The sequence below is a fragment of the Anser cygnoides genome, chromosome 2 (genome assembly GCF_040182565.1).
Source record: "Anser cygnoides isolate HZ-2024a breed goose chromosome 2, Taihu_goose_T2T_genome, whole genome shotgun sequence".
Taxonomy (NCBI): domain Eukaryota; kingdom Metazoa; phylum Chordata; class Aves; order Anseriformes; family Anatidae; genus Anser; species Anser cygnoides.
The window spans coordinates 113,947,072-114,190,864 of record NC_089874.1 but is presented as its reverse complement, the minus strand read 5'-3'; the positions used below and the strand labels follow the sequence as shown (position 1 = coordinate 114,190,864).

The 243,793-nt window shown below is 42.5% G+C and overlaps 6 protein-coding genes and 1 long non-coding RNA gene across 17 annotated transcripts; 4 read left to right on the top strand and 3 right to left on the bottom strand.

The window, feature by feature from the left end:
- Positions 1-862: 862 nt before the first annotated feature.
- Positions 863-34,109, top strand: ANKRD29 (ankyrin repeat domain 29). 3 transcript variants are annotated; one of them, XM_066992860.1, is made up of 11 exons: positions 863-970; positions 5,915-6,025; positions 8,084-8,182; positions 10,443-10,541; positions 16,161-16,259; positions 18,943-19,041; positions 19,133-19,159; positions 24,527-24,625; positions 25,070-25,165; positions 26,215-26,313; positions 27,880-34,109. In XM_066992860.1, the coding sequence occupies exons 1-11, from the start codon at positions 950-952 to the stop codon at positions 27,961-27,963; spliced, it is 933 nt and encodes a 310-aa protein (XP_066848961.1). In that variant the 5' UTR covers positions 863-949; the 3' UTR covers positions 27,964-34,109. The 3 variants fall into 3 exon arrangements, with proteins under 3 accessions (XP_066848961.1, XP_066848962.1, XP_066848963.1); XM_066992862.1 differs by lacking the exon at positions 863-970 and adding an exon at positions 2,952-2,970; XM_066992861.1 differs by lacking the exon at positions 19,133-19,159.
- Positions 34,110-39,094: 4,985 nt separating this feature from the next.
- Positions 39,095-67,063, top strand: NPC1 (NPC intracellular cholesterol transporter 1). Its single transcript, XM_048080025.2, has 25 exons — positions 39,095-39,354; positions 46,072-46,194; positions 47,420-47,526; positions 48,089-48,264; positions 49,166-49,333; positions 49,991-50,240; positions 51,976-52,052; positions 52,736-53,106; positions 53,501-53,727; positions 54,275-54,375; positions 55,307-55,409; positions 56,388-56,577; positions 56,980-57,162; positions 57,900-58,014; positions 58,547-58,674; positions 58,766-58,906; positions 59,492-59,581; positions 59,696-59,886; positions 60,680-60,795; positions 61,371-61,500; positions 61,891-62,091; positions 63,358-63,589; positions 64,657-64,770; positions 65,633-65,795; positions 66,441-67,063. Exons 1-25 carry the CDS (start codon positions 39,274-39,276, stop codon positions 66,521-66,523), a joined length of 3,861 nt encoding a protein of 1,286 aa, XP_047935982.2. The 5' UTR covers positions 39,095-39,273; the 3' UTR covers positions 66,524-67,063.
- On the bottom strand, positions 66,979-82,516 carry RMC1 (regulator of MON1-CCZ1). 2 transcript variants are annotated; one of them, XM_048080028.2, is made up of 20 exons: positions 82,232-82,516; positions 80,434-80,510; positions 79,184-79,268; positions 78,755-78,811; positions 77,602-77,688; positions 76,785-76,925; positions 75,044-75,147; positions 74,420-74,509; positions 74,210-74,315; positions 72,882-72,993; positions 71,769-71,867; positions 71,310-71,363; positions 70,349-70,477; positions 69,922-70,028; positions 68,955-69,074; positions 68,690-68,767; positions 68,415-68,519; positions 68,261-68,329; positions 67,896-68,121; positions 66,979-67,158 (listed from the first exon to the last, which is right to left on the bottom strand). In XM_048080028.2, exons 1-20 carry the CDS (start codon positions 82,400-82,402, stop codon positions 67,079-67,081), a joined length of 2,097 nt encoding a protein of 698 aa, XP_047935985.1. In that variant the 5' UTR covers positions 82,403-82,516; the 3' UTR covers positions 66,979-67,078. The 2 variants fall into 2 exon arrangements, with proteins under 2 accessions (XP_047935985.1, XP_047935986.1); XM_048080029.2 differs by having other exon boundaries at positions 71,769-71,813; positions 82,232-82,511.
- Positions 82,517-83,884: 1,368 nt separating this feature from the next.
- On the bottom strand, positions 83,885-95,324 carry RIOK3 (RIO kinase 3). Of its 4 annotated transcripts, none has more exons than XM_013183591.3 (13): positions 95,232-95,324; positions 93,872-93,993; positions 92,965-93,110; positions 92,728-92,832; positions 92,138-92,247; positions 91,268-91,411; positions 90,406-90,533; positions 89,084-89,275; positions 88,507-88,666; positions 87,417-87,497; positions 87,243-87,332; positions 86,766-86,873; positions 83,885-85,263 (listed from the first exon to the last, which is right to left on the bottom strand). In XM_013183591.3, exons 1-13 carry the CDS (start codon positions 95,232-95,234, stop codon positions 85,162-85,164), a joined length of 1,491 nt encoding a protein of 496 aa, XP_013039045.2. In that variant the 5' UTR covers positions 95,235-95,324; the 3' UTR covers positions 83,885-85,161. The 4 variants fall into 4 exon arrangements, with proteins under 4 accessions (XP_013039045.2, XP_047935987.1, XP_047935988.1 ...); XM_048080030.2 differs by lacking the exon at positions 95,232-95,324 and adding an exon at positions 94,708-94,870; XM_048080031.2 differs by lacking the exon at positions 95,232-95,324 and adding an exon at positions 94,708-94,869 and having other exon boundaries at positions 89,084-89,272.
- A 3,427-nt stretch (positions 95,325-98,751) lies between these two features.
- Positions 98,752-155,205, top strand: TMEM241 (transmembrane protein 241). 2 transcript variants are annotated; one of them, XM_048080033.2, is made up of 15 exons: positions 98,752-98,945; positions 100,897-100,943; positions 103,488-103,565; positions 107,785-107,866; positions 110,899-110,976; positions 112,587-112,609; positions 113,983-114,034; positions 115,244-115,292; positions 117,201-117,246; positions 118,195-118,230; positions 124,848-124,882; positions 126,163-126,232; positions 128,950-129,043; positions 151,131-151,195; positions 154,510-155,205. In XM_048080033.2, exons 1-15 carry the CDS (start codon positions 98,874-98,876, stop codon positions 154,568-154,570), a joined length of 888 nt encoding a protein of 295 aa, XP_047935990.1. In that variant the 5' UTR covers positions 98,752-98,873; the 3' UTR covers positions 154,571-155,205. The 2 variants fall into 2 exon arrangements, with proteins under 2 accessions (XP_047935990.1, XP_047935989.1); XM_048080032.2 differs by having other exon boundaries at positions 98,787-98,945; positions 112,584-112,609.
- A 12,793-nt stretch (positions 155,206-167,998) lies between these two features.
- Positions 167,999-234,184, bottom strand: CABLES1 (Cdk5 and Abl enzyme substrate 1). 2 transcript variants are annotated; one of them, XM_066992858.1, is made up of 10 exons: positions 233,289-234,184; positions 202,926-202,997; positions 200,620-200,712; positions 193,466-193,543; positions 183,963-184,062; positions 182,304-182,460; positions 181,178-181,281; positions 171,412-171,518; positions 170,267-170,474; positions 167,999-168,629 (listed from the first exon to the last, which is right to left on the bottom strand). In XM_066992858.1, exons 1-10 carry the CDS (start codon positions 233,876-233,878, stop codon positions 168,489-168,491), a joined length of 1,650 nt encoding a protein of 549 aa, XP_066848959.1. In that variant the 5' UTR covers positions 233,879-234,184; the 3' UTR covers positions 167,999-168,488. The 2 variants fall into 2 exon arrangements, with proteins under 2 accessions (XP_066848959.1, XP_066848960.1); XM_066992859.1 differs by lacking the exon at positions 193,466-193,543.
- LOC125184879 (uncharacterized) lies at positions 232,076-241,011 on the top strand. Of its 3 annotated transcripts, XR_010829646.1 has the most exons (4): positions 233,614-233,702; positions 235,862-235,967; positions 237,011-237,172; positions 237,768-241,011. It is a non-coding gene; the product is annotated as an uncharacterized lncRNA (long non-coding RNA). The 3 variants fall into 3 exon arrangements; XR_010829644.1 differs by lacking the exon at positions 233,614-233,702 and adding an exon at positions 232,076-233,036 and having other exon boundaries at positions 235,862-237,172; XR_010829645.1 differs by lacking the exon at positions 233,614-233,702 and having other exon boundaries at positions 234,228-235,967.
- The last annotated feature ends 2,782 nt before the right edge of the window (positions 241,012-243,793 follow it).

The window sequence follows — 243,793 nt, the reverse complement described above, 5'->3', positions numbered from 1 at the left end:
AATCAGAATGATCGATCATGTTTGTATGATCTGCTCAGTAATTAAGGCTAGGTTCACACCAGGCCATACAGTCTTAAATGAGCTTATGCTATTGGCAGCTTTCATCTGCTTGCCTACAGTTTGTTTTACTGTATGCACAGAATTTTGCCCCAGGAAAAAAAAAAAATCTGCAGAAAACACTCTGCTTGCGGATTTGTAGAATAAACTGCTTGGATCTTAGTGTGAGCATATTCTCTCAATGCACACGCGTAATTTTCTTGTGAATGGCATTTATGTGTGTATATCAAAAGAAGAAAATCCCTAAGGGCTCTGTTTAAACCAACAATAGCAGAGAAATTCAGGAATCTCCCACCAGAGCATGCCCCGTTTTGCCTACTTTGTATCACGCAGGCTTTGAATGAAATCTGTGGCAGCCAGGCGAAACGGGACACGCACCGGCTTTCTGCTTGCTCGCTCGCACAGACTTAAAATTAAGCCATCAGGAATTTATTGGCTGTCTAATGGGCGCACATCACCCATGCAGGACAGTGTTGGTGCTACGGGGATGCTATAGGGGACGCTCACCATCGTGTGCCCCCTCTGCAGCTTTGTGCCAGCCGCCGGGGGGGGGGGGGGGGGGGGGCTTGCATTTTGGGATGGTACGGGGGGGCGGTGTGGGGGCTGATTGAAAAATCACCATCATCATCATCATCAAAAGTAAAAATTCCACCACCGCCGCCCAGCCTTTAAACGGGACTGATGGCAAGAAACTCCCGAGCATCCAAACATGCGGGAGGGAGGGAAGGAGGGAAGGAGAGAAGAAGGGAAGGAGGGAAGGAGGGAGGGAGGGAAGGAGGGAGGGAGGGAGGGAGAGAGGGAAAGAGAGAAGGAGGGAAGGAGGGAGGGAGGAAGGGAGGCGCTGCGCCCCGCCCCGGCCCCGCGGAGCTGCGCGGAGAGGCGCGGAGCGGGGATGCTCAGGATGTCCTTCAAGGTGAGCGGGGGGGGGGGGGGGGGGGAACACACACACACAAGGGACAGGAACATTTAGCCCTCCCGCTTCCTTTTTAATTTTTTATTTTTTGGGCTTTCCGTGCCGGCAGCCGGCAAAACGTTCCATCGTATTCTTAGAATTAAAGCTTCGTTAATTAATTAATTTATTTATATTTTCAGAAAGAACGGTGGGAGGGGCGGTTTTTGGCGGGGGGGGAGAAGGAAATAGAAGCGCCCTTCCCGGTCTGTGGGGTGCCCCTGGGGGAGCGGGTGCTTTGCGCAGCTGAGGTCCCCCCGCAGGCCGGGCGCCCGGCGGTGCGTAAATCACGGCCCTCCGCTGGCTTCAGGGTCTGTGCTCCGGAGGTTTCGATGCAGCCGGGAGCCTCCCCTCGACTTTTCCAGCCCTCTCTGCTGGCGCTGGTTGTGTAATAGTTAGGAAGCAGCTTTCAGCCCTGCTCCCCGGCTCAGGCTGCGGTGGCCACCGAAGCTCGGCTGGTTCGTTCCCTTTTCTGTGGTTCCTGTCACTGTGCTTCTGCCATCCAAACCCACGCCAGAGCAGTCATAGTCAAAACAATGCCTAAAATAAGTTTGTTTTTTTTTAAATCAGAGGACAGGATTAATAAGATCAATTGGCAAAGAGGGAAGCAAGCAGCAATTTACTGATGATAACGGATTACGTTTAGGCTAGAGGTACATCTCCTCAGTTCATGCACTTTCTGGATGCTGTGCTTGCTCTTCACTTATTGATCACCAGCTCCATGCCAGTCCTCTGCCATGTTCCTCGTGCTGCGTTGCTTTGTTGGAAGGGTTGTTCACTTTTTTTCCCTCTCCCTCCTGTCAATGCATCTCCCCCGGCAGTGCTGGTGCTGCGCTTGCACGGTGCTATTTCGATGGGAGGACTGCTCAGCGCTGCAGGTGGTTCCCAACTGCAGCCGAAGCCCTGATTTGTCAGGGAGCAGGGCACCTGCCGTGTGCTGAGTGGTGAAATCTCAGCATTCATCTCATTTTTTGTCCTTCCTTGGCCCCATACCTCTTTAGTCTCTCCTGCCCCTCCACTCTGTCTCGGTGAGTTGCTCCCACCTTTGCTTCTCATCAGCACCCACCCTAATTTGCTCATGGCCTTTCTCCTCCTGTTTTGTCAGCATCTAAGGTGCCAGCCCCATATTGTTGCCACCTCCTACCTTTTTGGCCTCTATGTTTTTGTTGTTGTTGTTTTAACCTTGTCCTTCAGATCTTCTTTTCTGCTCTGTCCCTATCTGCTCCCTTTTTGTGCCATTTTTCACTTCGTGTTCCCTCCTGCCCAAGGTAGCTCAGTGCCTGCTCTCTATCTCTCTGGAGAACTGCAGGCCTCTGTTTTTTTCTCTCTTTTCTGTGTTTTTTTCCTTGGTATTTTCCCTTTCTCTCAGAAGGCTGTGCACTTACTTTGGACTCCAACCAGTCTCCAGTTGCTACTGCCTATTCATGTTTTTCCATCTTATTATCCTTCTTACCCACAAGCTAGCATTTCTCGTTCATTCTCATTGTCTATACACGTGAACATCCTCTCTTCTTCTACCACATTCTCTGTGCTTTTGCCTGCCTTAACTTACACCTATATCTTCAACTACCTGTCTCTTTACTCATGCTCCATCATGTAGGATGTATTACTATCTAATAAATTAGAGTCTTTACTAAGTCTAAAAATAAAGTCTTTCCTCCGAAGTCCCACTAACTTTTTCTGTTATATCGTGCTTGATTCTGATTTCCAGTTCTTTTTCTTAAAACTTTTCACTTGACTCCTCCTTTCCACCAGGACTGGTTTGGAAACTGAATAAGAAAAGGAAATTTTCTTGTATTTTGACAGTACAAGGAACCAAACTCTGGACTAGTGTTCTCTTTCTCTCTTTTCTTTCTCTTTTTCTTTTCTTTCATCTTCGAGATCACTGTTTAAGAGCTAGACTCATCCTCCTCAGCTTTTACCCTACTGTGACCTGCCTCTTCTTTGCAAACAGCAAGTGAAAGGTAGGGCAGGGAGCGGGAGCTGGTGGTCACAGCATTTAAATGATACTTTTCTCCTCAGTCTTCCTTAGATGACACATACAGTTACTTTATCACATTTTACTTTTTCTGCATTCTTGTGTAGAAATGGTCTTGATAAATTTATAAGATATATTTTCCTCTAATCCATTTTTGAATAAGTATTTTTGCTTGATGTCAACACAGCATCAGTAGAAGGCAAGCATTTCACCTCTGAGCTCTCCAAAAGGCATACAAACAATTAAAATGAATAATGCAGCCAAATTTTGCAGTAATGCTTTAGAGACCTTGATGAAATAAAGGAAATTGTATCCCGAAAATTGTTGGTGCTGGAGCAAATGACATAATGAAATATTAGCTAATGCTTTGGTGAAAAATGGCATCACTTTTTCCAAAAGTTTAATATGTTCTGTTCCCTGACTGTCAATGCTGAGAATCATTTGTTTATTTTAAGAAGTTTTTAGGAGCAGACTAGCTTTATAATAAGAATTGCATCAAAACTTTATCCAAGTAATCTCTTGTAATTCAACATTGCCTCTCCCTAAGAAGTATCTGATGAGACAGGACTGAATTCATAACTGAGCAACAGCAGTCAAGGTGTATGTCATATCCTTTGGTTTAAAACCAGTTCATTGCTAAAAAATATTCAGTTAATCAGATTAATAATTCCAAGCTAATATATCATATCGTGTCTCTTAGTGATGTCAGTATTGTTGATATCACCTGAAAACGAAGAGCACAGATATAAATCCTTGGTTTGAAGGCAGTAGACAAATTGCTACATGGTTCTTCTTGAGGTTGTCCCTGTAGAGTGTCCAGGTTGCTTGAATGGTTTTACAAAGTCCATTCATCTTAGCATATAAAACAGCTCAGATTTGTGTTTGCTTTTTCTATCTAATTATTACATAGCTGATAGTCTGAGCGTGCTCTATACACAACTGCTATGTAAGGAATCCCCAGCACTTTGGGGGTCACGAGGGGAATTACAAGCACTGATAGTGATCATTACAAATTGGGTCAGAAACACCACTGGGAAAAACCTAATTTCATGTCCTTGATGCATTTGAGAGTTCTTCCTTGAATCTAATCCAAAGTGTGAGGACATCTTTGCTGGAGAACTACTGTAGGAATTACAGAATATCTTAATAAAGACAATATCCCTAACTATGACCTCTATAAATAAACTAGAGCAAAAAGGACAACATGGGCCACTGTGTGTTTAGGTCACCTGCCTGCTATTACATACAATTTGAGTGGTTGTAAGGGTAAAGGTGGAATAACCGTGCTTCCTGACTGGTCACCAGCAAGGAGGGCATAAAGAGCTAGCTCTGTTTTGATCCACATTATCAGTAGATTCACCAGAGGAAAAGCAGTTTATCAGCTGTAAAAAGAAAATCAAAATTAAGCCTATTGTGTTTGTTGTAATTTTCTTTTTCAGTCTCCTGCCCTATATGTGCTGGTACAAGAAATACTACTAATGATTTATGGGAACTGTCCCACAATTTACTGAATGGGTGAAACTTCTCTTGTCTCAAACAGTTGCCAATTTTATGACCTGCTAACACCTATGAATATTAAAAATGCAACCAATTAAAAATTCTCAGTGTGATGGAAATGGAATAAATTCACAGAGAAGTGATCTTGTGCCTGCTGGTTTCTGGGAGGTTTATTACAAGCTAGTCACTGAAGGAAGCAATTTCAACTCTGATCTATGGATATATTTTAAGTGACAGCCATAAAACTATTTAATTGTAGTTCTCTATCACATTACACTTGTGCATTGACATTTAGACATGGGAAAGTATGCATCAAATATTCTGAAGCAGAACGATTGACTTTTATATCTATTCTGCTCTCTCTGTGTGTTATCCTGAAGGCAGGATTCTCTGGAAAGTAAGGTCCCTGAATTATTGGCACTGTTTTGGTCTGAGATACCATCAATGATGTGATGCTCTACTGAACTGCTAGTGATATTTGGCCTTATTCAAAAACAGAGGCACAAGCCTGCTGTAAGATATATGTACCATTGCCACCGTAGCTTTGTTTCACCTCAGCGCTTCTGCTGCCATGTTGCTTACCCATCAGCACGGCATTTTGGCAGCTGCCTGCAGGGATCAGACAAGGAGGTCAACAACAAAGTTTGTCTCTCTTTTCTTTTTTTTTTTTTTTTTACTGTCCTCCTCCTATGCTGAGGCAGTGATATTTTGCTCCTACGGAGAAGTTGCTTTGTGCCATTGTTTGTAGGACTGAGAAAGCTACCAATGTGATTAATAGTGGTCTGTGGAGTCTAGATTTCAGAGTTTCTCTGTTTTGCCTTACATATTGCCTTGTTTATATAGCAAATGAATTCGTAAAGCTGTAGACAGCAAGATTTTAGCCTTCTTTTTCTAGCATCACCCAGAAAATAACTCACATGCTGACAGCTACAGGGTGTTAATTCCAGGAAAGAGGCAAACCAAATAATGTTGGAGATGCATGAGCAATGCTTTTCACGTACCAGGGCTTTGTATGGAAAAGACAGAAGTGGCAGAGAGCTAGCCTGAAATGCAGGAGGATGTCCTGCAGCAGGACATGTCAGCGGGATGAATCAGCCTCTGTACCTGGGCTCAGCCCTGCCACAGAAGCAGACCATGCAGGTACCAGTTAAAACATTGTTTTTTGTGATGTTTCCCTGGGGATCTGGAACAGCATCGTCAGCTCTTAATATAAAGCAAGCTAAAAGTCATGCTGCTATGGACACAGGGAAGACCTGAAACAGTATGGGGTAGCACAGGGAGACTGATCTCTGTAATTGTGCAAATAAATCAGATTAGCCTCCCTAAACTGAAAAATGCCTGGCTTGAATGCAGAATTTGCACGTGTGTGTTTGTTCAATACGTCTTCCTAAGTTTTTTCTTTTTTCTTTTCTTTATTTTTTTTTCCCCACCAGAAAGAAACACCGCTCGCCAATGCTGCGTTTTGGGCTGCAAGAAAAGGAAACCTGGCTCTCCTCCAGCTGCTGCTGAACAGCGGGCGAGTAGATGTGGACTGCAAAGACAGTGTATGCACACCATGCACATATTCCCTTAGCGCTGATTTTACATCGCTTTCCGAAACCCACTGCAGAGAGGGTGTGGCAGGGATCTGACTGGAGACGTTCGAGAGTCTCATGACACCTGAACATGATTTAAAACCCTCCCTTGTCAGGAAGCAAGTTTGAAACTCAAGATAAAATAGCATGATGATTTATATCAGTGGCAAAGGGTTAGGAATTTGCCAGCACTCAGAAATGTGTCTTACATAGTTATTTGTGGCGCTGACATTAAAAACACAGATCCTAGCACCTCGGGCTTCTCTTTGCAAGGAAATGTCATTGTGGTAGTAGATCACAGTGAAGAATCAACTCAGCCAAGCCCAGTAGCAATGATTCTGTCAGCTAACATTGCTCCTCATAATTAGTTTTTTAAAAAATAACCCTGGACCACGGTTTCCACTTAGGCAATGTAAAAGTTTGTATTTGGTGTGCAGCCATTCCTGCTGTGAGTGGCGCATGCAGTGTGCTACACACAGCCTGTGGTGCTGGCCTCCTGACTTCCTACTCTCCCCACCCCAGTATCTCCTGCACTGACACCAACATGAAGGCACAGCAAGATCTCCAGGCAAAGAGGAGCCCAAATTTGATGAGGACCAACAGATTTCATGGGATTTATTTTCATTTTTTTGTAACTATAGTTGTAGTCTCTAACTAGTTTTGAGATTAGAAATGGTTTAAAAACACAGATAAGGTGTATGCCTCGCTATTCTGTCTATAACATATGTACTGTTACTTGATTGTATGAAGCTACTGCAAAGAGCCAGAGAAAACTGAGGTTGAGAAGTCCCCAGATTTCCTCTGGTTGTTCTTGGGACTGACTTACAGACAGTTGTGCCTGTGTTGTACAGGATTAATGCCACTTCTAGCATGTAACGTGCTTCTCTCATTATGGATGCCTTCAAAGTGCAAGAGAATTTTCTAAGCCCATTGTCTTTAACCTATTTTTCATCTTCATTTCATTTTTGACCTGTAGGCAAGTACTCGCCATGCAATACATCTGGAGTTGATCCTATGACTGTCATTCAGACAGGGAGGAAGGGATGCATAGATGGGGGCATGAAGTAAAGAGGATAGAAATAGATGTAAAGAAAGAAGGTCCACTACTCCTCATTTTTTTTCTCAAAATAAGACAAACCTCTATTAAGAATTTTTATTACGCCCTGTAAAATATCATGATGTTAATTCTGTCAGGCGTACACATTTTCTAGACTAAAATATTTTCATACAATTAAGGTTGCATGTTTTTTTTTTTTTTTTTTTTGCAAAGTCACACATTTCTTCTTTAGACTGAATTGGTATGTGTGAATGTTTTAAAAATATTAATTGTGTCCTTACGTATGTGGGCTTTGCATGTTGCCCTTACACCACATACATGTAACTTAAGTCTTTTTTCAGTGGAGCAGTGGCCTTACTGGGGTACTGAGGGAACCTGAAGGTGTAGTTCTGCTATGGAAAGCTCTCTGATACAATGTGAAGAGTCACAGACAGAGCTTGTCCTAGTCATTCAGTTAGGGAATTAGTATTCAAAACACTGGGACCTTACTCCTGACTATGACTCAAAATTAAGTGACTCAGATAAGTCACTTTCCTCCTGTGTCTAAGGTTATTCTTCTGGAAAGGATGCAAATATCTTTGAGATTCTCTGATAAAATCTGTGCATAAACCAAAATATTGTTGATGTTTTTGTTACACTTTTTTCAGGACAGTAATGCAAAGTCATTGCATACATATTTGTTGAATGGTCAGGCTTAGCTTTGCAGGCAAGTCCGTAACGTATTTCTTTTAATACCTGCTAATTACTCATTTTCAAAGCATTCATGATAGCAAGTTTTAAATTGCCTTCAAATCTGTTCAGGGGAAGATTGGTCCCCTGTTCAGGAAAAGGAAAAGAGCAGACAGGTTCTGTGGTCAACAAGCATAAACACTCTTCATCTTTTCAGAAGAAGGTGTTGTCTCTTGCAAACAGCCTGATTCAATGCTGAAGGTGTCTGTCGAAGGTACTGATCTGTTTTTCTTTATTCCCAGCTTGGCACAACAGCTCTGATGGTCGCATCTTACCATGGCCACATAGATTGTGTACGGGAATTGGTGTTGCAAGGAGCAGATATCAATCTGCAGAGAGAGGTAGGAGAAGTTCTGCATTCAGACAGGGATTGATTAAGTGATCGTTGGTTTATTGGAAATAATAAGAGTGTTGTCTGTTGCTTTCTGCCAACTGCCTATTTGTGCTGTGCTGTGCTGTGCATGTATAAACAGGGTCTGCTCTCCTAAGGACATCAAGGAGTCAGATGTCTGAAACTTGTAACACAAAGTGAGATGTCAGAGGTACATTTATAAATAATTCACCAAACATTTCCAGCACATGGGTGTTGGTGTGGGGTACTTATATCTGAGGTGTAACCCTCAGGTTACTCCACTTAAGCATCTGCCATTTTACTTATTGGCACGGTAATTTACAGCTTTCTGGATGGGATAAACATGATATGATAAGGAGAAGTCCTTTACTTTTGACTTGCAGATTTTGGTCATTAACATCAAGAGGATGCTGTTGTGAGCCCAGGAGTTGTTTTGACTCAGTATACCCAGAAGTTTCTGCCTTTCAGTCCGAGGCAACTCATCTCAAACAATCACACAACTTAATCACCCTTTCCTGCATGTCTACTTTGCATTCAAGACATCTCTCACACCATGACTTGCTTGTTTGTGGAAAGGAAAATGTCAGCACCTAGCTTTGTAGAAGTGCCCTCCCCTCATACTCTGCTCAAGTAGTGGTAAGGAGTATCTACAGCCATTCTCGTCTGTGTGCTGGCTATAATAGCTCTGCAATGGAGTGGTACTGGCCCCAAAAGAACAGCAGTTTGATGAGGACATGTAGTGACATGGGATGATGGCAGGAAGAGCAGGACAGCAGTATTTTCATCACTTTAACAATCCAAGCAAATGTTTCTTATTTTCCTTGGTTACCTGGAACTAGAGCATGAATCTCATGCTGATGTCTTCAAGTCACTGAGTCAGTGAATGCCATGCTTGATGATTTAAGTGTCTTTGCACTAACTGGCCTAAACTTGCATTAACCATGAATGTCAGTATCTTTCAGAGGGGTCCTGTCCCAACAAAACATGTATTTGAACATGTAGTTTCCCTTAGATAAACATTGCTTGAAAAGCAGCAACAAAAGGAAAAGTTGAGAACAGTTTTATGGACCTTTTCTTGAGTTTCACGCTGGACGCATTGGTTCTGCATGCCAATATAAAGAGAAACACAGGAATACTCCACAATCACTCTGTTGCAGAGAGGGAGAAAAATAAATGAAATTTAAGCCCTAACAACAAAGGGCACTAATCTGAAAGTAAATCTGCCTACTCAAACTAGTGCTCTTGTATCTTGAAATTGCTGTGAACCTCAGAAAGGGAAGACCCATAGGCTTGTCTGTAAGAGGGGTCTCTAAAATGGTTTCAAGGGGCCATGTGCTATTGCAAAGGTTATTGGCACTGGAAAGAATTTCATATGTAGCTCCCTTTTTCTGCACATTATACATGGGATGAGAAAGCCTGAAATTACGAATGCATGTTTGCCTTCTTTCTTCCTTACCTTCCTTGTCCCTTCTGTCCAGCCATTAAAATCTTCCATGTTCTTTTTTATTTTATTTTTTTTTGTGCACGTATTAATTTACTCACTGGTTTTATACAGCTACTTTACCCAACTAATACGGTTACTTTTTATACACCTCATATGAAATATGGGCTTTCATTTCTTCAGTGAGGTTAAGGGAAAGTAGGAGCTGCATGACTGGCAATAGCTGCTTGAAGGCTGCTTGGCTGGATGGGAAGCTACTCATGCAAAAGACAAGGGTGACATACCAACTGCAGTCACATTTTGCCGGTGGAGAGTCAAGCAAAGTGGAGCTCTGCTGTGCTGAATAACCCCTCTGCGGTCTTTCCACACCCTTATCCAAACCCATCCTGTGCTCGTGTTTGTCTTAGGTTGTAGGAGCACGTGTTAGAGGGGTTGGCTACAGATTGGCTGTTCCTCTCTTGAGTAAGACTGCTCTGTTCTCCCTCTGGGCTTTCTTTCCCTATCTGAAGACTGAAGAGAAGTAAATGAAACCTAAGAGGTCTCTATTAAAATCTGTGCAGAAGCCACTCGTGAAGATTGATCTTTATTCCAATGTGTGATGCAGGCCACATTTCTCAGTGCAATGAGAAGAAAACTGACCTCTTACAAAAGACACCTTATGTCCTCTGCAGTCCTCAAAATCATCATATATTTTCAGATGATATTGAAATGATGGGGCTTAATAAGTTTTAATTTGAAATGTATACTTTGATCAAGCATGTTATGTGGTTCTTTTTTTTTTTTTTTTAAATCCATTTTTTCCCTACAGTCAGGTGCAACTGCTCTGTTCTTTGCTGCACAGCAAGGCCACAATGATGTGGTGAAGTTTCTCTTTGAATTTGGTGCCTCCACTGAATTTAAGAATAAGGTAAGATGCTTTGTCTGATTTTGCATGCAGATACATTCTGCCAGTCAGGACATGATGTGGCAGCAGGAATATGGCAAAATGATTTCCTCTCTTGAATGTTTTCTGAATAATATGAGTACTACAATATATTGTGAAAACTTTACCTTGGAACCAGCATTTACTACCTGGACTTAATGGCCTGATTTGGTCAAAGATAAGTCCATTGATAGTGAAATAGTCTTTCCTCTTAAGCCATTCTCCAGCACAAGAACAGAGGCTCTCTTTGTAAATCTCAGGTACCGTCCTATTTTATGCATATACGTACTCCACTTGCACAGACAGGAATTTGGTCCATGTTGGGGAGTGTCTGCGTACCACCTTAGGAGACAGAAGAATATAATGGCTTCAGTTTGAAGAAGAAAAATAGTTCTTTATCCAACAGTAACCAATTTTTCAAGATGTTGTAGTCAGTGATTTGAATAGCTCCCTCAACCCATACCTGCTTTTCAAAGTCCCTGAAAACACAGGCTTTAAATACTACAGGAATTGATGGAACATCACTAGGACTCAACTCCTTACCCTCTAGGGACTGTAGCAGATATTACTGATTACAAATCCCAAGGTTCTGTGGTCACAGAGTTCACGCATGCCTGTACAGTAGGATGTGGATTGATTCTGGTACCTCAGGGAACTATGCTTGTGGTAAGCAACGCTCTGACCGCAGCAGAAGCCTCCATCAGTAAATTTAAAAACATGAATGAAATTGTGGCTGTTTAACCACAACATGGAGTGCAGCTGTGGAACTTAACACCATAGGAGGATGCAATGTTAAATACAACAGCTGGATGTTAAAGTGCTGGATAATCTCATGTGAAACAGAGTTACTGGGAGAAGCTGCACATTAAAATGGAGTTGCTTCTGAGTCTTTTATCTAAGAGTGAGGTATAGGTGGGGGTAGCAAGATTCAGAAAAATACTCTCTCACACTCATCTGTATACGATTGGGTGAGTGAATTTACACTGTTCTTTGAGTCATCTGACCTATAGAGAGGCCACAAAAGCGTGCTGAAGGAGCAGATGTGTCCCAGCCATGAGAAGAGCCTGCACTGCTCTCTAGGGCTGAACATACAGTTGGGCAGTGCTTTTGCAGAGGGCAGTGAATGCAGGAAACTGTTGGTAAGGGGGGAAGACAGAGACTGAGTACCTTATTCTGTCTAGAGGGACAATTACACCTTCACCAAGCCTTTGAGCAACCTGTGGTCCAGGTGTTTGTGAGGAGGTCATGACTAGGCCCAGAAGGTGAACTGCAGGCTTGAAATTGTCTGATCCTTCATGACAATATATGATCATTTTTGAAGCATGCAAAATAAATTAAGGAGTCACTAGGGCAGATAAAAAGGTGTAAAGATCCAAATGAAAAGAAAATCTCTCTGCATTCAGCCCCTCCTTATGTCTTCCACTTTTGGACAAATACAAGTTTGGGTTTTACTGGATCTATCTCCCATTGGCCTTCTCATTTGTTTTGGTATTGGTTCGATTTTCTGATTTAATAATGTGATTTTCATAGCTTGAAATTATTAAATCAAATCTTTCTGTTAAAGGGCAACTAAGATAACAGGCTCTTCCATCCCTTTCCCCAGACCCTAGAAACAAAGTAGCTGACAAAATATGCCTTTTCAGGTCAGAGATAAAGCATTTTCTGATTAAGGCAGTCAGCTGGGAGCAGCACAGGAAGAGATGAGGCTGATCCTGTCTGTTTTTAAAGGGCATTGCAAAACTCATCAATTTGCAATGAACTTTCTATTATAAATGAAGATGTTAAATTTAAATATGAAAACAGTTTGAATGCATCCTAGGAAACAGAGACTTTTAAGCAAGGCAATGCAAAGCCCAGTGTCATCTGTGTAATGTGCTTCTCTGTAAATTATAATTACTGCATTTGTCACTCATATGCAAGAGTGCTGGAGAACAATATTAATAAAACTATTCTTGTTCTCCCTTGTATCATTTGAGTTGATATTCACTATGACAGGCTAAGCAAACATCCCTAGTATGTATCAGAAAATAAAATGTTTACTTTTCTTTACCTGAGACACATTATAAGCTTGCATCTGGGTTCTTGTAAGGATTTCCACGGAGGCATGCTTTCTGAGCAATACTGCTGGTCGAACAGTGTGTTGGAGGCTATTTTTCAGTAGGTACTAATTGCATAAGATCGATTCTCCTCCCTTGTAACATATTTCAGAAAAATTAAGAAAAACTTCATGTAATTCTAAGGTGCTTGCAGGCAATGATGACAGAGGTGAAGGAAGGGACAGGCAAATAGAGAGGTGTACACCAGAGAGCATGGTCTCATCGGGTGCTGCTGTTCCCAGAGCTTACATGAGAGATTGGCAGCTACTGTACCTGCTGCTGACAGGGAGGAGAGAATATAGGGATAAGAAAAAAGGGTTTCAAAGAAGAATTACAGAGGTAGCTGAGAGAACTGGCTCCTCTCTGAGCTTCCAGTGTGCTGGAAGGGTTTGCAGTAAAGGATTAGTGAAAGCTAAGTTGTGTCATGAAAACAGGATATGAGCAGGAAATAAACCCAAGGCTGAGTGCCTTCTCTCAGCTCCATTGCCTGTCTCCCTCCCGCTGCAGAGCGGTTATTGCCCTACAAGTGCCTCCGTGGTTCCTCACATGTCCCTGCCCAGCTCAGAGTTTCCAAGAGGCTTGCCAGTACTGAAGATGCTGCTTCAGCATTTTACTTGTTTCAGCTGAAGCCAAAAAAAAAAAAAAAAAGAGAAAAAAAAGAAGGAATCACATGGCTGAAGGAGATTTTAAGACTCTGCCATTTATTTCTTGTTTTCATTCTTCCATCTGCCTTCCTTATAGTCTGTAAAACAGTGGGGTCTCCAGCTAGAGCATGCTGGAGAACAGGCTCTTGTGCTGGCAAAAAGGGAAGAAAGTGAAAGCAAGATGCAAGCTCAATAGGAGTTGGGGGACTGATTTTTTTTCTTCTCCTAAAAAATGTGGACCTTTGCAGTGTTTTGTCCAACACTGCCAATTCCTTGATTTAACTGAGTGTTGTCTTGCCATAAGGTGTTTTCCATGGAAAGCATTCCTGTCCCCAAGTTCTTTTTCGTAGAGCAAGACCTCTCTCTGTTTACCAAAATGGTACCCCCATCCAGAGCATGCACACAAATCTCAGTCTCTTCTGTGGAATGAATTTGACTTTATAGGAGACAGACAACAGAGCAGGTCTTAGAGTCCACTTGCCTTCCTGATCAACAACCAAATCCTTGGGCCAAGGAGTTGTTATTTGATTTTTTCTGCCCCTGGAAATATTTGATTTGAGGTGGGCAAATGGAACTAGATCAGGGTGATCTAGATCTCTTCGTCACTCTAGTCTGAAAGATCTTAATGTTATGTTTTGGAAATGTTATTCTTTCCCAAAATCTATCTAAAAACAGTTCTTTCTAAAACTGTTCACTGAAGTCAACCAACTACTAGGTCAGGATCCCCACATTGAGATACTTTATATCCTGCTTAAAGTGTCCTCCTTCTTAAACCTCAGGCTGTGACATCTCCACAGTGGAATAGCACAGTCCTGCTCCAAGCACTTGCCTTCAGCTCTGCTGTGTTGACTGTGGTTAGCTGTGCAGGCCTGTCTTTGATTTGGGGCCTCTCATTTTGTTGCCTCCAGAAATTATGTTAATAACCAAACAATCTTCTTAAAATAACGTAGCTGGGAATACAAGGATTGTAGAAAATGAAAAGCAAAAAAAAATAAACAAACTGTTCTCATACGCAGCTGAACATGACCACTTACCTTCCAGGTGGGGAACCTCAGTATTTTCAAGCTTGCTATAGCTCATCCTTCCCTGCCTCTCTGAGGAAGACCTTCTGTCTTGATAGTACAGTTTTTTTTCTTAAGTCATTGACCTTTCTCTCCCCGTTTCCTTAAGGGAAAGTCTTTTAAAAAGTCTCTTTTTTTGTTTGTAGGCCTTCGATCTGGTAACTCAGCACTCAAGTAAAACTGTCTTTCAGCTGATGGGAGACAGGAAACAGATTTCATGAAGTTACTAGCGTTTGCCATTGTTTTTTAAGTGTGTAGAGGTGGTTTGTTGGTTTGTTTATTTTAACCCAGAAACCATTGTGGTTGCTTTCGTGTTCTGTTCCAGCAGTTCCTATTAAATTAGGATATTTTATTTGACAGGAAAGTCTAGTGACTCATTGCTATAGAGTAACTTAAGTCCACTGACCCGGTTGCACATCGTGTTTACTTACATAGTCCAGAATTAACAGTTCTTAGATGGTCACCTAACAGTTTCACATTGGTGACTTTGCTGACACTCAAGCCTTGCTTGCTTTTTAATGTGGCAGGGCAGAAGGGTGAATAGTTTTTGAGCATAGTTACAGACAGTCCCTGTGGATTACTTCAGCCATGTCAGGGCTTGAGTTTTCGTGAGATTGTTATAGGCACGAAATAGCACTACAGATTAATAAATTTGATTGTCACTTCCCATTATAACAGATTCCTTCATCCATTTGGGCTGTAACTTGTCTTGTTGGCTATCTGTCCACGTGGAAAAATTAAGAGAAAACTTTTGAGTTGTTTCAGAGAACAAGACTGAGGGAAAATATAATCTTTTGCCCCAATTAATAACAGCTGTAGAAACCATTTATTTGATAGCTTGCTTTGTGGAGGAGGAGCTTGAGGCAGGGAGAAGGTGGGGAAGGAGACAGAAACCCTCAGGTATCCATGACGTGGCGTCATCCTTGCATCACGGCATGGTGCCGTCCCAGGCAGAAGATGAGAACCTCCTCTCCATACCAGTGTCAGAAACGATGGCAATTTTTGAGTGGGGCACAATGTATTTAACACGATGTGGCAAGCCCCGCATTTGCTATTTCCATTGTTTCAGCTGGCTTGGAGTTGTGAGCCAGCAATACTGAGGTATTTCCCATCTCAGGTAGCTCCTATGGGAGCAGGTCTACACGCCAGACTCGATGCATGTGCCTAGGTCTCCCTTCAGTGGTAATGCACAGTAACTATAACTGCCAGGGATCGCTTCTTCAGCAGAAATAATGGGGCTTTCACTGGGTCATGGGTTTGGTCTGATGCATGCTTCCACATTTAGCTAGAATGCTTTTAGCTGCATCCTCCCTACTCTTCTTCAGGCCAGAACTAAAAGGTGAAAGGCAGAACATGACAGAGCATGAAGTTCTGGTCAAAGAAGGGCAGATGGTCGGTAGGCTTTAGAGCAGGGGAAGGGTGTGCTGTCCTTCAACAAGTGGAGGAGCTTGTCATGGGTAGGGGATTTGGCAGTAAAAGTGAAGAGATACAGAACAGCTTGGTGTTGTGAAGCAAATAAAGTCTCTAGTGGGAAGGTAGAAGATGAGGAACTAAAAGCAGAATTTTCTTTGTTCCTGTCACTCACTAAAAAAGCCTCAGGAGAAAAATGTTTATAGTGACAGAGCCAAAGATTTAAGGGCCACGGCTTGGCACTAAAATTATGAAGGATTCAGTAGCTAGTCACTCCAAAATTGTTGTGAGCCAAATTCTGAAAAGCCTTAAAATTTGCTTACGTTTTATGGTGACATTCAGTCTAGCATCTTCACTCCCACACTACTGTACCCTTTCTTTGTTTTTTCACAGGATGGAGGTACTGCTCTTCTAGCTGCTTGTCAGTATGGGCATGCAAAGGTAGTGGAAACTCTGTTGAAGCATGGTGCCAACATTCACGATCAACTTTACGTGAGTTATTTGACACGGATAATATTGACAACACTGGTGATGGAACAAATGTGCTGTTTGTTGGACAGCAGTGGGTACTCCGGCTCCAGCACAGAGAAGCATTTGCCAAATGTTGTGGTTTTGTAGTACTCTGCCTCTCTAAGTTGTGATTTTTGTTAACTGTCTGCTTTTCACAGTTTTGGGAGAAGTGGTACAAAGATGGTTTAGCTGTGTTTTGGTTCCTTGTCTGTAAGAAGGCTATGTTCCAAATCTGCACCAGCTTTGTGCTGTCCCTTACCATTGAACTAAAGCTTGTGTCGTGTTTTACCGCATCAGATTTGCATTACAGGCAGAGAAATAAATAACTGTAAAGCCACTGAGGTATTCAAGAATCAGTTTATCAGTTTTCTGCCAAGAAATGTCATAGAAGTTATGTTGTCTTTAAAATATATATATTTTTAATATCAGTTTAAATGATGTTATTTGGTATTTGTGTGTCTCTAGTTTGTCAGTTCTTTGGGCAAAGAGTGGTTAAAACGACTGAGCTGACATTGTTTAGTTGACTTTTCAGAAAGCTGGACTGAGCCAATGAAGCACTGGATTTAATTTACTTCAGCAGAGACACAAATAAGCTGGGCTTTTCAGCATTCAACAAAAATGAGTGGCAGGTTTTCTCTCCACTTCCCACCACTCTTTCCTACCCAAGGGCACAAGACGAGTCTGACAAAGAGGAATTTGTTCCCCGTGGATATATATATGTATCTTTTTTAGCCTTTTCGATGGGGTTTGCAGGATGCTGTTGGTCAGCACTGAGCACTCTCGGCTCCCACCAGTCTTCATGCACTCGTCGCACAGAGTCCCCACCTCTGTGCTGCTCCCACCCCACATTTGTACAGAAGGGTTCTCCACAGTCACTGCTGCCCAAGTAGCAATGACCTTGCTAATCTAAGGGTTAGCATAATTCGTAACATTCGTAATGTTTGTCGTCCTCTGTTTGCTAATCCCAGGGTTTTCCACCTGGTTTAAAAATAGCAGTGCTGTTGCACCTGGGGACACTTACCTAGAAGTAAAGGCAGTAAAATAACTTCCTTGTTGTCTCTCCTGGAAATGAGCAGTATTTACATTCAGATTTAGAGATGTATTTTTATTGCTCAAAGTCATGAGGCAAAACCAGTCAGAAACAGCTGCTTAATAAAATAAGAACACAAGCTCTTAAAAACAAGCACTAGCCTGACTCTTTTTTTTTTTTTTCTGGGACATTGCCAAGTGGCTTTTACACAATGGTATCTGGCTGACAGTTTCACTTGCAGGCAGCCAAAGGAGAGGGATTTCGAGCATGCACTTGGGCAGTCCTCCCCAAACCATTGAGATAGATGTTTTAATTTTAAGTTGAATCATGTGAGGGGTAGAGGAGAACACAAGAGAATACGCTAACTAAACAGTGCTACTTGCAGAAATATTTTATAGCCTCTAAACAACTTTCTTGTTATAGCACCAAATCAAGTACAAATCCCAAATAATTAATTAAAAAATAATGGTTGGATGACAGGCAAACCAGGTTCTCCATCATGACTGATGCTATATTAAAGAGCTCTTTTAATATTATGCAACCTTGTCTGCTTTCTAAATGGAAGTGTTCTTACTGTATGTGTCTCTGGAGGAAGATGCAAAGCACCCGATACTATCACCCTATTTCATGCACTTGTATAGCAGCCAGAGAAAACAGCCCCTCAGAGGGCCCAGGCATGGATATTCATCTGCAGTGCCAGCAGATACCTCTCTTCTTTACCAGGAAGGACATCTGCCATGCAATCAAGGTCAAACATTTTAAATTCAGCCCCTGGGCACGCTATTCAGTGCATGTTTCAGGCCTGCGCTGAGTTTTCAAGGAGGAAGACCTAAGCAGTATGTCTTTCCACTTGTAGTTGGTTTGATGGCTTTTAATGAGGTTTGAAAATTTTTCATTGAAAAAAAACTCAATGAGATGATTTTTTATTTTTTTTTCCTACGGAGAAAGCTTATGAATTTTCTAATGTTGAGAACATCTCCACGTGAAAGACACATTGAAGAAAATAAATCCCGGATTAGTTCATTTCTTTCACAAACTTTTATGGAGAAATGCTGGCTTCTGATAGGGCTTTGAGATACTCTGTCCTGCATGTGCTACATTTACCCACTTTTATTACAGAGCCAATCTCTCCTGCAATATGTGCCAGAGCAGTGGCTAGTAGTTGCTGGCATGGCGCAGCAGTATGGCACAGTACTCACCCCTCCGGTCTAAACAGCAGGCCTCAATGCCAGAGTCTCCAGTTCTGCAAAGTATTTGAACACGTTTTCACCACATGCATCTCTGTGGCAGAGCACCTCTGCATGAGCTAAACAAACCTGAATAAATATATTTTCCTAAATAGGAATGGATTTCTAGTTATGTAGACCAATGCTTTGGTGAGCTAGACTCTTAGTATGCCAGACCCAGGACTTAATGCTGTTTGATACATGATGGGAGCCAGTACTTCTTTATGCTGAATGAAAACATTGCCATAGTTTGTGATTTTGGTCATTACTCCTTGAGCTCAGCTGTCTATATATGCTGTTACACTGCGTAATGGCTTAGGAGGGAGAAGGTGATTCAGTTTGCTTTGTTTTTGTGTGAAAAGTACCGTATAATTTCAAAACAGTATAAGCTGGATGTATTTGTTCTTAGGATGGAGCTTCTGCAATTTTCTTGGCAGCGCAAGGAGGCTATCTGGATGTCATCCGATTGCTCCTTTCTTCAGGAGCAAAGGTTAACCAGCCACGACAGGTAAGCTCAACACTTCAGGGCAGAGCTGGGATCTAATTAGTAAATTTCACAGTTATTTAAAGTTAACACTGGAATTTTCTCTGGACATCAGGTTCCCATGGAGGTGCTTCACCAAAAGGTAAATTGTGGCTGTGTCTGCATTTGTGTGTTAGTTCGGAGTGATAGTGTGGATTTGGAGGAAGTGCCCCAGTTGTTTCTGCTTGCACACAACCTAGATAATTTCCGTAAGAAGTGAAACTGGAAGCTCCATTTTAGGCGTGCACCAATTGTGCTTCACATCCTAAAGGAGATCAGACCTCTGGCTGATCCTTGGGAATGCTTTGAACCATGTGCAGGTTGGGCACATTTGGGCCACGGGACCAGACTAAATCAAAATAAAACCCTCAAGCTGTGTTTAGTGTTGATATAAGGGCCTTGCACTACCTCTTGTAACTACTGAGCTGTTTCTGCTGCACCAGGCTACTTGTGAGCACATATAGTCCCTCATGTCCTTGCGTTCTTTTGAAAATCCTTGGAAAAGCTTTGGAAAATCTGGGAACACTAGTGGGAGAAAGTACGAGATTTAGTATACTGAGATCACCAGAAATGTGGGTTCAGTATTAAAGCTAATCTTCGAAAAAAAACTTTCACTTTTAGTTTTATTTTGTATCCTCCGTGTGTACTTTGAAATTCAGGCGTGAGTATTAACCTTCACCTCTGTAAGTACTTGGTACATGTGCAGAGCTTTGCTATCTAGGTTTCCAGTTGCTTCCTCTCGTTAGTCTGTTCCTGTAAACACATGAGACCAGTGGCAACTGTGAGCACGAAATTAGCTCCTCTGTAGGCAGTGGGGCTGCTGTTTGATCATTAAATGATACGAATGAATTAGATGTGGTTCAGAGATCCCTGCTATAGAAGGCGGAGGGCTAGCTCCACTTTGCATCACTGCGTGCTGTTGTTAGGTATGGGTGCATATAGGTTAGGTCTTAAACTAAGGGATACATAAGCATGCCTAGTTTACAGAGACATACAAAAACTCTCTTGGTTTCAAAAAATATGGATCCTTGATTGTTTAGATGTGTCTTGATTCTGAAATCAGTGCTTAAACAGCACTTTCAGATGCTGCTTTGAATAGCCAGGTGTGGGAATTGCACAGCTAACTTTGCTCCTGGCACTTCGAGGCGTCTGGTTAGAGACAGACGTTCCCAGGAATCTTTGCCTGCTCTGGGAGAGCCTCCCCTGTGGTCTGCTGAAACCCTGCAGGCAAGGTAGCTGTCCTGGGCCTTGACTGCACATTATAAATTGATGGGATAAGGTCTTGTCCTTGCAATCAGTCACGTATGTCTGACAGGTGTCTGTGATCGCTGACTGTAGCAAGTAAAAAAACAGGAGTCAGGAGCAAATAAATGTGAGGACTTTAATAACAGAGGACAGCGTGGCATGTGACAAGCTTGGCCAGGTATTTTAGCATTTCTTTTCATCTGCTCCAAAGAACCTGAAAAGTCATAGCTTGGCAGCAGAGATTGATCTATATGGCTTCTGCTGCATCTGTAGGTTTGTGTCTCCTTGCTGCTCCTCTAGTGCATGGAAACTGCACCAGCATTTTATGTTCACAAAACTGAAGTCATTTTCTTGCTGGATAAGAAGAATAAACCAGTGTTTGCATTAACAACTTTTTGAGTGGGTCAAAAGAAAGCTGGGGAGCCTTTGATTTAGCTGAACCAGTTTCACATTCATGCAACACAATATTTCCTGATGCATGTTCAAATCTCAGTTGAGGCAAAGACTCAACTCCATGCGAATGCCCCTCCTGGCTCTATCTCATCTCCGGCACTATGGGCTTAGTTTGCCTCAGGGTACCTTGGATCCCTGCTAAGATTATGCCTGGGTAGATCTGTGGCATTTGTATTCAGGTCCACTGTAATCCAAAGCATTTCCTCAACAAATGGAGCATTTTTACTGTTTAATTAGTAAAGAAATGGTTGGATGGACTTCAATCTCTTTCTTACTAACAATTTTGCACTTTGTTCAAAGGTGGCACGTTGGTTACCAGGAATGCAGCCCTAGATGGTGCACTTTTGATGCCAGATGTCTCCTACTGTCAGTCACAAGCTTTGTTGCTCTTACTGCTGTAGGAAACTTTTCTAAGCAACACTGAATGCAGGGCTGTCTGTAGCTGCAGAGCGCAAGGTTCATGCTTCTCCTTCCTAAGTGTCCATGTTTTCCTCTCTGTCTTGTGAATTTAGGGGTGTAATTCATCTGTCTGATCACATGCATTTTCCCTGTATGTATCTTCCTGCTGCTCCAGTGGGTACCAGTTCCCCTTCTGTCTTGTGCCCCATCTCCCAGTCCCACAGGGTTCTCCTGACACCTTGGAGATGCCTGTGTGCAGGCCCTTCAGCTCAGCTCTCACAAGGCTGAAGAGGGAAGCTTTCTGGAAAGCTTCTTCCCTGGCAATGTTATTCCTCTTGATTTTTAACCTTCTTTTCTTCTTTCTGACATTGGGCCCCCATGGAGACGGGCTGGAATTTTTTTGTCATCTTTTTGTCTAGACAGAGTTCGGAGCAATGTCTGCAGCCCGGTGTAGGCAATGTTTCTTTGCTTCTCTGACTCAAAAGCAAAGCAAGAAGGTTATTTGCCAATGAATTTTATGCTGTGTTTTGGCAGGCTTTAGTTTGACTGGTTAAGTAGACTGAAAATATTATGAAAATTAATTTTGTTTTTCTTTCCACGTGATATGTGATCACACATATATGCAAGCTGGTAAACCTATACAGAGTGCAGACTACAGTCCAGCAAGCTTGACTTACTTATTATTAGCAACAATTCGGCTGGTATAGTGGTGCAAGTGGACTGGTGGGAAGAATGGTGGAGGACATGACACTGAGCAGCCTGAGAGTAGGGGCTCTCTGTCCCTGAAAGTCCTCAGGGGGAATACAAGGGTAATTTCACCTCCTACAGTAATCTGGCCCTTTCTAAGACTGTAAGTCTCCAGCAAGCACTGAGATTCAAAGCTGCAAAGCAAACTCTTTAGTTAATGGGTAAGAGAAGAAGCGTTAGAAATTTCTGTCAGGGAATGTTTGGGACTGCTGGACATAATGAGATATAGTTTGTATCTATTATGAATTTACAATCAAATAAGGAAATAATAAACACAGCCTTAAACATATGGAGCATTTAACATTGTTTATTCTGTAAAAGTAGTGGTCTCCAGTCTGCTGGGTGGTCAGAGGAACAAGAAATGGAAAGTACTTTTTGAACGGCTTCTTTCCCTGGTGTCATTTTCTTCCTGACTCATCTCTGAGTCTTAATATCTGTTTATACAGGAATTCTCGCATGGCATCTTAGTACAATGTAGTATCTCTTTTGGACCATACACCAACATGAAAATGAACAGAAATCTCATCTACTGCATATAAAGATTATATGCATTTACATAAATCTGCCTGTTAGATGCTGTTTGTATAAAAGATAGAAGCTGACATTAATCACTGTGAGCCCACCATCAACTTCTTCATCTTTCTTCTTTTTAAGCTAAATTCTCCAAGGTGTTCACTCTTTCTCCTAATGTATTTTTGTCTCTACCCTATAACTGAGATGCAGACAATGATATCTAACAGCAATACTATTAAGGACAGTTAATGGTAACATCGATGTTACCCAACACAAGTATTTCCTTCTGCTTCTTTTGCTTCATAACTGAAGAGTCATAAACATCACTGTGAGTGAAAGAAAGCTGCTATGTTCCCCATGCTGTTCTTGTACTTGCATTTTTTTTATGTAAACAGAAATGTGGACTTGCACAGCATTAGTTCCTCATGCCCATTAAATTGTGTAGGTGGCTCGCTATTTTCCAAGTTTCATAGGCTTTTTCAGTGTCCCTCTTGCTATTTTCTAGAGCCCTCTGGTGGGGGAAGATTGGAAAAAATATCAAGTGTCAGTTTACTGATAGGGAAAACACTGTACATTGGAGATGGACAGTTTTTGCTATCATGCTAACATCACATGCTCTTTGTACAAGAGAGCCTTTGTTATTTTTGAATCATAAAGAACACTCATTGTATTAACAGGATATGTACTAGAGTGAGGTCAGCCACTAACTTCCATGAGATCATTTATAGAATTGATACAAGAGTCAGCAAAGATCCTATTCTTTGCCATTTGAAAAAACTAAAGATATCAGGGTGTATGTTTGCTTTTCCTCAGAACCAGAAAAGGTGAAAACTAGAACACAATATCGAAGGAAGAAATAACTTTGTTGTTTCTTCCAATGGATTAAATCACTAGCCCATAGAAAGCAGAGAATGGTTCATCAATGTTTTTGAATAGCTTTAGCAAGTCATACGAATCTCCAGTTGGCACCGAGGAGAGAGATTACTTCTTTGATCAAGGTGGAAATATTTTATTTAAAGTAAAAAGCTGTTTCCTTCTGAAACTTCTCATTAAGGCTCTTTCCGGGGTTTTGTCTCATTCTTTTCCTGCCAAGTCTTCAGGCTGCTGAGGCTGGCAGGAGGAACTGGCAGAAGCAGACACCCTGCTACTTGTGGTCTCACTTATAAGTTAAAGTCCATGCAGGCAAAACCTTTTATTAAAGGACCATGCAAATTAATTTGGTGCCACATAACTAACTGCTGGAGTCCTCATATAATCTTGAGAAGCAAATTTGGCCATTTAGAAGGAAAAGAAGGAAAAAATACAAAACTAAATTCTAATTGCAGAAACAATACTTCCAGTGTTTCAACTCACCTTTGTATTTGGGATAGAAATTCATCAGAACGTTTAGCTTATTTTGAAGATGCATTTTATTTCCCAAAGTTTTCTGCTCAAATCATGATAGCCTAAGAGCCTAAAACATATATTTTTTTTCCCCCAAACCAGATTATTTTACATTGTATTCCTTGAAAATTGACTTTTTTTTTTTTCTAGTGGAGCTCTTGAAGATAAAATCTGTGAGATACTCACCATCGCTGTAAGTCAGGACATTTTTATCAGATTCCCTAGGAGTGGACAATGTAATTTAACACTGAAAGTTGCTGATCATCTCAAGTTGTTCGTTAGCTTCTATAAACAACTTCCGTTCAATAGGTACAGACACCCAGCTGCAGAACTCATCCATGCACGGATCCTTCTGCCACATCCAGCCACCCAGATTTCGATCTACACAGCATACCTTTGGCCTTTACATTTTAAACTTCCCTGTTTATTTTAGGCACAGCTGGTAAGCCACAGAGGGCTTCTAGTGTTCAAACAGCAATGCCAATTTCAGGTCAGCCATGCAAGAGAAAACATCTAAGGGTTCCTCTCCTCGACAACCAGAAATGTTCTGATTTCCTCCAGGGAGCTCCCACGTGCTTCTGGAAGGGACTCTGCATTTGTCTGTCCGTGACGCAGAATTTTATTGAGGAATTGAAGTTCATCCATTCCAGTAGGCAGATTTTGGTAGTAAAATACTGGGGAGTACACAATATAGAAGTGAAACTTCCCAGCACCCTTATTTTGTTTGAAGGACGGGACAGCACCCCTGTGGATCGCGTCGCAGATGGGCCACAGCGAGGTGGTGCGAGTCATGCTGCTGCGGGGAGCCGAGCGGGACGCCGCGAGGGATGTGAGTGCCACCTCTTCCTGTGCTCTGTCTGCAGCTTTGCGCTTCCTGGCGTGTTTTGAGGCCGCTAGGCTGTCTGAGGGGTGGCCCAGTGTCCCCAGAGGTTGTTCTGTTTGTCAGGTTGTAAAGCTCCCTCTTGGGCTCCGTTTCTGCCTGCGTGTCTGGGATGGCTCCCTGGAAGGACCTCCTGGAATAAGAGAATGAAGATGTCCGTATAAATGAGGGACAGACGTGATATGGGTTGTGACTGGTTCATTTCACCCTGAGGTTTTCAGAGGAACAATCCTTCAGATGCCCTAGAATTAGCAGCCTGATCTCTGGAGGTGCCTCCTCAAAGATGATGAGCAGAGGAGACCTTGTGGGGGGAACAGCTGGTGTTTTCCTCCAGCCTAGGGGAATGGGGGTGAAGCACTTGTTGTGACTGAGCTGATCTTCTCTCTTTTAAAGGATGGTACAACTGCTTTGCTGAAGGCTGCCATTAAAGGGTACAACAATGTGATAGAAGAGCTACTTAAATTCTCTCCCACCCTTGGCCTGCTGAAGGTTAGTAGTGAAACACGTATATTTTTAGACAGAAACTCAAGAAGGCAAAGGGTCTAATGAAACACCTGACGTTCATGACAAGTGGAAGACGATAGAGATTGAGCCCAAAAAGTCAAGAGAAAAATGAACTTTCTTTATTAAGCCTTTAGTGCTACATACAAACAAATCTTTTCAGAAGATATTGTGAAATTGATTTTTGGAATAAGGAAGGACATCGTGTTGTGGGAGGAATTCTCTTGCTTTTTGTCAGCTGATTTTATTTCTACAGTAAACAGATTGCTCGTGGTGGTGCAGTTGTCAGCATTATACCCTGCCCTTTTATTGCCTTTAGTCAGTAAGCTAGAACCCTAAGAGATCAGTTGTGAGTAACTCTCTGTTTGTTTCTGTTTTCCTCTGAATTCAACCAGTGACTCAAAAATAATAGCAGATATCTGGAAGCTGCATTTTAATAGCTGATCAAATTGCATGCACCCATAAATGATACACTTTGATGACTTCTGTGGATGCAACTAATTGGCAGTTTTGATAAACTTGAAAATCCAGGTGGCATTAACTTGATTGTTAATTAAGAGTAAGAAATAGCTTCCACACTTACGTGAACTGTCAGCTTGCAGCCACGAACAAAAGGTCAGCTACGATAAAAATCACCATTCAGCTGCCTGCCAGGGAGAACATTAATCATGAGAGAAAGGAGATAAAATGCACAGCTGGTTTCCATTACACCTCGTACTCCTGTTTCAGTTGTGAATGGCTGATTTCACCAGGCAGCAGCAAGTGCCGTGCGCTTTTCAACCTCTAATCTATTGACAAGGGCAATTTTAAAAAGAAGATATTACTGTGGTAAAGTGAACCTGACTCTCGCTTTTATTAAAGCATTTAACATCACCTCCTTTGTAGTCCACTAGCCTGCCAGCACCCTCTCTAAATCACCATCAGGCTTTCATGACCTAATCTCTTCCACGTTATTTCTCGTTTGTGGGTTTGTTCTCTGCAAACATCTTTGTTTCACTGCCTTTTTGATTCCAAACATCTTCGTTGGTGTTTTCCAGAATGGGACCTCTGCTCTCCACGCGGCTGTTCTGAGCGGTAATGTGAGGACGGTGGCACTGCTGCTGGAGGCAGGAGCAGACCCGTGCCTGAGGAACAAGGTACGTCCTGGCGTGCCACCCCGGGGCTAGGACCGGCGCTGAGCTTTGGAGCGCCTGTGCGTGCAACGTAGGTGGTGGTTGTCCACGTCTCTGTGTAAGACCACGACTGCACCTTGATCCTCTCCTGCAGCACCACCATTCAGTCCAGCAGTTTGTGTACACAAGCATCTATTAGGGTGCTGCTACCTGTGAAGTAATGTCAGCCTGAGAATAACCTCATGCACTCGTTAACCCAGCACCACGGGTTAAATTGTTAGCTGTAACTAGTCATGGGACAGCTAGACTGTGTTTTAGGGAAACAGTAATCTGTTACTTGGTTTGGTAAGTCCTAAGTTATATTCGTGTCTCATTTCACAGACGTGTATGAAGGGTATGTCCACAGTAGGAGAAATCTATATCTGTGTGCCTCTGGTAAAATTGGCTTAGGATTTAGCACATTGCTAATATCAAAAATACCTCAAAATTACATGCACCTTTCCAAGGTCTTCTACAAATTTGTTAGTTTATTGAAGCAATTTCCTATTCCTTTTATGACATCAACTTTTCTGCAGGAAACTTAAAAAAAAAATCTATTACGTGTTTTAACATTAAACGTTTGGTCATTTCATTGAAAATGTCTTCCTCTGAGTTGTGCTTGTGGACTATTTGCTTCTAGCATTTAATATCTAGCAGGGTTTGTTAAGCTGTGAACGGGTGGACTGGTATTTACTTCTGATTTATGATTATGTGAACGAAAGTTTGTAACGCAAGTAATCCAGCATATGCTTTCTGAACGCTTTGGTTCTTTAATATAAAATCCGTGCATGTAATTCCTATATCAATCCACTTGATGGCAGCAGAGTTAATGTCACTCATACAGTAGTTTGTGCTAATATACGTTTTGTTTTGATGCAATCATCCAAACAATGTGCAAGATTTTTCTGCTGTTGGTAGTGATTTGCAGAAGGAGGTTGTACAGCATAAATCTGTGGTTATAACTTCTCCTAAAGATTTTTTTTTTGGGAAAAAACATGCAATTTGGCACAACAGTACATTTGCAGAACAGAATTATTGATTTTCAGAAGTAGCCTCATTATAAATATTTTCAATTATTACAATTGTATTCAGTAAGTACAGAAGACCAAGCTCTGCTATTCTACTACCTATCCTACACAATAGCACTGACTATTTCATAGCAACTAAAGTTTTTCTTTGGATTTTTATGGACTTTGGTACTTGAAGATCTGCCTCATCTCCCCAAAGACTCATCAGCCGTGTTCTCTTTCAGTTTTGTGGCAGCAGCATAGGGAACCCAAAGGATACCATTTAGCCTGGACAGGCAGCACAAAATAAGCTGACCACACAAATCCCATGCTAGGATTATTTTGAAGACTTAACTGAGACTTGCACACTGCATGGAAAGATAACTTTAAGATATCTCCAACAGTGGTGGAGACAAAGCTGAAATAAGCACGTCATGGTTATACCATGACATTAAAAGTATTACGCATTAAAAGCGTAATGCTTTTGAACCATATTTTGGAAATAATCATTCATTTTTGCTAACCTCAAGATTTTTTGTTCCAGGCAAACGAGCTGCCAGCAGAGCTAACGAAAAATGAACGCATCCTCCGACTCCTTCGCACAAAGGAAAAGCAAAGGAAGAGCTAATGCTGCCCTGTAGCAAATGCGGTTTGACGGAGCTGTGCCCTGACAACACTATCATGACAGTAAACCTAGGTTGCCCAAGAAGGTCTTTTTGGAACAGTTTGCAGAACTGATCAGCCTCATCAGTATATGCTTGTGAACACATGAGGCCCTTGCCATGGAGTCGCCATGCCCTCAGGCCTCCATCTGGCATCGCTGAACTCAGAAGGACCGCAACAGGAGTAGGGTTTGGCCTGAGAGCAGTGTTTGCCCTGCAGCCCTACCTATGCTCGCGGGCCCCACCAGTCCCAGCACTGACGTTAGCTCCTCCACGCCCGCAGTGTACGCATCCCCATGCACCCGAGTGCTCCCGCTGTTTCGGAGATGCGTCCCTCTACTGGCATGGCCACACGCCTGCAATGAGTGCCTTGGGGTGCGCTCATGGGTTGGGAGCACTCAGCCCTTGTGCCAAAAGGATGCCCAGGTCTTGCAGCTGTTTGGAGTCAGCTGGTCCTCATGGTGCTGCTGCCCTCCCTTTGGTGGCAGTGCTGCCTCTGCCGATTCCTCTGTACCTCCAAGTGCCACGTAGGGCTACAGGTGACATCCCATCTACAACATCCCAACAGGAAAAGCCCTCCTGACAGTGCAGGGCTTTGGTAACATTTTTGTTTCTATGTGGCAGTCCATAAAATGATCCAGAGCATTACGAATTATGCCAAAAGCTACTGAACAAATAATAAGAAAGATGATTTTCTCTTTGGTGTAGCATCTGGATCTTTTTGCAATGTATATGCAGTGCTGTGGGAAGGCATCCCCAGCCCTACAGCATACATATGTGCATTTCCACGAGCAGGGGAAGAACAGTTAATGAGCAAACCAACCAGAGTATACCATTCAATAGCTCAAGTACACCAGAAATTTGGCTGTCAGTACAGATGCTATACAGATACTTAACAGTACAGATGCTATACAAGTAATCTATGTTCTGCATGACCCCGTATGTGACACTATGGTTTGGTATCCATAACTACTATGCAATGCACTTGTTCCCAAATTCTGTGGCAGGAGTTAAGGGAGAAGTGCACAGTCGTACACGTGTTCAAACAGCTGGTGAGAGGATTACATGTAGCCACGCTCAAACAGGCCCACTAATTAACATGGGCCTGGAAAATGAACTCTCAACAGCAATTTTGGCCTTTGTTGTGGTTGAGATGCTTAGAATAAGACATGCTACTAGTGCCTGTGTGGAGAAGGCAGTGCAAATTGTTAAGGTTTTGTAAAGAGCTATGTTATAAGCATGTTGTTGTAAGATGCTACATCAAAACTCAGTCATTCCTGCAGTATAAACATACACTAAGTCTTGTTAGCCACAAACACATCACAGATCTTTTTACATTGAGTCGAGTTATAATGTTAGTCAGTACATAAATCCAGGGACTTCATCTGTCTTCAGACCTTGGCAATTTACTGAAAAATTGCTTAAGATGTTGAGGACAGAGAAGATTGAGAGGAAACTCAGAATGGTCTCTGCTTAAAAAATATCTGCCTGGGATTCAGCTGAATTGTTGCACTTTGCTTCAGTGAGTTTAAAAAAAAAAATTAGTGAGTTTGCACAAATGAATGTAGTTTACTGAGAACGAATTAGCCATATATATTGCCAAATCATAAAGTTATTCTTCTTGTAAGTTAGATAAGAAGTTGGGGTTCTGGTGAAGAGTGCAGAAGTGGGCATACCTTTGCTTGCAAGCTGAAATTGCTATTCGATTTCTATTCAGCATTGAAAAGAAAAGCTTTAAGTTTTCCAACAACATAAGACAACACCAGAAAAAAAATCTCTTTGTTTAGGTAATTCATGCTGTTGTATTTTTCAATTAAAATAATGTTGTGCCTAACTGAAACTTGCAGACAAACTGGTACAGAACCAAAGAATTATGCAAGACGTGCAGAGGATGATTGTATCCAGGATTCAATCCTGTGACAGACTAAAAAATATTGAGCACGCAGAAATCTCAAGAGCCTTATTGGGAACTTAAGTTGCACAGCATTTTATGGGACTGGACTTCTTTAACAAGTAACGCTGAAGAGGGTAGGTTCGTCTGGAGCCCCCAGCAGGTTAAAGATGAACATTTTGCTTTGGAGAAAGCCAGAGGGACTCTAGGCAGCCCTGCCATGATACTGGTCTTTCTCCTTAAAGTTTCTTCAGATCAACAGCTGGGAACAACCACACTGTTAAGATAAAAGGCCCTTTCATAGTTGTAAAGGAGGAGGATAATCACTGGAAGGACTTCAGTAGCCAGCGATTCTGGGTGAGCAATAAATACTATCAGACAGGCTGTAACTATCAATTTTCCAAAAATGTGGAAGCTTCCACTGTTGGTGAGGGTCTCCTATTTCTCTTGATGTCAGAGTGTAGGGGAGAGGATAGGGAAAGCCAGCAGTGGCCCTGTGATGGCTGAAGTGAACATGTTGGGAGACCAACCTGCAGCTGTCTAGTATCCACAGGCAGTCTCTCCTTTCTGCCAGGTATATTTTCTTTTTTTGAGTAGTCTCACCCCAAAAGGGGCAGCTACTCGGCAAAAGAGCTTCTTGAATGATGCCTGTCCATGGGAAAATGCTCCCCACCACTTATAGCAGGACTTTCCAAGTCCTGTTTCCAGCTTCCTCCATGACTGGCTACCACGGCCTAGGTTCCAGTGCAACCAGTGAGGAACATCTGGGATGCCACATCCCGTAGGGGGTATCTGCTGACCTCCTTCTGAGTAGATACAGTTACCAGGTCCTCTTTTCTGAGTAATATTGGGCTGTAACAGGCTTTTTGTTTATAAACAATATTTGAAATGTGGAGCTGCCACAGATTGAAGGGAGAAGCCTGTAGCTCCCTCTTGGCTCTCATTAATGCTGGGTGATAGGGCACGCAGGCCTTGGACCAGTGGTGGAGTACCGGCAGCAAAGTCTTTCTCTGCCACATTCAGGCTGAAGTTGAAGTTGTCTTCAGCAAAGGCACTCTTCATCCAGCTTGGGATTTTAAGCACGGAGAGCTTCCCGTTGGGAGCATTTGTTTCATCTCAGAGCCTTTGAGGAGAGGTCCGTTTGTGGCTTTGAGTTCCCAGTAACCAAAAGGTGCTTATTCTACCTGTAGATGGGCTTGGACGTTGCAATACTGTTCCTCACCATGCAATTAACCTTTTCACAAAGAAACCTTAATAATTCTTAGTATTTATGTAGCCACTGTTATCTTTAAAGTGCTCAGTAAACACTGCTGTGGTTTGTTTATTGTTCTAAACTGGAAACCTGCTTCCCCTTCTTGGCTGAAGTGATTTATTGATGTCAACAGTAGTTCTTTGCATAGTTGTAGTGCCTTTTGTGCAAGGCTTTCAGAGTGCTCTGTGGAAGCTCCAAAACCTATTGGGCAGGGAAATAGATGATTTCATACACACACCGGTGAAATGCAGCAACTGCTCATCTGTTCATGTTAATGGGCAAGAACAAATTTAGACCAGAAATTAAGGGACACCAAGTCTGCTTCCTAGATGTCAGGATGAACTAGAGTGGGGACAGGATAACAGGCCCAAATGTTTTCATTTCAACATCCAGGGGCCCAGCCTGCTGCCCTCTCCACCTGGGATTTATGCAGGACTGGTGACTTCCCAGCAGCTCCAAGTGAGTACAAAGGAGGTGCAAGAACATGTGACACAGGAGTCGAGGAAAAGTACAGAGCGCCATGCCTTTACTTCACTGATATCAAGCCAATGTAAGATAAGGAAAAGTGCAAGGAAAGGCCTGTGGTGCACAGAGAGAACGGGATCCCACCAGTGACATGGTGGTGGTGTAGCCTCAGAGCTCCCAGATACACAGAGCTCTTCATTTCAGATGATCACTGCTGTGCAGTGTGCAGGGACAGGTATTTGGTAATGACACAAAAGGCAATGTCGTACCCCCGACCTAATGCCTCTTCTTGCACTCCCCGTTCTTTCCTTGCAGCAAAGTTTTCTCGCTGGTGATCCACCTCCCTTTGTTTAGTTTAGAAGAGCTGAGAGTCTCTTCTAGGTTAAAGCACCCGATCAAAGAGCTGCAGGTGACATTTAATGCACTTTAACAATGATTGTTTGTCTCAAAGTCGGAGCCTAATCACAAGAATAACTTACATTTTATTCCGCCAATCATAGTGACTACTGGGAAATCCGTAAGTAAACCAAATTTCATGTTGTCCTGGAAATTTCAGAATTGTTGTACTGAAAATGAGGTAGCACAAAAACTGGCCTGTTTGTCCTCCCCTTAATACAAACACTGAACAGACATAAAATACTGCCTTTGTTTGGAAACCTTGTCATTGTGCCACACTCCTTGAGTCAGTGGTGACAAAATGTTAATGTATGCTAGGAATGCAACCAAAGATCATACACACGGCTCTTTTTTCCAGCGATGGAGTGATGTACTGCACATACAGGACTAAACGGAGTTGTGGCTTCTCACAGTAGCTCTGCAGAAGGTCCTTGCAAATGTCATGTTCATACTTTCCTGAATTCTGGTTTCTTTTGACACGCCCTTTTATGCATTTCATAAAACCTATACAAATTTATGTATTTCAGTGTAAGATTAATATTCTACAATGGGAACATTGCTTTGCTGAAACACATTTTTCCACACCGTCATTTCAATAAAAATGAACATACTGCTCAGATTATCTTAACTATCTGTACACTTCAATATTTATTTGCCTTCTTCTGTATCCTATTCTTTCTATTTGCAGAATTCCAGAATTAATTTTCTATTCTTGTTAAGACCACTTTATTCTGTTCCACTTGATTCATTAGACCATTATTTTCCAGGCCTTTACAGATGAGATAGCATTCACAAAACAAACAGAGCCAATGCCCTGGCTTGAAAAACAGGAAAATTTAATTTAGCATGACATAATGAGGTTTGTTTCAGATCCAGACCTCACTGGCAGACTCCCCTTGACATTAATATCCATTAAGTCAGATCTGAAGGAAAGATTTCAAAAAAGCAACTTTGGGAACAAAGGAGTATGACTATGCTTTTATTGAGTTAGTCAAACATGCCTTAGTGTTTCAGTTATTATTTCTAAATGTAAAACTGGTCTTTATGCTGATTTGACCCGCTTCAGTTTAAAAAATAAAAAATAAAGTCTAAATCCCGCTGATATGTTTATTACAGTAAGCAGTGGATTGTAATTGTTATAAAAGGGAAAAAGAGTCTACACTGAAAACTCTATTTTTGACCTTGTGTTTGACTTCCCAAGCCTTTTGCCTTATTACTACAATTTTCTGTTGTGATGAGCTACACTTTCAATCGATGTCAAAAATCCCTACAGTCGCAAGTCAATAAACAATCTCCATCTGTACAGAGAATAGTATTGTGACTTGTTCATGGACTAAATAACCACAAAGGATGATTTCTGGTAACGCAGAGCTCCTTGATTTTGCACATGAAATCAAAACAAAATGCAGTGTCACGAGGCTGAAACTAGGCAAATTCAAACTTCGAGCTGTGGGTTTTCAACAGCGAGGCTAGTTATCTAATGAAGCAAATTGTTTGAGATGATTCCTTCATCATTTGAGTGGGTTTTATTGTTGTTGTTTAAAATTACTTTTCAATCTATAAGATGTTTCATCTGAAGCACTTTGCATTTGATTTAGGAATTACAGGATGAAATTATATGATATGCATCAAGTAATATTATGTGATCATAATAGCCTTTTCGACCTTAAATATATGAGTCAATATTTTTTTTGCTTTATCTCCTCAGTGCTTTAAAGAGATGCTGGCTCTCATGAGATCAATAACAAGACCATATGCTTAGCAACTGTGCCCTGGATCTGCGTGGCAAAATGACACCTCGGGCACATACCTAGGCCGTCTGTAAATAAACCATTTTGCTCTCACTATATTGACAAGGCATTTTAACTGGACTAATGCTTTAATGTTCTGCTTTTAATGTTGAGGCAGCTCACCCAGAGCTGGCATGAGCTCTGCATAGTGCTGCACTTTGCCAGGGAGCAGGGAACAGCGCAGCAATCTGTGATGTGCCGGCGGGGAACACAGCTACGTCAGGAAAGAGCGAGGGACACAACTTTTTGCCATGGAGAAGGTTTCACTGGCTCGGATGCACAAACAGAGCATGACACTAACATAAAAGACAGACCAGAAACAAAGTGTAGTTTTATATGTACTGCACATGTGTTTTCTTGTATGGTGTATATGTATATGTGTATGTGTACATAGTGCCTAGGGTATGTGTACAGGCTCCTATAATCCCTTTGGAAATGTGATACCAAGTCTCATTGTCTGCTTGTCCAGACTATACTGCATGAAGAGGCAGAACTGCTCCACTTTCTGAGGACTCCAAGAACAGTCTCTGCAGGTGCTCAGGCAGGTTTTGGTAGTACCCACAGGGACTCCCTGGGATATTTCTGCCCTTCTCCTCCACTTCGACAGCAAAGCCTGAGATAAACACGTGGCAGCATGGTGCTCACAGGGACACAGGACAGGAATCAGATGTTAATGCAAACCAGGAGCCATACTCAGCTCTTTATGAGGTGAACTTTTGAATTTGTTAGTAAATCAGTGCTTGTGAATAGTACCTGGCATGAGTACACACTGCACATTTGCTCATAGCAATAAGTGCAGTATATCTCCAAACTCTGCTTTAATAAGAAGTTGTATTTCTACAGTGCTTTCCTCCTGCAGCTCACTGTTTGAAACCTGTTTTGGGGTATTTTGGATCCCATGTTGCCATACAATAGGCACCACTTTACAGAGGAGGAAATTGTACTGGAGAGGTTGGGACCCACCCACATCATTCAGCAAGTTCATGGCAAAACTGGGTCAAGCTTTTCATCTTCTGAATTCAATTCCTGAGCTTTTGCTACTAGGTAATAAATAAGTCCACCTAGAATGTAGTAAAAATGAACACTTTTGGCACCTTCAACGATAAATGCAGAAAACACGTGATGCTAAAGAGTGAGGATAGGACACGGTAGAACAGCCCTACAAATGTGCTAGGGCAGATACAAAGATGAAAAGATAAAAAAGATTTGATTCAGCATCACCTGACACACTACACCTATATTTAACACTACTGGCAGCTTCGGGCCGACTGCTGTCATCCCCCGCAGCATGAGTTGATCCCACGTGGAAAGTCTGAAGCCAGGAGCATCTGACCAAAGTAATAGCTACTCTGAGGCCAGGACAATTAAAAGTCGAACAGGCCTTCACAGGTGAGGAAGGCTGACAAATGAAAGCAATACGATTTGCTTACAATGCCAAATAGGAAACACCAGCTTTGTTCAGTACAGGAATTATTCTGACTTGGCTGGAAAAATATTCTTGGGGCATGCTACAGTGGTTTTGACTGGCTCTACAAAAAGAAAAAAAAAAGTGGAGGTGTGAGAAACTGGGTGAAACTTGCAAACCCACCCACCTGTAGAAGCTTGTCCTCACACAGGAGGCAAGATTTCCATGCAGAACACCCTGCCTTCCTGTGTGCTTATGAAACGTGTTGCTTAACCTAGCTCCCACTTCTTGCAATGGCCTCCGGGTGCTATCGCAATAGAAATAACAAAGGCTCGTAATAAATTATAGGGGAAAAAAAACAGCAACAGACATTTTAATTGACTTTGCTGCAAAGCAATCACGTAGTTTTTCCATTTCTACGTGCATGTAATTCTGCAGGCAGACTGCAATTTGGAAATTGCACGATCATTACCACTAGACAAGTGAGTTTCTAGTGGAATCGGCAACATGTTTCACTTCTGCACTGGGTAAAGCCATGGAAACACCTCTGAAAGCAGAGCTCAGGACTTGCTGTCAAAGCAGGACAGAACAAAGCAGGTCGTTATTTCACACTAGCTGCCAGGCAGATAGCTTCACACCAAAAGGGTATTCAGTGAGGGAAAGTATTTATTTCATCCTAATGGACAACAGAAGGACCAGCTGGGTGTGACAGGGACACCAAATGACATCCTACGCTATGAATTCATATTAGCATCTTCTTCCAGGCAGGAAAACACACACTGTTGAGAACCAGCGTAACTATTCCCTTCCTTCCAAGCAGACAATCCCTAAAAGCTATGCATAATCTTGGGCTTAAAAGGGAGCCTTATAAAACACATCTTGATAGACGTTTGTAAGCAATCGCAGCTAGCAGCAGGGACAGTCTCTTTGGCAGCACAGAAAATGCCGTGAGCTGCTGGCAGCATCGATCTGAGTTCATTATTCAGGGCTACTTTTTCCATGCCCAGACAGAAAGGGATAACTTTAAGATGAAACAGTCAAATGTGCCAGCTTTATCATTGACTTTTTAATACTCGTGCAACTACATGTGGCAGAGAGCTGCAACCGAGACTGAAGGCTGCAATAGGACTGAACGAATACCCAGCCCTGAGCTGCTGGCTGGCAGCATACAGAAGCAAGGTGAAAACAGATAAAAATGTTTCCACGTTTCCACATCTGCCATTATGAAGGATTTCAGAACTCTGATGGGCTTAGTCAGATTAGTGTTTGGTAATCAGTCTTCGCCTCTATTCCACCTCACTTTCACTCGTGAGTGTAGAAAAACTGGCAGTATGTGAAGGCATTGCACTGGAATAACAATGTGAATTTAGACAGCCTTCTAAATATAGGTATCGACCAGAGATTTAGATAAATATTAAAATATTACCTCCTCTGTCTGTACTGTAGGTGGTAGACAAGTGTGATGTTATGGGCTTAATTAGTTTACGGTGGAAATTGCCACTGCAATAGATTCCCTTGTGTTTGTTTTGCAACATTATAAATCAGTTCTGTCTCACCTATGATTCTTAGATGACTTTTCTATGCAGTTCATTGGGGAATGAGATGTTTACTCAGTTTTGTTGTCCTTTTACCTTTTTCACCAGCGCTGAAACAAGGTTCCTGCATTTTTTTTTAACTTGTAGCTATGTGAGCTACGCCCACTGCATCCTCTGCTTACATGGAGTCCCTAGAAAATGTGGCAACTCGGTCCCCTGCTTTTCGGATCATACTGCATAGTGCTGAATAAAATTTTGACTTATGACAACACAATTGAGACACACCAATTAACTTTAGGTACTTCAGCTTTTGTTAGCACTTGCCAAATGCCAAGTCACGCACTTGGGATGGAATAATCCCTTGGAAAAGTACAAGCTGGGCAGCAGCAGGATGGAAAGCAATTTCGCAGAGAAGAATATGGTGGCTGGGCTGGACAGCACACTGAACATGAGTCAGCAGAGAAGAAAGCCAACCACTTCCTAGGCTGTATTAGCAAGGGTGTAGCCAGTAGGTCAAGCACTGTGGTTATTCCTCCTTCTGTGGGACTTGTTGGACCACATCCGGAGTCCTGGGTCCAGTCTGGGGCTCCCCAGAATAAACAAGATGCTGACATACTGGGGCAAGTCCAGTTTAATGCCAGCACGACTGCTGGGGGTGCTGTGTTTGTTCAGCCTTAAGCAGAACGCTGGCTCAGGGGACGTCCTGCTGCTCTCCACCACTACCTAACGGGAAGATGCAGAGAAGCTGGAGCCACACTCTCCTTGGACAAGCACAGTGATAGCACAGTGGCAACAGACTCAAACTGGAACATGGCAAAATCTCTTTAGGTACAGGAAAAAACATTTTACTATCCCGTGTGGTCACACGGTAGAACAGCTTGCTCAGCAGGGCTGTGAAATCTCCATCTCTGAAGCTATTCAAAATACAACTGGACAATTCCCTGAGCAACCTGACCTAAATGGATTCAGCTTTCAGCAAAAAGCCAAACTACATGGCCCTCCAGAGGTCCCTGCCAACATAAATTAGCCCATGAATATACGAAACCAAGAACAACCTATATTTTTGTCAGCAGATGGCAATATCAGCTAAATTCCGGCAGTATAATGTGCACTGAACAGCCACAAAGGCAACAAAGTAGTGGGGAAATAAATCAGATAGAAGCAGCACACAAATGTCACACGCTGCTTGTCTTCCTGTGTTTCCTTCGAGACGGATCCCAAACAGATCAGCTGAGTGCAATCTCCTTGCTCCCAAACGATTGCAACACCCATCAGGCCACCTGATGTCAGCATGTCGGGAACAAACAAAATTCGGCAAGGCAAATTCACCGGCAGTAGAGTCGCTGTGCAATCAACACTGAGAGCTGATTTTCTGCCACGCAACCTGAGCCGCCTTGCTCGGGGATTATTTTTATTGCAGCCGTGCCGTAATAGCAGCTAGCCATGCAGTCAAACGCATGTGGGATCGTGAGACGAATGCTTTGAAATCACGGATTGATAACTTTAAAGCAAAATTAAGAAGCTTTTGCCTAAGATGGGAGTTTTGAGACTACTTAGGCATTTATAAACTATGTGATTAATACTTCTATATCATAAAAACCTGCTAGCATACTGCTGATACAACATATGTAGAATATTTCATTTTGAAGAGGCACAACTTGGCTCTGAAGAAACCGAAGCAATGCAGTCGCCACTAAACCTCCACTCGCACGGAAACAAACAGGCCGCCGCGGGCGCAGCTCACACCAGGCGGCCGATCACGAGACCCCGGCAGATCACAAGACCCGACTAAAACAAGAAATGATGAGTAGGTTGGGTGTCAGCCCGGAGTTCCCTCCAGTGTATTTGTAAACCTAGGGCCCTGGGTGGGCTCCTCACCCCAGGAGGTGACTGCGTGGGTGCCCATCGGGGCGAGACACCCGTCGGAGTGAGGGACACATTGGGGTGAGGCGCTCACCAGAGTGAGGGGCCCATGGGGGTGAGGTGCCCATGGGGGTGAGGTGCCCATTGGGGTGAGATGCCCATTGGGGTGAGATGCCCATTGGGGTGAGATGCACATTGGGGTGATTTGCACATGGGGGTGAGGCACCCATGGGGACCAGACACCCCGTTTCCTCCGCTTCTCCTCTTGCACCACCGGCCCTGAGGAGACCCATGCGGGTCTGACCCAGCGCCCAGACCCCCCTCGTCGCCCCACCGGGGGATCCCCAGCAGGGTGCGTGTGTGTGACCCAGCCGCCTCCCACCCTGCCTCCCGCCGCCGGGGCCGGGCGGTGGCGTGAGGCGCGGCCCCGCCCCGCGGCCGGGGCGAGGCGGGCGGTTGGCGGCGGATCCCGGGCACGGCCCCTCGGCCCCCGCCGCTCCTCCTCGGGGCCCGGCGGCGGGGCCGTGAGCACAGCCCGGCCTGGGGAGGGCGGCCCTTCCGGACCTGCGCGGCTGCCGCCTCTTCTTCCCTCCTCTCTCCTCCCCCCGCTGCCGTCTTTCTCTTGCCGCTTCCCCGCTGCCGCTGCGGCGCCGGCCCCCGCTCCCTTCCCCGCACCGCCATGGGGAGCCCGCAAGGCTGCCCCGGGCGGGGGCTGCTCCTCTTCCTCCTCCTGCTGCTGCTGCTGCTGTCCCCCGCACAGGTGAGTCCCTGCCGGGGAGCTGGGGCTGGGCAGCCGGGGTTCCCCCGCCGGGGATCGCCCGCCGAGGCTGCAGAAAGCAGCGGCTGCCCGGGCCGTGCCCCGGTTGTGCAGCGCTCGGGGCGTGCGAGCGGCCGGGCAGTCGTACGTGGGTGGGGAGGCTCGCGAATGGCACCCGCCTGTCGTTTAGCCTGCTGCCGGAGGCTGGAGAGGAAAGCAAGAGCTTTCCGAAAGTAATCGGCTGTGCAGTGAGACCTGCTTCTCGCTGAGGTACTCATATTGAGAGCGTGCGCTTCTGTAAAGTCGTGGGCTGAAATGAGTTGGATTTCCCTTGCTAAGATGCTCTAGGAAAAAAATTAGCATAAAGCTTTAAATCCTTTCTTCTCGGTCACATCTTGTTTACTTCGTCGTCCAAGGCAGGAGTGAGGTGCTCCACTTTTCTGGAGGAACACAGAGTTCCTGGCTAGATTGTGTCTTGTTTCCCCCCCCCAGCCAACTTAGAAATATGCTAAGTCAGGTTTTACGCTTAACCCTGTTCAAGCTGTCAAGTTCGTCATCCCGTGTGTGTGTGCTGAGGTCCTCCTGTTCGGGTATCCTCATCTGCCTTAAGGAGCTTGAACAGAAGACTAGAAGTTCCTTCTGTTGCAGCTGGAGAAGCTGATTCATTATTAATGGCTCGTGGTCTCCAGAGGAGTAGCTAATGAACTTTGTACCCTCCAAACACTCATTTCTGTAATGATTTTGGAGGGACATACCACACCACATAGTGATGAGGCGTGCCCCGGGCAGGTACAGGAATGAAAAGATGCCATACAGAACTTCTGGTGACAGAAGGAGGGGCACTGAGCTAGGGGAACGTGAAACAAGTTCCCTTAAGGCCTGGGGTATCCTTGTAGAGGATGTGGCTTTGTGGTCCATAAGAAGTTAACGTGGTGAAAGTGACTTTACAGAATTAAAGCCTGCATGCCTAATGCAAGAAAGCAAAATTGGGTGGGGGTGTAGGGAAATGAAAACCTTGGACTTGATTTTTTTTTTTTTAACTGTTACTTACAGCTAACCATTACATAAAGTGTCTTTGATATCTGTCAAAGAAGTTGATCCTTCAGTTAGACCGAGCCTACGTAGTGTTTGCTCGCAAAAGAGAGGCATCCTGAAGCTGAACTGGTGCTCTCTCAAGTGTACTGGTAGAATGTTTTCATGCTTTCAGTTGTGGTATGTGTAAACCGAAGTGCCATTTGACATCTTCCTTCTTTTTTGCAGTCAGTGTGCTATGGAGGCATTTTAATTTGTATAACAGGAGGATTGCAACGAGCTTGAAGCATTTGGCCTATGCAGGATGCATCTTTCTCCCTGAACTGTGTGTGGGGCAGAGCTTGTGACAGGTAGCCTACTAGCTGAGTGTTAACTACCCATCTAAAGAGCTGTATTAAAAACGTTGGCTCCCTTATGCCTGTTTTTGTTTTTTTTTTTGAATGTGGACTTACAGGAGGTTCAGTTGTTGTTTTTTCCCCTAAGTTAAGGAGTCAATTTCAAGACTCTTAAAACACTTTTTTATTCTCTTACCAACTTCTTAGCATACAAGAGTTTGTCCAGTATACTTCATGCCGTCTGTTTCAGTTGATTTCTATAATTACACTAAAACTCAAGCTGTCAAATTAGTGGTTAAGCAAGGCTGGGCACTTTTTTCTCGTCAGACACTGGAATCCCAGGCTGTAGAGTCAAAGTAATTGGAATGTTTCTGAAATCCTTGCTGGCAGACGTTAGTGGTAGGTTGTGCTCAGTCTCAGACTTGTGGCCTGCAGTTCTGTGTGCGGTGTTACCTGGCCCGTGGTACAAAGGTCTGAAATGCCTTTGTGGAGGAACTTGCTCATCAGGGACTGCAACATAACAAGTCTTACGGCCTAGCTCTGGAGCTGCTTCCTGGAAAATCTGGAGTGACTTGTTCGTAGTCTGTCTGGGTGGAAGGTGAGGAAGACCTCTTACAAGGGGAGAGGTGACTGAGGTGTGAATAGCACTTCGCTGGGCAGCAGCCAGAGCAATCCGTCTGGGTGTGGTGCGGTGTTACTGCTGTTCCTCAGCAGGGCATCCGAGTTACTTTGGTGCAGATGGCCGTGGTTGCAGACAGCTGCTAGTTAGGGGCCTCGTGCCTTCTGAATCTGCGTGCAGAAGTGCATCTGTCTATTCCTCCAATAAAATCAAATCACTGTCAGCTAACACCAGCTTGCTCCCACAGATCACCACAACTATCACCGTTGCAGCTTTCTCATCCTACTTGACCTGAACTTTCCTGTGATGTGCTGAGTACGGGTGATGTGCTTAGATAACTCCACAGCTAGGACTTGCTCTGCCTGGCCAGGAGGACCTAATGATTTTGCCTTTCAGAAGGGAGCAGACACTTAACCTGTGGCCAGAGGAACAAGAGGAACTTAGCTGACAAGGCTTGTCTCTGGATCCTTTGCTTCTGAACAAATTACTGGAAGAGATGCAGAGTAAGAATAGAAATCTGTAAAGCTTCCTTTAGTCCAGGGACCACTCCTCTGACAGGGAGGGCTGTCAAATAATGTGCAGCTTCTGGGGCAGATCTGCAAGCTTAACCTAGTCACCTGTCTCCATAAGCCAATGTTACCATTTATTAAAGATAACATAGTAGTACTGTGTTCCCTTAGAGCTCAGTTTGTCAATCTAGTGGGTAATATCCACCCACTATTAAGTGTGATGTGGACTAGATATTAATGGAGGGGAGTGGGGGAAGTATGTTTCTTGGAATAGCTTGTCTTGCCATGTAGGATCCCAGATGTACCATGCTAGAAGAAGGAAAGGGAAACAGCTGAATCTGATGCTGTTGCCTTTTCTATACATTAGTGATCTTAATTTGGAGAGCCAGACAATGTTCACTTGTCATTTGGTATTTGGAAGATTACAAGTAGTCTGTGTTTCTGTATACAACAGCATCGTTGTCCTTTGTCCACTTCACAGCGACATATTCATTGTTGATGGCTAATGTTTCTGGAGGCATTGGAGATTGTTGATTTGTTTCAACATGCCACTGAAGAAACTTGGACTGCAGGAAATGTGTTTATGATCTGTTGGAATGCTAGCTCGATTCCAAACAAATGATAATGCCTGGGAATAGGAGAGCTGTAACAGAACCTTGGTAGAACGCTGTCAGTAGTCATGAAATGCTAATACGTGCTTGTGTACAGGTTTATTGGGATTCCTGGAGTCCCGACATGAGGTGAAGCTTCTCTTCAAACATAGTTCTGCCAGAAGCAGGAATTTGCTTTTCAGCTCTGGAAGTACTGGAGGCCAGCATGAGTGTACTGCAAGGTGGTTTCTGAGCTCTGGGGGTGGGGCAGGAGGGAACAGCTTTAATTTAAAGCCAACTTTCTGTTGCTTGGGAGAATACTTATGGAAATCTCGTTTCACAGTATTGAGGACTTAATGTGATCCTCTAAAATACCTGCATTAGAGCCTCATGGAGTACCTTGCCTTGTTTAGAAGGGAGCTTGGTTCAACGCATTTCTCACTGCGCCTCGGGACCAGAACTTTTACCCAGTTAAGTAAGGTGACAATTGTTCACCCAGATCTTAACTGATGTAGAAGCCTGACTCTGCAAGCACTACCTTTTTTTAACTGTGGCTTATTTACAACAACAGTTACTCATCTGTATCTTTTCCTGCCAGTGAGGAATGCTTTTCTGAAGGCGTGGAAAGAACAAAGTACTTATTTTATTCTCTGACTTACTCTAGCCTTTACTAGAGGGTTTTTGGGGGAAGAACTTTCAGCTCTATCTTATCAGTGATGATGGTGTAAGTTATTTAGTAACTTGGGAGTATCTGTGGATACTGAACACCAGCAGACCAGCCCTTTCCTATGCTTTGTGGCTGACTCAGGGATGAGCATGCTGTTAACTTGCTAATATCTGAGAGCTACGCTGATGTCATTTGAAGTTAACAGTCAAAAGTTTTGGTTGTTTTTTTATCCTTGCTTACTGACTTGGTTAGACCACTGTAAATCAAGTATCACCAGAGGCTTATCAGTTCAGGGAAAAAATTCAAACTTTTATTAGATCCTGCTAGGTCACAGCATGAGTGTCAAATCTTAGATTGTCGCTGAAATTGAATGGTTGATGTTAACACTGAAATAAAATGGAATATTGTAACTTGCAGTCCTAGGCCTAAGTGATCTTCTAGTAGTTAAGAGTAACTGACCTGATCATGTTCTCTAAACAGGCTGAAAGTTTGAGAGAAACCTGTTTTTTTTTTTTTCTGTTTGAGGTTTTATCCATGTCAAACTTGAATAATGGGGCTCTAAATTTTTATTCAAATTTTTACAAGTGTAAACTGACCCTGATAAGCCAAAATAACTCGTCTTGATTTATTTTCTTGTGAAATAACTGAATATTTCTGTGTGTGTGACCAGGCTTGTCTTGTGCAAATACATATTTTTTTTTTTTGTTCCATCCTGATGGCAGAAAACCTTGTGGGTGAATTTATAGACAACTACGTGATAACATAATACAGCCAGTGTTTTATTTTGTTGTGTCTGTGTAGTTATGTGAAGCTAACGCTTCCTTCATTGTGCAGATAACACTTGTAAAAGCAACAGAAGTTACTAGTCAGCCTGATGGGACAGCTGAAATTTAAAGTAAATCTTTCTGTGGAAGAAGTGCCCCCATGAAAAGTTTTTTGCGTTACCAGGTGCATGGAACTTTTCACTCTGGAAGTAGTTAAGTCCTTTCAGAAAGAGGAGGTTGATAACTTTTTTTTTTTTCTTAAATCAGGATGTGTTAAATTACAAACCTTCATGCAGCACAGAAGGTGTTCCGAAGTATGATTGCAAACCGTTCTAGACTAAACATGAAAGCCTGCACAAGATACAAGAAATACCTAATTCTGGTCTCACTGATGGTGGTAAACAGCTCAAATCTTTGCCTTTTTGTGAGAATAATGGTGAATCTATGCTGCTGCTCGAAGAGATGGCTGAGTCATTTCTGACATGCAGACACCCGAGCCTTCCCTCTACTAGTAGATATTTGCTATTAGAATTGGAATATATAGGTGTAAGGAAGTAAATGGAGATAGTGACTTCAAACTTTGTTAGCTTAGACATTGTGTATTTATTTCATGCATGAACAAATTCACAATGTGTTTCTGTAACTAGTATCCAAGTTTTTATGGCAATTTAATTTTCGGCTTATGTTGGGTGTTAAACATCCAGTGTTTAAAAGTGCAACCTGAAGGATTGCTAGCCAGCTTGTATATAAGAAACAGGAACGCTTGACAGCTGGTTCCAGGTTTGGCTAGAAGAGATGCTGAAGTAGATGAATGAAGTAGTGATCTGGGTGAGTGGTACTTAAACTGATTTTTTTGGACCTAGTTTGTAGTGAGTAACTTTGAGCGGGGCTGTGTTGTCCAGGCTAAGTAAAGGGAAAATGATTCTAACAAGTTCAGATAAATTGATTCTGTTCCCTGCAAAACATCCAATTGCTAACATGCTTTTTAAAGAATCCAGTGCCTAAAAATGCCTAAAAGTCCATAAAAGTGGATACCGTGGGAGCACTGTTGTTGGCTCGGGTTGCTCTGGGGCATTATGAATGCAGCCTTTCAGGGGCCTCTCTGGTCAGCAAACAGCGTTAGTCATGGGCAGGCACTAAGCGCAGCAGTCTGTCCTTGCCGTATAAGCATATGGTGTTTCCACAAATGCGAAGTCAAGGTTGTTTGGGAGATTAAAAAAATAGGTCAGTTATCTCTGAAACTGTACCAGGCAGTGTTCTGATGAGAGCTTGCCGAAGCACAGGTGCTTCGCAAAACCCTGGAGCTGTTTTCGAGCTTCTGCTATAAACAAGTTGTCGTTGTGTTGCTTCTTTAAATGTTTTAATTTTCAGAGTAAATATTTTGGGGTTAGAATTTCAGATATCTCTGTATTAGCTCTACTGAGCAGAAACAGACGGCTTTCAAGGTTCTGTTGTGCTCTTTCTATTTCCTTCACTGTAGGCATTTAATAAAGAACGTTTTTTTGATTTTTTTTAAGTGATGCCTAACACCTTTTTCTTACCACTGTAAGCTCCAATTCCGTCTTGCAAATTTGGTCGTTGCATGCTTACATTTCCAAGTGCTGATGAAGATCATCCTCTGAATTTGTCACAATAAGTGGCATTTTTGTGGTGAATGCAGAGCTGTCAAGTTCTGGTTCACAATCCTTTCTGCTGGTACTTCCTCAAAATCTCTTGCGGGGTGGCTGGGTTTGCAAGAAGGGCTAAAAGGTGGCAGGGAGAACTGAAAGCGTTGCATTTAAGCAATGTACTTCTCTCCCTGTACACTGACTCGTGCTCTGAAGTGACAGTTTAACTCACTAATCGCATGCGCTGTCTTGGCATGAAGAAACTCTTTTCTAGAGCACCTTTTATTTGACAATATTTTTTTTTTGTCTTCAGTAACTCTTCCACTTAGACTTCTCTGTAGACAGAGTACTTGCTGCCTGTAGCTGGGCCGAGAAGGGAGGAAAGCTGAGCTGGAGATCAGGGTGTTAACGTGTGCCATGTCAGTGCATGCTTTTCTTGGTGGGTGCTTTCTGTAGTACATACGCAGATTAAAATCACAAGAAGTTATCGAATCTGGACTGTAAGTGACCCTTGGAGTGGTAACGTGCAAACTCCAAGTAGCTGAAAAATTCGGCAGTTGTTCCTTGCAGTTGATCAGCTACATCATGTTGTGTTAGGTACTTCCACAATCGTGTGTCTGGTATGGAGAATGTGGAATTGCATCCGGAGACAAGAGATACAACTGTGCTTACGACGGACCACCGATAGCACTACCGAAGGATGGCTATGACTTACTGCAGGTGAGCTTTGTCGGGAGATCTGCTAAAAACTATTTCTCTTGGACCTGTGTTATGATTTTTAGCTGTCTCATTCTGACTTGATCAGAAGGTAAATGGATTTTGTCATTTTGCAGGTGTAGATTGTAGTCCCAATGGTGTGAAGGTGATAGACCACTGTTTCTATTCAGGGGTATGAGGTATCCAAAGCATGTGATCAACAGACTCGCACAAACAAAACTTTAAATGTAGGATTTCTTCACCTTCCTGCCTATTTTCTCACTGCTTTGAGCAATCCTTAGTCAGAGTGTTATTAGCACCCTTCTGATTTGTGACATTTGTCAGTTATGTCCTTCAGATCTCTAAAAGATGAGACTAAAACTGTGCTTTTTATCAGACAATCATTCCCAACCTATTCCTTAATTCGGAAAGTAATAACTGACACCAGTCATTCAGATGGAGCAAATTTGGGCAACGATTGGTCTCTTTAGCTGTGCCTGGTATGAGACCATGTGGCTGTATCTGGGCTTTAGCTGCCAAAGTGAACAAAACCAAACTTCAAAATCGAGTTTCTGTACTGGATGTACAACACAGGGTAGTATTGCCAGGCTTGTCTTCTGGCAGATGGTAGTTCCAAGCCCTAAAGTGTGAAATAGCTATAAAGTTAAATGATGGTTTGGCTGGTAGCAGCGATGACTTAAATACGTAGGTGAGCTGACTGGTGTGTTGCGCTGCTTCAGAAGACTTAATGGACTATTCTTTTATGTTGCTAGTGGTTATACTAGTCTTAAAATAAATGCATCTCTTTTCTATAAACTGGGCTCTTCCAGGTGATCAGTGACTTTGGTTAGTGGCTTGCCTTTTGAGACTTACCTTCTGGATAGCATCAGATTCTGTACTAAAGGATAAGCTGCAGGAATACTTTCAACTTGGATAAACAAGTGTTGTCCACTTGCTAATAGACTCTCAAATACTATTATAATTCTATATATAGACCCTGGTGACTAAAGATCATCTGAAAGAGCTTTTTAAAGGAAGTGACGCCCTGAATAATGCATGTGATTCTTCTCTCCCTATTCCCTAATGTATATCGCTGTCTAAACTGATTATTTCTTTCGTGCTTCTCCCACAACAACAAATATTTTCTGAAATATGCTGAAATAGAACCTTCAACTATAAAGAGTTTTTAATCTTAAATGTGCTTTTTCTTCCTCCCCCTGCACTGATCTCAATATTGTTTGTCTTTAAGGAACTCTGTCCGGGTTTATATTTTGGCAATGTTAGTACCTGCTGCGATGTCCTTCAGCTTCAGACTTTGAAAAACAACTTGCAGCTGCCTCTACAGTTTCTCTCCCGGTATGCTAATGAATGGCTAAGCAGCTAGGGCTTTTTTTAACATCAGAAAGCACATCAAGCCACTTCTGTTGACTTAAACTGTAGAAGATGTGATATTTCATTTAAAGGCTTATTGGAGTGAGCTCTTGTAAAAACTTCTTTTCTCCTATCAAGAGACTTTAACTCCATGAAACAACTGCAGTATGGGTTGAGTTAGCTGGTAGAATATATACCAGCGTAGCTTGTCTTGAGCTACTGACAAAGTGTACTGTTTAATCTTCCTGGTAGCAGCACTTGTTTTCGTTGAAGTTACAGTCAACTTATGCTTGTATCTGCTATTTGGGGCATATGGAATCTTGCTAGTGAGTAATGTTCATACTTTTGCCTGGAGAGTATTAAATGATTTTAAGCACCAATTAATGTATGGATAATTTTGTACATATTTATATATATTAATATACACTTTAGATATAGATCTTAAATACTTTGTCACTAAACAGACTATTTACAACTGTGGAGGTCAAATCTGATGTCTCATCTTTACCTCTTAATCTGATTGCTGTTCATTGACTTTCCTACCCAGGTGTCCCTCATGTTTCTACAACCTGATTAACCTCTTCTGTGAACTGACTTGCAGTCCAAATCAGTCTGAGTTTTTGAATGTTACAAGCACCATACCTTATTATGATCCAGTTTCAAAAGAGAACAAAAGCAGCATTACAGAGCTGCAGTACTTCATTGGAGAAGGCTTTGCAAATGGTGAGTAGATGATGTGATACTTTACTTAGACCTTTATCAAGGTAACTGTTCTGGAAGAGTTGGGAGGGGGACAGGAGCCAACTCTGAGTCTTTTGAAGTGCAAGGCATCAAAGAGATGCCAGTAGGTCCCCCTCAAAACTGTTAGAACGCTGGCTTCTGTGTAGGTAGGAGACCCTTACACTGACACATAATAGTGTTTTTGAAGATTCAGATGTATAGATTTTCAGTGTCAATGTCTACTTGCTGTTAACCCTGATGACTTTATCTTCAGAAACACAAAGTTGTTGCTAACTGAATTTCCAAAGCCTATTTGATATTGAAACTGGCTAGTGAGAATGGTAGTCAAGTTCATACATAGTGCATTTTCTCACTTCTGAGACACTCGTTCTTCCTGAAATGAACTATTATAGTCCAGTACAGAAAACCAAATATTTTTTTCCTAAAAACAAGAAGTTCAGGTTGTATTGGTTTTATAGCAAGCTTAAAGCATTAATTCAGTCCTTGAGCATTTTGTATAGTAACCCATAATCAAGTTATGAGACACTTGAGAGATGTTTGAAAGTCATGTAGGGCCTACGGGTCAAAAGTGCCTTGAATATCATTTAAGTTACAACTTCTTCTGAAAGAATAACTTGATATTAGGTTCCGTTCCTTCTAAAAGTGAAGTAAGTTCTAGTGTAATGCAGGTTCTGCTGGCCTACATAGACTAAGATAGCCATTGCAAAACACTACAATGTTTATTAAATAAAACTGAAAGCATTACTTCAATATCTTAAGATGTTCGTCTTGAAAGCTATAAGCACTTTCTTTAAACTTGGTGGATCTTTACTTTTTCCCAAAATCATAATGCTCACCCAAATTCTAATGTTGGTTTAATGACTTCTGTCTTTATTCTTTCTAGCAATGTATAATGCCTGCAAAGATGTTGAGGCTCCATCAAGTAATGTTAAAGCCTTGGGGCTATTGTGTGGTAAGGAAGTCAAGGACTGCAATGCTACCAACTGGATTGAGTACATGTTTAGCAAGGACAATGGGCAAACTCCTTTCAGCATTATTCCTATCTTTTCAGGTAAAAAAAGGGGATGGTCCTTGCTTGTCAAGCTTCTGTCAGAGGCTGCATACAGTAGACAATACACTAATTTGTTAAACAGTTGCCCAGTAATGACTATATGCAGTCAGAGGCTTTCAAAGCAATGTAACCTAAACTGATCATCTTGGTTTGTGTGTGTTTTTTGTTTGTTTGAAAGTTGTACTTTACACTTGTTTTCTATTCAGCTTCTTGCTATAGATGCCTAAAACTCATTAAGGGATGGGACCCATCTTAGGAAACTGAATAGTTTTTGTATTCTTTGGGGAACTAGGGCAATGTCATTCAGGATTTTCGTAAGGAAACTGTTACGGACTTCAGAGTCTGAATAGTCAGGGGCAGAGAGTGCTTAACAATTTAAAAGTATTTCTATGACCCACAGCAACAAGGTTAACAGGTTGAAGTGTTTTAAAAACATGACTAGTTACCTAGTGAGTAGACAACTCTTAAGTAGTTGCTATGCCTGCTATGGAAGATAGCAATGGTTTTATTCTTCTGCAGGGCTGAGAAAAGCCACTGTGTGTAAAGGGGACTTCAAGGTAAAGGGTTCATTTCATACACTGGGAAGCTTGTGTTGTGAAGGTGTGAATTCTACCTGGTAGTAAACCGGCTCTGCAATGTGTTATTTGCTTGTCATAGATGTTCCTGTCCATGGAATGAATCCTATGAACAATGCTACCAAAGGCTGTAATGAGTCTGTGGATGATTCAACAGGACCATGCAGCTGTCAAGACTGTTCAATTGTTTGTGGTCCAAAACCTCAACCCCCTCCATTACCTGCTCCTTGGCTTTTGTTTGGTTTGGATGCTATGTATGTCATCATGTGGATCTCCTACATGGGATTTCTACTTATATTTTTTGCGCTTGTTTTTGGTATCTGGTGTTACAGGTAAAGCATTTAAAATGTTCGGCTCTGAAAGTAACTTGCCTTTTCCCAGACAGCTTTGCCCAGTACAGAAAGCATATGCTTTTCCTTCTAGGATCACCCAGCCAAAAGTCCTATTCTGTGACAGATGCTTAAAATTGCAAGGGCTGTTTTAACTCATAAAAGCATGTTGTAGAAAGTGAGTGCAAAAACCTGTTTAGGTGACGCAAAACTGGAGTGAGCTAGAAAATTCTAGTGATGGAGAGGCCCGTTTACCACATGCAGTGTTTCATAGAGTTGTTTAGGTTGGAAAAGACCTTTAAGATCAAGTCCAACTGTTAATCTAGCACTGTCAAGTCTAACACTGAACCATGTCCTAAACACCATATATACATGTATTTTGAATACAGCCAGAGATGGTGACTCAGCCACCTCCCTGGGCAGTCTGCTCCAACGCTTCATAACCCTTTCAGTGAAGAAATTTTTCTAATACCCAGCTTAAACTTCCATTAGTCCTGGCTATTGTTAGATGTGAAAGCAAGTTATTTACAACATGCTGTACTTTGTCAGGATATGTGGTTGGGAGAAGAATCACTGAAAGCTTCTTAAAGATAACAAAACTGTAAGAATTCAACTCGTGATCACTAGGAAAGAGCAATATCTAGTATTGGTGGCCACATGCTATCATAGCAGACTAACGGTAACTTATGTTTAGACTAACACTTGTAACAAAACAATCACTGCCCTATTGCAAATTGTCATGACTACTTCTGTCTTTCTGTTCTGAAAATACCAAACAAAGTGAGCTTCCAGAGATAACAGCATTTTGTAAGTAATGCACAGCAAGGAAGCTTCTCAGTGCTACACAATGCTCACCAGTAAAGAACACAATCTACTGTAGCTATAAATGTTTTGGAGTGGGTGTACTAGCCATCCTGAGCAGTGGAAACCTATTAATATTTCTTAGTAGCATTTTCTAGAGGCTTCAGCCACCTAATGCCCTTAAGTAAGGTAGTGCTTTTCAATTATGACCCAGAATCCAGAATTGCTGTGTAACAAGCTGGATCTGGGCAGGGACAGTGGATACAAAAAACTTGTGCCATGCTCAGCAGTCTTGTCTAGTAATCTTGTTGAGCCACATGTATAATAAACAAAACAAAATGGTGAGGGTGTCTGAGATGTGTGGTTCACAGCTGAAAATACCTGTCCATAATTAGGAGATCTAATGATGAGATTAGTATGAACTGTCTGCTATAGAACTTATCTGCTCTAGGTATTGGGAATGTGTGTGCAGTATAGGTCTGTAAGAGTTCAATGCTGTAACTTGTCTGTCATCAGGACAAAAAATAGCTTTATGTCTCTTGCCTTGCTGTGACATTTCTTTAACCTAAATACATGTAACTTAAGGCATTTGACTAGTGAAGTCAAACATTTCTAATGCAGATGCCTTACTAATGTTACTGCGTTAAGTTATGATCAGTTTAAGGAAGTTCTCTGTGCTGTTATAAACCTCTATAGAGAACATGTTCTTGATCCAAGCTGGAAAAATTTAAGTAATCTGACAAGTCCATGGGTTGTTCCGAAGGATTAAAGAAGCTGGAGATTGCTTCAGTGGATGGTGATAGGAGGTACAAGATGCCTACCCATTCTGGAGGAGTCAAAGAATTTTTTACTAGCATTGGTCTCTAGTTTTAGTGTACGAACACCAGAAGAAGCCCTTTTGGGAGGGATTGTGGTAACATAGCCTTTTCTTTTACAGGAGGCGGCACTTTGTCTCAGAGTACACACCAATTGACAGCAATATAGCCTTTTCCGTGAACTCTCACCGTGATAATGGTATGTCTTGCATAAGAGCAATAGATTTGTTAACCTTGGCTTACATGCATCTGTTTCCTGTGGGGACACTTCAGAATTTTAGCTTTGCTAGCCCATATAATCCATTGTTACAGTAATATATTTCAGTCTTTTGGCTAGTTATCTCTCTTGGTGTAGAAGAGTGCTTAACCCTGTTTTGCTGGTTGCTGAAAGCCCTGACTGCACAGTTGAGCCCACAGTATGGGTGGGGATATGGTAATATGGAGCACTTAGAGTGCTTTGTATCCCTTCTGGGGTGCAGGAGAGGGAACACTGCTAAACTCAAGTTATGTTCTGACCAGTCTATGTCCATTCAAAGTACAGAGGTTGGCTGTGCTTCCCCTGCCATCAAAGAATTGTAGATAAGCTTGTATAGCAGCTGAGGTAGCTCATGTATTTTAATGGTCATGCATCTTCTAGATACTTCCTGGCTTTATGTGCTGTGACTGCTGTCAAAGACCTTCCTGCATTAGAAGGGGCAGTATAGGTACAAACTGGCCTCTGCCCTTTGATCGCAAAAATTACTCCCTGGATTTGACTGTCAGTGTAGACCCTAGCTCTGTAGTGAGCATCAGGGGCAGAGTAAAATTCCAGCCTTGTTAGTGTGCTGCAAGAAAATGTTGTTTAAACTGACTGAAACATTCCCTGTTTACTTTTTTTAACAGGGAAAATTACCTGTGGTGAGAGGCTTGGTGAAAGGTTTGAGAATGGCCTGAGGATGACATTTACATCATGGGGTGCTTTCTGTGTCAGAAATCCACGTCCCGTTATTCTCTTCTCTGTGGTCTTCATTGCTATGTGCTGTTCAGGCTTTGTGTATATTAAAGCAACTACAAACCCTGTAGATCTCTGGTCAGCTCCAAGCAGCCAAGCCCGCAAAGAGAAGGAGTACTTCGACAAACACTTTGGGCCTTTCTTTCGTACTGAACAACTTATTATTCAAGCGCCAAACAGCCATCCAGACATCTTTTCACCTTACCCATCAGGAGCAAATGTGCCTTTTGGACCTCCACTCACCAAAGAAATTCTCCATCAGGTAACCGAGACTTCCCAAGAGCAAAGAACCAAACATTGCTAGCTGGTATAACAACATGGAGTTGCCTTCCATCTGTAAGGTGATGCGTCTGTCCAAGCAATCATTAGTTATTACTAGATATATCAAAACTCCTACTATAAAATCCTTATAGTATAATTCTTACTGTGAAGCTTCTTTCTGAAAACCTTATCTTGACCTCTTCTGATGGACTTGCAAGCTGAGTCCCAAGTAAATTTACTGTGAACACCTAAATAAAGTGACTTAGTCATGCACTCCTGTTGATTGTGCCATTGCCTCTGGAAATTTCTAGGAACATATTATGTACTTATTTCTGTCTTGCAAGGAAAATTCTTTCTTGTGCTGCTCTTATGTTAATTTCTTTTTTTTTTTTTAGGTTCTAGATTTGCAGGATGCTATTGTAAACATAACTGCATCTTTTGACAATGAGACTGTAACGCTGAAAGACATTTGCCTGGCTCCTCTTGCTCCCTACAACAACAACTGCACTATACTGAGCGTACTCAACTACTTTCAGAACAGTCATTCTGTCCTAGATCATAGTGTTGGGGATGAGTTCTTTGTTTATGCTGACTACCACACTCACTTCTTATACTGTGTTAGGTAAGCAGTACTATTACTTATTCTTTAAATGGTAGGCAAGCTGGACTTTTCTCTTGCTGACAAAACTAATTAGTACTGACGGACTCCTTGTGTTTTTACCACTTTTTCAATCCACAGTACTATGTGAAGTTGCAGATTAGTATAGCATGTTTGTCTTATTACTTTAGTACTTCCTGCTTCAGCAGGAGTTGTTTGAATCAGGTTTCAGGTTAATCTTGATTTGGTGCAGACACTGGCTGTGGTTTGCTTTGAACACGTTTCATATGCTTTGAGTAATAAAGCTCTGGTAGAGAAGACAATCCTAAGATTTCTCTTAAGTTTATGTTGGGTAGAAGTCACTCCTTTCATTAGAAGCTCTAAGGAAGACACCTTTAAAACTGTATTTAAATTTAAAGCAAACATAGGATAAGGGCAATATATCACTAGCAGTTTAATGTCGTTTCAAGTTGGTCAGTCATAACAGAATAGCTTTTTACTTTATTTTTGTCTGGTGCTGCTGTGCTGAAGTTGTCAAGCATAAGCTGACAATTATTGATTATCTCTTCAGGGCTCCAGCATCACTGAATGACACAAGCATGCTTCACGATCCCTGCCTAGGAACATTTGGTGGACCTGTCTTTCCCTGGCTGGTGTTGGGAGGATATGATGGTAGGTGGCAAAACAGTGTGACACTCTAAGTCTTGAGAGGACTTAGTTGTTTGCTCTCTCTGGTGCTAAAGTTGCATTCTTGTTTAACAAGGCTTTTTAAATGCACTCCAGAGAAAGTTGACTTCTTAAAAAACTTCCAGTAAGTAAGGATGTTTTAACTAACTGGTCAGTTGACCAGTGCTGAAAATGAAGGCAGACAACTCCAGAAGTGCCAAATGCAAGCAACCTGTTACAGGAACACACTTGACAAGCATGTAAGTGTTCTGTCTTACATGAAGTTTGAGCCTGCTAAAGGATCTCTAGTTTCTGGGGACTAGAGAAAGATGTGGAGTACCTCAAGCTAACATGCTGGGATGTGTATGTATCTGGGTTTTGAGACGGAATATTTTTTTTCACTGGTCTGAAAAAGAAGCTTAAGACTAAGGTATTCACAAAGGAAACCCTTCCATAATTATTCTAAGACAGAATTTCGTTCAAGCAACTTAACCAGTTAAACAGCTTGATAGATACATCAAGCAAATGTGCTAGAACAGCCATGGAAGGCAAGTATTCAATTAACTTTAGATTCTTTTACCTGCTGTGACTGAAAGATAAGTATACGAGGATACAATGTTAGGAAGCTAGATCCTGTCTCTTATTAAGTCATAAGCATGAGTTATGTGATAGCACCTTGTCTAAGTATACAACTGTTTAATGTTAGGGTACCATGAAAATGGTAATGAATGACTACTTTAGAATATAGGAATGAATGGTAAGCACTCCAGATTATTTCAGTAATGTGTTTGAGAACTCATTGTGTTTGAACAGATTACATTCAGTAGAAATGTAGTGTTGGGACTGATTGAATACCCCTTAAAACTTACTTGCTCCTGCCAAAACTGGAATGTAAGCTCTGTTTCATAATGCATGGCATTTTTTTCCTATTCTACAGGTGATAACTATAATAATGCTACAGCTCTTGTTATTACTCTTCCTGTTAACAACTACTACAATGACTCCAGAAAGCTAATGAAAGCCTTGGCATGGGAAAAAGAGTAAGTATGCTTCCTGTATTCTAAAATGCATACAGTACTTAAAGCAACCTTTAAACATAGAAGCATGCAAAACACCTCTGCTGTACTTGCAGTTGCTCTGTGTAACTACAGGGATGTTTTGATAAGCAGCACAACCGGTAAAGGACTGACTGTTACTGGTCATGAGACTCGCTTAATCTGATATACTTAATTTGCTCTGAAGAGGTAAGTTCTTGTATTGTTAGTGACCATCTAGTTTAGTAGTACTTGCTGGTAAGTAGCTACAGAAAACTTGATGTGTTGCTTGTGTTAGAATTACACACTTCTTTCAATCTGCTCTACTGTAACCACCAGTGCAAAGGTACAGCATTATTCTGAAATTCTTAAACTGTCATTTTCTTAAAAAGCTATCTTCCAAATGAGGATCTAAAAAGCTTTCATTGTCTTCACCATACCAAAGAGCTGCTGTTGCCTTACACAGGCCAACTGCTTTGGCGAATAGTTCAGATGAAACAAACTTCTGTTCTAGACGGTCTGAGGCTAAGTGCAAGTATAATTAGCATCTGCATGCCTCACAAGCATCTCCCTTCGTTTAGGGGAACTGAAATAAGGGTTAGTAAACTGTTCAAGTGCTGTAAGCAAGCTGTAGTCATATTTCATGTGTGTACTTACAGATCTAGCTTTGAGGGAAAACTGCACTTTTGCTTTGAAATAGCTTATGCGAGATACCTAGTTATCACCTACCTCTGGAGAGAACATGAAAAGTATTTCAGCGTAGTGTATTTCTAGTGCTTGGAGCCAAGTTCTAGGGATGTGTTGCCAGCATCCCCATCTCAGTATTACAGCTTTAAAAATGAGAAGTGTGCCTCAAAGTACTATTTGACCACAGTGCACTCCTGTATCACACAGATAATTCAAATTTGTCTTCAGGCAACTTACAAGCCTTTTCTACAAGGTGTTTTATTCTTTAAAGTGTGACTGACTCTCCTCTCTTTTTAGGTTTATTAACTTCTTAAGGAACTATCATAATCCAAACTTGACTATATCGTTCTCTGCTGAACGGAGTATTGAAGATGAAATCAATCGTGAAAGCAATAGTGATATCGGCACTGTTTTGATAAGCTATATTGTAATGTTTGTGTACATCTCCATAGCTTTGGGACATATCCAGAGCTGGGAAAGACTGCTGGTATGTTTATAGTTCTCATTGCTTCTAAACACTGAAGTTACAGCTTGCTAAGTAGCTTTTGAAGTAGTTTTGCGGAATACTTGTATTCAATCTTGTTATAAAGCATGGAGTCCTCTTTTAACTTTGAGCTGAGGGAAACTTTTTGTTACATGTGACAATCAGATGTTATTCATCTCTTCAGCTAGATCTATTTTCACTTTGTGTGTGCAGTTACCTACAAGTTTTAAGGCTCCAGGTTTAAGTACTGTCCCTTCTGGGGTGGGGCGGGGATAGGGAGGGTGAACAGAAGTAAGTTTCTTACTAACTCCATTCTACAAAAGAATGTAGCTTTCTGCCTTTGCTATAGTCTATCCTATGTGGTGGTGCTGATTTGGTTAACAGTTATTACAACTTTTTTTTTAGGTGGATTCAAAGATCTCCCTGGGTATTGCAGGCATCCTGATTGTACTGAGCTCAGTGGCATGTTCTATAGGCATTTTCAGTTACTTTGGAATCCCGCTGACACTGATTGTGATAGAAGTCATTCCCTTCTTGGTGCTGGCTATTGGGGTGGACAACATTTTTATTATAGTGCAGACACTTCAGGTATTTATTTTTTGTGGTTTTCTAAATGTGTATTATTTTTGAAGGCTGTAACTTTGGAGCAAAGTCCTCTGTACTCTAGTGCTCATCCCATTCTGAGCAGCTCTGGAATCTCAGGGGACATCTAGTGGTCTTGGAGAAAGCCAAGGTTATATGAAATTGCCCTATCCCACTCCCTTCACTCCTTCACCCAAAATGTGGAAACTCCTGCTCGTTCTTAGCTGTCAGTTGATATCAAACTTGTTTATTATGGCTTCTGGTCCACATACTAAGGATATAAAAATGAATAATTTTAACATCTCTCTTCGGTACTTGCAGAACTCTGCTACTATTTTGATCACTTGTAATTCTAGTGCACTGTGAGTAGTAATTGTGTAGTAAGCTACACGCTTAACACCAGGAACTTTTGGCACCAATATTTAATGGGTGGGTAATCAGCTTTGTAGTTTAACAGGCTTGATAACACACCAAAAAAAAAACAAAAACAAACAAACAAAAAAAAAAACTGGCATTGCGTTTGGTGAGTGTGTGGTTTTGGCTGAAGCATTGAACTTGCTTCAAACCTAACCTAAAATACAGTAGTAAGGCAACAGGGTGGGATTTTCATGCTGTTTTTATATTAGAATCAGTTTATGTAACTTATGGTAACGTGGCAATGATGATTTTGGATGTTTGAATATTTAAAACAATGTGAATTTTTTTTTTAATTCCATGATTCCTAATAATTTATCTTAAAACAGAGAGATGAACGCCTTGAGGGTGAAACTCTGGATAAACAGATTGGCAGAGTCTTGGGAGATGTGGCACCTAGTATGTTTCTGTCATCTTTTTCTGAGACTGTAGCATTCTTCTTAGGTAAGACCCTTATCTTCAAATGACTCACATCATACCTGCATGTTGTAAGAATAAATGCAAAGCTAAAATATTTAAACAAAGCAAAAGCTCCCTTATGGAGGAAGCTTAGCTTAGCTGTTTATTGCTATAATCAGGTTTAACTTTACCTCTGCTGGGACAGGCCAGTGTAGCTCTAAGACCAGCGGAGTGAGGCTGCATTCTATACTAAGAACTTGACATTCAGAATTAGATCTTTTTGCTTAAAAGACAGGAGATTTGTAGCAACTAAAGTCTAAATTTGATACTGGGAATATTTAAAATATGTGTTTGTTGACTCCTATATGGCATTCAGTCGTTTTTCCACTGATTGGGAAAAGGTGCCCCAGTGATAAAAATCTATTTGAAGCTCACCCTTAGTGTGTTAGAGGCACCCTTGAAGTGTAAATGAGCTGTCCTTCAAAATGAGCTTGGTTTACTCCTAGTGTAACTTGCCATTGGTTCTCCAACAGGGGAGGGAGCTTACTTGTTTAACAAACTGGTTCACTTCTTTCAGGGACACTGTCTACCATGCCAGCAGTCCGCACGTTCTCCCTTTTTGCTGGAATGGCTGTACTCATAGATTTTATTCTTCAAGTCACCTGCTTTGTAAGTCTCCTGGGCTTGGATATTAGGCGTCAAGAAGTGAGTATAAATGCTTCTCTAACCACTATGTGATTGGGATGGCATCCTCTGCTGGACTACTAAACCCGGCATATTTGCAATTCATTTTCAGAGGAATAGACTGGATATTCTGTGTTGTATCAAAGGCAGTGAAGAAACAAGTGGGGTGCAACGTTCTGAGAGCATCTTATTTTTGTTCTTCAAAAACCTGTATTCTCCATATCTGCTTAAGGACTGGATGAGACCGATAGTGGTATGTACACTCTGCTTACAGTTGGCAGTCATCTGAACTTGAGCAAGAATGTTGAGCCTGAAGGCTTTATACTGAAAAAAAAGATACTAAACACAATAAAACAAATGAAATTTCTAGCATTTCTTTCTTCCAGCATTGGTATTGGAATGAGTTTGTATACTTGCAAGTGCTTGATCTTGGATTGTTCAAGGCCCAAATTTAATAGAGTTGTATTCATAACAATCATATCATCTGAGGAGTGTGTCAACATGTCATCTCCCACACTGTATGAATCCAGTCTTGCTGTTGCTGGAGAATGATGCCTAATTCAATTAGAGGTTACTGTGCTTTTTTACAGAAGGTAGTTAGTGTATCTTTAACTGCTGCCTTCTATGTATAAATTGGCCCTTACCTAACCAGTCCCCTCTGTGGCCCTAGATTTTACTGTTACTGTAGTACTAAGCCTGGGTAACACGCTTCAGCTCTAGCCTTTTTGCATCATTGCTGTTAACTTAGTAAATTATTTCTAGAATGCTATTGCTTGTTGTTTCTGATTGCTTGTTGTTTCTGCACAGTTCTCACTCCCTGAATCTGCTTTCTTCGCAGATTGCCTTGTTTGTGGGCGTTCTGTCATTCAGTACAGCAGTTATGCACAATGTAGAGATTGGACTTGATCAGTCTCTTTCAATGCCAGATGTAAGTCTTAAAATCATGTCTCTGCTCAGCAATTTGAGGCTGAATGGAAAGCTTGAAATCCTGTTGTGCCTCTTCAATATTATGTAACGGTAACTGAAAACTTTACCCTTTAAGGACTCCTATGTAATGGATTACTTCAGCCAGCTCAGCAAGTACCTGCATGCGGGTCCTCCTGTTTACTTTGTTCTCGAAGAAGGGCACAACTACACCTCTCTGGAAGGGCAGAACATGGTGTGTGGTGGAATGGGATGTAATAATGATTCACTTGTCCAGCAAATCTTCAATGCTGCAGAAATTAGTAGCTAGTAAGTATTTTGTGCTTTTCTCTGTGTGGTTATATGGAAGAGATGTAGCTGACCAGTGTGTCCTGTTAATGTAGCTTAGGTTCAGCTGGTGATTGTGCAACTGACACTATAGTACTTGCTTTATACTGTGGTTTATGGAAGGGAGGAAGGGGAAAAAGCTGTGGCAGTCTTCCTAGAATGAGGCTAAATCCTGTCTGGACTGGTGGGATGTATTGATGTACTTAGATGTGGAAAAGGGACTTGGTCCTTCAAGGAATCAGGAATGGTAGTAGGAAAAGTTCATGAAAATCTCTCAGTATGACTCAGCTTTCCTAGGAAATCACTTGCATGCTCAGCTTCTAAACTTGGTGAGTAAACTAGCCTAATATTCTGGTAGCTAAGTGAGAAGTGCATCTGGAATACAGTAACCATAACTGAAGAAAGTCTCTTCTAAATTCCCTTCAGTGGAGTTTGTTGGTTTTTTTTTTTCCTTCAGTCAGGCTGAAGGAGGAGTCTTGCTTGACAACAGGCAATGATATCTGAGATGGGATGAGGCATGAAGTGGGCAGGGGAAATGGAAAGCTGATACTGGCAATGGAGCTCAGAATACAGGGAAGAAGGTCCCGCTGTTTGCTAGCTGCAGTGTTAGAAACAAGACCAGTTCTTGGATGAGGTCCTAGAGCAGGGGACTACAGGGTGAACTAAGGAGCTTGCACCAGAATGAGTTGAAGTAGAAAGAACTGGCACTGGAGAGCTCAAGAGATGTGTTCTGGAATTAAATATTAAATTACTAATGAGTGTGCTATTTCGTTAGTACAAGGATAGGCTATGCTCCATCATCCTGGATTGATGACTACTTTGACTGGGTGAAGCCACAGTCATCCTGTTGCAGAGTCTACAATACCACTGGACAGTTCTGCAATGCTTCAGGTACTAGCATCTACCGTGTTGCCAGGGGATTAGCTTGGCTGAAGTTTCACAGCCAGAACATTTTATTGTGGTATGAGTCAGGTGAAGAGCTTTCCTTTCTGTGAGTAGGAACCTATTGAGCTGCCCTCTAATTTGTTTGAACTGCTGTTTGAGTGAACTTAAATATTCTACTGGAATGCTGCATGTTGAAGATGGCTTACCTAGACTGCCAATGCAATGACTATTTCAAGAATAATTTGTTATGAAACTTTGATCTCTGTGCTCTAATGAAACCAGCAGAAGCTTTCTATCCCATTTCTGTTGAAATTCTTGAGTTTGATATAATCCTTCCTGGGTCTGATGTAGATAGTGCAAAAGTAGCTAACAGTTGTCTTGAAGACCTTGCCTTAGTAGTAATAAATGCAAAAACGTGACTGCAGATTTAATACAGAATTGTAGGGCTGTTCAGTTGTCTCTTCCTCAAAAATGCTTTTTTAAAGAATTATGTTCCATTATTACTTCAAGCCAGAAGTTAACTAGTGTTAAGACAAAAAATATTTGATCCTGTAGCCAACGTGATTTTGGTATTTCTGCAGTCACTGATCCATCCTGTACTCGTTGTCGACCACTGACTCAAGAAGGCAAGCAGAGACCACAAGGCCAAGACTTCATGACATTTTTGCCAATGTTTCTCTCTGACAACCCTAATCCTAAATGTGGCAAAGGGTAAGAGCCATATTCCCCATATCTTGCTTTGACCAATGTCAAAGATGCTTGCAGTAGAAGTGTGGCCCTTCTGTGTATGCCTGTCAGGATGACTACCTAACGTTCCTCTAAAATTTATACAAACCATCCAAGTCTCACCTGTTTTTATAGTATTTTCTGAAACAAAACTGTGAAAACAAATGCATTGTCAAACAAATGGAACAGCAGTTTCCCCCCCTGCATAAAGAAACAAGTTCTGTAGTCTAGTGTATCCTGTGTAATCTTGAAATATGTTGTGGTCTGAAACCTTGCACTATCAGCTTTGGAAACTGTTAGAAACAAGGATATATATGTTATAAAAGTAATAAATATGACTGGTGTTCATTGACATGTGAAATTCTGTTTATACAGAGGACATGCCGCATATAGCTCTGCTGTCAACTTTATAAACAACAAAACTGATGTTGGAGCAACTTATTTTAGTACTTACCATACTGTATTGAAAACATCATCTGATTTTATTGACGCCATGAAAAAAGCTCGAATTATAGCAGACAACATTACTGAAACCATGGGCATCAAAGAGAAGAACTATTGCGTGTTTCCTTACAGGTATGCTTAGATCTTTCTTACTGTAGTGACACATTTAACTTGCACAACTGAGAATTACTAGCAAACAACACCTTAGAAACTTGTCTTCTGTTTTGTCTAAGAAGAAAAATTGGTTTTACTAAAAAAAAAAAACTAGGAGGAAAAAAGACTTATGTCCAGCACTAATTTATCTTTAGGCTGATAACTAAAATCAAGAAGCCTCTCCTTTGCTACAGAATATAGCTCAGGATTCAACTCAGTCTTCTAGCTTTCATGGTAGGTTTCTGTAGTTGTCCTAAATTAGTGAGATATGCTAGTTTGGATAGTTGCAAGCTGTAATTTGATTGTATTGACTTTAAACTTAAGCTGTTGCTGAAGCAATTAAACTTAAAGCAGTGACAGTAGTGATGTCAAATATTGCTTAATGCCTGCACGATTATCAATACACTAGAGACTCTGCATAATAATACACAGACTTTCCATAGTAGTAGCATAACAAAACTGAACTGGAACTAGCATCTGTACTGCAGAAATACTAATCTTCTGGCTTCAAAGAATCCTGCCCATCCTTGTGGTCTCATTGCATAATGAATCAGTTCAGACCCTCTGCAGTAGTTACTGCAGATACTACAAGCAATCTCAGGCACTACCACATAGCCACTGCTATAGCTGCTTATGTTGCAGTAGGAGACTTACCTTGACTTTCAGGTATAACGTTCATTGAAGTGGTAGTAAAGACTTGTCCTGTAACAGCTGGTGTTCCATAGGAGTGATTCTGAAGCCAGTTCTAGCTGGTGACTCTTACAATGACGGAACTACTTTATCACAAAAGCTAAGCCAATGCTAGCATCTTACTCTTGGTACTAAGTGACTTCTGTTGTATATTTCTTGCCTGTAGTTGGACAAAACCTAAACAGCTCAAAACACTGAGGTGTTTCTAGAGTCACTTGGGAGTTTTCACTAGGTAAAGCACATAGATCATGCAGCTTTGTTAGCTCCAGCTAGCTGATCTTTCTTCAAGGCTAGTTCTAGTCTCCAGACTTCTATATAAATGGCAAATGACAGTAGATACTCATCACCCTAAGCAGCTTTGTTCAAACATTCTCTCTTACTGCATTTAAATACAGTTACTAAAGCGGAGCTATTACCTATCGGGGGCTGAATAGAGGGGGAACTGTTCTGAAGTTCAGACTCACCTTCTAATGGAAAAAAACTGTGGCTTTCTGCAGGACCAGCTGTGTTCCTGGCAAGTAGGATGGCTAATCACAACATCTGCTCTTTCCACAGTGTATTTTATGTCTTCTATGAACAGTATCTGACAATTGTGGATGATGCTATCTTTAACCTCTGCATCTCCTTGGGATCAATATTTTTGGTGACAACTGTGCTGCTTGGATTTGAAGTATGGGCTGCTGTTCTGGTTTCAGTAACTATTGCTATGATAATCGTCAACATGTTTGGAGTGATGTGGCTCTGGGGCATCAGCTTGAATGCAGTTTCACTAGTAAATCTTGTTATGGTGAGTTAACGAGACATTTGTCTGCTTCTCTTTCCAAGTATTGAACAGTTTAGTGTGTCATTCATGACACTAAGTAGTCTTTTTCTACAAAACTGTCAGACACTTGAACAATAGTAGTAGAATTATCTTAATACTTCTAGATGGTGTATAGAAAATAGAACTAGTTTGTCAGAATAAAACTAGTACAGCTAAAATACAGCAATTGAAGTGTAAAATAGATGGCTTCTGTTCTGTGGCAATAGCTGTGTTACTACTTAGGCTAGGTGCTGTCACCTGATGTTGTTCATGCCTAAACTTAATGTTGAGGCTTCTGCTGTATTCATGTTCTGCAGAGATCTATGATGTGCTTGCATCAGTATTGTTCCTGCATAAATGGGTGAAAACATGGGCAGTGAAAGCCCTGGCGAAACGCTGTAGATCTTAGCTACTAACAGCTGAGTGCTGCCAATGCGCTGGTTAACCTTGTTTTCCAGAGGTTTGTGGCAGGTCTGAGAATGTTACGAGAAAATAAACCATTGCCCCATGCTACAACGAGGCATATATATTCATGAAAGTCTACCTGCTGCATAAGTAAAGGATTTCCAAGATGTTTAATGTTGTAAATGATGAATTTCATCTTAATAAGCCTGCTTAAATGAAGCGTTAAATTCAGCTGACCTATGGTATAAAATCTGTGTGTAACTTGGTGTTGTTCTAAAGCTGTGCTATTGTAGCTAGTGTCTAGAAACTGATTTCAGTGTTAAGTGATTGCTGCATACACACGCTGTATTGAAGTCAGCTTCCTGCAACACCAAGAAACTCTTGTCCTCTAACACCATTCCCTATTCTGATTCTTGTTTAATCAGATTATCACCAGTCACTACTAAACAGACAAAATGCCATACAGTACTCAAAAGCCTCTAGTGACAAGTTAATGCTGAACCTGTAACTTGCAATGACACTTTTCCAATGACTGGTAACGGATCACAAGTAGAAATTTTCTAGCCTGTGTAGAGTTCTGAGTAGAGACCTTACCATCAAAATGCTGATCTAAATGACACTTACGCATGTTTTCTTTTTCTATCTAGAGCTGTGGTATTGCTGTGGAATTTTGCAGTCACGTCACAAGAGCATTCACTATTAGTACTAAGGGCAGTAGAGTAGAGCGTGCAGAAGAAGCTCTGTCTCACATGGGCAGTTCAGTAAGCATCTACCTACTGTACTGGGGAAAAACGAGTAGCCAAGTTGGAACTATAGACTGTATCAACATCCTTAAGTTATATATAGGATGAATAGGATGGCCCCAGGATGGCCTTGCTTGGGGGTGGGGGCTGAGGAAGGGGTGGGGGGGATGGGGAGGAAATGACTAATCAAAATTCTTAAAGATCAACCTAGGCTTCTACCAGCAATAGGGATGATCAGGACTTCATTAACTTCATATTAGCCTGATATTAATACTACCTAGTAGTCGAGAACAGAGCTAAAAGCTTTAGCTGAACCAGTAGTTCCAATTAATTGAATTGTCTCATTAAGGTTTAAGCGCTTCTCTCTTCCAAATGCTCAGAGGTAACTTGGAAAAGTCCTGAATACGGGAGCGTGCTGGAGCCTTGCGAACAAAGCAGAGCTCAGTACTCGGGCAGTACTGTCATCTCACTGTAATTCAGATGAGCAAGCTGGGGGGGTGGGGAGCGGAACAGACTGTTCCAGTGCTAGATGTACTTGACCACCCAGGAAAGGAACTTTATTGAAATGTAAGTTACTCCAAGTAATGTCTTTCTTTAGCATATGTATGGATCTGCCTGACGTCAAAATCAAACTAAAATTGTTTGGCTGTACAGATCGGTGTATATTTTTATCATACTGAGCCTGGCCTGTAGTGTCAAGTAGGACTAAAAGGGGAACTCTTCTCTTGAGTAGGTCTAGTAGGTTGGTTTGGGTTCTAAGGAGTAATAGGGAAGCTGGTGTGCTACATCTAGGAGCTTCAGATTACATAAGCATTTTCAGCAAATGCTAAGTAGTTAGAACATGAAACTCTACTTAAGAAAACCACTTCTTAATTGACAGGTCTTCAGTGGAATCACACTGACTAAATTTGGAGGAATTGTAGTACTGGCTTTTTCCAAATCTCAGATCTTCAAGATATTCTACTTCAGGATGTATCTAGCTATGGTTCTTCTGGGAGCAACACATGGACTAATATTTCTTCCAGTTCTGCTTAGTTACATAGGTAAGATATGAGTCCGCTTTAAAACGCACATAAACCAAAAAAAAGCTTAGCTGCCTGTAGATATCTTTTCCTATGTTAATAGGAAAAAAAATTACAAACTTAGAAAATGAAAAAAACACTTAAATTTGCCTCTCCATCATGCAAGTAGCCAGATCCCTTGGAAGAAGAGGGTTGGCAGTGCAAGCTCACTGTTACAGGTGTGCTCAGCCTGTCCAGCACGGTTGCACTGTGCCATTCTTAACGGAGGTGTCTGCCTAGGCCCATGTGGCACAATGGCCAGTAGCATGTCTCCAAACATGGGGACATGGCCATGGGTACAACAATCCTGCTGTGGGATGTGGTTCCTGCATGCGCAAAAGTGATCTCACTGTGCAAGCTGAATGGTCTAAGGGCTGTCCTCCTTCAGTCAGGAAACTCAAAGCATACACGTTCTTAACACCCCCTTAGCAAGTCAAGTACGAAGATTTAAAAGCTATTGTCCTTGCTGCTGCTGCTGCTGGCAGCTTTTGACAGCTGAAGGCGTACCTGAAGACTCTTCAGTGTTAAGCTGGACCTAGGAAACCCGATAGTGGTTCTTGTTGACAGCTGCTGACTGATGTGCTGTAATGACGAGACTTTGCAATAATGCTCTTTTCTCTTATTCAGGCCCATCGGTAAATAAAGCTAAAACTCACGCTGCACAGGAGAGGTCCAGAGGTACAGAACGAGAGAGACTCCTCTACTTCTAGTTTTTAACAGTGCTCAGTGGATTCTATGAACTGTGGCCTAGGCCCACCTCTTGTTAAGAACTGAAGCGCAGCAGTGTTCTATGACTATCACTGTAACCACCACTGACTCGACTCCTGCACAGATTCAGCTAGAAGATAGCAACTGCAGCTTTGGACATGGCTTCAAACTCAGGAAATGCTACGTGGGGCTCATGTAACAGTATTACTAAAAGTAGATATGTTAAGTTACTAAAACACTTCTGTTTTCAAGAGGTTGCATCTTTCTTCTAGAAACCTAAACCAGCTGCATTGCAAGTTGAATAGCTTTTTTGTCAACGAAACTGAGGTGATGTGTATGAGAATGGACTGCTAAACCACTGACACTAATTTTAAATGCAGGTCAATGCAATTTTTGTCTCTATTTTTAAGGGGGAAGCCATCACAAGTTGTAATATTTTTAGTACTATTTGCCAAAATGTCTTGTATATACTTTATTATAAAATAGCAATTTTGTAGTTCAAAAATCTACTTAAATGTAATAAATTAAGTTTATACATTCCAGTGGGAAGAGTATTTTCAGAACGTTGTGGGCTTCATGAGAGCTTGTTCTCCAAATACTTGTTTGAAGAAGGTGACATGTTCTTCACAGTGCTCACCTAAGTGGGCAAAATAAAAGTTTGTTAACATTGAAACTGAGGAACTGAGAAGCAAGATAGTGTAGTTTAATTTACTTCAGTTAAGTACTAATTTACATCTTTGATGCATTAGAGTTGAAAAAGTTTTAACAACTTCAAAGCAGTGGAATGTTTTAAGGTATTTCCAGTCCTGTGACAAATTGTGTTGCAGTAAAAGCAGGTGTTTGATCTAGTTCCCCTATCTGACCAGGGCCTTGCACCCATTCAAGTTCTCTATGCTCCAGATTTAAGATCCTGAAGTGGGATTCTGAGCCTTTGGACTACCTAGTGACTAACAGGTTGTTGGTACAAGGAGTTTGGCTTGGGTTTTAAAATGAGAGGAACTGTAGCGCAAAACAGGCCTTGAGCTTTGAACTGAACTCAAAGGCTGTATCTTGATCCAGTTTGTGGCTTCAGGAGAAAATAGTGAGTGGAGGTACCAGCTTTAATAAATTAAGTGATGCAGGCAACTGCTAGCCAAACAAGTTACCTTCATCTGAGAGTTCCTGTTTGTCTTGGAGTTGCTTTACTCTGCGTGCAATATATATAAAGGGGTAAGCCTAGTTAACTTTGGAAGTATGCTTCAAGGTAAGACTAAAATACACTCCAGCTGAGTCTGTATCCTAAGACAGAACCCAGTGCATGTTAGCCTGTAAGTGGAACAAGTCTTAGTTCTGTTTGTACAACAAATCATCTGTGTTTAACTGCTTATTGCTTACCTGGTGTGAAACTAGGGTTTCCTCGTAATCGCTGATTTCTTTGTTCAAAGAATCTGAATATAGTGTAGAAAAGCATGTCATCATCTGCTTGTTTTGCTGCATCAAGGAATTTGCGGGCTGAAATACTGTCATGTCCTCCAATACCCCTGATGAATCTCAAGGCAGCCAGAACTTGGTGTTTGGACAACAGAACTTCCACTATTTCATCATTTGCAGTGGAAAGCCTCTGAAATCAATCACAGCTGTAAGAGTATGTTCCTAAGAAATGGTTTAGATGCTAGCTAATCACTTCAAGCTTGGTCAGGTAAGCTGTTTGACAAATCTAACCCTAATGTGACACAGATACCGCAGTTTGAAATGCTTACTTTTAACATGTCCAGAGAGAGCTGATGTGCAGGAGGGTAAATGCTTTCCAGGGACAGTAACAGACAAGCCTAGGGCAAAAGTAGAAATAACTGTGGAAGTCTGAAGACATCCCACCTCTATCACTAGTTTATTGAAGCAATTTGCCTTACGTACCAGAGGCTTTGAGTCACTGAGCACATGGTACTGAAGAAACTGATGGAGCATGTAGAACAAGTTGTGTTGAACTAGGGTTTTGATGACCAGCTCATACAAATAGTGCTGTAAATACAAGAAGCCCACCATCAAAGGCATGTCTCAATACTGGTTTTTAGATGTAGAAGGTGGTAGTGGACAGAACTCACACACATAGCTAAGAATGTTTTGACATTCCATGTAACGTGATGGAGTGAGGCGGTATAGTTGGTGCTTCATGCATTTAAGTGCTTTACCTGAACTGCAATCTGGAACTGGTTGAGAGAGCGAATGTATTCCATCAGGACTGCTATAGTGAACTTGTGAGGTGCTTCCTAGACAAGAAAAAAGTATTAGGTAGCCCTTCCCTCGCTTTCCCTTCTAGTGACAAGTTAAGACCACACAAACGGAGAAACAAGATGTTTTAATCCTGACAGAAATAAAGAAAGCCTCCTGCTTGCTACTTCAAGTAGTCAGCTCAGTTCAGCAGTAGGCTCACAGTAAACCTATCACTTAACTTACCTTCTTCTCTGTAAATACGGATAAAACATGGGTGTACATGTCAGACTGGTCAATAACTGCTTGAGTGCGGACTGGACGTTTCAGAAGCGGGTTACTTCTACTCTGGCCTGCTTCTACCACCTACAAGGAGAAACCCTTTAAGAATAGTGTAGTCTTGTAGTACAGTTTTAGTTAAAACTTGTCTAGACAGACTGTTTATAGGTCCCTGTTGAAAACATTTTGTTGAGCAAACTCACATCTGTGGTTGAGTTACACTGGATGCATTCTGTTCACTGGGGGCTTTCATATTGAAATTGAAAACAAAAGTAGCTGCTACTTATGTATCTTACAGCCAGGAGATAAATGGGCATATGACATTGAGGCAGGCCCACCCCCTTAACAGAAATTTTGTATGTGACTGTGCTACAAGAGCAGAACATGCTAGATTGTCAGTAGTTCTGACATGCAACAGTGTTCCAGAGGTTGTGCAGTAGTATAGCATGCTGTGAAATCAGTGGTCTGGAACTACTGCAATAATTACGGCTTCAAAGCTGCTTTTTGAACTTCTACCCTCTTTCTTTCTCAAGTATGAGGGTATGTTAGTTGTCTTACTGGAGATGAACTATGCAGCACCTCTGGAAGCGTTCAATGCCAGCTGGGATGGGGCTTTGGGCAGCCCCAAAATGGTAGGTACCCCTGGAAGAGGGGGGTCAGATAGAGCGTTCAGATGATCTTCGATGTCCCTTCCAACCCCTTCTGTGATCTTCCACAGCAGAGTGCTGAATAAAGCTGTCATCCGCAAGTAGGGAAAGAATTGCGTGTTGCACACACCTTTCTTCTGTGAGTTTGAGGACTGCAAGGGACTGACCTTGGGGGGAACCTGACATTCCTAAGTAAAGAACAGGTATTTGGCCTCTGCCACATAATGCAACTTGAAATTCAAATAGTGTTACCCTGCCTACAAGCTGCTATAGCTAACATGGTTTACCATAGTATAGCTTTGCTCAGCTTCCAAGTACTTCTTATATTCGTGATTCAGTTTGTCAAAAACAGTTGCAATCACAGGCAGTGATCCCCTTCCTGGCTCACTGAGCACTGAAAAGATATAAAAAAAAAAAAACTATGAGGAGAAACAACAAGGGCTTTAAAGCTACCTTGAAAAGGATGATCTCTAAGCTGTATGCTAAACTTAACTGAAAATGTGTCTTTAATGTCAGATGCATTTTAACTAAAGGGGGGTAGCAGAAAGCTGAATTATTTCATGCTGTTAATTCATTCAGAGGGGTGACTGACACTTCATATGACAAAGCTTGTTTCAGAGGTGATCTCAAATCTAAGACCAGTCCAGCTAACTTGTACAAGTATTTGAGGAGGCAGTGTTGCACTTTCAATATAGACAAAGCACTTAAACTTACTTTGAGAGCACACAGCTAGGATAACCATTTTGCATTCTTTCCTTTGAAGAAGGAAATCCATTAGTCTTCCTTTATCAAGCAAGAGGTTAACTACAGGCTCAAGTTTCACTTGGAGATTCCAGAGGTAACCTTGAATTGAAGGAATAAAATAAACTGAATTGCTTTAGAAAACAGGGATATCTAAACTATACCTCAAAGGACAACACAGATCACAATTTGCTTTCCCAAACGTGGCTTAGAGCAGCATAACCCTGGCAGGATTTTTAAAGGAAATGCTCATCCCCAGTTGGTACTGTTAAGAGTAGTCATCTTACTAGGTACATCTGCTAACCACTGTTTCAAGCTGCTTTGTGCGCTGAAGGTATAAAGTAGTTACTGGTGTTGAGTAGGAGAGTTAGTTTTCTTGGTAATACCCTATGAGATATGTTCTGGATTTGTGATGAAAGTAACACTGATCGATAACATGTTTTGGTTCTTGCTGAGTAGTGTCTACACAGTCAAGGTCTTTTCTGCTTCTCAAGCTGCACTGTCAGCAGGGAGGCTAGAGGTGCACAAGAAGCTGGGAGGGGATACAGGCAGGGCAGATGGCCCAAACCGACCAAGGGGCTATCATGTAACATATTTCATGCTCAACCATAAATGCTGGAGGGAAAGCAAGAGGGGACTGAGGTGTGGCCTTTGTTTTCCCAAGTAACTGTTATATGTGCTGAAGCCCCGCTTTCTTAAAAAATGGAGTAGTAGAAAACTAATTCCTTATTTTGCTCAGATTGCATGTGCAGCTTTGGTTTACCTACTGAACTGAATCTCAACCCACAAGTTTTCTCACTTCTGTCTTTCTGATTCTCTTCTCCCCCCTGGGGAGCAAGCAGCGGGGTGGTACTTAGCTGCCTACTGAAGTTAAACCACACCAACAAGCCACCATTTTACAAAGATTAGCGTAGTCAAACAGCTCACTGCTCACCTTCACTTGCACTGATGATAATATCAGGTTGAAAGACAATCCACGAAGATGAATCTAAATGTTAAAGCTTAACACCCATCTTAGCATTGATTCTAGACTGTTGCTACTATATTCACATAATTGTACTGAAGCAGAATGAGTTAACATACTTGCATTCACTGGCACAGCCTCTCTCTTGCAAGATCTTGAAACACAGCCTTGGATGTTTATCTGGTTTCATGGTGTATCTATCCAGTAATTTCACACAAGTATCTCAAATGACTGAGAAATACTAATGCATTACACTGGCATCCCTTATTTATAGCTCTGTAAAAGTAGTAAAGGCTCTTGTGAAGCATACTATTTCCTCTTGAAGTGGTAAATGAGCTAAAGCCAGATTTAGTGAGTCAGGCTATCATGTTAGCTTTTTCCATGCTTGGTACATAAGAGTCTGGCATTTTAGGAGCACTTAAAGGATACAGAGTTTACACGGAACAGGAGACTGACTTGTTACAGAGGCTGGACCTGCAGAAAAATTAACATCAGCTGAAGAACAACGGTAGTCTGGCAGCTCCTGTGCTAACAAAACACAAACCACAAGCTCACACTGAAAAGGCAGTATAGGTTGTAACATTCTAGCAGTCCTAGAGCAAGCAGGCAAAACAAAAAAAGTTACATGCAGTTGTGTAACTAGATCATCTATAAGGAAAACTGACAGTGTAGGAAAGGAAACCCGGCATGTAGGAAGTCATGCATGCTGAAGCATTCCATCTCTAATACTGTGACTCCAAATGCATTGTCTCCTACTTCCTTTATTTACATGTAATCACTTTCGTTCCTTTAAAAGCAATGTAGGTTTGTACCTTCTGGTAGTAACCTTTACCCACAGATTTATCACATACTTTCTATTAGTGACTTCAAAATTTTGTTGTCAAAGAGTTTTTAAGGTGCAATCATCCCTAAGAAGAGTTTTTCTTCTGTAGAGAGTGCCACACCGTTTTGCCATAGAGAACTATGCTCAGATTAATTCTATCTATTAGCAAACAATTAACTTTGAAGCTGGAAAATTATCTGCTACACTTTTATTACAAAAAGCCAGAAAGAAAAATCTAAAATCATCTTTAGTATTGATGCTAAGCTGATCCTAAACTTGACTCTAAGCCTGGACTGTCTTTCAGGCTCATGATGTGGCCCAGAAAATTAAATAGTCATGACTTAAGCCAGAGAAGCATTAAGTGCTTTGGAGTACACACCAGCTTTTATAGCTGTGGTCAATGGGGAAAGGACAGGGCATACAAATAATGTGTATAACAAAATAAATAAAATTTGAAAGATCTTTGCTTTTAACACTTCAAAGCATTATAGCAAGTGTACAGCTTAAATAGCATCTTTTACTCTTCTGTCAGAAGCATGAATTCAGGACAAGAATTTCTTATCAGTTCCTTGCTATATTCTTTCTCCCCTCACCTTCTCCTTCCTCACTATGTATAATGGAAGTATCAGTAGGCTGAAGCACTCTGGTATGCCAACTGTTGCATTTAGACAACCCCGATAATAGGTTAGAGTGTTTATTATATAGTGTAATAGTGCTACCTGCTACAGGTATTTGATAGGGTTGTATTGATCGAGGTGGAAGTACAAACTGATGGATGGTAGTAGACCCATCAAATTCTCCTTTTAGCTTGATGTCAAATATGACTGAAGTCTGAAATTGACAAGAGAAATTAGTTTTCACAAAATACAAATTCCCACCCATTTAACATGTATTCAGGTCACTTTTCGGAACAGGTTGCCCAGGGAAGTGGTGGAGCCACCATCCCTGGGGGTGTGTAAGGAGAGGCTGGATGTGGTGCTTAGGGACATGGTTTAGTGGGTGACATTGGTGGTAGGGGGATGGTTGGACCACATGGTCTTGGAGGTATTTTCTAACCTTAATGAGTCTGATTTCCATCTTGTGTTCTGCATAATAACATCATGTCAAATTCACTGCTTAGTTATGGACTCTAGAAATTGAGAAAAATTCTGCAGCCACCTATGATATCCTCATACTCATACCCTTCAGTCTTGTTAAATACAGAGTTTACTAACATTTTCACCCTGTATGTACAACATTCGTAGTGAAAATCTCACATGGTGGAAATTTGCTTCACTGCCAGCACCAACGAGACATGACTTGGCAGCTACCCTACTCAGTGTGGTATTTGTTTTGTGTGTGTTCATACAGTCGTATTTATTCCCCAGCATTTCAGTCAGGCTATAAGGGCTCTGGGTTGAATGTTAACACGTAGCATTAATATGAATTACGACTGAAACATCCACTAACCAGCCTAACAAGATATACTGACCCAGTTCTCAAAGCTGCCCAGCAGGAGAAACAAAAGCCTTTCCACATGTAAAAAGCAAAGTACCACTTCAGCTTTCCTACTGACCAAGCCTTGCTACTGTGACTACAGTCAAATAAATTTTACCCACACTATCATGTGCATAAGATTATGTGTGTTCCTGTAAGTTTTCAGAAACCTGGCTTTTCAAACAAAAATTTTTGGTCATAGAAACTGATCATTCACATTTTTGTGATACAAGAAGTTCCCATGATTAATAATTCAGTACCCAAGTTAGCTCTACCTCTCCACAATGCCTTAAAAACCTACACAGTGCAGCAGAATAGCACAGTAAAATAATACTAAAAAAAGGGACACAAAAAGAGGCATTAGAAAAAAAAAACGATGAAGTGCTATATCCATCAAGGTCAAGGGTAAGTTTGAATCTTTCACCTTTATGGTGTTTTTGTTTCTTCCCTGCAAATACTCTGGCTTTCAGCAATGCTAAGAACACACAAATGTTTTCTAAAGCTAACGTGTATAGTTATGAAAATGTCCAACTTTTGAAAGTTAAGACAAGAAAACATAAACAACTCAGACCTCAGTATCCTGATGATGTACTACCACCAAGTTATCCACAACATTTAGTGCAAACTTTCCAGTTCTGTTGAGCTTTAAAATGTGCGTCTTCTTACAGGAGCCCTCTCTACGGAAATAGAGAACAGCTGGTCAGTACGCCTATCCAAAACAGAAAAGCAGAAGTCTCTTACACACATGAAGTGTTACAAAAGTTCTTTATTCTGCTCTTACCTTGGCAAGTGATAGAGGACTACTTCTGCTCCTGTACTATTGGAAGTCCTTGAGTGATGCCTCAAATAGAGGACGTAAAGCTGCCCGTATCTAATGAGACAACAGGATTAAAACATCATTTGACAACAAAGAGCTGGGAAGGAAATGAGACCTACGACATCCTTTCTGAAACAAAGGCATAAAGCTGTCTTACTCTAACGTCCTGTTAGAACCATGTTTTATCCTAGAAGAACAGAGATGAGATTACCTAAGTCAAACGACCAATTAAAAGTGAGAGACTGAAACAACACTTGGTAAATCACAACACAGTCTACACACATGCAAATTAGACATAAGACTAACTCTATCAGCAGATCAACTCAAAGATAAAATATTCTCAAGATGTCTGGACTAATCAAGAAGAATTTCATGTAAGATTCCTCAGTTTGCATCTCGTCCCCACCCTGCCTCAGGAGAGTTGTTTAGACTCTTTGTTCAAAGCAGTAACCGAAGCACTTTAAAGCCCTTTAAAGCAGGAGTACTGCTAAAACAAGAAACAAGTGCAACCACAAGTGCAAACAAGAGCATCCCCAAACTCTCAGACTTTTCCAAGGAAAGAAAAGGCTTGATTAGTCAGATACATACATTGTAGCCATGGCAATATCTCTTTCAGAAAGGCTGAGCTTGGAGGACTTGGGTGCTGCAGGTAACTCAATTTCAAATTTTGATAGTTTTGACATTGTTCCACTCTGTTAAACAGAAACAACAACAAAAAGCAGCAATCCAACATTAAGACTTGAAACTGGAAGGCGGCCTTGACTATGCATTAGTCAAAGGTTAGATGAATAGCACCCCCATGAGGAGAAGAATGATGATAGCTGGAAAGATGACTGACACCTTTCTACTGGGATCCTAAACAAATACCTAAGATATCATAATATCATCCTGATATTATAACATCAGCTTCAGCTAGCAAAACATTTCAGTCTTAGCTAAGCCAACACAAATTTGTATGCAAATCCCAATGAAAATGGCTTGGAGATCTCAAACATAAGTTCTCTCAAATTCCTCTTTCACAGTGAAAGATGTGCTCCAACTCTTAAATAACAGCTTACTGAGAAGGGGAAAAATATCAGTAATTCCTATCAGTCACAGTCTCTTTTTGTTCCTACTAACTCCAGAATCTGCATTAAACTGAGTGCATACCATTTTTCCCCCACTCGAGATTTCCTCCTCTCTTCCTCTTTTTGCATGGAATTTAAACAAATTTTCAAAGCTGCTGAAACTTCTACCGAGTTTCGCTTACCATGCTCATTAACTTGTTCTTGAGTGTGATATGCAAATACTACAGAAATTTCTTCTTTGCTAGAGCTTTATTTTCAAGAGATTATTTTAGCACAGTACTTTTCTCAGGAAATCTTTATAAATACTTTCTGAATACAAAATGAGAGTTATTTAGCTACAACTTGACACAAAATATGAAGGAGAGTGAAGCACAATTGAAGTCCTCACAAAGGAAGCAGTGAGAGTACGTTCTACCTAGACACCCACGAGGATATTACTTCAGGATCCAGTAAAGACCCTATGTGAGATCAACCCAAACCAAGAAAACCATCTGAATATGCTTCTTTTTAAGTATGCTCCCTTAGACTACCAGAGCAATGTGTAAGCCCTTAAAAGGAGCAAGATGAAGCCAGTAGTTCTGTTCCTCATTTTTTCCTAAATCATCTTACTGTACAATTAACTTATAGCGAATTCTAATTTTCACTGTAGTGTTTTTCCAAGCCATAAAGAGAAATACTCTCACCAGAACCTTTACTGTTGTCCACAGGGAAGGGCACCAAGAAAAATAAATAAGGTATACCTAGCCCTCTCATGCTTGGAACAATAACTGTTTCTTAGGCACTAAGTTTTTCTTTTCTTTTTCAAGTTCATCCACTCGCATGTAGAAGGATATAGTTACAATCGTAAGTGAAAGGCCCTTATTTTTAGTTTATAATGCTAGAGAGTTCAAATGCCCACATAGAAATAAAACCTTTACATAAATGAAAAAGAGATCTTGAAAGATACTTAAGTTGTCGAGTACTGTGTCACTGATACTGTCACTGATTTTCTGTTCCCCTTTCTCAAGGGGAACTGCCCAACATTAACTCAGTACACTTCTTTCCAAAGTAGGGACATAAGGAAAAAGTGAATTAATTTTAAGCTGTTGCCAAGGATCTAGCTTACAGATTTTACTTTGTTCTTTGCTTATTGTCATGTAAAGATGTAAACATGCACCTCTTGGAAGAAATCCAGGAAAAGAAACAGAATGCTTGACTGAAGTAGCAACCTAAAAAAAAGCAAGCTCTCAACATGAAAAAAAGTGTGGAACATAGTCCTTTACCTTGAAATAGAATGGCTGCAGGACATTGCCAAGGACAGTGGTTGACAGAAGAATAACAGAGCTCTCTGGACAATACATATACCAGTTGACATTGATATTCTGATTCTTCAGAAGTTTTAAACTTCGTTTCTCTGGTAATACCTGGAAACATGAGATATTACCATTATATATAAATATCAGGATTCCAACAGCATAAATGGCACACAGCTTTGGAGAAAGTTTATAATACCCCTCATCACCGATGTCAGAAAGGGCTGTTTATTCTTTAGATTTCTCCAAAAACATGTGCAAAGGTAATTAAGAAAATCACACAGACTAGTTCAGACAATTAATTGACCAATGTAAGAGGAAGCTACCAATTTGCAGAAGGGTATCGCTATCTTAATCAACATTTGCTCTTCACTGCATTTGAAGCATGCACACATCTTCCTTAAATCACAGAATGGCAGAGGTTGAAAGGGACTTCTGAAGATCTAGTCCAAAATGCTGATTTGTTCTGCATGAAGTAATATTTCACATTAAATTTACAAACTCATTTCTATACTAGCCAAGAGCACGTCAATCTTGAGTTCTCAGTATTTAATTCGGAACTCCTTTATAGAGGATCTTTGTTAGATGCACTACATTACCTGTTACACTTCCCTCACTCTGAAAAAAAAAGTATTTACCTTAAAGTAGTCTAAACAAAAGAGAGGTACTTTTTAAAAGAGCATTTTCTCAATTTGAAAGCTAGAAGAAAATAATTCAAAGATACTGGAAGAAATTAAGATTTTCTAATTTCTAAATGCGTCTAACCTACAGGAGTTGTTTGCATTACCTGATAGAATTCAATTCCTTGATCTGTGATGAAGACGATTTCTGTTGAACTTGTCCAGCAGAATCCTAGAATATTGGCATTCTTGGTCTTTTAACAAACAAGCAAACAAGAACTTTTACTTGGAAAAAGTAGCTATTCAGATAAGCTAATATTATTAAATGAAGAATGTGAGATCAAAGGCCATTTAGTTATCCAGTCACTGGAGTTCATGCACTTGGCAGCTGGACGCCCAATATACATGAGCTGCTTTTGTCGAAGACTCCCAAAACCATGTATGAACATAACTACTGTGTGACTTCAACTTCTGGTAGCATGTAAAATTTACAAGTTTATTACAGAGTCAATTTTTCTTCTCCCCCAAAGACAACCAAGTTCTTCAGGTTCAAACCATACTGCCAATTCAAATAATTCTTGGCAAGAAAAGCCTGTTCCTTCCATCGACAGAAACAAAGAACTAAGATTTCCCATGACTACACTCAGAACTCTATCATAAATCCTTGCTATAACGCTTTACTCAAATGCATAATCCTCAATATTGAAGCAGAGTGTGCTTCAGCTTTAAAGCCCATGGGAATAAAGGAATCTTTGCAAATCCCAATGTTTAAAAATGTACTTTAGCATTCTATTACCCCACATTGTATTTTCTCTTAATTAACGATTGGAAAGTACCAGGGACAATAATAGCTGTTTCTCATACACTGATCATCAAGAAATGAGAAGGGTTGTTTAAAAATACCAGACAGTAAGCTGTCAGTAGTTTGCGTACTCTATCACTGATCAGTAAAATTAGGGCAAAACATCCAAATTAACATTTCTGACATTAGTATAATTACTTAAAAAAAAAAAAAGCTCTTGGTCTCTTCTCCTCCCCAAACCTTGACATTTGTTGCTTTCACAGCATTTCCAGTTCCTTCTAAGACTGGATTAGAGTGACTGAACCAGGAAGGGTTGTAGTGGTTTTTTGTGGCATTGTTAATACCTGTTAATTTACCTCAATTCAGATAGACAGTAGCAACTACCTATCTCTTACATCACATTAGTGTTTTGGAAGTGATTTTTTTTTTTGGTATCTCAATTAGTTCTCTTGTAGAGTGGAGGCCACCAGCGTAAGTAACATTAGAGTTTTACCTACAAGCTTTGAACATTTATTTACCTTACATTCCTGTGTATATTCTAGCTGAGGGCTGTCTGGAATAAAATTCAAGAAATCCTGCAACGACACACATGAAGCACATCAGCAAGTATGAAGCACAGAATACTACAGGTAGAAGAGAACAGTTATTAGCCGATCAAGTTATTTTGGATGAGATACATAGAAATAAGCTTGATTTACTATATTCTACTTCACTTCTTCATAGGAAACAGCTCCACCCCTTCACCTTTCTTAAAGGATGATACCCACAAAGCAACAACGTTGCCTTGCAGCTGCTCAGCCTCTCAGGGTGAGAGTAAATTTCACTACAGCTGTTGACAGTCACCAGAACTCTCAAACTTTAACCTCAGAGGCTTCTACTCTGGTACTCTTAAGTACTAGAGCTTCAGCTCCAATTCCCTTCCTGTCTGCAGGGCGTAGGAGTCTTACCACGCTTTTCGATGTTCTCTGCACAGCCAGTATCTTGTTTCCTAAGGAAAACTTGATGCATTTTACTTCACCCTTGTCTTCCATTCTATATAGGAAGAAAAAGAAGTTACGTGAACATCGTCTAAAATAGTTTGCTATAGAATTCTGTAATACACCCTCAAAACACGGAGAAGAGAGAAAAGTGTAATGCAAATACTTTTGAACATAACTTCGGAGAGTTGCTGGACACATACAGGATTCAGAAGTTGGCGAGATAACAGCAGTTCACTCTTCAGAAGTACTGAACACATCCATGACAAAAACACGGCTAAGATTGCACAAACTAGCACCTGAAGTTACTAGAGCTGCTCCGCTCTGCTGGCCTATGATGGGGAATTGAAAGACTGCAGAACTATTCAAACCTGCAATCTCAGCTCTGTCCCAGCGCTTCTGGAGTTCTGTAATACTCACTGACATCCTCTGATCAGCTCCTTTACCACCAGGACTACTGCTAATAAGACACAAGTCTACTCAATTCCCCACTAAGATTCATCCTCTAGAAGAATTTCTGAGGTTAAAGTGGGAATGAGGTTAACAGCACAGTAAACAAATTGCTTCTTCCGTACCTGGGTTTAAGTAGCCTTTGAGTAAAAGGCTACTTCCTAACATATACACAGCAGAGTACAGAGAGTCATCACTTTCAACAGAGGCATTTATAAAATAGTTTTCTGAAAATAGAGCAGTTTCATTGAAAATGCTGCTGAAAGATTCTGGGGGAAGGTGGCGAGGATGACTTTCAACAAGAAGATAAAAGAAACCAAATCAAATTTAAAAAAGAAACAAAAAAAACAAGAAATCCACAAGTCTGAAATAAGATGCTTGAATCTCTGGCAGAAATTCAGAGAAGTTACGGTTCTCTGCACGTTTAGGTTTACCTCATTTTGTTTAACTTGCTAAACCACATCCTTGGAAAAGTCACAGCTGCTGTAAGAATCACAAGCTTGAATCCCCATAATCTCTCACATTTACAACATGTTTTAATGAAATATTGTTGTTACAGAAAAATCCACAGCTTTATTTTTTTCAGAAGACTACAGATTCATGAGAGAAAAGCATACCATATTAATTACAAGATTATTGTTAAGAACAAAATAGACAATCACAAGTACTTGTGAGTTTTATGCTGGAAACACAGCAGATCGAGAGGAAGTACCACATAATTTAAGACCGCAGAACACTATTCCAAGACAACAAAAGTGAAGGTGCCTTACCTGAATGAAATGGGATTTCTGTCCTCCAAGCCTTTAACAACAACTCCTGTAGCTCCACCAGATCGAACAGCAAAAACCTATTACAAAAGGACAAATCAATTATTTTCTCTGGAGCTCCAAGTTTACAAAGGTACCTACACAATACTGTAGGCATTTTCTGAACTGCTGGGCAAGAAAAAACAGAAGCTGTTTGTATAAACGTTTTTGTTTTGTATATTCTTACTTACATAATTCAAGTATTAGTAAAAAAAAAAAAATTTACTTAAGAGTAGGTCATTGTTTAAGGAAAACAGCTTGGGGACTGGGAAGGGATAAGATGCAACTCACTGACCCAGAAAGCTGATCTTGTCAGAACATGTTACTAGATAGGAATAGGTTAATAGTAATCTGCAGTTTTGCCTGTACCTAAGAAGTGTCAGCTGACTTGCACTAGCAACCAAAGGATGTCTTTAGCACAACTGCTTACACATTTGTGTATAATCTGCTTGATGCATACTGCTTGTCAACTAAAACAAGGTAACATTAAGATAAAAAAACCATGCTGTACAAACTTCAACTGGCTTAAAAAAAAAAAAAAAGCAGATGCCTTATTGTTATAGTTGTACCTGTAGAAGCAGTAAACACACAGGTCAGGTCTTGGAATAATGACATAACGATATACTGTTTCATAATATAAACCATGCTGATGGTGCAGTACGCCCATGCAGGAATACAGGTTTCAAGGCTATAAACTGCAAGCAAGTCCATAGTCTTACCAGAATGATAAAAACCAATTTTAAAATACTTTTAACATTGATGTAGATAGAAAATTAAGGCAACTTTCTCTTAATTTGTGCAAGACAAGAAGGAACAAGCTCTCAGAAGACTCTTTATGTGGGAGAGAGTCATTGAAATGCTGGACAGAGATGATTTAGATACACACTGGAAATTAAACAATTTTAGATTAGCAATAAAAGATATAGAATTAAAGTTACAATGGAAAATAAGTTTATTTCGATCACTTTCTCACATCCACATCATGATCCAGTGCCTCCAGACAAGCGCACTTACATACTCATATTTCAACTGTCCCTTGAAATGTACATAAAGTGTAATGGTTTATAGAGAAAAAGGACCCCAATAATCTTGAATACAGAACAGCAGCAGTAAGTTCACAACAAAAATATTGCACCCCCCCTTCAAATCTGATGCTGATCTCGTCCATACATCAGATGGCAAACAGTGCCATTTGTATGGGGAAGAAAGCGTGAACATTTCAAAGCTGCGAACACCGAACTTACAGGATGGTTACAGGAATTAGACAGCCAACAGCACCCACGCCGATACAAGCATCAGGACAGACTGAGGACCTTTTAGCTACACTGAGCCAGCCGTACAGAAACCCACAGGGATATTTAGCACACTTAAAAGAAGGAAAGCTGAGAAACGTAAAGCGAAGCAGCTGGTCAAGAGCCACAAGAAAAGCTTCAAACATTATTACGTGAGAGAATATGGAGGCTTAGGAATTGAAAAACTCAGTCCATTGTCCCTGAGGAACTCCAGAACACCCTTACGACAGGGAGGGCGATAACAAGGGATTAGAAAAAGAAATTCCCAAATTCCCCCGGGCCCGCAGCGCCGCGGCAGGTGCCGACGGCCAAATCCCCACAGGAGCACCACAGCGAGCGGCGGCCGGGGGCAGAGCCGCCAAACCAAGAGACTAGGGGAGAAAAATTATTTTGAAAAACAGAGAAAAAATAAGTTAAAAGGGCGTCAGGAAAGGACGCGCCGCCCAGCCGCGGCCCGCCGCCGCACCCACCTGCTTGTTGGCCTCGTCGAAGAAGACGCAGTTGACGGGGTTGGCCTTCTCGAAGTGCACGGGCCGGCCGCACAGCGCCAGGTAGCAGCCGCCGCCCCGGCTCTCGCCGCCGCCATCTTCTCCCCCCGGCGCCCCGTCCTCCTCCTCCCCCGGCGGCGGCTCGCGGCTCATGGCGGCCGCACCAACGGTCCCCGGCCGTCCCCAACGCCCCCGGCCGGCCGGGCGGCCGCTTCCTGTTTACACTCCCTCGCCGCGTGACGCGGGAGCGGCCCGCCTCACAGGCGGTGCTGCCGCCATTTTGGGGGGGTTGGCGCTGTGAGGGGCCGGGCGCCTACGCGTTCCTTATAGTTACGGAATAAAAAGGTCCTCGCTTGTTAGCCGAAATGTAGGGAATCCTGCCCGCGTTTAGCCTCAGGACTTTGTGACGAATATCCAGAATTCTGAGATGCTGTTTGCGTGGTAATAACCCTAGAGGCTTTCACGGCTGAGGAGTCCAGGAAAACCCTTGTTTTAGCAACCTCTCCCTTGGTTTGAGCTACTTGACAAAGTATCTAGATGTCATACAATCACAGAATTGTTAAGGTTGGAAAAGACCTTCAAGATCATCTGGCCCTACCACCAATGTCACCCACTAAACCACGTTCCCAAGCACCAGGTCCAACCTTTCCTTGAACACCCCCAGGGACGGTGACCCCACCACCTCCCTGGGCAGCCCGTCCTAATGCCTGACTGCTCTTTCTGAGGAGAAATGTCTCCTCATTTCCAAACTGAACCTCCCCTGGCACAACTTGAGGCCATTTACTCTAGTCCTATCACTAATCCAGTCTCCAAGCAAATCCTGAGCAAATATTACTGCTTTGGGCGAAAAGACATTCAGGCAATATAATCAGGCCCACTAGCTTCAATTCACAGGCTCGAGGACCATTACTTCATTTTTTATATTTTATTCTTATTTTAATCAAAACAGCTGTACCAACTGAAACCTACTCAAGTGCAATAGAACAAGTTTCCTGTTTCAAAATGACATCTCAGAAAACACCCCACTTCCAGTTATTTGTGCTCTCTTTATCTCACTCCCAATGTAAACATCCCTACCAATCTAATATCCTTCCTTTACAAGAATCCTGTAATGTAATAGGTAGCTGCTTTGAGAGAAATTTTGGTTTCTCTAAGAAACGTTAGGAGTACTGAGACTTTTAATAAGCCTAGAATATGACTGTTTTTCTTTTTAAGTGCCTTATCCTCTGAATGCTTTGAGAAAAGTTGGGTTGTATTTGCCAACAGCAGCTTTCAGTCTTCCTGAAAGTGTTAGGTAACTGTGGCACTCCACATCAGTACATAATTCTGTTCATTCCCTGATGTCTTTATTTTGGGCAACTATTTCACTGAGTGGTGAAGACATACCCACAAGACATAAGGTGCTTTACTTACAAGAGGGGTAAAAGCAAGATGATTGGCAAATTCATTAAAAAAAAAAATCCAAATACCCATTGCAACTGGCCAGAAGTTATTTACTGTTTACATAGCACCCATGAAAACAGTCATTTTTCTGTTGTTAAACTCGAAGAAAGTACTCCCTAACACTGGTTTAGCATAGCATTGAGGATTGGCAATGGCCAGTACAATGCAAAGAACCACACAAGAATGCCACCACAAGATCTTAAGTTTTTACTTCGTCACCAGTTCTCCAATTATTAAAAAGAAAACCAAATCACTTTCACAGCACACTGGGAGAATGTCACATGTAGCAACACAATATTCTGCTTGATAAAGAGCAGCACCAGAAATGGCAATTTAAAAAGTTGATCCAAACTTCTTAATTCCAAACCACCCCACTAGATAAGTTCATCTTTAAATGTGCTGGAGGGAAAACATTGCTAGACTTTTAAAACTTGCTAAAATACAAAGACTGGCATTAAGAATAAAAGCATGAAAGAAAGATGAATTGACTTTTCTTTTTTCCAATTGTAAACAAAATAGCTTAATTTAAAAGTAATTCTGATCAGTATTTAGACTTCATAGTGTATGATTATCTTTTAGATGAGTAAGAAGGTTTGGTGTTCTACCCAGATTTTCAGTGCACATGCAAAGTTACAGAGATTTGGTTGTTTGTTTTCTTGACTTGCACTGAGTTCTTGGAACTACTTGTATATTAAGATTGAAGGTAACTGATTTTACTCTTTGTTATGGGTCTTGGATACAGCCCTCAGGACTTCCAGCACATCACTAAAGAAGTCCTCTGCAGGTTGGATTCAGATCAGTTTCCCGTAATACCCAATTGTATTAACAGAGACAGTTAAAGCCACACTCCATGTACTTTTAATGAAAAGGTCCAGAGTTTTCTTTCCATGTATAAAGATGTTGTTTTGTTAAATTAACAGTTTCATGATTACAGCACAGTTTGACTGTTCATTTTGCCCTGGGTGGAGAAGGATGAAAGGCTCGTTGACATAGTTGCCATATACAATTTTTAATTAGTTTTTTCAAGTCGCAAAAGGGAAAAAAGAGGGAATCTTTTTTGAGTCTGCTTTCTCACTAAATGGTTTAGATGATCTAGAACATTTTTTTTTTTTTTAAGTATAACATACAAGCTCTGAATCACACAAAATATGACCACCTCAGCTATATTAGCCTAATGTAACCAGACAATTGGTGAAGCTGTCAGACCATCCAAAGTAGTGACATTCCATTCTCGCAGTGCCAGCCTGACATGTGGGCTACATTAAAAATAAAAATCAAACAAGAAAAACAAAAAACACTGAGGCATCACTGTATGCTCACTGTGTTTTCCATTTTGGCATTCCCAGTCAACCACTCTCTCTTGACATCGGCTGTTGACATTTACCACTGCACTAACATAGTCAGAAGCAGCAAATCTGTGTGGTTTTTTTGTGGTTTTGTTTTTTTTCAAAGCAGCTACACAGCCAGTGCTATTCATCATATATAGGTGGGTCTCCATCACTTGAAAATGTGGACACTTTCTTTCCATGATTCTGCACGTGATCTTCATTTATCTTCTCCAAAGCTTCAATCTAGAAAGCCAAAAAAAAAGAAAAAAAATGCTGAAATTATAAAGCCAAGCTGTGCCAGAATGTTCCTAAATAGTGTTAAAAGGTACCTTTAGATGACTGATGAGGTATATACAATAATTTTATTTTAATGATTCTGTCACATGTATGGTGCAATACGCTTGGGAAATACAGCTTGAAACATCTGTTCTCAAAAAATTAGTAAAAGGAGTAGCACTCTTTTGCAGCTTCGTGCTATATAACAACTGAAATGCATGAGCTGCAGGGAAGACAGAAGATTCTTAGGACTCCAGGTGTACTCCCCAAATTACAAAAGCGTCCCTTTCTCCAATTCTGACCACCTCTGTTGTAATTCAGCCAATCCACCAACACTGGAGAAATTCCAAGTAATATTAAGATTACAAAGCCACTGCAGTCATTGTCAATGGTGACACTAGAAGACAGTTATACTTAAACATTTTGTGCAATCCAAGTAACACAGTCCTGTAGTTTATTTTAATCTTCAAATTGTTATGTTTGGATTACTTCCTCTTGAACTCCAAGGGAAGTAATTTTAGTTACTAAAGTCAAAGTCTGAAGTTTAAGGAGGGGCGGCTCAACTTCACCGATACATAAAAACAGCTTGTCTTTCCCATAAAACTCATAGGCAAAAAGATGACATTGAACCCACACACAAATCTAAGCTCACAATGCAGTCAGGGAGACAATTTTTATTTTGCTTAATAAATTGATCTTAGAAAGTCTAAGAAACCCTCGTGACTATTTTACTTTGCATTTCCTTCACCTCTTGATCAGTTTGAGGACCTGTTTCAAACGTACTTCATACTGGACTAGCATAAACCTGTGCTGTTACTAAGATTTGAGTAGAACTGCCATATAGCCCTTACTTTAATCAGTAGATGTGGAATTTTTAGTCAACTTATGTTATAAGTATCTGGTAACAGGACGCATGCCTTGAGGAGGCACAGCTAAAATTTGAACATTAAAAGCAAAAGGTGACCAAAGATTCCTATTCTATATTTAAATTAGCATGGATTCAGATGTCTAAGGTCATGCTTAAACATCAAAAATGCTAGCCTATAAATTTTAAATTTAAGGAAGTTAAACCCTAAAACATTAACAATAAGCAGCAATTTATTTATTTATTTTAAAGCAACTCTCCTTTCTCTGCGTAACCTTTAATATATGTAAGGAAAGATAACAATGCTAGCTTTTAAATTAAAACAGACCACTAGATTTCCCTTCACAACGAAAGGAGCAATTATATGCAACGTGGACCTTTTATACTTGGGAGCAGGGCATCAGGAATGGGATGGGGAGGTCTGTGAATCTGAGTTTCTGAAAAATGTTTGTATGAGGAAGAAATAATGACGTTTTAGAAGGGGGATGCAGAATAATTGCTGAAATTATACTCATATTAATCATGCAAACTGAACTTGGAAAGTTAAGGTATTGCAATAGCTACTCGCTAACCAAATCAAAATGTTAAACACAGAAAGTTTTACCTCTTCTTGGAAGTCTACTTCATTGTCAGCTGTAATATTTAAACCTGAGACAGCATTGAAGAGTTCACGCTCATTAAGTGCTTCTGCCACACCTGCTTTCTGGAAGAACTAGGCAACATAAAAAGGAGACGTTAAACACTTTACATTGCAAAACAAAATACTCCTTTTTCTTCCACAAATTACAACTAAAGTTTTTAGTCAAAATGATATTTTTGCTTTTGCTGACCTACAGGTAGCAACCGAGAGAAGTTCTAATTTCCACTGGTACTGTTTTATTCTTCCATACTTTCTTCCCTTTCAGAGAAGAACAACATCAGTACTGACAACATGCAAGAATAATCCTACACATTTGCAGCCACAACCATTTTTTTGGAGTTGTGTTGGTTGATTTTAAATTAGCTCTGAATTTCAATGATGCTGTTTTAACTTGGAGAAACACTCAGTGTAACAGATGATCGTCAGACAAAGAGGTCCTACCTGTGAAACATTCCTACAGTCTCTGAACAGAAACTCAAGTCCATGAGGATGGGTGGGCTCCACAGACTGACTGACATCAATAAGCCAAACCTGAAGGCAGAGACAGCGATTCATTTTGTATTAACGTTTCACATCGGATGAAACCTTTCCTTCCCATTTTAAAAATACGCTCACCTTGCCATCGTGCCAAAGCATGTTGTATTCACTCAGATCTGCATGGACCAGTTTGCACTCTTTATACAACCGTTGCATCATCTGCAAGGAACAAAATCAATGCGTGAATGAAGTGTGCTAAGTGTGCTATTCCAAATGATAACATTTGCAGGGTGAGCACAACAAAGTGTTTTCCCCACCCACCATTTACATTATTTCTTCCAAGTCTTTGCTGAAGCTTCACAGGGAACTGCAGTTTTGGTAAGCCGCCAGCAAACTAAGCTTTTATCACTGAGCTTAGCTTTGGCAAGTGAGAAGAATCAGTCTCGTAAACTCATGTCAACTCTGCCAACAGTCCAAGTGCATGAGACAGATAAACACGTTCTCTAAAAATACCTGTCACTCTTACCCCTATCGCACATGGGAAAAAAAAGTCTCAGTTTCAGATGATGGATCCTAATTAATTTCCATACTTGGTTCATTTAAAACATGGTTGTGTTGCTCTACTGATTTCAAGATTTGATGTACAGACCATTCACAGCACCAAACTGCTTTTGTGTTTTGTTTGTTTATGACTATGGGAAGCTAATGGAGAGCAGACATTTAGCAGGTACATGTCTGAAACAATTACAATAGAAAACAGGAATTAGAATATCGTACCATGCAATATTCTAATTCATTCTCTGATTACTAGACTAGTTTAAAAAAAACAGGGGAGGGAAGTTTATTCACCAAAGCGTGATTAAACATTGTAAATTAAGTATTCTATAAACTCAGAAGGACTTCAGAGAACTTTCTAAACCAAATACTGCTTCTGTAAAAGGAGGACTACTTGCTCATGACTTCCCTGCTACTAAGTATCCTTTCTGTCACCTAGTTCCAGCATGTTTTCTACTAGATTAAGATTATTTATTTGTATTATTTCTAGTGCTTAATTTCTCATTTATTCTAAGTCACTCATTAAACAGCAGTAAAATAAGCCTTTGGACTCCATACTTTGAAGCTGATGCAAGCATCCTGAAAAGTAAATAAATGCTGATTTGTCCGTTTAAGTTATTTACCCAAAAGAAAATACAACCCAGAATTGGAGGAGAAATCAGCACTGTCTTACATCAAGAATCTGATAGTAGGCCTTTTTCATATCTTCGCTATTAAGTTTTACATCCTTTAGTTTAGGAGCTGGGACTTGATCCTGGCCAATGAAAGACATAACCAAGATGTGTTTCTTGAGGATAACCACTTGAGGACAAGGAATTCCTGCAGTTTGCATTCTGTGAATCAGAAAATAGATACTGATTAAGAAAGAAACACACACACAAAAAAAAAGTAAAAAGGAAAATTAAAAACCTACAGTTCTAGTTCCTGCTTGCTCATTTCCAAGCTGTGTGTGAAGAACTTGATCCAGAGTCAAAATTTCTTTGAACAGACTGGATTGGTAATTGATTTTATATATATATACTCCCCACTCTCTATTTCAGATTGGATAATTCATACTTTAAAGCCATAAACGGGCCTAAAAATGCTAACAGAAAACTAATTACTTTTACAGCTTGAGCCTGATAACTTCACGGGCTTGTAAATTCTGCTGCCAAATCCCTGAAGATGCTGACAATTCATTAAATTGTAAGAAATCAGAGGCTATGCTAAAAAAAGAGAATAGGAAACCAACAGTTTTTTTTTTTTTTTACCTTGTTAAGTTATGCATTTCTTTCTCAGCCCACATACGAATAATCTTTCGTGGATTCAATTTACTGAAGCGGTCTTTAAATCTGTAGTCATCCTTGATGTATTTGTCACGGTTCTTGAATTCATTAAGAGTCGTTTTAAACACTTTAATGGCACATTCTGGAGGTATAACTTTATCATCTTCAGTTGCACTTCTCATGGTAAGAGTAAAACACATAACAAAGTTAAGTATTCACATCCTTACAAGCAAATGTATGGTTGCTCTTTTGCCTTTTGTGTTTTTTTTTTTTTGGTTTATTTCTTTTTTAATACATTGCAAGATACAGTGATTTTCAACATGAGGGGAAAAGACCTGATTTTGTATCAAGTTTGAAAGCCACTTCAAGTTACGTTTATAAGAGTTCTAAGAGTTCAATTCATTCATATTGAATGTTTGATTTCTGGAATTCTGACCAGATGTTGCTCATCAAATAGGGCCCACCTCCCAACTTGTGAATGTTTTAGTTAAATATCATAGCTAACAACAGCCCTGTTAATGGATATAATTACTTCGAGTATATTACAAGTGATAAAATCGTTGCATTAGAACAGTAATGGCAGTGCCACAGTGTTTTGTTAAGCACCTCAAAGGACATTGTTCTTTGAATGATAATAAGCAAAAGAACACTCCTGAATATCATTCAAGCACGTCAAATAAAAATAAATAAAAACAAAAAAAGCAAAACAACAACAACAAAAAACATCCACTTCAACTCATCTTCCCTCCGCCCTCAACTCATGTCTCTCCTGACATCTCTGAACAGGTTATCTGTATTTGGGTTTTATTAGTTTCTTCTCAACATACATTGAACTAGAGGTGTTTCCTCATCCCAACACTATTCTCCAGGTAAACCAAAAGTAAGAAAGAGCACCTACACTGAACTTCACAGATGGAGCTGGTAACACAGTGATTTCTATGTATAGACAATCTGCAGGTAGCCTAAGATCATCATGATGGCTCCCTAGTATGGGGCAAGTCAGTGGAAAGAATTCTCCAAAAGCTCAAGACTTTTTTGTAAAAACGACTATTTATTTTTTCCCACAGAAAGTCACCATGGATTTGATCCTGTTCATCAAATGGTCTCAAGGAAGACAGCAGAATTTTTTGACTTCAAAGTCGGTACCATTTGGTTTTCAGCATTTATCATCATCTGCATACACGTGAATAAAACCTCTAAGTCTTAGCAACAAAACACATGCAGATTGTTCGTATATTTTGTGGTTTCTCCTTTTTAGGCCATCTCTGACACTTACGTGTACCGCGAGTACCAAACAATATACTTACTTTCCTCCATATGCATGAAAAACAACAGATTCTTTCCCTGTGCTGATGCAGCCTGTGATGGTCTCCAGCATCCCAGCATTGACCATCTTGTACAGAAGTAAACGTGTTTTAGGATCCACTGCTTTCTCCTACAGGTAAGAAATGAACACTCAATTCATTAAAACAATCCTTTGCTTTACATTGAGTTACAATATTTATATACTACAAGAGTCCAACTGGGTGGAAAAAATAATGTATTAGAAGAACTCTCTTAGTGCTTAAGAACACTTTCTGTTAAGAAAACTTTCTGTAGTGTTTTCAAGAAGTCTTACACATGATGAATCTAATATCCCAAATATTATATTCCTTTTGTATGAGCTACAATAAAGTAAAACATTCAAGTTTGAAAGAGTCCACAGCAGGAAAGACTACAGGCACTGCTCTGAACTCACCCATTAAGCTTATCTACTGACTTCCAATATTACTAACTAAAATTTACTTGATCACCTCATTTTCCTGAAACTTGCTATGAAGACAGATATTTGGAGCCACAAACTTCAACCACGGAGGATTCATCCTCTAGATGGTTTCTATAAATAATTTCCAAGCAGTTTACTCATTTTAGCTGAGTATGAGACAGGTTTAGAAAGAAGAAGAGAAAATACTGGAAGCTGCTTACTCTTATTTTGACATGGCTCTCACAGTAATGCAGCTCAAATGAAGACAGACTTTCTCTAGCAGGAGCTAATACTATCTCCTTCATCAATGTTAACATTATATCACTTAATTGTTTTACTAAAAATGGTTATGTTTCAAGGAATTACCAAAACAGTCTTCCATTGTTACACAAGATAAAGAGCATAAAGAGACTTCAAAAACATACAGCAGTGGAGTGCTCCTTCTTTTCATGGAGCCTTGCACTTCGGCGTTCCTCTGAGTATGCATGCTGCTTTAAGGCATTGAAGACTTGATTTGACAGCTTTAAGTCCATCCCAATTCCATCTCCAACTTGGAACCCAGGAGCAAACTATGAGGAGAAACATCAGAAATTGAAGTATCGTTACTAGCCGACACCAAAAATTGGCACAAGCAAAAATTTCTCTTTATGATCTGCAAATCTAAGTTAAATTAGGACTTAAGTGACAACATTCCACACAGTGAGTTTCACAACATCCAAAACATGTTGCTGTAAACTCAGAACTTGAAATTATGCCCAAATTTATAATAAGATTACCTAACATCCTGTAAAACAGCAATTGCAGCATTTTCTTATTTGAAGCAGTTGTACCAGTTACATTAAAGAAAACTGAAGGTAGGTACTGTGGATAAGTAGACTGAAAAGCTGTACATCAAACCACTCACTGAAAACAAGATACTTAGTTGAGCAGGCAAAATTAATGTAAAAGGAATTAGATTAGATAGATACACTTCACAGGAATATCCCTGATGTTTTATTTGCCTCTGTACCACACTTGCTGATAGCTTTGTACTGTCAAAACAGTTCTATGCAAGCTCTTGAATCGTGTCATTAACAAACTATTATTAAATTAACAACAAAAATCAACTCAAACTGTCAATTTGAATAACTAAACCAACCATTGCATTGCCTTCATCTGATTTTTAAAAATAAACAATAAAATTAGCATCATATACAGTAGTAGAGACATTATTTCTTTGGGTAAGTTACAGCATTCCGGTTTTACATGCAAAGCAAAATTTCACTTTCATAAGTGTAATGTAAGCTTTCACTTACATTTTCCATACGAGCAGTGTTCTTTCTTCCACATACCACTTCATCATGTTTAGTGGTAATGTCTTTTCCCTTTCCTATGAAGCCCTTTTTTGGTGTAGTAGTAGGTTTATCTGCCAGCAGTAAGAAAAAGCCAAGCTTTACATAGAAACAAACATTACTAATGCACACTAAGGTTCCACAATGCCTATAAAAAATATATAGTTTTATTTACTAAAAAGAATAACATTTTAGTCATATTATCTTAATGCAGTCTTATCTTCTCTTATCCTAAACACATCAGCTTCTTTTGCTATGTCATGACTTACTTTTACATATTCTCTGGAGTGTCACACAAAGTAATATTCAATATTTTGTGCAGATGCCCCAATATATTCTCTATAAAGATCAGATTTCAGCCGCTGAAGCCAAAATACTGGAAGACAGAAGCCTTAAGTTACCTGCCCAACTTCCTGCATAACACCTCCCAATTAGGTGACCTGGTTTTCCACAGAACTAGTATGTCTTCTTACATTGAAGAAAACTCATTCAACTATGCCATTTTCTTATTTCTATCAACTAAAGAAATTGTACTGTTTAGAACAGCCACATACCTGCCCTGTAAGGATCGTGACGGGTATCCTGCCAATCAACCTCATCCTCCGAGCTGTCACTGTCAAAGGGATGCACCTTCCGATAATTTTCAAAGGATATGGAGACTTGAGAAAGAAAACAAATAAGCATGTCTGTGATTATCAGGGATTTGCTAAGTCTTCACAGCTCTGTCAACTTAAGTAGAATGCCACTAGAATATCTCCAAAGCAAAAATATTTCTTTTGGTGCCAAAGTACCTTTGCTATCTCCATTGAACTTTTTCTCTTCACGTCGAAGCTGTGCGTCATATTCCCTGTCAAATTCCATCTGCAGCATCTGGGCTAGCATTAGGTCACTAGAAGTGTCAATATTTTCTCCTGTAATAAAGGGTCCTTCAGCAACACTATATAAAATGAAAAAATGGATTCCAAAAATTAAATGCAGCAATCTAAACAGAAACACTGCTTTATACCATTTCACTGCTCTATAGAAAAAAATCTATTGCAGAGCTCTATAGAAACTAATGGATCTCAACTGCCTCCCCCCCCTCCCCCCCCAAATTATTTTTATGACTCCTTTGCAGGGCATATTACTTCAACGTCTTTGTTTACCATTCTGGAAGAAGCATGAGGCTTCATTTTTAAGATGTCCCTTATGAGATAGAAGTCATACAGCTAGAAATATATAAAAAGAAAATATATACACTATATATTAAAAATAAAATTTAAAGGAAATCAGTGTTGCATTGCTCTGCTTCACAGACAAGGCCACAGGCAGAATTTGTATGCATTTAGAACTAGTAAGCTCTTGGTCCACATTTAGAGCTTCCAAGTACAGGGAGAATAACCTGACAGTTTTCAAACTAACGATTAACAAAACTTTAAAAGAGGAGAAATAACATTTCTGACAACTTTCTCAAACCATAGTTTATGGACTGGCTTAAAGCAACCAAAACAATGTGAAGAAAATACCAAGAAAGGAGTGATAACAGAGAATAGTCTGTAAGGAAGAGTTGTACCTGGGGAAGCCATCTTCACTGAAAAAGACCTGAAGAAGCAGAGTTAGGCAAAGCACTTACTATAGTGCTACGCTATAAGCACACTGCACAAAAGGGGACAGAAGATTTACAACTATGGAGATCACTAATCCGGGATTTAAACTTACGCAACCACTTCAGGAAAAGCAGCATTTTCTTCTTCCAGTTGCAGCTCTTTTGCCAGCTGTTCACTCATTACCTCAGCAAGGGAACATGATATTGATGCTGTTTTGGGGGCTCCCCAGGGACACTGTAAATAAACATTTCATTCAAGCCAGCAACCCCAATAATAGCATAATTAGCTAGCAGTGCCTCTAAAGTAAGCTGATGAAATCTTTTAAGAGCTTGTTTTCTACGGACACTTAGGGAAGTATGATGAACTGTAGTGCAGAAATACCTCAAGGAGTAGTTCCATAAACTCAGTGAGGTGTCACTGAAAGGAAGCTGATGGCAGTTCCCTAATGGATACGAAGAGGCCATTCAGTAATGGACACACGGGGTAAACAAGTCGCTATCAGCACCCTCTGAAGACAGGGGAAGGCCTTCCCAGGAAGTTAACTTTCTGAGTTTACACACCGCCCGTGTAAAAGTTCCGTGGCAATAACTGAATGTCACTGGTTTATGAGCAACGTCCTCCCCCATTTCTGGACTTTCTGAAGGGAACAACACGACGAAGGTGCCCTCGGGAGCACCGAAGCCCTCACCCAGCTCGGCTTGCTGGGGGGCAGGGGGGCGGCACACACCCAGCTGGCCACCCCCGGCCTCCAGCAGCGCAGCTCGGGGGCCCGGCGGTGCTTTACGGGGCTGCAGCAGCCCCTCTCCGAGCCGAGACAGCTGCCGGCGCCCCGGCCCACGGCGGGCCCCGCCCGCTGCTCACACGGCCGCCACCGAGGCCCGGCGGAGCCCGGTCTCCGCACCGAGCCGGGCCGGGCCGGGCCGGGCCGCCACCGCCGCCCGGTCTCACCTTGCTCTGCCAGCCGGGGCCCGGCCCGGCGTCGGGAACGGCGGTGGCGGCGATTCCTACCGGGTCCATCTGCGCTCGCAAGGCCGGGCGAGGCGGCGGCGGGCGGGCGGCGGGGGCTCCTGTGGCGAAACCTTCCGGGTCCTCCCCGCCGCCCCGCTCCCTCGCACCGCCACCTGCCGGCGGGCTCCGGAGGGACGGCGCCGGCCGGTGTGTGCCCTGCGAGGTGGCAGCCGGAGAGGGGACGGGGACACGGGGACACGGGGAGCGGGGGACGGGGACACGGGGAGCGGCCGCCGGCCCCTGCCGGGAGCGGCCGGGGAAGGGCGAAGAGCCACCGGGGAGCCTTGTCGATAGGAAGAATAATAATAATTAATGGTCCGGTGGGGTAAAGGTTGCTTTATCTGAGGAAATAATGAAGATAAGGGGGAAAAAAAAAGGCCTAAGTGTACACATTGATTTGATCCTGATCCCATAACTCAAAGTACAAGTGAACAAATTCATTTGATCTGGATCCCATAACTCACCATAAATACAGAACTAATACAAATGGTTCCTGTGCGATCCTCCACCTGTTACGCCTCCAAGGCAAACGCGAAGTTTACCTGGAAAATCGTACGGGATTAACATGTCCTCTTGTCAGGCCAGGGGCATCTTGCTACAGTACAGCCACCCCACGTGCCTGCTGCAGCCAGCAGCAAAGCGATGCCTGGCAGCCCCTCAGGCCTGGCTCACTGCTGGCCCTCAGGAGCGTGGCCCCTGTGCCTCCCCACACCCTGGACAACCGGGAACCAGCCCAGCAGTGTGGGGTGGGAGAGATGGAAAGGGGTCTCACAGCCCCCTTGACATCCCCTGTGTGGAGAAGCTCCCTGTGACATGGCTGCCAGGCCAGCCCCAGCAGCCGCCGCTTGCCTTGACTCAGGCACGTGAGAATCAGCGTTGCCGGCCAGAGTTCATTCGATCCGTCATTAGCAACCAGCGATGTCAGGTGTCACAATCGCCGAGGAGATCTGTTGCGACGTTCACTGAGGCAGAAAGCCCTTCTGCTGCTGAACCAAAGGGCGGACAGCTTGGGAGATGGCAGGGAGCCAGGTCACACTCCTGGCCACGCATGCCCTACCGGCACCACGCAGACGTGCGCTGGGGAGGCACTAGGATGGCTCGGTCCGGTGAAGCAGCAGCAGTGCGGTTCTTGCCCTCGCCACCTGCGGCCCTGCCTGAAAGAAATTCTTCCTTTCCCTGAGCAGCAGCCTTTTGGGGTTTGAAGATTGCTGCCATGCTCCCTTCAATCTTCTCTGGCTAAATTTATCAGCTATATAAATGAACAGGATGCCAATGCAATGTCCTGCTGCCCTGAGATAACCTAGCACTCTCACACACATGTACAAGCACTGATTAAAAAAACATTTTAGTTTTTGGCTCAGAAAAACACATTCATAATGACATATTCTTATGTCTTTTATTCAGTTTTTATTTTTCATAAATAAGTCTTTTTCACATTCTTCAGTTCTGCAGTCTAATAAAGGAATCAAAGCAAGTCCTCCTAAAATGAATATTGCATGACTGAGGCCTTGATCCCATGACCCCTTAAATGAATGAATCAAGCTTTGAACTAAATTACGCAAAGAAGAAATGCTATGTAAAATCAGATGTAAACAAAATCATTTGCCACACATTCACATCTCCTGAGAAAAAAAGTTAAAATCTAGACAGAGCAGAAACTTCCCTTCATGTTACTCAAAATATTTCTAAAGCTGTTTAGCAATTACTGAATATGTAACTCAAGTTAGTTATGATAATCAACATTGGCAGAATTTTTTATCTTCATTCTTTATCCCACACTTTAAGTGATTTATAAGAATTCAAACCTGCCTCTGCATTTTGCTCCATGAAAATACATAATCTTTGCCCAAGTCTCCCAGTTTTAATAAGAAACACCTCAAGAAACATGAAGAGAGATATCAGTGTAATATTTTGAATGAAAACTACACTCAGCTAGATTAAAAAGTCAGTTATTCTTATCATATGCTTACATCAGACTTTGTAGATCCAAGTAAGCTTTTCTTATTCTTTCTTAAAGTCTTACAGGCTGAATTTATGGCACAAAGCAAAGTATACTTTTGTCTGCTTACTGATTTTCAGAGCTCTTGAACACAAGATCTGTGAAGTGGAAGTGCTGTATCATCTACATGTCCATTTCCATTGCATCTGTTACTGTGGCATGTGAGTGATCACTGTCGTCCAGGACATTTAAGCACATGAAATCAGATGTCTCTTTTGGGCCAACTCCTTACAAACCACACAGGATTGCGTTTCACGGACCAAAGTGTTTGAATTTGTCTTGGTGCAGCGGGGACTGTGAAGCCCTTGAGTTCTGTCTGCTGACTTTGCCTTTTGAGACTCAACTTAGCAGGTTAGACAGGCTCATACTGTGGGGTGGATTTGCCCTTGCTCTACCTGTTAGTTTCCCTTCTCCCTCTCCAATTTAGGCCACGCTCACCACTCCCTTATTTGTGCTGCTTTCTTCAAAATAGGCTGCACATGTACAGAGAGACCCTGTACGTTGCATTACGTGAGCAAAGTCAAGATGAGAACAGCACGGGTAGGGCCCTGCTGATCAGCCAAGAGCACGGCTGACCTGTGACGTGATACAAGAACGCCCAGGACTAGGTAGGACACGTCATCCACTGCTTCTCTGCCTCCCTGGGGTATTCATAGTTTACACGTCACCGCTGTACATAAGTACTGCTGTAAAATCTAGTTGCTTGCTCTTATTTGCTACTTTTTTTTTTTTTTTCTCCAAGGAGTATCTCCAAACAGTCTAAATTAAGCAATACAGACTACAGTTTGTGAAATGACTTACCGTTAAATAATCTTGATCTGCCAAAGGCAGAGAACACACAAATATCTCAAGTTGAGCATTCACATATTTTACCATAAAGCTTAACTTGTCATTGAACAAACATAATGTTCAAATACTACAGCTAAAATTAAATACAAAGGAAGCAATTTATGCTTGTTAAGATATTCTATTATTATTATTTTTTTTTAAATAAAAGGGCTGTTCTCTTAACTGTTTTCTGAAATGTGTCCTGTAACTGAAGATAAAAGAAACACTATTCTGCTTTTTTCTGGTTTACAATAAAAGAAGTCCCAAAAGATTTGTTAGCTTTTCTTTACTAAAAAGTACCCCAAATGATTAATTTTTCGCTATATAAATTAGAAGTCTTTTTTTTTTTTTTCTATTTTTACTGGAAAGCTATTTGGATATTTAGAAAACTGGAAAGGAAATTTGTGTTGCAAAGTTGGACTTTTTTGAATATTTCGTGTTTGTCAAATCCCAGAGTTAAATGCAGACTAACAAAACCAGTTTATTTTTTAAAGAAAAAAAAATCTTATCAAATATTCCCTAATTAACAATGTTAATTTCTCGTGATGATGCTCTCAGTTAGTCATCACAGTGATGACTAAGACCAAGCAGGACAAGAACACAAAATTTAATTCTGTCTGTAATATTTTGTTGTTGTTGTTGTTTTTCTCAGAAGTTGTGCTTTTCATTTCACACATAGCATTGAAAGAAAAAATCCCGCACATTCATACACCTCCATTCAGCTTCAAATTGATAACTAAACACAGGCAAAAAGGTGGGCCGATAGGTTTAATAGCATGTTTGTAAGTGCAATGTTTGAGGCTGGAAGTGCTAACCTGTCAGAAGCGGGGAGCAGAGGCAAATTCTGTCTCTGGGCTGCATCTCTGGGAGCCCGGAGGTGTCACAGGAGGTATGTATTCCTTACGTGCAAGGAATGGCAATTATCAAAATTAAAGTTTGTCATAATAGGCTTGGAATTTATGTTAGTGTAAAGCAGCGGATGAATACAGAGTGAGGGATTCTGGTCTCTGCTCGTCGCTGCAGGCGCTTCCATTTTGATCCAAGCCTGCGTTTTCTTCTGTCCTCGCATCGCTCTGGACGTCATCTAAATGAACACGAGTGCAATTACGGCCGGTGACACCCGGCTAGCAAAAGAATCCTGTTTGCAATTCCCCCTTTGGGGCCCGGCCCCGCTCCGCGCCGCCCCGCTCATGGCGGCCTCGCCCCCTTCAGGAGGAGGCGCCCCGGGGAGCGGCCGCTGCCCCGCCATGGCCGCCGCGGGCGGCTGGGCCGGTGCCCGATGTACCTGAAGCGGCCGGCGGGCGGGCTGGCCTTCTGCCTCTTCTACCTGGCGTCCTGCTTCACCAACAAGGTGAGGTGCTCCGGAGGGGAGCCCAGAGAGGCCGGGGCGGCGGTGGCTGAAGCCGGAGCCCCGGGACACGTGGCGGCGGCCTGCGGCTTACGGTCGGGGACCGGGCAGCCCCGGCGGGGCTGGAGAGGGCTGGGTGCCCAGCTCACGGCCCCCTTCGCCTCACAAAATGGGTGGCGTGGGGTGATAGCGCCGGGCATCCGTGATAAGTGGTCGGAGTGGTGTAGTAGCAGGCCTCCGTTAGCTTCTGTGCGTGCTCGTGGGGTTTAATCAATCTGCAGACTGAGGGCAAGGTGTCTGTCAAATTCAGGGCAAGAAATCTCTTTGCCGCTCTGCAGCTTAGTTGGTGTTGCTGAAGGATCCAAGTGGCCGAAGTGTGAACCAAAGTGTACTGCTTAAACATAGTTTGCAATAGTTTGTGTTGATACAGGAGACAGCTGCTACCCTTTCCTGTCCAATTTTTCAGAGAGCGTGTCTGTGTTTCTGGCTGTAGCTATCTGAAAGAAAAGGTGTGTTTTTGAAGTAACCAGGGCACGGATTTCCTGAGGGAGAGTTAAAGAAATGTGGTGTTCTGGAGACGAGACTGAAATCTGTCCTTGGTGTGCACTGCTGGTTTCTGCTCTGAGGCACGTCTGCCCTTAAGGATGCCCAGAAGTAGATCAGAGTGCAGAAGTGAAGCAGAGCTCCTAAGAGGAGATATTGCTCCTACCAAATCTGTCAAACGAGGTGTGTTGGCTAGTGAAAAAGAAAGAGGTAGAACAGCTGCCAAGCTGTCTCCTGTGTTGGAAAAGATGCTTGGCTGAACTCTACTTCAGAGGAAGCTGGAAGGGCTTTGATGTAGGGCCTCTGTTTTCAAACTTGAAAATAGGTTTTAACATAATGAGGCTGAAAATAATCAGAATATAGACCTTCCGTTTGTCCCAGATCGTATATAAATGGACGTGGGGGTATGGACTTGCACAGGTATGCCCTCCCAATTTAAAAACCAATTGCTACTTCTGACAAATCTGTGCATAACATGACCCCTTGTGAGCCAGCATGCCTTATCTTTGTGTGTATTGATGCCAGTTTCTCGGTAACGTGTCGCCACCACCTCAAAAAATGACTTTGCAAAGTGTTCGGTGCAGTTTCATCTCTGCTGAAAGCTTTCAACTTCTCGTGTTCATTGACAGCTGCTGCTGGCTCCTGGAGGGAATGGCAGGTACCTTTCCTTTCCACTGAGGAAGCTTCAGTTGTTCTTCTCCTTTGCACAAATAGTGTCCGTGTACTTTATCACAGGAAGATGTTAAATCCTGGTGTACATATGGAAAGTCCGATGCATTTCTGTCTCATAGATGCATGCGTATGTGGGGAAAAAATGCTTGCACCCATACACGCAGACCCGGACAAAGCATGCTAAAGCAAAGACACAAAGCCTACTTCCACATCTGCGCAGTATATTACATCGCCAAAGGGCTTTATGGACTACTTCATATTTTACACAAAACTGGGCGAGCAGCATTAGGTACAAATTGATTAATCATCAGGAGACAATTATCTCAAAGTTATCGGTCTTAATCCTGCCAAAGCTTGCCTCTGTGGTATGATATGATTTTAACGGACAAGTTCTTGTATCTTTTTGTTCCTGTACGTCCTTTTCCCATTCAGTGCAAAGTGTGCTGTGTGCTCAGCAAGTAAAAGAGCAACTCGGTAGGCATCCTTCTCTCCGCCGTTCAGTGTGTCTGCTCTGTGCCTCATGCACTTCTGTGTCTACTACCTTCCACGGTGACTGGGGGAACATCCAGCAGTTTTGGCACAGGAAAAGAAGTTACAGAAAATGTTCAGACTGTCTCTTATTTTTTTACGTTTCTTTATTTCAGTAGGGCTTCTCGTATTTTGTTGCTCTTGTGATCAGTTGTTAATGTTATAACTCTGTGGATGTTTGAGGTCCATTAATTTGGTGTTTGTTTTCCAGTATGTCCTGTCTGTCCTGAAATTTACCTACCCTACCCTTTTTCAAGGGTAAGTACCATTTTAAGAATACAATTGTTTGAAAAATGACTTTAATCAGTAAATGTCTTGCTGTTCCATGCTGAAGCCAACTTTGGTACTTCATGCCGTTACTGGCTGTTGCTGTCTAGAGAACGTACTTCATGAAGCCTTAGTAAAACAGACATTAATTTGCCTTAGTTAACTTTTAAACATGATGATGGTAATGTAATTAGGATATATAGACCCCACAATTTCTTGGTTTTCATGGGAGTTCTATGCTTTAGCGTAGAAAAATAGTAATTGTAGTACAGCCTGTCTTCATGGGATACGGCTCTCATGGGAAACAGGCAGATTTGGTGTATTCTTTCTTACTATGCTAATGAAAACTGACCTTAAATCCATCTTAAGGCATACACAAGTACAGTGCTGCTTATTCTCATGCTTGGCATTTGTTGTAGCTGTGTAGTCCTTACAATACCTTAATGACAGTAATGAAAAATTTACTGTTTTGCCAAGTATTCACAGACCATCAGTACTGTTAATAATTTGAGAGACAGTTAGTGAAATTCTGTCCACTTACATTTAATACTTCTCCCTTTTGTTCTTTTGAGATGCTGGTAAAATCTGCAGATGTTGGATATCTTTTAATTCCTTTACTGTTGCTTAGCATGGCTTACATTTTTGCCTGACTTGCAGCTCCAGGGCTGTAATTGACTCTAGGAATAATTCACCTGGTAATCTCCGTTTTCTCTGAGTATACTCAGCTCCATATGCAATGAATGCTTCCTTCAGTAAACACACAGTCTCTTGGACAAGGCTTTTAGCGTATGGGGAAAGGATCTTGCGTAATGTATGTCAAACATGAGTGTGGTAAGTCAACAGTAAAAAGCCATATGCTCAATGACAAGGAATTGCTTTATGGTATCTGTGTTACCACAGTTATTTCCTTTTTCCTGTTATTTGGAAATGCATCTGAGATGCATTTTTGTAATTCTGCTTTTTAAAAGTGACCATTCCTTGAAAATTAAGTGACTCAGGTGCGCTTTCATTTAGCGCTAAGGTAGATGAAAAAAGGAGCAAGAGTGTTAGGCCCACTTCATGTCGTTGCTGTTTGTTGATGTTACTTTTGTTCCCTCTATAATGTAAGAGAACATGACAGTGGTGCTGAGGATATGAAATTATTACAAGCTTCATCTTCTGTCTTTAAGACATGAGATGATACAATATTCTTCATGTAAAGTTGATGGGAACTCATCAGTGGTTTGGAATATAGAGCATGATCAAGCCTGCAGCAAACAAGAAGGGAATCTGGCTTTTAAGCTCTGAAACGTCCCTCATCCGAAAAAGGTCAAGTGACCTGTGATAGTAGCGTTGAATGTTTGTCATGCCCTTATGCACAATGTCTAATTGTAGGTAATGCTGCATATAGCAAACATTTGTCAATTTACGTGTGCATGAGAGAGATTTTAAAAATAATTGCTTATTGGAGTGAATGGGAATAATCAATAAACCCATTTCTGTACCTGTTAACGTGACTTAATGCTGTTGTGCAGTATCTGTCTGTTTTAAATGCTCAAGTATTTTCACCCAAGAAGCACCTCTCTGAAAACCACTAGCCTGAAGAAGGAAGATGATCATTTATTTTAAAGCTTACAAAAAATCACCATGCATCAGTACTAATTTTACCTGCAGTCAAAACTACCTTCAGTCATTGCTGAGGCCTCACATGCTATTTCTGCAGTAGACTAAGGAATACCTTTGTGATAGGATAAATTATTAGATAGGTAAGTCAATTCAGAACGTGTGTAATTGTGATTTTTCTCATTGAAAAGGTGTGTAACAGTATTGTGGTTTATATGCAGAGTTATTTGTCTGTAAAGATGTTTTCTGTAGATGCTCTGAAGCAGAGGCTTCTGCAGCATAATGATTTGATTGTTGATGACACTTCAGTTGGTGCTTACTACACAAGATGCTGGGAAAACATGCCTTCTCTGTTCTAGGGAGTGTGTAATCTAGGCTCAGCGTGAATAACAATGAAAAGTATAAAGCTAATGTTTGAAATTACCAGGACTACACACTTCGTCCTTGGGGCTTATTGGTTCATCCAGCTGAAGTCAGTCTGAATTCTGAAATCATGTTTATTTGCTCTAACAATGACAGTTTATGTATGAACAGCTATATATCTCTTGTCACAAACCTTGCCTCACTTGCATCTTTAGATTATCATGGTTATAACAGCACTATTATTATTGTTAATCTTGTGTTGGGAGAAAAAATAAAATGGGTATTCAATAACATGACTAAGGTAATCTTGGTAGATGGTCCTTTATAAAAAAAAAAAAAATAAAAAAAATGGGAGGATTGGAAGCACCAAAGTAATAGGAAAAATTGGAGGAAATAAAGGCCCAGAAATTGAAAGATTTGAAGAGGAATAATGCCATCCCTGATAACCTGGAGAAACAGTAATAACTATAGTCCTGGGTATGCCATGAGAAGCTCTAGGGATTCTGAAATTATGCTCCACATGGTTAAAAAAAAAAGACAATTTAGAGATAGTGTTTGTTTCTATTTCAGGTGGCAGACGTTAGTCGGTGGAATTCTGCTTCATATCTCCTGGAAGCTGGGCTGGGTGGAAATAAGCTTGTGTTCAAGGTACTGTGGGGTTTTCAGCATCTGATTAAATATTTGCTTTCTGTAGTTGAGTTACAGCGTGGTTAAGTTGGTTGTGGAAGTTGCTAACTTGCTAAAAACATAAGACTTTGTGTGTGTCTGTGTGTTCTGCTTCGCAAGTATAGGTGAAGTCTTGTGTTTCAGTCTAATGAATGTTCAAGGACATGCATTTCAACAGATTATTAATATAAAGTGGATTCAGTGTAACTTTTGGTAGGATAATGAGAAAAGGAAGCCATTAGAGAAGACTACAAGCTAATTCATCCAAGCATTTGTCTGCATCTCCTCCCTAGATTATCTTAAAAGTACCATAATAGAAACCTCTGTAATATTAGTTAAAAGCCCTTTTTCCTAAAATCTAGTTGCAGTGGAGTCTGAAATTGTGATCTGCCTTTTCCTCTCTAAGAGGTGTATGATTCTCATTTATGGGACACACTCTTATGTGTACGTCTAGTCTTCATAAATGCATGGCAAGAGTAGCCATTGCAGTGCACAGGGTTGGTATAATAATCAAACTTCAAATTCAAATGTGCTTTGTTGGATCGAGATCATCTTCTTGAACTGAGAGTGGCTGCAAATTAGAAGAGTCACCTAGAGTACTGTACTGTGTTCAGATAGATCCATTCCATAGTATGGAATGTGGCATATCCTTTATATTTCACAAAATGCTACGATTTATAAGATAGTCTACCTACAGAAATTGTTGAATCCCCATCACTGGAGATATTAAAAAAAATATTGAATGACCTGAACAATGTGGCTTAAATCTGAAGCTAGGGTATCAGGCTAGATGACTGCCAGAGTTCACTTCTTTTTTTAATCAGTGATTCTGTATTAGCAAATGACAGCTGGTAACTTTTCTGTTTGGGTTACAAGCAATTGATTCGCAAAACCAAAGCTTCTCATTTAGAGTGAAATCTTCTGCGTGCATGTGTGTGAGAAGAACCAGGCTAAGTTCTGTTTTTTTCTTTTTTTTTTTTTCTGTGTGCAAGTGAGTACATCACCCCTGAAACCTAAGCGAAGTTGTAAATGGAAACAAAATTTAACTTCCTATCTTTTATCTTTATGTTTAGATAAAATGATATTGGTGCTGAAAGCAGTTACGGATGCTGGTTGAAGCAGAATTCGGTTCCAAACTTTGCTTTAGTAACAGTTACTGATACATATTGTTATCAAATATATCTATTGCTTATGCATATTTTGTCTTCACAGTGCAGCCTAAAGGACAAAGGAATACAGCCATCAGTGATGTCCTTTTTAATTCATCTTTTCATCACTAGATGAGAAATTACTTCTGCCTTAAATCAAGAAAGTAAAAAAGTCGAGACACCACTAGATGTCAGCATACACTAGGGAAACTGATTTAAACAAACCTTGAGAAAGCTCTTCTGTAGTTTTCTAGAACATGCATTTTGTATCCGCTGTGGAACAAATGAAATGACCAGAATTAAATGATGTGTTTTAGCTATCGTTCAGCTGAGTACTTAAGCATGAATTTAAATCTTTCTTCAGAAGAATTAAGAGCACGCTTTGCTGAACTCAACTTGTAGCATAGATCTCTTCTATTTAAAAAAAAAACAAAACAAACAACAAAACAAAACATAGTGCTTCAGAGCTTTTGTCTGCTGTTTCCTCTCAAGGTCCTTTCCCCTGCAAAGATATTCTCCCAGTGGTCTGGAAAGGACATTTTTCTATCCCCTCTCTTGAAGAATTTTGGTCTCTGGATCTATTTTGTGTGTGTACATGTAGGATATTTAGAATATTTAAAACTACTATATCCAGTCATCAGTCTTCTCATACTGGAAATAACAAACTGCTACCCAAACTGCTACCCATCTTCGTGTTTCTACAGACTTGACTATTTTTGTTCTGCAGACTGATCTCGTGCTTCCTGAGCCAGTTCAGGTTACCTCAAAGTATTTCAGAAGAATTATTTTATTACGTAGAGATCACTACACTTTTTCTGAAGGATATGACAAAGTCAGGAATACTAGCTTCTCAATAAAGCAAATAAAAACAGGCCCTCAGTTCCATTAAACATATTATTTAGAGTAATTTCTCTTTTGGTTTTATGGATATCCTGCTTTTCATACGCTTCTCTTCAGTACTGCTGGAGTTTCTCATCATGGTTGTTGCTTCTACGGGGTAAATAGTGATTTGGATACAAGTTTTGCAGACAAAGAGGAACTCAGTGGAGTGCAGAGGATATGTGTGTATCACCTGCATAACTCTTCCAGTGCTGCAGTGGGTTGCCCAGCTTCTGCCTAACCCTTGTAGGCACCTAAGGCCTCTGCGTTCTGCTTGGCGTTTCTGCTGGTGTTGAATTTTCTCCAGAGCTAAGCAGCAGCTAAGAGCCTTGCTTAAACCAAAGCTTCAAAGAATGGTTTCAGGGAAACTGCTCATTGACTTCAGTGGGCTTTGGATCTAGCCCCGCAACCACAAACTCATCAGTTCTTTTACGTCACTGAGCTTGCCTGTTTTGCACGTACATTGCTGTATTGCCAGCATAGGAAGCTACTAATTGGTCTGCATGCAAGACAGATCGTTGGTGCTGACATACTACATCAAACATGCATGCATTCTTTTTCAGTCCTGAAATTCCCACTTGGCAGCATAAAATTCTGTTTTCACATCCTGGGAAAAGTATCTGAAGCCCTTTTCCATTGCACTTCACAATGCTGCACTGGAAATGGAGACATATTTCACATACCTAGAATTTAGTGGTGGGGAACATGAAAGAGCAGTATTTTGATGCTCTAAATGGAAATTAAGTTTTCATTTTGTGTTCCTTCTTCCCAGCCCTTCATTTCTCTTCTTCCCTTCCTTCTTTCTTGAATTTACGCCAATTCAATTTTTTTGGTGATGTGAAATCATTGGCAGTGAGGTGTGACAGTTTTAAATCCTGGTCTTAGTGAAATTCCAGTTGAAGTCAATAACCTTAAAAGGCACAGGTTTTCTATAAAAATGATGATGACTACTGGAGGGGAAAAAAAATAAACAGCAATTTTTTGTGCCAGTAGAAGGATATAAACACTATTTCTTGGTACACTGTTTTTTTTGTTTGTTTTTTTAATCAAATATCTTGGAAAATTATATAAAGAAAGGAAACTTTTTTTTTCTTGTCTTAAAGCTTATAGAAATCCTTGGGCATGATGTATCTTCATTGACTTTTTTTTACCTTTATTTGTCTGTTTTTTAGTATTTAATGAAGTGTGTTACTATAGTGGTAACTATATTTTGACTCTTACATGCTAGTTGGAAGCGTAATCCAAGCTGATGAATAGCAAATAATTTGCCTTCATTTTAAAGAAACAGAGTTAAATGCTAAAACTCTGACTTTAATTCAAGGTTTAGGAAGAGTGAATGAAGATAACATTGTCTTCAGTCCTGGGAAACCTCTGATTTAGTCCTTTAAATTGCTGTCACTTCTTTCATCCCTTGCTCAAAATCTTACATTATTCTCTCTGAAGTTTACCACCTACCTGATTCATTTTTCCCTGAAGTACCGAGATCAAAAAAGGAAGAGTGCAAATTCTGAAGCCCCTTCTCAAAACCTGACTCGACTGCCATGATGAAGACTTAACAAAAAAATACAAAACACCGCAAGATCAATCTGCGATGACTTCATTCCTCCATTAATTGTCAAACTGCCTCTAGGAGTTTGGCTTAGTCAAAGGAGTATCATTAGGAAATCTCAAGAGACAGGCTCCCACAGAGACAATCTGATCTTTAGGAAGGATCTCTTTGTAAATCTGGCTGAGAAATCAATGTGTGGGTGGGCAAGTGTATTTGTACATAGTGAAAATGTGTGCTGTCTGTGCAAGTGCGCCATTTTATGCCTTCATTTGTAAGTTTTTTCTTCCTTTTACAGTGTATCAAGGAACTTACTAAAATGAAATTGCTCTCCCTTAAAACCAATAGGAGCAATTGCTATGAAATAAACATTTTTTTTGTAGGAGAGCAGCCGAGGAAGAAGTACAAGAAAGGAACTAGCAGAAATACTGTCTATTTGGGATTAGTTGAAGTGGTCCATTTCTGTCTCAGAGACTTCTTTAGTCAGCGGGAGGAATATTGAACAATCAGACAATAAATTTAATATGCACACTTTTGAATATATATGTAATATTCCTTGCAAGTAAGTGTCGCTGACTGCATGTAAACAGAACGTGGTGAAGTAATGCAATTCTAATTGTTTTCACAGGTCCGAAATCCTGTCATGGCTTCCTGCTTCAGTACTTTTTGTGGGCATTATTTACGCTGGCTCTAGGGCGCTATCTAGATTGGTAAGAAATGCACAAGTAGAAGTCAGTTCATTACCGCCTCGACTTTTTGAGCAGAGAATGTTCCCTTCATACAGGGGGTTTAATGCTGTTGCTGTTCCTGGGTTGCGGGAAAAGAAAGGTGGAGGAGCTCAAATAATACAGAATCTGTTAATGGTGCTAGAGCAGCAATCCAGTCCTACAAAGTGTAAAGCAGTAACAAAAAGCACAAAATACCTTCATTTTTCCTTGGTCTCTCTGACAGTCTGAAGAACTCAGCATCTCTCCAGAATACTCAGGGTTTTGCAGACAGATCCTCAGTAGTCTGAACTGTGCAAGTAGGGAAGAAGTTACAGAAGTTCTTAGCTATAACTTAATTTCTTAGCTATAACTTAGCTATAAGCAAAAGTGTGAATGGGACACATTTCTGTGGGAAATCCTTCCAGGAAGAGGATGAAGCTCTTTCAGTGAGAGACTTTAAGGCTTTACAAGATTTGAGAAAATAGATTGAAAGTTGGGAAGGGATTATGGGAGTGGTTAGAGTCATTGGATTGATGAGCCATTTGAATCACAATAACCTACCAAATGTTTATTCAGGGGATATCAAACCTGCTTTCATTAAAGCTGACTGCCTTTTGCTTAAGTGAGCCAGCGTTTCTCAAAAAAATCCTGACAGATGGTCTCTGTCCTCTTGACCAATGCAGTGGGCCTTGTCTTAGACCCCAGTGATACCTGGTAAAGCCTGGCTGTGTGCTCAGAAGCCACATGCCTCCAGATTAGCTCTCTCTCATGGTGATGGCATCTACTTCCTCTTAGTTCCTTGTCAAAGCAAGTTCCATGGGGCTTCCCTGGTGTAAACTCAGCAAAGATCTCTAAGGAAGGAGCTGCCTGGAAACAAGGATAAAGCCTTGGCAGCAGCACCTCTTCTGCCTGCTCACCTGAGAGGTGGAGGAGGTCTGAATTATATCCTCTCTTGTTATTTCTACTTTCAGAGTCCCGTAAATTACATTATTTCCATGCCTTTCCTACTCCATGGTTATTCAAGAGTAAGATGTGCTGGAGTGGCAGAGGGCCTGTGAATGGTTTTCTGATTTTTATCCCAAACCGTTGATCAGGAGCATCTCCCATTTCTGCATGGCTTTTTGTTGTTCATAGACAAGGATTTTGAGGCCTAATTCTGTGGCCATTTTTGGAATAAAGACGAGTAGTCCTAGTCCATAATTAGTATATAGTTCCTTGTACTGGTCCTAAATTCAATCTTATGTGCCATCTTTATTTACAGTAACTTTGCATACAACAGTTTTATGACATAATGAGAAGAAAAATGCACTCTCCCAATCCTTGTACCAAAATGGCTCAGCTCACAAGTATACTTGAATTAAGTGGGTTTGTTTCCAAAGCAGAAATCATGTGAACTTTTTGGATCAAAACCAGGTATGCCCACTTTCAAACACTACTGTACAATGCCAGGACTGTAATATAGTCTCTATTTGTGTCTCTCCCCAGAGTCACTGGCAGTCTCTCCTGCCCAGGAGTTCACAGCTGGGACTGGAGGAGGGGGCTGCTTAGCTCTGGACTGTGATGCATTAGCAAAAGTATGCAGAACTGTGAGGGGAGGTTTGTACAGAGTGTGTTCACCCTGCCCGTCCAACTAGCAAACCTTTCTTTTTGTTAGCATCAAGTCCACTCACAAATTAAAGACATAGTCACATCAAAGACAATAGACATATGGAGAAGGTTAACAGGGCTAGGCAAACTGGAGCCATTGTTGGCTCTGAAACACATACGGAAGAGCCAAAAGTGGAGTGGGGGAGAGGGAGGAAAGAAAAACCCAACAAATTGGCTTCACAAAAGGAATAATGTAAATTTTGCTGTCAACTTGCCTTGTATATCGTTATTTCTTTACAGTTACTTGTATTTCCTATCGTGTCAGGCTCAGGATGCTTATGTTAGATAATTCTGTTTTATTGTGCTTAGCTGTCCAGCAACAGGGTTGTGAATTGGTTTTCAGAAACAGTGAAGCAGGAGCTGACAAATTCATGCTAGTTCTGCTCGTGTGATTTTGCGTTCCTTGCTAATTTAGAGGTGTTAAGAGTTATCTTGGTGAAACTGTTGTGTTTATGGATCCACCTCAGTTGTCGCTATGGCTTTAAATGTTTATTTAGTGATCCTTATCCAGCTTTATGGGAAAGAAGAGAAAAATACAGATTTCTGATTACAAAGTCAAGACAGGGAGATGATACTATCTGATACTTACAAGGCAAGGACATCACTGAGAAATTAACTTATTCGCTACTCATGATTTAAATACTATCCATAAGAAGGGAAATACTGCTTCCTACAACTGCTTTAGTCTTTAGGTTATCTTAATTGGAGCAGAGAGTTGCTTCTGTTTCAACTGTCTGAGAGACCATGGATCTGATTTGGAGGAAGTATTATGAACCACTAATTCAAGTTGGTTTTGCTTGGGGCGATGGGTGTCTTACTCATTATTGTTATCACTGGGGTTTGTTGCTTAATGATTTCATATTGGGATGGTGGCCAGATGCCTCGTTGGATATAATTTTAGCATCACTCGTGTGTGAACTATTATATTTCCACCCTAATTTCTGGCAGCTCTTCCTAGCAGGAACTGAAAGCAATTGCCGAAAATAATCTTACTTGTAGTTTTGTTGCTAGGAGTAACACTGTATTCTTAGTACTCGCAGACAGAGATGGGAAAACTAATGAGAATGGTGTGCTGTGGAGGCTGTAGATACATGAATAGAGAGGCAAAACCTGTGGCAAATCTTGCAGTGGTAGCTCTGGATGAACAGACTGAGCGCTCAGAAGTGGGAGAAGCAATCAGGGTTAAAGATGCCTGTGCCTTGTAATAGTGATCATGCTCTTGGAATGGGTGTAAGTCCCCTTTAGGAGATATGACATGGGTTTACAATTTAAAAACAAACAAAATAACACGAAGCCCTGGGACAGCTAGCCCTAAGATGAGCACCCATTTCTATGCCAGTGACTGTTCTGAGTTGATTCAGGCTTTTTTTTTTCTCTCCCAATGGCAGCCAATTCCAGTGTTCCTCACTGTACAGAATGCAGCAGAAGTCATAACCTGTGGCTTCCAGAAGTTTGTGCAGAAAGAGGTAATTGGTCTGTTAATTGAGGTATTCAAGGCACCTCCTGTGATATAACTGCCCTATAACAAAACACCTCATTTCTTTTTATATAGGCATTACTGCTGTGTGCTTTTCTGCTCTCGCTGTGATAGCAAGTCCCTAATGAGTCCCAGAGAGAGATTTGCTGTTGACAAGTATCTATATCGATGTTTTCATTTCCTCTTTAGTTGATGAAAGACTGCAAGTGCATATTGATGGTTTGATCTGCATTTTAAAGACTGGCTTGGTCCCATCTCTCTTATGCCGTATGTAAGACTTTCATCGTTTGAGCTAAGGGCTGTTCTCCAGCCTCTTGTCCCCCATTCTCTATGTGTATCCGGGGTTGCCCCTTCCCAGGTGCAGAGTCTGGCACTTGCTCTTGTGAAACTTCATGCGGTTGGTGATTACCCATCTCTCTAATTTGTCAAGATCTTTCTGCGAGGCCTCTCCACCCTTGATGGAGTCAGCCACTCCTCCCAATTTAGTATGATCTGCAGACTTACTCAAAATACCTTCTTGTCCTAGTAATCCAAGACATTTATGAAAACATTGGAGGGAACCGGCCCTAAAATGGAGCCATGGGGAACCCCAATAGTGACTGCTCACTCACCTAATGTATTCCGTTTACTGTAACCCTTAGATAGATCACATCTCCATATGAAATTTTGGACAAACAGCGCATTTTTGGATTTGTTTCTGAGTGCTTGAGAATCTGTTCCAATACCTGTTAAAGTGAGGAGAACAATTCCTACTTACTTTAATAAGAGATTTTTTTTTCGGCTCTTCAACTACACTACGGGAGATTTTTCTTTTTAGGCAATGAAATGCTATTCTAAGTGTCTAACCAGAGCTGTTGTGTGAGGTAGCACTGGGAAATCACAAAATCATTTCTGCAATGGCCTATGGCTTGTAGTGGAAGAGATCTTCCCTTCATTACCTCTGCTGTGCATATAGAAGACAAATAAATGGCTGTTTGCTATTCGTGACAAGCTGAAGAGCTCTGAAAGGTTATGAATAAGGGATTTAACAGTGCGTACCATGGCGTGTCCCTATGGCATATTTCCCTGTCTAGTGTCCATGCCAAAGTGTTTTTATCTTTTTCTTCTAGCTCACATGCTTATGTTTCCTGTCTTTGAAAACAAAAGCATGATGGGGAGGGATAATGCAAACACAGCTCTTGCTAGGAGTCTTCAGGGGAATAATTTTGGACCAGGGGATTGGGAAACTCATGAATTTAGACCAAGGCTGATTTGGCTGGGATAATACCTAATTAATTAAGGATACTTAATATTTGAATACATACAAAATGCAGTTTTGGTACACTTCAAGATGCGAGTGAGGACCAGGTATTAAGTTAGAGGATGGTTTCAGGTTTACTTGCTGGTAAATAACCTGAAAATGTTAAAAAAAAAAAAAAAAAAAAAAAAAGAGGGTAGGCTCATCTGTAATCCTTGTTCTTTTTTTTTTTCAAAATAAATTTGCTAAGCAGTACTCACACATAATGGGCTGTTGAGTGTTCAGTGGCTTTTTAATGTGCAGGAAGATCATCTGTGATCACATAGATTAATTTTGAAATCATATGTTCTTTTTTACAGCAGACCTCTCATCTGAAAGTCTGTAGGTAAGTTTTTAAAACTGCTCAAATTCAGATTCAGACTTGTTTTGGCTCCAGCTTCTGTATTTGTTTCAGATAGTAGCACATCAAAACAATGAAGAATATTAAGACATATTCCTGTAGGCAGTGAGTCTAGATTGCAACAGAAGTAATTAAATGTTTTTAAAATGAATTTTTTAACAATTCCTTAAATAGATCCTTTTTTTTTTTCTCATTATAAAAAGTAAAAAAAAGCTAGAAGTAACAAAGCAGTGATTGTAAGAATGTTTTTGAAAAGGAGATGGAAATCAGGTTTGATAATCCAGTGGATAAACAGTAAGAAAAAGACAATGTGATAGAAAATAGCTAAAAATGCCTTTCCTAAGGAAGAAGAGGTGGGTGACATCCAGCATCATTCTGTTACCATTGATAAACAACCTTACCAATCTTGGTTGGGCCTAGTTGTGCAGGCTTCAAAAAGGAGATAAAGTGACAAACAGAAGTTGGCTATACACGTATTAAAAATTTCATTCTTCCTGCCCATCTTCTTGAAAAACTGTCCTCCATGTTTTGTAATCTTTTAGCTGTACTTAGAGTGGACGGTTTTGGTTTATACGTTAGTGTCTTTGGAGGCCCTGTCTTCCTACTTCCTCCGCGTTGTTCCCGTTAGCTGACTTACTATGGCCTTATTTTCACTAGTGGATTATCGCCAAGGACACCAGTTTGTTGTTTTCAATCTTATTTGTTCTGTCTTTTCCTTCTATGTCCCTGGAAAGCGGGAAAACGAGCTGCAAAAGCAGATATTCACTATTATTGATAGTGATTGTCCATAGAAATTCTACACCTGCATTTTCTGCGTAACCCGCAGAAATCCCGACTCAGCCACAGTTTAAGGTTTTGTTTAGTCCAGCTCAATGGGCTAGGGGAGGATTTGAGCTGCACTTACATCGTTTCTGCCATTCTGCCACTCTCTCCCACTTCGCTCTGTGTTCTGGAGCTAACAGCATACTTTTAATGGAGCCACCACTGCTGAAATTGTAATAAGGAATTTGTCTTAATGGCAGAACTTTTTGGTATCTGTTCATAGCCAGAGATGGGTTGGTTTTAGTTTTCTGAAGAAGCCTAGGGAGGCCAGATGGCAAGTGAAGAACAGTATTCCCTAAAAATAAATAAATACAATTTCAACGATGTTTTGTGCTGCTTTTCTTCTTGTAGAACTTCGTTCTGTATTATTAGCTATGAAGAATGATGTAAAACTTAATTTTGGTGGCAGAAATTGCTTTTTAAATACATGGAATAAAAATGAAGTAAACAAAGCGTCACTGTAAAATCGAGTGGAAGTGTCCATATTTCACTGGGAGTACAAGCTTTTAGTCTTGTTTTTTTTCTCTTTCCCACAGCGTGCTGTTCCTTCTGGTAGCAGCAGTGTGCCTTCCTTTGTTTGACACCCAGGTGAGCTCTGTTTTTGTAAAACAGCTCTAGTTTGACCTTGATGTTTGTTCTCATATAAGGGATGCAGCTTTTACTTGTAAGCTAGGGCAGGATTCCTGCAAAGGAGTTGTAAGTGTGGCCTATTGGCTTGTTAAAATCTTGCTGGTTTTAATGTATTTGCATCCTGGCAAAACCTCTGACCAGGGCACACATGGAGCTCTTCAGTGAAGCTAGTGGCAGAAAAGACCTTGGTGTAACTTACAGGGCTTTAATCAAATCACTTCAGTTTGAATGTGCAAGTGGTTTCCTAGATAAGCTTTGTAATCACTCTGTGCACTTTGGTGGCCACTGGAGAAAGAAAGAAGGTATCTAGATCTAGAGTAGCTCAGTCCAGCATAGATCTGTTCTTTGGAGATGCCTGTCTCTCTTTTGGAGGCTTAGGAGGGCTGCTTCCCTGATTTAGAGACTTCAGTTAATATCCGAAGTCTGGTGGGAAGAATATGGGACATGTCTGGATGCATTTGATGAAACACAGATATCAACAGTGTTGCACCTGAACTGGCTCCCATCACGTCCATGGTGCCGAGTAGCAACTTGTCGTATATAATTCATCTTCTCTGAAAGCAGACATCAAAAATAAGCCAAGTGAATTTCCTTCAGAAATGTTTATTTTTCCCCATTGATTGTGAAGAGAGCCTAGTGTGCTCAGAGTGTTCTTTTAGGATACTCTGCAGTTACTGAGAGCCTTGGGGAGAGAGACTGCTTAGCTGCTGGAGGGGCTGAGAGGAGAAAGGAGGCAAAAGAACACCACTTCCAAGACCTTAGTGGTATTCCTCTGATCCCCTCAGCCCTCTCTGACTGCCAGTCCAAATGTCCAGGGGCTGCCAGAAGTGAACTTTTCTGCTGAGTGAAAAATGGCTGTGATACAAGAGTAAACAGGCTGGAGTTCATAGTCTCAAGCTGTTTAAAATGGTGTCTGTATCTGAAAGAAATAGAGCTGTCCTCACCAAGGCTGAGAACCGGGGTGACAGAGGATAGAGATACCTTGCATATGCCAAATCTCTAAGTTGAACAGAAAGAACTTTAGTCTTCTCTAGACTTTCTTAGTCGTCTTCTCTATACTTGTAGCGTAGCTCCCAATATATTTGCTTTATGAAGTACTGCAGGGAAATAGTAATACCTATGTTTATATGAACATGCTTTAATTTACTTGGATGTTTGTTATTGCAGTTTGATCCAAATGGTTATTTCTGGGCCCTAGTTCACTTGATCTGCGTTGGTAAGTCATTTCCTTTTTGAAGGAGAATTCTGAAAAGTAAATATGTTGTAGAAGCAAATCAGCTTTATTGTGAAGTTATTGATATTTAAGGTTTTTGATATAAGAAACATTTGAAAAGAATAAAGAAGGTCAGTAAAGAAAGTGCATACCTTTTATAGCCTTTATGTTGGAAACAAAGGAATAAACTAGATACTGCAGTCAGTTAATTGTGGATGAGAAAATACACATACAGTTTTAATCAACACTAAGCCTTTCTGGGAGTTTTTAATGGTTGGCCTCTAAGAGATGCTTCTCTCAGGGGGGAGAAGAAACATGAAGAAAAACAAATAATATCTTTATTGCACACACACATTTTATTTAAAAGCTCACAAAAAGTATTCTAAAATATCATGGAATATGTTCCCAGAGGAAGGGTGTTGAAATGATGGTGTTTTTGATGCAATCATATGTATTTTTAAAAACAAACAAAAAAGAGTTGCATGACCTGTCGGTATTTGTATGTTTTAATATTGTCTTTTTCAGATTAAACATTAATTTGGATAAATAATAATAATTCTCTGAAAAGTTAAAAACAGACCTAAAAAATCTGAAGAAAACATGAGCAGTGATATTTAAGAAGGATATTTGTAACATTAAGTTGGATTGTAAGGGATTTGTATTTTGTTCTTAGAACTGCTGTAAGACTGGGTGACTCATTCGTATGTTAAGTCTTGTCTGCAAATCAGGGATGATTCCTTCTTTATTTTGTGCATTCCTATTGTAAATTTTTTAGGTCAGAGGTTATGTGTTTATATGTATTTGTGTCTAAGGCTGTCTAGAGATTGCATGCTAAAAAAGTTGTATACAGATAAGAAGTATTACTTTTTCTTTAGGAAATGTCATATGGTAAACATTTGCTCATTTAGATAAAACAACAGTCTACGGATTTTTCATTTCAAATACTTGTTTGCTGTAACTAGTGATGTTACTGCTTTTGTAGTTGTTTCCTTTGTAAAGCATTGCTAGACCAGAGGTGGAACGCTGCTTAGAACCTCCAGGAGCCCTAATCTGTGTTGTTGAAATGTGTAGGAAGTGACAACATAATGTTTATGCTCAAAATACATCTTTTTTCCATTTTGCTTATTTCTGAGAGGAAGCTGTTTATGTAGCTGTTGAAGTTTTTATGTAATTGCATTTTCTATCAACTAACACAAAATAATGATGCTGAGAGAAAGGGTGAACAGGTGAACTAACATCACATAATTAAGATAGAACACAGAGGAAGGACATGTTTTGCCTTTCAGCTTGGTTTGAAGAGAAATGGTAAAAAGGGGGAAAAAGGTAAAGAGGTCTGAAGAAGTAGAGCCTGAAGCTGTGTTATTCCTTACTTGAGTGCTTAAAGCCTTTCCCAAAATAGAAGTGGGAGCTAACCAAGAGGTGAGTAGGTAAAGATAGATGGTAAAGAGCCTGGAGAGCCTAGAGCTGAGAGAACTGTAAAGAGCAAAAATGGCTCAGAACCAACAGCTATAGGAGCCTACATAGATGAACACATCATAGAAGTTACCCAGAAAAATGGTGAAAAATGGGAAGAATGGATTCTTCAGCACTTCATTTGCATACACGTTTGTACTTCCCTCCCCATTTTTTAGTTTCCATGAGCTAGAAGTCATCTCTTTGGAAGGACTGGCAGCAATATGTCATAATGGCAGTAATCTGAGGCATAATGGCAGTAATCTGAGGTGATAACACTTTGAAAACCATTAATTTGAAGCGATAGGTTGATTTTACTCATGATTTATGTATCCTTTGTGCTGTGTTTCTAACTGTAATTTAGAGGGGTTCCACGTCTGTCAGTACCAATGACCAGATAAGCTGTTGTTTGTCAGAATGATTGCATGCTATGGTAATTGCACATCATTTCAATTGCAGGGGCTTACAAAGTATTTCACAAGTTATGGAAACCTAGTTCTTTCAGGTATTGTGTTTTCATTTTTTTTTTAAAAAAGAAGGAGATTACTATCAAAGAGGGTTGATCTGTGTAGCAGTCAGGTAAACTGTAGGGATCTTTGCTTCATCACGATGAACTGGATCACTCTTGGTTAATCGTTAATGACTTTTACAAGAGGAGCCTTGTTGTTGATGATCTTAAGAATACTGTGCAGTTATTGATATTTATACTGCTAATGCAAACACTGAATTAGTTTTAAACAGTCCGTTATCAAAGGATGATGACTCAATCCTGGAAAAATATCCCCTCATTACTGGCACTGGCATTAAGAGGAAATGTTAGTTTGTGTTAGACTTGAAAGCTGCAAGGTTTGTCTCTGTCAGTATCTCCCAATGGGATACAATCTCAAAAGTGTTTAACAGCTGGTGAGTTGTTGCAGGATGTGAATGTCTGAATAACTTGAAACCTTGAGACTTTGCAACAAACTTAGCAACAGCTTTGCACACTAGATCTTCAACCATACAGTAGTTTTGAAAGCAGGTGCATTGTTCACATGACATATTTGTGGTGTCTATAATCTGCAATTGTCTGTATAGGGAAGGGTGTGTTGCCACTGCATATTAAGCGTATGTGTGCAACATGTGTATAGGGTATGGATAGGCTCATTTATTTCAAAACCATTTTCCATCTTTGTTTAAAGGGTCTAAATTTTGGTCAAACTCACCGTATCTTTACTTTCAATGACACTCCCATTGACAGAGTAACAACAGAAATAGTGTGCAAAAGCTGTGTAGGTTAGTATGCTGATTAATATTATGATATTAATAGTTTGTTTATAATATTATAAGTATGCTATATAACACGTATAATGCAAATATGTTGCAACATTACAGTGTTATAATACTCCTACCTATACTGATCTGTTATATCAAGTGAATGGCATTATTAAAAGAACACTTTTTTCTCCTCTCCTAGTGAATTGGACCAACAGTACATCAATTATGTATTCAGGTAAAACTAATAAGCCTTTGATACGCTATTGTTGTTTTTCTGTAGTGTATGTCTTCATTTTTAACCATGTCTCGTTTAGGAAACTCAGAGCTACCACTGCTTAAATGTATTTATTTAGCAGGATGTTCATTGGAAGAATATGGCTTAGCAGCTGCATGGTTTTGGCTCTGGTTGTAGGTGGGCATGCCAATATACACCTGGGGAGGTAACGAGGTGTTAATTACGAATTTTTAATCACCATGTGCACAAGTGATCTATCTTTTCCAGAAATAATATTTACTGAGTAACTCCCTGGCAAAACCTCCACCACAGAAAATCAAACTTAAACTAAATTGCCAGAGGGAGAGGCAGTGATTATAAAAGTACCACGTGCAAAGAACATGAGCAGTAACTGATTGTTGAGAGTGCTGTTAGTGGGGTTGAGTAATTCAGACCTTTAGCTGTTTTTCTGATTTGGAGATATAAAACTGGCTTGTTATTTTGTAGTTAGTAAAAGAGCCTGAGTCACAGACCAGAGTCCCCTGGTTGTATTATTTTTGTGTGTGTGTGTGTGTGTGTTTTCTGTTTTATTTGGGAACAAATCAGTCCTTTCCCCAAAGAGCTATATAAGCTAGAGCATTCAGTGTGTAAGGTTTCCACTAGATTTCTGTAAGGCTTTATTTGAAGTAAGGTGTAAAGAGACTACTAGATCCTTCTCCATCCATTATCACATCTGCTTGTATATATTGACCTCTTTTCTTAGAATGGTAACTAAAGTTGTGTGGGAATGCTCTGGAGTATGGATGCGGAGCTCTAAGGAAGCAAGGTGGTCAAAGGGACTGAAATACATAAATTAGTCAGGGCAGAAGTGGAACACAGAACAGAAGTTAGGAATAAGCATAGCAAAAGTGAAGTGCTTGTCTGTTTGATTAGATGGATGTGTGCTTTAATCCGACCTTGTTACAGATGCCTGACAGGAACACATCAGGGACACTGGTGTAAGATAGTTACTTAACTTAGGTTCCCATTTATCTTACGAGCATCACCAGCATAACACCATGTATCTCTTTCTATCATAGCCCAATCAGATCTTCTATTTCCATTAAAAAAAAAAAAGTAATGCAGGCCACTTGGGGTTTGTATGGTTCCAGTGTCTGTTCACCAAGGTCCCATGTGTTGACAGTACCTGAATATCAATTTGCCTGAAGTAGGTTCTTGTTTTAAGTCAGTTGTTGTTTCCTATTTAGTGTGAAGTGCAAAGCAAATCAATTTTACTGAAAGGAGGTAGTTGTATTTATTGAACTGTTTTGAAGAATGTTAGTCATGGAGCTTGCAAATGTGTTGCTATGTACAGAGATAATCCATGAAGTCTTGAAAGAATTATAACTGTATGTTTAATGTTGAAGGAAGAATCACTAAACAAGCAGTAAAATCATTTGTTGTTTTTTTTTACTTGTCAGCTGCCCAACTATGGCTCTTGGTTGTCATTTTAGCTGAAAACTGCATTTGGGCCTCGACCTTTATTCAGATTTTGGCTGAAGGTCTTAATTTTGCAGCTTCGATTGAGTAGTGAGATCTATGTTCTGTATGATGTTAGCTGATGGTATCCTTTGAAGTCTGTGAAGTTGTGTCCAGCAGAGAGCAGGAGTTCCACATTACATGGAAAGGATGATTATGGTTGTAGAGGGTTTTGAAAAGGCGAAGCTTCTCAACTAAGGAACTATGAAGTACAGTGGTGTGTATTTAGAAACTTAAAATAATGATAAAAAAGCAGAGAGACTGTGCAAATTGGGAGATAGCTTTTTTTTAGCATCTTGTTAAAAGCAGAAATGTGTTACTAAAGTTTGAAAAGATTGTTTTATGATTAAGGGCTTAAAGGTCAGCATAACTTCTGAGCTGATGGTGCAAAGCAGTTGCTGGAAAACAGGTGGCTTATTCCTTGAAAAGAGGAGGTGGAAGACCGGGTGCTCATTTGTTTGTTTTACATCTCTGAGTATCCATGTATCTCTGTCTATCTGTATATATTTCTGTCTGGTAGAGGACCTCACAGTTCATGGCACTTGGGCCTCTACTTGTCTAGGGAAAACAAACAGCACCATGAGCAGTGGAATAAATGACACCTGGTTTCTTCCAAGTTTTTTTGTTGTCATTACAGCTGTCATTTCTGATAGTGTGTGAAATTCGGTGGCAGCTCTCTCCTTGTTTGTGACCTTCGTGAGGTGCCACTGAAGTGAAGGCCCTCTGGTGTCTAACAGGGCTGAGAGCTTCCTGCCACCAGAGGCACTGGCAAGATTTGTCCCTTCAGGAGACCTGTCAGCATGTAGTTATCTTCGAAAGGTCTGCCGCTCCCCAGGTTTGGATGAAGCTGGTCAGCATGTTTGAGAGCTATGTGAGATGGCTGACAGACACACGGTATTGTTGCAAGGACTTAATTTCTGTAGGAAACAGTCAAGAGTATTTCTAAATGGCACTGAACAGAAGACCTTTTACTCTAAACTCTGGATGAGTGCAGACTTCTTCGGCCTCTTCTTGCAGATAACTAGTGACAGGACAAGAGGGAATAGCCTCAAGTTGCACCGGGGAGGTTCAGGTTGGAAATGAGGAGACGTTTCTCCTCAGAAAGAGCAGTCAGGCATTAGGACGGGCTGCCCAGGGAGATGGTGGTGTCACCGTCCCTAGGGGTATTCAAGGCAAGGTTGGACGTGGTGCTTAGGGACATGGTTTAGTGGGTGACATTGACGGTAGGGGAATGGTTGGACCAGATGATCTTGGAGGTCTCTTCCAACCTTAAAGATTCTGTGATTCTTATGGGCAATTCTAGCTCAGAATTACTGTGAATTTGCTTATCTCTGGCAGAGGGTACCCAGCATTTTGTGATTTAGCATGCTGCTTCCTCTCAAGGACTGTTTTGGCCGTGACAGGATCCTGGTTCCATCTCTGAGACAGGACAGTAACATCTACTGGTGGTCTTGTCTGTATGAGCTTCTACGAGGGAACTTCCTAGAGCAGTATTAGTGCAACGTCCCCCTGTTAGCGCTATTACCAGTAGGCCTTTGTGGCTTCTTATTTCTGACCAGATCAGATGGCTGACATGTGGCTGTGCGGAGAAAAGAAAGCAGCTGTGTGAACACAGCCAAGTAGTTTTTGTCATCATAGGGTCTGTTCAAACTGTTTCTGTCAGTGCAAAACCAAAATCGTGCTCTGTGTGGAGGCACTGCCTGGATGGAGCAGATTAAAAGCTCTGTCCCAAGCAACTGGGTGTTACATTGCACCAATATGTCAGATTAAAAATACATGTATTTAAATTTAAGAAACAATAACTGTATTGGCTCTGTTGAATGCTTCCAGAGGTGCAGCTGAAATTAGCAGTCTCCTAACATGTGCTGTCCTTGTAAGCACTGTTTCTCATTTTAAAATCTGAAACAGTTTTGTGGGGGAGAACATCTGAAGTTAGAGTGTTAGCAAATGTATATGGACAGGAACTTTCCAGATCTGAAGAAATACTTGTTGATGATGAAAGTGTGGTGGTGTTCTTACTTCATCACTTACAGCATGATTATTCAGGGGATTTTTAAGAGGGAGCCTGGCCAGGGACAAACGTAGGGGAAGGAAAGCAGAGCTGTGCTATGTAGGGAAGGGAGGAGTGATGTTGCTTCTTTGTGCCCAGCCCGATCCTCCTCTTCATCCCTCTCCTTTTTGTTGTCCCTCTGATCCTCCAGTCTTGTTCCCAACACCCTCTTTTACCACAGTGATGTATTTCACTGCATTCTGACTCTTGTGCTTCTGATACTTCCTCCTTGTTATGCTGTTTTTTGTCTTTTTTTTTTTTCCCAGTAATCTTGCATTTTCTTTTATTCCTTTCCAGTCACTTGCTTTTCACCAAGGCAGGAGCCAGACTTCTCTCGACAGCCAGCTGGCAAAGGCTAGCATGAGGCGGGGGGTAGAAATGTCTACCTGGCATGTGGAGGGATGTATAATGTGTCTTAGAAGTGGGTTGCAGCTTGTCTTGGGCTTTCTCCTATGATGATGCACGTAGAGATATGTTCCTTCTTGGGGTGAACTTGGAAGAAAGCTTCAGAATATCTTTTACTATTTGGTATTTGTTCACAAGGTAACCTCGCAGTTGCCAGTGAAGAGAAAGCAAAGACTTAACGCAGGAGATTTTCAAATGGTGAATAAATGGTACTGTTGAAGATAGGGGGAAAGGCTTTATTCTGTGCAACTAAACTGTATCTGGCTGTAAAAGAGATTTTTTAATTCACAGAAGTGACAGATTAGCTACAGTAGATTTTCCGCAATGAAGAGGCAGCTTTGCAGGCATAAGTTACTTTCGTTGCTGGCAAAACCTCTTTTTGGTTAGACAGAAAACCACAGGTGACCCAGCCCACACTAGTGGGTACAGGGGAAGACCAGAGGAACAGAGAAGCCCTGCGTGGGAATCCTGCCGTGGCCTGAGGTTCAGGCTGTCCTTCTGGAAACCCCTGGATCCCTGATTGTGTTTTATAACATAATACTGTCTTTTCTACTGATGTTCTGTTCAGGACAGAGTTACAGTACAGCTTTAATGCCATCTAACCCTTGTGCCTTAACCTTCCCCGCACTTTATAAGGACGAAAACAAAACCTTCTCCATGTTTTCTCTGGATTGCGGCCTGGGATGTCTGGTATGGTTATCAATCCCTCTTGGTTGCAGAAGGAAGTTTCTCTTAGAGCATTTCTTGATCTCACTGTTATTTTATTTTAAAAGTAATAATGCAAAAAGCAAAAGTGGAGAAACACAGGTTAGTCATAATTCTCATCAGTGGTGATAGTTTTACTTCCAGTCCCCTGTTGTCTGTCTTATTCAGTCAATAATGAGTACCTGAGGTTGCTCGTTTACAGCAAGCAACGTTTTCTAGCCATCAGGTGTGCTGGGAACCATTTCCAGCTCTTTCTCTGCCTTAACTTTTCATCATGTGGCCTTCTACTGGCTGGGTTTGCACTTTACTGCTATTACTGTGCCCAGTGACCTGTAAGAATTGCTGGTAACTAGCAAGGGAAACTGCCTATCTTTACCATTCGCAATATTAATGAATGTCTTTTCACCTTCCTAAGTGCAGTGCTTGCTACTTTTCAGGGAAGTGGCTTCTCCAGATACTCTTTTCTCCTTCTCTCTCTTGTCCCTTGTGTTCAACACACATCAATGCTGGTGTCTGTAGGAAGCTCTAGTTCTGATTTGGAAGACATACTCATTTCTCCCATCCTATAATGCTCCAGAATATGTTTCTGTAGCCTTTTAAACTTTGAAACACTGAGGAATAAAAAAAAGTTTTGGGGAAAAAAAAATATAAATTTATAGGAAGAATCAACAGTGCTGAAGGAGGCTCTGTACAGCCTGTGCTACAAACTCAGAGCATGAAGACCATGTAGGATCTCAGAAGTCTTAAGTAATTCTCCAGTTAAAGAACTAGTCACAGATGATTTTCTTGTTCACTTGGATCTTTGTAAAAAGTGTGTATCATTTGGGCCGGTACTTTGTTTTGTTTTCATGCATGTTTTTCAACTTGTTTAATGGCAGCATTTGTTCTTTTTCCAGTTAACATTTTGGGCATGAATGTGCAGCACGTGTACAACTGCATGCATAGGACTGGGTATTTAACTCTCTTATACAACATATGGACATTCCTACAAAGCAGACATTTGTGCACGCTGTTGAAATTCATCCTTGGAGAGAGGGTCACTCAAATCTGTAGTTCCATCTAGATTCTGTCTCAGTGTCACCATCTGGCTGAACAGCAGCTGTGTTACAAAGGACTTGAGGAGTAACAGGGAATGCTTAAATCAGCCTGGGGCAGTAGTGTATGTTCATGGCAAATTGGGCTACGTTAGGAGCGTGTCAGATTGACAGAAGTCGTTATCAGTGTTGCTGAGGCTGCAGGTGGAATGGTCTGTGCAGTTTTGGGCTTCCCAGCTGAAGACAGAAGCTCAGGGCTACTGACAGTGTTAGGGACCTAGAGCACGTGGCCTGCTAGAAGGAGGGTTTGAAGAAGCTCATCTTGTTGAGAATGTCAAAATGGAGACCAAGGAGACTAACAACGCCTACACCATCTTGAAAGGCAGTTAAAGCTCATGGAATCATAGAATCATAGAGTATCGGAGTTGGAAGGGACCCACAAGGATCATCGAGTCCAACTCCTGGGTCCCCAAAGGACCCGGATGATCTAGCCGAACTCTTCTAAGGAGAAGTTGGTATTACAGTGTGGAACAAGAGCCATAAGTTGTAGCTTTAGTGATTTGCAAACTGGACATCAGGGAAAAACCTCTTTTTTAGGAGGGTAGGGTGGCCCTGGAACAAGTCACCCAGAGAGGTGTGGAATCTCCATTGCTGGCAGATTTTTGAGACTTGGCATTTTCAGGCAGAGCCACACAAGACAGAGGACATGATCAACTATTGGCAATAGCCCTGTTGCAAGTTAGAGGTGGCAACCCTGGAGATTCCTTTCCAACTACCTTTTTTAGTATTATCATCTATGCCTCATTTATTCTACATAACTGAAGTAAGTTTCACCATGAAAAAAAATTGCAAAGCTGTCAATTCATAATGTTGGGGCCATGTCACAACTACTGCAATATATAATTAATCTTTTTTTTATTTTTCAGTGTGGTGTTGTTGGCCTCCGCATCCCATCCAGCAGGTAAAGTGGTTTGAGTTGCTCCTTTTTTAGGTTTCTGTAGTGCCTTTCCTTTTCGTGCAAGTTTTTAGAAGCCAGACCCTGTAGAAGTTAGCTGTGGAATTCAATTGCAGTATGACTGATAAATGTGGTATCTTGTAGGAAGAAGAGAGGAAGGTACCTGACGCTGTAATTTGTGTTTGATATTTGGTAATATCTTTCTTAACTGCCCTTCGCAAAGAAGCATCATAGGGCAGCCAACAAACAACAGCTTTTGAGGTGGTACGTGGTAAAGAACAAAGGTTCCCTTACTGAACATGTCCTCTTGAGAGCAGTGCTCCAGCACTCCCAATAGATCTGAGCTTCCTTCTCTGCATTTCCCTCAGTGCTATGCAAGGATTTTGTTTTGTTGTTTTCATGAGATGTATCCCATCCCTTAAGCCTGTGGCAGGATTTGAAGTAGCAAAAGATCAAAGGCTAAAATTGAAGAAACTGAATATTTGATGGCGGAAAATATTGTTCTCGTACAGGCGTTTTAACAGTTAGAAGGATAAAGATGTCTGTCTGTTGCTTTCACTAGAACGCTTGCTCAGTCAGAAAAATAAAGCCAAAAACATTTAAGTAAACTTGAATTCCCCCTTTTGACTGGTGGTTCGTATTGTGTATATAGCATTTCCCCACCAGGATAGACAGAAATGCTAAGGAAAGTAGGCCTGTGTTTCAAAAAGTGAAAGATGGAGCTGCATCTGCATCTGTAGAGCCCAAGGGACAGAGGAGTCCCAGGAATTGTTGCTACTAAGATTAACCAGGGCCCAGGTTCCTGGAAATGCAAGTACTTGAGAGCTCTGCCTGGATCTGGGAGAACTCTCTCAAACCTCTTGACTTGTTCTGTGTGACAGAGTTCAAATTCCAGAGGAAGAAGCAGCCAACATGCATCTGTGTTTCCTGTTGCTTCAACAGGAATCATCACGACCTTCTGAAGGAAGTGGATGCGATGTATGTCTAGCCACCGGCAACTGTTGTTTCAGCAGGATCATCTGTATGCTAGCAAAGAATATTCTTATATTTTGTATCACCCTTTTTCTCCTTTTCAACCAAAGGCAGGGACTGGCTGGAGTCAAGGTCAGAGAGAAATCATTAAGCACACTAGAAATGTGGAAAGCATCACAAATGAAAAGCCAGCCAGCTGTAAAGGCTCAAAGGAATGTTAAACTAGTAACGTTCGTATAATTGCTGTTCCCAGCTTGTAACAGTGGTAATTTTTTTTTCCTGTGTTCCACTGAGTGTATTGCTTTCTCCCTCAGGTGATCTCTTCAGTGCCTTGGACTTTCCATTCTTGTACTTCTACAGATTTCATAGCAGTTGCTGCGCCAGGTAACCTCTCTGTAACAGGATATGTGAATGTTTTCAGATTACTGTTGAATTCCAGCCTTGGCTCTCGGTTAAAAAAAAATTGGAGCTATCCTAGTTTCTACTGGCATAAGCCAATAAAACTGCAGAGAACATGTATCTGTCGGTCTGCATTTGAAGGCATAAGATTTAAATGTGCTGAAGTTTGTGCAAATGAAGTAAATGTGATTGTTTGAGTGAACCCGGAGAGTTCCCAGTCACCAGCAAAGTAGTTCTTACCTAATGTAGCAAAGCTTTGATAAATAGCATCTCTTAAATGCTTCCCAAGTTGGATTAGCCCCTGTAAAACTTGCTGTTTGCAGAGATTACAAAGTATTAGTCTTCAGCGCTGCACGGGTGTACATGGATTTATTTGCTTGTACATCTTGTTACTTGGCAGAATGTTTTTTGAGGGTAAAAGGGAAAAGCTTTAACAAGCATCCCTTTATTTTGAGTAGCAAAAGTTCATTGTCCTCTAATGTAATTCTCACAGGACAACATAAATATGTTTTCTATAGGTCTTAATTATCTCATATAATTTATTCCTGTCCTTCCTCTCCAGTCTTTTGTCTAATGGAAGTATTCTCTTTTTAGAGAGGGAAAAATGTTTTCGTGCTAACTGATGATGGAAATGTTTCCTGATTGTTACGTATTTTCTTATTTATATCCAGATTCTCTGTGAAAAGATGTTATTTAAAAATGATTGTTAAATAATTCCTCTGTAGTTTAGTGGCACAAGTGGTTTTTTTTTTTTCAAGAGTGGACTGTACCTACTACAAACAAATTGCAGTTAGCTATCAAATAACTTGTTCCTTAATAGCTGGTGAAATCTGTTTCTTCTTGAAGACAAATGTAACTTCAGGCACTAATGGATATTTAGCTAGCCCAGGCATACTTCTCTTTTACTTCAATACAATTTTACCACTGATGTAGCCTCCTGCTTCTATTTCCATTGTCCCAGCTTCAGTACACATATTAGATAGCGTTGTACACTACACTTTTCTAAAATAATTGGAAAGGAGTTGGTGGAGAAACAAGTTGCTTACCCACATCTTGTCTATCTGGTGTTTTGTAGATGTAAAGGACTTGATGGAAAACCTCCACAATTTAAAGGGTAACTGGTGGGGCTAAATGTACCACCTGTGCACAATGTCTGAAGCATTAGAAGTTAGGTACAAAGTGCTCAATTTGTTTAATGAAATAAAATGGTGTTTAATTGTGACATCAGTATTTCAGGTATGATAATTACTTGTTTCACTTTTTATGCCTGAATTACATGAAATGCCTTCAAATCACTTTGACTAAAAGCACTTCTCAGCAGGGCAGAAGGTATGGAACAAACTTTAGCCAGCTACTGAACTTTCAGAAGTTTGGGCAGTGCTGCTGTATTGAACTCACTGATTTCTCAGGGTGGGATGCTCTCCTGCTTGGTACTTAATCCTCTGCAACTGGCAGCTGTTTGGTTCTTTTATCACTAAAGCATCATCTGCTTTCTTGGCTACAGGCACAGCAGGTAGTCCTTTGGGGTCTTGTGTTATGCCTAAGTGTAAGAAATTGTAGTACCTCCTACTCCTCAGCAGTTATCTTACCCTACTGCTTGGTGTATCAAAACCACCTGCACTGACATGTGGCTGAGAAACGATTTTCCACGTGCCCTGAGCAGGGGGCAGCACTTGACTCAGGTGTCGGAGCCCAGCATGGAACTTCTAACCTGGGGCGCCACGATCTTCTACCCTTTCTGCTACTGCAGGGGGGCCATCAGCTGCCAAGAACAGCACACCGACCAAGGAACAAGGCACTTTTTGCCTCACCACATCTGTCCCCTGTGGATCCTATCTCTTTTCCCATGCTGTTTCCCACAGTACTTTGTAAGATCCTGTGCCTCATAATCAGCCACCTAGTGATTTGTGCCACGTGTATTTTGAAGTCCTTTTCCATTCCCTGCTTGCTGGCTTGTATTATTTCACTGTTCACAGCCAGTGGGTTTTAAGTATGTTGCAAGTGGGGGGAAAAAATCCAGAGCCAAAGCTTGTCAGCTTTATGAGGTCCAGTGAGATGTGGAACAGTTCCTTCTAGAGTAGCCTTGGCTACAGGATGGACTATTGTCCTCTGTGACTTGAGAATCAAAATTAACTTGATTTCCAGCACAGAGCTTTGGAGTGTTCCGTTCCTAATGCTATTGAGTATTCTGGAGTCTATCTGTTACCTGGTAGAGATGTATTTGACTTTTTAATTGGAATTTAGGCTTCATGAAGTTTAAACAACTTGAAAACTCAGGCAGAAAGCTTCCAATGGTTATTTTTCAGTTGAACCTCTGTGGAGGCTGGAGTGAGTTACCTGCCAAAAGTGTGGTTTCTGTTGAAATCAGCATTGCTTTTATTCAGAGCTGTTTCAATGCCTCAAGTTAAATATTTGACCTCATGTTTCCAATAATCTCTACTTTTCTGATTATGCAAGTGCATTGGAGACCAACCATAAGACCATCGGACTTGCTTTACTCAGACTGTAGTCACTGACTGAACAAAACCCCAGATTTGCTGGATATAATGTAAGCTCTTGTCAACCAGTTTGCTTTCTCCAAATAAGATTAACACTGCTTGAAGGGTGCCTGTTCAGTCCTGTGTTAGGACTGAGACGCTTGTAAGAGACTGCTTAGCTGAAATTAAGAGACTTTACTAACAAGCTTTCCCCATCTTTTGCAGCGGGCTGCTGGGATTCTTTCTGATGTTGCACACAGTGAAGCTAAAAAGCAGCACAACCTCAGGGCAATATGCAGCATGGAGTTTCCTTGCAAAGGTAAGAGAAAGACGGCAGATCCACGCATCTCACAGGAGGGCAAATGAAGTCCTGCATCTCCGTAGTTTCCCGTGCTATTCCTATTTGACACTCGCAGAGCCTGGCCATGCAACCTGCACAAAGAGTTTAGGCAACAAATATTGTTCAGGCGCTTAGTAAATCAGGATTGTTAGCTAAGGCAAAATGCTGTGTATAGACTGAGTTCAGCGGAGCTGTGCTGATTACTGCAGCTGAGGATTTGGCCTGCTGATTTCAAGTATTACAAATCAATACCTACCAGAGGTGTATTGGAGAAAAATACTCCTCCTGAGAGTGTGTGCACCAGCTGTTGTTTCCAGCATCTCTTCCCAGAATCAAGAGTTAAAACTAGTTCTGTGAAGATCAATACCAGCACTCCCATTGCCATCGTCACAGGGCAGAGGATGTCATTTGTTTCAGTATTAGTAAGGCTTTTGACAACATCTTCCACGATGTTCCTATATCCAAATTAGGCTGCTTTAGTCTGGATGGGGACACAATTAGATGGTGTTAAGGAAAGGTTCTTCAGTGAGAGGGTGGTTGGGCTCTGGAACAGATTCCACAGGGAAGTGGTCACAGCACCGAGCCTGCTGGAATTCAGGAAGTGTTTGGACAACGTTCTCAGACATGTGGTCTGATTTTTGGGTTGTCCTGTGTGAAGCTGGGAGTTGGACTTGATGATCCTGTTGAGTCCCTTCCAACACAGGATATTCTATGGTTTTATGACTAGTCAATAAAGCTGAAGGACGTGGTTACGCTCTAGAGGGACCTGGACAGACCGGAGAAATGAGCCGACAAGAGTCTTAAAAAAATTCCGCAAGAACAAATAGAAGTCCTGCACGTAGGAACAAAGAGTCCCTGGCAATATTACAGGTTGGGGTTGGCTAGCTGGGAAGTAGCTCTGTGAGAAAGGATCTAGGGATTTTGGTGGACAGGAAGCTGAACATGAGTCAGCAGTGTGCCCTGGCAGTAAAGAAGACCAAAAGTATCCCGAGTTGTATTAAAAGTAGCATAGGCAGTAAAATAGTGGAAACAATCATCACCCTCTACTCACCACTTGTTAGACAGCATCTGGAGTGGGGAATCGGAGAATCATTTAGGTTGGAAAAAAAACTCTATAACATCGTCAAGTCTGACCATCAGCCTGATTGACTGAGTCCCGTCACTAAAAAATGTCCCGTGGTGCCATGTTCTCGTGTCTCTTAAATACCTCCAGGGATGGGGAGCCGACCGCTTCCCTGGGCTGCCTGTTCCGATGCTTCACCACCCTTTCCATGAAGAAATTCTTCCTAATATCAAATCTAAACTTCCCTTGGCACAACTTGAGACCACTTCCTTGTGTCCTATCACTTGTCACCTGAGAAAAGTGACCAACGCCCTCCTCGCTGCAACCTTTCAGGTAGTTGCAAAGAGTGATGAGGTCTCCCCTCAGCCTTCTCTAAGCTGAACAATCCCAGTTCTCTCAGCTGTTCCTCAGAAGTTATGTTTTCTAGTCCCTTCACCAGTTTTGTTGCTCTCCTGTCCTGAATTTCATGTAATTGAACTCAGCCCATTCATGTAGTCTGTCTTGGCCTAGAAACTTATTTTGGGCCCCTCAATACAAGAAAGGCATTGATAAACTGTAGCAGGTTCAGCAGAGGATCACCAGGATAGTCAGGGGGCTTAGAGCACATCCCCTCTTAGGAGAGGCTGCAGGACTTTGGGCTTGTTCAGCCTGGAGCTGAACAGCTGGAGAAATGGCTTTGGGGGCACCTAGCAGCAGCCTCCCCCCAGTACCCATGGAGAAGTTATCAAGAAGATGGATGCAGGACAAAGGCTAATGAGCATAAGTCTAAATGAGAGGTTTACACTGGGTGTAAAAAAGAGAACTTTTTGACCCCTAGGACAAGTCTGGCAGGGGCACAGGTATCCCAGGGAGGCCGTGCAGTCTCCATCTTCGAAGGTTTTCAAGACCCAGTTGCACAAAGTGGTGAGCAACCTGCTCTGACATCCTGAGGTCTGTTTTTCCCAGAATTAGCCTGTGATCTGTGGACCTAGGGTCTGGCTGTACTTGCTGTAAGTTGGTAGCAGCTCATTTGTTAGATTATCAATTATAAATGCAGTCAGAAGAGCTGGTCTGACCCCTTTGCTAGTTACTACCCTGCTTCACCACCCTCAGCTAGGTTATCTGAAAACCACAGCCTTGCTATGTGGTTGGCGATCACAGCTTTCCTACTACAGTAATGAAGGTGTTACCTTTAACAAAAAAAAAAAAAGTGTACTTGCATAACATGCCTATCCAGAAACTGTAGTTAAATATCTTTTTTTTTTTTTCTGGTTATAACAAGAAGGGAGAGGTATGGCTCATTTTTGCTTTGCAAACTGTTTCATGCTGTCCAAGTCGTATGGATTTCCTCACCGGTTTGAATTTCTCTCAAACGTTCTGGCTGCAGATTTTAGTGCTTTTAACTTTCTTCTCGCTCCTTGGTAGCGAGTCAGCTGATCTAGAGCTTGCTCTTGCATTTTTGTTTTCTAATGCTTTGGGCTGGAGATGGGACTAGCTGGCTCTGCTCGTAGGTATTGTGAGTAATGAGAAATGGTTCTACATGTGGTATTTGTGACCTATCCCCAAAAAATTCAGGCGAAGATGTGTTGTGAAATATATTTTAAGCAGATTTGGGTACTTCCCAGCCGAAGTGAATCAGAGCCACAAGGTCTGGACTGGATCAAAGCTTTCCCAAAGTTCAAGGACTTCTAGATTTGAGGGGGTTTGGCCAGCTCTAGACAGAAATTATTAGACGAAGTTTGTTCTAGCCACTGTTGTCAATGAAATTACGTGCTTTTGTAGCAACTAAAGATTTTAGCTTATATCACTGTGATAATTCAATCCGTTCTTTAGTTTTAAAGGGTCTGTGTGCGTGTGCGTGGTTTAATTACTCATCTTGCTTAGGAAGGCTTTTGTAACAGAGCAAATCAGTCCTTTTCCTACTGTAGCTTCTAACCCAGTGCTCAAATTATATGCCTCCTCTTGAATTCAAAGAGGGGAATAAGCAATCAGGACACGAGTTCTGTCTGCAGCTCTAATTTTATCAAAAGGAGCAATTTCCTAAATGTCTTTCACTAGTGTTTAAAGCTCATGGTAAGAATGTTAAAGCTCACTATAAGATTTTTTTTGGGGGGCTCAGTCTGAAGCAGTATGCAGGACACAGAGGAGCTGCTGCTCTCAGTGCTGAACTGCAACTGATTCTGGAGTAGAAGGCAGTGAATGCTTAAAAAAATTCAGAAATACTGTGCGTCGGTTTTAGAACAGGACCAAGAGGAACTGCAAAGATAGTCCCAGAGGGGCAGAAAGCAATGAGCTGAACCTACCTGCAAAGGTAGGGGCTGATCTACCAGCTCCTGCAAAATTCTTACCAGCTTTTTTGTAACTCTAACAAACCACAGATTTACCTGTGGAGGGGTTAGGAAGAATCATGTCTACCTGATCACTAATGCTGCTTCCTGCAGGTGTTTGGAAGCATCGTAACTGCATGCTGATCCAACCCACATGGCCTAGATACGAGGGCTGTCTCAATCACATCATAAGTCATGAACGGATGAAAGGTGCAGAAAAGCAGTGTTTAACTAGTGCTGTAAAAATGTGCTTAAACCTAAGTGTGTGACGCCCTTGGGGGGGGGGGGAGGAAGTTAAAGTGGATAAAGATTAAAGATAGAAACTATTTGCAGAATGAAATGAGATCCAGTGGAAAAAAAAAAAAAAGAAAACAACAACTCCGGGTAACAACAGCGGCTTTGCGTTCCCACATGAGCATTTTTCTTGTATTGAGTAGTGCCCTAGATCATCCTCTTAATCTCTCAGTCTGACTGGAGTTTTCACCAGCAGTTGGAAGGGAGCAGCTTTTGAGGCCAGAATATGTTTATCCTGCAAATGAGCCAAGAAAGGAGAACGCTGAAGTCCTCAGACAGCAAGCAGCACAGCCCTCGAGGGAGGTGCCGAGAATCAGAAAATGTGTTTTCCATTTGGATGCTTTGTACCTATGTGACTGATGAGCTGGGGCTGAGACTGCTGCCACCACTTCAGTTCTCGTTAAGTGCCAATACACCAATAAGCTAGCCATGAGAGCTGGTTGGGCTTCTTTAAAGATTCGAGGAGACATTCTTTGTGAAGCCCACATATTTGGCCTCTCTGCCCTCTAATTTTTCATTCACTTAAAAACTGGAGCTGGGTCATAACTTGTTTTTATGATACTTACTTTGGCTCTGGCAACTTAATCGTTGTATAAGGTTTTTGAATTCTTCCCTGTAACGATTTTTGACGGCTTTCTTGTCAAAGCATTGCTCTGTGCATGGACGGACAAAGCACAGACTTCATCTGTGTGTGTAGCCCTGCGTGATGTCTGCAGTGACAAACACGCCGCACTTTTGCTGTGAAAGCAAATAGCCCGTGCATTAGTCATATCTGTATAGATTCCTGAGAAATGCCAAAAAAAATCACTAAAGTGATCTGAAAAACAAACAAAAAAAACTTTCAAGAAGCCCAAGAAATATGGAATGCTTTGTCATAGCTTTGCATAGATTTAATCCCCAGAAGAGCAAGGCTTTGAAGCTATGCTAAGTTTTCTTGGTTTAATTTGAAAGCTGTGCTGGTATCGTGGGTCATGTACTGGAAAGAAAAACTGGAGATGCTCATATATACAGACAGAAGCAGCTGGTGGGAACGCTAATGAGCTCTAACAGTGCTGTCAGTGAGTTTGTTTATATTAAGGCTGCCAATCTATATCTGGTGACGAAACCTGCTAGTGACTCTAAAAATCAGGCAGCAGAAAAACTTAAATCCTGAACAGGAAGGACCAGTGGTATTTCAGAACTTTCCTAGAGCGAGATACCGGTTACTTGTGGATTTATGCTCCCATATTGTGTTTAGCGTTATCCCAGTAAAACTTGGAGTAGTGAATTCGGCTTATTTCCAGCAGGAATCTACTGAGACACATTTTATAAGGAGGAACAGTAAAAGGGGAGGGTCAGTGGAAGGTGCATTTTGAATTCTTTCTTCCTCCTCTGACAAAATAACCAAAGTCAAGTTGCACTGAATTTTACCCTGGTTTTCTTACACATTAGCTGGAAGAAAATTTAGTTTAATCAGACCAGGAGTATGCAGTTCTTTTCTTTATGCCCATCCTATGCCCATTTATGTAATCTCCAGTGTATCTGAATAGTGTTGGAGGCTCCCTGCTACATAAAAGCATCGCCTGACAGCTGCTTTGGTTTCTTGTTTGTTAACTTTAGAAGTGGTTGCCCCAGGTCACTCTGTGTTTAGTGCTGGCTGCCAGACATTGCAAAAGTACTTTTGGAGAAGCATCTGAAAGAATATCCTATCCATGGGTCTGATGTAACTAACTGTAGCCCGCTGTACTTAGAAACCAGCATTTTAGTCCTCCCCTAAAATACCTAACGGCACTTCAGAATGTCCCCTGTAGTCTTTGATTTTATATTTTGTGCCTGTGTATCTGCTTTCTAGGTCCCTGTGGTGTCCTGAAGAGAAAGGATAGAGTAGATCCATCTTCATATCAGTGAAAAAAAAATGGATGATAACACTCCTAAAGATTGGAAAGTACTGATGTTTTTTTATTAAAGCAGAAATTCTATTTTTTCCTGCTTCTCATAAAACAGAGAGGCCACAACAGTGAATCTTCTGCATCTCTTAGCCTGGTTGTGCTCACTGCTCCTCTCCGCAGATAGCAATTGGCATGAGAATTTTATCTACTTTAATTACAGGGGCAAACCAACCAAGAGAAATAAAACAAATTCAAATTTTTCCATATTTTTGTAGTCTTAAAGCCTTTCCTAAAGCATGCACTCCTATTTGTGTTTCTCTTAATTCCTCTCTTGCACTGCTGCTTAGCGTGCAAGTGCTATAAAACATTCTAGTCCAGAATGCCAGCTCCTTACTTCTGCTGAGGGGTATTTCCTTGCAGAAAAAGGTGCCACTGCAAGAGAGTCTTGCCATCGGCACCTGATGTGAAGCAATAGATCTCCTTGTGCATCTCTGCCCTCATGGGAGAGGATTTTGGATAAAACATTGTGTTTAAGAACTTTATACCTATATTATAACCAGAATGTGTTTGACTGCCTGGAACTTGCCCATGTAGTTCTGTTGCAGATTGAAGTAGTCTCTTCTTTGTGAGCTGCTGTATGCAGGCAAAATGTGACAGAGATTCATGGCTTTGGCCTTGCAAAATTTTATGCAAGAATGTCATAAACTCCCTCTGCAGTTCCATAAACGCAGTATGTTTTCATTCAGCAAAGACCCTGTGCTGCATGTGAGGCTGTCTGGAGATCTCTGCTTGCCTGGCCTGGAAAAGCTGTGTAGATGCAAGCCAAAGCCCCGTGAGAGAGGGAGATTTGTGTGCTAGAATTGACCAGTCTGTGCTGGTAGGTGCACTTCAAACCACACTGATGCCACTAATCTGGTTCCTCTAATGGTTCCTCCTGCCACTGGTTCCTCTAATCTGAGAGAGGGAGTTCCCATGACCCTAATTCTTTTGTGTATGCTAAGGAGGAGTTCATAAATGTCGAAGTGAGCTTCCTCCACCTACATGCCACGTGTACTTTTATGCATGTGGATATGCACACACATGCATAAACGTGATTAAGGATGGTAAAAATTCTTATTATAATTTGTGTTCAGCCTTCACTGTATGAAATACGTAACTTTATTCTTGTCACATGTATTTGTCAGTCACCATGGGGACTGTAAAATACCTCGGAAGAGAAAGTGTGTGTCTCAGCTGAGCTGGATGAGCAGGTAAGGTGATCAGTGTGCTCTTAACTGCATCTTAAAGGTCTGTAAAGCACCCCAGTTGTGGAAACCTGTAAGTATAGGTTTTCAGGTAGTTTCCATGGAGACAGCTTGATAGTTACGTCGTAGCATCCAACACTAATTACGCCATGTAATCGTTGGGAAGAAATCAGTCTCCATAACAACTCCTCTGCGTGCTCCGTGACCGCTAGGCGAAGTGGCGCAGGCTCCCTGGGGCACTAATACAATTTAAGGAAGCTGTCCTGTAAAAATAGCTGAGACTTACTGGAGATTTTGCATCTCCAGGCAATGTTAAGCTTTAATATGTATATTAACAGGTGTTGTACAGGGCTCATTTGTGCATTCACTGAAAAATGGCAGCTACACAGCTTTTGGGCACGACAGGGTAAGTACATAAAGTTACGTGTTGCTGCTTGGGGGTGGCATCGCAGCACAATCTTCATCTGCGCTCAATATAATAAATCTTTAGTCTCAGCAGACATGAATTGATAGATTGAGCCCAAAAGAGGTGCTCTGAATTAGTTTGTTTCCTTTTATCCGTACCGAGCGTCGATTTAAAGTGCATTGTGTACATTTGGTATTGTCGTTCTCTTGCACATAAAGATAACTGCAGGACTGCTAGTTGGGAGTATGTTTTCTGAAGCTATTTTTTCACCCCAGCCCTTGACACACTCCCTATATATTTGATAGTAGAAAATGACAATTTAGAAGTAGATTTTGTCTAATCTAATGGAAGTTTGAATTGCAGAGGACGCAGGTTCATTGGTTCCTTGGCATAATAGGTTCCTAGTATCCTGTGTTGTTATTTAGTTTCCTGGAGTTACTTTCATATGGAGAGCCGAGGCTGGGAGATGAATCATAAGTGTGACAAAGAGAAGACAGAAGAATAAGGGCTGGTTTGGAAATTGTTTCCGTCGGAAATGTACTGATGTAAATAAAAAAGTTATATGGGAAAACCATGCATTGTACAACATACTGACGTAGAAGGTTTCAGAGCTATCTCAGTGTAGGCTTCCAAAAATGAGCAGAAAATGGCCTCCTTCCCCTTGCTGGGTCCTGGTTCTTTTCAGGATCTGGATCACCAGCTGCCTTTCTGGTTCTTAAAACCCTTCACGAGTGAGGTGTCTCCAGAGGGCCTCACAAATCTTGAGCCTGATCAATGACCCCTGATAGGCACTTGGTGTCACACTCCAGGTTGCTTTCTTCAGAAGCTTCTCATGGTAGTGAGACGCTGCTATCTGAAATGGGTCTTCCCATCTCCTTCCCTCCCTCCCGCAGCTCAGAACCAGTCTTTGCAAAATCTCAAGTGTGTTCATTTCTCAGTCCCACTCTGGATGCTTTCTTAAGGATTGGATTTTGACTTTTTTTGACAAAAGTCAGCAAACAGCCACAGGGCTCTGGGGGAGGCAGACTGAAGGGTTTGCCCCCTGATTTATATCCTATCCCTAAAATACATGGTGCTCAGGGAAATTACCTAAACTTCAGACAGTCTCAAGAGATGACCACCATTTGTTCCTCTCCTATCCATGGCTAACATGGAAAGCAAGAGGGCAGAGTTCAGCTTTCTCGCTATGTATGTTGCTATGAATGGTGTGCTAAGAGGGCAGGAGGCAACAGGTCGTCTTGGCTGTTACTTCCTCACCCATTTCGAGTGAATGGTCTACGGACTGTACAGTCTACGGACTGTAGTCACTTCTGTCACTGTCTTCTCGCGCGTGGGACACTCACAGACTTCTGACACCCACAGAACCAAGTGCATAACCTTGTGACTTTGTTCATAAAAGGCATTACTCAAAATGGAGTAGCTATGATCACATTTAAAAACAACATTTTTCCAAGTATCGCTTTTTTTTTAAGGTTTCTGATGGAATATTTTGACCTTTTGTAACAGTGAATGGTTAGAAAGCCTTGGAAAGACTTTTGTTTTTGAATGGAAAATTAAAACCTTAAAGAATACCAATTCTTCTTTGCAATCCTTAGCATAGTAATAATAATAGCATGTCGATTTCTTTCCATTACATCATTACTAAAACAGCATAAACACACCAGAAAATGGAAAGGCAGAGACTGTGACTGTTGTTGTTGGGTTGTACGGAAAGGGGTCAGCAGGAAGGTTTAGTTATCTAGTCTGGGAATTGTTTGCTTATAAATTAGGTTTTCCCAAAGGAGTCGTGAGATGGGAAATACAATAGGAAGTGGACTTCATACATGCACAGAAATAACAAAATTGTGCGTGTTGTGGGGGAGAGAGGTTGATGGAAACTTGCTATTTTTGCTAACAGATTTAAAAAAAATAATCTTGATTACGTATCCTAAAGTTTCCTCTGCTATTTTTGATACTAGCGATATCCCTACAGAGTTCTGAGTTAGTCATGACAGAAAATTCTTTCACATCTGACAATATTGACAAGGATCATAACCACTTCAGGTGTTTCTTTAGATTATGTAATAATGGAAAAAGCAATATAATGCCCTTTTCACACCTAAAATATTCCCCTTAAACTAGATTCCCTCACTGACTGGCAGTATCCTTGAATGCCTTTCAGCAGCATTGTGCTATCCATACAGCAGCGAAACAGCATGCGTGGGATTCACTTACAGCAATAATACTCAGGGGTATGGTAAGCTTCACGAAATTCATAAAATCTCACAGGTGCTGAGCTGACAGTGGCCTCAAGGTTGCAATTTTCAGCCTGAGACCCTCAGGCAATATAGAATGGCAAGAGCAGTCAGTGAGAACGTACAGCACCCCCCTCTGCAGCAAGGTGCTCTGGATCAGCTCAGTCTTGGCACAGTGGGTCAGGACACATCAGGGTCATTTAAACCAGCTGTGGAGGTAGCCTCAGAGCTCACAGTTGCGTTGGTGTTCATCTCCATGGTGTCCACGTGAGCGTTTGGGGCTGTAGCAGAGGCACAGTCCTGTGCTTTTTCGCAAGGTGAGCCCGTAGTGGCAGTAGGTGTATCAAGGTCAAGACTGTAGAGGTCAGCAGTAGCCTGTGTCTCATCCTGTGTTTGGCAGAGGATCACATACTACACTCGCTGATGCCTGCGGTATGTTTGCTGGCTGCTTTCTTACACGAAGATGTGGGGAAGGAAGGTTCAGTGTTGGATTCCCAGGTTGGTCAGGGACATTTTCTCTTGTCAGTTTTCCCATCTGCTTTGTGAAGGTGTTATCTGGTATGCGGCAACACCAAAGCACGTGGCTTTGGATTGAGTGCCCACCTGACTTTTGGGAAGGCATTCAGTTCTTTGCACGTATAGAAACATGCTGATATAGCCTGTGATCTATCTGTCTTTGGCTGTTTTTTGCCTCACTGTTGAAGTTTTCTCTCTGAGGTCGTAGTCCCTTGAATGATGTCCTCTTACACTTCAGGAGAGAACTGACAGTGATTGAAAATATCAGCCTCGTTGATTTGGACTTTGAGAATTATGAAATGGACATGAAGTAGCTAAGTGGTCAAGAACTTTTGCAGTCACTGATCAGTCTGTTCTTAAAAATATCATCATCTACCACAGTTCTGCTATATTCTACCTCCGAGAAGCTCAGATTAATTTTCCTCTTCCTCATGGACCCAAACTGCTAAGAAACTTACACTCTAATCACTAGAACCAACTTTTTTTTTTCCCCCTGGATGCCAGCTGAGCCACTGCTGCGGGAAGTCCTGGTTCACCCGTGAGGAGCTTGGAATTGCCTCGTCTCCCACCTTCACTCTAAGATCCTGATACTGCAGGGTGGGCTGTTACGGTAAAAGATCCTGCCTGATCTGGCTGCTGGCCCATCCACTAGATCCTAGCATTTGGGAGGAAGACAGACACAGGCAGATGCTGAGCTCGGTTCTTCACAAGCAGCCAACTCCTTTTGTGCCAGATATATATAGCAAACTGTCAGCTTGCCTATTAGATTTGCTTCTTTAGCATGACAATGAAAAAGAGGATCTTCTTACCTGGGTTATCAGCCTTCTCCGTCTCTTTATAGTAACCGCTATTTCATAATCTCATAAGGGTTAGATGAGGTAAAGAGTAACTTGGAATGCCAAAAGGCTATTGCTGAGCTTAATGTAAGATGAAGTGTATTTTATTGCAGTATTTTACAGTGGCAGAGCGTTAGAACAGCTGGCCATTCCCCAGAAATGAAAAGCAATACTTTTCAAATCAGACAAAAGAAATATTTCTTTAGCAAGTTGTGCCATATTACTAACCAGTAAAATTCAAGGAAAACAAAACAAAAACTTTTTTTTACAGGGTCAGATATGCTCAGATGGTTTCGGTGATGTGGTCCCTAGTGTTTTTAGCGTAAGAGAACATTATATGGAAATCTTTGTAGTACAGAAGTGGAAAGACTAATAAACTGTGTGCCAAGGGGTGTAAGTTTTCTATAAGCTAAGGTCAGTGTGCAGATCCCTCCTTTCCTCTGATGTGCACATCAGCTGCAGACTTGCTGCATTAGGGAAGGATTATAAATTCTCCTGATGCCTCTGACATCAACCAGTACTTGATTAAACAAATCCTCGGTTCACTGGTTCACTCCAGTTGGTGTTCGGGATCTTAATAGGTAGAACACTTCACTGCTGCTGTTGTTGCTGTTGATAAATGCTTGCTCCATTACACAAATATTTAATAATTCATATAATAAGAACAAGATGATTATGAAACTTTGTCCTGCCAACTTCTGAGCTCAGAGGTTTCAAGGGAGAGATGAAGTGGCAGGAGCAGTTTAAGGCCGTTGCAGTAGTGGGACAGAACGTAAGGAAAAGGGACTCCTCAACAGGCTGAAACGACAGAGGAAAAGTACAGTTTAGCATTTCAGTGCATGAAGCTTTTACAGGAAGCAGGAGGCATTGGGACTTACATTTAACATAACCTAGAAATACAAATATATTTCATCTATTGCATCTGTACACGCATCAGCAGTCAATCCTGTAACAGCAAGAACGGACAAAGTACTTCTCATCAAAGGCAAAGAAAATCAGTTATTTGGTCTAATTAAGCCTTTTCTTATCCCTTATTACGTGACCTTTGTTGTCCTTCTTTGAGAAGGCTTCAGCTGCTGTGTGGATTGTGCCTCGCATGCAGAACTTAGCGAAACAGGTGCTATTAGTCTGGTTCGTAGACACCCACCTGTTTGAGTCGTGATTCATAGTGATTTCATATCAGCAAGGCGTGCTTCAGGAAGAACTTAGATGAATTCTGCATCATTTCCCCTTTTTCTCCTCTGCATCATTTCCCCTTTTTCTCCTCAGTACAGGTGAATACTGAGAGAGAGATCGGTATCTGGATTACATTTTCAGTGGTCACATATAAAAGAAATATTTAAGTAAAAGTTGAGTTCTGTACCATAACCATTCTGCACTTCATAGGCTGGAGGTTGATGGCATGTCCCCAGCTATCTCATTAGTCACAGGAGGGGGAAGTGTAAGTTTTTGCCATTATATCCAGTAGCAGAGGGCACATGCTTCATGGTTTTGATTTCTCTTTATTGTGACACAAGTCTGATGTTTGTGTTTGAGTGGTGAAGTTTGGGGTGGAGTAGCTACTTGTCTCCAAAAAGAAATAGCTACCATAATCTTCAACCAAATCTAATATTCTACAGAGATTTTTTTTATAGAGTCTCAGGATATCTTTCACACCTTTTAGGCATTCAGAAGTAGTTAGGATGTACTTGCAAATGTCCAGTCATATCTCATCGGTGATGCAGGTTTATATGTTTCTATGCTACATACAGTATGTATGTGTTCGTGTGGCTGAGAGCAGCAAGACAGGTGTCACACTCCCCTAAAGTGATGGCAGAGAGGGGTGTCTAGAAGTGATTTAGAGGCAAGATACAGATGGAGGCTTTTTTGAGCCCTTTCTGCATTGTAGGATGGGGATGGGCATACAGCTGGCTTCCAGGATGGCCTGGTAATGACAGCTTCAGTATCCCCCGATGGCTCATTTTCTCCCCCAGCCAAACTGCTAATGAGATGCGTACAGTGCAGGAACAATGGCTTGGCCACCCTCGTCTTATAAGGAATAAAAAAATGAAGTTATACAATAATTTTGCAGTTCTTCTGGCATTCACATGGGTACTCTGGGTTAAAAATAATTAATGTATCATATTAGTCTGAAAAGATTTTATATTAGTCCTTGACAACGTATTAATATGAGAGGACAGGATAATGAATGACTTTAAGGGACCTGATACATCCACCTATTGCTTCAGATTTTGTACGTGTAGGATCAGGGTCTTGGCTATGTTGGCCATCACAGCCTGGAATCAAAAAGTACATACAAAAAAACAGCAGTGAAAAAATTCTTCTTAAATGTGATAGAAAGCAGTGGATGTATACCTGTTTCCCTAAATACTGGAACTGCATGTATCCAGGCATGGAAATGCAGAGGTTTCTCAGCCCTCTAAAATCATACTAGATGTAATTAAGAAATCTGTTTTCTCAAAGCAATTGGAAAGCTAATATGTAAAGATACTCCTCTGTGAGACAGAGACTGCTCTTTTGGGTGTTGGTTAAAAAAAATTAAAAATATCTGATGATTTTGCTAGACAGAACATTTATACTGCTTCTGTTCTGGAAACGTTTTAGATGGCAGGTTTCTGATTTCGTTTGTCATTTAATCTACTCTCCCCCTCCTTTTAGTATGTTTTATGTTTTGAATGCAACATGTAGGTGGTTTTAAGCTGGTGAGAAGTTAATTGCTATGAAAGTCAAAGAGATTAATTACACTAGAACTGAATTTTATCTTTACCATTAAGTGTGCGAATGCCAGGGCGTGTTTAGGCACTGGCTGCATTTGAGTCACAATACACGGATCTAACTGTGCTCTTTTGAACTGTGTTCAAAATCGATTTTGCCATTATTATTTTAATAGCACTCAAAAAATAGATGTACAATATAGAGAAAGGACAGAGGAGTGACCAAAGCTCCTTCAAGGAACATGTACTTCAGGAAAGGTGGACATGTGTGCAGGCATTTAGGCAGACATGAACTAAAGGATCTCAAAGAAATCTACTGCAGCTGGTAAGACTTCTGTGTGGCCAGATTCATGCTTTGTGGATCGTGAAAATGCTATCCTTTAAAGCAACAACCTGCTCAGGGTGTGTGTCAGGAAGGGTTAAAGGGTTTTCTTACTTCTCCTAACACAGCTTCAGGAGAGCTGAGCAGAATCCACCTTCTCTGAGCAAATTTCACCTCTGGATGCTGTGATGTACGAATTCATTGCAGTGTCTACTGAATTCATGCTGTGGTGTGTGCTGAAAAGGTGACTGTGTCAGCCTCCTGTTAAGTCCATCAGGGAACAAAAGCCCTTAGGGTACGTCTGCACTTTGGTCAGACTGAGGGTAATGCAGCAGACATGCTCAAGTTAGCTTTAAGCTAATGAGCAGAACCGAGAGCAAAACCTCTTTTGCTTTTCACCCTGTTCCAATGCATTTCACTTTGAATGGTTTCTTTCCTTGTTTGGGCTGCTCAGCTTTTCAGGCAGGATTATGGCATTGCCGTTTCCTTTTGGAAGGGCCAATATTTTGGTGCTTCGAGGCTAGATTCATTATTTTCCCTTGCAGAAAGCTGTGTCTGCTTAAAATTGTTCCTTGTCTGTGGATTTATGGGTACTGCTCCTTCAAAGGGGCTGTGTTATCACCTGGAGCTTTAGGTTAAGCAGCATATTTTGTCTTTCCTTTTGATTGGTGACAACAGACCCTCGGAACTAAGTTAAAATCTCTCTCGAGTCCTTTCAATGTGTTGATAAATAAAGGAGGCTTTACAGAAGAGGTGGATGGAGGAGCTTTGCCCCCTTTTCCTATATCTCTTTTAACCAGAGATGAGCTTTGACATCTTAAAGATGATTGACAAGGACTCTTTGTGCTGCTAGAAAAGATGCAGATTGCAGGGAAAGCCTTCTTGTTGTAATAGGCAATGTGCTCGAAAGCTTCTGGGGAAGTTCTTATTTCTGTGGTAGGCCATCCCCCAAACTGACCTGAAATTAAGCAGTTAATGCAAGTTTGATTTTGGTCTGGTTCTGCTTGCAGGATTCCTTCATGTACTCTGCAGTCCTGGGGAGATCTGTGCACAGTACCTACAGCTGTTAATGGTGCTTTATTTTGACTGTCAAACACTGGAGTAGAACTGTGTATTTATTTCTTTGTTTTTTTGTTTGTTTGTTTGTTTTCTTTGCATTTGATTTTTTCCCCTGCTTTATTCACAATTAATCCAGATGTTCCTGACTTTAGTTCTTCTATCTTGCAAGGAAAGGTGTGCACCATGGTTGTCAGCTCCAGCAGAGATTTTTGTTCCGCCCCCAGTTCTACCCAGCTAAGGTCGGTCCCAGTGCCTGCAACAGCCCTTGGTAATCGGTGAATTCATCGGTGCCTCTGGCTGTTCAACGCTGACTTTCTGCAGTTTGTGGAACATGGCAGTCAGTACCTGGTCTACAAAGATCTCCTCTCAGGTCTGGGTTATTTCAAAAGGGCTTCTCAGAACACACTGGACCACTTCAGTTAGGGTTTAGGCAGGGGAGAGCCGGGTCCTTGGGTGTTCTTTCTGGTGTTCAGCTGTCCCAGTCAATGTCTTGTTTGTCTGCTCTGCAACTGCCAGATACTTCTGAATCAAAAAGTTCTTGCTAAGATACAGAGTTACCCCTCTGACAATGTTTGGTTGCCTTAAATTGGAATGTAGCAAGGTAGAGGAGAGCTGATAGAAATGGCTCCTACTCCAGCTGAAATGAAAAATGTTTGTAAACGAGGAGGAATGGTGTTAATAGCTCAGAAAACGTGAATTATTGAATAGAGACGATAACATAAGGTTAACTGTTCCTTTTTGCCTGTTCTGCAGATATTTGTTGCTAGATCTCCCTACCTCGCATAGCGTTTTGTATGTGTGCCTATGTACATATGCTTACTGCCAAGTAGATGTATATACAAGAGATGTAACAATAACATTTGATAACTTATTTCAGTGGCTGTCCCTCAAGAAACAAAATAATGTGTGTTGTTACTGATTCTTGCCTACTGTCATTTCTGCCTTTTTCATATTAATGTATTATCTTGATGTAGCTGCTTTCAGCAGCACTAAGAGCGATCCATTTCCCTGGCGATTTTTGACAATTATCTTAGCAGCTGGTTAAAACATGCAGAAGAGGGGCAAAACAAATATTATGTCTATAAAAAGCTTGACATTGCTTTAATTCCACCAGTAGAATGAAAACAAAGGTTACGTACATCAGAAGCTTTTTCCTGATGTTTTGAGAAGATGACCTGATGATAAATAGGAAGATTTATTTTGAACAGTGAGTGAACTTGATGAGCCATTTCAAAACACTGTCTTTGGAAAAAAAAATATGCGTTTTTGTAAGGACAGAGGTTTTGGCAGTTTGGATAAGTGAGGTTACGAGGATTGGCTCTGTGTACACAAAGTAAGGAAAACTTTAATAAAGTATTCTGTGTTCGCTTACAGCAAGCACTGTATGACATTTAACTTTCTAGTTTAGCAGTGAATCAGAGGAAACATACTTTTTGTATGGTATGTACAGATATAGTCGTACTATTAACAAATCGTGTTCGTGTCTGGACTAAATCCCCCATATCTTTCAATTCGAGATAGGAAGATTAAATCAGAATCTGAATTCTGAAAATGGCCTCATCTGTGTTCTTGGCTACATAAACAACATGTTCCTGAACACCTCAGCAATGTTAGATACTCAAAATCCAGAGCCAGCTTTTGCAGCTTGAAGATCTTTCGCTAAGGTACTTGTGAGGTCATGGATGGAAGGGATCAATGATAGCTCGCTCAGGAATGACACGTTTGTCTAGCCAGTATTGGCCGGTTTGACCTGTTCAAGAATTGACGCCGTGAAGTCTATGAGATAATCACAGCTGCTCAGTGGAGAATGTGAGGCAGCAAAGAATGTGTAGTCCCACATTCGTGTCTCCTAGGATCCAGGTGTCTGCTTTGTCAAGAACCAGGAAGCTTTAGAATGCTATTGTCATCTCCTGTCTTTAAGCCACGTGTCAGACTTACCAGAATTTTCTTACGTTTTGTGGTCAAGAAGTAGATCTAGTTACAGCTGGACCAGCTGTAATCTTGCTGTTCTTAAGGTTCCTCAGCAAAGAACTCTCCATACAGTCTATGTATTTTGTTTTGTTATCTATAAAACTATTTTTCTGACTTTTTTTTTAATAATAAATGATTTCTAAACGTTTTTTCCTAAGTTTTTAAAACAACTTTTATTAAACAAATTTTGCTTTCTCTTCTGAATGTTTTGTCACCTGACCATAAAGTGATTAGGAGAAAGGAGGGGGTCATTCACATCAGGAATTGTGTAGCAGCCTATCAAAGTTCTTTGGGAACTTTTTAAAGTTTGTGGTAATCGTGCTTCCATCCATTCATGAATCACGTAAGCAGATTTCATAAATGCAGATACACGAGAGCACGTTCTTTCCAATGCCTCCTCTTTGCCTGTAGAAGGTTGACTTTTGCATGTTGGATGTGCTCCTACTGTGCAACAAGTTCTTCCACATGTTAGGGTATTTGGGCTTGATGAATCTTAGACTGGTACCCAAGAGTTGGATGATGCCATTGGTCTTGTTGCCTGTAGTTCAGCCTGACGTGGGGCAAATGCTGGACCTGCGGAATTGACTCCTACATGATTCCTCACAGTCCTTCCTCAAGGTTTCACCACAGTTCATGCCCTACCAACTTCTGATGAGTTATCTTTGATGATCATGATTTCTACAATGCACAAACCCCAGAGCTTCTGTGTGTCCTCAGTCATTAGGTAAAAGGGTTCAGCCTCACTTGTTTCTGTTTCACTGTTTGCAATGATTGGTTCTTTCCTATCACTGAATCTTCTCAAAATTACTCCCATTCAGAGGCTGGAACAGCGATCTCACCAGCTTTGTTTCCCTCTGCGGGGTCCAAGTTATAAGTTGAGGAATGAGTCTGTATTTCCCTGCTCTCCCATCCCTTCTAGGTGGGTCCAACCCCACTTCCAGTACTCGTGAGTACTTCTAGTACTTAAAACGACTAAGTTGTAAAAAGGCTGCTGTTTTAAGAGACTTCTCCGTGGCATAGTCCAGCCATAGTGCTGGGTCATCCTCTCTTTCACTTTCTGGTTCTCGTTTACTCCCTGTGCTAGGTGATCAACGTAAAGAAGCCCCTTCTGTTTAATTATCTAACTGCTCAGCTCCAGTCTTTGCTCCAGCAGTCCTGCAGAATTCTCCCTGTGCTCACAGTGATCACTGCTCTAAGCTTCTTCCTTCTCCTTCCCGGAGGGACTTGCAGTCCTAGCTCACGCAGGTTATCTGCCTTGCTGTGGAAGCCATTTCAGCTAGGGTTCGTTGGGCCAGGCCAATGACTTTCTGCAGGTCGGGTCCTGCAGCAGTGGAGATTCAGACCACTCTCCTTTGACTCCCAGGTAAGTGTCCTTCACAAGGATGCAGTTATTGCCTTCAGTGCTGATAGATTTTGTAAAGAACTGGAACTGTTTTTGATAAGAGACAGCAAATGTACTCTGCAATACCAAAATGTTTGTTTACTTACAAAACTATTTGTAAATGAATCAGTGATTGGAACTATAGAAATAGCTGAGATCAAGGTAAATAGGTGTTAATCGAATGTTCCCTTCAAATGCATGTTGTTTCCATGGTACAGTAGAGTGACGTGGTAAAATTAAAATGGTTTATTTTAAGAAGCAACCTTTTTTTTGCCTTTTTGTTTTCTTTTTGAGCAAGGAAGGTTTTGAAATGATTTCTTAGGAGCAACTTCAGCTCACATGGAAATGTTTTGTTAAATGATGCTACACTCAGATTTTTTTTCCTAATCGCTGAAAGCTGTGTCAGAATTTTGTACAAATGTTTGCAGTATAAATGTTTTAAAAATAGCTTTTGCAGCACTGCATGGTCACATTTTCTACAAGCGTGTGGATAGCCAGAGTTCATGGAACTATTCCTGTTTCTAAAATCGTTGGGGTTGAACCATTGAGTCTAAATCATTTGGTAGAATTAGTATCCATGTCATTAGGTAGAATTCTGACTGCATGTCAGAATCTTGGGGACCTTTGCTTTAAACAGGCTGGCTATGCCTAATTAAAATTTTCCTTTCCATCTCCTGCTTTTAATGATTCAGCAGATAGGTTTGGAAATCACTAATTTAATTTGCCTTTTACTTGGTTTCCTTTGTCTTGCAAGCTCATTCCTTTTCCTAAGGCGTCTCAATGCCTAAGAGGACAACTGTGACCTTTAAAGTGAAGAAAGAGATTACCACACTTTGCGTGATTTTTATTTTAAAGGACATTCAGGACATCAGTGTAGGTGTCTTTTTTTTTTAAACTAAGTACATGTGCACTCAAAACACTTCAGGAAATGCTGAAATGCAGTAAAAGGAAAAATAATCTTCTGAACTGTGTGTCTAGATTTTAGAGACTTCCCCTGGAACAAATTATATGGTTAACTTCCCTGAAAACTTGTTTCTCATTTTTACATTACACAAACAATCAAAGGTGGACATTTTTAGCAATGCGTTTTCCTTTTGTTTTCTTTCTTTTTTTTTTTTCTTGTGCATGCTTATTTCATGTGCTATTCCAACCCACATTTTGTTTCTCTTTGGCACTGAGGCACTCTTACATAATTTTTCAGAAATACAAGAGTGTTCTGCAGCAGTAGTCCAAAAGGCTACAGCCTGCAGTAGCATTTTTGCAGAGTTTTGGGATGATCGCAGTAGAATGGGGTATTGTTTTTGATAAGGCCTGTTCTCACAGGGTTCTTAAATGCCTGTTTCTCTGCTCTTGGCCTCCTCTCAAGTTTCTGATAAACACGACTCTACAATGGAGTGGGTGAGACAGCTTTAACTTATGTCACTTCTTAAACGCAGCACTTGAGTTTCTTTCAGGAGAACTCAAAGAAAAGAAAGCAGTGTAAATGTCACGGCTGCCATTCTTCGTTAATCCCTGTTTACATGCATGATAGGGGATGTTGTGCATCTTCATGTAATAAACTCACGTTAGCCTGAGATAAGCTCGGCGCAATTAATTCTGCGGTCGTTCACACGGATGTGAGAAGTTGGTCTGCGGAGGTCAGAGTGGCTGCAAGGTGTGTGAGGGAGAGTCCAGCCCCCTAGATCAAGGTGTGGATGCGTTGTAGGGTGCTGTGTTTGGACTGCCAGATATCCAGCCTAGGAGCAGTGTTAGGGAAAGTGCACGAAAGATTCACCTCCGGAGGGGTTGGGCTTGCAGTGTTCTCACTTCCACTGTTACCTTCAAGCTTTGTAGCATTGCCTAATATTCCCGTACGTTACTCTGGTAGTTAGTACAGAGCTATGTAAGTCAGATGAATGAGTAGTTTGCATCAGGAGATGTATCAGTGGTTGTATAGATACTGGCAGTTTGATTGCTGTGGAGGAACGGAGTAAATCTGCAGTCCTGTGGTGTGGTATCCTTGGATCAAACCCATCTCCTGCCTCGTTCCCTCTGCAAGGTGTCTGTACCATCAGCAAACGGAGAGCAGCCAGGGTGTGGTTTACGGTGATCCCTAGGAGGAAAACAAAGCCATTTCTGCATCCCTTGATTCTTCCTAAATTAGAGATATCCCCAGAGGTGGCAATCACTGTATTGTCCCCGTCAGGCACCACAGTTCTTGCGTGTTGCTTACTGCCATTCTGTGGCCTCACGCCAGCTTTACGTTATCGCCCCCTTCCCCCTCCAACTATTAGACTGGGGCTGGAGGAGCGATGCACCAGCATCTCTTCTGCCGCTGCTTGTGATCTGCAGATTCAGAAACCTGTCTTTGAAAATGCAGCCATGGCAAATGTAACGGGTATTGGCTAACAAATCGTTGGCTCAAGCTCCGGCGCACGGAGTTTACTACAAAGAAGCATTTACTTCCCTGCTGGACATGTATTAATGTTATAACAAGTTTTTAATAGATGAAGGAATGAGGTTTCTGCTCTATCCCCTGGGAGACAACTAGACAAACAACTATTAGGAAATCTTAGCTGATAATTATTTAAATGTTTGGTTTCTTAATTTCATCATTTTACTTGGGCAACTTTGTATTAACCTAAATAGTTCCCTTCATTCCTCAGTGCTTGTGTTTCCCAAGTATTTGTAAATCACTACCAAGTCTTCCTTTCCCACAGGCATTGCTTATCCTAACTGTTGACTGAAAATCAATTCCTCCATCTAATGACTCTGTCACTGTTCTCTGAACTCTTTCCATTTTACATTATCCATCTGGCAACAAAATCTCCAAAAACGAGAGCAGACTGCAGATGTGGTAGCTCCGTGGCTGTTGAGACAGGGATCTGCTGCAAACCATTGTACATCAGGAGCTAGCTGTTTCTGGGATCAAAATACAAAGTCATTTGTCCCCATCTTTTTCACCCAGGACACCTTGGTGTAAGAAAATATTTGAGGTAGAAACACGCTGAAGTTACATTGTTTTTATTTACACCATTCCCTTTTTTTCCTTTTTCCATCTTTTCTACACCCATTACGCATTTAAAGCTCTCATTCTCATCAGAAATGTAAGGCTTTTTGACCCAGGACCTGACTGGTCTTCCCCAGTCTAGTTTGCTAATAAAAATAATATCGGCAAATAAAAGCTAGCAGGTTTCCCCACCAGACCAACTGGGGTGTGCAGTAAAGGGACCTTCTGCTGTAGTTCTCTGCCCTGCCTCTGCTGCATCCCACATTCTGTAGGAGTTAAAGTTCAACTGCAGTGTGTGATTGTCGTATTATTTTCTCCATTATCTCCTAGCCTAATGAGCAGTGTGTTTTCATTGAATCTTAGAATGGTTTGGGTTGGAAGGGGCCTTTAAAGGTCACCTAGACCAACGCCTCTGCCACGGGCAGGACATCTTTCACTAGATTAGGTTGCTCAAAGCCCCGTCTAACCTGAGTTTGAAACGTGCTTCCCAAGGATACCTCGTGTTCTTGCTCTGAGCTGGTTGCACAACTCTCATGTCCCCACATGTTGGGTCGTCTTCTGGCCTGCCTCACACAGGCAAGAGGAGAAAGGAGGTGCCTGTGTATAGTCGCTGTGCTCACGCAGCAGAGGGAGGTTGGGCAGGAATGGGAATTCCACCTTCAGCAATGTCTGACTGCTTAGAATAGTCTCATTGCATTTCTCCTGTCATTGACTGTCTATTTTTGGACTCAGTTGTAAAAGCAAAGAAAAAAAAATGTCTGCATATATGGGAATTTAATTTCAACGAAAGTATTTCAGTTTTTGTTTGTGTTATCACAAGGTCACTAAGTTGTTTTTTTTTTATTCTCCTTTCAATTTTACAGGTTATCACTGCTAGCTTATCACCACTCTTCTTTGTCATGACTGCTAACGCACTGACAATTTCTTGGTAAGTACCTTTGTGAACTTTTTTCTCAACAGTAAAAACGAATTTCCACAGAGTGTTTCACGTGGAAATACTTTTCAAATGGCAAACTCTATTAGTGCTAGTAATATTGTGCATGTAAGGAGAACCAGGTGTGATGGATTCAGTACAGCAAGATGAACAGAAGAGTGTTTCTTTTCCCTCTGTGGGAGAACGTGGACATTTCAGACATTAAGCACCACCACAATTCACTCAGCATGTTTTACAGCTAGATAAATGGATGCAATAGGCAAATAAATGACTTACTCAACGTCATACTGTAAATCAGTGGCAGAACTGGACGTAAAACGTAGGAGTCATGGTTTGGTTAATAGTCTTTTTAGCCAATAGAGTGCATTCAAGTTTCTGAATAGACCCTAGTGCTGTGTATAGTGTGAATGCATAAATAGAGGTAGAAAAATAAACTACTACTAATAAACTTTTTTCCAAATCTGTATCTGGATTTTGTAACATTTAGCCATGTGTTACGAATCACCTAACCTGGCATTTTTGGGTACTGATATAAAGGACTGGATTGCAAACTCCTTTGGTCAAAGACAGCGGTTTGTGTGTGAAGAGCACCCGGCAAAAGGGAATCCCAGCCCAGGGCTGATGCTCTCAAGTGCTTCTGCCGTGCACATAACAACTAAAGAAGGGGTTAGGCATGTATCTCTGAGGATAGATTTGTTACTGGAAATAAGCCTGCTTGCTTTTGAACAGCTTTAGGCTCCCTTTTCCTGCCCTCAGAGTTTGATTGTCAGTCTAAGGATTCAGCCCTGCACTGAATGGAATTAGCATATTCCGTTCCCAGGTGTGATCAAGAAGTTAGGGAAAGGAGAATTTTGCTTTAAACTAGCCCCATTTATGTATATGTGAATATGCATCCCCATATGTATGTTATGCATACGTAATCTCAAATGCTAAGGTAAGTCCTTTGTGGTTTTCGTTAGCTCTAGCTCACATTTATGTGGCCCGTGTACACAAGAGCCTGATCTAACAGCAACGTGCTTGCCATACTCCCAGCACGGGCCATTAACTTGCTGTTCCTGACCTCATTTTACATGCACTAGCCCAGGTCTGTCCTGCATGCTGGAGGTAGGCTTTTATAATACATACATATTCACTAACGTATGGAAAAACAGAAGCAACATCACTATGAATGTGAACACGTAGACCTGTATAGTTGCACGTATACTACATGCCCTCCTGTATGTAATATAAATAATGAATGTGTCTGTATCATTAAAAGAAACTTTGCTTTGCTGCCCTTAGGCCAGTATTACGCTTTCATGGTTACAATTAAAAAGTATCTTTATTTATTTTCAAGTCCTATTATTGTTTGTGCCTTGGTAGTGCCTTGGCTAAGCTCTGGAAATATTCTTAGATGATAGCAGCTGCAAAGCACTCATGAGATCATTAATCACTGAGGTTTTTAGTGTTGCTCCAGTTTTGTCAGGGACAATATCATATGTTAATTTCTGAGTGATGGGCAAAGGCAGTTAGCTGTCACTCCCACAATAAGCAGAAGCCAAAGGATTTGCCAGATGGTAAACCGAAGGTAAATAAAGGGTTGGCGTTTAGCCATGGATTTTAGATCTGCTTCATCCCTGTTATAATGATTGTTTCTATTGGCCTAGTAATCTAGTTAAGTATGGATTGCATGGGCTTGTGAATACCTGAAACTTCCAGTCCTGCAGAAAGGGATTCTTCTTCTCCACTGATGAAGGACATAAGGTATTATAAACAATTTAAATGCAGGTGCATTTTTTACAGGATAGTGTTGTACAGTTTAATCTTTTGTATAGGATTGCCAGTCTAATTTTTAGAGTGCTACAGCAGTGATAGATTATTTTTTTTTAAGTCTCTGTCAAAAATCTTGTAGAGAACACACAAAAAGGAAAAAAAAAAAAGTAATTTTTAAGACACTGTTGGTTTTAGTTCTTCCTATATGCATCGGGTTTCTCTCCATGGAATAAAAAAGAATACATTATCCAACCTTACCTTCCAAAGGAATTAATGCAGAGATGTGTTTAGAACTGGTGCTGAAATCTAGGCAAGACATGGGAGTTAACCCTCTCCAAAGAGAAGTGCTCAGGTGGTTAGTGATTTCAGGCACACAGACTCGTGTGTTTCAGATCATTTTGACAAGCCTGCAGCCCTCGCAGCTCCTTGTCGGCAGTTCCAGTTGTGGAGGTATTCTGTCTCCACAGCAGGCTGTCAGCACCTACCTCCCAGGGCTGCTTACTGTGTAATTGTGAGGTATTGTGTCATGGTTGTACAATGTTTGTTCCTCTCAGGAACAAGGGGAATTATGTGATTTTTAAAGCAGCTCACCAAAACTAATCATATAAGTGAATGTAATGCTATTAAAGACCAGAGCCTTCAGCTTCACATGCATTTTTATCTTAGGGAAAAAAAAAACACTCTTGCAAATGAACTACATGAAAGTTTGTTTTGTTTATGAAGTTCATTAAGGAGCTTTTCTGTTTCATAATCTAACTAAGCCATGAGGCTAAGATGAAAGGTCAATATGCTTAGCTTTGCAATGTTACGAAAGTGGAGAAGAGTCCGTGTCCTAGCATATTGCTCTCGGATATGATAGCAGGAAAGATTTTGGAGATTTTAACTATTACACAAATGAAGTTGGGTTGATAGATTATTTCAGTGAATGGTTTTGTTTGTAAAAAGCATTCATCCTCATTTGGATTTATGACATTCATCCTGCTTCACGCCTGAGTCTTGGCGAGAAGTGTTAGAGCCACCACTGTGCTGTGAGCAGCAGGGGAAGGAAGTGCCTGGGCACATGTGCCGTTTCAGCCAGGGCACTTCTCTTCCGCCAGCTGCCTCGCAAAGAGCAGCAAACACAAGGGTTTCTACTGGCCTCCCTAGGACAGTGGGAACTCCCCAGAGCAAAATGCTTTTTCCAGATTTCCTCAGCTCACAAAACCCAGACTTTACATCTCCTTCTGCCTTCCTTTCCTTTTCTTGCCGGCATGTGGGCATATAGTTACTCTCCTAACTACATGCAATCTTTTCTACGTAGACTTGTGTCTTTTCACGTGAACTACCGTTGGCCCTAACATACACAAAGGGTAGTTTCTGGTGAGATCTGTAGAATAAGACATTTCTTTTTTCAGCCTCTTATCGAGACAAGTGAAAAAATCACCTGGGATACTGTCTCTAGGTTGAAATGTATTTAGACAAATTAATTCAGTTCTCTTAATGCTGTGGTGTGTTTGGCATTGTATCAAGTAAAGGGACTTGCCTGATGCTGAATTTGTGGTTTGCTTTGTTTACAGCCTTGTGATCAGTGGCGTTGGAGAAGCTTTGCTTGTGTACACTGAAAGGACAGGCACGTAAAGCGGAACCAGATCTCGCCAGCTGGAAAAGAGCTGACTTGCAGCCTAGAGAGCCTATCATGAATAAAATGCAGCAGCAAGAATGAAGAAGCGCAACCAAACACAGGGAAAAAGGCCTATTTTTTTTTTTTTTATTAAGAAGGAAAAACTGTGCTATTAGTGCTGGTAAGAGAGCAGCACAGTTGGTAGGATGATTTGGAGCCTTTGCCTCAAAGCACAAGACAAAACTATTTCTGATTGATGTGGTAAAGGAAAAACTGTGCTGCCTCATGCCATTGGCCTTGTGCAAAAACGTCTCAGTAGCAGCTTTTTGCACAGGGAACTGAACTCAGGAAAAGCAGCATTCCCCACTGGATGCTCCCAGGTTTTTGTTGTTGTTGTTGAAAGCTGACAGTAGGTTATGCCAAACAATGTCAGAGCCCAAATCCTGCCCTGAATTCAGTATCAGGAAGGATGGACTTTGTTTCCAACTGTTCTGAAAGCGGCAAGCCGCTGCGCACAGGTCTGTAGTCACATCGTCTGAGCTGGCACAGTGACATAGGCAACGGGGCTTCTGGAGATAATTCCCTCATGAAACCACGGTGGGTTGACAGCTTTGCCAAATGGGGAAATCAGCAATAAATCTCAATGTCTGTAGTGCTTGCTGTTTGTGTGGTTTTTTTCTTCTCCCATTCCCCAAGATTTCTCTTGAAGTCTGTGAATTTTTGTCATCTGGAAGGGGTGGAGGGAATTGTACTGTTCCCAGCAGTGGTTTGTCTCCTAAATTGTTGCAAGAGGCAACAAAGATTATAAAACTTGAATGGATGTCATAAAGAGTCTAGGGCAATTTATCTCAAGAGTTCTTAAAATTAATTTCTGGTTGCTTAATGGATGTTAGAAATTAGTCTTGATGTATTAGCGCCTGGGAAAGCAATTTATGTCAAAGTGGTGTTAAATGTTGACTTGATAGTATTGTGAGGAAGGTCTACGTGGTAAAAGGAGCTTGATAACAAATGTTCAGTAAGGAGACGGACTTGTCTCTCATGGCATTAGATACCTAAACTGTAGTCCCTTCATCTAAGTTGACAAAAATTTCCTTCATGGTTGGTGGAAGGAATGGGGTGCCCTCACAGAGAACAACGGTGCCTCATGAAGCAGTCCCCGAGTGATAGCTTACGTTTTGCAATTATAGCTGGAACCTCTGCTGTGGGAAAAGCTCTTCATGTACCTCTCTTCTTGCATAATTTTCATGGGTAGGTTGCAGTCTGGATTATTGTTTTTTCCCCGCTCTCTTGTTTGTCCTATTCATAGCAACACACCAAACCCCAGAACACCCGTTTGCTTTCTTGCTGGTGGTCTCAGTGGAAAGAAATGGCCAAATCAGCAGCAGGGGTTCTTTAATTCCAGAGGGCATGCTTAGGGTGTTTGTGGGAAGGTTGTTTGGCTGGAGTAGGCATGACATTGTCTACCTTCTGGGGAATTGGGTCCCTGCAGCTGCCGAATTAGTATCTAAGCTACCCGCTTAGTGAGTCCGCTACGTATTTATTAACTTCATGCATGTTAACCAACACGGAGCTCTTTGCTTCTGGTTTTCATTTTTGTGCCTTACCACAATGTGCTTGCATTTGTGAGACTCTGCTTGATGTAAGTTAAAAAAAAAAAAAAAAAAAAAGCAGGTTTCAATTGATCGCTACATTAGACATTCAAGAAAACAGAGTTGGGTTCCCCTGTTAAATGTGGCTGGGAAGAAGCAGCACGCTCTGAACCAACCTGACCTGCTTCAGACAGGGATGACCCCTGTGGGGGGTTGAAGAGCCCCTTGCGCTGGTCTTGGAAGAGGGGCTCCTCCAGGAGCATCTCCCAGGTGAGAGCAGACCCAAGGAGCGTGTGTGACCGGTGGGGGTGGGACAGAACAACGTGGTAATTTCCTGAGGAAACCATGGCCTGATCTTCAGTTCAGCCCTGCCTCAGGAGGAGAGAGATTGCAAGGCTAAAAAACACACCTCGGGGTTGTTGTAGTGATCTTTGGAGAAGGAAACCTCTGAAGTTCAAACTTAAGGTTGCTCTCACTGGACTTGATAACAGTAATTTAGAGGGGGGAAAAAAAAGTAGAAACAAAGATCTGAAGAAGGAGCAAAGGCGCAAGGATGTTAATTCCGAAATGCATAGCAATGGTCCTGTAATTGAGCTGGTGAAGAACCTCATTTTTTCCAGTCTCTGTCATTTCAGCAACGTACCATCTGAAGCCTCAGCAGCTCTTGGGCCATCAGCGCATGGGACTAGAGAGAGACGGGGCTGTGCTGGTCGCCCCGAGGGCAAGCAGATCCCTGGTGGCTGCCTCATCACGCTGCTTTCACGTCTACTGCTTCTGATCAAACCGCTCTGGCAGATAGTGCTGAATCACGTAATACCTTTTTGATCTTATCTTGCTTAGTTGGTTTGTGGCAAGGCTCGTACGATCTGCTGGGGAGGCGCGTCTTGAAGTCAAGCGCCACGGAGAGAAGACTGAAATAGCAAAGCTGATGGGTATGGACCACAAGTGGGTAGTCGAAACAATCTTCTGGACCTGGCTGCTGTGCCACAGATTCCAGCGGAAAGTTTTATTAAATGAATTAAAAGAATCTGATGGTTACCAGTGAAGCAATTCCGTTGTTGCTTATTGCTGTGAGACTGTTGTGCTTAGTGCTAGGAAGAGAACTTATGCCAATCTTTCAGTACCTTTCATTTTTTTCTTCAAAAAGCAGTGGACCCATTAAGATACTTGGTAAGAGACAGAAATACTTGGTAAGGGATAGAGTTGCAATTTACTATTCCTTTTTTAACAGCTATGTCAGAGTTGTTGGATGAGTATATATGTATTTATGTTCTTGTTTCCCATCCTCGAACAAAATCTGAAAAATTCAAGGTGTGATGTGGACGTAGGACATGTTTTGAAAAGGGTGCTGTTATTAAATACTGCAGGAAAGTTATTTACTGGGAGCTGTGCTGAGGAAAGGAGGCCTTCTTCCAAATGTTTTATCCGTAACCCAAAGGAGCTCGAGGGTTGAAGAAAACTCCATAGCAAATTTGCCTTGCCCAGAGCAGAAGCTGAGTGAACGTTTTTCAGCCAGACGATCTGCTGCGTGAAGCAGGCAACAGACCTGCGTGAAACCTTAACCCTGTTCCAGACAGCAGAGCAGGGGCAGGCTGGTTTTGTTTGCGGAGAAGGCGTGGGTCAGGGGAAGGAGACTGGGGGCAGGACTGGCAAAAGCACAGGTCGAAATAGTTTTGTGCCAGGAGATAAACTGGGAAGAGATTTTCTCCTGAAAATGTGCTGCTTATTTATTTCTTTTTTGATTAGGGCACATGACAAATACATGGCTGTTTAGTCCCAGAAAGCGATTAGAGGAGCCCGTGAGGGTTGTGTAACTATTTCCATAGTAATTGCCTTGTGTGAGAAGCTTAACCCTTTGTTAGCTATGCTTTGACCTTGTGTAAGCTTTGTTTTCTGCTAGAGAAGTGACTGTTTGGGGAGAATACTGCTGAAAAAGCCATGCTTCTTGGTTGCTGGGGTGGGGAGTGTGCCCCTTCCTTGCTGCCTGGGATGGGACGGCGTCAGGCAGTGCTTTTCTACCCCTTCATAAATGTCTCTGCTTCCAGAGTAGATGGGGGTAGCCAGCTGGCATATTGACTTCTTGATTTGAAAAATCTCTTTCTCTCTCCAAATCATGCTGACAGCATGCTCGGTGTGTTCTGTGTTATGCTTTGTGATTAAGATTTAGAAACAGGCAGCTGAGGATGCCCAAGCTTCTCCTCCTTATGTTTGCCATCAGTGGTCCCAAACTTTTCGTGACTCCCTTCTGCCCAAATAAAAAAAGCCTCCGGCACAACTCCTTCGAAACGGGTAAGGAGAAGGCAGTGATGTTTGGAGGAAATGGGAATTGGGGTTGAGAAACCGGGTGGTTGGGATTTACGCTCGTTAAGCTGTAAAGCAATGAATATGGTCAGGAAAGGGGGAGAGCTGGCAGTGCCACAGGAGCACCGCCGGTACCACGCAGCTTAACGAGAGGGTCACGGTTCCTGCTAAGCGTCAAGCTGTGAGCGGGCCGACAGCCGTCGGGCAGGGGGCACAACACTTCCTAGCGGGCATCCGAGCTCCTCGCTTTGCCATCCTGCTTCTGGCTGTCCCACGGCCGGGGGCTGAGATCTGCAAATCCTCCCAGCCCCAGCCGCTCCCAGCGCGGCGCTGAACTTTCCTTCTCCCATCGCTGTGCTCCTTTGGGGTGACGCTAATTGTTTTCTCTCATTTAATGTCTCCATTTTTGTCCAGAGACTTCGGATGCTGGATAGACACAGAAGCTAAAAATCCTGTCATGGCAACTTTTATGTCCTTATTGTACTTGTCTGTGCGCCCTGTCTTCGGCATGGGCGCTCCTTGGGCTGGTTATTGATGATGAGTAAGAACAGACCGTGTGGGGATTAACACAGATGGCCGTAGCCTCAAGACTTGATGAGCTGTAACCAAAGGAAATAAATCTCTACTTTCAAGGAGAGCCTTACACAACGCAATTTCGTGTGGCTCAGCCGTATTCAGAGCGGAATATTGAAATTGCTGAGCAGAGAGCTGCGTGGCTCGTGCTGTGAACAGGCATGTTGTATGGGCAAGTCGCTTGCTGCAGCCTCTCAGATGGAAAAAACTCGTCTGTATTGTTTTCTGTCGGGTTAAAACAAACAAACAAACCCATAAACCAAACCCTCTGTGGCTCAGAAACCTTCAGAGAGAAGTGGTCTAGTTCAGCAGAGCGGGCGCTGCGCTGCAGGGCAGTGCCACTGGAAATGTTGACGGGGGAACCCTTAACCTCCCGATACAGAAATCGGTGGAAAAGCTAGAAAGTTACTTCCCCTTGCCCTTCCAAATCTCTCGTGTGTTTTTTATTTTTCTTGTTTACGAAAATGTGACACAAGGGCACCATTTCTGGTTCGAAGTCTCTCTTGTGTTTTTTATTTTTCTTGTTTATGGAAATGTGACACAAGGGCACCGTTTCTGGTTCAAAGTCCTCTTTGAAATCACGGAAAGTTGATTTTAGAGGGGTAAACGCAGGGGATAGCAGCGGGGGTTGTTGAGTAACCTCTGGCTCCCAGCATCTGGGGCTGTAAGCGCGACTGCAGGCAGCTCTCATGGGGAAACGCTGCCAGTTTCCTCAACGAGAGGAAACGCGAGTCTATTACGACGTGATTCAATAAACCACTGCGAGTTAATAAACCACGTCGCCTCCTAAAACGATACACGTTGAATCATCCAAAGGTAAAGATTGCAAGGGTTTATGGCTTTTAGGGAAAAGAGAGAAGGGAACACACTCTCAAAGAGCCAATGGTGTCTTCCCTGAGAGACTTCATGAAATCTCTTCATGATGAATTCTTCCACGAGCTGGAAGTTTGGCTGTCGTGCCTTAATAGGAGGGTACAAAGTATGAAATATTTCTGGCCATTCCAAAAATACATTCCTGCTATAGGATTCTGACATCATTTCATGTGATGGTTTAAAAACAAACAGTAGAGTGAGCCCATGGCATGCATGAGATTTCAGCTGTAACATTCTCTAAAGTTTTGGAGTTTGGGGTGTTTTTCCCTTTTCCCTCTCCTTCATACTTGTTTCCTCTCCTCCTATTTTCTATAGTAGTCTTATGTAAATAAATACAGTTACAGTTATGCTAAGAATAAATAATTTTTAATTTTCCGGCTCATTGCTACCCAGTTAACTGGAAGAAAAAATCACATGAGGACAGTATAGTTATAAACCAATAGTTGATTTAGGAACAGGAATTCTGCCTTCTTTGCCAGCTTTTTATTCACCTTTTTTCCCCCTTAAAGAGCCCCTTGGTAGGATCTGAGATCATTTGCACTTTGAAAAGTCTATTTGCTGATTTTCTGGATGCAGCCCCGGGTAGGTGGGTTTCCAGGGCATCCGCATGCCTTGATGGGCTTCCCCAGTGTCTGTAAGGTCTTCAGCACAGGTTGCCGCTACGACTTCCTCCCTCTGCTCAGCTGCTTATTTCAATGAGGCTACGGGATGATATTACTGGGACTCCTATCACCTTCTGCTGAGTACAAAAGCAATGGGGATGCCCAGGTGTCATCAGATATGTCTCAGATCTTCAGGAAATTAAGGAGAGAGAGAATAACTTGGATGGTTAGCAAATGTTACGGCATGGTGAGAGCTGCCCTACCATACACCTTCAAAAGATCAACTTAGCAAAGTGCCTGACCTTCCCGCTGGTAAGGAACATTTCAACTTCTCAGCCCCGTGGCCTTGCGGACTTTCATGCCGCCCTCCTTTATCTTTCCAACTAAGGATCTGCTTTGGCTCACAGACGGCCATTTCTTTAACAGTTGTCCACAATAATTGCGTTGCCACCATCAATTAAATTCACCAGATATTTTTCTTCCTGGCCTCCTGCAGCTTTAATCTGAAACTTTCCATTTTCCTGTCCATGGACACCATCGCCGCCTGAACAGAGTCCAACTTTCCATTAATGGACGCAGCAGGCTTTTAAAATAAATCAGACAAAGGGTGGGGACTGCGGCTCCGGATGCCGCGTATGAAAGAGTCAGCCAGCCCCAGCTCCCAGCACTGCACCAACATCTTCCTGCTTATCTTCGGGTTTATTCAAGTAAGACAAGGTGAACCAAAAGGAAAAAAGAAGGGGGAAAAAAAAAAAAGAGCACTTTACAGTCCTGGTTTCGTCTTTGTGGGAATTGTAATCTTTACCCACAGAAGTACTCCAGCTCCTAATTGGCTTCCAGTCTGCGCTCCTCACCAGAGACGGGTGTTTCAGGATGGCTGGGAGGATGTTGCTCCGGGAGAAGGCCTTAAATATTGAGCTTTCAGAAGCACTCTGGATGTAGCTCTTCAGTGATGTGCTTTTGAATGATGTGCATCTGAAAGATGTGTATTTAAATGACTTGCTTTTGCTTATAAGCTCAGGTTGGTCTAGTTTTGGCTAGAAAACTGCTCACAACAGAAGAGAGATTGGAAAAAACTACTGATGTTTAGAAATGTGCTGGACTTTGTCCATCTGAAATGTCTAAATGAATGCTTTGATGTTTCTTTAAGATGCATGTGGTCTACAAAGAGCTACAGAGCAGTTAGTTTGTGGGCTGCATCATGGGAGGTCAGCGCGTAGACCTGGAGGTCTGTATGACCAGCTCACTTTTGGCCTAGAAAGCAGAAGGTAGGTTGCTAGTGATTGTAGTTCAACCATGCTTCAGTACCCTTTTAGGAAGGAGATTTTATTTTTATTTTATTTTATTTTTTGTTAAGAAGAAGTGAATGAATGATGATGATGTGTGGGTAGTCATTGCGTCAGTTCTCCTTTCTTTAGGTGGGCATGCCTTTAACATGTCTTGGTTCTCCCTTTTCCTCTAGGATTGCTGATGTGGACAAATGTGGTGATGGCCCCTTCCATCCTTTCTTGCCAGTGCTTCCTTTCACAGGGAAGCAGAGTGGGCGGTGGGCTGGTTGGTGCATGCTAAGGCCTCACCTCAACGTGCAACCAACACGTAGCCGGCGTGTACACCTGGGGGCCAGCCCCACCACCTGCTCCTGCCGTGTCCCGAAGACAGAGCTCAGACCTTTCCCAACAAAAAGGCCTGCTCGTGGCAGGTTAATCACGTGGAGCTGACTGCCTCGCAAGCTGTGCTCTCACCCACAGAAGCAGGGGGACGTGAGGAAGGTGCCTGGGGTTCAGCCCTTCAGCTGGAGGCGCTCACACAGGCATCGTTCTGCAGAGACGCCCCACTGGGAAGCAGGGCCGGACGGGGAGGCAGCACGCTCCAGACGGGTAATCCAGCTTGGATGGCAACAATTCAGTCATTTTTGTCATCCCATTCTGAGTGGGTTGAGAGCAGTTTAGAAATAAAAGCCTTTTATCTGGCTTTTTAAAACTTTGTAGATACTGTGTTACTACACATTTTTTTTTCTTTTCTTTTTTTTAAAATCTTTTTAAACTAAAAATACAGACGGGCTTCTTTTGTTTGCCAGCAGAAAATATCAATCGAAACCACAGACTCCCATTGTTTTCTGCAGATTTGTAGTTTTGTGAACCATGCCTTCCTCCCTGGAGCAGAGTTTCAGACCACTCAGCCGTGTAGTTTTTCTACATCTCTTCTTGGTGCTTTATCTCCTCTCCCCATCCAAAGCAGCTGTTTCTTCGAGACAACGTTGAGAATCTCCTAAATCAACGGACAGAATCCATTCCTGGTAAACCACTCTGTGATCACACGGGACTTAACAGTGACTTACTTGTAAATAAACCAGGCTGCATTTTCTCCCCTTCTGCCTCTTCATCCTCACTCTCTCCCAGTCAACCCCAAATGAAAACCCTCTGGGAAGCAGGGGGAAACAGGTAACCTCATGATTCGTGGCTGTGTATGTTGGGAAGGAAGGGTGAGTAGAGTATAGTACAAAGGCTCTCTCATGGGTGCTGGTGAGTTAAAAATGAGGGTGTTTAAGTGTCAGTGGTTCTGAAGGCCTGGCTTGCACAGCTTCTCCCTTGATGGCAGCACCCACTGATGACAGCGAAGGCAACACTTCACTGGGCTCGGAGGCTTTTCCTTTAACTCTGAATAATCTCTGCGTGCTGTTTACTGATACTCTGAGTGGGCGTTTGCTGCCAGTTTATCCATGATCCCATCTGGAGAGCATGCCAAAAAGGTAGAGGAGTCAAAGGAAGAAGAGAGAGACAAAGAGCAAGGGGCCTGGAGAAACTGGCAGCAACAAGGGCTTCAGGAAAAGGGTGACAGTTTAGTGTGACTGGCAGCTCTCCATGTGAAGGAAAAGAGCTGCTTGGGTGTCCTCTCACATTTCATGGTTTTGCTGCTTCAGAGGAGGACTGTTTTCTTCTCATGTCTCTGTTCTCCTTTTAGTATCTCATCTAACTAAACACCTGAAAGTTGTTGAGAATATCCTCTGCCACTGAGGATCCGCTGAGCCCATAGTCCCCGTAAGGGGAAGATTTCATTTTCAATTAGGTAAAATACTGACAGGAGTTCAAAAAGTTACAAACTAGTCACAAGTCAAATCAGACTGTGAATTGGAAGGCTTCCCATGGTTTGAGGAATCGAGTCCCGGGGCAGCTGTCTGAGCGGCCTAGCAGAGGCCAGGCCCTTACCTGCTGTAAGGTAATGCTCAGCAGGACTGTGGGAAGGGTTGTGTGGCAGGCTGGAGGAATTCAGAGAATGGGTGAATTTACTTCTGATGGTCACCAATATTTAGGTCTCTAAGGGATGGAAGATTTTGCCACTCGAGTCAAGAGCACCTCGCCCTGCCTTGCTTTGAAGGCCGCTTCCCAGGACCACAGTCCCTGCTCTTTGCCAGTAGCACGCTATAACGGTAACTCCTGCTCTCACTATTGGTCCTGACATTTGCCACTGGGTTCTGGACAAGGTTATTTATTAATTTTCTGGTTTATAGAGAATGGAAAGAGGCTTTTTGAGCTCACCCAGACCAGAAGGCCTGTAGGCTGAGGCACTGAGTCTCTGGCTGTGGGAACTCACTGTGCAGTCGGAGCAAGGTTCAAGGTTCTCGTCATGTGCAAACGTCATTGAAAGGACGCATCTCAAGTTTCTCTCTCCCCTTCACTTCTTTCCCCTTTACTACGGAGTTTAAAATGTCAGCCAGATGAACAAATTCAGTTCAGGTCCTCCTCCCACTCTCCCTCCCCCTTCCCCAAAGGCGCAACCTGGGACAGCTTTCAGTCTCAAGCAGTGACGTTGGCACTGCTGCTGTGATTGCTCAAGTCTCTCACTTCTCTGAACAACTTTTGCATTTTTTACTTTTTTTTTTTTTAAACATTGTTTCTGTGTTTTTAACGTGGAGCCGGGTGCCAAAATCCGTTAACGTTGTGGGAAGGTGTTATCTTCTCCTAACAAACTACTCACTGCTTCCAGGGAAGAGCTAGCCCGTGGGCTCCGTGCTGCGTGGCTGAAGCAATTAGATAAAGATATTTCATTGAAACACACTATGGGCTATCCCAAAGAAGCCACTGCCTGTTTGTGGTTGTTCTGGAGGCTGACTATCAAAGCTTTCTTCTGTATATTTGCATGTTCTGGGGCCCACATAAAGCCAGCTGCCGTTCCTATCAAAATGCCCATTTACAAATACGGGGCTCTAGGGAGCACAGTGATGGGTAGGGGGTGGGAAGCCAAACGTTTGAAATCTCTTTATTAAAGTGGACGTGGAATGAAAAAGCACAATAAGTAGGTGCTGTCTGGCGAGGCCTCCTGGCCTAATGAGGCCTAGCTAGGTGCTAGATTTAGGGGGTTCAAAGGTGGTGGAAAGACAGCTTGAATAAACCGGTGGCAGATAATGGGGTTCAGTGCTCAAAATTGCAATTCTGGCAGCCTGCTACCTGGGCTACGACTGGTATGGGGCTGGCCGCGCGTTTTAGTAACACCTGGCCTAAACATAAGTGGCATGCCCCAACTTCTCTAATTAGGGTCATGAGATGGAAGCAATGCTTGGGAGCCTGCTTGTGCCTCGTGCTCCTGCACACAGCCATTTGGGCTGGGCAAACCAGGCTTATGGCTTCAGGAGGAGCTGGCACCTCCAAAAAAACAAAACCAGCAACCTTCCCTCCCTTCCCTCCCCCCCAGAAAACCCAACCAACCAAAAAAAAACCAAAAAACAAAAACAAGTGGCCTTGGAAGAAGATGATCTGGGCTGGAGGAAAGACCCTGGAAGTGGGGCGTGTGCAGAAAGATGAATGTCAGGAGATGCCCAGGGCCCTTGGGCAGTCGTGCCGCTGGCTTATCACTAAGCAGCTGGATGTCCCAGGGGAAGACAAAACCAAAACCACTTGACACGTACAGGTGAGAGAGAGCTGAATAATTTTACTTACTGTCACTGGTGGAAAAGAGTGTTCCTTTCAATTTTTTTTTAAAACTTTTATTTTTTATTTTTTTTTTTAGAAAAAGGAAAAAACTCTGCATGGTAGAGTGTATGGTATATAATTTCAAAACAGAACAAGTGATATGGAATGGATCATTTCCCACACTATTTAAAGTTGAACCTAAAATCATCTGTAAATCAACACTCATTACCATGTAAGACAAAGGCAAACAATCAACGTTTTTTTTTTTGTTTGGTACAGATTTCTTCTGTCACTTCAGCCTGAATTTTCCAAGGGTTGGGGAGAAAAGGGGGGCAAATGCTGCCCGTTGTCCTAACCATAATTGTACTGACCAAGCTTTGTGCTTTGAGATCTAGCATCGTATGGCTTTATATACGTTCCCTAAGTGAACAGTGCAACATCATCACCATCTTAAGTGTTTATTCCACATTCAAACTGTAACTGAACAGCACTCCCAAACCCTTTCCCGCCCCCCAAAACGATGAAACCAAAAAGCAGAAAGTCTCCAGCAAGCAGATTTCCTCCCAGAAATCTGTGTAAACTGTAGCTTAGAGTTGGGTAGCAGCACAGAAGACAAAAGAGGTGACAGCATGATTCAATAGCGTCTATAAAGACTACTGTAAGACTGTCATTCTTTAGTCTGTATCTTGCAATCACAATTTGTTTTTTTCCCTGCAATACTATAAAGCAACATAAAAAAAATAATAATAAAAAAATCAAGACTCAAAAGCAAAATGCAGAAGCCTTTACAGAAAGGTAAAGCTTCCACTTAGTTTCGAGTGGTCGCTCTTAGGAACAGACCTCTGCCATCAGAAGCAAATCTCGAACGTATACACATGATTTTGGTGGGGAGGGATGCAGCCAGGGGTGGAAGGGCCTCTTAGCAGAGCCGCTGACAGTTTTGCTTTGTAGACCAGCCTGCTACACCACTGCCCGGGGCTGAATCAGACCAGGGCGCAGCTGTAGGCGCTGAGCACTCTGCAGGCTCTGGGCCCTTCTCCTCCGTGGCTGCCTGGGGACGGGAGGCAGCAGGGAGCAGGAGCCACACGGGGATTGCAGCGGCCTGGGGAGTTGCACCGGGGCGGGAAGTGCACACTTTTCTCTTTGCCCACCTCCCCCCCAATCCTGTTGGAATGTATCTGATCAGTAACTAGGCAAGTATTAGCAATAACTGTAAGCCAGCCCAGCGGCCCTCCCCCTTAAAATGGAGGGAGAGCAACAGCATCAAGCGAATTCCCGTTTGTCCTGACACGTTTCATACAACCTTTCCAGATCCTATAGAGTATTCACACGCAGGCATTTTTCATACTAGAATTTAAAGGAGTCAAAGCTGGTAAAGAAACTGGATGTTTCCTGGCCTAACCGAAGGAAATAATAAAACCGGTTAAAGCAAAAGCGAAAGAAAGTAAGCATTAGTGTGTTTACATCCTCTGGTATGTCCCACTTCTCTACGTTCTGCTCACAAGCCCTTTCCGTACTCTGAGCAAGCACTCCCGAACTTAGAGAGGTAAGGCTTCAGCTAAAATCTCGTGGTTGAGATTTTTTTATTTGAATACCATAAATGTAAGTATCTGACTTTACTGGATCCGTGCGGGGCATGTTGAGGGCAAGGCTTGTTACTAAGTGAATCTGCACGAGAAGGTTGGACACGGGTGTAATCCCACCGCGTAACAACGATTGAGCAACGTCCGTAAGCATGGCGCTAGCATAGTGTGCACGTAGCATCGGGGAGCTCGGATGAAGCTCTCCGGCTTTCTGGGTGTCCAGTCAGAGCCACGGAAGCTGCAAGAGGTTTTCCTGTAAAACTCCAGTATTGAAATGTCTAAAGGAACTGGACCTTTAACTTAAATGGGCACTGGTTTTAAGTTTTGCACAGTCAATTCTAGTTTAAAACCAAAACTTGAACAGCTGATGCCCCTGCTGTTGGAGCCTTAAGACACCTGTTATACAGCTGAGCCCTACTTTTTTTTTTTTTTTAATAAAACACTGTTTTAAGATACAGCACAATAAATGTGCTTATTACGCACTCTAACATAGAGCACAGAAATACAACACTACAGAGTGCAAGTCTAACCATCTCCACAGTGGGAAAAGTGCGAAGGTTAAAAATATGCATGTGGCTTAACACAAGATATTTTTAAAAAACATGACATGGAAATCTCATACTAATGCTTTCATCTTTATCACAAACACGACTGAAAACTTATGGTCGGTTGCTGATCCTTCTCTTGTAATAGTAGTGTAATCCTTTCAAAGGTAAAATGTTGGAAAGATCAGAGAATTAAAACAAAACAAAAAAAACCCAAACAAAAACAAAAAAACAAGTGTCCAAAAATGTTCCCATTTACCACTTTTCCAGTAGTTACGTTTTTCAAGAAGTAAACACGTAAGGTCACCTTGATCTTCGCCATCAGTAACTGATACACGCTGACACCGCTAAGCCAACCACCTGGACCGAGATCAGGTCAGTGGCACGCACGCACACACACATGGATACACACACAAACACCCCACAGGAAAAAGTGCACTTTCAATTGCTGATACAAAAATAGATTGGCACATTCTTTTTGACACAGTGAAGATATCCTCTTTTAAAAGCTTTTTCACAACGTTAGGGAGTCCTTTTGTAAGTTGCAGCAGGTCTGTAGAAAAAGCACTATGAGAATGCACTCACGTGGGCTTTCAGGGTTTGTGTGATTGAGAGAGGGGTGGTAATGAAGGACGCCCTTCGTATTTCTGTATGACCGATGACAGGTAACTTTTATGTCTGTAGTCCCTGCAGGCAGGGTCAGTTGCCACCCAGTTTCAGCACGTTAACCATGTACCAACATCTCAGTCTTTACCTGCTCTGAGAAAGTAACGATACATAAATTTGTCAAAGCTGAGAATCTTACGTCAACGCAGCGTTTCCTATCAGTCGCTGGAAAAACTGGTTTGGAAAGGGAGAGAGTGAAGTGTTAGGAGTCTGATTTTGCATTTCCAGTAGTAACTGCAGCTCAAGAGAGCCAAGTGGGAACAGTCCAGAGCCCCTTCCCAGGAGGGCAGCCAGTGCTAGGAGCTCTGGATCAAGCGTCTGTAGTGTGGCATCACTTCGTGCTCAGGAAGGTGAAGAGCAAACTCCAAGGCCACCAGCACTGGGAATTCGAAGGCGATCAGTTCTCGCCTGTTCAGCCGAAACTTCTCTTCCAGTTTCTGCAACAACCCGGAAAAAAAAGACTTTGTGAATGAGGATTTGACTTGCTAGTGCCTTCTTACAAATGACATTATTAAAAACATTTAAATAAGCATGCGTTGCTGTTGTTCAGCAAGACTTTTTGCTTTTAACTGACCTAAATGTGCTGGGCAGCAGCTTATGACCATACAGTGTCATGTTGCTTCGTATTCCCCCTTCCCTTACTAATCAGCAGGTGATAAACTACGGGGATGAATCAGATGCATCCATTTTTTACCGGGGAAGTTGTTTACAAAGTCCAGCCAGACATGCTATTTTTGGCATGTTTGTCATTCCACTCATTCCATCTCTAGCAGATACATCTTCTAATGATCATAGTGATTACTGAAGCAGGAAGAGGAACACCTAGCTTCACGCAGTCACTTGTGTGATGGAATACATGCAACCTTGTACCTGCCTACAAAACTCCTGCTCTGCTTGAAATCAAGGATTTTCTTTTCAGCATTAGGCTGTGTTATAAGGCCCTGTTAGGGCAATTATTTATGCTACAATTACGTATATTTGATTGTAATACCTCAGAGGCAAAAGGTGTCACCTGCAACAACTGTAAGTAGAGTGTATATTAAAAAGTACTGTCCTCAAGGGAGACGAGATGGTTCCATAGCTGACTTTCTGCTGTAACGTACTAAACCTCCCATCTGTTCTGCTGTTTTCACTGGATTTGGAAGCTAGAAGGCAGCCAGCTGTTCAGGGATATTCTCAATACCACCCACTTGTCCCCCCCAACTTCTTATGACCTCCCTGGCTTGCTGCATCTCTGCCCGCTGGATCTAATGAAAAGCTCAATGCGACTTAAGGGTGGACCAATCTTTCACGATAGCATGAGGCCAGATCTTCCCACTCCCACTCAGTTTATTTTTATCTCGTTATTTGAAGGTCATTCTAACAAACTGACTGTCAGACAAGTTCTGTGGCTGTGGCAGAAGGCTGCGAGTCCCGTTCTGCCCCCAGCCAAGTCCCATGCCTCTCGAACTGAGGTTGGTTGTACTCAGCTACCTCACTGATTTTCTGTAGCATTGAATCAGATTGGTATCCCAGTTCTTGCAAATAGACTATGGAACAACACACCCCTCTGTATCTTAACTCTTTCATATGGAGTGGCTAGAGACCAAACGCCTTCCTCTACAAAAAACACATTGGGGTGAAGTGTCTAATGGAAGCCACATCCCCTTGCCCAAATTTTTAACTTGATGAAAAAAATACAAAGAGGTAGTCAATCAGATGCCTTCTCGAGTTAGTATCTACATTTATCTCTCAAAGGAGAGTCTTTACTGACACTCTTAAAAATACAATTAAAAGCAAAATGAATTTCCTGTAGGTTAACTTTTGACTTGTATTGACAGAATGGTGGTCAGATATATCTCAGACCTCACAATATCTGAGAGCAGGGTCTTCAATCACGTCAAACAAGTTTCTTAGTCCTCTGTTGTGACACTGATCTCTCCCACTTCCACACAAATGTAAAATAAAGGAATGTATTTAGCTAGCTGTAGAGCTGGCAACCTACAGGAGAGCATGACCACTGATAAGCAGGCTTGTGTATAACACACACTGGCACTTAATGTAGAAGGAACACTGGAAACGTATGGATACCTACATCTATAAGATGTTTGACTTCGTGTTTTCTGAGGTCACTGCCAATTTTGGCTGCTAAAAGAACACAGGCTCCAGCACAAAGCTTTCTATTCTGCTTGTTCAGCTTCCCCTTGAGAGCGAGCTTCTCAAAGTAGACAAAGGCCATGGCTACCGTGGGCTCTTCAAAACCACATTCCTCTTGAGCAAGCTTGCGCATTTCTCTCTTCAAGCTGAATAAAGAGACCAGATAAGTATGCTGTGAACTGCGTGTTAAAGCATTTCCCATTTTACCATAAGAGTCATTATTTAAGAGATTCCTGTTTAGTCAAATGGAAAGGAAAAGGAAAAATGTAATTTACTGGGCAGGTGTCTTTATGCTCTATTTTGGGGACACATTGCACTGCATGGTTTGACTTCATCCATCCTTCCCCTTCTTGCCCCTCCCCTATAGGCAGTTGTATCAAAGCATAGAAGTAATTGTAAAGCTTTGACTCTTTTAGTAAAAATATTTCATCAGAACTCTTAAGCTGCATACAAATTATTTAGTAACAACAGATTTGAGTGCTTGTGATCTATATGCAGCTTTGCAGTTGGTTATGGTTGGTCAAACCCAACCTTGCTACGTACCGCAGAGTTCTCTAGTTACAGAGCAACGAGAATCAGTATCCTGGCCGCCTCAGTCAAATGAAATCATCATTACTTCAGTGAAGCAGTATGTCTAGCCTACTACACTGGAAACTGTGATGAAATACTAAAACTTTGCTGTGAAACTGATCGCTTGTTTTGCTTCTGGCCATGCTCTCTGGACAAGGCACAAAAATCAACATTTCTCCTTCCTCAGGCTCTTTTTAAACTAAGTGCCATATACTCAAGAGTCCTTTTTTTATGTTATTTTTCTGGATCTGATAGTATAGTGCAAGCCCAGCTCATATCCTCATCCTCTCAGATGCTGAGTTTGACACCTCAGTGGTACACGTTTGTACGTTCACCGATCTTGTTCACTCAGCCCGCTAATCAAAGCAACCGTCTGACTTATTCTGCACCTCTGCAGGTCGCTGCTCCTGGAAGATCAGTCAGTGCTGTGAGTCTCTTCATGTACAACAGTGATGGCCCTGAGATGTGAGACAGCTGTATCACGTGGCAGCCATACCAAGCTTTGCAACGTACCTTCTTATTTTACTGAGGGTTAACTTGATGTGAGGGAACTTCTCCTTAAAGGTCTCATTCATGTCCTTCTTAAGATCTGATGGCTTCACATAGTCTATGACTGTGGTCTGTAACACACGGTCAAGAGAAAATCATTCTTTTAGTGTGTAACAAACAAGATCACTCGGTCCCTGAAAGCAAGGAATACCAAACAAATGCCTAATGATTTCAGAGAGGGGAAAAATAAGTCTGAATTAAGGTAACAATTTGTTCGTGACCGCTCCGTCAGAACGAGTGACCTGAAATCTGAGATGAGTGCTGAGCACAAACCCCAAACAACACATACCTCATTACTTCCAAATATTGCTGCAAATGAGTTTAAGCCCAATGTGGGTGGATAAAACCTAGCTGACAATCCTTGTTATGCCAAAACAAGTCATCACAATAATGTGATGACCAGATTTTGTGTGTGGTTCTGAAACATATTGCCAGTCTCAAACAGACTCCTCAAAGGATCTGCTGATACAAATTCTTGACTACTGTGCTATACATTTGTGATAGAACAGGTAATTAGCCTAAATCGTGGGTAAATCAGTAGAATGCAAGACAGTAATGCTGTCATAACGTACATATTAACCGGACAGAAGTACTGGGTTAGGACCACATCAGAAGTGCACAGTTTGTTTACTTTACACTGAGATTCCTATTCCTTTTTGTCACAACCTGAAGAATTTCCCTGGATAGCACAGGGCCCTCCTGGCCAGTCCTGCAATGCCACCACCACCAGCAGCTACGGGTGTGCAGCACTTCTCCCATTCCTTCAGTCTTCATTCGTGAAGCACTTTGCCAAAATCCTCTGTCACCACTCACCTGGCCAAAAACTATCAGCTGAACCAAGAGCTAAACCCTCATTTGAAGGATGTGCCAGTTCTCTTCCTGGCTCTGGCTGTTGTGCCCCTTGGACAGAAGCAGAGAAGAGCCCTGGCTTGGGCAACCAGGGGACAACCTGGTCCCTGGACATCAGAATCCTGGCCAGCTTCAAGCACAGGCAGTGCATTCACCTCTGTGTACTGCATCCCCTTCCTAGATTTCCAAATCCCAGCACACAGCAGGTGGGTGCAACCCATATGGATTATATATCCTGCATTCTCCTCCCAGTAAAATCATTATTCCCTTCTAATTTCTGTTTATGGTTAAACTATATCAGAGCAAAGGGCTGTTGACTCTAGACGAGAGAAGGAAAGAAACATACAAAACACTTGTCACGTTATGCCTTTGTAGAAGATGGAGCCAAAATTTTTCAATAATAAAACGTGGAAGGGCTGGGGAGGATAGTGTAATGGCTCCAAAGAGCAACTGGACAACTCTTGTTATCTGATCATGTTCTTGGCTGGATCAGAAATGAGCACGAAGAGGAGCAAAAGGCAACTAACTTTTCCTGCACTTTGTTTAAGAGCGGTTGTACTGAAATAAAGGATATTTGCAAGAATTTAAATGAAAGCAGAGCGTGCTTCTTGCCTGAATAGCACACAACAGTATCTGAGGTAAACATGCTGATATGAAGAGGAAAAAAACAACTAGCCACAGGGAGTCGTTACAGTCATATACACATTTTAAAATGAGGGCTACTCTGCTGTCTGCCTTGCAGTGTGAAAAGCATCATTTGTCCAGATAAACTGCTCCCCGTGACATCCTGGCAGGTAATTCTGCTGGGCACGTCAAGCCCAACAGTTGCCTGCTGTTAAGTATAAATGCTTGCAAGCCCCCTCTGACACAGTTACATGTCAAGCGCCAGTCCAAATTTTGCTCAATAAAGGGGATGATTTATTACAAAACTCTGTCCTATTAAGGAGAGCTGCCAGTTATAAGAAAACATCAGAAAGGAGAAGGCCACGTCAACCTTCTTCAGTGACCCTTGGTGCCCTGCACGCGTACGGATCGGCTACAGCACAAGTCTGGGAAGACACCAAGGCACTGCTCAGGTTAAAAATTCACATACTGTCTTGACGCTGAAGCAGGCAGATTGCTATCACGCCTGAATAAAGAGAAGAGAGGAAAAAACAGGCAGGAGAAACCTCACCCTACCTGGAGCAGAAGGGAAAGGCTTCAGCCGAATGTGTGGGTCTGCCTGTTTTCAGTCTTGCTGGAGGTGGAAGGAAGGGAGGATTTGGCTGAATGTACACGGAAGTCTTTGCCTGGGTGTCTCAGAAAGTCGCTTGCGGGAGGCTCTGCTTGCGGCCTGCAGGGCTCAGACCTCAAAAGCTGAACAAAAATCTTACCAATTTCTCTCTTTCTCCTCTCATTCCTTTCCCTGGGATTTTGGTTCCTGCTTGCCTACTCCTTGGTTTTGGGGGTTTGAGTTGTGTTTTTTTTTTGCCAGAGGATCATCAGCAAGACGGGTGCTTCTGACACTTACACGTATATGCTGGGAGTTCTTTGTGGTATTACAAAGGATCCTCTCTCGTACTGCTGTAAGAGGACTACTGAAAAAAGCCACGTAGCATACTTTAGACCAGTGCTACTTGCTACTCAAAATACAAAAACATTGGTCCATGCCTCACTTATTTACAGAGTCAAGAGATGCTGAGCACACAAAGGTTACCCACTATTAAATCCAAAGATGGTTTCAGTTACTATCAGCATTTTTTGGTTGTCTTGGGCAATCCTAGAAAGAGCAGGCTTGGTGCTACCATGCAAAGCTACACTATACCTTATTTCATGCCTCATTGCAAACTTAACTGCCCGTTGTTTGCTCTCTGTTACCACAGAGCTCCTTAGTTTTATCTTAATTATCTCCCACAAAGCCATCATGGCTTTTTTTTTTTTTTGGCAGACTTGCACTCGGCTCCTTCCAGGTAATCATTTCCCCTTGCACAGAGGAGAACACAAAAAAAACATGACTCAAGTGTGCAGGACAGAAACCACTTCGGAGCAGAAAGCCTGTGGTAGAGGGAGGGCCCGAGCATCCTCCGCAGTCAGCTGAAGGGCTGCACGTTGATAACGCACCACGGCAGGGTTGGGTTGTTTTCACCTCCAGCACGAACGTGCCCGAGTGGCTCCAGAGTGGTCGGGTGAGCCCTGGGCTCCTGCAGCAGCCTCCTGGGTGCCTTACGTGCTGCTCTGCAGGGGTCTTTGGTTTTACCTGGGACTCCGCCGGCTAAGCCGAGGAGATCTGCCAGTACTCAGCTAAAATCTTTTTAGAAGATGTTCCTTTTTTTTTTTTTTTTTTTAATTTATTTAAAGCAAAGCATTCAGAGTCTTGAGAATAAGCAGATGGCTTAAAACAGAAAATGGTAATGAGGTACAGCTATTTTTAAACGCAAAGATTTGTCAATTTTGTCCTGGTGATAAGGATCTCCCCCCCTCCAACTCCGAATACTGCTGCTTCCTGCTAGACAACAGTCTCTACGATATAAATCACAATAATGAAATCCAGATGAAAGCTAGTGTGTGCTGTTTTTGATTCATGTAACAGGATAACAGCAGCATGTTTGAACACACTGGCTCTAAGGCAGCTGTCTCGTCTTGTCAGTGCCATGCTGGAGAGCTCAACTAACTGCCCTTATTCTCAAGAAAAGGAATTGTGCAACTTCTTGTCTTTTTTCCCCTGGTTGTTTTGTTTTTTTTTGGTAGCTGCTGCAGAATCCTGACTTACCCCTGCACAGCAGGATGCTCCCTTCTCAGCTGGTGCCTGTAGGATAACTGTATTTGGGGCTCTGCTCACCAGAGGGGCAGCCCTCTTGCTGCCGTGCTGCGTACCTGTGAAGCTAAGGAGAAATCCCACGTGCCCAAGCATCCTCTGTCCATCCATCCTTTCCTGCTGGAGCTGCCCTCCTGCACCCCACGAGCGGCTCAGCACCGACCCTCTGCTGCTCCCTTTCCCATGGAGAAGGAAAGAGAATGGGCTGGTGGAAACCTCAGCGCATGTACAAGGCCAAAAGCACGGCCGGGGTGCCCCAGTGACCCACAAGGACCAGCTGGGATCTTACTGCTGAAATGGGAGTGCTCTGACCCCGAGTCATCGTTTGCCACCTTCTCTTCTGCTCAGCGCTTACTCTTCCTCTGCTTTAGGCCATTTTATTTCTCTTGGGCTGTCTGTGAGTTAGAAACAAACTCGCTGGGTCAAGGAAAAGGCATCACTGTAAGCAGAGTTTTGTCTGTCTGGAATAGGTCTGGTGTTGCCTGCACTGGTCAACACCAATGCTCCAAGTTTTAGGATAGTGTTTTAAATAATCCCCTAAAAGGAGCACGGCGTTTTCCCATCCAAATATGCTTAAATATATACAACGTTATTCCCCAGAAGGCAGGCATTTTGCACTTCCAGGGCTGTCAGCACGAGCAAGGCACTGGGAAGTACCCAACCATCGCTCTAACACTCTAATCTCCAGTGTTTGTAACTTCTGTCATCCAGACCCGTCTGTCTTGTTTCTCACAGCTTATTTGCACAAAACACATTTCACTGCAGTACTCAGAAATGCTCCTTTGCGAGCTCTGTCCGTGTTCTCTGTATACAGATCTGTAAATGTATATTTTAGTTTGGCGATGGAGGTTGCACAAGACAAATGAAAGCTTTGATATATGGTAGCTGACAGATGCCTGGCCAACGTGATGAATGCTCGGGCTGAAGCCTGTGCTCTGCGCGCTTTTTGCATGGCTGGCAGTTTTGAACTTGGAGGTTAGCTCGTGTGTTATTCACACGCGTTTTCAGGCAGCTGCTTTCTCATAGGAAAGCTGTATATATAGTTTCATAAATACAGGAGGAGGCAGGATGCCTGGAATGGTTGGAAAGACTGGCAAGATGAAATATTGTTGAAAATAAACCCTACTTTGGCACGTTACCAGCAAAAGATGACCTAGCCTTGGATGCCTCCATCTCCCTCTAAGAAGGGTAAAATCAGAATAGAATAGGTGAATAAAATGGAAGTTACGCGATAGGTTCTCTTCAGCTGACTTTACTGCAGACCTCTGATCAATCTGCTTCATGGAGTGCAGACACGATAGGTTTAAGAGACCTTCAGCAGCACGATGGTAAGGTCTCAACCACATAACAGATGCGAAGAAGTCAACGACTGTGCACTGCTTTAATGCATACCACACATGATTAGCTACGTGGCTATAAGCTGTCAGTAACCTAACGTATATAGCGATGGCTTCAGGTGCACATATATGGGAAATCCTGCTGGAGCAGAGGCTTGAAACAGTGATGGAAAATGGGAGTGATTTCTGTATTATAACAACTTTTTAAAAAAGAAAAAGGACAACTAAAAGATGTCTCATTGTTAGAAAGGTACTGACATTCAAGGAACATAGACGGAAATACTTAGCATTTCACAAAGCAAATCATCTCTAAGCTGCCCCTTTGAATTACGGTACGTGGAATGATGCCAGTTTATTTTACACAGTTAACACACTGAAAGCATTCTCAATTAATACAGCGTGTCATTGCTTCAAAATACATATTTATTGGAGCCTCAGCCAAATATAGCATCAAATCCACACAGCACTGGCTTTAAATATGAATATATACCACCGCTGTGATCCTCTGCTCCCTGAGACTTTTGGGTACGAGGCCAGCAGCTGATAAAAAAGCAATCTGGAGATGCTTCTTAATTTCCAACTACGGAAGCAGCTCAAAGACTACAGTGACGACATCAAAGGACGCTTGCTGTAGTGGAGTACTTCTGACCTTGGTGCTCCTTGTGAAAGACAGTAAGGGGGGAGCGAGAAAGCAAATGTGCTATATCATCATGCAGGGCTTTTGTTAGACTGAACGGATGGAGCAGCAAGCAGTTCTAATTTTAAAATCACATTGGAAGACTAATATTTAATAATGCAGCTTGGCTGTGCTTGACACGAGTGCTGTACTTGGCAAATGCAGGCTGATGGTCAGCCTGCTGTAAGAGCCCTTCAGTCCTCTGCAACATGCTTTTTTATTAGCAGCGTATAGATGTCAGTTTGTTTTGATATAATTAAAGCAATACACTGAAACTGTCGTTAAGGACCAAAAACCAATTTCCAAGGGTATCCCTTGGGCATGGATAGATGGATATTGCAGGGATGTTATTACACAAGGGTCACTCAAAGTCAAGATGCTACTGATCGAGGCTTTTCTTCCCTTTCTGCAAGTTCTGGCAGCAGATAGCAGCCAGCTGAACACACTCTTGTGTTTTTGTGTCACCAACAAAACCCAGAGCTGTGGGGGTCGTCCTCACGCATGCTGCAGAGGGAGTTTTCTCCTCCTGTTTGTTTCTGCTTGCAGGAATGCAGGGAGACAGTGAAGATGCTGGCTGCACACTGGTTGACGTGAAATGCTAGCAAAGAAGTTACTGCTCTGCCTGGTAGCTGGTGGAAGTTCCTATTCTGGAGAGATTTAAGAATCTGCAAGAATTCCTGTTTTAGCAGTATCAGCCAGGAAGACATCTGTTAACCATGACATGATGTTTTTTCCCTCCCCCTGCCTCCTCCAGCATGAATTCTTCTACCTCTTATTGTTTATATTGTGTCAGAGATTGTAGGCTCTCCTACAAGGACAACATAAAGTGAAATAATTTCTCTGGGATATACCAGAATTTGAATACAATGAATGCAATTAATGGAAGTGGCGGGGTTTGTGCTGGAAACAAAAAATAGGCTGCCTTTTCAGATTTGTTCCTTATCAGGCTGTTTGTGGGTATTACTTTTAGAAATGCTACAGAGAAGTGCGTATCCTTTAAAGCTAGGAACTTCAGTGCAAAAAAAAAAAAAAAAAGACCAAAGCAAAAGCACTTCTTCCCCAGAGCTATCTTCAAAGAGGAAGCTCTGCTTTTCCTGGAAAACAAGGACTTGTAGTTCAAAATGCTCTGCAAGTCAGGACTAATTCAGCTCAGGAAAATTATAAGCCCATAAAGTCAATGTAAGTGATAATAACCCTGGGCTCCATAAAAAAAGGAGGAAACTGCCTCTCTCATAGGCTCGAGTGCAAACCGCACTCATGTCAGAGTAAAATCCAAGCAGGGCCACACATTTTATCCGTCTTGCACCTTCGAATAAAGCCTGCAATGTTTAGTGAAGCAGAATTCATGCAGGCCTCAAAAGCACTTTACCAGAGGAGCAATCCTGGCCCGCAGAGCACACGTCGGGCTCCCGGGTGTCGCATTTGTGCATTTAACTCAGTTCTGCAGCCGGCAGTGCCCTGCAGACCTGCTGCAGCTCAGCATCTAGCCTCGCTCTTCTATAACACCATTTGTTCAGATTCTTGTCACACGCCTTACCCCCTTAATTGCTCTGACATCCACAAGGAGGGGGAAAAAAGCCTACAGGCTTGCAGCTGCCAAACATTAATGCTAAATGCTGGCCAAGTAAGGAAACTTTAATTACAAACTGCAGCTCTCCACGCACGGTGCTCACATTGGAGATGCTCTCGGCTGCTCCGGCACCCGTGGGAGGCAGTAACTGAAGCTGTATTCCACTCGGGACCGCGGGCTGCTTTGAATCCGTGTGTACAGTAGGTCGACAACGCTGCGGTCGTTTTGCAGGAGTCTGCTAACGCTAAGATGGCTGTGCACCGTCAGGAAAAGCAACGCAGGTTTCTCGCTGACCTCAGACTGCAATTTGCTTTAATTGCAGCATATGCTGGTTTTTGTATTTGGGGAGGAAAATGCCTTGAAATTACAGACTATTATGCTTCTGTTCACACTGATGTGAACCGCAGGAAGGGGGAACTCCAGCTGAGTCTAGGAAGATGGATGCAAGTGAAGTCTTCTGCGTAGGCAGTATGGCCCTCTATCAACCAGCTCAATGCATAAGCCCTCCTTACTCGCAGCCCAAATTGCAAAACCCTGTTTAAACCTGCAAGCTCCCGGGACGCTCTGGCGCGACCTTTCCTCCCTTCTCTCGGCTGAAGGAAGCACCAGCCGCTTGTGAAATCCCTCAGCCGAGCGCTGAAGAACAAACACCCACTCCTTGGTTCCCCGTCAAGCTGCGCAGCTCCTGTGTTGCGTCACGGCGAAATCTTGGACCTTGGACAAGAGCGCTCTTGGCACATGCCAGCTATTCCCACCACCAAACGGAACACAGCACTTAATTTCCTTCGGTCCTTTCTCAGATTAGTGCCTTCTTTCCGAGAAGGAGCAAACAATGCCATTGATTTTAATGATTAGCCTTCAAGTCCGTTTTTCGCCTTGAATGTATCTAGTCGTACCTCTATCACAGGGGAAAGCCCAGGCAGCTTACTGCAATAAAAGCACAAACGTGGGCCTCAAAATGTTGTGGTTAACCAGTGTACGGAAAAGGAGGGCAGCACACACCCGCTCCTGGGCAGAAAGCTCCCCTGCAGGAAGCTCTCCTGGCTCTCTCATTTTGACTCACCTGACCACGTCCACCTCAACGCCAAGCATCAATGACTTTGGGTGATGTTAGAGGACTCAGACTGTTTGGAGCATACTTCCACCCTGAAGAAGGTTGGAGACACAACCACGATTGCTAAAACTATGTTCATTTTGGATGCCAGTTAACGACGAGTTTCTGTTTGAAGGAAGACAGCTCCCTGTCCATGACAATAACCGTATCAAAACCTAACAAATATTTTCCTACCCAGACATGGCTGCCATAAAGGGTTGACACTTTGTGGGTTGCCAGCCAAAAATAACTTGCCAACCCTAAAAGTAAAACTGGCTGAAAGTAAGCAGAGGACATACTAAAACTTTTCACTTGAAAATTTAACCCAAACACAGCCTCAGAGCTCAATTAAGCCTTTCTATGCAACAGGCAGAGCACTCTTGCCAACAAGGAGATCGGCTTCAATTTAAGTGACACAAGTAAAATACATTTCTATTGAAGAAGGAGCACCTAGCAATACTATTATCAAATAAAGACCAGGCTGGGGGGCAGAGGAGAACCTGCAATGACTGTACCTTTATATACATTAGTAGTTTCCTAAGTAGTATCTCTGCTCCAAGTTAAGTGGGGACGTGAATGACACTTCAGACTTCAAATCCTATCCTATTTATATATAGAAAAGAGTGAGTAATAGGAAGTCACCACTTTGAAAAAAAGAAAAGAGTTAGCTTTCCACCACGGTATACTACTGCTTTGGATGTCTAATTCAGATAGATATGTGCTCACACGCATACAACTGCACTGCGTCTTGCTACATTTCTGCCAAAATAGCACACCAAATCCTACGGGCTTGGTGCAACTGCAGAAAGGCTACAGAAGTCTCTCACCAGAGTAAATACTGAGTTAGAGCTGAGATCAAGGAACTGTTATGAGTCTGTTGCATTACAGCTTTGGATATGGCGAAAAACATACAGGTTCTGCTCATAATTGCTGCAATTAAAGGAAGGACTATCCCATGATGAAATAAATATCTGGGAAACAAAGGCTCTACGAGACACCGAGGTTCTACTCCAATGAGTAGACGATAAGTATCAAAACAAAATACAGTTTCATGACTTCAGAAAAACCCTAATGGGCATTCTCCTATTTTGTAATAGATGCCAATTAGAGGAAGTATAAATTTTCCTCTGAACGAGAGAGAATGAGTGCATTGTTCAAACAAGCCTTTCATCTAAAACATTTATGAAATACAGCAGTAATAAAAGCAGTTACTTTTGTAATACCTCCACAAGTTTGTTTTTACATGTCCCAGTAAGTAACTGTCATTTAGAACAAAGCATTCCAAACAGCTGGTATTAGTAGATTAAAAATAATAATAATCTTCTTAAAATGCAGCCAAATACAACCTCAACTTTCTAAATATTGTTACTAACATTTATCTGTGCTACACCTAGTTTTGAGTATCACTTACCATATACGAAGGAAATATTAAAACCCGCTTATGTTTGCCACACGGCCACTGGGGATCATCTAAAAGATTGGGGTCATATTCAACATAGTCTCCCAGGTCACTGCCTATAAAACAATGGTAAAAATAACATTTCTTAATTACATCAAGAAATCTGTAAACGTTAAGTGGCAAACAAGTTCAGTGGTAATGCACAAAATGATCTTTGTGCTGGCTGTTTGAAAAGAGTCAAAAAATTTTGTATATGTCACTCGGTACTTCAGTAATAGTAGAACTTGCAAAGACACAGAGGACCTAAAGCTTACGAATTACCTGGTAGATATGAACTTAGGACTTAGAGAAGTGCACAATTCTATGAAACCCCAAAATGAAGCCACAGTCCAAAAGTCTGCCAAACAAATGTGGTCCCGCATACCCTGCCATGTTCAGGTGAGAGGAAAGTGAGTGGGGAAGTTTTGTTGACTTTTATTCCCAGAAACGAGCTCTCATCTGTTTATGCAGATGTTTTGATTTGTTTCATTTAACACGCCAAAGTATCTTAAGCATATAGTGTTTTGGCGTACGTTTTGTGCCCAGTTTTGTAAACACGGCCCCTTCCAGCCTAATAAAGGTCATGAGTACGATTTACACCTTCAGCTTTTGACTATCGTGTTGCCATTGTGTATTTTCCACAGCAAACAGCAGTCATGATGAGCCTTATGTGGGAGGAACAAACAATGCCAGTTACACAAGGAGGCATGCTGAGCGGGATCAGCGGCTGGCAATATGACAAGGGACCGGCGATTGTGTTTACTCAACTTTCCATGATCTGTAAGCCAGCCTTGCTGAACAAACAGGGAACAAGCGTGGAAAAGGGCACTCCAAGTTCTGTGTTACCTACCCCAAGAGACTACATTTTGCTTAATTTAAGCATACAAGGGGTTAAAACATGGTGTGTCTCCACCAAAAAGTCTTCGTAATTGGACGCCTACCTGTCCAATTTGCTCTAGGGAACCTGCTTTGGCAGGGGGGTTGGACCTGATGGTCTCTTGAGGTCCCTTCCAACCCCTGCAATTCTGTGATTCTGTGATAATAGTCACCTATTGCCAGGGTATGCAAGGCTATTAAAACAAGCTTCTTGGTAAGTTACCTGCATCAATGCTCCCCTGGGTGCTGTTAGCTCTTGCCAGAGAAAGGCTACGATGGCTTGCATTGCGAAATTGGGAGAAGGATGAGGTGGAGTCTATTGTGTTCCTCCGAGTTCCCAGAGCATTGGTTGGAAATAGGAACTGTGTGTATGAAACCGTCTAAAAAGAAAGTCAGAATGGACAGAGAGTTACTATCAGTCAGCTCAGCCACAGCAGGATCCCTTCGGGGCATCCCAGTTTGAAGCAGGGGAAACCAAATTAGCAGGGGATTTTCTGGATTTCATAGTTAGGCACAGATGAATAAACACTAGTCACCTACATTTGCTTCAGTGTAGTCACTTTATCCACACAAAAAAGCTTTTGCAAATGCATTAATTCTTCGGCAAAACAAAACTACAAACACACACGCGAGCTCTAATACACGGGATTTACAAAATCCTACTCAAGGGTCAGATTTAAAAATACGTCAGGTTTTTCAGTGGGCCTTCCCTGTAGCAGATTTCAGCTGTTTCTTTACTGAAATGGCATTCTTGTGTATGGGTCCCTCAGCACAGATCAGCCACAGGCAAATCACCTGAACACCGCTTAACTTAAGCACTTTCTGTGGTATTTTTGTCCTTTAGGATTTGATCTGGCAAAGTCTTGTTGGTGTCTTAAGTTACTGGTAATGGTTATGGGAGATCATTCACTACCTGCCAGCATGGACTCAGTGTGAATGAATAACATGTGACAAAATTATTTGCAGAATGAACCAATTCTCTGTTTGCATGCTTGGCCAGAAATAGACTACGTCTTACTTCTCCTAGGTTTATTTTCCAAAAATAACAGTATTATGAAGAAAAAAATGAGTCTCAGGCTCCAGACTGGTTTATGAGCAGGTCAGAACAGGTATCAAATAAAACACGTGAGCTTTAATTTATTTATAAGCAGACAGGTTGTCCTAAAGAATTTACAGTCTGGGGTCTGGACTGTCACTTGGTTAGGTGAGCACACTGTGTGCAGCAGCACTGACCTTTATTTAAGCCTTTAAATCCAGAAATGACAGCAGACTGGATAAATGGAATGACAAAATGTAAATCAGGTTTTCAGAAAAAAAAAATGTTTTCATATGTGATTAAAATAATCTCTTCTCTACAGATTTGTTTAAAATGGATCGCTTTCCCCAAAAAATCATAATTGCTTATTCCATTTCAAATGAATGCACTCTTGAATTTTGACGTGCTCATCAGGTTCATACTAATGTCCTCTTGCTCTTTTGGACAAATGCAATGGTAAGTGAGATTTCTTTTATTAAATAAATTTGAAAGCAAGCAGAATTACAGCTTACAACTATCACCAGAAATTATTTTTGCCTCTGACAATACGCTCTGTGCTGATACCTCCTGCTAGAGCCAGGGGAGCACTGATTTAGTAATGCTCCACAGACTCAGATGTTGCCAGAGGCAGATTTCTTCAAGGAAACTGAGTTGTTTGCATTGACAGCTAGGATGGTCCCCTTGAATTTCTGCTCATCTTCTTTACAGCTCATACATACTGTGCTTTAACTATTGTATTATGCTGAATATTGTAATTTATTTAAATATTTGTGCTTGTTACTAGGTATGCCATATTTTTCCCTAACTACAGAGAATCTAACGGCGTAGGAAGTGAAGCATCCCCACCTTCCCATCTGCTCCGAGCTCCACACCTTCAAGACCAATGATCTCTTTTAGACACACTCCAGTAGAATGGCACTGGCGTCCACCATCCAACTTCATATCCCTGGGGAACAGAAACCAGAGCAGAGACAGCTCTTCATAAGCACATCTTATTTACTTTCCACCACACAATGGAAGCAGCATTAATCCTAAATCTACCAGTGCAAAGTACAGAGGAGACAACCTTTCCTACGGACAGGACTGTGTTGTCTAAAATACATTATAGCTACTGGTTACAGCAAAAAGCCCACTTTGTTCCTGGTTGTGCCTCGTATTCCACCTATGGTGCAAAACTTGGTTCCTCATCACTGAGGGCACCTGACAGAGCTCGGCACTGGGAGGGACCTGGGAGTTGTGTAAGCTTCGGGTGAGACCCAATAATCCAGCATATCTAATAAACTGATGCCCCTAAAATACGTGCCCAAGTGCCTCCATGCTGTCATGCAGAGAATGAATTGCCCATGAAAGCCTCTGGGAGGAATTTCTGCACCTCCAAGACCGGGAGGGTGTCCAAAGCTCAGTGAACTGGCTCCTGGAGGCCTTCAGGAGAAATCCAGCTCTCCCTCTCACTTCAGGATAGAAACTTGGGCCTTAGGAGGACCGATCCATTCATCATTTCACACGTAAAGGTAAAAAACGTGCCTGAGACAATCAGTCTGTATCCCATGCTTTAGCATCACGAATGTGAGTGAAGATAAAAGAGATGATGAGCAAATTTGTGCTCCACAAATGGCTACTGTATGCAATTCCAGAATATTTATCCTGTGGTGTTTTCCCAGCTCATTTCTGCTAAGGTCCAAGTACATGCTTAAAAACCTGTGGGAGAGATGCTGACATGAGGCTTGGAGAAGCCCTGCAGGCTCTTCACCTGACTGCTGGACTGGGCTAGTTCCTGCTTTCTCTTTGCAAACCCTGTTTCCTTGTCTTCACTTCAAATCTTGTCACTCATTTTATTTCTCTGAAAACTGGCAATCAGTGAGTACCCAATAAATCGTGTACCTTGTTCCTAGAAAAATCCAACACATCTATCTGCTGGAAAACATACCTCTATGGCAAACAAAAACACTGTATCAAGGTTTTCATCCAAAGCCCTCTTGATTTCTGGACTGGGGTTCACTTTGCACAGTGTCATATCATCATTCTGTTTCCTGATATTATATTACTGAGAAGCTGCACAAATAATAAGGTAAAAATAACCTTCTGTCAGAGGCATCGGATTAGCCTCCCCGTTCTTGCACACAACATGCTGAAAGGAACTATTTCATCTAGAGACAAATGCTAAACAGTAACCATTTCAGTAGGTCTTATCTAGGAAATGAACACACGACTTGAGGAAGCCCCCAAATCAAAACAAAAATCTGTATTATCTTTATCAATACCAGGATAATTTAGTTCACTTCCTCAAGGACAGAGGAAGAAATAATGCCATTACAGCTTTGAAAACAAGTCACGGAGACACTTCTCCATGCAATTAACAGAGAAGGCTAGATAGCTTTGTTAATTCATTCAGCGAAAATCTGGCATCGTTTAAAGAGTCAGCTCAGCAGCTTTTCAAAACCAGAGTGGCTCTGGGGACGTAGAAGAAATCAGTTCTTTGGGAGCAGAGATCAGGGTCAGCTCCAAGCGTAAGCACGCACGGGAATGATTCCTGCCCATTAGCTGGAGATCCATCAAGACTAATCCCCCAATTTTTCCCATCTTTCTTCTGTTTTTAAAAGAAACCTCTACCTTCAGGACCCCGTAAGCAACACTGCAGCTATTCTCCCTCATTCTAAGTGTTTCGCAAAGGCTACTCAGAAGTCCTCTCTTCCTTTACATACATCCTTATATTTGTAGGTAGTATATATTGCTTGTGTTGTAAAACAGTAACAAAACATTACTGTTTGGGGAGAAACTTGTCCATAAAACTGAGAATTTAACTCACTCTCTTGAGGAAAATCAGCACAAACCAGCACACAGTTTCTTATCAATGTTCAAATGAAAAGGATCATCCCAGCTTATACACATCCTCTCCCCGCTGATAGAAGACATTGTTAAACACTTGATATGAGATTCCTAGGTGAGTGTAGCTTATCCTTTTTGAGTCCCTGTCACTAAGACCAACAGCAAGCTAGTCTATTTTTTGCAGGGAGAGCACTGATTTTTCATCCCACTCCTACTACAGCAAAGTTCACGAATGCCTCAGCAAATCTCATGCTGGACACCTGTGGTTGAGCCAGCTAAATAAAATAATAGTAAATCCTTTCTGGATTGTAAATTAAGGCAGGTTAAGTTTTCTCTTGTGGGGAACTGCTGGTAACAACAAGCTACAGAGCTCTGTCCCAGGGATGCTGGGGCAGCTCCCCCACCTGGGACAAGCCCAGGGGCTGCGACCCTGCTTCTGGAGGAGCCCCAGCACAGCTTCTTCCTCACCAAACCCCCAAAATTCCCAAACCAGCTAGGAAACAGTGGGATATGCCTCACATTTGCTCTCCGCAAAAATTTGTGAGCTGTGCCTGGGGAACGGTTGGGACAGTCGTTTTGGGACAGCCAACACGTTAAGCGCAGCAAACCACTGCCACCAAGTTCTTCGGGATACGAGCCCTTGTGCGGCACCATGGTCAACAGGCCCTGTACACGTGTGTAGCATAGGAACTTGAAAGAAAATCAAGCTTTCCCTGTGCTTAAGTTATTTACGTTACCCAATGGCACCGAGGAACTGCACAAACCAATATGCAGTAGTAAAAGCTGTTTACAAAATTCAGAGCAGGAAAGATGGCCCTTGCCAAATAGGCTTTTAAGTGAAGAGAACTTCCTTCCTCCTCTTCCTCGTTTTTGATTTTCCTGTGTTTTGTTTTCCGAAATTGCTTTTTAACAAAATTTTCCAGCAATTCCAGCAGACACTGAAAAGCTAAAATAAATCACAGGAATGTAATTTTGCTACCTTTGCTTTATTTGAGCAGGGAAAGTTTAAGGAAATCACAAGATCAGGATGCCTTTTCTGCAGGAGGCAAAAAACTTGATCCCAGTTCTTGATAACATTAGGGGAGTTACTCTGATTTACATAAATGTCCATGCTCTATTTGTGCATACCATTTCCAGAAAGCGTGCTGAAGAGTGGTATTGGAAACTACACTCAGAACTGAGGAAGAAAAAGAAAGTTAGTTTCTCCACCTCATACACTTCGCAGATTTTCCTGGAACGGTACTGGGTGACTTGTGAATCCAAAGTTGTTGTGGGATGGTGGAAAGTTTTACCAAACAGGTAAATAAGAATCAAAACAGGAATTCTCAGCCTGTGTGTCAGGCAAGGATTAACAGAACATAAACTGAATATAAACTGCACTATATATATAACTGAATATAAACTGTATTACCTGCTCTTTCATGAATATAACATCTCTTTAATGAGCCAGACACTGTGCTTTGACGTGATCTATAAAGACCCATGCAAGAGTCCTGCTGGGCGCTTGCTCTTTAAATGACAGCAACAGTTGAACACTTTGACTCGTGAATAATTTAGGAGTCCATTAAATATTAAACAGATTTCTAGATGCATGAAAAAGCCTTCTACTTATGGCAAACGGAATCTGATATGTGTTATTTAGAGATGTAACCTTTTTGTGTTTGTATTTTATGCTTAGTGATTCCTGACTGCCCAGATTTATTCCAAAAACAAAGGCAGTTCATGAGACGTCAAAAAAATACTGCTCTTATCCCTCACTGTACATAATTTCTACTTATGGTCTCTGTTTTTAGGGATGAGGACAATGACAACTTTGGAAAAGATGTGCTGCCAGCCAGTTCTACAGCAGAGCTCCTACTGACTGAGACTGCTGGCTTTAATTGACTGTGAGTTTTCAGATCCTAATTGCCATTAGTGTTGCTAGAACAACATCTCAAGCTGCAATTTACTGAGAATGGAGGTGGAGAAGCTCGTGGAAAGATTGCTCTAATGGGCCAGCATCCTTTTAATCTCCCCAGACATATTCAGGTGTCAGCGTGTCAGCTCGTCTTGATGTTTTGCCCAACACGGAATAAAAGTTCAAACCTTAAGCCTATTAGCTTTTGGGATTTATCACTTAATTTCAATCTAAGGGAACAGGAAACCTCATAAAAATGAGCTAATGGTGGATCTATAAAATTCACCTGTGAGATGATTAGTTTAAAAGCGTCATGCTGTGTAGGAAAAAAAAAAAAACAGATTTCTGTGTCTTTCTGTAAAGCTAATATGCACTTGGTTTTGTTCAATTTGGGATAAGCAAGGAAAATGGGCAACAGTGAGGGAAAGCAAGGATATTTCAGCTTCCCTATCATATGCTAATAATAGATAGTTACTGTTTCCCAAATCTACAGACTGATAAACGTTCAGGAAATACACTAGAGATTGACAACTTGATCAAACTGTCTCGCATACAAAAATCGGGTAGGGGAAGAACAGCAAGGAACCTGGTGCCAAATCTGAAGGATATAACAGAGTAACCTGCTTTGCTATGCGCTTATCTCTACCATACTTATGGCAATTTAGAAGCTCTCATTTCTCCTGTAAATATTCCCGTTTCCTACACTGGCTGCAGGGATGCAGTGTGTGAGACAAACTCATCTAGATGCTCCTTTTTGCCTCATTTTGCATACGGCTTTCTTACCCAGTTTAAACACCGAGGACAAACAAAGATTTCAGAATTTGGATAATGAAACCCTTTGGGAATGCCTGGCCTCTGGGCTCATTGATCGCTGCAGCTACACGTTATTTGGGATGATGGCATTGAAAACTTCTTGCTCGTCGTATCATTGAACTCATTAGTGTTCTTGTCAGGACTTCAACGGGCAAAGTTAAATTCAGTGATGATTTCTCTTTAGAAACTGGATGAAACTGGTTTGCAGCATTGCTGAGAAGGACACAAATTCTTTTTATCTAGTGACTTAATGCTTTACTTCAGAAGAATGATTGATTTTCCGTGCTCCAATCCATTTGATTACTGATACTGTATTATTTTCCTTAACTGGAGGCAGGTTTAGCCAGATAAATTCTTATATCTGACTTAATAATTCTTATAATTCTCCTACCAAAGAGCAATATTCAGCAGCTATACTCTCTGCAGGATAAGTGTCTAACCCCTTAATGAATTCAATGCCATGAAGAATAAAACATGAGGTGAATTGGCTGTTTTTGTGACACACACTATCTGATGCTCTGGAATTTTTGTATGTTAGCTCATTGCCTCCAGCCTCAGTGACAGTCAGCCATTTTGACCCCATGGCTGATAACTGAATGTAAAACCAGCCATGCTGCAGTGCCAAATCTCTCTGACACCTCCAGCTCTCCTCCTTCCCCGGCTCCTTTCCACTCATCTTCTGGGCAGAGCTTTACAGAAACTTGGAAGCTCTTAAAAGGCTCTAGCAACATTAGAAAATAAAATACTATGATAGGGATGATTATAATCTGTGAATGCAAAAAAAAAAAAAAAAGCTTAGTTTTTGTTATTAACAAAATCTAGCCTAAAAAGCCCCTTTTCAAAACATGTTTTTAAATTGTGAGCCATAAGGACGTGTGCCAAAGAAAAAAACATTAAAGCAACAGAATTATAAAAACAACTACCTTCATTACCTTTTTCTCCTGGAGGAAGAACAATATGGTACCTTTCTCCTCCTTTGTAACACCGTTAACAATGACAGCCATACATTGTCATTTCCTTTTTTTTGAAAACGCTCAGGCATTTTAGAGTATGAATGAGAACTGGATTGCTCTCGGACTGCCACTGAGTCCTGCAGGCCACATGGAGCACCTCCAGCAACGTCCATGAGGATTGCCAGAACTGTGCTGTCTCCTTGGAAGCCAAAGGAGAAGTGGTGCCTAAAGAAGCTCCAAGAGCACGTAAGCAATGGAGAACTGGAGTTTTGTTTGTAAACGTTACTGCAAAACCCATGTGTGGGCATGTTTCACAGGTGAGCAAGATTTTGCTCAGCAGAAAAACCCAGACTGCGAATACCCTTTAGCTGGGAAGATCTCCAGTACACTGCAAAAGAGTATCAGCTGCCAAAGTGATTCTGCAGCACTACTAGCAGCTCTAGAATTGCCGTACCACTAACCTGTGAACCACACAATGATTTCAAATTTCATAAAAGCATCATCAAAGGCAAGCATTCAGCCAGTATTACCAGCGCTGCTGATAATACATGCCTCTGCAGACTGGCCTGTAATGATAATGAGAGTTTGTGTGTGTGTGTGTGTGTGTGTGTTAATTTAATAAGAAAGGCAATAAAACTATCACAGTGCTCCCAGTATGGGGCAGCTCTCTCATCGCTGCCCTTAGCTACCACTAAGCAGTGCATAGGGTCTGCTAACTTAGGACTTCAGAGGCCAAGGTAAGGCAACAGGCAAGAATCCTGCTTCTTTCAGCTCCTGACATGCTGTACAGCCTTCCTAACGTTGCTTTCACCTGGCTATGCCTGCTCTTGCAGCTGCGCTGGTGCTCTAGATGAGGGAAGAAAAGCACGCTCTGGTCCCATCCATTGTCCTGCTCTTGGCCATGGAAACTGGTGAAGCTGTGCCTGCCACCATGCCACCTGCAAAGATGTGGGCAACCTCACCGTAACCAGACGCGAAGAGGAGAAATTACGGCCCAGATCCACAAAAGTACCTGCCTCTCAGTGATTTCAGCAGCAGGAACGCATCTCGAAACCTTTGTGAATGAATCTAGGTGGTAATTCTCCCCTTCCTCTTGCACAAAAACACTGTAAGCTAGACCATTAGTTTTCCACCAAATAAAAGGTATGGACAAAATTCTGAGGACACAAAATTCCAGTGATAACTACTGTTCATGACATTTTTTCTCCTCAACACATCACTCTGTATACTTTTTGCTTCTCTTCAACAAAACAGAGAGAAGTAGAGCAAATAATTTCCCTGGCACGTGGTGCCCTCCCCTCTCAGCCCCAGCACGTGCAACCCGATGTGCCTTCTGAAACAGCAGGTAACAAGAACCACCATCCATCACCAGCAACCTCTGCACTGCTGTGGAATATGCTTCCCTTCAAACTCCTGCTGTGAGCCATGCTCCGGTGAGCCTGCTGCTGTCTGCCTGCAAGGGAAGGCGATTTGGGAAAGATTTTCCAAGGTACCGCTCAAATTTCACCCTCTTGTGTTTCTGCAGCCTTCCCTTCCACATCCCCCCAGACACACATTTGTATTTGTACAGCAATTTAAGAACATAGCTTGGGGAGGATTCTTGCTATCGTAGCTTGAATGAGCATGGAAGATGGAGAAGATCTATAGCGTATTTCCTGCACATGGCTGGTAAGGGGTCGTTATGCCCCATCCATCCTGGCCAAGTACGCAGAATTTAGCTGTGTCGGCAGGAACTGCCTTTCAGGCAGGTTTTTATAACAGATCTATTGGAGCGGTTCAGCTGCCAGCATCGGTACAGGAGAACTCTTCTCTGCTGCCTACAATATAGCTGGGGCTGGCAGCCTCCCCAGGGCACAGCTGTGCCTGGAGATTTCCTCGCTGGCCGCAGAGCCTGCAAGTCAGAGCAGAGGTGGAGAAGCAGCAGCAGCTCTGCCCTGTGCTCCTGTCACATCAAGTAGTGTCCCCTCCATGTCCACCCCGCTCTCCCGCTCCTGCCAGGGCTTACTCCATCCACTCTGTTTTATTTGAGGACACATCCGAAGTTCCCCGGAATTACCTGTTTCTTCCCCATAACCATTCATTAATGCTTACAGACCGTAAACCAGTCAAAACAGCTGCACCAGTGATCCAGGGACACACAGAAAGCAAAGCTAAAGGATGCTGTCAGTACAAAGCTTCAGAAAGGTACCCATGTCTCTCCCCCCTCCTACCACACATCCAAAATGTGCAAAGCAGTCAGCAGCTACTGTGCAGCCTGAACAGAGTGGCTACAGTTCCTGATATACTGCCTCATCTGTTCTTTGCACCAGCTGTTCCTGGAAGGAGGTACCATTTAATTGTTTCTCGCTTCCTCTGATGCTTTGGAAGAAAGAAAGAGGGCTTTTTTTCTTTTTTTTTTTAATTTTGGCTTTTTAACAGACGGAAAAGGGCTGGATTGCTGTGTACTGGCACTTTCTATCTACTCATCCCAATCCCTTCTTGCTGCGCAAGCACGGTACAAGACATTACATATTGAAATAATATTTATACATGGAGCTGGGTTCATTACTGCTGTAATTTAGAAGATATAACCAGTCATCAGCATTTCAAAATATATTCAATTTTCAATAAAGAGGCAATTTCCACAGGGCAATGACCATAAATGAATGACAGTGCACCAAAGAAGACTGAACAAAGCTGCCAGTCTGTCAAGGATTTGCCTGATGTGTCATCCCTGCTTAATTATGGGAAAAATTTTACTGTAAGACACAGGAGAGCAAGTCAACTTTCCTACACAGGTACCTCCTTTCCTTTCTGCATTAAAAATAATCTCCCTTTGTTTTGAATTACTGAGGCATGAGCAGCTTGTGGCGAATAACTCTCCAGAATTAAATAGGTGGCAGAAAAATATGAGCCAAATTCACCCTTTGTGCACTGGATGAATTTGATTCTAGGTACTTTGCGGGTCTTTCAAAAAACACCTCCCTGCATCATCTGAATATTTCCCCCAGATTTGTGCCCTGCAGGCACCGAGCCATCGCCAACTACAGGCAACTCTCAGCTCGCTGGCAGGCGGCCACGTTTTAAACCTCTGCCCCAGAGGCACAGAGCTGCAGCCAGCACTGCCTTTAGCAGGTCGTGCCCCAGAGACTGCGAGATGACATTTCCTAGCTAAACCCAGTCTCCTCCACTTCTGCAGTTTCACTGCAAAAGCAAAAAGCTTTCTCAGTCTTTGGAGAACTGCTTCAAATCCAGATATCTACCTGAGGTCTAGTGGCTCAGCACTTTCAGGGATGTAAGTCAGCTCCATGGAAGTTGCTCACAACTGCTAAGAATCTGTATGGCATCAGTGCCAAAACAATCTGTCAGCATTACCACAACTCTCTTTTCGCTAACTGAATGATCTGACCACTGTCTACAAGTACAATGAAAAGCTATTATGTTTAGATTCAATTATTTCTCTGTAGTAATGGAAGTCTAGATACAGTAACACCATAGTCATGTGGGAGAATCAGAAAGCTAGGACTGCTTATAAAATAAAAGTTGTGCTGTCTAAAATACGTGTTTCGTCAAAGACGAGTGAAGGCAGAAGAAACAATATAGGCTGTATATATTTTTCAAGAATGTGGAATTCAGGAGGATAGTTTTCTCCAGTTTAATAACCAAAGATACCACAACACATATAAATAAACAAACTGGGAAGTGAGAATCGTAGTTTTAACCTGGTAACGACCCACAATGCAAACATTTCTAAATGCATTTCTCTCTTCTCTTCTCAGTGCAGATATTTAAAAGCATTAGCCTCTGTCATTCTGTTGTCCGCACCCAGTTCTACATGCAGGCCCAGAAAGACTACATAGTATGTGTATAAATATACATACCCGACTTGGGTACAGTCTCGATATGGCAGCACTGAAAATATGCTACAGAAGGATCTTCTGCTGCTGATAAGGACTATTCTAAAATATAAAAGAAAATAAAAGAAATCAAAGACTAAAATTTAAAAATCCCACCACAATAAGCAAAGCAACAGATGTCATTGTTGAGGAATTAATCATCACAAAAATTCCATCGCTGACAATTTTTCCTCCTTCTTTCATATTTCACGGTAAGGTATCGCTTAACTGAATCTTTACAGGAATGCTGAAGTCTGTGCCCTATACAGTAAATATACAGTACAGCCCATCCCCTGTACAGGCTTTCCAAGAAGAACATATTGAGTACATTTCACCTGGAATCCAGAACTGATGTTTTTCTAAAAGTCTTAGTGAGAGAGAGTCCACCAGGAGCATCAAGGAGCTGTTCTGATACCTCACCAAGTTGCCTGAAAGGAAGCTAACAAATCCAACAGCATCCCAGGTGATACACACCAACCACCAATCAACTGTGATGCACCCCACAACTCCGTGGCTGACTTTGAGGCTGCATTTATTGGGCAAAAATTTGCTGCTACTTGTCATGACCTCCCTCTGCTAAACCAAAAGACTCCACTGATTTTCAGCTTTCTGTTCCTGGAATTGACTGTTTCATGAATGAAGTCAAACTCTGCTATTACGACAAGCTTTCAGATCCTTCCACCATTTTCCAAGTTTCCTTGAGTCTTCTCCAACTCTTCCCCATCATCCTCCTTGGCCTCTGGGCATTACCACTGGACTCAGCAGCTGCACAGACGGCAGATGTTAATGTCATGTAAGCTTCAGTCTTACCTTTAAGATCAGTGTCTAACCTGGAAGACACTCACCAGCCTCTGTGCTCGGTAATCATACCACCCTCTTGGTTATGATGTTGCACTGACACTCGGGCATGACTGATCACGTAGCTCCTCACCCCTTCTCCTCCAGCACAATGTCTGTCTCAGTTATTAACTGTCAGGACTGGATCCCTCCTCCTGTAAAGGTGGCTTGCCTTCATTCATTACAGGCAGGTAGCTCAACATTTGGCTACATGCAAGTATGATTTGCCTGCACAGAGCTTATCTCAGAATACAGGCCGCTCTACCAGCAAACGCCTTGTGTTTTCAACCAGTCTCCAAATCTCTGCGTCATCTGCAGTAAGTCACCGAGTGGCATTAAATTGAATACCTTAAAGCAACCTGTCTGTTTTACATCTGCACTATAACCTTTCGCCATCAACCTCGGACATATCATCAAGTAACATCAGAACTACCTTGAGGTCAAGACCCACTTTCCATAAAACTACACGGACTTCCAACAGCAGCATAAATTCAAGTTTTAGGACACGCAGATGGGCAAGAAGCCAAGAGGAACTTGATCAAAATGTAAGATATACACTAGCAATAAATGCGTGATTATTTATAAATATACCATCTTTCCTCATTAGCTTCAGGACCCCAACAGTTGTACATTTGTACAACATACACTGAAAAAGACCCTTCTTTCCCCTAAAACTGGCCAACAGACTACATCCCCTCAAATTCCTCTAAGCTATGGTGATGGTAATTCATACCCTTCTAACCTGATTAGTGATATGATTTACCTGTGTTTCACCTTACTGAAAGTCTCCACCTGTGGTCCAGAGTGCTAGGACCTATTGCTAGGTTGGTTGTCGGGGCAATTTCACTTCCTTGCTCTGCTCTTCAGCACCGATTTTCCTGATGTTGTCTGCCACAGATCTCTGTGGTGAGGGGATTTCACCCACATTTTTCATCCTTTGTCCTATACTGGTCAAAGTTAGATGACAAACCCTAGCAACCTATTTTGTTCTTTGTTGTCTGAAAATCACCATATACATCTCTAAATCTTATACCCTTTACATTTTTTTAAAGCATTGTTTACTTATGGGACCAGCTTTGGAAAAGGCTTAGGTTCCCCAGAGAGCTGCTGCATGCAAGTATTGTCTCCTTGGAAAAATGCAGAATGATCAATTTTCCTTTTCCTGGATCATTCTATTATAGCGATTCTATTTTCTTCCTTAAAAGTACATTTCAAAGCAAAGCGGTATTTACCCTTTAATAGCGGTGGGTTTCTAATAATAAACATGTGTACAACATTAGGAAACTCTCCTGCAGCAGATACAGTACGATCTGAGTTCCATAACAGCCCTTACCTATGGCAAGTATCTCACATCTGATAAGATGGTCTCATGGTGCTGCAGTAAGTTGTAAAGCAGGGAGAATAATTTTGTCACATTTGAGAAAGGCAGGCCACAAGCAAAAAAACCTGGCATATGATTAATTTTGTGCTTGCCACTGTTTATTGCTGAATAGTTGCTACTCACAACAACTCGTTTGTTCACTGAAAGCCTCGTTTGCTGATGTATGCAACTTGGCACACATTTCAAGGTTGACATCAGAAAGCATCTTGGAATTCAGAGAACCACAGCACCCATCAGGCATATCCCCCATTCTCTCTGGCTGCTTCTGGAAATACAGCTCTTCCACTGATGCCCTACAACTCCCTAAAAAAAACCCTCTTGAAGAAAAACAAACTGGTGCTTTCTGTGTCTTCAAGTGGAAGTATCAATGGGAAGTCACCGGAGAAAACTAGCTGCGTGTATCAGAAGGAATCAGATCAGAAAGAAAACAGAAAGCATCAGCCCAGCCTCTATTTTTTTCAGATTTCTTTCCCTTGGGAATCAAACATTGCCCTTGTTTCCATGAAACAGGGGGCCCCAACTACATAAAGATCTTCAAGGCAGAGTGGGAGATGAGTGCACGGCCTCTCCTTGCAAGGGCCTCCAGAGCCAGGTTGCCACAAAACCTCCACTTGCAGAGCTACTGGAGGGAGGCTGGTGCAAAACAGACTTAGGAGCCGGCCTGGAAGAGACCCAGGGATGGCAGTGGTCAGAAGCTGATTACAGAGGGATAAAACAGCATTTTATTCAGAGATTAGAGAATAAGTGTGGAAACAAAAATATTCTGAGGGCTGACTATGGTTTGCTGGACCAGAAAATCCGGACACTTGTCATAAAGCATGCTTTGGAGAAGAAAGTGTGGAGGAAGCTGGCTGCTCTTCAGGAAAACAGAATTATTGTTTATGAGAGAAAAGCATTTTTCTGGATTTCAGCTCTTCATCAGTACCTACGATGCTGTGCAACTCCGATTGAGATATCTTGGATATCAAGCAGTTTGACTCAGAGTGCGTTTACGTGCCCCAATTGCCATTGTGTCATGTAGACATGTTTACAATTACTTCATGAAAAGGTTTTCACTCTCTATTTCTCTCATTTTACCAAAAAGTTGTACTAATTGCTACAGCTTAAAGGAACCATTACTTTGCAAGAGAGCTCTGACAACGCGCGACTGTCTGAGATTGTAAAAGCTCATCTTCCAATTTCTTTAATGAGGTATATACTACAAAACTACAAGAATTTACAGAGCACAAGGCGCTCAACAGAGTTAGTAATACGCCTGATTTGAAGAATAACATCTGTTTTCTTTAGCTTCTGTCTAGGTTTGATTGAGTTGCACCAAAACACTGTAATTGTGCAATGTGATATACATCATGTGTGCTGTATATATTCTGAATATTTCCTCGTATGTCATTGATAATGTTTGAGTAGCAAGACTTTGCTCCCCTGCAGGTAAGGATGAACACAAACTACAGATGCCATCTTGGTACCAGACATCATTCTACAGTGTCCCAAGTTTACGTTGGAGCATCTGAAACTGACTGAGAGTAATCATAAACAGTGAGGACACTCAAACAGTCAGCCTCTGAGTGTGCACGGGTGCGTTACCACAATTAAAAGGGCAGCAAGACCTTTCATAGCTTATGGGTTCTGCTTGGTTTTGGCACAGAATTATATTCTAACGAGAAATTGAGAAAGCAATGGCACGGAGTGGGAGAGGTGTATTGTTTTACTGCTATATAGGATGACTCCAGAAATGTTCGTGTCACATTCTCACTCTGGGTTGTTTGTTCAGCTGGCTCACGTTGCTATTTCGGTGGCCTGTTTCTGCTAGATAGGACGTCTTCTGCTTCACAGTTTATGGAAGAGACCACCAATAAACCTGCCGAGTAAAGTCACTAGGTCTCATAGGGTGAAACCACACACCAGTGGCTACATTTGCTAATTTGTATGATGGGTTGGCTTGTCTTTGTCTTTTAATGGGCAAATTTATTTTGTGTTATTTTACAAGATTGCTCTGATAGTGCAGTCTAGGAAACCTAATTTTCCCGTTCCTTTAATAAGCCACATCCTACAAATCTGAAGAAACTGGTTTAACCAGCGCACAAAACTATCAACAGGAAGCCTTACAAGGAATCACTGATATGCTGCGGTCTGCGTATAGGTGGTTTTTCTCAGTGCTCAAATACCTGAACTGTTATTTTAACCACAGCCCGTCCTGCCTTTTTGTAGGACTGCCGAAGGCTCTACCCAGAGTATCGCTGCTCAACACGTGCCACCTCCAGGGCTGAGAGGGGAAGAGCTCTCAGCACTACAGGACAGGGACATGTCACAGGTTAAGAGCCCCAAAAAGGGCAGTTAACAAAGGAAAATGAGCCCTGAGCTATCATCCATACCGCATTTTTCTTTGCTGTGAAACTTGGTCTCGAGCCAGTGAAACAACTTGGTCTCGTGCCAGTGAAACAATTACTGAAAGCACTAGCTATTTTGAAGCCTAGCTATTAAATTCTCCACTCAAAAATATACTAGTGTAGATGTTTTCAAAGCCGAGTTCCTCAAGTCAAGCCGCATGAAAGGCTGTCGTGCAGCGACAGAAGGGTTGCAGGTTTCAGAGCTCAGAGAGCCCAACTCAGCCTTCCTGCATGAACACACGTGAGCTGCTTGGGACGAGATCCTGGGCAAAGGGAAGGAGACCCATGAGGATTTCCTATCCATTGCAATACCTGTGGCTCCTCTGTGTCACAGGGAAGTGCGGAGGACACCAACATCAAAGGTCCAAAGGCACTCTGAACCTCTACTGACTTGAGGCTGAATGCATGAAGCACATTGAACTGAATTTCCAGGGGCCCCTTTCACACAGAATGCCAGCTAACTTCAGTGACTGCAACAGCATCCAGACCCCTTGGAAAAGCAGGGTACGTGCTCAGATTACTTACTGCTAGACTTAGCTGGCTTTAGGGAGACAGAAAGTATTGACTTTACATTTTATTTTTAGCTAATATCGCTGTGGTTCTTTGTCCATAGGATGAAAAGCATTTAACAAACTGTGTATCTTGTTCTTACTGTATCTGTGTTGCAGATAAAGGGATCTTTATTATGATTATGGAAATATTCTGGAAAACTGTGTCTGCTGATAAAGATAAGAAACTAGTTAAATAACAAAAGCTTAGGCTGTGTTTTCTGAGCTACAAAAATATTCTGTTATTATCAGACACCATGACTGACGTAACACAAATTAAGACAAAATGCCGCATATAACCCACAAATACATTTTTGCAACGGCTGGAGAAAATGAGCGATTCTGTAGATAGTTTACAAACCAAGTATTTCTTCATTTTTGACAGGTAATATTTCAAGTTTATGCATTTATTTTATATGCATATCTAAGAAATTACTCATTCTCTGTGAAATTTGCATAATACTTTATAAGTGTTTTTTTTTTCTGTAAGAAATTCCTAGAACGTACATATATTTATGCACAAACCAGGCTAAAATTAGAGCTGCTTTTTAGAGTTTGATTACACATGTACTCATTTTTTAGACAATAATCGTCTGCTAGTCAGACAATAGTCAAGTCAACAGTTCTGCACGTCTGTCTGCAACAAAAGCTGTTTCTAAAAAACTCTCATCTCCCAGAGCCACACTCTGCAGTATTTATGTTGATTACTACCTTTCACTGCATTCAATTGTACATGTGAGGATAAAGGCAAGGAAATTTTTCTTCTAGCCAAGTAACACCTCCCAGAATTCGATTCATAAAAACTGTGGTTCGACGTTATGTCACAATTTCTATTGATCTGGCTCCACATTTGATTAAAATCACAGACTACACCCACAAATCATTCCCCGGATTATGTATGTGGTTCTTGGCCACTACAGTTGTATGAGAACAGGTATGTGCAAGGGTCAGCTCTCAGCAGGACAGTTTAGTCTATATGAAACATGTTCAGGTAACCTATTTAGGTTTGGAAGGACAGGAATAATATCATAAGGCATAAGGGAAATAGTCTTGGGAAGGAAAAAAAAACCCACGACACAGAAGACAGATGTCTTTATAAGCAAGGAGGAGTTATTTTCTCTTCTGAGCTGGATGACACTGGAATAAGAACCTAGTTGGGTGATGGGAAGAAGACAGACACCGTGCCACTGCAGCAAGGGAAATCTTGGCTGCCTGCTGCTGCACAGGACCACTGGTGCCTGTGGCTGCAATCTGGGTACTGCACATCAGAGCTCCGGGTGCACATGTGGCCACAGCCACACCTCCCCATACATTTCGCGGTGCCCCCAAATACCCTTTCTGCCTATGTCTGCCCTGAAAAGAAGGATCCCACTTGCCACAACCATCCCCACCTGCGCATTTACAGCACTTTGCAGCTGGGAGGACACAATGGTGCGACCAGAATCTGTCACTTTTATAATTCATCTTGTAAGACTTGGGATAATCTTAATACCTTTCCCTCCAGCTGTTTTCTTGAGTCACTTGTCTGGTAAGCCTCCTTCAATAGGCAGCCCTGACAACCCAGCAAACTCTGTGCTTACCCTTGCACTCACTAATAGCTGTTGAAATATCATTCAGCCATTGCTAAACGTGTTGCAGGCAGGTTCAGCCATGTGCCCCTCTCACACTTAGCACCTGGCACTATCCTCAAAGAACTGTAACCAGATTATGCTTGGTTTGCTGACAGCACCGCTGATTCTCCTTTTCCACAGGTATCTGCATTATGGAGACACAGGTCTTAAAAATCTATCGGCTAGCACTGCCATTGACTCGTATTTCACTCCAGAAAGGAGCCTGCGCTTTCACAAACTACTTTAATGGCCTGTATCGACTATACATTTGGCAACAGGCGGTGCACGCTGCACTGTTTCAGGGGGACGCTGAACCTTCCCATACCCCGTGCCCCACGAGTTGCCTTTGCAGAAGCAGCCTTTGCAGGCACAGTACCTGCCGTTCCTGGTATCGTGTTGCCGCATGTTCTTGATAAAATGAACCTTCTTAAAGTTCTTTGGTCTGGGTGATCCTGAGAGAGTCCGACATCTGAAAAATAAATCAGTTGGGGGGAAAAAAAAAAAAAAAAGTGCTCAGTTCCCTGCTGTACAGCTGAGAAGTCTACACAAAGGCAGGAAGGAAAGACTAGACAAATGATTCAAGTCACCCTGTTTTAGGAATCAGCAAGAACAATGAAGACAATAAGTCTGGAAATGTGACAGCTCAAATAAAAAAAATATTTAAAATAATAATAAGAAAAGGCACCACCACCCCTCCCTTCACGCAGAAAAACACATAAAAAATCTCAGCAAAATAAAACTTCCTGTAATCTGTTGTGACAGCTTAGCCCAAGCTTTGGGAGGAAAAAAAAAAAAAAGTAAAACAAAACCTGGTACATCTTTCTGCATTTTTTTCTGCTCACACCAACACCCACACTTTTGTAACCTCCTTGGCTACTGATAAGGGAGCTACTGAGGAAAGTTCTTCCTTGTTTTAATTTTAGAAAGACTTAAAATCTCTCATTTACAAGGATAATTTGTATTTGCTTTTAACTCTAAATATCACTTTCCATGTTCCTGACAGCATACAGAACAACGGAAAATAAAATGAATTACCTCAGAGAAAAATTTCCCCTCAAAACATTAACGCTTAAATCTGTTTTACATGCGAACACACTTTTTAAAATTGCAATTAGAGAAAGAAATTGCCAGAGGAAGGAGCGATGAGACAAACAACACTCCCTCCCTCCTTCCAGCCTTGCTCTTTTTAATCAACTGAAACCACAACACACATTGTGAAAGCTTTCTCCGTTTCATCTCGTTGCTGTTTTGTTCCACGTCACAGAGCACAGGCACCAGAGATAACTCCCAAACTCGGTGCGCAGCCAGGGCTGCGGGACTGCAGGCGCTGCATCCTCCGTGGGACCGAAGGGAGAAGCAGCTTTCTCTGGTGCATGGCACCCCCTGAACCCATTTTTTCCCATCCTCTCCTACATGTAGACAGAGTTCAGTTGCTTCCTGACCTCTTGAGGTCCTTGTGTTGGACTGAAACCTCAGCCTACTGGTCCCAAGCACCAGGGGCTGCCTGTTGCTGTCCCCGGATGCCATCACCATGCCCTCCTCCCCGGCCAGATCCCCAAGGGGGGGAACCCCACCACTGTGCTATTTTTGCCTTCCCCTGCTATTAAAATCCCTGCAACTCCCTCACCCTATGGTTGCAATTAGGCTTGTTTCCTTCTTCGCAGGAAAATACCACCAAGAGAGTGGTTCTACCAACAACTCTGCAAATTAGCAAACAGAAATACTGCCTCGCAAGCCATACTTTGTTTATATCTTTTGCCAATTATATGTGTTTGAATCATTTATGAGAACACTTCATAACATGCTGGTAGGCATTCAACAGTAAGCTTTGTAAAAATAATCAAGTCTTGGTAACGGGCCAGTCGGTACAGCCTCTGCTATTAAGTCTTTGCTTCAAGGTGGGGAGAGACAGCCAATCTGCATGTGGATACACAAGGCCACAGGCTAAACACCAACACAAACCAGCTGAATGACAGGTCCCGGGATAAAGAGACATTCAAAATTAAGCTGCTGCCTAGCCGAACAGCTGACCTGGAAGCATACCACACACTGGTCAGATTACTGATCAGCCCGTTTCTGAACTGTTAAACAGTTGCTCCATTTTCCAGCACTCCAGAGGATTGCCTAGTGACTAATTACTGCAGTCCCCAGAGAAGCTGTGGCCTCCTGGATGCAGAAATAAAACCGCACGGAAGCTGATGATGTAACGTGGATGGGAGAGGATTTAGTAATGAAGTAGCAGTCACAAATCAACACATAGAGACAGTAATGTTGGCTGGTGAAATAGGATGTGTGTGCTGAGAGAAACAAACACCTTAAAAATCCATCAACAATAATAACGCTAAAAAATACTAACCTTAAAGGGCTTACTTTATTAAAGCAGCTGTACCTACATTTTCAAGGTGCTAAGTTAGGGACTGGTCATTCCTGTTAAGTGTCAGCTAGACTTCTCTATTCATAAAATATAAATACTGGCTTTCCAGTTAGTAACCTAAAGCCAGGAACCGTGTAATTCCCATCACCTACCACCTCACAGGGTGTGTGACATTTTAATACCTTTACCAATGTGAAGAACGTCTTAACGTGCACATTCAGCTGCTGCTCAGCACGTGCAGGGACAGCAAGCCTGTCCATGTATGTGCCTTACAGACCAATAACCAGACAGGGAGCAAATAAAATCACCTCCTTAGTGGGGCATTTTCCTCAATGTCCTCCAAAGTCTCCAGAGAAGATCGCTGGGAGATCAGCCGACGTCTGCGGAGAAAAAACACAAAACATCGCCACTGGTTAGAGTGCATAATGAAGTACTTGGAACTGCTATTTAGAAAGGTTCACAAACCACAGTTATCTATCTGAGCCATACGTCTGGGTTATTAACCAACTTTCATTATCTTCTTTTCTGCTTATCTTATTAAATCCATTTGATTCCAGTCAGAACCAAACTTATTTCATACACGCTTCTGTATCAAAACAGCAATTCAAACTCCACATTCCCAACAGGTCCTTCTCGTTAGTTTGGGCTTTCAAGTTTTCCTTTCTTTAAGGGTTTAATACCCACCTGCCAACAGTCCCTCACTTGCTGTACTACAGCTGGCAATATCTTAACTAGAGGTCTTTGACAAAATAACGCAGATATAGCTCCACAGAGACAGACTGCCATCCACACTGCTACAGGGAACACTTCTCATTTTCTCCATTCCTCCTTGCCCTTTTTACCAAAAAAATGCCACTCACTTCTCAGCCATGTCCAACTTTTACTATCTCATCACTTGTTAGGTGTTAGGATAGAGAACCTCTGTCTGAAGAGGAGCTCTGCTCATCCCTCTGAGAAGCACCGAGCAGTTTATTTGGGTTTTTAACCAGTTTTCTATGGTTGAGTCAGGTCCCTCCCAACCACCACTGAAATGAAGTTGTGAAGGAAATCTTATCACTTCCAGTTTTCTGATTGTCTTGGTGGGCAAGGAAGAAGCCCCAGCACAGGCTTGCTGAAGCAGCTGCTGCACACCTCCCAGCACCCCAACAGCAGCAGCAAACTGGGAGCTGCACCCAGAGCACCCCCAAACCACCATAAATTAGGAACAATGTGCACGATACAACCCACCCACAAGCCCTGTGTCTGGAAGGGTGCTCACTACTTTATTCCTGGGCTGTATTTTCACAATAAATTGTTTTAACTGATGCCAGCGTAAGCAGTTTCTAATCCTTCTTGCAATTTGCCAGCCCCTGCAGTTGCACTGCTTCAACTGCTCCTGCGGCCGTGCTGGAAATCAGATTACCAAAATGTTTTCGGTTCAAAATAACCCTGAGGTTCAGTGATTTAGTTTACTGCTAGGTCGAACACCAGATTTCTATCGCTAACCCCCCAGACAACACATTTCAGGACACTCTGAATGTGTACGCAGGTTTTCAAGTACTTAGCAAATCATTAAAAAAAAAATCAAACAATTTATAGAACAACTAAGTGTGAAGCATAATCCTATTAGGAAAATATGTAAACCTAAATCCCCTTGGGCTTTGTCTAACCTGGAATTTTAGAAGACCTGGTACAAGATAGGATATGCCTTCAAACTGCTAAGAAAATATAAAGAAGTCTGAATTTTAGGGTGTGCTGAACTTGCTGGCAAGTAAGAAGACAACGAACATCTGTCTCCTGTGCCCACGGGTGCTCCCTCTGCTCCATCCAGAGTCAGAGGACACGGAGAAGCTCTTCTGGAGAGAAATTCAGGTGAGGAGGAGTTCCCCCTCCGTTTTCACCTGCACTGGTCCAAAACCAGAAGTTGGACGTTTCAACCACCAGCACCACCGATGTGGCAAATGACAGCTGTTGCTTTTTAATACCTCTTTATACGCTGTCAGGTTAATAACACACTTGAATGATGGTACCCTCCCATCCTGTAGTGTTAGATATGCCAAAAGCATATTAAAACTTAGTGCGCTTGTTAGTCAAAAAGATAAAGAATGGTATAATCTTGCCACCTTCTTCCTATTATGTTTGTCAAGCTAGTAGCACAGTATTTCCCCTATCTGCTGTTAGATGCTTCACGGTACCTAACAACACGAGATGCACACCCCAGCCACCACAGCTCTCCTCTAAGCCTTCCCTTACCCAAAGACATGCCCCATCCTCATCTTCCCTGCCAGTCGCTTAGCGGAGACGGGTTTGCAGACTGCACTGCCTACATTTGCATCTGTTATCAAGGCAGGCGCATTAGTTGGCTGGCAGAAATGAATGCCACTCATTTCATCAACTCCGGGGCAGCTTTCGATGCCAGAAATGAAGAAGTATGGGTCACGCAGAAACCTAGGAGGACGTACACTGCAGTACTGAGAGCAGGGTTATCCAGCACAGCATCGAAGCCAGCCGCACACCGCCACATCTTTCACCTCTCCCCGGAGTTGCTGGTTTTCATCGGTTCGGCTCCTGGCACGGGCACAGGAGCACTGCTGAGGATCTGCAGCGCCTCTGCTTAAATCACTTCATACTGCCCGGGAACTTCGCCTCTTTTCACTGAAGAAGCTCAGCAGCAATGAAGTACGTGCAATTATTCCGCTTCTAAATCTTTACTTTGAGGCCTAATTAAGATGACCTAAATACCAGCGTTGATAAGCCTTCCACAGCTGGATCTTACACCAGGAATGCCAACTAATGAACTTACCCGCTGTGAGCTAACTCACACCCTGTGCCCCACACGTATGAAGAAAACTTGTGTTTAATGTTTAAATTCTTTTATCACATGTCTTTCTGCAGGCTAGTGGTCAGGACTTGTCTGTACAACTTTTAGAAGGGTTACTTTTCAAAAACTGATTAACCTGCTACATATAGCAGCTGGTGTATGCAGACTTGCACTGAAATAACCCAAACTGTTCCCAAATCACCAACATTTTGATGTAAGGCTATGTCAATGCCCACTGCGCACTAAAATTGTCCTATTTCAATAACAAGCAGGGGAAAATCCTTCTGTTCTTAAGTAAGAGCCCAAAACAAACTAGCCCTACACAACTCATACAAGACTCATGCTTTGGGATAAGTCTTCAGGCAGCTGAGTTTTGAATAAAAGAATGTTTTAAAACTTACGTAGAGAAAATCTTAGCCAGCTAACACACCCAAAAAAAAGATGCTTTAGTAAAAATGTTAATTTCTCCTACTCCAAACAAAGCCTCAAAAAAATTACTCCTAGTTCTAATTACCACTTTCTAGGCATACCAAGCCCCTCTCTCTCCCCTCACCCTCATGCACATAAAAAACCTGGTGGGCATTTTTAGCTCTGGCAAGGTGATCTCCTCACTGTTCTCAGGATCAACACCTGTAGGACGTTGCTGGTCGCAGTCTCATGCAGCTTGCTGTTTCTTTTTTTTTTCTTTAAAAATCACGTAATACCACTTTCCCTTAAACATTCATCTAAAACATTTCTTCCTCCCGTTTCCTCCCTGTTCCTCGTGCAACTGTTACATGAGCCCAGAAATTACTAATATGCGAAAATCAAATTCCAAATCAAAGCCAAAGAAAGAGACTACAGAAATATTTGATGCATTGGTATTTTAAAGGGCTATTTTCTAAGTTATTCATGACCCTGTTTGCATACCGGATTTATCTTTGACCAGATGTCTGAATCCCTGTGGAAGTTTCTTAAGACTCAAATGTTGTCTGTTTCTCCTCTCCTAAGTCAGATTAATATGTGGCTCAATTAGAAAATGAATACAAAGAAAAAATGAAATAAAGGTCTGCGACGAAAAGAGCGAATGGCCAAGATAAGTACTCTGCAAAAAGATTCACTGTAACCAACCTGTCAATCTGTGGAAAATTATCTTCATTGTCAATTGCTGCAAAATACTCAGCTCAATAACATTAAGCCTACAAAACCGTAAGCCCCTTAAGACAGGAGGTGATAAAAAAATGGAGCTGCAATCAGAACACTGGATAAATTCATCCAGGAAGGAAGGAAGACAGCAGATGATAATCCAAGAGATAAGGAAAACTAAATCCATGTGTAATGACTTTCTAGCACAGCTAGGAGACCAGGAAGAAAGAGCTGCATTTTAAGTACGCTTAATTTCTAAGAAAGTTGTGGGTGTGCATCCCCCCTGCTCTTGTTAAGGTTACAAACCTACAACAGCTGAAGACGGCAGAGCAGGCAGTGCTGGCCTGCAGAACTTAAGCAGCCATCAGGACACGCGTCTCCAATTCGTCTGGGACGAATGCATTTTCCCAAGACAGAAGCACCAAGGAAGTGGGTCTTACGCCATCCCCACTGCAATTCATCCAGAATTTGTGACTTAAAGCTCTTGAAGGACCCGAGCTAGATCTGTAGCGGTTCGTTGCTGCTCAGCAAGTTGCCCGTGTAAGCTGCGGCCCAAAAGCCAACCTACTGCAATCCTTTGCAAGCGCTCCCTGGGGAGGTAGCAAGCCGTGCTCTGGACATGCAGCTCCCACAGGGGTCAAGCCAGGCAAGGCAGCGTCTTGATCCCACCTCCACGGGAACAGCACATCTCATGACTGTTCTTCACCGTGCTTCACATTGCTTCCTCCCGTGCCAAAAAGGATGGAGAGAAGGAGGAGAGACCTCAGCGAGATCTAAGGTCAGGCTTCCAGGAGCTGCCATCCTCCAAGCCACGCTGGGCTCTGGCTAAGGAGCACGTCCAGATGCTGTTCTCAGGCAATCGCAGCAGGGTCGAGTCTGGAAGGGACCTTCTGGGGGCACCTGGTCCCACCCTGCTCAAGCAGAGCTGCTGGCCGAGGACCATGTCCAGGCGTCTTTTGAAGACCTCCTGCCCCTGTCACTGCAGCAAAGGCAAGAAACCACCTCTTCCCAATTCAATTTCCCCATCAGCCTGCCACTGCCCCACAGCCCCAGGCTGAGCTGCCAGCAATTAATGCATTCCTCTGAAGTATTATAGGAGGCCAGCAATTAATGCATTCCTCTGAAGTATTATAGGAGACATCAGCTGCATGTGAATCGCCATTCACTCATAACCCCTAACTTCATGACCCGCTATTAACCCGGATGAAGGACCTGCTAATGAGTCGCTCTCGCCCTCCGACTGAAGGTTTCACTGGGATCCCTGTGTCCCAGCTCATTTTCTTCCAGTCTTTTGCCAACATCGCACAGGAAGACAAACACAGCAAAAACAAACCCTGAGGCTGTTAAAAATTACTAAGAGTTTCGTGGAGCTACCCAAACTGACATAAAGCAGTACTTAATTATGTGCTATCATAATTACGAAGCACAGCCTTGCTCTGTAAAAAAACATCAAACTCCATTTAGAAGTTTTAAATTGCTCAGTGTATTGGCAAGGCTATCCACAGCGAGAGTTAAAAGCATCTGGCGTATGCTGAAAATGGGGTATTTGGTTAATTCAGCAGCCCAGTCTAAACACACACACACAGAATATATACCAAGGGAACTGTATTTAGTTGTCACCTACGTCCAGGCATGATGTAAACCTGGTTTGAGACCGCAGCCTTTTGCAGCGTGTCTCTGGCACAGAAACCTTGAGCTAGCAGGAGCCCCAGCAACCTGTTCCTATCAGGATACATGCTGCGAGGAGAGAGGCTTTCAAATCGTAAGCCAAAGATAATTGGCTTAATAATGCCATGCCAAAATGCTTCCCTGGTCTGCATCAATCCTTTGGGCATAAGCAGGAAGATGGGCGGACAACAAGAGGATGAGGGGAAAGCTATGGCATAAACGTGGCAGACTCCTCCCAAACCAGATGTCCTCCCTGAGCTTTGTATCCCACCCATACTGCCATCCAAATCCTTCTCCAAGCCTCGTCCTCACTATACACAAGGCAGAAGCTTCGAAACACACAGCACTCAAACTGCTGCCTGCTGATCTGTCTGCACATAACTTCTGTGTGTAGAAAATATCCACCTTGCTGTCCTGAAGGTAGGATTAATACTTTTTACATATTATTTTTTTTACAAATAGTTATACTGGTGTAAAATACAGAGTACAAAAAAGAAAGAGGAAAGAATGAAGGAAAGCAATATGACAAGACTAAAGTATCCTACTGACTTTTCACGGTGTGTCAATGCAGCGTAACATCTTGTTCACAAATTATAATGTATTTCTACGTACATATTCCTTCAAAGAGACCGCAAAATTCTAGTATGACTCTGTCCCAATGTCCCAGAAGCACCATCTGGATCTGTCTATACGAAATACAAGATCAGGAGTACCAGCACTGTGAAGAGACAGGGGACTTGCGTTAGAATTGCTGAAACGCAAACCGTTCATAGACAAAGCATCTGCGCTGTGTGCACACGTGTGTAGAAAAATGGGAGATATGGTTGTTTGCAGCAACTTCCACAATTCCACTCAAGATATTAATCTTTAGCCTTGCTAGAAGGCATGATTCTGGGAGGAAATGTATTCAACATTAGGCAGTGATAAGAAATCCCTGATGAAGGAAAAAAAACAGGATTTAGTCTAGTAAATGGAAGAGCAATCACCACGTGTTGTTGAATCTGGGGCTCCTTTTCTTTTTACCTTCCCCAGCTGGGTTCCCAATTCACTGAAGACAGATCCTGTTTGAAACCTACCATCTTCTCTCCGTAGCAGCTGCCTCTGCACCCTGTCCTCCTACTATCAGCTATACCCAAGCTATAATGAGGAGCTACAGCTGCAATTCACTAAGATTCATTTAAAGACAGCAGATCTCTCGATGTTCCTGAAGCGCCTAAAATCTACATCTCCTATTATATGTAACCAGTGATTTACAGATTCACTGTCTTCACTTTCCTGACTCTGCAGCAACGTGATAGCTTTCAGAAGGCTTGTGAGCTGTGATTTACGTTGAATATGCCAGAACGCTGCCACAGCTGTATTTTTCAGAACAGCCATTACCTCATAACCTAACACATATTATCATGGCAAGACATCATCAGGCACCAGCTTAATTAAAGACACTCAAAACTAGCAAAGGAGCAAACAACAAGATTAATTGTCTGTCCTATGAAAACAAGGGTGCTTGCCAGAGCAGATACTGTAGCACTGTAAAGAACATACAAATTCTTCATCTTTATGTCCTTTTTCTACAGTAAAACCCAGACCAGTCTTTGTCTGATCAACAGACAGGATCTACCTTGTCAAAGACCTAACAGGTTCTTCACGTATAATTTCTGCCTGACGACCTCTGTGCATTGTATAATGATGAATATTTACATCTGTCCACAAGGAACACTGCTCCTTAAAAGCCTGACCTGAAAGATACCTATTCCTAAGAGAATAATGAATCAACCCTAAAATTCAGGTCACTAGTTGAATAACCTACACTCCAAAACCAGCTTTCAAATTACCAAAATCCAATAATGTTGTATTTTAGAGCAATCAAATGTTGTAACTATGCACTGGGAAATCAAGGCTACAGATAAATGATGCCATAACATGTGGAAACACATATACGCATCTGAAAAACACCTTTAATTCTCGCCTGCATACATAACTACACAATTAAGACTGTTGCCTTTCCCTGTTTGTTTTCCCTCGTTTCATTCATGGTATCTCTTGGATTACCTACAGTTCTAAATTATAACCATGCCTCCAGATGTGCATGCTATCTGGGAGAACATATTCTGCAAATTAACGTTAGATTTAGAAAAGATGTGAACAGGGACTAATAAATCTTCTCTCTAAAAATGCATCTTGGACATAATGAACTGCCTGGATAAAATTCTTCTGACAGAGAAAACAGAAGTTCCCCATGTGAGCAGCACATAATGATCAAACCGAACAAGTGAAAGCTAACTTGAGGTATTTCATGGATGAGATATGAGCCCTGGCACAGATGGTGACAATTGAAGTGTTTACTGCTGCATACTCTGGATTTAGTTCTGGGTACATTTGCCACAAATTCCCTTAGGATCGGGCGCTTTTCTCACCATCCTATTACATACCCAGGAGCAAACACTGGTCATGCCCTCCTCTCTTTGGCCATGTACCGTGCTAAAGCCCAAGCCAATTAATTCATACAGTTTAGAGACATCCAATATTAGAATCATAGAATCACAGAATATCCCGAGTTGGAAGGGACCCATAAGGATCAAGTCCAATCCTGGCACCGCACAGGTCTGCCCAAAGTTTAGACCATGTAACTAAGTGCACAGTCCAATCACTTCTTAAATTCAGACAGGCTTGGTGCAGTGACTACGTCCCTGGGGAGCCTGTTCCAGTGTGCGACCACCCTCTCGGTGAAGAACCTCTTCCTGATGTCCAGCCTAAACCTCCCCCGCCTCAGCTTAACACCGTTCCTGCGGGTCCTGTCACTGGTGTTTACAGTGAATAGGTCACCTGCCTCTCCACTCCCCTTCACAAGGAAGTTGTAGGCCGCGATGAGGTCCCCCCTCAGCCTCCTCTTCTCCAGGCTGAACAGGCCCAGTGCCCTGAGCCGCTCCTCGTATGTCTTCCCCTCTAGGCCCTTCACCATCTTCGTCGCCCTCCTCTGGACACTCTCCAACAGTTTAATGTCCTTGTACTTCTTGTACTGTGGTGCCCACAACTGCACACAATATCCAACACTGGGTATACTTTTGGATATCTGTGGTAACATGAGGTACTGCAAGACAGATCAGTGCCATAATTTTAAATATTAACACATCAACTGGGATTAATGTACTCTTGCCTGTTAGTCCATGCAGTCGGTTTTAATGCCAAAGGCATTTCAGTACAAAATCATGTATTTACTTAAAAACATATCTGCAGTAACAGAGGCCAGTTTTAAAAATGATAAAATAGGATCCATTAAGAAGGCAATGGAAGATCCTTATTGTTAAGTATAACCGCTTTGACAGGTCTGCAAGCTTGAGCCTGGGGATTGCAAGAGAGAATTCAGTTCTCTCCTGCTCTTCTTGGTCATGACAGGGCCTGGAGCCAACCAGTGTGGCTGCCCTGGGAAGAGCAAACCACCTCCTCTTCTCTGTCGCTGCCACTGTGACTAGGCACAGTATTTTCCTGGGCTGATAGACGGAAGCAGAATCAGAAGATTAGATCATTTTCTTCTCCCCCTGCTGAGGTCTCCTGCTCAGCGTAGCATACTGTAATTGGCACATTCCCAGCCCGAGGTTTCTCTCCCCTGGTACATGCCTCTATTAAAAATTAAAATGTTTTCGGAAGCCCGTTTACTCTATTCAGAACACTTAGTTCTTATGAGCTGCACGGTGAAAGACCAGCTACAAACTGAAGATGACTGTACATCTCACTGAACATCTTTCTTACTAATCATGGTAAGGGGGTGACTTAATTTAAGAGATCGGAGCTCTGTGAGGAACCCCCACTTCTCCTTCCTTCCAGCAAGCACATATTATGGGGACCCTCACAATGCTGGTAACATTTGGTCGTGTAGCTGTATTATTTACCCGCTGCTAAAGTGTGGTGGTACTAACATCAAATATTTCGGGAATTTTGCTCAGAAGCCTCCCCTCCCATTTTCACAGCAGACAGTACCTGGCAGACATCCTGATGAAATTTCCCTTGGCTTGGCAGATGCAGTTGGAAGCTGCTCTGAGACCTCCAGCCCAGGAGGCAGGGCACTCTGCTAGACGGGGCCTACTGATCCTTTACATTATCAGAGCAAGGAAAAGCACCTCAAATGGGGCTGACTGGCACTATTAGAAAGGGGCACAAGACCCAGATTTCATGTTTGTGTGCTCGGCGAGCTCCCCTGTGCTGGTTCACCCACAAAACACTGTGTTCACCGCCTCCACCTACGGCCAGGCCTGAGCCGAAGCAGCAGAGGCAGCAGCTCGGGCACCGATGACCTGCAGACACAAGGGCAGGCAGATCTCTTCAAAGCACACCGATTGCTGCACCAAACCACCAAACCAGGGGTGATTCCCCACGCGTTCAGCCTCTCTTCACCTCACCCTAAAGATACGTTGCATTCATATTATGCCATGAAGGTGAGGCTGGGAGAGCTATTGCTAACGTCACAGTGACCCGCTTCAGGTGTTTCTTGAGCCTCTGACCTGATCTAACCCACGACACATTCAAAAAAACAAACAAACACGTAAAGCACCCACTAATAATATAGTTGCAACCTGTCTTTTGATAGAGATAGTTAATTGAGAACGGGCTCACGCCCTAACCTTACAGGAAGAGCGGAGGATCAGAGTTATCCAGCTCTCACAATCACAAATTGCTAACATCAAGGTGAAGCGGCAGCTACCTGGTGAGTGTTTACAACCTGTGCCTATCCTCCACAGGAGGGAGGGGGGAAAAGTCCAAAAATGTCAGGGTATTTTTCAGAGGGGCAGCTTGTCAGAGGTTCTCCTTCCTCCCCTTCTGAGGCTCAGGCGAGGCAGCGGTGGCATCCACATGCCGCAGGAGGTGCCGGTCTCCAAACGCCTGGGAAGCTCAGCCAGAAGCACCAGGCCTGGAAACCACCCAGTTTGGGAACAAATCCATCACACAGCCATTTCCCTACCGTGAGCAGGAGTAAGGATAAAGCCTGCGCGGCAAGAAGCTGAGAAAGATTTTCTGTTCATCTGGTCTCCTCTTTCCTTTCTCCTCTCCAGCTCTTTGTAGTTTCATGGGCACCCTTCAGCGACATGGGGGCCAAGGCTTCTTCCAGAGGCTGTGCTACTGCCCAGTCCTCAATCATTTTGAGGGGGTTTCTTGATAACATAAAACAAAGCCCTTTGTCATCTGACTCAGCGGCAATTTTAAAGCTCTGCAATGAATTGCAATGAATTCGCAGCTCATTAGCAATGAATTAAGATGATGAAAGGTTACAACGAACCAAGGACAATTTTTACAGAACATCTCCAGGCATTTTTCCAGGCCGTCAGCTCTCTTTTGCTAACCAACGACCACCTCTTGCGCTCTTTAGAAAGTCAGCCGCCTGTTTCCTCATAAAAAACCCCAAAGTATTGCCTAATGAAACACACAAAGAGCCCTTCTCATGCTAAGGCAGCCCATTTCAGGATTCTGCTCACATGCTTTACTCAGGGATGCTCTGCTGTAAAAGCACGGCAGAGAAATTTTGAAGGATTTACAGATTAATCAGCCAGAGGAAGGATGTGGGTTAGGACTGCTAGAAGTGTACTCCTCTGGGATACTATCTGCAGCTCAGCTTACCACAGATGAAACGAAACACGCTTTGGGAATGCAAATGAATTAGGATGTCACAAAAAGTAATTCAATTTGGACCAGCAGGGATTTAAATTTGGTTAGTTACCTACAAAATCTTTATTTAACTGTAATTCTGGCACAACATCTAGTATGAGCACAGATTTGGAGTTCATTTACTGCTATTCTAAAAATTAGGCTTGATAATTTACTCTAAGTATTTTAGGTCACGTTTATATTATATATATGTGTATCTCTATATGTGCGCTTGCTCTGTAATAGATCTGCAGAACAGGGATCTTTAATATATGTAAAAACAAGGGTAAGATTTTCATTCATATCACCAGTGTGGAAGAGGTAAGTGGAACAAGACAACTAATTAGTCATTCTTCACTTCAGCCCTCAATAACCACAAACAGTCTGTTTTTTTACTGCAGGCATTGTCTTACATCAAACAATTTGTAGATAACAGAAATAAGTTCTCTTCCTGAAGGCGCATAAGCAAGTATTTTGATATAGAAGATGAAACAGCATTAGAAATTAACTGCAACACTTCTTCCCTTCCCTATCCGCTAGGGTATGTCCATTAGGATGCATTGCTAATATATAACTATATTACCCAGCCTGACAAATTCTGCGCAGTCGGCTGTTTTGGTACTACAGAGCACGAGCCATTAATAGCTGACTGCCTCATTCAAATGAAACAAGACAATTATCAGATGTAACTTACACAATTAATACTACTGCTGCCAGCATTTTCAGCTGAGATTTGGTTCTTTTATAGCTCATTTGAAGTCTTTAGGGGACATGTTATTAGTACATCTGTCCTGCTGTAAACATAATTATCATGCAAAGTTCTATTTATCATGCTGAGCAGGAAGCACTTTGTATCAGCCTTTCAGCTTGAGCACACTGATAAACAGGCAAGGGAATTTAACTGCCCCGACTAGCCAGGACTGTGTTCGCTGCCAGGAGTATTTCTGTTGCTTCCCAGTCAAGCCCATGGCAATTTTCTGAACAGGCGTACAGCTCGTGCTAGCCTCAGAGCTGGGGCGCGTTGTATTTCACACCGCTTGTTTGTCTCATTACTCAGTTTAATGTTCTCCCGTAATTCTCTGCTCCTTGCTCCTCTCTGCGACCGAGCAAATTCCTTGCACGTGGCCAAGCTAACGGAGCTAGCCTGGTACCTAACAGGTACAGGCAGCAAAGAGGCCTCTGTACAATACTGCCTGGATTTCAGCCTTCAGGTACCCGATAGCACAGCTGCAACATAGTCGGTGTTTTCTGCTTGATGCAGTGGAAAGAAAACAACATAACAGCAGCAGAATGAGAACTTAATTATTTTTCTTTATCAGTTCAAACGCTCATTTTCCTCTGGTGTTTAAAAACTGCCTGGCAGCACACGAGGGACTTGCAGGATGCCCTGTGCGTGATGGAATCTGGCTGCTGCAGCTGAGGGCTGTGGAGGAGACCAAGTCCTGATGGAAGGGCTGATCAGAAAGCAAACATTGCTTCAGAGAGAAATTATTTTACTGCTGATAAACGTGTGATAAAGGGTATGGAATATTTTTAAAACGTGGGAGAAATTCATAAATCTAAACCAAGACAACTGCTACTGTAGGCTATGCACATGCAGAACAACCACATATCCATAGAAACTACTAAATTCTCCGTGTTAATGCTTTGACCGATTATGGATTATATTTTAGGCAACTTATTCTGAGATCATTCTGGTGTTTCATTTGATTTTGTTGAGACAGGGTGGCTATGAGAAATGAGCTAGCACAGCGGTTTAATCAATTAAATTCTTTAAATTCAAGAACTGTGCATATCCAGACTGCTTAATTTCTCCCATACATCTGCATTTGCACATCTTTCTTCTCTAAAGAGCTTTCAGAAGCTGAAGTTTTAATCACAGGACTATTTTTGCTCCTAATTTTCCAAGCTGCAGTAAAGCTGCTTCGTGACCTAATCTGATGGCAAATGCACCATCATTATGCAGAGGTTTCAAGGCAGTTGTACACTAACCAGTCATAATGTTTCTTATTATGTTTCTTATTTTTAATCACTGATACACCAGGTGTCTTGTGTCCAATTAGAGCTATCAGTCTGCACACATCACTTTAACTGAGGTCAGCAAATGACTTGTTGAAGTAAGTGCTGCACGGTGTGAACAAAATACATTGCAAAGCACTGTCTGAACATTAACCCCCTCAGCTATACCCCACTGCCCAAACGCCGTGAGCAAAGTCACACCTGCTTTTAACTTACACCAAGCTCAGACTTTTGCTAACAGAAATGAGCAGGCCAAAGGGACAGGCTTAGGTTCATAACAGCAAAAAATAATAAGAAGAAAACGCACAACATAGCTGGAAGGGCAAAATGTTCAGGCTGAAAATGCCAAGCAGCTTCAGCAATAATGTGCAGGGAGCAGAGGCCCATGCTAGTTTTGGGTGCAGGGTTGTGACTAAGTGACAATAAAAATATTGCTGTTTTCGTTTCAGCTGCTGTTTTCAGCAAAATCATCAAATCTCAAATTTTGAGGGGACCAGAACATTTTGATTTACCTGAAGTCAACATTTTACTTTGGAACTGTTTTCTTTTTATATATAGAGCGACACAGACATATATATATTCATCTGTATATACAATATGAAAGCCTCAGAAAGAAATGTTTCCCGCTGTTTGAACACACCACCTTTCTGAATAACCTTGCTTTCTGAAAAAAAAAAAGTTCAGAGTTTCCACTGGTTTGGTTCAACAGAATTAATGGTTGCATTTCCAGGCGGATGCAAAATCTGGCTTACACACAGCTTCCTCCCTCTTCGTCACATTTATCAGTTTCCTGTTAGGGCCACAAGAAAGATGGCAACCACCACTAAAACTTTAATCCCCCCAAAGTCATAATCTTTCCATAGCAAATATAATGAGCTTTCTTAGTGACATACTGCAACAATGTTTAACAGGATTGCACAAGCAAAGTTATATTTAAAGCCACTGAAAACGAAATGAATTCTCCCACAGCATTCTCTAGCTATAATTAATGTCAGATTTCATTAATATTCACTTATCTAATTTTTTGCTTTTAGGCTTGTGTCCCACTAACACAAGAACAGCAGCAAAGAAATCTCTCCTATTAAAGAAGCTCTGCTAGGTATTTGAGATGACTTACAGAGCGTGGCGGTACTGTTCTCCATCCTCTACTACCCCTGAATTTTATGATCCTGCATCTCTTTCAGCAGCCAGCTGCAGACTGCAACCACGGGAGGAGCAGAAGGGTTTTCTGCCACGACCTCCTGGCATGCTAACAGAGGGCAGAAAAGGTAAATCTAAAAAAAGAATGTCAAGGTGTTTATTTTGCAAAAATGTCCAAACACTTAGAGTTGGCAGGGTCTCCGTCGTCCCGTCTGTGGTGTGGCACTGAAAGCAAAACCCCTTCATGTGTAAGGGCTGTGGGTGGCACTGTGTCTGCAGAAAACACCTGGTCCCTTAGCGGAGGGGTGGGACTGGGGGAAAGAGGGATGCAGGCACTGCTCCACACAAGGCTGCTTTCCCAAGGGATGCTCGGCATGGCCCCATGCTGTGCCAGAGGGCACGTGGAGCCTCCCCAGCATCGGCACCAGCTCCCTGTACCCACAAATTCTGACTCTGCTGAGACCGATTTGTGTCCATCTGATGACCCATGAGCACTGCCAAGTTATTTGCAGGAGATCGTGCTGGGGAGAAAAAATACAGCAGTCAGGAGAAGAAGAAATAATATGGAATTGTACCAAAGCATCACTAAAACTATGTATTTATTGAGTACATTACAGCATATTTCCTGAGCTCTCTGACCTCTCTTGTAAGGAGCTGCTGTGGATTCAGTTCTCCCAGTTATATTCGACAATCATTTAAGAAAAGAGTGAGGAGACCAACGTGACATCTGTTTGAACAACCCACTAAGTTTAATTTGCAGGCAAACAGGGCACACATCATTTCACACACAACAAAACTGCCTGTTTCCATGCTGAAGGGTTGCAATTTTCCCAGCAACTCAGTGCACTGATTCTCTGAAACAGAGAAATCTGTCCTATTCTCAAATGTGAACAGTCAGGAGACACTGGTTTATGGTCATAAATTTAAGAGTTTCCTCAGGCAACACAAAGGCCAACACCCCAAAAGACTGGCTTTTCAGGGCAGTCCTCACAAAAGCTGCTTCCAGCTGCATACTTAATGCAAACGTGAGAAAAATTACGAGGGCAAACTGTATCCCCCAGCCAGACTCCTGGCTCATGTCTCGCTACCCAAAGTCAATTAAATGAGAAAGCCTTGAGCACAAATCTCTGCACCACTTTGAGCTCCTACCCGTAACAGGGTAGACGGGGAAGTCAAGAGGAAAACAGGAGGAAGAAGGAAACTGCTGCTTTTCCTTTCCAACCTTTTATTTGCTTCAAAAGGCTTGTTCTCCCCTCTACACGTACAGCAAAACCAGGACCTACTTCCTTTTCCTCTTTCCTGGAAAGACAGCCAAAAAAGCCCTGCCCTTCTTCACTATAATAAATATCACACCCTGTCCCCACTCTGTCTGCTGGGGAACTGGAGAAGCAGCTTCCACCTGGACTGCAGAGTCCTCAAAAGTACAGGCATCTTTCACTCCCCGTGCTTGTTATTTATAACAAGTGAACTACCCCAGAGAATAACCAAATGCTCCTTAAGCTTTTCACAGAATCAAGCCTCGATTTTTTTTTAAATATTTAGCTTGATTCCTGGAAGACCCTTATTCTAAAGTCTTCCTGCACAGACAAATGATTTGACAAGGCGTATGTATATAAAAAAACCCCAAGGTGAAAGAAAACTCAGTAACAAAACCCCCTCCCTGCCAACAACCCCCCCAAGTTCCATGTGGGCTGGAGAGCTGACCATGGCACTGCCTAATGTCAGACGGGAAGCAGGAATGAATATTCAGCAGGAGACACGACCCTACTTCAATTTGCAGGCTGCAACAGTTGAAACAAAATTCTTAAAAATAAGGGTCACAAGTACAGGGGACAAAAAAAAAAAATAAAAATGCAGCTGCGCCCCATCCTAACGTTATCTGCTCTGACAATTTTGCAGTATCGCTTTTTGTTTTCCAGCGTGCTCCTGCTGCTGCCAGTAATTCTGTTACCAAAAAAATCCTGAAGTCAGCCAAACCCAGGTATCCCAGTCAGAAACTTCCTGACTGCCTCCGTGCCCCACAGAGCGGATTAGGGGCAGCCGCCCCCCCTGCAGCCACCGCAGCCCGAGCCGGGCTGCTGCTGGGACAAGTCTCAGGCAAGAGCTGGCAGCGGGCTGCTTGCAGGCACCGCTCCCCGATGTGACCTGATGTAAAGCAGCATTACGAAACCCGTATCCATATGAACCGGGTACCTCTGAGAAAGCTCCCAGCTGGATTTGAACACTTCAGCCTGGCAGGGGATGACACCCCGTCTCACAATGGGTTAACACGCTGTCGGGGATTTAGCACGCCCCAGAGCGGCCAACTGGTTTTGTTGGGGCAGGCAGCAGTGCCACCCGGTCACGTCCACAAGCAAAGAGCATTTTCAAAACAGGAGGCGGCTGCCTTGCAGAAAAAAAATAAAAGAAAAAATCAGAAGTTCCTCCTGACTGAGTCCAGTATCAGAAATCTCAGAGGGAAGAGGATAAAAGGGGTCCCCACGCACAGACCCCTCCTAGAAAGTCACAGGGATGCATGGGTCCCCCTGCGTTTCTCTACACCCCCTCCTAAAAACTAATTTCTGGCCATCACGGCGAACCGTCTCGTTTTCTGGTTTTTCATCTACTTTATGCTGGCTGCTGCTAAGGGAGATGTCAGCGCACAGCAGTCACCAGGCAGCCCTACTCCTGGGAGTAGCGGAGGGACCCGCGCTGCCCCAGCCCATCTGCGCTTCAGCATCTTCTCATGACCAGCAGTCCCAAGGCAGACACTGAAAGAAGCATCGCGATGGGGACAGTTGTTACTGCTTCCACAGCGGTACTGTGCATTTTTCGGGGAGCCCTCCCTCTGACCAAAAAACATGCACAAGAACTCTGCATGTGCGTACGCACACACCGTCTTGGCTCCAGTCTTTGTTGCTGATTCTCCAAAAGTGGAAGGCATGAGGGACCCGCGTATTATCCATTTAAACAACAAATACAAAGCTAAAACATATAAAAAATGTATGAATTTCTGTGAATCTTTAAAGAGTCTTAACTTTGCCTTCTGGTATGTAGGTCTTTCAGGCTGCGTCTTTTTAAAGCTTTTTTTGATTCCAAAAGTTAGGAACTTTGTCAAGGAGACAGAACACAAGGAGATTAGACTGAGCACCTCCCCTTCATCCCGGTAGTCCAGGAACTTTAAAAGCCTCAATCATACATTGCAAGACTTTGAAGTTGACAATATTGGAGTAAGATCCTCTGCAATATCAATGGAAAGGAAACAGAGGATCCTGTATTGGATTATGTGGTTTTAGAAATGTTGCTTCCAATTCTCATGAAAAAACATACTATAAATCTTTAAAAAATGCTAAGTTGCTGCTTAGAGTATTTGTCATTTGCTCCCCTGTTTTCCTAAGCGAGGAATGGGATGTGCATGCATCTGCCACATTTCAGCAGTGATTACTGAACTTGCATATAGTGTGTGACCAATGCTGCACTTCTGCGGAAACCTCAACTGATGGGGCTCTTGCTCAAACGAATCTGCGAAACTGCTCGCTCTCTTTGAGCCTCTGTTAGGCGATCACTTTCTAAGCCAAAGGCAACCAGCTACCTGTGAGAGTAAGACTGGAAGGAACTGCACGTGTTTGCAGGATCAGGCTCTATTTTTATAAAGCCATTTTTCAATGACAAAGCTCATTTAGGACTACTTGTTTCAAATTAATCACCTCTTTCAAAAGATGTAACTAAATATAATGCAAGAGAGGATTTACTTTAGAACAGACTTGGGGGTGAAAGCAGACAGAAAAAAAAATCTATCTTTTGAAAAAAGTAATTAAGACATTTAGATGCTGCAGACGTTAAATGCAGACTTAACAATTCCAATATAGATTTTAAATGATTTTCATGTGAAACGGCTAACCTTGTAACACATCTTAGATCATCTGACTTCTGTGTCTGTCTGCATATTCAGCATCACAGCCCCAAGCTGAATAAACACAGGCAGAGAAGAAAGAGATTCTTGTTTCCTGGTAAAGCTTATTGCAATAAAGAACTGAAAGCAGGGCAAAAGGCCCATTCAAAGATGTGTCACAAAACACTTCACCGCAGACCTAGGGGCTTTGTTGAAAGGAGGAAAAAAAAGGGTTTTGAACAACAATATTGCCTAATGGGATTACGCACACACAACATAATTTCCCGTTTACAATATGGTGCCAGCGACGGGTTAAACACGAGCTGAAGTCTTACCTGCACTGGTACCAGTTACATCATTTCATGCCAGACATTAAGCAAACAAGTAAAGGGTACAGACCACAAAGCTGTTACTGAAAACACTTAATCTTCCAAGGTGGATATCAAACGGGCAGTTAAACAATCAATATTCCTTTGAAAAACATGACATTTTATTATCTGTAAATATGCATCTCTTTCTTTTGTCTCTAAAAAGGAAAACAGGAAGCATACGCTTTTGTAGCATACATTTATGGCTACTTAAATCTGTCAAATTTATATATAAGTCGTATCTGGGTAAGTAATACACAGCAAATAGTATCCTGATGGCAGTACTACAACATATAAAGACAAACTATGCTTAGGATCCTTCTGAACTTGTTTGCATACAAAAACTTCTCTGTATTTATATTAGCCAGAAAGGGTACCCATACAGAGCCCCTAAACCCAGGTATTTCTCCTTTCCAGTTCCTTCCCTTGTTTATTTCCTACCAGGCACACCGTCTGAAATATATTTGTAGCTAGCCACAACAAGCATGCTATGTTTTGAGGGTTTTCAAGAAAAAATAAGTTTGAAAACTAAATTTGGGAGTAAAAACACTGCAGCTCTAGACAGGAAAAACTCTTCAGCAACTGGAAAAACATCACCTGTACCTAACAGAGAATATTAATGGTATTAATGTAGGATAAAAATCCTTGCTTTTAATATAATGTGAACATACAGCCATCATTTGGAGTAAAATACATTTAAAGCTTTCACAGCACAGCTCCAGTCTTCCTCCAGCAATCCTGGTCTAGCTACTTGATCCCGACACAGGGAAACCAGATAAAGTCATTGAGCAGAACAGGGGATGCAAGTGCTAACAGGACATCGGTCAGTTACCTTTGGTAGAGCTACAGGGAGAACTTGGAAGATTTCCTCTTCTGGGCATGACCTGTTAGCTGCTGTTTGGAAAACAGGAGATGTGTATGCCTTTATTTTTCCTCTAAAAACATCTCAAAAAGAGCCCGTCCAGCAAAGAAACCAAAAATACACTTCCGCCGCTGCCTCTCTGACTGCCCAACCACCCGTAACGTTTTCCCTCCTCGCTGCAAGCCTCTGCGAAGGAGGAAGTTCAAGTGCTGCGATCTGAAGGGGGGCAGCCCCGGACAGAGGCAAAAACCAAAGCACACCCATCTTTTATTCTTTTGCTTCTGCGCTTTCTTCACCTCCTTGGGCCTGAACATTAATGAAGGTGTCTAAAACGGAGGGGAGAGAGGCGGCGCCACCCACAGACCCCAAACATGACCCACCACGACGACTCCTGTGGCATCTGCTTGCATAAATCACAGGCAAAATTTTGCCTCCTTATTTCCACTGAAACAGAAAATAGCCATGCTTTTATAAAAGTTTTTTGCCTCCTTTTTTTTTTTTTTTTGAATGAAGAACCCCCCCCCAACCAGACCTCAAGAGCAGAAACCACTACTTCCTCACACAAGCTACATGTTTGCTGCTAAATACAGCACAGGACAAGAGAAAAAGCGTGTTGGGTATGACAGTAGAGCTCTGTGTTGATCAGACGTACGAACTGTCAACATGTGATGCTGAATTTTGAAATTTCTGCTTTCCTGTTTCACCTTGTCCAATAAACGGACAGGAAAGATGCCTGTTAGTGTGAGGAACTGTAACACAAAAAAGTAGTTTTCACAGAATTTACTGGATTACAAAATGAAGGCTCAAAAAGCCCACAACTGACCAGCGAAAAGAAAACAAATGCCCAAGTGCTCTTTTCCAACTAGCACAAAGACAAATTTTCCCTACAATTTTTGATTTAGTTATTATTTTAAAAAATAATCCTGACAGATGAGAGCTGGCAGGAACCCCTCGCTGGTGCTCCCCGTCCCCAGGTCCAGGCTGGAGCTGGCCTGAAGGTGCGTAGGGTGGACATCTTGTCCTCAGCACCAAGATCCTCGCCCTGCCGCTCTGCTCCCGCTGGGCCGTGCTGCTCACCAGCACAGACATGGCCTTTTGGGTTGAGGAAACCCACTCCTCTCACAGAGGCCCCACTTTCAAGTAATTTGTAGCTCTGGCAGTTCTTGCTTAGCTTTGTTTTAAGGTGTTGGGTGTCTGAACACCTCACGCAAACAAGATGGAGCACGGTCTGGCGGGACTGACTGTCACCTCACAGCAGGACACAGGCACATTGACTGAAGACATGACCAAACCTTTGAGATATCCTTACTCCAATTTTGTTTTCATTCTAAACTTGAAGGAAACTTGAAAAGCAATGAAGATTTGAAGAGCAATCACAGAATCACGGTCATACTTTGTTAGAAAAGCAAGATCTACACCTCAATTTTCCGTTAGTGCCCACACACCTCCATGGTCTAAGATGTAAAAGACTGGTAGTTTTATGGCTTCAAAAGACATATTTTGAGATTTATGAGGAGAATTTTGTCCGTTTCAGCTGATACTTCAGCACAGAGCAAGCTCTCTGACCCACTGATTTAACCAGAAGTGTGCTGTTAGCTTCAATAAAAACAGAATCGCAGCTATCGTCTACAACACCAACCACTCCCCCAAAAATTGACAGGGAGGACGAGTATACAGACTGGAGCTGGGCTGGACAAAGCGGGAAGCAAAATCTGTGAAAAAACATAAAGGAAAAGCACATGCTGTCTTTTTAAAGTGAGATTTTTTCAGAGGAGCCCAGAGAGTTCCTCAAATTCATGGTTCAGAGACTCCTTCAAAAAAATCTCAGCTTGAATTGCTCTGCTCTCTTTAGCCTGAATAATACAAGACAGACATCTAATCCAGAAAAAAACACTGCAGAAGTGAAGCCAGTTCTTCATTACCATAACCCCCTATCTTGGGAAAGTGGATGCGAGGGTCAAGAGCCTCTCAAAAGCCGTGCTTCTTCTAGCACATGCAGATGACACAAAAAAACAACCAAAACAAGACCATGCTGAAACGTTCCCAGTTTGTGCAAAGCAGCACTGCAACAAATGCAAGCCAACTGCTGGTTATACAGAAGACCGCACCACCATCAACCATGGATAACGTGCTCATTTACCCAGTAAAATATTCAAGATAGGCAATTGCTTGACAGGTTGGAAACCTTACCTCTGCACCTAAAATAGAAAGGACGGGCCTGATCCTGTTCTCACCTGTAGCTGAGCAATTCATAGTCCGTTCATTTCTAGATGCCTCAACCTTTGCAAACACACAACGTTTCATGAGGGCTCTTTCAGCCCCTTCTCTTCCATCCCTCACCTCCCTTCCCAGAGTTAATGAATTCCAGTTACAAGCCCCATCTTTGTGAGGTGCCCTACTGCACAAAACCGAGTGGGCTGGGGGTTAGTTCGTAAGTGATACGGAACAGCAGCAACGAGATTTTGTACAGCCCTGAGCACAGTACCACACTATAAAAATCCATTGCTCCTGTCACAAGGCTACATCCTTGCAGGAGATGAAAGCTGTGAGCTCACAGACTCGCTGGGAGCAAATACGTGTTGCCATTCACATCATGCATTCAACCTTAGCACAAAGCATGAGGCTAGCAATGAAAACTACTGCTGCATTAGCCTTAAAAGTACCTATTTAAGGGTGGTGATAAATTAATAAAAAATTGTATTTTTTACTTTTAAATGCATTTGCTCAAACTACACTCCCTGTTACACCCTAGCACTTATCTTTGAGTTGTATAGCCTTAAATCAATAAGGATTATATTGAGTAAACAAGAAACCAGTATTTATAACAATCTCTTTAAAACAAACAGAAGCACAAAACCTTTTACAATGGAGTACGTTCCTTAAAATAACTGTGCAGACACTTTTGTTACTTGTAAGGCTGAGTTCTGCAGTACCTGGAGCTGCTTCTAAAATAGAAAAACCCTTTTATCCTGAGGCAAGTTACACACGGAAAAATATGGATTTTGCAGATATATTGCAGAAAAAAAGTCACTACGCAGGTACTTAACAATGACACTTTGTGTTCTTCTGTAAATAAGTCTATGTTTTTAAGTAACCAACTCTTACCTGTGTCTTTTTCTACATTAGGTTATGTTAAAAGATGTCATTCCACAAAACAGTAAACACCCCCATTTAAAAATCAAACCCAGATTTGGTTTAAGTAAGAAATCAAAAACATTCCTAACACATATAAAGGGTTGAAAACAGGAGGCTATGTGAGCTCTGTTTTAGAAAGCATAATTACACCTTTGTATTTTAAAGAATGTTCTTCCAAGCCTATTAATAGCAGACTGCCATCTTTCCACACCTTTTTACATAACGTGCTGCAGTACCTGCTCGACTCACCTACCCAAGCAATTAAACCGCACTGTGCACCGCAGCATCAGAAAGCTGTTTTTCCTCTCTTCATATTCTCTGAAAAGCACGCTAGTGTTTTACGATGCTTCATTATGGAACTGACATCATTCTCTTGGAGCAATGCTGAGGTCTATGAAGTTTGCTTGTAACTACCAAGGCTGCTCAGTTCTGCCTAAGTCCCAGGCATCGAAATGGAGCCTTCTTTCTCATGTAGCTCTCTGTCACCTAAAGAGGAGTTCGCTCCCTGCTATGCAAGTTCAACGGGCCCCTACGGACATGTGGGCACATCTTCTGTCACCCCACATTTGCCTGGGTGCAGCCAATTAAAAACTAGGCTGGAAAAGGAGGAAGTGAGCCCCTATTCCTGACGGATCTGCAAGTACTAACTCACGTGCAGAACAACAGGAAAGCAAAACTTTTTGTCTGCAGAGCGCTATGACTGACAAAACACAAGGAATAAAGATGTTGAGGGAAAAAAAAAAAAAAAGATGTTTTCAAGACATGTTTCAGACCATAGCTAATATATGCCATATCCTTCAGACAGGCTGAGTACAGGGGGTTGGAAAGTATAGGTTCCAAGTACATGAGGGTGAACAAGGAACAAGAGGAAGCAAGGTATGGCCTGTATTTGTGTACCTGACCTGAAGGAGATCTGCTCTCTCCATACGTACGCATGGATGTGGTCCAAGCAGGCCTAGAGGCAAAGGGATTTACACGACAGTCATCTCTTGGTTCCCCTTTTTCCATCCCTACATGTTTCAGATGAAACCAGACATCCCTTCAGGTGACAACAGTCCTTTCTGAGCACTGTGACCATACTCTAGGTCCCTGGAGTGCTGAAGCTCTGCTCTCCACTTTCTTCACTGGGATTTGCTGACCCTGTACCTACAGTGGCTCTTTCCCCATCCTGAAAGAGGAAGGGAGAGGATGCAACACAGAGGGAAGAGGACAGAGAGAGGACCAGCCTCCCCAGGCTGCAGAAGGCACAACCTCAACTTCGAGGACTGCAACAGCACCTATGGTTTGCTATTTGTCGATGCGGTGCTAGGACTGCCACCGTACTGCAGCATCACTTCTTTTGCTACACGAAAAAGTACGTGCAGATGTGTCCTGTAGGGTCACGGGCCAGGCCACGCACACCAGAGAGCAAGCGGATGGCTGAAGATACCAGTACCCACTAACAGGCTACAAACCAAGAGGCACTACAAACTTCTCAGCTCTCATCATCCTAACCAAAGCCCAGAGAAAAAGAAAAGCAAGCAGAAAAGTTTCCCCCTGTTTGTTCCACAAGTCTCGTTCCGGTTGAATGATGTGGTGTAGAGAGAAGTCAGCGCAGTGTCACCTTACAGATTTTTCCTGTTACACAAAATAAGAGGATTTTTTTTTCCTTTTGGAGGAAAATTTATGCTTCTTTTGAATGCCTTTACCTATGAACTGATGCGCCTATGGCTGATTTGTCTTGACAACACATAGATTTGAAACCGTAATCATATTTGCCTTGGTAATACGACTACTTGATGGAGCACCAAAATGCAATCCATTGTTGTCTGAAAAATTATTAAAAATAAAGTTACCTGGATTTCAATTTTTTTTTTCTTATCCCATCAATATTATACAGAAAAATCCCTTTTTTTGCAAAGATTCATTTACACGAGTAATTTTATACCCTGCCTAAGTAATTTCATACATATGTAAATGCATACTTTGGGCTTTGCAGGCTCCTGGGTCGGAAAGCACATACCTTCTTTTGCCATCCAAGACAAGCAGAGAAAAACACATTTCAATCGTGGGGAGCAAATCTTTTTTTCCCCCAGGCTTCTATAAAAAACAAAACAACAACAACAACGAAAAAAACACTCCGTACAGAAAGGAAACTAGCCTTTGCTTAACTTTCCATTCACTTCTAAACTTTCCACAACAGAAAACCTTCCTTAGGCAAAAACTTTGAAATGTAGCTGTGCTAAGAGCAATGTTGACTCTGAAACACATCATTAGAACAGAAAATATATTTAACATTCATGACAGGAAGGCAGTTGCTATGCATATAACACAGTAGCCACTGTAAAGGAACCTCACAGTCCCTTAAATATATACTCTCCTACATCTGCATATTGCAGCCTGAAAAGCAAACCTGAAGACATGTGCCAGAGAGATTCCTGAAAGTCTCCCACTGGCACATCATGTTTTCTCCAAACAGCAGTGAATTTTTCCTCTCCTAACCGATCTGCTGAGTTCTTTACCCTTCCTCTTGCAGCAAACAAAACTTTTCTGCTAAGCCCCTCTCATGAAATCAAACACCATTCCTTACATTTCTCAGTGCGTTATTTGCAAACTGTAGGCCAGCAGATACAGGCTCTCCATATGCCAAATAACGTAATTTCTAGCAATCGCACTTCTCGCAGCAAACTGGCACGAGGTTTTTCAGCTGGGTTATTAAAGCAGCCAGCTTTGCGTCTCACAGCACCTGCTGCGTCGCTCAGCCTGGTATCTCGAGGCAGCCCCGCACTCCTCAGCGGCAATTCTGTGTGCAGAACAGAGCGTTTGAGCAAAAGGACTGGTTATGGCCTTGGAGGTATGGTCGTGTGGCCAGAGGTGATGAATTTTGCAGGCATATTTGCATTGGTTAAACAGAATCTGATTTCCCATACTTATCATGGGCTAAGGTCGTGTCTACCGAAGTTTCAATGTACAAAAGTTCCAAAAAGTAAAACCAAACTCCTGCATTTTCAGGTTAAATTAGGCAGATGAGCCTTTATGTTTATGTAGTAGAGAACTTGTCTGAGAGACCACAAACAGCTGAAGTAAGGAAAAATAAATAAATCAGTGTTTGGTTCTGAATCACCATTCGTGCTTCTTGTCTTTACCTCACATCAAACTCTCCACAGAGCCTCCAGCCAGCCCACCTGGCATTTACTGCTTTGAAGCTGAGAAGCCATAGAATCAGTATTACTGGAGATTTCTTTTTTTTCCTTTCAGACAGAATATTTGGAATCTCATATTTGTATTTTAGCCATTTTCAACTGCTCCAAACTAAGCTCTGTCCTTCACCAGAATAATTCTCGAAGTCATAATAATTACTGATTAAAGCATACTTCCTACCCGAAAGATGCCAACAAGCTATGATCTGTCATTATCCCATCTATCTACCACCAAACTATGTTTTTGTGATGGTCTGGAGGGCTGCTGAGTCACATGGATGCTCCTGATTTTCACCACATAGGGATGCCTGCAGAAATACCGTGTGACAGAGCGCCGCGTAGCTCGCTCTTAACAAGAAGGGCCGGCCTGCCTGCCTGCACAGGAGCTTTGCAGCTGACTGATCCGGCTTTAACGCCGTCTCACTTCAAAACTTGTCAAGTTCTGAGACTTCTGCACAGGCAGCTCTGTCTTAGCATGTGTCTGCCTATAAAGATGTCTAATTAATTCCCTAGTAGTTGTGTACACTACGTTCTGTCCCAGCTCCTCTTCAGAATTGACAGCAAAGGGTTTTTTTTTCTTGCCTGATGAATATTATCTTTCTTATTGGCGAAAGATGCTTGCTAAGTATTATAATAAAGCCTGAAATATGCCAGAGCAAACTTCTGGGGGATTTTGTTTAAAGCTCTGCGTCTTAAGGAAACAAGGCTGATGTAACTATGCCGTCCATCTGTCCGTGCGTCCTCGTATTACTGTACTACAGTGACTTCTGAAACACTGGTCAACTTCAACTGATGTCTGAAATACAGCAATGTTTACAGATGTTCCAAGTAAGCCACAGAGAGAGGCTGAAACCTGTGCCCTGACCACAGGGAGAGGCATGCAGAGATCACCGGAGGCGGACGCCAGCCTTTGTGGATGCAGGGCTGGCCACGTTCAGCATGTGTACAGCTCAAAACGCAGACGGGGCTTTATGTTTCCAGTACGACTTGGTCGGTACGGCTTCCTCTGACCTGCAAGATGTCCAGCAAATTCCCCAAACCCTTCTTGGATGCCATTTAACCAAGCCTCCAGTACGCGCAGGCTTTGTGTGGAGGGAAGAGAAGGAAGAGACCTGACTCTTCCAAGCCCACCAGCAGTCCGCAACTGCTCCTGCCGTGCCTGAAGTGACCATGAGGACCCAGCCTCTCTCAGCATGGGCCACAGGACGTGCACAGGACGTGGACGTGCTCCGTGTCCTTCACGGGGCCCTCAGGAGCCTGCAAGCTGCGCGCACGGGGACAGCAAGTCCTCTCCTGGGGGGCTGCCCTCCAGGAACTGTGTCAAACACTTTGGCAAGGACAAAAGCAGCAGGACACCGGTGCCACCACCAAAACAGCCCTTATTATAGAGCCTTAATCCTGTTCTTGAACATTTTTCTTTAGGGTGGCACGGGATGGCCATTCAGGTTTCTGAAACGATGACAGGAGTCACCAAAGCATCCCGTTTTCAGAGGCAGCAATGATTAGTGGTACACAAGGTCGCACACCTATGAAAAGATCAGCATGTGCACTTTCAGCATGTGCACTTTCCATTCACTTCTCAGACCATTAAATTGCTGTTTTCACGCTGTTCTTGTATACCTAATTCTAAAACTCCGGCTGCCTGAAGGGCTTTAGGCTCAGTGAATAACCAAGTCTCAATCGCACACAAAAGGTCCGATGTTTTTTCCAGCAGCTCACAAGCAAGCTCCCGACGTTGGCACGACCCTGAAGGGTGGACAGTGCCCTCCGCTTTTTGTTCTGCTCCTCTTTCAGGACTCTGCCCGCAACACACTCGTTTCTGAGAGGCTCTTCTTTTGTCCCTGAGGTGTTAAGATCGGAGGCATCTTCTGCGGATGTGCAGTGATCCTGGGGGCTCCCTGCAGCGCCAACAACTGCTTGCACCTCGTGAGCCCCACAACGGCCGGGCAAGTCTACAAATCCAGCATCCCCCTCCACTGCGTCTCTCTGGACGATGAATAATTAGGCCAGAACCTAGCTATTTAAAACAGGCAAATGCTTTCATATTTTCAATAACAGCCTGAGCACTTACACAACAAAACGCCGTGGCAGTGAGTGGAGACCTGAACGAGGAAATTGTCTCCCCTCTGCATTGTCAAAACTGAATGAGATGGAAGGTGAAAGGCGCAGAGACTTTCTAATGGGTAGAAACAAATTGAATCTTTACGAGCTTTAATAATCACACATTAATTTCAGAATTAGTCAGGAAATGAGACTTGTTCTGTAGGTCAATAAATTCTGAAGATAAATCCATTTGAGCCACGGTAGCTTAAACATCCTTTTGACTAGATCCCCCCGCCCAGCAATTGCTCAGCAGATATTCCTCTCTATTGCCTTCCCCAAACCAGCTGCTCCAGGAGGAATTCCCCTTCCCATCTGCTGTGACACAGTCAACTGCAACTGTAAGTGGTGTTTAAACTACAAATCCAATCACTGATTTGTTTCCCTACACACTCGTTTCTTACAACCTGAGCCACTGGAAAAAGTCGTGTATAGGAAAGGAACCTTCACGTATGGAAACAACGGTGCTTCTTGCAAAGAAAACTACAGCAAGAAGAACTGTAGGCTTACATAAAAACAAGTACGTGGATGGGATCATTACCTAACCTCCAGACTCTGTAATGATTTTAAATTGGTGTTGCTGAAATCTTGTTCCACAGAAGTCCTGGCTAATTCAGACGAAGCTATTAAAACGAATTATAATTTGACACGAAGGAAAGCCGTGGCACAATCTGGCCCGAGTTTCCAGTAGTGCCCTCAGCCGCCCATTCACCACATAACTGAGACAAACTTCTTCAGCACCAGACAAGAGCCTTCGGCATCAACAAGCCAACTACTGCACAAGCGTTTTTTCCCATTTACGTGTAATTACACCCTAGCCTCCGAACAGCTAGGAGCTCCACGTCCTTTTTTGAATCATTTACTCCCCGTGAATACACAGGGAGCACAAACCCAAACCACATTAATGATAACCCTGTTAAATATAAACCAGTGCACAATTATACAAACTGCTAACACAAACAAAACAAAACAAAACAAGCCAGGAAACTCTGATTAGACGTTCACGATGGTTTCTGAAAACTAAATAAAAACAACAACATAATGCAGCCCGTCTTGCCTGATATGGTAGTAGAAAATGGTTTCATGTTACCACATAACTTACGTGTCCAAGCACAGGACTAGCCTTTTCAAACAACACCTCAGACTCAATTTCAAGCCTGCTGCAAGGAGAACGAAAGGGAGGGAGGAGAGACAGCAGAGGTACACGGGAGCTACCAAAATCCCTGATTTCCCTCTCTGCTCTGCATCCTCCTTCAGGTGAGCCGAAGTCTGTCCCCGGTGCCTGGTCCCTGCCTCCCACCCGCATCGCGCCCGTAAGGGCAGGCCATGTGCCGGCCATTTGGCTCCTTCGTCTCCGTTAGGAGAGCGGCAGCAGGTCTGCTTGAACTCCCTGTTCTTGGGCTGGCGCCAGCAGCGTGCATGCCTATGATTTATCTTTTCGTGCGGCGAAGAGCGAGCCTCGCTATCAGAGCCCGAGCAGTGCCTTTCCGCCGAGATGCGGAGCGAAGGCCGGGTACAACCTCTGCGCGCACGCCGCCACCTCAAGTCCGTCCCATTTCTATATTTAAGAATATATGTTTTCCAAAACACAAACGCATCTTTTGAACCCAAGCCAAAGCCTGCCCTGGACCGCACATGTGCCGCGTCACGGCCGTCAGCGGAGCTGCGGGCTTCACGGGGAGCTCTGCTTCGCTACCAGCGAGTGCTGGGGAGTTGCACAAGGTCTTTGCCACAGCCGAACCTAACTCTCAAGAAAACAAAACCCAGCTCCTTCCTTACATCGCACACCACAAGCGGCAGAGCACTCAGGGAGGGCCGTTACGGGCAGGTTGTGGAAGGAGGAATTCAGAGAGCAGCAAAGAGGGGCAAGGGAAAGCAACGATGGGATGAGGGGGAAGAAGTGATGCAGGTGGGATCTGAGCACCTCTCCCAGAGCCGAGCACGGGACCAAGGAGTGCAAGCACAGAAAAACGAGGAGGATCCTTGGGAATACAGAAAGATGGCACGGGAATCCTGCACGGATAATCAGCTCACTAAGTGGAAGGCTGTGGAGAATGCAGGCTGTCGGACACCAGGAGCGAACTGCTGAGCGCACTGTCACCGACAAGTTCCAGAGCAGGACAGCAGCCCCCAAACCTGTGGGTCACAACCAGCTCCCAAGGCCATGGGTGCTCTCCTGGAGTACCCCCGATCTCTCCAAGCCAGTTGGTTGTGAATGAGCTTTTTCTGCAGCAACCTCTGCTCAGTTACCCTCCTGAACCCTGGCAGCAACAGCACGTGACTCCAAGTCTACCTGCTTGTCCGAGGGAGCGACGCGGAGCGAGCGTGGCGAGCAGGGAAGGTGGGAGCGGTTGGCTGGGAGCACGCAGTCGTCTCCTCCGGCTTCCAGCCTGCTTCTCCCTCAGCCTGCGATACCCGGGCACGATGCGGTGCGGGAGAGAGCTCTCAGTACGCGTGGCGCAGCTGCCCCACGTGCATTTGCGCGTCCCTAGCCCAAAAGCGGTGGTTGTTCAAGGAGGTGAGGTTACACGCTCGGGGCGAGCGAGCTCGGTAACGGGGAAAAGGTTGCCCTGAGGCGGGGAACGGCATGTAGGGGCAGCAAGAGCTCGTGGATGAAGGTGGAAACGCCTTCCCGCGGGGAAGGAAGGAGGGAAGGAGGAAGGAAGGAGGAAGGAAGCAGGGAGGGAAGCGGTTTCCCACCTGCCGCTGCCCGGGGCCGCCCCCCCGTCCCGTCCCGTCCCGTCCCTCCCCGTGCCCCGCCGCCGCTTACCGGGATCGCTGCAGCTCGAAGGCGGCGGCGGGGCCGGGCTGCCCCAGCTCGCAGCCTCCTCCACCGCCGCCCTGGGGGCTGGCGCGGCCGAAGGGCACGGGCAGCACGCCGGCCGTGAAGGAGTTGAGGCGGCCGCGGCTCCCCGCCGCCGCCGCGGCGCCCAGGAAGGCGGCGGCCGGCACCTGCACGGCGGCGAAGGCGTCCTCCTCCTCCTCCTCGTCCTCCTCGCCGCCGCCCTCCTCCTCCTCCGCCCCGCCGCGGGGCCGGGGGGGCTCGGCGGGCGCCGCCGGGGGGCTGCCCAGCCGCGGCGGCGGCGGCGGGGGCGGCGGCGGGGCCTGGCGGGGCCTGGCGGCGGGGCCGTCGGCCGGAGGAGGCGGCGGCGGCGGCGGGGGCCGCCCGTCGAGGGAGATGCTGGTGAGGAAGGAGAGCGCGGCCTGCCTGCGACGGGGGTCGCCGCGCGGCGGCGCCGCCGGCCCCGCTCCCGTTGGCAGCGGCGGCCCCGGCCCCTTCCTGGGGCAGGGCTCCGGCGGCGGCGGCGGCAGGGGCCCGGCGGCGGCGGGGCTGCCGGGGCTGGCGGCGGCGGCCGCCATTGCGCGTGGCTGTGCCGGCCGGCTGCCCGCTGCCCGCCGCCTCCCTGCCCTGCGGCCGGGCGCTGCGCTCTCGCTGCCGGGCTCCCCGCTAGGGCAGCGGGCGGGCGGCGGGGCGAGGCTGCCGTCGGGCCGCCGGCGGGGCCGCCCCGGAGGGCCGCATGGGGGTGCCGCGGCTATCACGTGCGGAGCGGGGAGCGGAGCAAAACAAAAGCCCGGCCAGCAGCCCGCAGCAGCAGGAGGAGGAGGAGGAGGAGGAGGGAGAAGGGTGGGTCTCGGCGAGCTCCCTCCTTTCAACCTCTCTCCGCTTTTTTTTTTTTCTTTCCCCCTTCCCTCCTCCTCCTCCTCCTCCTCCTCCTCTTCTTCCCTTCCTGGATGCGAGGGGGCGGGCGGGAGCAGGGGGAGGTGGAGTCTGTGCCCACATGGCCCGCCGGGCTGACACCGCCGTGTCCCCACCGGCAGCACCCCGGCCCGGCTGCTGCAGCGAGCCGGCGGCCCGGGAGACACCTCACAAGACCCCCAAACCATTAAAGCGCCATTAAAACACCTCACGAGACCCTCCAAACCATTAAAGCGCCATTAAAACACCTCACGAGACCCCCCCAAACCATTAAAACACCATTAAAACACCTCACGAGACCCCCAAATCATTAAAGCACCTCACGAGACCCCCAAACCCCCCTTCCCTCACCCCCTTCACCCCAAGCCTTCGCTCTGCCCTGCTCCGGGGGCAGTGGGGTTTTTCAGGGTGCCCTCTCGCCCCCAGCCCCACTGGCCCGAGGCCAGTGCCATCACAGCACGGAGCGCCTTCGTTTCTTCATCGCTTCACTGGCTCAGCTCAGCCTTGCTACAAGTGTTTTTGTCCTTATGTAAGGGCTGGATAACACAAACACCAGCACGCACGGTCCTTGTGAGACAGCAACGTGCACCTCCTTCATGAAGCATTACAATGACGTGTATTATTATGTCCCTGTTACAGTTTGCTGATAGTTTACAGCCCTCTCAGACTGTCACAAAGAAAGCAGTGCCCCCTATGATTTGATCAAAAGTTTGCAGATTTGATCAACAAAGCTGGGTGTTTGGTCACAGAGGAAAACCTAATGCTATTAATTTTGAAGCAGCTATGGACCCAGGTTTGCCTTCCTCTCAAAACTGACCTTTTGAGCATTCAATGACCTTAGGAATGAGCTCTGTGACTCGGATTGATTTGTGAAAGTCTGGCCTTTACTCACCCTGGGTGCCCCAAAACCCTGCCTTTAAGGCCCCGACGTCCCTGGGGTGGGCTCTGCAGGCTCCTGATGCGATAAGGATGCTGTAACAGGCAGCATGGATGGGAAATGCTGGGGGAAAGGGAGCGTTTCCCAACCCCCACCTCCTTCTAGATCCAAGTGCTATTTTGAGATGGGCATTCCCACTTCAGACTGCTCTCTTGAGGCTTAAGCTGATGCTGTCTTCCCTAGCAGATGGCACCGGTGTGCTCGTCCCTGTGGTGCATCGGGGACGGATGGTTTGGTTGGGAAGCGGGTGGGCCTGAGTGCCGGACTCACCTCCCCAGAGGAGAGCCCAGCTGGCACATCCTGTCTGTAAGGGAGGTGCTCTGTACCCCGGTGATCACCACGAGTCCTTCCAACTTCTCTTTTGGAGAGGAAGCGTGAGGAATTGCTCCCGACTGGCAGCCCCGGTGCTGCAGCAGGAGGCAGTGGGGCGGCTGGTGCTAGGGAAGCGATGCGCTCAGGTCCCGTGGAGAAGCTCAGGGTGCCTTATGAGACAGTTCCACTTTTAAAAGAATTCAGGACTCTTTCGGGGAGGACTCCTGGGCCACACAGGGAAGTGCCATAGCTTCATAGCCTGACAGTCAGCACGTTCCCTGGGTGCTGACCTCTGACCCGAGGACTGCTTCTGTGTTGTAGGTCATGAACGTCACACCTTCCACATTACAGCTGAGTGAGGCATACACTCCTTTTTTACCTCTTGCATTTCTGACAGGAAGAAGCCACAGTGTGCATTTTTCCCCGGAGCTCAAAAGCTTGCTATGGCAACTGAGTCCAGGAGCGTATTTTCCAAATCCAGCCTCTACCAGGAGATAAGCACGGTAAAAGAGAAACGCCACCAAAATGCTGGGTGCAGGTTCAAGAGGTTTGTCTAACCTGGGGCAATTCTTATGCGTAAAGTGTGCGCTCCTTTTACAAAATCCCCCTTGTGGTGGGATAAATGTGAGCATTATGTTGCTTTGGAGGCATAACCTCTGCTCTAGAACACTTCTGAAGCTGTTCTAGAGAAAACTGTTAGACCCCCTTGTCCTCACAGGTGTCCAAATACATTTTGGCACCTGATACACTGTGTACAATTGGGAAGACTCATGTGAATGGATGAGTTTATCGAACCTCCTTACATCAAAGTTAGAGGGACTGGGATAAATTGTAGGTCTTTGCTAAGCTGGGGCATTTGGCTGAGGTCACCAGGTTCTTGTCACCTCTTGCAACCTCTGCAGAGCCCATATCTGTGTGCCCATCAGCCTAACTTCCTCAGGGGACCTCAACAAATGCTCCTGTGGGCACCGTGTGGGTATGGACTGCCTTTTCCAACAGTGCTGCTGAAGATGGGTTAAAACATCCCTTCCACTGCACACGAGAACAAACCCGTTTGAGAAAGCAACATACAACAAGAAAAACACGACTTTTTCAGTCTAAAGTGAAGCTATTTTTGTTAATGAGTGGGGCACCACAGTACAGAGAAAATTGGCATGTTAGAAATACCAGGTTCTCTAGACCTATTTATATGTTTAGTAGCAAATTAAAACGAATATGTACAACCTAAGGTGAATATTTTTTTCCTAGTTACTTACATCCTTTTGATCTGTGCTTAGCAGAACTGTAGATGATTGCGCGGGCTATAGGAGTCTTGTTTGCCGGAGGTTATGTGGAAATGTTAAACAAATTGACTTTGCTGGTTCAAACTTTTTTCTTTGATGGGGAACCGGTGGTTGACTAGAGGAAATAGCAAACTTGAAAGGAAAACCAAAAAGACATATTCTGGAAACTTGCTTCTGTGACTGTTTTTTAAATCATTTTCCTCTCCAATTTCTCTTCCAACCAACCAGCTCTACCCAAGTGCAAGCAAATGTTTTTATTTCAGAGGTCACAGGCTTATGTAAGTGGTTGGATGACAAGTGGTAATAGGAGTGGAAGAGCGTGATAACTTTTTTACCCAGCGCACAAAATGCTGGAAGAGAGAGAGAGACTCATCAGCTGTGGGTGTCTGGAGACAACGAGGAACTGGGGGAGCCAGTTGACACAGGTGAGTGGAGAGGCCAGGTTTAAAGATTTTGAGGAGGGTAGAGGGATATTGGACAAAAAAAAAAAAAAAAGAAAAAAAAAAGTGAAAGCTCAGCAATTTACCAGTCTGGGAAATGAGACTGTAGAAGTGGTGCCTCTGCCTTTGTAGGAAAGTGAATCCAAGCGTGGAAGCCTTATGTTGTCTTGGTTTTAGCGTAACTAGTGCGAAGGGAGCCCTGTTGCAACGCGAGTGTGCAGCCAACAGGAGTTGAAGAGCAAGTCTGAAAGGCCACGGAAGGTTGAGCCGAAGCTGTGCGCCTGAATGGCTTGCCACCTCAAGCTTAAAAACATATTTGCAGGTGTATTGAAAACTTTGCCTGGAACTTGAGTTAGAGACAAGATTTGTATTATATTGAGAGTTAACTCTGCAGGAATAACCAGTCCTGAGTCACCAACGTGAGTCACCAGGCCAGTGCTTGAGTGTCCTCAGTGCAGTGTTTGTGTGCTTGGGCGATAAAAACAAGTTTCTTATTGTCATTGACACACGTTAGAGCTGCAGGAGGAAGGCAGCTAGTGGAAGGAAAAGCAAATGCAATTCTCTCTTGCCGTTTTCACAGCATTGTTTTCTGACTGTCAGGATCAGCCCGGTAATGTTGTTATATGCAAAGCTCAGCAGAGAAGTCATCTGAAGGTGGTACTGCGTCACTTCTGTAGTTGAGAACAGAAGCAACTGTTACCCATGGTCATGGATCCCACTGTCGGAGCTCAGCAGCTAGGCAGATTTCTGTAGCCTGTGAGCACACTTGCTGTGCAAGACTTCGGAGAAACAATAAATCAGCGATCTTATAAACGATTTGGCTTTTTTTAGTTCCTCCCCAAAGTCCCTTTTTGGAATACAATTGCACTTCAATAGAAGAAAGAAGCTGTAACATTGAAGAAGGACTTGGAATATGAATTTAATAATCCTTCTGCTTAAAAGGAGCGTCTGGCAGAAATAAAATAGAGGGAATTTAAACACACTTCACTGAAAGCCATAGTTAAGAATGGAAATTGGATAAAGACAGTACAAATTCTTTACAAAAGACTAATACTGCATCTGGATAGTAAGTCCTATTTCAGTGCCAGGCCCTAACCTTAAGTCTGTTGTAAATTTAGCCTGATTCTCAGAAAAGCTAAGTACTTGCTTCCCACTGGTAATTCTTCAGGAGCCTGAGTGTTTTATTTTTTGAAGTCTGCTCTTGCTAATTGGATATAAAAGCTTGACACTAACATGCTTGTTGCCTTGTTTAAAAAACAGAGTTCCCTGGATATGCAGAGACCCACACTTGTCTCTTTACCAGGAACCTAACTTTGTTTTCTTGCATTGTTCTAGGGTGTGTGCCAACATTAGCTAGTTAACATAGACAGAATTCTTATACAGCAGTGGTAAAGTGGGAGAGATTTGGGGTCGCCTAGCATTATGGTTGGAGCACTGTGGGCAAGATCCTGTGCATAACTGTCAGGAAGCGCAGAAGCAGATGCCCTTGGCGAAGATGAAACGGTGCCTCCACAGCTCAGCTGACATGCAGATATAAAGGTCACCAAATTAACCTGCTAATTATTTAAGATGTCAGAGGTGTGGCATGTGTGGTGTTTGTGTGCGTGTTGTACCGCCTTGAAAGGCTTCTGAGGTCTTCAGTAGGCTAGCAGTACACGTGTGGGTGGTGGGGCCAATTTGGTAGATGTTTGTCTCTTCAAGAAATTAGGGCACTCTAGTTAAGTGGTCAAAACCGGAATATATATCATTATTCCAACATACCATACCTTTAGGTGGGGCTGGTGGCAACAGTTTTTTAATAAGACTACTTAACATTTTCCATTGTAACACCTTGGCATTTTCTATGCTAGATCCTCTTCAGGCCAAACATTTTTTTTTCAGGAAACTTTGGTCAAAATGGTTATGCCAGCTCCAAGAGCAGGAACAAGAAAAACACATTGCTTCGCCCACATTAGAAATTCTTTTGACCTTTGCTTTGAAATCCCCAAGCATTCCTGCACTGAAACAAGAATTTAGGAGGTGGGCTTCTGTGTCTGAGGTGGGGCTGGGGGAAGGAGGAGGGAGTGCCCTTCCTGTCAAAATCCACCCACCTCGGTCCGATTTTAAGCCTTTGAATCATAGCATGCATGTGCTAGCTGGAGACTTATTACTGCCTAGCAGCTAAAACTGCCTGTGATGTCTTCCCTGAGCAAACCTCAGCCTTCTGCATTTCCTGAACTAGCTGAGTGCACCCAGTCCCCAGACCTACAGGAGTGCAGGAAGGGATGTTCCCAGCTGTTCTGGGTCACGGTGGAGGCAGCTGCTGAAATATGGGTTCGGGACAGGCAAGTGGTGCAGAGGAGGGAGCCGTAAGGTTGGGTGCAGGGAGGGAAGGAGCTGCACGAGGAGAAAACACCGTCCTCCCTTCTGATGGATGCACTGCGAGGGGGCTGAGGGGAAGCACACCCAGCCTGAGTTCTCCTTCCTCAGTTTTTGCACACTTGTATTTTTAAAGTTACTCATTCAACTTAGGCTCGGTTTGAGGATTTCTGTTGTTGGTGGTGTTTGTTTGCTGTATATACTTCTGGATCCCTTAAGGACCCACACTCAAACAGGAGCTCTGTTTTACTAGTTGTTGCTAAAATGCTGACCCGTGCTGCAATGAGCTTGCAGGGTAAGTAGACAAAACAAGGAAGGTGGCCGTGTCTGAGCTACAACTGGAATGTAGCAGTTTCTGGCTCCTATTTGTGTGATTAAATGGGAACAGGGCCACATAGCTCCTCCCTCCCTTGGAAAACAAAAACCGTGGACACTTGTGCAGAAAACAATTCTGGTCTGTGTTTGTCCTTGTCTCACTGCAGTTTCTTCAGATTTTTTTTTTTTTTGGTATCATAGTAAGTTAACGTAGGTGTGAGGTTCAAGAATGCAGTGGTCTTTATTCAGGTGAGGAGAACAGGCAAATGTCCTGTCTTCCTGGCAGTCTCCTTAAGCAGACAGATAAATAAAAAGCAGCTTGTAATGGCAGTAGAACAAAACAAGACTTACCACTAAAAAGAGCTTTTTTTTATGTTTTTCATAAAGTGACAGCTGTGATTTATCCCATTCTTTACCATTTTGAGATAATTTGGAATTGAATATAGAATCACTGGATATTAAGATTTCAGTGGGAAGCCTGGGAGAACATCCGTCATCACCATGGTATTTGTTAATTTTTAATCGTCTAGGGATAATTTTAAAACATAGCTGCAGGTTTCTGAAACATTCATGTGAGCAAGTCTTTAGGTACGTTGGCTGCCTAGGGTAGGAAAATCCTCCAGTTCACAGGACAGTCTGACCAAGTTGCTGCGTGAGAGGGAAAATACTGTTGACACCTTCTGAGACACGGTCTTCAGTGAGGGTAAAAACATTAAATAAATAGCATCTGAAGTTCCCAAATGGGCATGCTGCTGGAGTGTTTTACTTCAGAGACTGTTGCATGAGTTCATCCTGTCTGTAAAAGTTTAATAACCAAGTTGAAAAGAAAAAAAAAAAGTTCAAGGGATTTTTTTTTCTCCTCTTGAAAATATTTAATTCAGTGTGAACGAAGGAGGCACATGGAAAATTTTGGCAGAGCGAGCTGAGGTTTTGCACTGTCTCAATGGCATTTTTCTGCCTGTGTGCAATGCGATCCCCCATGAACGCCACGCTCGGTATGCTCCAGGATTTCAGGGTAAATTGTCAAGCCCTGTGAACTTCAGGAGATCCTCAGCAGGTGGAGATCGTCCCCAGCTGGTAGGAATCTTGAAACCCTTGAAGTAGAGCAGGCTCCCCTCATGCCACCTCGGCCAGCCTGCACACGTGGCCTGGGCCCCTTCTCCTTGCCCTCATGGTGGGCACAGGCCCTGCCTGGGTCTTCTCTGAACAATACTCCTGTGCAAATATTTGCCACGGGCGAATTTCCAGCATAATAGTGCCCAGCAAGGTCAGCTCTGCCTCTTTCCCAGGGCGGCCAGATAAACTGGCACAACGCACTGAGGGAGACGGAGTGGCGGTGACCTTGGCGGGGCTGGGGCCAGTCTTGGCCACAGGCCGGGTGTGAGGTGGTAGGGCAGCTCCACTCCCCCAAAAACCCTGAATAAACACTGCTAATGCTGGTGTGTGGATGTTTGGGAGTCCCTGTGGCCAGGTGAACTCTCTGAGGGGGCTGAGGGCCTGCTAGGGTGTGGGGACACTCAGAAACGGCATAGGTGGCCCGACCCTGGCATGGACGCCCAAGGGTTATGTCTGGAGAATGGGTTTTCTTCTTCATCACACCAAGATGTGTGTGAAGGGAGACCCCTAAGGGAGACCCCTAAATCCTACTGCTTGCTTTTGTGTTGGATGGGGAGGGAGTCCAGCCTTCATGAAGTACAGAAAATTCATCCTCAGAGGAATGACCAGAGACAGCTGGCTGCAATTCAGGGGGCAAAACAGCAGCTCAATCCTACCCCGAATAACCACAACTTGTTATATGCACATCTTGCATAGTCTGATAACGACTAAAACTGCTAAAAAATGGTCTGAACGGGATGCCTTCTTCCCTCAGAAAAGTTTTGGCAGGGAACTGCCAAAAGAAAATTAATAAAATGAAAAAATAAGCAGCAAAAGAAAATGAAACAAATGGAAAAGTGGTCCCATGGCAGGAGAGATCCAAAGTCTTCTGCTGTCTCCACTCCAACTGAGCAGCATCTTCATGTAATAATCTTTATGCAGAGATCAATGAGGCTGTTTAAATAAAAGAAGCATTTAGGTGTAAAAGAAAGCCAGAGAAGAGAGACTGCATTCAAATCAAAAGACTAAAATTCAAGCCTCCTTGAGCCCCAAGGAAAGGATAAATCCTTTAAGCTGTGAAGAAGTAAATGCTGGAGAAAGTCCGTGAAATCCATTCTAAAGTTTATCACAAAATAAAACTCAGTTAAGGGCCAGAAAGGAAACTGAACATTTCAAAGATGTGGCAATGTAGCAGAAGAGAACAGCTCTGCTAGCATGACATTTTGTCTGTATTTGGTGCATCTGCAGGTCTTTCTGTTTGGAAGCTTGACACACCAGTAATTCCTTCTTCCAATGTGAAAATAAATAGTTTATTTCTAATTTACTGCAATGTCTCTGGAGGTGGCTGTTTTTTTTTGTGCTAGCCCCTCAGGAAAGAAAGAAAATGTTCAGATACACACCAAAAAGGAATTAACTAGATTTTGGCTATATATATATATAGCCAAAGACATATATGTGTGTGTGTGTGTGTGTGTATGCAAGTATATATAGAGAGATAGATATTTCATTTTCCCCTGCGGGGATGTAATCCAACCAGATATAATAGGACATAATGAATACACTCAAACTAGAGCAATAGCAAGGATATGTAGCAGAACTATTCTGCTGGCTGTTTTTGGAAATGTTTTAGCTGTTTCCATCATGCCAGCATGACTGTGTTCCTATGGGAACAAGCTTCCTCATAGCAAGAGGCTTCTATAGCAAGAGAAGGTGACTCCTGGCTAAAAACTTGGGGTTTAGCACAAAACTTAATTCTCCGTAAATATTATTTTTTTCTGTGATATTTGGATTACATTCACTCATTTTCAGAACTAATTAATTATTTTTTTTTCTACTCTGTCAATGAGGCAAGATGCTATCAGCTACATTAAAACTGTCATTAGGACTAGCTAGTAGATCCTCAATAGTAAAAGCTTGTTCACACCCTCCTTGCAAGTATGGTGTTGCTTCCAAGAGCTGCATCCCACTGATGGTACTCCTTTTGAAAGGCACCATGCTGCAGCAGTAATCCCATACGCTTTAATAGGACTATAGGTGAATTAAAGTAGTAGTATTCGTTGTGAGGAAGCCTATTAAAATCTGGCTTCATGTTAACAGCTGCCTTCAATGCATATCTCCTCTGAGAAACAAGGTCTTGTGTTGTATATTGTAAGAGTATTATGTTGCTGTAATGTTTACTTGCAGCAGGAGTAATGCTTACAGGAAAAAAACGTGGAACTTCAAAGCTCTCTCAAGGATGCCTTTGAAAGAAGGGATTACAGGGGAAAAAAACAACCAACCAACCAACCAAACAAACAAAAAAAAACAAAAACAACAACAAAAAACCAACCAAACAAAAAATCAATATGACCCATCAGAGAATGAAACAATTGCTGTAGCTAGCTGAATATTTCTTTGAATCAGTATTCTGAGTGTTCATACCCTGAACTGAAGCTGATCAAATGTATCTGCTTAATTTTTAATTCCTAACTGTAAAAACTGCCAGCAAAGTAGCTGTTATGCACATAAGTGATATGAAGGAGACAGAACTTAATCTGTTGTTCTTAACCAGCAGATAATGAATGGACATAGTGGAAATTGTAAGGAGGCTGGGACTCAAATTTCAAGGCAAGCTCGTAAACTGGGGGGAATTACCCAGTAAATGGAGTCGGATGTGCTGTACATCAAGGGGACAGATGTAAATGAAACCTCAAGTATGGTCCCATCATGTCCCATCTGGTACTATGAGTCCAGAAATACCATTTTTCTACAAACAAATGAAACAAGGATGTCAGAATTGTATCCTCCGGTCTTGTCCTTATTCCTCCTGTAATCACTGCTGAAACTTTTCTAGTTCTG

Coding starts and splice junctions, on each gene's coding strand:
- ANKRD29 (XM_066992860.1), top strand. CDS start 950: ATGCTCAGGATGTCCTTCAAG. Junction 971..5,914: donor TGCTCAGGATGTCCTTCAAG/GTGAGCGGGGGG, acceptor TTTCCCCACCAG/AAAGAAACACCGCTCGCCAA. Junction 16,260..18,942: donor ACATTCACGATCAACTTTAC/GTGAGTTATTTG, acceptor ATTTGTTCTTAG/GATGGAGCTTCTGCAATTTT.
- TMEM241 (XM_048080032.2), top strand. CDS start 98,874: ATGTACCTGAAGCGGCCGGCGGGCGGGCTGGCCTTCTGCCTCTTCTAC. Junction 114,035..115,243: donor TTCCTTTGTTTGACACCCAG/GTGAGCTCTGTT, acceptor TTGTTATTGCAG/TTTGATCCAAATGGTTATTT. Junction 115,293..117,200: donor AGTTCACTTGATCTGCGTTG/GTAAGTCATTTC, acceptor TTTCAATTGCAG/GGGCTTACAAAGTATTTCAC.
- RIOK3 (XM_048080030.2), bottom strand. CDS start 94,776: ATGGACCCGGTAGGAATCGCCGCCACCGCCGTTCCCGACGCCGGGCCG. Junction 93,111..93,871: donor GCTTTTCCTGAAGTGGTTGC/GTAAGTTTAAAT, acceptor CATTTTATATAG/TGTTGCTGAAGGACCCTTTA. Junction 86,874..87,242: donor ACTGTAGGAATGTTTCACAG/GTAGGACCTCTT, acceptor TATGTTGCCTAG/TTCTTCCAGAAAGCAGGTGT.
- NPC1 (XM_048080025.2), top strand. CDS start 39,274: ATGGGGAGCCCGCAAGGCTGCCCCGGGCGGGGGCTGCTCCTCTTCCTC. Junction 53,728..54,274: donor CACTTCTTATACTGTGTTAG/GTAAGCAGTACT, acceptor TTATCTCTTCAG/GGCTCCAGCATCACTGAATG. Junction 57,163..57,899: donor TTATAGTGCAGACACTTCAG/GTATTTATTTTT, acceptor ATCTTAAAACAG/AGAGATGAACGCCTTGAGGG.
- RMC1 (XM_048080028.2), bottom strand. CDS start 82,402: ATGAGCCGCGAGCCGCCGCCGGGGGAGGAGGAGGACGGGGCGCCGGGG. Junction 71,364..71,768: donor TCCTGTTCCGTGTAAACTCT/GTATCCTTTAAG, acceptor TTTAACATTTAG/ATTCATCTTCGTGGATTGTC. Junction 70,478..71,309: donor TATCATCAGTGCAAGTGAAG/GTGAGCAGTGAG, acceptor CTTCAATTCAAG/GTTACCTCTGGAATCTCCAA.
- CABLES1 (XM_066992858.1), bottom strand. CDS start 233,878: ATGGCGGCCGCCGCCGCCAGCCCCGGCAGCCCCGCCGCCGCCGGGCCC. Junction 184,063..193,465: donor CGAGACTGTACCCAAGTCGG/GTATGTATATTT, acceptor TCTGTTCCCCAG/GGATATGAAGTTGGATGGTG. Junction 170,475..171,411: donor ACCCTCAGTAAAATAAGAAG/GTACGTTGCAAA, acceptor CTCTTTATTCAG/CTTGAAGAGAGAAATGCGCA.